This window comes from Microtus oregoni, unplaced genomic scaffold (genome assembly GCF_018167655.1).
Source record: "Microtus oregoni isolate MIOR12 unplaced genomic scaffold, Mior012 000068F_ref0000429, whole genome shotgun sequence".
Classification (NCBI taxonomy): Eukaryota; Metazoa; Chordata; class Mammalia; order Rodentia; family Cricetidae; genus Microtus; species Microtus oregoni.
This window is the reverse complement of record NW_024543975.1, coordinates 5322338-5610695: the sequence shown is the minus strand read 5'-3', so window position 1 is coordinate 5610695 and position 288358 is coordinate 5322338.

Here is a 288358-nt window from a genome sequence, read left to right as displayed (position 1 = left end):
AGTTGAGTGTGGAGTAAGAAAAAAAGATGACAGGAAAGTCTGCATGTAAATGGAAATGTCTTGAGCTCATGTAATTGACTAGACTTTGAAAACAGAATATAACCAAAGTTCAATTATTTCTAGCTTAGAAATAATACCAGGAACAAATATATTCCACCAATTCCTGTTATATGCTGGTACTGTAGAGTTCAATCAAATTTGTATAATTGAATAGTGAAAGCTACAGAGATTGAATCAACATTCAGTCACCTAATTCATCAATATTAAGCTCTGAAATATGTTAAGTTTATACGTTAGGCAAAATATTTATTCTCTCAAAGTTTCAAATTCCTAAGATAAAAATGAGCATCTATTACAGAAATTTATAGTTAATATTACATAGAATACCATATATTCTAAACTGGAAATTAATATATTAATTAAAAATATCCTGTCCACTACCATACATTTTATTTCTTTTTTTAAAATCTTTTTTTATTGAGAAAATGAGAAAAAAAAACAAGTTTCCACCTCCTCCCAGCCTCCCATTTCCCTCCCCCTCCTCACACCCTTCTCCCCCTCCTCCCACCTTCTCCCCCTCCCCCCACTCCTTTCCCCCTTTCTCTCCAGTCCAAAGAGCAGTCAGGTTTCCCTGCCCTGTGGTAAGTCCTAGGTCCTCCCCCCTCCGTCCATATCTAGGAAGGTGAATATCCAAACTGGCTAGGCTCCCGCAAAGCCAGCACATTACGTAGGATCAAAACCCCTTGCCATTGTCGTTGGCGTCTCATCAGCTCTCATTGTTCGCCATGTTCAGAGAGTCCAGTTTTATCCCATGCTTTTTCAGTCACAGTCCAGCTGGCCTTGGTGAGCTCCCAATAGATCAGATCCACTGTCTCAGTGGGTGGGAGCACCCCTCGTGGTCCCGACTTCTTTGCTCATGTTCTCCCTCCTTCTGCTCCTCATTAGGACCTTGGGAGCTCAGTCCAGTGCTCCAGTGTGGATCTCTGTCTCTATCTCCATCCATCACCAGATGAAGGTTCTATGATGATATGCAAGATATTTGTCAGTATTGCTATAGGATAGGGTCATTTTAGGTTCCCTATCCTCAGCTGCCCAAGGAATTAACTGGGGACCTCGGCTTGGGCACCTGGGAGCCACTCTAGGTTCAAGTCTCTTGCCAACCCTAAGGTGGCTCCCTTAACAAAGAATTGTGCTTCCGTGCTCCCCTATCCAACCTTCCTTTATCCCATTCCTCCTTTTTAAAAAATGGGGCACTGAACTGAACAGAGAATTCTCAGCAGAGGAAGTTCAAATGGCCAAAAGACACTTAAGGTCATGCTCAACCTCCTTAGCGATCAGGGAAATGCAAATCAAAACAACTTTGAGATATCATCTTACACCTGTCAGAATGGCTAAAATAAAAAACTCCAATGATAGCCTTTGCTGGAGAGGCTGTGGAGGAAGGGGTACCCTCATCCATTGCTGGTGGGAATGCAATCTTGTGCAACCACTTTGGAAAATCAGTGTTTCGGTTTCTCAGGAAATTCGGGATCAACCTACCCCTGGACCCAGCAATACCACTCCTGGGAATATACCCAAGAGATGCCCTATCATATGACAAGAGCATTTGTTCAACTATGTTTATAGCAGCATTATTTGTAATAGCCAGAACCTGGAAACAACCTAGACGTCCTTCAATGGAAGAATGGATGAAGAAAGTGTGGAATATCTACACATTAGAGTACTATGCTGCAGTAAAAAAACAATGACTTCTCAAATTTTGCATTTTATTTCTTATATGAACATTTGGTTATGAAAGAATTTTAGAAACTGTTAGGTATCAAATCAAATAAGGAAACTGTTAATTCAAAAACATACTTTTAAAGTTTCATTATATTTTTAGCTCTTCATTTCTTTGTGAATGCATGCATAAAGGTTTTGCAGGTACCCACAAAGTTCAGAAAAGGGTGTCAGAGCCATTGCAGCTAAAGTACAGTTTGTGAGCCACATGCTATGGATTCTGGGCACAATGACTATGCAAGATACTTTCTCCTAAGCATGGCGACCTGTGCTCATTTCTTTAAGACCTACATGCCAAAAGGAGAAAACCAATTTCTGAAAGCTGTCATATGCCGTACACACACACACACACACACACACACACGGACATACATTCGGAGACACACACTACACAAACCTGATTGAAAAAACAAAACACATACATATTTTAAAAAATAAAAAAATAATGGAATTACATATATCATTTTTGATCATATGGAATAAAGTATGAACACTAATACAATGATTAATATACAGAATATGTTCAATATATAATTCATCATCATCATCATGTATGCTACAGCAATCCTTAAGCACACATGTACAGCCCAACAATGGTGGTTCTCCAGTTATTCCTATCCTGGGCAGTCCTAGATGCTTAAGTTATTGTCCTATGCATTGTCCCACAGTCTTCCTTAATGCTGTCTATCCAACATTTTATGACCTTTTTCTTTGCCTTAACTCGTGCACTCCTCCAAGCAGTGCTACCTTCAGGTTTCTGCTGTCATTTATTCTCATGACAAGGCCAATGTATCTCAAGTGCCATTGCCATATACTGTGGTTCGTTTCCTTCAGTAGTTGGAGATGTTTCTTAATATCATTACTGCACAGCCTATCTCTTGGTGTGATGCCTAGAATCCTCCTGAGATGTTTCACCTTAAACACATTCAGCCATTGTTCTGAGGAGCCTTTCATTGTTCAGGTTTTGGAGTTTGGACAAAAGAACTTTGGGAAACAATGAGTTCTACAGGTACCCAGAAAACAAATCATAAGAATCCTAGAAAATGCCTATAAAGATACATTTGCATCAGCCAAAGTCTGTGGAGAACTCAGTGATCAGTTTCAGACAATGGTAGAGTGTTGCATGGATGTTCCCTCTCACCACTGCTCTTTAATATATTCCTGGAATTAATAACAGCAATAGCCCTGGAGGATGAGGAGACAGGCATGCAAATAGTGGTGTGTGAATCAATAACCTGTGTTTCGCCGACAATACAGCACTACTTGCTGACAGTCCAAATGAGCTACAGACCTTGGAAAATAGAGTGGTTGAAATAAGTGAAAACTTTTTATGAAAGTGAACATCGAGAAAACTGAGCTACAACACTTGGGAAGGACACACAAGGATTTTAACATTGTAATAAAGAGTCAGAACCTTGAACAAACAGTCAACTTTGTCTATCTGGAAGGAAACCTCAGTACAAAGAAGAAAACTATTTAGGTCATCAAGAGGCTGCATTCCAGGCACTGGGAAAGGTCTGGCCAGCAAGAGACATAATGATAACATCAAAATTACAGGAATATGAGATACTTGTCTTGAACTGCCAATATATAACCAACCTTTTGTAAACTATTGCCTATGAATAATATTTATTCACCAACCACCCTCAGTGTTGTCCACTCAAGCTTTCTTATCTCTTAAGGTTATTCATCTCATATAGTTATGCAAACAATCACAAATACAATTTTTATGAAGTGCAGACCTTCAGAATATACCACAAAGAGAATGAAGTTTGGTGCTGATTTCTATGTCACTTTGTGGTTTGGATTGCAAATAACAAGCTTCATATAAACAATGCAAACACCATGCTCTGTTTCTCAAATACTCCTGAATCTTAATTAAAATATTAGAACTATGCTGAATTTTCAGGTGAGGTATATGATATTTTACTTATCATTAGATTAGACCAGTTCTCTATAAAACCTCAAAAATACTTGTACTATCAATTAAAACCTAGAAAATTTAGTTGTGTTATATTTTTAAATATTGTTCCCTTGCTAAATGAAAGGAAAGGCAATGGTTAGCAATATTGCCTCACCTCCTATTTGTTCATCTCTATCTGGAATAACATAAGGGAAGAAAGAATCGCCAGCAATGTGATACAAAGCTTGACTTCAGAATAATGACTTTCAACCGTATGGGACTTGTTTATTGAGCACTAAGGATCTATTACCTACTCTGTACATAATCTCTTGTCTTCTGGAACATTGATCATTGCTCACTTTTACTCCAATGAGTTAGAATTACATTTTCTGCTGCCTCCTTGATTACACTGAATACTTTAATCTACCAATTTAATCCAAATGTTTATTAAACTCTTTCTGGGGAAAGAAAATTAAATTATTTCAGAAAAACAAGACTTTTATTAGTACACCAGTAAGCATGTAATGTTTATTACAGCTCAGAGATTCAGCAAATGCCTTTTAACTGAACTTATTTTGTAGCTGTCTCCTAGTAATTATGTTAACTTCAATAATAATTAACAATTAGGCATTTAGTTGAACTGAGATGAGCATCTGTGAGTGATAGGTGCATTAGCAGTTTATGGATATAAAAAATGAAATAAGGAAATGGGAATGGGTTGATGGAAGTGGCAGTCTCATCTATGCCTACGGATTTCTAAAACATTAATCTGTATTGTCAATGATGACCAAATTTACATGGTTTTTCAAGTATTTCTTTTCTGAGCTAATAGATGGTTGAAATATCTGTTTCATCTCAGATAAGTATCTTAAGATTTACATAGAAAGACAGCAATAAAAATACTTTCTTCTAAATGTAGGTTTTTTTTTAAAATAAATGAGAAGGAATGGATGAACATTATTCAAATCATGCAATTGAAATCTTGTTAATTTCCCTTGATTTCTTTCTTTCCACTAAATGTCTAGTATGCAATTAAGGACTACTGACTTAATAATGCAAGGATATCCTGGACATAGCATATTTTTTTTCCTTTCTAGATTACACACAGATATTAAAGTTAAGTGTGGTCTTTAAAATGTAATAGCAGATACTATTGACCGTCACCAAGGTCAACCTACCCAACTTAGAATGAGCCTTGACTTACCGATGATAGAATTTAAGTTTTTGATGGACTAGTCTTATGCTACACCATTATGCTTATACCTTATACATAGTTTCACTGCCCCTTATTGGAACTCAGATATATAGAGTCTGTTCTGTACTCTGGCTGTCTAGCTTTGATGTCTTAAAATACTCTCCTTCAATGGGTGTTCCTTAATGTTGATCAGATGTTCAGTTTACTGTACTCATAGAGCTAAGATATCTCTGAATTCTCCCTAAAGTACTCATTCAGCCACTTCTTTTCTAGCATGCGGAGATTAGACGCTTCTGTATCTGATAATTATTCTTCCTCTTCACTTAATAGTACTTCTTTTCTCCTATCCCACTGAGAGAAATAAAGAACTGAGCTGGGTTTATTGACATACACTAGAAGTCAAGAAGCTGAGGCAGAAACGTTATTGTGAATCAGAGGTCAGTTTGGGCTATATAATATTTTTAAGGGTATTAATAAAGTTCTGTCTTGAAAAAAAACATAAGTATAAAAAGGTATTATGTTTCTCTATATGTATAAACAAAGTGTTTTCAATATGCTCTGCTTAATCTGCATCATCTATATCAAAGTCACAATATATGAATTTAAAATAAATAGCAATAGCACTATTGATAAAGTATTAACATATACTATTAAGCGTATCATTAAGACTTTGAAATACATCTAATCTTTATCACTTCCAGAGAGAGAATACTGATGCAGAACTACAAAATCACTGAAAGTACTTTTATGACATTCTTTCACGGTGTTATGCATAAAGTCATAATACTTAGAGAAAATACTCTCCATATCATATGACAGTTTTTTTCATGAAATGTTTCAAACCATTTAATCAAGTAAATATTCTAGAATTTGATTATTTTCACTAAGGAACTCACTACAATCATAATTCTTCCTTGAGAGGTCTATTTTGTTTACCACTAGGAAAAACAAATAGACAGGGCCATTCTATGTAACCCACCTGACTGGTCAGTTATTCCAGGGTTGTAACCCGCCTGGCGGGTAAGTTATTCCAGGGTCCCGAAGAGGCGCTATCAGAAAAGACATGGGCAGGAAAGAGGAAAGAGGCCAAGCAAGATCTGTTGTCAAAGCCTCACTTTATTAGTGAAATGGTTGTGGCTTATATAGCCCTTGAATGGGGAATTTGGCTTGGCATGGGGGCAGGGGCATGTCAAGGGCAGGAAGGGTTCTTGCTGGGCAGTAATGGTCATGAGGTCACGAGTCGACACACCTAGTGTTCTCTATGCAAGCGGAATCGTTCTTTTTTGTGATTCCAGCCACAAACAGTTCTCTAGATAGTTGGAATGTGGGGCGGGTTCCACTAATAGATAGCTCAAGATAGTTGGGTGTGGGGTGGGCTCTGCCAACAAACAGTTTTCAATACAGTTGGGGTGTGGGGCTCTCCGCAAACATCCCCAGGACAATGGTCCCTGCTATAATCTTTGGGAAAATGGCTCCTGACAATTCTATGTATTTACGTTGGCTTTGGAATAGAATAGAAAAAAGAGACAATATAATCTGTTGATGTGCAATAACAAGTAAATAAACAAAGAAAGAATTACTTTCCTTTTATAGTAAAACAAAATACAAAACTAGAAAATATTATTTATGAATAATACATTGGATTTCCATGCAGAAATGAAGATTTTTTTTAAAACTCAGAGATTAAATTTTTCAATTTATTATATATAAGACATTAATTCAAGTACTACATTATATCCAAGTGTTATTTTTATTTACTTGTAATGAAATAAAAATAAAAATTTTGGAGTATAATATTTTATTTATATAGTTTATATTTTATCTTATTTATTATATGATTTCTATTTCTCATTTTTATTATAATTAGTAGATTTATTAATTTTTCTTCAAGTGTAGTTAAAATTTATTATATTTACATTTTGTCTTATATTATTTATTCAAATGACAGTGAGAAATTCAAATGTTAAATTTTAATGTGAGCTACTCAAAAAAGAAAATACATGTATCCCACTTTTGGGTATATACCCAAAGTATGCTCAATCATACCACAAGGACATGTGCTCAACCATGTTATTGCAGCATTGTTTGTCATAGCCTGATCCTGGAAACAACCTAAATGCTGCTCAACTGAAGAATAGATAAGGAAAATGTGGTACATTTATACAATGGAGTATTACACAGCAGAAAAAAACAATGCCATCTTAAAATTTGTAGGCAAATGGATGAATCTAGAAAACGTCATTGAGTGAGGTAACCCAGACCCAGAAAGGCAAATATCATATGTGCATACATGGCTCTAATCTACATGAGCAGTAAAAAAAGGACAAGATCTCCTGAGTAAATTGGGAGCATGGGGAACATGGGAGAGAGTTGAGGAGAGTGGAGAAGAAGGGAGGGGAGCAGAGAAAATTGTATAGCTCAATAAAATAAATTTAAAACATGGAAAAAAGAAAATGCATGTAAGTCACAAATTTAAATTTCCACAAATATAGCTAAAAGTTCATATTTATATTTCTATTTTATCTAGAATATGTACACAAAAAAGCAATTACAATGAAAGAAATATGCAGAAAATGGATAATTTTCTTTTTTTTGGGGGGACAGGGTTTTTTTTTTTTATAGAAACCAGATAAAGTTTAAGCAGATGTTTTATTTAAAACTTGCCTATAGTTAATAGCTAGAAAAATAATGTTTACAACAGAAAATTAAAATAACAAGAGTTTATTGGTAAAAATGGATAAAATATTTTTACAATATATCAGAGCAAAAAAAAATAAAAATGAAAACATGAATTAGCCATAGGCTTCTAACATGTTGATGACCTGGTAAATATTGTGTAGTGAAGAATAAAAATGTAGGTTCAAAAGTTAGAAAAATTAAGCAGGTATTCTTTAATAAGAGGCACAAAATGATATTCCTGTAAGGTATCTTGATTTTTTAATCTCTTTGACTTACTTCCACTATAATTCAATCTGATTTGTTTCATTGACCAAGGATATATAGTACAAGAACATAAATAATAAAATTAGAAAAGAAGACTCCTTTAAGGATTTCTGTCTGCTGATGATTCCTTGAGCAGTTAGAACATTAAATAAGAACAAACAATTGAAAAAGTAAATATTCCTGCCAGTCACAGTGAAAGCACTGGCATTCTAGAGCTAGAAGAAGTCTGAATGCAGTTCTTGGTCATCTACCTCCTGCAAGCTGTAGGACTGCATGGTTTGAATTTGGCTCTTACAACCCCACTAGAGAAATGGATGAAGCCAGTTGATGGTGTATCTAGAAGAATCCTGGTATGCTTAGATTAGTCATCTAAAGCTTGCTCATGCAGTCAAAAATACTAAAATATACATAGTAAAAGAAGTCCAAACAGAAAAAAAAAATTCTAAACATGTTCCAGTGTGTTTTACAATGTGCGTAGGCATAAAAAGAAAGGGGCATTTTATGGCAGTCATAAAATGAAATTAAAAATGAGTCAGAAAAAATAATATTAAAAATGTAAGATGGGAAATACATAGGGAGTCTGGACCCTGTATGCTATTAAACTGATTTTGAATTTTTTAAATGTTAATAAGCAAACAACAGTTGCTAAGAGACATGGAATATTAAAAGGGACTGATAAAATAAACCAGTCTATATGCTTTAGGAATCTCTTAAGTTTAAAAAAGTCAAAAATATATTTTTTAAATGGAAGTTTAAACATGTTATAATTTAGAAAAAGTGGAGAGAGAGAGAGAGAGAGAGAGAGAGAGATGGGAGATAGGCAGGCCCCTTTTAAAGGGAAATATAGTTAATATACACAGAATGTGCTCTTAGTGGCTCCACCTGAAGATGCATACCCCTAGGACAGATACCTGATTACAAACAAACAAAAAAAGTGTTGGAGAGGCAGTTTTGCTTTCATTTCCACAGGAAACAAGAGACTAAGGATTTCTTCCACACTGATTTCTAAAGTGGTTGCATAAGTTTGCATTCCCACCAGCAATGGATGAGTGTTCCCCTTACTCCACATCATCTCCAGCAGAGGCTATCAATGGTGTTGTTCAGCAGAAGCTCTTCACTCAGCCCAACTCAAAGGCTGTCTTAGGGACTGAAGGCTCAAGAATTGAATGCTTCCTACTCTTGATGAAGCAATAAGGCTGACTCTGCCACTCACATTAGATAGTTCACAATTACAACTCTAGATGGATTCTTCTGGTGTCCATATGTCAGAAATTTATGTTTAATATAGAAAAATAAAAGATAAACTTTACTTGGGCGGGTGGGATGGTGCAGTGTGTAGAGACGTTTGTACACAGCTGGAGGACATGAGATTTATGCCCACATCTAACAAGGTGCAAAAGAGTCGACTGACATAAGCTGTCCTTGAAGCAGAACATAAGCAACTCGCTGTGTGTTTATGTAAGTTTTCTATTTTTTTTTAAATTTTAATTAAAAATACTTTATTTTGTAAAAATTAAGAAAACCCAAAGATAGCCTAAAGCATTAAAAAGACATGTCACGGAATGGGATAAGATATCTACTGCATGTATATTTGCCAAAGATATAGTTCTCAAACTATATCAACACCTTCAGCAATGTGAGTGAATGAACAGTACAAAAAAGATATTGAATAATAGAGAATTTTTAAAAGCATGTAAAAATAGTCAAATTTACATTAAATAGTGTTTCTTTTTACCTAATCTCAAAATAATATACTATCAAATAAACTAAATCTCAGTATACAGAAATGCTAAATCTAAAAGTTTGGAAGCATACCAACAAATATCAGGAATCTTGGAATACTAAAAATTTTCAATATGCATTCCTTATATACATATTAATTTTTAAAATTATCTTTGGAAATTATTTGATAGTATAGGTCTAAGCTGATAGTAATACATCATCCACACATTTCACATAGAGAAATAAGGCTAAAAGAGATGTACATTCATGTTCACTAAAAGATTTGTACTAATACTGTTGCTGTAACCAGGGGATGTTTGGGACAAAGGATGTGAACAAGCACAAATGAAGTGATAAATGGTGATCAGTCAATGATAGCATCCATTTCTCATATTCCTTCCCCTGGGTTAAGAGCCTCATTATGCATTAAGTTTTATCTTGCTGGTTTGTTTGTGCTTATGCCTAGCTTGAACTCAGCTTGCAAATGTCTGGTGAGCCATTATGGCAGCTTCTGCTTTAAAATGTCTATGTCATGGCCAACCAAGGTGGCCAGTTTTCCCAGAATGTTTACAGAAATTTTCTTTTTGAGACCTCAAAATTGAAACAACATCAATTCTTTTCAAGTCTTGAAATAATAAATATCTGGCAAAATGGATGTAACACAATGAAATATGACACAAAAAGATGGGATGACTTATAGTTCTCTGCAACATATATTTCAAATGTCTTTATTCATGTGACATGTGTTAGAAAAGTAAAATTTAAATTTTTTGCCATTTTGGATAATAGCTAGACTTAAAAAGATATGGTTGGGTGCTCTTGAAACATTGATATTCTGTTCCTTTATGAGTGTGCCAATTAAACATGTCTCTTTTATGAAACTGACATACTTACATTTTAATATTTTACTTTTTATAAATATGCTATATCTTAACAAGAAGATTAAAAAGGGAATCTTCAACATTTACTATTTCTTTCAATAATACATTTCTAAAATTGCAATAGCAACTTTAAATTTTTAGAACTGTTTTAGCCAGTCCTCATTAACATCTATCTTGGTATATGGAGACAGAAGATTAATTCTAACCAGGCAATTCATTGTGATTGAGCTATGTCTCTGAGATTCTGCCTTGTTTTTCCTATTTAAGGTGATACTTACAGCATTATTGATGGGCTTAACCAGAGATTTTTCAGGCAGGAAATAAAAACACACATGCACACACACTCATACACAACTCTCTTTCTAAAACTTACAGAAGTTCTTTATGAAAATAAATCATTGCTCTCAGATTTGATGTCTGTGTGTACTTTAATACTGGATGATTTTTCCTAAAGATACTAATCTGCAAAGATATTACATTTTAGCACTGAAAGAAAGCAATTTACAAGTTGTATACAAATCAACTTAAACCTTCTTCACGGCTATTTGGTTTTGCAAGATTATACTCAGAATATAATTGGCCATAATAGGATGTGCCATTGTGATTCCCCTCTCTGAAATCCACTTCTGGTTTGTAAATCATTCAGATCATATAAGAAACCTAAAGAAACACTGGTGGTTTTAGATTTTTCCTGGCAAGATGGAAACAATTAAAAGAGTTTCACACACTAAGCTATTGTAAATATTTACCACTATTCCTTCAGCACCACAGCCTGACTTTCATGACTGGAATTCAACCTAAGGAAGACACACTTGTAGAGCTGTTTTTATAAGAAAGAAATAAACACAAATATGGACCAATAGTTCAGTGGTTTATCTTTTACCTATGGTGCTTGAGCTCATGCAATTGATTTCCAGAACTTAAATGAATATATTAATAAACATTTTAAAGTATGGCCATTCTGGCCAGTAGAGGAAATGAGGTTACTGGGAACTACAGTACAGACAGGTTTGAACGACCATATGCGTTCTCTTAATGAAACCTGTGTGTCCTCTTCAAAAGCAGTAAGTGATTTTAAACTTTGAGATTTCTCTCCAGCCCAAACGTCCTGAATCTTCATGTTCTTCCTTCTAGCATTGCCTGAGTTTTAATGAGATTTGCCCTAGGAAGGAATGTTTCAATTTTAAGGAAATTGCTAGGCAAAGCTGTAGTACTACAAATGAAAGGAAACATTCTGTTAAGATGTCGTTCCCTTAAAATGACTGAAAAATAAAAAAAATTCAATACCAATTTTTATTTTATATACCAACATAAACTACTCTTCTCACAAAATGTGAGGTAAATTAAAAATTAATAGTCTTAGAGAATAAATTCTATTATAAACAAACTACAAAATGATGAAATATTACAAAAAAAATCAGATGTTGTGATTGAAGTGTTTAAGTAAACAAAAAACAGTTTTGAGATCTTAGAATAAATACAAAAAAAATCACATAATCTGGTTAAATTATTATAAAAATGAGATAAATGTTTAAGTAAATTAAGTTGAACAGCGTTAATATAGAAACGTGTATTAGGTAAATACATTAAAATTTTTGCTTTATTCGATATATATTAATTCCCTCTATGGCCAACTAGTGGATACACTGTATCTTCAGATAAGGTTTATGTGTTTAAACACAAAATACCACTGAACTACATGTTTTTCACCCAATATTTTACACCTGTGCCCTCTGTCAGGCTTCAGTAGTCTTTATTCATCTTTGAAAGATGTAACAAAGACTTAAGAAATAATCTAGAAAAGTTATGAGATCATAAAGTCAGTGGACTCTCTAGATTGTACTGGAGCTATCTCCCAATTACAGGCCACAAATAAGTATGCCTTTGAGTTTCTCACAATTAAAGAGTCTGGTCTTTCAAGGTCATTCTAACTGGCCAGTTAGTTTCTCAAGCAATAAGAGTTTTACAGAAATATTGATTGTTAAACTCTTACAATTAAACACAACTAGATAATAATTTATCTCCTAGATCTGTAAGCAGCTAAAATGTTATTATTGCAAACAAATGTAAATTAACTGAATGTGACTTGTTAAAATCTTGGCAGTCAAGGTTCAATGACATTTAAAAACACCATAAACTTGTGTTTAGATACATTAAAGGCATTTTTTTTTTTTTGCTATTGTCGTTGGCGGTGGTGTTTTGGTTTGGACATGGGATAAGAACAGAATTTCATTATTTTCAATGTATGTATCAGGTGTCACAAGATACAATTTGAAATGGAAGTAATGAATCCATTCAACAGTTTAAGAATCTTTATCAAAAATTCTGTCAAACCAGGTGGTCGTGGCACATGTCTTTAATCCCAGCACTTGGGAGGCAGACACAGGCAGAGTTCTGTGAGTTCAAGGTCAGCTTAGTCTACAGAGCAAGTTCCAGGACAGACTCCAAAGCTACAGAGAAGCCCTGGCTTGAAAAACACAAAAAACAACACACACACACAAAAAAAAAAAAACGAAACAACTTCTAGTGTTGCTTCTTTGTTACTGTCCTGAGAATCTCAATGGAAGCTAGACTAACTGGTCTCTGAGACCCAAGGATCAGCTTGTTTCTCCCTCCTCTGGGCTGCCAATTTAAGGTAGCCACACCCACCTTTATTATCTCATAGGTTTTAAGGATTAAATATTGGCTCTTTTCCTTAAAAGGCAAGCATTTTTACTGACTGATATTTCTCTCCAATCCAAATGTGCAATTTCTAATCAGCAACCAAACAAGAGCAATAATTTTAAAGTGCATAGAGCTTTTGGAAAATGTTTCATAGTATAGCAACCGTCTTCTTGGTAAAGATTTTCTTTTTCCTCTTGATTGTTAGCATGTTAGGCTTTTCTCTGAATTACATTATTTCATCAACGTTATCTAATCTGTTGACATGTAGCTTTACTAATTTCCCGAGGATATCATAACAGATGGTTAAAAACGTGAAGTCTTGAAATAACAGACATTCATTATCATATAGTTCTTTAGGGCAGATATCTAAAATCAGTTTGTCAGCAGGGCAACAATCATGCTGGAATCTCTCAGGAGATTTGTGTTCTACTCCTCATTTCTGTTGGCTCCTGACACTTCATGTCTTATCGCAGGTCAAATCATTCTCTGCAGTCCTCTTCTCGTGTCCCTCTCTTTTTGGGGGCTTCATTATTGTTTTTTAAATTAATTACGTTTTCTCTTGTTTCAAACTACTTTATTTAATTCCATCTGCAAATATACTCTTTTGAATATGAGGACATTTATAAGTTTCAGAAATTGCCACTGAGGTCAGTATATGTAGCCATGGTTCTAACAATAACAGCAGCAACAGTGTCTTCTTTTCGTTTTTAGAATTGTGAGTCTTATCTCATTTTTATTAAGTGAGGAAATTGTCAATTTTCTCTCTGGTTTCAGAAAACAAATTTTGGGTTTGTTAATTTTATTTATACTTATTTAATTTATTTTATAAATCTCTTACTGTATTTGACTTATTCTTCTAAATTTACATTTTATTTTCTGTTCTTACTATCTCAAGTCTTATAGTTTTTGTTGATGTCTTATTTCTAATACTAGCATTAGCAGAATAAATGTCTATTAGCAACATCCTATGACTCCTTCTGTTTCGATATGTTGTGGAAGAATCATTAAGAGAGCGAGGTAAAAGGTAAAACAGTGAGAAAAATCAGTGTCAGAGATGAATACAGGAGCCTAAGACAACTGGAAACCTCCAGAGCTACATGAAATAAATTAAAGCAGGCACTAGTAAAGCCCCACAATGTCAATAATCCTAAAGCCTGTAATAGGAGGATACAAAAGCTTCAGTGCTTTGTATAGCACTTGGCCATGCATTGCTAAAGTATTCTCCCAGATATGGTCAATTCCACTCCTCAAGCTCTCCTTTTCTTTAAAGAGTCTTTGCTGGTGGGAATGCAAACCTGTGGAAACACTTTGGAAATCAGTGTGGTGGTTTCTCAGGAAATTCGGGATCAACCTACCCCAGGACCCAGCAATACCACTCCTGGGAATATATCCAAGAGATGCCCTATCATACTACAAGAGCATTTGTTCAACTATGTGCATAGCAGCACTATTTTTAATAGCCAGAACCTAGAAACAACCTAGATGCCCCTCAAAGGAAGAATGGATAAAGATGAATATCTTTCATATCACCATAGAACCTTCATCTGGCGATGGATGAAGATAGAGACAGAGACCCACACTGGAGCACTGGACTGAGCTCCCAAGGTTCAAATGAGAAGCAGAAGAAGAAAGAACATGAGCAAGGAAATCAGGGCCGCAAGGGGTGCGTCGCCCCACTGTGACAGTGGGGCCGATCTAATGGGAACTCACCAAGGCCAACTGGACTGTGACTGATGGAACATGTGATCAAACTGGACTCTCTGAATGTGGCTGACAATGAGTGCTGACTGAGAACCCAAGGACAATCAATGGCACTGGGTTTTGATTCTACTCCATGTACTGGCTTTGTGCGAACCTAGTCTATTTGGATCCTCACCTTCCTAAACCTGGATGGAGCAGGGAAGACCTTGGACTTCCGACAGGCAGGAAACCCTGACCACTCTTTGGATTGGATAAGAAGGGGGAGGGGGCAGGGAAGAGAGGGAGTGAAATGGAAAGAGGGTAGGAGGTGAAAATTGTAATAATAATAATAATCACAACAATAATAAAAATAACAATATGATTTGTTTTAAATAAAAAAGAGAATGCTAAAAAAAGTCTTTCTAACAAAGAGGTGTGGATTTATATTGAAGTTGACTGGGGAAGGAGATATGGTGTAGCTATGATATAATCTCAAAAAATAAAGAAAAAGGGGAAAGGCACTTCAGTTTCTGTCATTAACATGTCTCTATCTAATTCGTTCTTCTAGAGCAAAAGAATATTTTCATCTTAGTGAGTACCCACTGGATTCTAATATCCACATGTAACAGTAATTTTGTCTTTGTTTACTTCATAATATTTTATGACATTATAATTTTGTTTTGACCACTTTGACTGTTTAAATTTAGTATTTTACTATCTCATATATTCACAAAATTCTTAAACCTCTTTCATTTTTGATATCTAATTCCTCTTAATTGTGGTTAGGGACATTGTTTGTATAATTTCAAACCTTGCAAATGTACCAGGATTTTATTATATTATGAACAAATGGTCTATTTGGGAGAATAATGCTTGTGTTGCTGATGACAATATAGATTTTGTGGTTTCCAGACAGAGCTCCTACAGATGTTTTGTTAGGTTTATTTGTATTCTAATTCTACTCAAATCTTCTCTTTCCTTTTTTATGCTATGCTTAGTTATATTTATTGCTGAAAATGAGATAGTGGAGTTTTCATTATTATTCAAATTTCTTTTTTTCTCACACACACACACACACACACATATATATATATATATATATATATATATATATATATATATATATTCTTTGTGTCTTGTGGACACTGTTTCAGATGTATATATGCTTACACTGGTATCAAATTCCTTGGAGATTGATGCATTTATCCTTAGGAAAGTCATGTTTTACACTGAGTTATATTTCCAATCTTAAAGTCCACCTTGATTTTTCACACAGCTACTTTGGCCATCTTTTAGAATGATACAAATTCCCATTTCTTTGTCCTCATGCTGTGCAATTCTATGAAAGTAAAGGTGGTCTCCTGTGAAAACATAGAATTAGATTCTGCTTTGGCATAGTATAGTGGTCCATACCTTTTGATAGGACTATTTTTTTTTACTTTTCATAGTGTTTCTGATGTCATTGAATTTATATATGCCATATGGATTTTTATGTTGTGTATGTTTAAGAATTTATAATTTACTTGTTCTTTTCTTCTTTAATTTCTTTAGCAATATTTGCTATTATGTTTAAAATTTTAACATGTTTGAATTTATTATTATTTTTATATTGTTATTGATATTCTGTGAATTACAAAACATATTTTATTATACTTTAATTTAAAAACATACTAACTAGAAAGTAGAAATTTAATATGTGTATATTCTTATTCTTGCTCCTGTCTATAGTGCTATATCATACGTATTAAATTTGCATAACATGGCCCTAATGATTTAATGTTTTTTGTTTCCTTGTCACGTATTGCTTAGCAGTAAGAACACAGTCAATGATATTGTGTGTGAGGCAATATGTTCAATGTGTAAACTCATGGAGTATATTTGAAAGGCTAAATTGGTTCTGCCCTCATTAAGCAATTACAGGGCTATCACCTTCTATATGATTCATCATTCACCCAAATTCATCGAGCAGCTTATGAAATAATTAATTACAAAGTTTCATATATTTCCATGAAGCTTGAAGAAATGAGAGCAAAAATTTCATAAACATTTCCCACTAACTTTTTATTTGCTACTTTGGGTTCACTTTAATGGGTCCTTTGAATTTACTTAATATTTTGCCATTATTTTATTTTAAAATAACAACTCTCGTATTATTATTATATAGCTATAGCATATTGTTATAAGCTCAGAAATATGACTATATATACACCATCTTATACAAATCCTTTCTTATCAGAAGATAATATAACACAATAATTCATAGACTAATAATCACAAAGTTGTTCTTCCTGTGCAGTTTGTAAGCAACAGTGTGTGATCTGATGCAGTTCCTCTGAGAGCTTGTTGTTAGTTGCCACAGTTTGTTTTCCCAAAAGAGTTCTACTAAAAATAAATCCTCATAATTTTCTATTTACCTGTAATAGCTCTCTTTTCTCTTTTTTCAAATACCTCATCCTACTGCTTCTATGTTCCTCTATTCTAATGTGAAGTTAGCTGCTGCTCTTACCTTGTACATAAGGAATCATTTTCCTTTTCCATGCATTAATGACTTCCATTTCATTTGAACCTTTTCAATTTTTATTACAGCATTCTGTCTTTGCCTTGATCTTATTTGAAATTGTTCAGGTTTCTTATACATATATGTTGATTTTTTATCACCAAAATTGTTACAGTTTTCAGTGCCTGCTATTGTCTGTCTGTCTATATGTATGTGTATATATACATATATGCATATACTTTAATATGTATATACACACACACACAAGTTTGCCTCAAGCTGAGGAGTGTAATAACTCTGGGTCCAGGACAACCTAAAGCATCTCCTGGTCCACTTTCCAAACCCCAGTTCTTTCCTGCAGCTCTACTAGTGGCCACCCTGGGACTCTGGCAGCACTGGACCCTCTGATTCCCTGCCATGTAACAGTTTGTGCAGCTTCGAGTTTGTGCTCCCTACTCGTGAGTTCTGAGCTTCTTGTTCCATGTACAGAATTGATTTAATTGCTTTTAATTTGTCAAGCAAAGCATATTTCTCAATATTTAACCGGCACCAAGGCAGAAAACTAAAGCAGTACTGGCGTGAGTTTGGTACCACCAGTTGTCTTGATGCTAGTGGTGACTCTGCAACTACAACCCCTGCTGGACAATAAAGATTATTACTCCTAAAACAATTCCCAGGCCACATAACATAATTTGTTAATTTAGAAATCAATAAGCTTGAAAGTTATATAATAGCAGACAACATTACCACTGAGAATTTTAGTAAATTTTTGCTAATGCTATGGATTGTATTCTGCAAGGCTTATATAGTTATTGTGATAATTCATTTATAGGATATTGGAACTCAGTTTTTTCTTCATATTATATACTTAAGAAACTGGATTTAAAACAGAGCCAAGAATGAGGCACTTTTAGAAATGATGCAGTCTTTACAGACTAATAATGAACAGCTAGATGACAGAATTAATACCATTGAAAATCAAATGTTACCTAAAAAAAATTAATACTATTGAAAAGGGTAACATTACTTTGACAGGCAAAATAGAATCCATATAAAAGGGTACTGAGAAATTATGTGAAAGAATGCATATTGTTGAATTTGACAATCAAAATTGTTAAAATGTGATGATAGGTTAGCAGACAGAGTATCTCTCCAGGAAGGCAATCTGTACCCTATCAAAATAATGTCCAAGGATGAGATGTTATCTTTAACTTAAAAACTTCAAACCTTGAAATCACATGTGCAGAATCAGGATCCCAGTCTAGGTACCTCAACGAAATCACTAGAAATATATACAGGCTAGGAGATTCAGGCTTTACAAAATATTTTTACAGTAGTAAAACATTTTGAAATGATTGAGGAAATTATTGGAGCTGAAGAGCAGGAAAGGAAGGTACAAGGAAAGAATTTAACATGGCCAGTAGCTGCCAGAGATGACTTACCCAGTGTTTTAGCTTTCTACTCTGTAATCTACTCTGACAAAGCATTAAGTTCTAAAGGCCCAAAAGGATCCAAAGAAGGGAGATGGATAGGAATGAATGATCTAAAAGAAATTAAGCAAGCAGTAGTAATTTATGGCTTGTATTCTGCATTTGTTAGGGAAATGATTAAGACATGGACTTCTAGCCTAACAGCCACAACTAGTTAGTTTGAGCAGTTGATGGGCCTCAACTGATGTGAAAATGTTATTTCAGGTAAGACGCTAAAATTTTAGAACAGGGAAAAGCAAAAGGACTTGAGACATCCCAAAATCAGTTTCTTGGTGACAGCACTTACGCTGACCCATAGACTCAAGCTCTCTACTATGAACAAATCTTGTCCCTATGCAATAAAGCAGCCTTAAATGCATGGGACAGAATTCAAAAACTAGGAAAACTAATTGAATCATATGCCAGAGTTAAACAGGACCAGAGAGAAACCTTTAGTGACTTTTTAAAAGATTAACTAAAGATGTACAAATAGGAGTAACAGACCCAGATACTAGATGAGTACTTATTGAATGTCTGGCTTTTGAATGCCAGCTTTTAATTCAAAAAGATACTTGGGCCTTTAAAGATTAGATAAGCACCAATGATGAATGAAATCTGCATACAATGATTATTGAGACCTTTGACTATAATACTGAATCTTGGGTAGGAGAAGCAATTTCCAAAGGTATGAGGATACATAAAAATGCCAAAAGTTTTAATGGTGGTAAACAGGCCATCTGAGAAAGGATTGTAGACAAGGAATTTCTGGAAATGGTAAAAATAAAGGTATCAACTTCTAAATTATGTAGACAGTGCAGCAAAGACCAACATTAGATCAATGAATGCAGATCAACAAAAGACAGACAAGGCAATTTGATTCCATCAAGAGAATTCTTGGGGGGGGGTGGCTCTCACAGGCCTCAGATAAAAGTGATCTAGACATTCCCAGTCACTGTGAAGGCTATGTCTCACCAGGAAAATTAAAAAATCCAGAGTCTTTTGTTAAAAAACCATACTATTCTGTATGATGTAATAAATAGGGAGAACAAATAAAATATTACAATAGGAAAGAGAAATCATATATTCTGGCAGACTTCTATATATAAATGACCAAAGACCAAAGCTAAGAGTGTACATAAATGGCATTGTAATTGTGGGTTTAATAGACACAGATGCGGATGTGAGTATCATTACTCCAGAATCTTGGCATCCATGTTGGCCTCTTTAAGAGGCAGATAGATGTTCTATTCCTAGGAATTGCAACTCTATCTCAAGTGAAATAATGCATGAGAAAGGTTGAATGCATATGGCCTAAAGGACAGAGAGGAAAGCTGAGGCCATATGTGGCCAATATTGCAGTGAATTTATGGGGTTTTTATCTGCTGTAGCAATGGAATACCAAGATTAACATCCAAGCAGTCCCAATACCTCATAATTCTTGGAAGAATATTATAAGGTACTATACACAAAAGTCACCAGCCATTCAGGCTGTACAAGAACATAAAGCAACTAGCAAACCTTTAGAGGTAACAACAGCCATATATTTAAAACATTTAACTGAGAAACCAATATGAGTTAAAGAGTAGCCATTAACAGAAGACATACTGCAGGCTTTAGAACAGTTGGTACAGGGGAAACTAGATGCTTACCATACTGAAAAATCAAGCAACCCTTGGAATTCTTTTGCATTTATTGTTTAAAAAAATCTGGTAAATGGGGAATGGTAACAGATCTAGGAGCTGTCAATAAGGTAATTCAACCTATGGGCCCTTTACAATCTGGAATTCCTTTGATTTCTCTATTTCAAAAGATTGCCAAGTCTTATATTTCTTGATTTAAAAGATTATTTCTTTACTGTACCTTTACAGGAAAAGGACAGAGAAAAATTTGTCTTCACAGTGCCTACTTAGGAGATGCCAATGGACCATCCTTCCACATGAAATGCTCAATAGCCCCACTCCATGCAAATACTTTGTAAGCCAGCCATTAGACATATGTAAAAAAAAAAAAAACAAAAAACAATTTTTTTTAAATCTGTAATTTACCAGTATGTTGATGTCATTTTGCTATCTGATTCAAACATACATACTTTAGAAAGAATGTTTGAAGTAGTAAAGAAAGTTTTGCCAAAATGGGAATTACAATACAGAAAGGAGATTCTGTCAATTACCTTGCTTATAAAATTGACTTACAGAAAAATAGAGCACAATAAGCACAATTTAGGAGAGACTGATAGTGAACTCTTAATAAGTTTCAAAGATTGTTAGATGACATTTCCAGTCTATGAGCAGATATTGGGATAACACCAGATCTCATAGTTCATTTTAACATAGCCTTAGATAGTGACAAAGACTTAAATAGTTCCAGAGAATTAATAGCTGAAGCTGAAGAGGAATTGATTGTTGTTGAAGAAAACTGCAGGAGGTACATGTGGATAGGGTGAATCCAAATCTTAATTGCATTCTAGTTATATTGCCTTCCAGAATTTCCCCTATAGGATATTTAATGCAAAGTAAAAATATTTTCGTAGAATGGATTTTTTTCCCACAAAAATTAAGTAAAAAACTAAAAACTTATGTAGAAAAAAAATCTCTGAATTAATTATAAAAGGGAAATTGAGACTTTGTCAACTTTGTCTGCAGGTATAGGGCCAGCAGAGATTATAGTGCGTTTTATTATTGATGAAATTTAAAATTTATGGGAAAACAATGAACTTTGTCAAAGAGCATGTGCTAATTTTTTAGGAGATGTATAGCAATTTTCTCAAAGGTGATTGAATTAACCTTATAAAAAAGACATACTTGGATCCTTACCTGCACTGTATGGGGCACACCAATAACTGGAGCCTGTACATTCTATACTGATGCAAATAAATCAGGGAAGGCAGGTTACAAATCAGAAGATAAATGTAAGATGGAGCAAAGCTCTTATACTTCTGTCTAAAAGGCAGAATTATAATGCTATTCTCATGGTAGTAAGGGCTTTTAAGGAACCTCTTAAAATAGTTACTGATTCACAACATGCAGAAAGAGTTGTCTTGCATATTGAAAACACTGAATTTAAACCAGATGAAGGAATTGACTTCATTTTTCATACAGGTTCAATATATAATAAGGCAGTTATAGAAAGATCAAAGAAAACTATGAAGGATATGTTAAACAAACAGAAAGGGATGGAAAATACCCCCAGAAATAGATTACATAATGTGTTATTGATGTTGAATTTTCTTAACACTAATGAGAATAGAACAACAGCAGCAGAGAGACACTGGATATTAGAAAAGTTTTCTGAATTAAATCAGCTAGTGTATTTCAAGGATGTGTTGACCCCAAAATGAAAACCAGGAGATGTGCTACACTGGGGAAGGGGTTTTGCTCTTTTTTTAACAGGAGAAATAAGTTATGGATACCATCAAAATTAATAAAGATTTGGTCTGAAAATAGAAATTTCCTGAGAAAGAGAAATGATGACTCATCCACAGAAGCGATAACCAATCAAGTGATAAAGAAACCTCATAAGGGTTGGGGCAAGGTTCTGTTCTTGTCTTTGCAGGAAAGTACTCATGTTTAGAAAGTCAAGAGACATTGGACATCTAGATGCTTCAAGAGGAAAAGATAATTATCCACATAGGAAAACCAAGCAAAGAGAATTATCACTTATGAGAACAGGTCATCTGAGGGTAAGAATCTCTGGATATTATTCAGGATAATAGTCATGACTCACTTAAAAATGAAAGCTGATTTTGGAGTTGGACAATGGCTCTGTCCTTCTCTAAATCCAAGCATGTTGTTAAAATAAAAATTCTGAGTTTCTAGTATGGGACAGAAAGAAGAAAAAAATTTAGAAAAAATTTTACTCTTCTTCCTACCTATTTTTGTCTTTATTGTACCTTCCATTGAATATATGTCTGTATAAATAATGTTTAACTTTTCCACAATGAACAATGAAGTTTCCTGTAGTAATCTTTAAAGTTTCCAAGAATAACATAGGGCCCCACAACAACAACTCCACCTGATAGATATGACATCATGATGCTGATAGCACTACTATAAGACCTGTTTTGGGTATCAGCTGCTCAAGATGATTTCAACTTGGTTGACTGAAATGGTGCACTTTTTTAAAACAAAGTTCTGGCCAGAACTCCAAATAGGAACCTCAGAAAAATCTACCAAACTCTCAGAGACTAATTGCAATTATTCAATACAGTAATCTTGAAACTTAACCATCATTTTACTTTCACAGGATCACACAGAACGTTCTAGAAGACGTAGTCTGCTTTCCCAACAAAGTTTGTCCTCAGGGTTAGGGACATCATTTATGGGTCAATTATAGTTGTTATAGGCTTTGGGTTTGGGGGAAAATTATGTGAGCTCAGGGATCTCTTTGAAAAAATAAGGGGAAATTAGATGGGATAATAGAAATACATTATTATATATAATAATAGTGAGTAATAGAGTGAATATTTGTGAGCTATTATTTATAGGCAATTTACATTGGTATAAATTCTTGTATATTGATACAAACTTAAATTATATTGCATATGTTCTTATTTTCATCTACAGTATTTGTATACCTAGGCAAAGATATTTTGTCATATTCTAATAGGAAGTCTTATTCTTTAAGTTATGTAGGTATTAAGAATTATATAGGTCAATAATCATCCATGTTTGTCATTCTTATACAGTTGCTCCTGGCAGAACTCATCTATTCCTGATAGAATGTTGAACACCAAAGACACTCCACTTGGAGCTTGTTTTCTTCTTTGCAAAATGTCCTCTCTTCCAGCTGCATGATTCCGTTGAAGTTTCCCATTTGAACAGAGGACTGTGATCTGTGAGTCTACCCCTAAATAAATAACCCTTTATTGTACTCAATTCTGAGATAGTATGGGATTTCCTTTTAGCATCTGTCTTCATGTTTGTTTTGTTTGCTATGTTTTTCTCAATGGCTTCTTAAATTTATTCTGTACTAATTCTGGCAATCTTGAAGTTTTATCATTCTGCTAGCTTTTATTTTTAATGCCTTCTACAAAAAAATTAAGACTGAATTTTTAATTCCAGGGATTGAGCTTTATTGAAAGATTCTCTAATTGATATCCTTATGAATAAAGTATAAACATTCCTTCATTTATCACTATATGTATTACTTTTGCTAATTATTTGGATACATTTCTAATGTGGTTTTACATCATTTATTTCTTAAATCCCATGCTTGTGCTCCCATGGCAAGTCTTCTGTCAATTGACATGCTATGTCATTATACTGTTGAAATGTGGGTGTTTTTGATTTTAGTACAATACTGACCCCCTCCCCCAAAAGGCTAGTTTTAATGATTGGCTTAATATGGGGTGTCTTGAGTAAATTATCTTAATCATGTTTAGTATTTTCTTATACTTCCTTACAGTCAGTTATTTTACAGGAAAGTGGATCTGCAGAGTTCTGAACATAATTCCAAATGAGCCCAGTGATGTTAAGTTACCATCTGAGAATGAGAGGCCTTTATCTTCCATACTGCTTACTCTACCTTCGCTCTTCACCACCCCAAAACATGTAGTCTGTCTTTAGAGTGGAACGCTACTTAGAGTGGTTTCCACAGTCAGAGAGGTCCTGTGTGGGAAGACAGGGAAAGGTCACTGAAAGATATTCTCTATATTCACATATATTTTATGTGTGAGAGGAGATACTTTTCAAAATTGCTACAGTGCTCTTTCTTTTACCTTCCTCCCTTCCCTCCTTCCCTCTCTCTCTCTCTCTCCCTCCCTCCTACCCTCCCATCCTCCCTCCCTCCTTTCCTCTTCCCCTCTTTGTAGATATATATCTTTAAAAGAAAAACATGTTCACAAGGATGGCTTAAGATGGAAGAAACACTCAGTTTATATTTGCCATATGCTTTCAAATGAACCTTTGTGATGCCCCTAAAATTCACATACTGGAAAACAAAACTCCAAATTGCCAATATTAGATATGAGCTTGTCATGGTTTGAATCTAAAATATCCTATACACCCTCATGTTGGAGTATTTATTCCCCTGCTGCTGGCATTATTATAGAAGACCAGGGAGCTAGGAGAATATGTGGTCTTGCCTCCAGAAGTTGGTCACTAAAGGCTTCCCTTTGAAGAATCCCCTCCTGGTCCTGGCGGTCACCAGCTTTCTGGTCTGCTAAAGTGTGAACATTCTGTGACTCAAGCTTCATCTGTCAGGCATCCATACTTATTAAAGTTCAGAGTCCTTATTTCTGAGAAATATATACAGGCTACTTCCCTTTCAGGAGCCAGGTTTCTACCATAAAATGAAGAAAAAGTATATTTCATTTAATATATTTTTGTGTTGTCTATTTCACAGCGGTTGCTAAAGTTTTCTGCTTTTTACCCAATGATCCCAAGGTCTGGGTGATGACCTATTGCAGAACCAGGGCTGTTTGGAATTGTGTGTTGCTGTTTTCTCAATGGAATAGAAAACCTTTGAACATTTCCATTGAAGAAAATTCTACAGAGCAGAACAAACTTCACTTTACTGCCATAAAGTTTCCCTTTCTATTGCACCATGCTAGAAAATATATAGGTGTATAAAACTTATGTACTTAAGTGCAGCATAGGAGGAAACAGCATTAAGATGTGTGGTACATAGTAGTTTTCTTCCAGTATAAAGTGTTTATCTGTGTAGGGAAACAAATGAAGAAAACGCTTAAACTGCTCTGAAAAAGCTTGTTTTAATGCTAGCTCTTTTTACCCAGAAGTCTCCTCATTCAAATATTTGACCAACCCTCTACTCCTTTATTAAGCCATGTAAAATATTATTACCTAACTCTACTACTAACCCATCAGAAATATTACAGCCTCATGTAAAATTCATATCATTCCTTTCTCTAAATCAGAGCATTTCTTATATTACTCAAGTCTGGCTTTGTCAGAGGAACTTGAGAGGCTAATCCTTGTGTCTCACTAGAGGAAACTACATTTGTATGTTTACATTCTAAAGCATACAGGATGATGCTTTTATATCCTGCTTAGATAACAACAGATTATATAAAGAAAGTATCAACTTAATAATGGCATGCTTTTTAAATTCTTGACTTTGTCTCCTAAGGTGATGTCATTATCAATCCTGCAAATCTATCAACCTCAACAACTCATGTTTTTCATGGAAGTTATTCCCTGGGTAATCTTGTTCACTGGATCAATTGCATGCCATTCTCATATTCTTGGTTGTTTTGTAAATATACATAACCATTATTTTCTGAGTTTCTTTTGTTGTGGTATCTGATCCACTTATCCATCATCTTTCAACTTGGTCAAAAGTTCTTCTGCATGTTTGCATTTTAGCAGCAGGTTGACAGATCTGAAGATACTCTTAAAATCCTCTGTTTCTCAAGAAGTCCATTCTCTGTAAATCTCATTAGTTCCAGCTCTTAAGGAACTCATTTGCAATACAGTGTATGAACAATGTGTTTCAGAGCATGTACTCTCACACAGCAGCTACTTGTTGGGCTAATTTCTACCCCAGAACACCATATTGAATTTTCCATGTGACATAGTAAATATCTCATTACCTACTCATAGGATTTGGTGTTGGTTATATGTCAAATTTTAAGTCTGAGTTTCCAAAATGTGTTCAAATGCCCTAACGACTTTGTTTGAATGAGCCTGAATTATAGGTGCTGCACCACAGAAACCAATACTTGTACTTTCTACCAGAGATTACAGTTTCCCCAAATAATGCTATAAATTATATATGTCAAAAATAAGATTTCACTTATTATTTTTAGATACTGACTTGTGTATATGCTGGTCTATCTTCTCTGATCTTGCTTAAACTCCAATGTCGTGGCTCTTAGTATAACTAAAGTTGTCTGTAGTAAACACTACAGATTTCTGTTCATGCCACCTTTAGAATAATTTACCCTACCTGCTCTAGTTTGTAGATCCTTGTCAAATTTAAATTTTCAGCAGTTTTATGAAGGATAGAGATAAGTTAAAAATAAGTTTTTCTATTATGGCAGGAATAAAAGATGGATATGTGATTTTGTGATTTAAGCATTTGATAATATGATAATGAATTGTGTATCTCTTATTTGATTACAGCAGTTAACTATAATTATTAGTACTTATACTAATAATAAAATATAAATTGTTAGTACTTATCTTTACTTTTTGAAACTGGTCACTTATTTATGCATCTACAAGAATTACCTGCCCACACACCAAAGATATATTTGGAAAATGAGTATATTTCTAAATTTCATAGATAACTTTATTTTTGAGCTGATGAGTATAATTAAATATCGAATTTGCTTATGCTTAAATATTTGAAATATCTTTGTGGCTCCAAAAGGTGTAAATAAATTCTGACTTTTAACTATTTACTTGAATTATTTTTATTTTTCAGAGATACCTGTAAGGCCATATAAATTTTGCTTATTCCTTAGCTTCCTTGATGAGATACATAGAGTTAATAATAATTTTAAAATGTTAATATAATTTGTCATCACAGACACCATAATTTAGAGAAATCTGAACAACCTAAGATCCATGGATTTTTCACATTTATTATGAATAAATTCATACTTAAAAGTACATGTGGCCATAAGATTTATACTTACATGTTTATAATAGTTGACGTTTTACTTTCTTGTGATACTGAGTGGCTATAAATTTGAGCATGTTAATAAGTCTCTCTGTTATTGCTCTTTAAATAAGGCTCAGATGGGAACTATGTCACTTATTTATTTGTAAGTTTTAATTATCTCCTACAGCTATTTATATCATTACAAATAAAAGCTTAAGTAGAAAAGTGATGGTGGAGGAAAATAAGGTGATTATTTTTATTTTTTTAAAAAAATATTCAGTTAAATTTTAAAATAATACTAGGTTCATGAAGATTAATTAAAATAAAACGCAAGAAGGTGAAAATTTTACTTTGTACTGAAACAGTAGAAAGCATGAAAGATGTTACAATTTAAAAATTTTTGATTTAAAAATAAGACCCAAAGGAACCTAAAAAAATGACTTTATTTTTGGCAATGATTACCCTATTTTATTTGGTTTATTTCCTAGACAGTAGAAACAGGAGAGGGAGGAAAGCAGAAGGTTTAGGAAAATTGCCAAATATCTCAGCTGATAAGCATGTCTCCAAAACACCTCATGCATACTATCATTATTTATCATCTGAGCATATTTCCCATTTAGCAGATTTCCAATTCTTGATTAGAAAACATGTCTCACCTTGATTCTGTTATGTAAATGGTCTAAAAATGAAATAAGGTAATAATTTATGATATATCTAAGCATATTATGAATATATTGCTAGATATTTAATTTAAAAATTCTTAGACAAAAATGATATCCAAATTATGTTTTTCCGCAGCCATAATCATGAGCCATTCATTCCAATATAAAATTGAAATCCGCTCAAATAGCAGATTACATACTTAAAGTAAATAAATAGATATTCTTATCAGGACACACATGTTTTCTAATCAAATAACAAGATATGGCATCTGTCTTACCAGAATATAAATTATACAAAGAAGTAATTTTATTTGATGTTCCATATTTCAAAATTAAGTAAATACTGTTGCAAAAATCCACAGACTGATCAGTATAAAAATTGAGAAAAATTCTAACCGTCCATTCCTATGAAAAGTCAGTAAAAGCAAATATTTTTTTATTTCCTGAATTTTTTGTAAAATGAAAATGTCCTAAACATTTTTCTTTTGATTTTCCTGTATGTAAAATTTTTCTCCTCAGGAGACAAATTCATCAAACTCTTAAAATATTTGTTCAGTAAGCTGCATTGTAAATTTCTCTTTGTAAATGATCTTGGAAGCTCTATTTAATAACATAAATAGATTTTTCCCACTTACCATCAAACAAAATGATTGCCTATAAGTAAAGGTTAGAATTATATCATCATCGAAAACAAATAACACAGTTTTGGTGTCTTTGGGATTAACTAGCATGAGATACTAAAGTGTTTGATCTTCAATAGAAGCTTAAAAGGTTTTTGGGTGGTTGTTTTACTTTGTTTTTGTTTGTTTCTTTGGTTTTTTGCATGGTAATGCAGAGAAAACACATATACATTATCGGTTAGTGATTCAGCATTTTCAATACATTTTATATTTTGTAAAAAGGGCCACGTTGTGAAAACATACTACTTGTCTAAACATATAATCCTGTAATTTTATATAACAAAGAAATGGTTTGTGAATTTTCCAAAAATAACTGGTTAGCATTTTATTATGATGTTATATTAGATCACTCATTTCAATCTTAATAAAATTGTACATATTTTAAATAATACTGATTTATTTAAGTTTTATATTTATGGTTGTTTTGCCTTTATGAAATAGGTGCTGTGTAAAACATTGTTGGTACAAATATTGGCACTTCTGAACCAAATATGGTTTGAGAACAAGAAAGAGGACAAGACTCTCCAAACAGAAAACCATTAACAAGAGCACCAAGGCCAACAATTAATAAATATACAGAATGAAACTGAAAAGCTTCTGTAAGGCAAAGGACATAGGCATTCAGGCAAAGTGGTGACCTACAAAAGAGGAGATGATTTTTACCTACTCCACATCCAATAGAGGAGTATACCCAAATGTATAAAGACTTCAAAACATTAGATATGAAAAAAAATCAATGAACAGAAGCAACAAAAGGGTTACAAATATAAACATAATTACAATAGAAGAAACTCAGCTGAGAAACACCACTTTTTAAAAATCAGTATCATTAGTCATTAGGAAAACACAAATCAAAACTACTTTGTGATTGCATCTTACACCTGTCAGAATAGCTAAACTCAATAACACAAGTGAGCTCATGCTTATAAGTATATAGAGCAAGGGGAACACTCCTCCATTGCTGGTGGGAGTGCCAACTTGTACATCCTCCAGCAATCAGTGTGGCGGTTCCTCAGAAAGATGGGAACTACAAAGCCTTTGACATACAATCTGTCCTGCCTTAAAAATATGTTAGAGCAATTTTGTCACATAATCAACCAATTTCATAATCGACTTAAGGCCCATCTTAGAAGATAAAACTCCTACAGAAACTTTTGAATGTCCAAGAAGTAGTGAATAAACAGCCCTGACCCTTAGAATAAAGCCAAGTACTACAGTTATGAAACAATGAAAAAAAGTAACAATAAAATGATTCCTAATGATACTCTGCTTATATACATAAATTAATGCCTTACTCAGCCATCATCAGAGAAATTTCCTCTTATTGAAGATAGAAACAAATACAGAGACCCACAACCAGACATTATGCAGAGAGACATTAGCACACATATTGTAAATAACATGTCTCTATCATACATTCCCCTCAAAACTCAGGGAAGCCAATAGACTAAGAGACAGAACATTCATGGAAACTTTCAGTTTTGTGTGTGAATGAGAAGGTCTCTCATTATTGTGCCTTCTTCTGGGGCACTTCCCCTTCCTCTTCACCTTTCATATGATGGTTTTTGGTTTTATCTTATATTTTATTTGTTTTGTTTGACTGTTCTCTCTTAGATGCTTGTAATTTTTGATGAGAGACAAAAATGGAGTGGATCTGGATGGGACGAGAGGTGGGGAAAAACTTGAAGGTGTAGAGAGGGGGATTTGATATCTTGATGTATTGTGTTAAAATATTTCTAATAAAAGGAGAAAAGAAAAATTAATGAAGTTTTCAATAAAAAGGTGTTTCATAAAAGATAAATTGGAAAATTTTAATGAATTGTTGAGGGGAAAATATAATATAAATTAATAAATCAATACTTTCTGCAAGTTTAAGATTGATAATTTAAGTGATCAAAAGAAATGGGACTCCTTCTTTGTTTTGATAACTATGAGGTTATTTGAAAGTACTAAAAGATTTATCTAATTTAATTCCTGTAGTTCTTTCTTGATGGTGTTAAAAAAATGTAAGACTAATAAATATAACTATGATTCAAGGTAAGATTTTATAGCTAAGCAAGAAAATGACCAATGACTTGTTTGATGCATACATTGTCATATCACATAAGCTTTTCATTTTTCATAACATATATTATATAAATATAGATATTGATATGAAGAGATTGTTTTTGCAACAATGATACCAATGCTGTATTAAATACAATTAAGCTTGTTGATCACTGATAATTTGTATATAAAGTATTTTCTACTTGTTCCCAAGTTTATGAAAATATTTGGAGGCAGCACAAAGCTGGAGCAAGTGTTATTGTGAGAGTTGTTACGTGCTGTAGAATATAATTTTAAGATGTATTACATTCGTTTAGGCTGTAGAATATTTGTGTAATATTACAAAGAGGTATTGCATACATTTATGTTACAGTTATTAAACTCTGTGAAGCCGTGTTGTTTTTCAATCTAAAATACCTGTTTGATCTAATAAAGAACTGTTTGGTCCATTAAAGGGCCAATATCAAGGTAGGAGAAAGGATAGGGTAGGTGAAGAAACCTTGGAAGGAATGATCAAAGGAGCAAGAAAGGGAGAAAACAAGTAGGACATCAGAGGCCAGCCACTGAGATAAACAGCTGTTGGTGGAGACTGCCTATTTGTTCCCAGAGGCTACTTGTTCATTCCTTGATGCCCAGACCTGAAATAATTACAGAGAAATCTATATTAATTAAATCACTGCATGACCAATAGTTTAAGCATCTTTAATAGCTAGCTCTTATATCTTAAATTAAACCATTTCTATTAATCTGTGCATCACCATGAGGTTTGTGGTTTACCAGTAAAGTTCCTAGGCTCCTGTCTCCTTGGGTAACAGCTACATTGAGTCTCACTGACCCTGCCTACTCTCTCCTCCTCTATCTGCTTGGAATTCCTGCCTTGCCTTGTTCTATTCTGTTCTGCAAAAGGCCCAAAGTGGATTCTTTATTAACCAAAGCTATTCACAGCATACAGAGGGAAAGCTCACACTACCTCCCTTTTTCTATCTAAATAAAAAGAAAAGTTTTAACTTTAACACAGCAATATGACATACCACAAAACAGTTATCAGCAAAGAATTATAGTTACATTTATATTTACTTTATATTTTATCATAACGAAGGAAAACTATAATTCTATCTATTATTCAACTCCATCAAAGACCCAAGGAGGATATAATATTACCTAAGATAACAGGAAGTACATTGTAAGCAATTTCCAAAACTCTAGAATTGAGAGAGACTTCTCACTACCTGGAGAGTAACCCAAAGTTCTTCTGTATCATTGTGGCATCTATCTTCAGCCTATAGGCCCATAGTATCTGCCAGACTTTTCCATGAAGCAAGAACTTTGAAAGTCTCTAATACCTTGTACTGAAAAAGTTTTTTTTTTATTGCGAAAAGAAGAAAAAAAAACATAAACAAAAAACAAGTTTCCACCTCCTCCCAGCCTCCCATTTCCCTTCCCCTCCTCCGACCCTTCTCCCCCTCCTCCCACCCTTCTCCCCCTCCTCCCACCCTTCTCCCCCTCCCCCCACTCCTCTCCCTCTCCCTCTCCAGTCCACAGAGCAGTCCGGGTTCCCTGCCCTGTGTTAAGTCCTAGGTCCTCTCCGTCCATATCTAGGAAGGTGAACATCCAAACTGGCTAGGCTCCCACAAAGCCAGCACATTAAGTAGGATCAAAACCCCCTGCCATTGTCCTTGGTGTCTCATCAGCCCTCTTTGTTCGCCACGTTCAGAGAGTCCGGTTTTATCCCATGCTTTTTCGGTCATAGTCCAGCTGGCCTTGGTGAGCTCCCCGTAGATCAGCTCCTCTGTCTCAGTGGGTGGATGCACGCCTCGTGGTCCCGAATTCTTTGCTCATGTTCTCCCTCCTTCTGCTCCTCCTTGGGACCTTGGGAGCTCAGTCCAGTGCTCCTGTGTGGGTCACTGTCTCGATCTCTATCCATCCCCAGATGAAGATTCTATGATGATATGCAAGATATTCGTCAGTACTGCTCTAGGATAGAGTCATTTCAGGTTCCCAATCCTCAGCTGCCCAAGGAACTAACTGGGAACCTCATCTTGGGCACTAGGGAGCCCCTCTAGGGTCAAGTCGCTTACCCACCCTAAAGTGGCTCCCTTAACTAAGAATTGTGGTTCCGTGCTCCCCTATCCACCTTTCCTTTATCCCAATTCTCCCGTTTCCCAGGTCCCCCCTCCTTCCCTTCTACTTTTTCTCTCCCCATCTCCCCTTACCCCTATCCCACCCACCCCCAAGATCCCATTTTCTGCCCGGAAATTTGGTCTACTTCCCTTAGCGAAGAGGACAACTATATGTTTTTCCTTCGGTTCACCTTCTTCCTTAGCTTCTTTAGGTTCACCTATTGTAGACTCCGTGGTCCTTATTTATGGCTAGAAACCAATTATGAGTGAGTACATCCCATATTCATCTTTTTGGGTCTGGGACACCTCACTCAGGATAGTGTTTTCTATTTCCATCCATTTGCATGCAAAATTCAAGAAGTCATTGTTTTTTACCGCAGCGTAGTACTCTAGCGTGTATATATTCCATACTTTCTTCATCCATTCTTCCATTGAAGGGCATCTAGGTTGTTTCCAGTTTCTGGCTATTACAAATAATACTGCTATGAACATAGTTGAACAAATGCTTTTGTCATTTGATAGAGCATCTCTTGGGTATATTCCCAAGAGTGGTATTGCTGGGTCCAGGGGTAAGTTGATCCCGAATTTCCTGAGAAACCGAAACACTGACTTCCACAGTGGTTGCACAAGATTGCATTTCCACCAGCAATGGATGAGGGTACCCGTTCTTCCACAGCCTCTCCAGCAAAGGTTATCCTTGGTGTTTTTGACTTTAGCCATTCTGACAGGTGAAAGATGATATCTCAAAGTTGTTTTGATTTGCATTTCCCTGATTGCTAAGGAAGTTGAGCACGACCTTAAGTGTCTTTTGGCCATTTGAACTTCTTCTGTTGAGAATTCTCTGTTCAGTTCAGTGCCCCATTTTTTAATTGGGTTAATTAGCATTTTAAAGTCTAGTTTCTTGAGTTCTCTATATATTTTGGAGATCAGACCTTTGTCTGTTGCGGGGTTGGTGAAGATCTTCTCCCAGTCAGTAGGTTGCCTTTGTGTCTTAGTGAGAGTGTCCTTTGCTTTACAGAAGCTTCTCAGTTTAAGTAGGTCCCATTTATTCAATGTTGCCCTTAATGTCTGTGCTTCTGGGGTTATACATAGGAAGCGATCTCCTGTGCCCATCTGTTGTAGGGTATTTCCCACTTTCTCTTCTATCAGGTTCAGTGTGTTCGGACTGATATTGAGGTCTTTAATCCATTTGGACTTGAGTTTTGTGCACAGTGATAGATATGGGTCTATTTTCATTCTTCTACAGGTTGACATCCAGTTGTGCCAGCACCATTTGTTGAAGATGCTTTCTTTCTTCCATTGCATACTTTTAGCTCCTTTGTCGAAAATGAGGTGTTCATAGGTTTGTGGGATAAAATCCGGGTCTTCTATATGATTCCATTGGTCGACTTCTCTGTTTTTATGCCAGTACCACACTGTTTTCATCACTGTAGCTCTGTAATAGAGTTTGAAGTCAGGGATGGTAATGCCTCCAGAAGATCCTTTATTGTATAGGATTGTTTTGGCTATACTGGGTTTTTTGTTTTTCCATATAAAGTTGATTATTGTCCTCTCAAGATCTGTGAAGAATTTTGATGGGATCTTGATGGGGATTGCATTGAATCTATAAATTGCCTTTGGTAGAATTGCCATTTTTACTATGTTGATCCTCCCAATCCAAGAGCAAGGGAGGTCCATCCATTTTTTGGTATCCTCTTCAATTTCTTTCTTCAATGCCTTAAAGTTCTTGTCAAATAGATCTTTCACTTCCTTGGTTATATTTACCCCCAGATATTTTATGCTGTTTGTGGCTATCGTGAATGGTGAAGCTTCTCTCATTTCCCTCTCTGCTTCCCTATCCTTTGTGTATAAGAGGGCAACTGATTTTTTGGAGTTGATCTTGTATCCTGCCACATTACTAAAGCTGTTTATCAGCTGTATAAGTTCTTTGGTGGAGTTTTGGGGGTCGCTTATGTACACTATCATATCATCTGCAAATAACAAAAGTTTAACTTCTTCCTTTCCAATTCGAATCCCCTTGATCCCATTATGTTTTCTTATTGCTATTGCTAGAACTTCAAGCACTATATTGAAGAGGTATGGTGAGAGTGGACAGCCTTGCCGTGTTCCTGAGTTAAGCGGGATGGCTTTGAGTTTCTCTCCGTTTAATTTGATGTTAGCTGTCGGCTTGCTGTATATAGCTTTTATTATATTTAGGTATGACCCTTGTATCCCTAATCTCTCCAAGACTTTTAACATAAATAGATGTTGAATTTTGTCAAATGCTTTTTCAGCATCTAATGAAATTATCATATGGTTTTTTTCTTTCAGTTTATTTATATGCTGGATTACATTGATAGATTTTCGTATGTTGAACCAGCCCTGCATCCCTGGGATGAAGCCTTCTTGATCATAATGGATAATTTTTCGGATGTGTTCTTGGATTCGATTTGCCAGTATTTTGTTGAGGATTTTTGCGACGATATTCATGAGTGAGATTGGCCTGTAGTTCTCTTTCCTGGTTGAGTCTTTGAGTGGTTTTGGTATCAGAGTAATTGTGGCTTCATAAAAGGAATTTGGTAATGACCCTTCTGATTCTATATTGTGGAATACATTAAGGAGTATAGGTATTAGGTCTTCTTGGAAGTTCTGGTAGAATTCTGCATTGAAACCATCTGGTCCTGGGCTTTTTTTGGTAGCGAGGTTTTTGATAACAGCTTCTAATTCTTCACGACTTACAGGTCTGTTTAGATTGTTCACCTGGTCCTGGTTTAGTTTTGGTAAATGGTATTTATCTAAAAAAGCGTCCATTTCTTTTACATTTTCCAGTTTTGTGGCATATAGGCTTTTGTAGTAAGATCTAATGACTCTCTGAATTTCCTCTGTGTCTGTGATTATGTCCCCCTTTTCATTTCTGATCTTATTAATTTGCGTGTTCTCTCTCTTTTGTTTGATTAGTTTGGATAGGGGTTTATCTATCTTGTTGATTTTTTCCAGGAACCAGCTTTTTGTTTCATTGATTCTTTGGATTGTTTTCTGTGTTTCTATTTTGTTGATTTCAGCCCTCAATTTGATTATTTTCAGTCTTCTACTCCTCCTAGGTGAGTCTGCTTCTTTTTTTTCTAGAGCTTTCAAGTGGGCTGTTAAGTCTCCAATATGTGCTTTCTCTGTTTTCTTTAGGTGGGCACTTAGTGCTATGAACTTTCCTCTCAGGACTGCTTTCATAGTGTCCCATAAGTTCGAGTATGTTGTTTCTTTATTTTCATTGAATTCAAGGAAGACTTTAATTTCTTTCTTTATTTCTTCCTTAATCCAGGTATGGTTCAGTAGATGACTGTTCAGTTTCCATGAGTTTGTAGGCTTTCTGGGGGGAGCATTGTTGTTGAATTCTAACTTTAATCCATGGTGATCTGATAAGACACAGGTGGTTACTAATATTTTTTTGTAACTGTGTAAGTTCGCTTTGTTACCAAGTATGTGGTCAATTTTTGAGAAGGTTCCATGAGCTGCAGAGAAGAAGGTATATTCTTTCCTCTTTGGGTGGAATAATCTATAGATGTCTGTTAAGTCCATTTGCTTCATTACCTCCATTAATTCTCTAATTTCTCTGTTAGGTTTCTGTCTGATTGACCTGTCCATTGGTGAGAGAGGAGTGTTGAAGTCTCCTACTATTAGTGTGTGCGGTTTGATGGCTGCCTTGAGTTTTAGTAATGTTTCTTATACGTACGTGGGTGCTTTTATATTAGGGGCATAGATATTCAGGATTGAGACTTCTTCCTGATGAATTGTTCCTGTTATGAGTATAAAATGTCCCTCTCCATCTCTTCTGATTGATTTAAGTTTGAAGTCAACTTTGTTAGAAATTAGTATGGCCACACCTGCTTGTTTCTTAGGTCCATTTGCTTGATAAGCCTTTTCCCAGACCTTTACTCTGAGTAGGTGCCTGTCTTTGTGGTTGAGGTGTGTTTCTTGTAGACAGCAGAATGATGGATTCTGTTTTCTTATCCAATCTCTTAGCCTGTGCCTTTTTATAGGTGAGTTGAGCCCATTGATATTAAGTGATATTAATGACCAGTGGTTGTTAACTCTGGTCATTTTTTTTTTTAGTAGTAGAGTTTGTGTGTTTCCCTTCTTTGAGTTGTGCTGGTGAAAGGTCTCTAGATGTCTGAGTTATTGTGGTCATTGTTGGACTCCTTGGTTAGTGATTTTCCTTCTATTACTTTCTGTAAGGCTGGATTTGTGGCTACGTATTGTTTAAATTTGTTTTTATCCTGGAAAATTTTGTTTTCTCCATTTATAGTGAATGAAAGTTTGGCTGGATATAGTAGTCTGGGCTTGCATCCGTGGTCTCTTAGTTTTTGGAGAACATCTATCCAGGACCTTCTGGCTTTCATGGTTTCCATAGAGAAGTCAGGTGTAAGTCTGATAGGTTTACCTTTATAAGTAAATTGGCCTTTTTCCTTTGCGGCTCTTAATATTCTTTCTTTATTCTGTATATTTTGTGTTTTGATTATTATATGGCGAGGGGATGTTTTCTTTTGATCCAGCCTATTTGGTGTTCTGTATGCTTCTTGAACCTTCATAGGTACATCTGTCTTCAGGTTGGGAAAGTTTTCTTCTATAATTTTATTAAGTATATTTTCTGTACCGTTGAGCTGCACTTCTTCTCCTTCTTCTACTCCAATTATTCTTAGTTTTGGTCTTTTTATTGTGTCCCATATTTCCTGAATGTTTTGTGATGAGAGTTTGTTGGACTTGCTGTTTTCTTTGATCAGAGTGTTTATTGTCTCTATGTTATCCTCAGAATCTGAGATTCTTTCTTCTATCTCTTGTATTCTGCTGGTTATACTTGATTCTGTAGTCTCTATTCGTTTACCTAGATTTTCCATGTCCAGTCGGCCCTCTGTTTGTGTTTTCTTATTTGCCTCCATTTCAGTTTTCAAGTCATGAACTGTTTCCTGTATCTGCTTGATTGTTTTTCCTTGGTTTCCTAGGGTATCATTCACTGATTTACTCAATTCCTCGAACTTTCTATTATACTTCTCATCCATTTCTATAAGGGCGTTTTTTATATGCTGTTTAAGGGTGTCAATCACTTTCATGAAGTCAGTTTTTTCTACTTCTTCTTGATTAAGGTGTTCATGTCCTCCTGTTGTGGGGTCACTGGCTTCTGGTGGTTTCGTGTTGTTTTTCAGATTGTTGGGAGAATTCCTGCATTGGCGTCTGCCCATCTCTTCCTCCCAATACTCCCCTTTGGATCTTCTTTTATAGGATCATGTCTTCTTGACCACTGATGTACCTTCCCAGTGATGTCACTCCCCAGAGATGTTTCTCCACAATGATGTTTCACTCGGTGCCCAGAACGAAACTCCACGCTGCTTGGTTAGCTCGCGAACAAAGGGCCCACCCTGCTCGCTGCGGGCAGGCTATGGGAACAAAGGTGCTACCGGCCACCCCTATGTCCTCCCGGTTCAGATTCGGTCCCAGCGCCCTAGCAGGCTGGGCAGGGAGGGCTATGCCCCAAAGGAGGGAGGGGGACAGGGGGTGTGGGGATCTGGATGTAAGCTGAGTGCGATAGGAAGAGAGAGGGGGTTTGGGCAGTATAGCCCCTGTAGGATGGCCAGGAAGTGTGGGCAGGCTGAGGTATGATCCCAGCAGCCGCAGCACTCACTCACCACAATGATGTTTCACTCGGTGCCCAGATCGAAACTCTGCGCTGCTTGGTTAGCTCGCGAACAAAGGGCCCACCCCGCTCGCTGCGGGCAGGCTATGGGAAGGCTATGGGAACAAAGGAGCTACCGGCCACCCCTATGTCCTCCCGGTTCAGATTCGGTCCCAGCGCCCTAGCAGGCTGGGCAGGGAGGCGCTATGCCCCAAAGGAGGGAGCTACTGAAAAAGTTTTTGTCAGTTGCTTTCTTTTGTGTCTTGTAGAATGTCTGATAGACTCTTTCGTGAAGCAGGAACCTTGAAGGAATGTCTCACCTTTGGGAAGTTCAATTGTCATTTTTCTGTGTCTCTTCCATGTCCAGATAATATAGAATAGCATCAAGCAGTAGAGGCAAGAGCAGTTACTTGCCCAAATGGCTAGCAAACTCCATAAGGAGACTCTTTGATGCCCATCTTCCTCTTGAAGTAGATTGGTGATGCCAGGAATTGTGTCTCAGTGTCATGAAAAGTCCTAATTTCTTAAAACATTTTAAATGACATATTCTGTGAGTCTTTGAAAGTGGTGAAGATTATCTAACTAAAATACATTTTTATATATCTAGAAAACCTAACTAACATGACTACAATCTTGAATAATATAGATAACTATCTATTAACCTATGTTTCTTAATTATACATTACATTTTTATAAATAAGACACACAAACACAATACCTTAGTCAAGAGCAGAAATGTACATATAACAAAATTGACCTTAAATTTTTATCAATAAACCAAGATACATACCTATGCAAAATATTCATCTCTATAGCATATCCCCCTTTAAATGTAAACAAACATATATAAACAATATTTGGGTGTAGTTCTCTCCAAACTGCTTCCTGCTTTTTTGTTTGGTGAACTAATTTTTGTTTGTGTTCACTGCAACCTTTCAGAGGTTCTTGGTCCATCAAACCACTTTAGCCTGGAAGGAATCCATAGGTTCTCATCTTTTGTGGAAGTAAAAACAGAACTTCTTTTCCAAAGCAACATATCCTTAGACCCAAATTTTGAAGTCAAGATATCTTTAAAGTATATATGTTGGTTTAGCTTGGCAGCCTGTACAATGAAATCTCCCTGTATTTAGATCATTCACAATTAAAACATTCAAAGAAAACAAAATAATATATATAATCCAGACTCTCTGTGTATATTCCATCTTTACATGGCTTATGTTTCTTGTTTCTTTACTCCTTTAATCCATGATTGTCTCTACAGTAGCTCTTTAAAGACTTTATTTTTTTAAACCATCTACTTTCTTTTATAACTGTCTATATTTTTTCCTCTCTCTCTTAAGCATATGTACATTTATCCAACACTGTAATCCATTTAAAGATCTTTTCCATCTGAATTTTTCTTTCTTGTATATCTGTAAATAATTTTTTGACCAGGACTGCTTTTAAAATGGTAAGCAGATTGGTCGTAGCAGCCCTAGATCCTTGCTCTGCATTTCTCTATCTTTCAATATGGCAGAGGTAACTTCCCACCAGTGCTGGGACCACCGGGTGGGTACTGTCCTCACCAATTTAACTCTGATATGAGGTCGGCCCATGTTGCCACTAAGTAACTTGCAGTGTGCTGCCCATAAATCCTGTTCAAGTGGTCTGCCTCCTAAAAGATCTAGAGATGTTTGTGTAACTAGCAAGAATCAGGAAGCCTTATTAAAGGAGCTATTTGTTCTTACTGCTTCCATGGAATCAGGAAGCCTTTACTTAGAGGAGCCATGCCTCTGCTTGCTACCAACAAGCAAGTCCATCAAAAAAAAAATACAGCTACCAAAAAGTGCTTTGCTTTCAATTTCTTGGGTCTGGAAGTCTTCTTTTTTTAAGCTTTTATGGGTCTTAGGAAGATCCATAACCCAGAAGACAGGTGCCAGATGAAGTGGAGTGCATAAGACGGTGGAACACACTAGCTCCAAATAGGGTATACTAAGTTTTTTTGTTTATTAAAAGCGAAACTCATGGATCACAACAAGGAAACAGGAACAGGGTCCAGCATTCAGGGGCAGAGAGGGGGAAGAGGCCAAGAGAACAGTCCTGGTAGCCTTTTGATACCTAGAGCCATGCCCAACCTGGTTCAGCTTGTCAAAGGCCATTGGCAGAAGGAGGAAGGTTCCCCATCACACAGCAAGCTATAAAGAAAGAAAAGTAAATACAGAGAAAGACAGAAGCCTAGAGGCAAAGGGTAGATGGGATAATTTAACTTAGGAAACGTTGGCTAGGGAAAAGCCAAGCTAAGGTCAGGAATACATAAAAAATAATAAGCCTCCCTGTGCAATTCATTTGGTATCTGGGTGGCAGGCACCCATGAAGCAGAGTGCAAAAGGCCAAAAGAGTGAAAAAACAACAACTATATTTTGGCACAACAAAGAGAGGCTCTAATTTATATAGTGCCTTAGAAAGCATTTTTAAAAAACATATTTAAAACACTGCCACAGTGCAGACCATTAGCATTCTAGAGTCGGGGAAATAAATGCAATTCCTAGTCAAACTAACTTCCAACGATGGTAAAAGCTTTAGGTTTGGCTCTCAGGTGCATAGAAGCCAGCAGAATCAACCCATAGAGCTGTGTGGACAACCCAGTTGTAGTTTGGCAGAGTAAAATTTGCGTGCATGGTCAAAAAAAAAAAAAAGACTAAATGATGTGCAGTAAAAGATGTCCAGATGGAAGGACCTCTAACATGTTCCAGTGAGTTTATAATACAAGTAAGCTTTAAAAACAAAGAAAAAAAGGTAAAGTCATATAAAAAGTCAGTATTTTCAAAACAAGTATAAAGTCTTTAAAGAGAGAAGTAAAGTAATATAAGAAAAAAGAATAAGTCATGTAGAAATGGGAAATACACAGGGTGTCTGGATCCTATATGTTTTGTGTTGATTTTGAAAATTTTGATTGTTGATATCAAACACAACACCTTTTAAGAGACATGGGATTGAAAGGGTGCTGAAATAAACCACTCTAGATATTTGAAGAATGTTTTTTAATTCATTTTTTTATTTTCAAAATAATCTTATTTTATATACCAATCCCAGTTCCCTCCCTATTCTGTCCTCCTATTCCCCCAAACCTCCATCTATCCCAGCTTCCCCCCCAACACACACAAACATCCACTCCTCAAAGAGGGTGAGGGATCCCATGGAAAGTCAACAAAGTCAGTCATGTGGAACAAGACCAAGTACTTTAACTGACCTCCACACTGTATCTAAGGTGAGCAAGATATTCTTCCATAGGGAATGGGCTCCAAAACAATCAGTTCATGCAGTAATGATAAAGACTGTTGCCCCACAAATACCCAAGACACACAACTATCACCCACATTCAGAGGACCTAATTCGATCATATGAAGGTTCCCCAACTGTCAGTCTGGAGTCAGTGAGCTCCCACTTGCCTGGGTCAGCTGTTTCTGTGGGTTTCTCCCATCAAGGCCTTGGTCCCTTTGTTCATATCACTCCACCCTCTCTATGACTGTATTCCAGGATTTCAGCCCAGTGCTTAGTTTTGTATCTCTGAATCTGCATCCATAGATTACTGGATGAAGGTTCTATGACAACAATTAAGGTAGTCATCAATCTGGTTACAGGGGAAGGGCAGTTAAGGTACCCTGTCTGCTATTGATTAGATTCTTAGCTGGTGTCATCCTTGCAGAATCCTGGTAATATCCCTAAGTGCCTGACTTCTTGCTAATCCCATAATGTTTGCCTCTTTCAAGGTATCTTTTTCCTTTGCTTTCCCTCTCTGACTTTCCCCCAACTCAATCATCCTGATCCTTCATGGTCTCCTCCCTGCTCCCCTTCTCTCTTCCCCACTGTGCTACCACCCTCCCCTTTCCCTCCATACTGCCAATTTACTAAGGAGATCTTGTCTACTTTGCCTCTCTGGGGAAGAGACATATATGTCCCTCTTAGGGTTCTTCTTGTTTCCTATTTTCTCTGGGGTTGTAGACTGTAGGCTGGTTATCCTTTGCTTCATATCTAATGTTCACATATTAGTGACTACATACAGTGCTTGTCTTTCTGTGACTATATCATCTCACTAGGATGTTTTTTCTAGTTCCATCCATTTGCCTGAAAATTTCAACATGTCTTTACTTTTACTACTGAGCAGTAGTTCATTGTGCAAATGTATTACATTTTCTTTATCTATTCTTTAGTTGAGAGTCATCAAGATTGTTTCCAGATATTGGCTATTACAATAATTCTGCTATGAATATAGTTGAGCAAATGTCCTTATCGTATGAGTGTTGCCATACCTAAGAGTTCCTCAATAGCCCAGAATGGAATGCAGCAAAGGTTTATTTATTTGAGGATAAACTCACAATAAGAGTAGTGATGCACAGTCCTCTGATTGCATTGGGAACTGGAACTGAATTCAGCAACAAAGAGAGTTGTGCACACTTTTCTTCTAGACTTATACATGAGATCACATCCAAAGTGACCTAGTATCTTAAAGCCTATTGGATGAAAGAATTCCCACAACACCTCCCTCTTTTGTCTTAATAAGTGAGTTCTAAGATAACAAATATCAAGAATTGTCCAGGAAAAAGAAGAGGCAAAAGCATACATAAAATTTATAATTGCAACCAGCATGAATAACATCAAGCAAGAAAATTATGGTAAATGTTTATCCTATCCTAAATAGTTATCCTATCCTAAGGAGTCTAAGTCTTATATTAAAAATGGCTTGGTTATGTCATGAGAGGAAAGTAACCATGACTATCTAGTCTTTAAACCCATCAAAGATCTGAGAAGGAAAATAATATTAACTGAGTAAACAGGAAGTGCAATCAGGTAACTTCCAAAAGGTGTGAGAAATGACAGAGACAACTAGCTACCTGGGGAATCACCAAAGGTCTCATTGGCAAGGTTGTGGCAACCAATTTTGGCTAAGGTCTAGTGTATCTGACAGACCATTTTCAGAGGCAGGAAAATTTGAAAAATTGCCTTAAACTGTCTTTACTAGGTTTGGCAGACTTTTTGCTTGTATCTTGCTTGTCCAGTTTGAACACCATACATTTTGTCAGTACTTGAGTCAGGTGCAGGTTTTTGCCCAAAGGCCAGGTTTGCCAAGAAGAAAACAATCTTTAAGTGGAGTGTCTTTGGTGTATAACATTCTCTCGGGAATAGATTGATGCTGCCAAGAGCAATGGTGTCTCATGTCAACAGAATCCTAAGTTACTTAAATGTCAAATTCAACACTTCTCTGATGTGTTTGCAGATTACCTGTCTATCAGAATATACTCCCTATGTATCTAGAGAACCTGACTAATCTAAGTATAAGTAGGAAAAACATGGAAGACTATTGACCTGTAATTCTTAATTACTATATAACTTAAAGACTAAGACTTCATATTAAAACATTAAACAACATTTAACCAAATGTGCAGCAAATGAGGACAATGACCTCAAAATGTAAACAATATATATAAGTATCTTGATAATAGATAAAATGTATAGTGCAATAAGATAAATATATCCTAAAATTGTATCAATATACAAAATATCTTAAGCAGAGGTAGAAACATGCATGCATGCCATATGACAAAATAACTTTCCATAGGTACTCCAGTAATGTAAACAGAAATAGGAGTATATCCAATATAACAAATATAATTTGAATTTGTATATATAAGAATCTATAATAATATAAATTGTCTATAAATAATAGTCTATAAATAATAATCTACCTATTACCCCATTCCATCCATTCTCTTTTTATAAAATTTTTTTCAAGACTTACTTAGTTTTATTATATATAGTGTTCTGTCTGCATATATCCGCACAGGCCAGAAGAGGGCACTAGATCTCATTACAGATGGTTGTAAGCCACCATGTGGTTGCTGGGAATTGAACTCAGGACCTATAGAAGAACATCCAGTGCTCCTAACCTTTGATCTATATCTCCAGTTTCCATGTTAGACACCATTTTTTTTGTCATATCAAAGAGTTTCACAATAGCCCAGATCAGAGTACAACAAAGCATTATCTTTGGGCATAAACTTATAGTAAGGGTAGCAATCAGCAGTATGCTGCATGCACTGGGATGTAGTGGGGACCCCCAAAATAATCACATGGAAATCTGATTAATTACATTGCTACCTGGCCCATTAGCTCTAGCCTCTTCTTGGCTAACTCTCACATCTTGATTAACCCATTTCTATTAATCTGTGTGTTATCACAAGGTCGTGGCTTACCAGCATGAGTCTAACCAATGTCGGTCTTGGGTAAGAGAAACAAGGCATCTGCCACACTTTCCTTCTTCCCACCATTCTGTTTTGTCTACTCTTCCCACCTAAGGGCTGCCCTATCAAAAGGCCAAGGCAGATTCTTTATTCAACCATGAAATCAACACAAAAACAGAAGGACCTTTTACACCACTGGGCATCGGAATTGGATCCAGCAGCAAAAAGAACTGTGCACGTTATTTGTCTGAATTTATAGTACATGAGCCCCCATGCAATGTGGGCCAATATCTTAAAGGTTATTAGTTGAAGAAGTTCCTACAACATGTGAGTATACATCCTTTCGGTATATGCCCCAGAGTGGTATTGCTCGGTCTTGAGATAGATTGATTGCCAGTTTTCTGAGAAACTGCTATACTAATATCCAAAGTGGCTGTACAGTTTGCACTCCCACCAGCAATAGTGGAGTATTCTTATTCCATATTCCCTCCAGCATAAACTTGCATTAGTGTTTTGATCAGGTGTAAGATGGTATCTCCGAGTAGCTTTGATTTACATTTCCCTGATAGATATGGATGTTGAACAATTCCTTAAGTGTCTTTTGGCCATTTGAGATTCCAAGTTTGAAAATTCTCTATTTATATCTTTATCCTCATTTTTATTTGGATTATTTGATATTTGTTGTCTAGTTTCATGAGTTCTTTGTATATTTTGGAGATCAGCTCTCTGTCAGTTGTGGGGTTGGTGAAGATATTTTCCCATTCTTTAGGCTGCTGTTTTTTCTTGTTGACCATGTCCTTTGCCTTACAGAAGCTTCTTTGACTTGGGAGTTCTGATTTATCTATGCTATTGTACTATACTTAGGAAGTGGTCTACTGTGCTAGTGTGTACAAGACTACTTCCCACTTTTCTTTTATCACGTTCAGTACAGCTAGACTTATGTTCCGGTCTTTGATCCACTTGGACTTGAGCTTTGTGCATGGATAGATATGGATCTATTTGCATTCTTCTACATGTCTACATTCAGTTATGTCAGCATCATTTGTTGAAGATGTCTTCTGTTTTCCATGGTATAATTTTAACTCCTTTGTCAAAAATCAGATTTTCACAGGTGAGAGAATTAGTATCAGGGTCTTTGATTCAATTCCATTGGTCCACCTGTCTGTTTTTGTGCCAATACCAAGCTGTTTTTATTACTACGAGCTTAAAGTCAGGGATGGTGATGCCTCTGAAATTTCCATAATAATACAGGACTGCGTTGGCTATCCTCGCTTTTATGTTTTTCCACGTAATATCGAGTATTGTTCTTTCAAGATCTGTAATTAATTGTGCTGGGATTTTGATGAAGATTGCATTGAATCTGCATATTGCCTTTGGTAAGACTGCAATTGTTACTATTTTGAGCCTACTTATCCAAGAGCATAGAAGATCTTTATATTTTCTGATACCTTTAATTTCTTTCTTTTAAAGAGTTTAAAAGTTTAAAAGCTCTGGTCTGGTGCTGGAGAATTGTCTGTATTCTGTCAATCATGTTTTAAATAAATGCTGATTGGCCAAGCAGGAAGTATAGGTGGGAAAACCAGACAGCAAGTAGGAATGATACAATGAGAACAGGAGAATTCTGGGAAAGATGAAGCTGATTCTTCTCACTCCTGCCCAGACCACTGAAGCAACAGGATGTGATCCACCCCACCAAAATAAGGTACTGAGCCACATGGCTAACATAGATCAGAAAAATGGGATAATCAAAATGTGAGAGTTAGCCAGTGAGAGGCTAGAGCTAATGGGCCAATCAGCTTATAATTTATGGAGACCTATGTGCGATTTTCTTTGGGGCTAAACAGTTGTGGGGTATTGGGCAAGACAAAAACCCCAAGGGAACCTGGTAGGAGGACAGAAACCACAAAAAAACAAGCAGGCCTGGCCCCTTCATGTTACATGGGTCATACAGGTCTTTCCTTGTTTGGTTAGTTATACCAGATATTTTGTTTGTGGCTATTGTGGGTTTTTTGTTGTTGTTGTTGTTGTTTGCTTGTTTGTTTTTAGAGACAGAATTTCTCTGTGTAACAGCCCTGGGTGTATTGGAACTAGCTCATGCAGATTGGCTGGCCTTGAACTCACAGACATCCTCCTGTCTCTGCCTCCTGAGTGCTAGGATTAAAGACACATTTGCCACCATGTCCTGGCTATTGTGGCTATTGTGGAGGAAGGCATTTCTCTGATTCCTTTTTCAACCCATTTATCATCTATATGTAGGAGGACTACTGATTTTTTTTTTTAAGTTTATCTTGTATCCTACCACATTACTGAAGGTGTTTATCAGCTATAGGAGTTGCTGGGTAGAATTTTGAGGTAACTTATGCAAATTATCATATCATCTACAAATAGTCAACATTTAACTTTTCATTTTTCAGTTTCTATCCTTTTGATCTCTTTTTTGTTGTCTTGTTGCTCTAGCTAAAACTTCAAGTACTATAATAAATAAATATGAAGAAAGTAGACAGCCTTGTCTTGTTTCTGACTTCAGTGGGATTGCTTAAAGTTTTTCTTTTTTAATTTGATGTTTGCATTGCTTTGCTATGTATTGCCTTTATTATGTTTAGGTATGTTCCTTATTTCCCTGATTTCTCCAAGACCTTTATCATGAAGGGGTGTTGGGTTGTACCAAAAAGACTTTTTCTACATCAAATGAGATGCTAATGTGACATTTTTCCTACAGTTTGTTTATATGGTGAATTACATTGAAGAATTTTGAATGTTGAACCATCCCTTCATCTATAGGATGAAGCATACTTGATTATGGTGAATGAATTTTATGATGTGTTCTTGAATTCAGTTTGCCAGTATTTTATTGAGTATTTTTACATTAATTTTCATGAGTGAGACTGGTCTGTAATTCTCTTAGCTGTATTTTTATGTGGTTTAGGTACCTGGAAAATTGTCACCTCATAAAAAGATATTGGCAATGTCCCTTCCGTTTTTATTGCTTGGAACAACATAAGGAGTATTGGTAATAACTCTTTCTTGAAATTCTGGTAGAATTCTGTGCTGAATTTCCATTCGGCCCTGGGTAGTTTTTTTTTTTTTTTTTTTTTTTTTTTTTTTTTTTTTTTTTTTTGGTTGAGAGACATGTTGATTGCTTTTCTTTCCTTAGGGGTTATAGGTCTATTTATATTGTTTATCAGTTCTTGATTTAATTTTGTTATGTGGTAGCTATCCAGAAAATTGTCCATTTCCATTTTTCCAATTTTATGGATTGCAGGCTTTTTTTAATTTAATTTTTTTATTTTTATTTATTTATTTATTAAAGATTTCCGCCTCCTCCCTGCCACGGCCTTCCATTTCCGTCCCCCTCCCCCGAACAAGTCCCCCTCCCTCTTCAGTCCGAAGAGCAATCTTAAAGCATAACCTGATGATTGTCTGGATTTCCTCTGTTTCTGTTGTATATCCTTCTTCTCATCTCTGATTTTTTTTTATTTAGCATATTCTCTCTCCTTTTAGTTTGTTTGGATGAAATTTTGTCTATCTTGTTGATTTTCTCAAGGAACCAACTCATTGTCTCATTGATTATTTGTATTGTTTTCTCTGTTCCTATTTTATTGATTTCAATCTTCAATTTGATTTTTTTTCCTTGCATCTACTCCTCCCGAGTGAGTTTGCTTCTCTCTATTCCAGAGCATTCAGGTGTGCTGTTAAGTCACTAGTGTGGGATTTCCCCAGGTTCTTTATGTAGGTACTTAGTGCCATGAACTTTCTTCTTAGTACTGTTTTCAAAGTGTCCCATAAATTTAAGTATGTTGTGTATTCATTCTCATTGGATTCCTGGAAGTCTTAAAGTCTTTAGTTTCTTTCTTTCTTTCTTTCTTTCTTTCTTTCTTTCTTTCTTGCTCCAAGGGTGATTCAGTTGAGTATTTTTCAATTTCCCTGAGTTTGTGGGCTTCTTCAATTAGTATTGTTTTTGAATTCTAAATGAAGCCATGGCTATCTGATAAGATACAGGAGTTTATTCCAATTTCTTTTTGTATCTGTTGAGGTTTGCTTTGTTACTGAATATGTGGTCAGTTTTTGAGATGGTTCCATAAGGTGCTGAGAAGAAGGTATATTCTTTTGTGCTTGGGTAGAATGTTCTACAGATTTCTGTTAAAACTATTTCAATCATAACTTCTGTCAGTTTCTTTATTTCTCTGTTGAGCTTCTGTCTGGCAGTACTATCCAGGGGTGTTGAAGAATCCCATTATTAACTTGTGGGGTTTAATGTTTATTTAAGCTTTAGCAATGCTGATTTTACAAATGTACGTGCCTATGTCTTTGGGGCATAGATGTTCATAAATGAAACTTCATCTTGATGAATTTTTCTTGTGAATATGAAATGTCCTTCTTAATGTCTTTTGATTAATTTTAGTTTTAAATCTATTTTGTTCAATATTAGTATGCTACAAGAGTTTATTTCTTAGGCCATTTGATTGGGAAATATTTTCCTAACTTTTTACTCTGAGGTTGTTTATCTTTGAAGTTAAGATATCTTTTTGTATACAGCATAAGGATGAATAATATTTTCATATCCATTCTGTTAGCATTTGTCTTTTTATAGGTTGAAACCTTTGATATTAGGAGATATCAGTGACCACTGAGTGTTTGAAACTATTACTTTTTAATTTGTTGTTGTTGGTTATATTATCTATGTGTTTTCTTTATTTGAGTTTTGATAGTATGGGATTATCTATTAACTGTGTTTTTGTGGGTTTAGCTGGCTTTCTAGGGTTGGAATTTTTTTTTCAACTGCAGGCTGCAGGAGGAGCCTCTGCTTCAGTAGGTCCCTCTTCTTCCAAATGGATCAGGTGGGACCTGTGACTTAAGTGGTCACTCCTCTTCCAGGTGCAGGTAGGTCCGTGCCTCTGGTATATGCCAACGGGGCTCTGAAGTTCCTCCAGTTATAGTTGACACCAAGGTTCTGGTGGTCTCAGTTGCCAAGGGAGGTTATTGGGGGTAGAGAGAGGCTGATCCCAGGTCTCTTGGGCTTCATTAGGTGGTGGTAGTGTGCAGGATGTGGCTTAAGGGGCTACAGCCTAAGATCAGGCTTCTATAGCCAGGGACCCAGACACTCACCTCACTAGGTGAATTCAGGGCCAAGGCTCTGGTGGGCACAGATTGTTTAGTTGGGGGTATGTGGAGGCTGCTCCCAGGTCTCTGGGGCTTTGGTGGATGGTGGTATGGCATGGGTTGTACCTCAATGGTCTAGAGTCTAGAGGGCAGAGTAATCCAGCTGGGAACACGGGCTCTTGTGTTATCATCTAGGGAAACATACTATATTGATACTAATTTAAAGTTATTTTTTTTACACTGTATATGTTTCCATTCTTGTTTAAGGTATTGTTATTATGAAGTTCGTTTTAAAATGTAATGTAAAATTCCAATTTTTTAAAGCTATTATTTTAAACTATTTGGTGTAATCAAAAAACAGAGTTAGTAGTTAGTCATCTATAAAAATTAATTTATAGATATGTTAAATATGTTTTCAAGATCATACAGAGATATATTTTAGATAGATAGATAAATAGATAGATAGATAGATGATAGATAGATAGTCTCAAACACATCAAAGACATATGGAATATGGCATTTAAAATGTTTTGTTAATTTAGGGCTTTTCAGGACAATGAGACACATCTACTACTGGCAACAACAATTTACTTCAGAGTAGATAATTGGCATTTAAGAAACTCCATAAGGAGTTTGCTCTCATTGTAAGAAAGCTAGCCATTTAGCAATCAATCAATCAATCAATCAATCAATAAAAATAAAAATTGCTCTTGCCTGCTCTTGCAGGCCCCACAAAGTAAAATACAACCAGCAACAGATATAAATTTTAGAGTCTGACTCGACTTTCTTACTTATTCTGTCTTGATCCATAAAGACATAGATGAAGTAGCAGCCTTCAGCTCCTGACACCACAGAAAAGCTTCTCTCATACCATGTCTTCTCTGTTATGCTGGACTACATCACCTTAAAACATAAGCAAAAATAAATATTATCTCCACTATATATTTCAATATCTGAATAATATTTTTCAATAAGCCAAAAAAATAAAAAAATTAGAGCTGACCCAATAATCTGCACTTAATTTTCAACAATGCTAATGGAACAACTTTGGTTTCATAGTTATGGAAGCTTCACCCATCGTGGAACACATGTGACACGTTCCTTTTGGCTAAAAGAAATGGTGAGAAGCACATGAGTTCACCAAGTTACAAGAGCTTTGATCAAATTATTCTCTTTTATAAATACAAATTTTAGATATTTTATAGCTACATAGCCTTTCACTGGTAGTTTAAAAAATACACCAAAGTTGTATACCTCATTACTGACCTATATAAATGTGAATGAAATATATCTATATGGTGCATATTTATATGTGTGTGCACATATTTGTGTGTGTGTGTGTGTGTGTGTGTGTGTGTGTGTATTCAAACTAAAAGATTTCTTTGGGCTTATAGTTCTAGAGAATAGAGTCTTTCATGAATGGAAACAGGAATGTGAGGTGGCTGATCACAAGTCCTCTGAAATAGTAATGGCCAGGAAAAGATGCCTAGCTTTCAGCTTCATGGCACACCCCAAGAAATTTACTTCTTCTAGCAAACATCCCACAGATGTCCTGGAGACCAAGGGTTGAAACAAAGAATCTGTCTGGAAATATTTTCCCATAAAGCTGAGGCAGAGTGTGGAAAGATGGCTCAACTAGTAAAGTTACTTGTATCAGGTCCTTAAAGAATTGAGTTTGATTGCTGGGACCTACATAGAGAAATGAGAGAAATCAAATTTTCAACTTCTAAAATTTGTCTTCTGAATTCATGTTCACTGTGCTGGCAACTCATTTGTGTGCAGGTACATGTACATACACACAAAAACACGTTGAATAAATAATATGTTTAAGACAGGATGGAGGAAAGCATAGGAAAATATTTGGCAACCAGGTATTCAACTTGATTTGGGTTATGCACATATACCTCTTCAAATAATGAACATAAGAGCTGAAGATGCTTATGTACATGGACTTTTCACACACCACTCAGAAAACATGTACTTAGCAAAAGTTTAGTGATCCACCAGTTATTGGACTAGGACCCAGACCACTGTCAAACTGCATGCATGCCCTAACAACAGAATATATTTCTCCTTATCTTAAGTATTATCAAACATGTACCTTATTCAGCTATGCTCCACTCATGTTTATTCCTGCAGGCAGAGAGGTCATTCTTGCCTGGACTGGGATTTTAGTATATCTGCACTTATTGGATAAACAATGTAAGCTAAATAATGTTTTATAGTCACTTCTCTCCTTACCATCATATGTCTACTTAGAACTGTGAATATATAGTTTTAAAATCAGATGGACTCTATTAATTGACCTTTATTTATTTGAGAATACAATGTCAAGAACTTGGAATACCCAAGTTTTTACCCATTATCACTGGTAAAAAATCATAAGATAGTTTAACGGATGCCTTAAAATTTAAATAAACTTGAGATTTCTTCTTTATTAAATTTTCAATTGCCATAAACCGTATACCTTACAAAATTTTTATTTATCACTCAAACATGGATGAGCAAAATCAGACTGAATGTGGGAAAACTGAAAACTTTTCATTAAGTCCTCAAGCAAGTTAATATCTACTTTAGGCAATCCTAGGCATCATATTGCTGGCATTCATAGAGAGCTAGTTATGGAAGAGAAAGAAAGAAATAACACTGCAAACTTGAAAGGATGAAGTAAATTACTTATTTTCTGATGAATGTTCTCAATGTAGAAAATGATACGTATGTGAAAAATAAAAACAAGTAGGAAGAGATTAATTCAGTCACCAAAATTATAGGCTTCAGCATCAACACATAGCAATTATAAAACCAAACTGGTTTAAAAGAAATTTATATAATAATAACATTTACAGAACATACACAAAACAATACAATATCTTGAACATATTGAACTAAATGCACAGAAAATCACTACAATTAACATTATGCAGGAGTAATGAAGTAAATTACAGTGGATGCAGAAAAATGAAGATGTTGAACATAGATTCAAATATAATTATCTTAAAATATTTATAGTACTCAAAGTAATTTATATATTCAGTAAAATCCCCATCAAAGAGTCACAGAAATCACATGGAACCACCAAAGTCCCACCGTAATGAAAGCAATTTGTAGACTAAGAATAAAGCTGAAGGTACACCATTTAATACGCTTTTGAGTTCTAGTAATAAAATATCAGGTTCCTGGACTAAAAACCGAAGTGTAGTCCAGTGCTAGTTATATGACACACATGTAGCAGTTCTCCCTGAGACACAGGTTGGTAAGAAGTCATGTTGTGCCTTTGAAGCCCTCCTCTTTGAAACTAGACTAATAATTTATGGCCCACCTAGTGGTATGTAGGGTAAGCCAAACTAGGTCACATAGTGTGAGCACTCATGGTCTTTTAAACCCATAAGGTGTCAAAGGTGCCTTTGTTTTCCAGATTTAAGGCTTCCCCCTCAAGATCCCATTTTGCTGCCTGTGGTATAGTGTCGTCTCTCCTAATGTCCTTGCACTTTAAGGGTTTTATCATGGCTGGCTATAACCGTAAACCCATGACTCTCCTAATAAAGCTCTCTCTGAAGTATAACCCCTTGGTTTGCTTTCTTTCTATGAAACTCCTTGTGTTTATTGATTTTAGCAAACAGAAAGATTGGAAAGTAATTTACATATTTATAACTGACTGATTTTCTATTTTCATTTATTTTTGTTTCTAAGATCAAGACACTTTCAAAATTTTCTCAATATTTTTTTTCAAAAGCAACATCAATACAAAACTCAGAAAAAGTTCTTCATTCCTCCTCCTTTTTCCACTCTTGAGTATTTTTTGCAAGTCTTTCATCGGTGCATTTTACTTCATTCTTGCTCGTGTTGCAACCTAAATTATATGTGAGTCAATAATGAACTTTCTAAGATCACCCAGTTTATTTCTTGTTTTCCTTGAATATTTTTGAGGTTTTGGTCAGACTAAAGGATGATTTCTTATAATTTTGTGGACATTGTGAAAAAATTTTACATACTGCTTTCCAAGTTTCCCAATATGTGGGAGAGAAAATGTGATATTTCAGTATTCCAAACAAAAGCCATATTGTTTTGGATTTTGGTGTGTTTCAATATTCTTCTGTTTGTTTCTTTTACTTTGCCCTGTTTTGTAAAGCCAGAAGTTCTTTTATTAAATGATGCAACTGTGTGACTAGCAAAGCTTGACTGAGCAGAAGTATGCTATTTTTGTTATTTTGTGTATCTTAGTCATTCATCCCCAATCATGTTTCTATTAAATCATTCCACTGCAAGCCTCTGTTTAAGAAAGAGGGAAAATCTGCAGCTCTGTAGTTCTTTTTTTTTTCCCACAGAGGGCTTATATTTAGTGTATAACAATGCAATTTTATTTCAAATATAAGTGAGAGATCTTCATCTTTAATGAAAAACAATTGCTGTAAATTCATTACTGCTGTTTTCTTGTTACCCAAAGGAGAATTTAAGGATAAAACTTAGGATTGAGGTGAAAATCAAGACTACTCAAATAAATATGTTTTAATGGCAGCCTGCACGTAAAGAAGTTAATTCGTTGATGAACTGACATTCCTCAAGATGGAAACTTTCTAGTCTGTAAAGAACATAGTATTCTGCTAGCACTGACTTATTTCCATTTACCTGTAAACGTATTTCTCTTTATATTGCACTTAGCTTTATAATGACTATTTCTTATTTTTTATTAAATTGTGACTCACAGAATTTGTTCTGCATTGTAAAATCATCAAAACTCCATACCGCTCCCTGGTTGTTGCATGCCCTGTCAACTGTTTGTTAAGTGAATTTTCATGTTTCCAAAAAATATATTGGCTAGAATTGCTGTTGTTCACAAAGGATTAAAGGTTATGAGCCAAAATGTTTACATTTCCACTAAATTTACTTAGAAAAAAATATCATATCGAAGCTGGATGAAGCAACCCCACAGGAGAAAAGAGTCCCACGAGAAGGCACTACAGTCAGAGACCCACTCATTCTCACAGTCAGAGATTTCATAAAACTAAGCTAATAAATATAATATATACACAGAGTACCTGATACAGAATGAAATGACATGAAAAACAGAAATGTAAAGCATGTGGATAATAGTAACAAATTTAAAAGAGCAGAAAAATTGAAACTCAAAAATGGACAGAGAAAAAGTCAAAGAGTTACCTGATTTTTACTGGATTGTCTTAGAAGTCTGAAGCATTTGGAGGTCCAGTAGACCTCTATAAGTGGTTGTAGAAGAGGTAGAATCAAGAGAGTAATTTTAACGTCTGCTTATGAATTTGTTAGGGACATTGATTTATAGCCTAGCATTAGTCCTTCTTCTGCTACAGAAAAAATTGAAGTGGATTTTCTAGGAGGAGAAAATTTAACTGCTGGGGGAAAGTAGATTTTTGAAATGCCGGGTTGCACTACTCAATGAATGTCACAGGTAACTAAATAGTTGTGTTGCATGTAGGAACGTACGAGCTTTGCATTAGATGAACTGTATAATAATTATTTTGTCCCAACTTACTCATCTATATTATTGAGAAAATCATACTCATTAGATGACTATGAATATTAAAATTTTGAGTAGGTGAATATATTTAAAACATATTTTTCAGTTCTTGGCACACAGTTAGAACTACATACATTAAGTACTATAATTATCCCTAAAATATGTAATGATCCAAATACCTATGATCTAAGACCAAAAGAACAAAGATTATCCTAATATTAGAAAATATACATGTATATATTCACAGAGAGATTTTTGTAGTTTAGATAAACAAACTACACAATTCAAACTTTTGAACAATAAACACATATGGACAAGTATAAAGTTCCCTTTTTGTTTTGTAAAGCTTTTCCTTTAGATCTTATAAAACTGTAAATTATCAAAAGTATTCAAGACAATTTTCTAGCAGAACACATGAACAGTACTAGCAGTAGAGTATATAAAGGGAATGTTGTGAAATACAATATTTTTCTAGTTATATGTCAATTGATCTGAACTTACATCAACTATGGTCACCCATACACCTGACCAATTTCATGTCAGCAAAATTTGAGAATGGTTGCAAATGGGACTTAAACTCAACCCATTGCTGAGAAGCAATTTTTAGTTGATGGCTGCTTGGCATAAAAAATTTATCTTCATTTGAGGATTTGGCCACTGTTGATGTTGGATAATTTTTTTGTACACCAAGTGAAGATGTTTTGATTTATTTTAAAATGTATTCTTATGTATTGAGATGGGTTCCTTATCTTTAAACTATGCTTCTTTATGTGTGTTACTCTATTTATGAGCTCTCTATTCTGTTCCTAGTCCTTATTACTCTTAACACACACACACACACACACACAGAGAGAAACATGAAAACACATACATACACACATTATTTACAAGAATCACATTAGCCTTAGACACTGTTATGTCACAATTCCCAATTCTTTTCCATAAATATCTTTGACTATCCTCAGCCCTTTGCTCTTCATAATTAAATTTTAAATCAATGCATAAAATTCCATAAAATTTCAGTTTATATTATACTTAAATCTTTTTCATAGTAATAATAATTTTAGTATAATCAAAATATTTTAAGTATTTCAAATTCCTATTACCAAACATAGTATGTCTATTTTATAACATTTAAATATATTTGTTGCTTTTATATAAGAGTTCTAGTACTTCCTATTATATTTAATCATAAGTGCTTTACATTTTTGTGACAAGGATAGCCCTTGAAAATTTGTTTTGAATTTTTGTACACTTTTCTAACAACTAGAGTGATTGTAATAAATGTTCCAGAAATTATTTCACTGCATATATTAAAAGAATACTATATACACACAATCCTCTATCTATAGTTGCATTATTATTAAGGTAAGAAGGCAGATCTACACATAATCTTTAAATTTTTGAAATTAAATTTACTAAATTACTGCTAGATTTTCACATACTGAGCATAAATATAATTCTTCCATTATGGCATATGATGGTATATCCTGGTAATTTATTCTACTCCTTGAAAATGAACTAAATGAACTGACTATGAATTATTGAATATGTCAAATATTGTATGTTTTTTGTTAGAAATTTATGAAGGTTACCAAGTCCTCTTTTTTCTGAGCCAGTGGAGACTCTGGGACCCGAGTGAAGAGTTTCTCCATGGCAACTTCCAGCCTGCTGTTATGATACCACCTTGGTTTCTTTCTTTTTCCTTTTTTCTTTCTTCATCACTTTGTTTGTTGAATTTTATAGGCAGTGTTCTCAAAGGTCTTCTAGTTACTAGGGATAGTATCATCATGTTAGCACATAAAACATATAAAAAAAGAAAACGTATTTAGAAATTTCAAAGTAATTCCACAAATAAAAGAAGGACAACTAGAATATGAAGTCCCACCATCAGCATGAGAACTTTGGCTGAGTTTTAATGTGCAGTTGGATCAATTTGTGCTACTTTATACAGCAAGTACCATATAGATTAAAGTGGGTAGTTATATAGGTTGATATATGACTGGAATAAATATTCTTAATGATTTGAGTTATCAATATCCTTTAACTATAATTATCATCTAGAGTGACTATCTTTCTATACCTTAGTGATTTGAGGGTTACTCTTGGGACTTGTCAATCATTCTGATTTGAGAAGAAACTTACGTTGTGCCTTATTTGCACAGAATACATAGCCATTGTCAGACAAGAGGGCCATAGAGTTATACAGATAGCACATTAATCCAGTCATAGTCTGACACCAATGATAACTGATGCGAACATAAATGAATAGACACATATCATCTCTAAAGAACTGTCAGAAAAGTGAGTATTATAAATTCCATTGATTCTGGTTTGTCATTGCATATATAAGAACAGAATAACAGTATGTAATAATTCAACCATATTTCTGATCAATTTAGGACTTAATAAATTAAAAACAAGAAGGAAATCCTATTCACAGTTTGATTTTTACAGCATTTATTTAGTGTCTTAGTTAAGGTTTTCATTGCGAAAAGGAGATACTGTGACCATGTCAACTCTTACAAAGGAAAAATTTATTTGGAGTGACTCGCTTACATTATTTAGAGGTTCAGTTCATTATCATCATGGCAGGAATCATGGTAACACGCAGGCAGACACTGCTGGTGGAATAGTTGAGAGTCCTGTATCTTTTAAGCAACAGAAACTCAGCTGACTCAGTATCCTGAGCATAGGAAATCTCACATCCCGCTCCTCCAGTGCCACATTTCCTAAAACAAAGCCATCCCACTAAAACAAATCAATACTTTCTGACAGTGTCACTCCCTATGAGCATATGAGGACACATATATTCACACTACCATATTTAGTGTGAGACAAGTACTTCACATACGAAACACTAATTCTGTTTGCTTGATAGTTTATGATGTACAGATTTACAAACTGAAGAGATATCTAGATTAATAACAATGTGAAAGAATACTCACAATAGAAAAAGCTCAAACTTTTAAAGTAATTTCCTTTGATCATGCTACTTATACATTAAAATGTGAAACTTATGCTACATCTCATATTAAAACATATGAATAGCACTTCTAATTGTACATTTTGTTTTTATCTTCATATTAATATAGTTTGTAACAAATAATTAACTAAAAAATTAAAATAGCCTTCAATATAGCTATTTGAGACACATTGCCTTAGAAATGCAAAGTACAAATATGTAAATATGACTCCCAAAAATACTCACAGTCACATTAGTATAAGAAAAAATCTATAAAAATATATGGGGAAGTGTTCTGCTTAATGCAAAATAAATTGATGGTAATAATATCAAAAACTGATAACTAAACTATTATTGAAAGTGCCAAATATGTCCATACAGAGGACAATTTGCGCCAAGAAAAGGAATCCTAAGGATGATTTAACGAAATTATAGCTACCAATAAGGGGCCTCTGTGAAATGTAAGAAGAGAATACAACCCAGTACTAAAGCTAAACAGGAGGGCATTCATTTTTGACAGTATATCAGAGCCATTATATACACTTAAATCTATATTATTATTATATATTGAGCTAGTTATATTTAATTATATATTATTATAATAAACAGAATATATCTAATTATAGATTAAAATATGCCATTTATGTAACATCACATACTAAAACATTAGTATTACTTTTCAATATGCATTTTATTTTATCTTTATCTTCATTTTTACCATATTTTGTGAAAAATATATTTAATTTTATAAATGAAAGGATATTATCCTTAAATACAGATATTTTAGACACATTGCCTTGGAAAACATGTTAGTCATATGTGACAAACTAGCAAAGATATTTTCAAAGAATATTTCAGACACAGAACACAGGTGAGATCATCTAATACGGCATGGATGTCCAGAAACACTTTACTTAAGATGCCCTTACAACTCTTGCTTCTCATCTATAATAACACATAATATGTGAAAAATTTCTAAGTATGGCTGTCCTTGATCATATGGAGGAGGGTCATAATTACATCTACATTGTGTGAAGCTTAGAAAGAACACAGAAAAAAATAATGAAAACTATAGTTGTAAATAAGCAAATGATGTCAGAAATTACAAATGAGATTTTTATTTATATTTTCATAGGCCTAATCTATTTATTATGTATTTCTGCAAAAATACTTTGTCCACACAATCCAAAATTTCTGCGGTGGTTTTTAAACTATTTTTTTCTCTCAATCAAAATATAGGTCTTTTTGAAGTGCACTTGAGCTTTGCTCTACGCTTAGGTTGTATCTAGATCACTTAAATGGCTCCATCATTCTCTTATTCTGACAAAACTGGGAAAATATTGTTCCTTTTGCATATCCCTACAGAAAACATGAGCTATTTTAATCACATTGCTTGTTTCAAAACACACACACACACACACACACACACACACACACACACGGATCCCTAACCTAAGTATTATCTATTGATGAAAGAATTTCATACAGATAAGCCAATTGCAATGCTGAAGAGAACATTGCTTCCCTTCACATGGATGAAAATACAGACTCATAAAATGGTGAAGTGTCTGTGGAATCTACATGGAAAAATTTCAATAAATCTGCATTAAATATGTTGGAAAAAACATTAACATTTTCATAAGAACTGTCATTTTCATCATGCTCATATTTGGATAAAACATTAGTAGTTCTTTGATGTGGAAAGTCTTCTATATATGTTATTTTTGTTGATTAATGAATAAAGAATCTTCTTTGGCCAATTATAGGGTAAAATAGAGCTAGCCATGAAAAATAAGCAGAATGCTGGGAGTAAATAGGCAGAGTGAGTAAGAGGGCGTGCAGCTGCCATCGGAGAAGACAGGAGTGAGTGAGAGGGCGTGCAGCTGCCATAGAAGAAGACAGGAGACAGATTCTTGTGGATAGTCCACTACCTCATTTTGATGCACAGATTAGTAGAGATGGGGTTGATTTAAGATGCAAGAGCTAGAAATACATTTAAGCTATTGGTCAAATAATATTGCAAATAATATAGTTTCTGTGTGATTATTTTGTTTTGGAGCAGCTGGGAACGAACGAATGGCATTCCTCAACAATTTGGTGCGACACCAGTTCTTTATCAGGCAAGATGCTTTCAGTGGATTAAATGTAGGCGATTCAAGTTGAGGAAATAGAATTCTGGTTTTACAAAAACATATAAAAGTTGGGCAGGAACAGTCACACTGGGGAGATGGAGACACAGAGACCCAGGAATGAGAAGACTAACTAGACTACCCAAATTCAGCAATTTCAGGCATCAGCAAGAGACTCTGCCTTCATAACTAAATTACTGAACAACTGAGGAATACCCAGTCATCTACTTCTGGCCTCTACACAATCTGTATATACATGCACACATACATAAATAAATATATGTGGAATAACAAGCACACATCTGCAAAAGCAACAGCAAAAACAGCAGGATAATCCTCCTTATATAAAGTCAAACGTGATTTCAGGAATTCACTTTAGATGCTCAAATATTGTATGCAGAAGGTGAATATTTAGGTTAATTCTTGTGTGTATCATATGATACCCGTTTATTGTATGGAAAGCCACTAACATATAAAAGAAGGTCAAATGCTTACAAAATTCCATAGTAATCAAAACTAACAACTTAAAGAGAAACAAGAAATGGATGTAATCAAGCCACTGTTCTCAAGCTCAGTTCACATATTAGTAAGCACTGCTTATAAGTAATAATGGGCACATCAGTTGCTGCTAAAGTTTATGTTACTAATAGTTATTATAGTGGAGAACCAGAGTAAAAGTGTAGTGATAGGAAATGAAAGACAATATTTCAAAGCAATTTTGTCAATATGTGGTAGTCCATTTTATTTCACCAGGTGGAACTGAAAGAAGTGATGTTTTCATAATTCAGGTTTCAAGTACTTATAAGTATCCAATTCCAACAATTTATCCTATACCAAAGTAATTTAAACTTATTTCCTTCCAGATATCGAACAAATGATTCACAATATTTCTAATTTTTGTAAAATATAAAATTGAAATCATTCTATCAATTGAACAGTGCTCGATAGCTGTTTTTCAAGATATATATATTTTAATGTCATCACTAAAATGATTACAGTCTCTAAATTACTGAGAATGTCATGAGAATATATAGACTGTTATTCCAAACTTTCATTTGTATTTTTCTCTCTGATGCCATTTCACTTTGAAAAATGTTTCTCATATATATACTATATATATATGAAATTATATATGTGTAAATATTTTATATATTTCATGCCTGTGTATGTATCATGCATGTATGCATACCCTTCTAATATATACACTTTACATTTTATTATTTTTGCAGTTAGAAATAATAAGTAGAAACTTACACATTGAGTCATGCTCATAGTTAGACAGAACAACTTTCTTATACTAGTGCTACGTTTGTCATAGAGTTCACATGCTACTTGATGAACATGCTCCTTAATGACACTGTATTTATAGCATACTTATTATTGCTTAGAATAATTTTCTTTTTTTAATATTGACTTTGTATTAGATTATAATGTAGTCTATTCTCAACATGCTTTATATACTTCATACATTTTACTACATCAATAAGTGCAGTGGTTAGATCAGTTTTCATTTTTATTACATAACTTTCTTCTTGGAAAAAAAAGTAAGTCAATATACTTTATTGAAAAAACTCTGAATTAAGCCAGGCAGTGGTGGCACACACCTTTAATCCCAGCACATGGGAGGCAGAGATAGGCCGATCTCTGAGTTTGAGGCCAGCATGGTCTACAAGAGCTAGTTCCAGGACAGGCACCAAAGCTACAGAGAAACCTTGTAAATGTTGTCTAGAAAAAAATCTGAATTATTACTTAAAACTTTGAATTATTGGAGCTGTACCATCAGAACACTCTTCCACACAAAGCTATGAGTTTACAACACAATTCATCATGTTCAATGACTGTATTAAAACATCTAAGTATTGATTTGAAAACTAAAATATCCTATCTTCATGTGACTGTCTTTCATTTGCAATGAAAAATGCATTGCCGGCTTCTCATAGCTATGGCATGGTTCCATTTCTGTGGAGAATTCCTAACACTTTGAGTTACAACAGCACTTGACCTTGGTACTTAATTTTCCATATTATTAATATGAAGCATTTCTAAGAAAACATTCTATTATTTGTTCCCAGTAACACTTTGAATACTATATTTGATTCTAGAAGCCTGGTATGATAATTTAAAAGTGGTTATTGGTTTTACAATGTAAAATATTGGATTTCTACTTCTTCCTTTTAATGCAACTACCCTTCATTCAAGTAACTCTCCAGGTTTTACATTATTATTTCTAGTTTGTACATAAACGCTACTTGCAATTTTTTTGCTATATATGTTAAAACACAGCACAGCATTTAATATTAAATATAAGTGTACAATCATTAACAATACATTAGTTAAATCAATCAAATTTCGTTGAGCCCTTATGTGGAAAGATGTTCTCATCATTACTTCATTTTCACCACTTCTATATATATGGACTTTTCTTTAGCAGACATAGATAAAGTTTCTTTTTATATTGACAAATTCAAGTAAATATGGGTAACAATACTTTCAGATCATCATTACTTCATTTTCACCACTTCTATATATATGGACTTTTCTTTAGCAGACATAGATAAAGTTTCTTTTTATATTGACAAATTCAAGTAAATATTGGTAACAATACTTTCAGATTATTATCCTGAATCTTCCATTTAAAAGATAATCTTTGAGAAATGACCTCATGTTAAAGAAAACATTCATTTTTAGAGGAAGTAAACCTATACCCAAAGCAGCAGATACTGATGCTCTATATCAGACTTCCTGGAGTTTCTTTATCCCTACATGTCTAATTAGTCCACATTAAGACATCAGAAATTTAGGTTATAGAGGAAATTAGGCTAAAATATATAAAGCACCTAAGGAGAGCAACCTTGTAGATAGAGAAGAATCCTTTCCACTCATGGGTATCTACAGAACAAATGTGGGGCCTAAGAAGGAAAAGACACAAATTGACTTCTTCCATCTTGCTTCAGCTTATGTTGGAACTTACAGAACATTCCAAACTCAGAACATGATCTTTTCATGCTGAGTTATCCATTGAAATTACTTACACAGACACATGACTCTGAAGAGACATGTCCAAAATCATAAGGAACAAGAGGTTGTAATGTGTTCCTTATGCCACCCTCATACCCCAAAAGAAGTCAGAAATAGAATATTTCTTAAAAGAAACATTAATGGAAAATACATAATTAGGTAAAACATCATAACTCCCTGTCTTTGCGTGTGTGCGTGTGTTCATGTCAGCATCCTCTGAGGCAGAGGCATGATTTCTGTCAGCAACATTCTCATAGTTATGAAATAAACACAATTCATAAAGAAGGAAGATTTCAAAAAATATAATGAAAACTCTCCAAGCTTCTTGGACCTCATTTTCAATCACTGGCTACTGGTTATTGAATTAAAAATCAACTTGAACTGACTTTTGGTGTGTGTTCACTATTTGCAGGGGTCCTAGAATGCTTTGTAAACTTAAGCTGGCCCAAAGTAGACAAACCTGGAAGGAAACTTGAAAAAAAGAATTTGTTACTTGATATTTTTTCGTCACTTAGAGACATTTGACCTGTCAATCATTCAAAGAAACTCTATAAAATAAAATCCAAATCACCCAGCTCAGCCTGTCTGGGCGCTGGGTCCAAATCCTCAGGGCAACTAAGCAGGCTGGAGTTCCTTTGTTTCACAAGCCTGCCTGCCCCAAGCAAGGTAGGCACTTTGTTTATGAGCTACCCAACTAGCATGGAGACCTGATCTCTGGCCAGGAGAGCCAGCATTGGGGAGAGCCATCATTGGGCATGGAAGCCATCACTGGGGAGAGCCATCACTGGGCAGGTACATCAGTAGACAAGGAGACCTGATCCTGTAAAAGAAGATCCATAGGGGAGCATTCAGAGGAAGAGATGGGCAGGTGCCAATGCAAGAATTCACCCAACAATCTGAAAAACAACATGAAACCACCAGAAACCAGCGACCTCACAACGGGAGGACATGAACACCTTAAGCAAGAAGAAGTAGAAAAGATTGACTTCATGAAAGTGATTGACACCCTTAAACAGCATGTAAAGAATGCCCTTATAGAAATGGATGAAAAATATAACAGAAAATTTGAAGAATTCAATAAATCAGTGAATGATACTCTAGAAAACCAAGGAAAAACAATCAAACAGATAATGGAAACAGTTCAAGACTTGAAAACTGAAATGGAAACAAAGAAGATAACACAAACAGACGGCCGGCTGGACATGGAAAATTTAAGTAAACAGAGACTAAAGAAGCAAGCATAACCAACAGAATACAAGAGATAGAAGAAAGAATCTCGGATTCTGAAGACACCATAGAGAAAATAAACACACTGATCAAAGAAAACAGCAAGTCCAAAAAACTCTCATCACAAAACATTCAGGAAATCTGGGACACAATAAAAAAGACCAAACCTAAGAATAATAGGAGTAGAAGAAAGAGAAGAAGTGCAGCGCAATGGTCCAGAAAATATATTTAATAAAATTATAGAAGAAAACTTTCACAACCTAAAGAAAGATATACCTATGAAGGTTAAAGAAGCATACAGAACACTGAATAGGCTGGATCAAAAAAGAACAACCGCTCGCCATATAATAATCAAAACACAAGGCATACAGAATAAAGAAAGAATATTAAGAGCTGCAAAGGAAAAAAGCCAAATTACTTATAAAGGTAAACCTATCAGACTTACACCTGACTTCTCCATGGAAACCATGAAAGCCAGAAGGTCCTGAATAGATGTACTGCAGAAACTGAAAGACCATGGATGCAAGCCCATAATACTATACCCAGCCAAGCTTTCATTCACTATAAATGGAGAAAATAAAATTTTCCAGGATAAAAACAAATTTAAACAATACATAGCCACAAATCCAGACTTGCAGAAAGTAATAGAAGGAAAATCACTAATCAAGGAGTCCAACAATGACCACATTAACTCAGACATCTAGAGAACCTTCACCAACACAACTGAAAGAAGTGAAACACACAAACTCTACAACTAAAAAAGTGACTGGAGTTAACAACCACTGGTCAATAATATCACTTAATGTCAATGGACTAAACTCACCTATAAAAAGGCACAGGCTAAGAGATTGGATAAGAAAACAGGATCCAACATTCTGCTGTGTACAAGAAACACACCTCAACCACAAAGACAGGCACCTACTCAGAATAAAGACAAGAACTTTAAGGCATTGAAGAAAGAAATTGAGGAGGATACCAAAAAATGGAAGGACCTCCCTTGCTCTTGGATTGGGAGGATCAACATAGTATAAATGGCAATTCTACCAAAGGCAATTTATAGATTCAATGCAATCCCCATCAAGGTCCCATCAAAATTCTTCACAGATCTTGAGAGGACAATAATCAACTTTATATGGAAAAATAAAAAACCCAGGATAGCCAAAACAATCCTATACAATAAATGATCTTCTGGAGGCATTAGCATCCCTGACTTCAAACTCTATTACAGAGCTACAGTGATGAAAACAGTGTGGTACTGGCATAAAAACAGAGAAGTCGACCAATGGAATCGAATAGAAGATCCGAATTTTAACCCACAAACCTATGATCACCTCATTTTCGATAAAGGAGCTAAAAGTATACAATGGAAGAAAAAAAGCATCTTCAACAAATGGTGCTGGCACAACTGGATGTCAACATGTAGAAGAAGGAAAATAGACCCATATCTATCACCATGCACAAAACTCAAGTCCAAATGGATTAAAGACCTCAATATCAGTCCGAACACACTGAACCTGATAGAAGAGAAAGTGGGAAGTACCCTACAACAGATGGGCACAGGAGATCGCTTCCTATGTATAACCCCTGCAGCACAGACAGTAAGGGCAACATTGAATAAATGGGACCAACTAAAACTGAGAAGCTTCTGTAAAGCAAAGGACACTCTCACTAAGACAAATAGGCAACCTACTGACTGGGAAAAGATCTTTACCAACCCTGCAACAGACAAAGGTCTGATCTCTAAAATATATAAAGAACTCAAGAAATTAGACTTTAAAAGGCTAATTAACCCAATTATAAAATGGGGCACTGAACTGAACAGAGAATTCTCAACAGAAGAAGTGCAAATGGCCAAAAGACACTTAAGGTCATGCTCAACCTCCATAGCGATCAGGGAAATGCAAATCAAAACAACATTGAGATATCATTTTACACCTATCAGAACGGCTAAAATCAAAAACTCCAATGATAGCCTTTGCTGGAGAGGCTGTGGAGGAAGGGGTACCCTCATCCATTGCTGGTGGGAATGCAATCTTCTGCAACCACTTTGGAAATCAGTGTGGCGGTTTCTCAAGAAATTCAGGATCAACCTACCCCTGGACCCAGCAATACCACTCTTGGGAATATACCCAAGAGATGTCCTATCATATGACAAGAGCATTTGTTCAACTATGTTCATAGCAGTATTATTTGTAATAGCCAGAACCTGGAAACAACCTAGATGCCCTTCAATGGAAGAATGGATGAAGAAAGTGTGGAATATCTACACATTAGAGTACTACGCTGCGGTAAAAAACAATGACTTCTCGAATTTTGCATGCAAATGGATGGAAATAGAAAACACTATCCTGAGTGAGGTAACCCAGACCCAAAAAGATGAACATGGGATGTACTCACTCATAATTGGTTTCTAGCCATCAATAAGGGTAACGAGTCTACAATTGGTGAACCTAAAGAAGCTAAGTAAGAAGATGAACCCAAGGAAAAACATATAGTCATCATCTTGGCTATGATAAGTAGACAAAATTGCCGGGGATAAAATTGGGATCTTGGGGGTGGGGTGATATGGGGGTAAGGGGAGATGGAGAGAGAAAAGATAGAAGGGGAGTATAGGGGGAACTTGGGGAAAAAGGATGATTGGGATAAAGGAAGGTTGGATAGGGGAGCACGGAAGAACAATTCTTAGTTAAGGGAACCACCTTAGGGTTGGCAAGAGACTTGAACCTAGAGTGGCTCCCAGGAGCCAAAGGCGATGTCCCCAGTTAGTTCCTTGGGCAGATGAGGATAAGGAACCTGAAATAACCCTATCCTATAGCAATACTGACGAATATCTTGCATATCACCATAGAACCTTCATCTGGTGATGGATGGAGATAGAGACAGAGACCCATACTGGAGCACTGGAATGAGCTCCCAAGGTCTTAATGAGGAGCAGAAGGAGGGAGAACATGAGCACGGAAGTCAGGACCACGAGGGGTGCACCCACCCACTGAGACAGTGGGGCTCATCTATTGGGAGCTCACCAAGGCCAGCTGGACTGTGACTGAAAAAGCACGGGATATAACCGGACTCTGAACATGGCGAACAATGAGGACTGATGAGAAGCCAAGGAGGATGGCACGGGGTTTTGATCCTACTTCATGTGCTGGCTTTGTGGGACCTAGCCAGTTTGGATGTTCACCTTCCTAGATATGGACAGACGGGGGAGGACCTTGGACTTTCCACAGGGCAGGGAACCCTGACTGCTCTTTGGACTGGAGAGGGAGGGGGAGAGGAGTGGGGGGGAGGGGGAGAAGGGTGGGAGAAGGGGGAGGGAAATGGGAGGCTGGGAGGAAGTGGAAACTTTTTTTCCCTTTTTTTCAATAAAAAAAAATTGCTTATAGAAAAAAAATCTACGTGATTTCTTCTTTAGTTGGAACAAAATGATGAATGACAGTTTTGAGGGGTGAGAAAATTTGCATCTCCTTAGTGCAACCCACAAGGAACAAACATTATGTCTTTTCTAGTATGCCCACCCTGTCATTCAATGTCATCTTTTTCACTTGTGCTCTATTAAAATGTATATTCCTCTTTTCCTGTTTCTATTTTTGCCTCCTCCTAACAACACCAGTCACTTCTGTTACTCCAGTAAGTTTTCCTTGAAATAACTCTTCCAAATCTTTGTTTAAATTCTTTTATCAACAAGATCAAAAGCCTATAAAGGTAATTTAGTGCTCTTGGTATGAAAAAAAATCATAGAAAGAAGCTGTGATTATAAGGCTGCTATGAAATGTTTCAATCTAAGGCCCAATAGATCTTAGGTAATCTTTAACCCTATTAGTAACCATAGATTGCTCATCTCTTGGTGAAGTAACATCATTGTGATGCATATGCAAATTCAATGGAATTTATAAGTAGACCTAACTTTCACCAATCCAAAAGCTAAGAATGCATTCAGATGGCATTTTAGGTCTATAGTAGAGGTTTGTGCACTTTGATATATCCATCTACCTAGTGTACACACTAAAATATTTAAAAGTGTATTGATTTATGATGTTTTGCTCTGTTAGTATAAAAATATTTCATGAAATAGATACCATATAGCACATGGAACTTTGTGTAATTCCCAAACCACATGTGGTCATAGGCTATCATCAGTCATATTGGCTTAAAAATAAAACCATTTCTCACCCTATTTGAGATAAAAGTTGGCTTTATTATTTGTTTGTAACCCCCCCCGTGTGTGTGTGTGTGTGTGTGTGTGTGTGTGTCTGTGTGTATTCATGGCTGAATAGATGAATAGTTAGACATATGTGCAAGCACAAACACTATTTTAGTTAATCTTGGATGTCAACTTGACTTTCTGAAATCAAGTTGGGATTTTCGTAAAGATTATTTAAAATAAAAAGTTGTGTCCCAATTGTGGATGATATTTTATGGTGTCAATGCAGATAAAACAAATAGAATCAAATTTTTCTTTTCACAAGCACTCATTCACTGATACTTATAAGTTCATCTATGTTCTTGCTAATATTGGTGCATTCCTTTGCTGTCATTTGCATTGGTTTCTTCAGGTTGCTTACAGAAACGGAAAACCATCAACCATCAACTTCCAGGATTCTCTATGGCCTTCAGTACAAAATTAGGACTTCTGAGGCAAGCAGCCTTGCAAATTGAGCAAATACTGGATTCTATGCTTTTCTGGTATGAGTAAGATATTGGTTGAATGCAAAGATAGTTTCATTTCAGCCAAAATTCTAAACCTTCTTTAATATATGTTCATTCTATTGTTTCTTTTCCACTGCTAAAAATAGACACATGCAGTAAACAATTTACAGTTTTATAATTGAAATCTGTTTGACGTTATGCAACAAACACCAGCACTCAGGCATCTAAGAATTTATGGTGCAAACACAGAGTCAACATTTCTTCTTTTGTATAAATAATTAAGGATACATTTTTCTTTACTCTTATTTTATGTGTACATGTGAGCATGCATATGTTTGTGGCTTAAACGGGTCCTATTCCGTGAAATTATAGATACAGACACTTTTGAGTCACCCAGTGTGGCTACTGAAAGCAAAATACAGATTATCTGCAAAACTGGTTAATTGTTCTTAATGACTGAGTACAAGTCCCAATAGACTAAATAAGATAGTCCATGTGAAGTGTGATGTTTGGATGAGGTCTGTCTTTTGTTGTCCTTAAGCAGTCAGAATCAAATAATTAGGCATCAAGTCTGGGGCCATTCAGTGTTTTCCTTTCTATAAGATCTGTTCAGACACACCATCACACCATTCTCAATGTCAAGGATCCTTTAACCTTCTGCTTACAAAAAGAATAGTCTCAGTGGAACCATGGCTGCACAGGAATAACATACATGCATTCAGATTTGAAAATGTCAAAATCACCAGTGTTTATCACCAGGTTTAGACCTCCTGAGGTTAAATATTTACAACTTACCAACAGCAAATGATATATTTGAATACCCAGCCTATCATACAAAGCAAAACATAAGTGGGGGTATTATTTTTGTTCATCTATCCTGTACTGAAGGTTATACCTGCATATAACTTTTCAAAGCAGATTTGAAATACAATTATTAACTATTCCTCAGAAAGTTTTTCAGTTTTATACACACACAGATATATATATATATATATATATATATATATATATATATATATATATGATAAAGGATAAAACAAGTATGTTTCTTGGGCCAAATGTAGGACAAGTGTAGGCAGCATTCATCCATAGGGTGTAAAGGATTTGGATAATTATTTCATGTGTCTTGTCTGGTGACTTTTATAGATGAAGACGCTTTAGGGAATAGACATATTAGCAAAATAAGGGAAAAAACAGGTCTCCTGAGAATATTTCTAGGAAAAACTATAACCCTATTTAAAGGTGTCAAGGAGCTATATGTAATCATGCAATAAGCATATGTGAGAAGGCAAATAACACTAACAAGAGTTTTGATACAAATATCAACATAATCTCTGAACAAACTTGTGAAAAATCAATGTATAATTTTATTTTATGAACATAATAAAAACAAAATTTCAAAATGCAGTGCCTTATTGTGTCAGCATTTACTCTCAGGGTTAGCTTTTGAAACTATAAAAGAAATGTATAATTATGTTATTATAGCAGTGTTTATTTTACAAGTGTTAATACTGCAAGCTTTCATTAACAGAAGTTAATCTTTGAATGGGCTAAGGTAACACAAATGAAAAATGCCAGACACAAATATTATTAATATGATGAAGATTGCAGATTAGTTATGCAAGGCTAGATGCCAACTTTTGTCACTTGGATATTTCTTTAGCATCTCTGCCTCAATATCTACAACTGAGCACCTGCTTTGTGCAATAAACACATCATTTCAACTCCTTCTAATTCTTCACATATTTCATTTGACAGCATCTCAACTCTTTTCATTTGTTAAACAAAAACATTAAGGAAGTATTCAATATTATTTTTTGCTTTACACTCTATATCAGAGTCATAATAAATTCCTATTGCCTCTATGATAGTATATATCATATATATATATATACATATGTCATAAAATTCTTTCTTCCAATTCCTCATATTTATCCACTATCAACACTGAACTTAAAATTGGTGGGAGAATGCTGCAGGAGAATGCTGCAACTCTCCCTCCTTATTAAGACAAGAGAAATGAGATACACTGTTTCCTCTGATAAAATTGTTTTCAGTCTTGGTTTGTAGGGAAGACTCAGTGGAAAAAAAAAAGAATTTGCTACACAAACATACAGTCTTGAGTTCGGATTCTCAGCAGCAATGAAAATTTGATAGGGCAGAGATAAGTATGTCTCAGAGCCACACTCTCCACCTATCCTAGCCTAATAGCAAATTCAGGTTCCGGGAGATACTGTATCTCAAAGGACTATGTCAGAGAGGAAACGATGGTATGCATTTAAAATAGAAATACTTTCCAAAATGGACTTTCAGTATACACATGAAGATATTTTTCTCTTTATTTTCCCTAGATAACAAAGTGTAAACTGTTTCAATGACATTTATATTTTGCTAGAGATGGTGATATACTGGAGGCGATTTAAGGTGTATGTAAGTATATGTGTAATTTACACATAATAGTATTCTAATTTTTGCAAGAGGAGTGGAAGTTCTCTGTATCCTAACCTCATTCAGAAAGACCAATTATTCATGGATACCAAAGGGCAAATCTGTCATCAGCTGTTAAGACAGAAAGCAAGCAAGGTACACTTAAATTTATTATAAGGAGTTGTGGTATTTATTAACATAAACTCAGAGACCAGTAGTCCAGTAGTCCAGTTTATAAACTCAGGCACCAGCGCAAACACATATGCACATGTTGATACATTGTATACACATATACCAGGGAGAGGGAAGGAGAAACTCTGGGAGGGAAAGGGAGAGGGAGAGAGACAGAGACAGTGAAACTCTCTGTCTTACAAGATGAGGATAGACTTACCCCTTGATATCTGTGTGGGATTAGTCTTCCAGGATACTTTACAGGATTTAAGATAGAGAGGCCTTTGAAGCTCCTTGCATGAAATGGAATACTATTACAGGTAATTTACACATATATTCCTATACACATTAAATCATCTCAAGAATATCATCACCCCCTAATATGATATAGCTATTTGTTTTTATAATATTTGTCTAGGAAAATGAATAAGGAAATGTCTGCAGATGTACAGTAAAAGGACAGTTTTGAATACATTTTTTAATTTAAGGTTGAATGAAGAATCAGTAGATATGAAGAGCTAACAAAAGTATACAGACAAAACACAGAAATGGAGTGAGGGAAGAAAGCCTATTGGCTCTGGTTCTTTGAAGAACCACAGTTTAAGTTAAACCCAACATGTTCCAGCTGTGGTGACTTGTCTACGGCCCCGTCTTGATCTTTTTCTTCTCTATTATTTATAGTCTTGTAAGTTATTTTCAAGCTGCCAGTCGTTATTATGTCCTTTTACAGAAGAAGCATTTCCTCTGGACAGTAGTACACCCCTTCCTCTAGGACTGAATTAATGTGTCTGCAGTTAGCTCACGATTGACCTTTCCCTGTCATCAAGAATTTACTCTTCTTCTTACTGAAGTCTCCCTAGGTATCATGTCAAAATGTTACTTCCCTTATCTCCCAGTCATAGACATGCTTCCTCATGCTTTCTTATGACTGCAAACTATTACTCTTACTCCATCAACTATATTCCTTCTCTCACATCACAACTAGTGGCATACTAGTTACATCTCTGTGTAACCACACACAAAGAGATGTTTCCAGAACAAACAAAAACGTGGTTTAAATGATTCTATAGATAGTAATTATATTGAATAGGTAAATAAAATATAGATATATGAAAGAAAATAATTAGAAAATGTGATAGGCAGATTTTAAAATTAGTTCTGAATAATACATACATACAAAATAAAACAAATATTTCAAATTTTTATATCTATAATCTTTATTTTACTAACTCAAAATACTGTATTCTTTTTTTAAAAATACGTGTTATTTCAATGTGATGACTCCATCAAAATTTGTGCATACAAAATCACAAACGGACACAACCAAAGATTGTGTTAAAAGTATTTCTGAGGTTGTTGTAATTTGACTACTAAATGGGGGAAATAAAAAACTACACTCTCATGTTGAAAATCATCAATCTGTGTCATCAATCTCAAAATATTTTCTGAGTATTTTTAAATATCTTACTTCTAAAATCAAGGCACTATCAATTTTTTTTTTTACCTATTTGGAACTGTAATTGAGTCACTGTTTCTTTCTAGGGCAGATGCTAGAAATGCTGTGTTTTAAATTACAAGCACATTTTATGGAAATTAACTCTTTTTAATGAAATTAAATGATTTGATGATGTTGTATAAAAGCAACGAATTAAGTCACTCTTTTCCTTTTAGACATAACAACTGAATTAGTACTTAAATATTTATTATATTGGAAATAGAATTAAAATGGGGTTAGAAGACAGTGTGTTGTTATCTAAAATAATTATCAGGTTTCCAAGAAAGTAATTTTGTAAATTAATATGTAATGTAAATAGCTATTTATTCATTATTCTGTCAATTCAAATCTGCAAGAATTGCTGAAGTATAATTGGGTTATTTTAAAAGAGCATTATTTTATCTTTTAATTTATGTAGGATTAGAATCTGATTTGCTGTGATAATTTGGTGTTTCAAAGACAACTTTATAAAAGTTCACATTCTTATTATTTGAAGATTTTGCAGCACTGGTAATCCCATCATTTAGACCATTACAATTCAATAAATTACTGACAAAACTGACAAAAAGCATAAAAACAGCAAATTTAAATGTATACTCCCAAAATGACACCTAATCCGACCTACATAACTATTGCCACTCATTGTGTTTCTCAACATATGCTAAAGTTACTCAACTCAAGAAATTTATGATAAAAGCAGGATGCTACCAAAACAATATTACTAAACAGATGGTATTTTATTTTATTATCAAGCACCTTTTCTAGCTAAAATTATCATTTTCTCTTCATTTGCCATTTGTCTTATTTTACAATAAACATTTTGTTTGGATAATTCATTAGATATTTCATTTTAATCGCCATTATAAATCTATAGAAATATTGGATGTTCTACTTAGAATAAAATCTATTTAATGTAGATTATTGCAATTGTTTTCATTATTATAAAAATACCAGAAAAAACAACTTATGAGAAGATTTATCCTGACCTACAGTTTTTGAGGTTTGAATCAGTGCTCAGTCGTGTTGTATACCATTGTTTATAGATCCAGGAAAGTCAGAAACAAATAAGACAGGTAGCCTGGAAGAATGAAAAGAGCATGCAACTAAGATATAGAGACTGTATTAACATTCCTAGGAACTAAATATATAAACTAGTTAGGGTTTATATTGCTGTGAACAGACACCATGACCATAGCAGCTCTTATAAAGGAAAAAACATTTAAATGTGACTGTTTTACAGTTTTAGTACTTAAGTCCATTGTCATCATGGTGGAAAGCATGAATTCATTCAGGTAGACATGGTGCTTAAGAAGAAGCTGAAATTTCCACATCTGGATCTACAGGCACAGGAAGAGACTGCCACAGTAGGCATCGATTAAACATCTGAGATCCCAAAATCTGTGCCTGATGTGGAAAGTCCTTCTGTGTATGTGTAGCTTTTAATGATTAATGAATAAATCTTCTTTCTGCCAAAAGCTTAAGTGAGTGAAGCCAGGCCAAAATTCAGAGATGGAGAGAGAGAGAGAAGTCAGGGAGATTTCATATAGCCGCCAAAGAAGAAAGACACAACTCATCACCTAGAACCTTTACAGAAGGCCATGAGCCCTGTGGTAAAATATAAAATAATAGAAATGGGTTAATCTAAGATGTAAGAGCTAGGTAGAAATAAGCCTAAGCCATTGACCAAACAGTATTGCAAATAATATAGTTTTTGAGTGATTATTTCAGGTCTGGGCATTTGGTAACAAACAACCAGCATCCCCCAACATGTCCTTAGTGAGACACTTTGTCCAACAAGACCTCACCTGCTCCAATAAAAACACACCTCCTGATGATATCCTCCCAAATGGTTCAATAGGGACCATATTTATTTAAACCATCTTAGTTGTGACAACCACTTGGAATGCATACCACATTTACTACTTCTTCCCTCCTGGCCTTAATCGCTTGCTTATTTAATATCAACTAGTAAATAAATTGAATTGTCTATGAAGCTAGTGCCTTCATGATCCAATCATAGCCTAGTATTACTGCTGGCTGTGGTCAAGCCTTCAACAGATATGCCTCTTAGAGAAACTTAATGTTTAAACCACAATCATAACATGTTAGAGAAGGCAACTTGTTTGTCCTCAAATGCTCAGCCCAAGAAATAATCACATAGAAACCATATTATTTAAATCACAGTTTGGCCCATTTGTTCTAGCTTCTTATTGGCTAACGCTTACATCTTAATTTAACCCATCTCCATTAATCTGTACATCACCACAAGGTCATGGCCTACCAGCAAAGTATCAGCACTATCTTCAGCAGCAGCTCCATGGCTTCCTCATGACTCTGTCCTTCTTTCTTCCAGCATTCCATTTAGTTTTCCCCTCCTAGCTCTGGTCCCTTATTGCTCTGCTATAGACCCAAAGCAGTTCCTTTATTAAAAAATAATATTCTCAGCTTACAGATGGGAATCTGTTTAAACAAAAAGGAAGATTTTAACTTTAACATAGTATAATTACACATAACAAAACAGGTATCAAAAAATAATTACAGTTAAAATATTTATATCTACTTTATCTTTTAACATAATTAAGGAAAACTATAACAATAACGATAAATTCTTCACCTCCATCAAAGACTCCAGAAAGATATACTATTACCAAAGTAAACAGGAAGTGCATTTCCAAAACTCAAGAATTGAAAGAGACATCTCGCTGCCTGAACAGTCACCCAAAGTTCTTCTGTACCACTGGGGCATCTTCAGCCTTTAGGCCCATAGTATCAATGAAGCAGGATTTCAAAGACAGTTCCACTTATATTGGTAGTTTCTCAGTCACTTTCTTCTGTGTCCTGCAGAATGTCTAACATATTCTTTCATGAAGCAGAAACCAATTTGTCTCACTTTTAGGGAAGTTCAGCAGTCATTTCCCTGCGGATCCTGCATGATCAGTTCATCAAGTAGTCTAGGAAAGAGCAGTTTCTTTTCCAAATGGCTAACCAACACCATAGGGAGGCTCTTTGGTACCCACTATCCTCTTGAAGAAGCTTGGTGCTGCCAGGAGATGTGTCTCATTTTCATGAATAGTCCTTAGTTTTTAAACATTATAATTGTCATATTCTGTAGTCTTTGAAAGATTTGAAGAATATCTATCTAACTGAAATATATATCTATATATCTAGAAAACCTAACTATCATGACTATAAGCTTGACTATTATAACAAAATTGACCTTAAATTTGTATCAAGATCTATATATAAATGCAAAGTATACATCCCTATAGCATATCCTCCTTAGTAAAGAAACATTTTTAAACAATACTTGAGATTTGGGTGTAGTTCTCTCAAATACTTCCTGCCAATTGGGGTGCTGTTAATCAGGTCTTTCATGGTGTCTCCTGTGTGCTAGGTTCATCTCAGTCAGCAGTAGGGTGAAGCAATTTATTGGGGTATTCACAGCAATCTTTCAGGAGCCCTTGGTCCATCAAGGGCTGGAATGAATCTATACGTTCTCATCCCCTATGGAAACAAAAGAAGAACCTCTTTTCCAAAGCAACCTATCCTTAGACTCAAATTCTGAAGTAAAGATATCTTTAAGATATTATATATTGATTACTTTGCTCCTTCACAATCAAAAATTTCAAAGAAAACACAATAATATACATAATCCAAACTGTATATTCTTGACGTGGATTGTTTTCACTTTATTACTTTGCATTATTATATTTACTCCTTTAAAATATGACTGTACTCTGTCTCTTTAAATACTTTGTTTTATTTTTCTTCTAAACCATTTACTTCCTTTTTGAACTCTCTATACTGTTTATCTTTTCTCTCCCAAGCCTATGTACATTTTTAAAACACACTGTGCCTTTTTTAAAGGTCTTTTATGTCTGAATCTGTCCTATTGTGTATCTGTAATTCTTTACTGTCCAGGAGCACATCTTATAATCCTAAGCGCTTCTTAAAAACTTAAACTGTGCCATTACTAGGGTATATATGGCCCTCCTTGCTTGTTCTGCACAGTCCAACAAGGTGCAAGTCTGTTCCTCACCTCTGTAAGCCATGTACATTGACTCAGTTCCAAATATGCAGTGGGTCTGTGGTGAGCCATTAGTCACTTGTAAAATGCTGTTTACAAACCCCATTTAAATGTTTGGTTTCCTGAAAGAGCCAGGGGTCATGCTGGCAGCATGGCCCATAAAGGTACCATTTCAAAAACCGTGACTTTTTTTCTGCTACCACTGAATCAGGAAAACCTCTCTTAAAGGAGCCAAAGCATGCTGCCAGCAAGCAAAGCTCATTTGGGGGAAAATGTGGCTAAACTTTGTTTTTTTTTAGTGTCTAGAATCCCTTTCCAAGCCCTCTCAAGTTTTACATGGAATTTAGTCAACCCTGTTGGCACCAACTTATTGCTTGTTTGTCCCCAGCTGCTTAGCCCAGAAATAACCACATAGAAACCATATAATTTAAATCACAACTTGGCCTATTAGCTATAGCTTCTTATTGGCTAACTCATATCTTAATTAAATCATCTCAATTAATCTGTACATCACCAGCATGGTGTGGCCTACCAACAAAGTTTCAGTGAGTCTGTCTCTAGCAGCAGCTTCATGGCTTCTCCCTGACTCTGCCCTTCTTTCTCCCAGCATTCTGCTTAGTTTTCCCAACCTAACTCTGTTCCCATATAGCTCTGCTATAGGCCCAAAGCAGTTCCTTTATTAACCAATGATATTCACAGCATACAGAAGGGAATCCCACATCATTAACATCTTACTTCAAGTTCAACACACCTATAAAAGAATTAAATGTTTCTCACAATTAAAAAATGTTTCATGAACTTGGAAGTACAAGATATTTTAGAAAGCAAAGGATGGAAGTTTTCTTACAAGGCTATGAAAAGCAGACATAAAATTAAAATACTATATGAAAAATCTTTTAAGTATTTAAATCAAGCACTGTTTAACAGTATATAACAGAAGCTTCTCTCTGAAACTTACAGACTCACATTAGGGCTAACAAACAGATTTCCTTCTTGCTTTCTGATATTTTATGACTCTCCATTTGTTTTATTCCAAAGTACTCCATTTGATTCCTGATGATATTTGAGAATGAGTAATAAGATGCAATTTAGTACATATTTCTTCCACCTTGAGCTTCCATGCTTACATCAACACAAAAAAAAAAATCTCCATTACAAATTCTGCTACATAAGACAATATAATACTAACTACAACTTGGGGAAATTAGTTACCACAGAGAGGTATATAAAGAAACTAAGACATGTCTGTGTTTTATCTAGTAATTAATAAATGATCATTTTCTGTGTCTTAGACATTTCTAGTTGTTTTCATCACATCCACATACTCTATGGGACATGCATTCACATAGGCTAAGTAAAAGTGATGAGTTTAGATTACAATGCAGAGATGTGAAAGAAGCAGTCCTGAAAAAATGAATTGTCCTGATGCTTGAACCCAGTGTAATTAAACGTCTTCCACATATGTCAGCAAAAAAGTATTTAATATATTGTTGGTTACCATGCTTACATGTTGCTATTTAAAATATTTTAAAAGGAAATACATATTGAGTATACTTCATTAATTTTATAGTAAATATAAACCCTTAAAATTACATATAATATAAAGTAATATGATCATTTAAAATATCGTTTTGAAATTATGACATGGAAAAATACATTAATGCTCCATTTACTTTTCAAAGTTAGCTTCTGTTTCTGGAAGAATATACATTTTGAGTTATCTATATTTTTAGAATACAACATTTTTCATTTTTGACAAATTAGATGAAAATTACATAATACATATTTCCATAACTGGAATTTTTTAATACAAAGCCAGAGTTACTGAAAAATATCACATTATAATAAGTGAATTTGTATTATCTTTGGTAGAGTTCTGAAGCACTGTCTTTATAAGAAAACCTTTAAACATCTCATTCATATTGAACTACTACTCTCCTTTCAATTGTGAGACTAATCCCTCAGAATACTCTGCATGTGCCCTAAATGTTTTTTTTCCATAAGTTTCCCAATCTTCTAACTCTGTCAGGTGACTTCTCCAAGTCCTATGAATAGGCATTAATTTAAATCAATACCCATGGATATATCTTTCTCAAAAAGAACTTTATAATTCAGAACCAAACATGTGAGAGCAAACATGTGGGTAATATCAGTATACATGATCATCTGAAGGTTAAAATGGCATCCGAAGTAGAAACTGGCAAGAGTGTAGATTATAATTCTAGCATTTATTTTTTTTTAATTTTTACTGAAAATAGATACTTCTCTCAAACAATATATCCTGCGTCGTGCCCGCCTCGATCAGCAAGAAAGACACAACACGGGAGCTCTTCTTGCAAGCAGTTTATTCAGAACCTTGTTCTCTTTCTCTCTCTCCCTGGGCAAATTTCTCCCAGCTTTTAAAAAGGCATGGGCCGCCAACCCTGGATTGCCACGTGGGCACTGCCCATAGGTCCACGCATATGCAAGCAGCTAACAATCATTGCGTGATAATAGCATGAGTCAGGCCTTAGCCAATATTAGGAGTTGATTATCACAGAGAGCACTCGCTTTCGGGATCGCGGAGGGCGGAAGCCAACACCATCAGGTGAGGCTCCAAGCAGCTCTCTACAGTTCAACCTTTTTGTTTTGTAAAGCAACAGGCAAGGGTAGAGGTCTGATCTCTGTTAAAAATGGAACATGTACTAGTGTCTTTCCAGGTGTCATCCACTCAGAGAACACTAGACCTGTCCGGTGTCTTTTTACAGAGGTAGGAGTTAGACACCAACCCACATGCAATCAGACTTGCTCTTCTTGAGGTCGACTTCTCTGACCTCAAGTGCAATGCACAAGCCTCGCATCCTGTGCTCAAATATAGATAACCAAGCTTGAGGAGACTGTCCTGCTTCAATGGCCGTGAAGGCCTGAATGATCATAACTGCATTGCGATGCTGTGAAACCCTTATATGACAAATGCACCATAAGCATACCAGAGAGGCAAGCACCATTAAGCCCGTTAGGGCTCCTATTCCCACCCACTCCTTTAGATGATCCATGGCTGTAGTGATCCAGGAGGATAGTCCTTCTGCCAGGCTGGTATCCATGCGTGTGGAATTTGCAGTTACAATCAGCACTCACAGCTTTTCCAGTTGTTTTTCGAATTCATCAGACCAATTACCTAAATGATAGCTAGACAATTCTCTAGACAAATTAGCTGCATGAGTAAATTGACACGGGTCATCCTTGAATTCCCCAAGAATGCCCCCTTTATTGTGTTCAGGGGCAGATTATATAGAGATAGCCACGCCCCAGCCAAACCCACCAGAAACCATTCTCCTGCCATCAGGAACTCCTGAAGGTCTCATGTTCAGAGCAGCTGTAGGCAGTCAGATCAGGGGAAAACAAGAAATTCAGGATCTGGGGTCTCACTGCTCCAAACATCTCCCCCCTAAATTTTTTATAAAACAAAAGATCCTCCTGACCACACAACCTTTTGGTCACTTTGATTGAACCTATACTCAGGAGAGAGTGACAGCATCTCCTCAGGAGAATAGTGGCTTTTAGGGAACACAAGAGAGCAACTTAAGCCTGTAAGACAGGTAGATTCAAGTATCCCAGAGACTGTTGGTTCCTCATACTATTTCCCACACACCCTCTTCCCCTCAAGTGAACAGAGGTGAGTGACCATATCAGACTCGGGACTTTTAGGACTTTTAGGGAATTTGGGCATTGTCAATTTGTCTGACTACTTCCTGCTGAGTGGGGACGCTGCATTCTTGGGGGTAGTTACTGCAATTTACTGCCATTTTCCAGCCATGCTAGGATGCGGGTTGTGGCAATGGGGGAGAGGAGGAGACTCCACCTCCCCACCAAGCTGGAAGGTGGAGGCGTGGCGGCATGGAGAGGCTGGCCACTACCCTATCAGGGGGGAGTGGATCCCTACCCAGCCAGCTGCCCCGGGCTGGGACAGAAGTCCAGGCCAATGGGCCTTGTTGTAGTCAAGCTGCGCTTCTGGGTCCTGAGGCCCTCGCTGGAAGCGGGCCAGCGTTTTTGCCTCATCGGTCCTTGAGGTAGGTCCCAGGGTTTGCACACATCGCAGCCCCTCATTGCCAACTGCCTGGAGTCACTTGGTCTTGGAGCCTCCGCTCACACTCCACTGCAACATTTCAGGAGGTCTAGAAAATTCAAACCACATGAATATTGAATAAATCCTTAGGCTCTCATCGTCTGTGGAGACAAAAACAGAGCCACCTTTCCAAAGCATCAAATTCTTAAGCCCATACTTTAAAGCCAAAATACCTTTCTTAGCAGTTCCTAGAATCAAATGTTTTTCTCCAGTCCAGAACACAAAAGCAACTTTCAAGCAATGCCACACTAGCCTCCAAACTGATCTGACTCCTTTAAGAGCTAAAAAAATTGGGTGCGAAGGTGAAGCGCCCGTTTGACAACCCATTTAACAACCTGTTTGACGTTTATCGTTTCACCTTTAGCTCGTCTGCTTTTATCGCAGCTCCACTGTTCTGTTTCACTTTAACCTGTCCACTTTGGTCACAGCTCTACTACCCTGCTCTCCCTTCTTCTACTGGCATTAGCAGAAAACCTGCTTTTGTCTCGGATCCCCAGCCTTACCTGAGGACTGTCCGGTGCACCCTCTGACTGCAGCAAGTTCTGGGCTCCACAGAGAGAGGTTTGGATGTTCCCCGTATGGGCCACCACTTGTCGCGCCCACCTCGACTAGCAAGAAAGACACAACACCGGAGCTCTTCTTGCAAGCAGTTTATTCAGGACCTTGTTCATATTTCTTTCTCTCTCTCTCTCTCCCTCTCTATCTCTCTCTCTCCCTCTCTCTCCGGGCAAACCTCTCTCAGCCCTTAAAAAGGCCAACCCCGGATTGCCACATGGGCACTGCCCATCGGTCCACGCATATGCAAGCAGCTAACAATCATTGCATGATAATTGCATGAGTCAGGCCTTAGCCAATATTAGGAGTTGATTATCACAGAGAGCACTCGCTTTCGGGATCGCAGAGGGCAGAAGCCAGCACCATCAGATGCGGCTCCATGAAGCTCTCTATAATCCTGTCCACAGTTTCTCCTTCCTCCGCTCCTTCCAGCCCTCTTCCTCACTTCCCCTCTCCCAGAAATACTCATCCTTCTTCTCCCTAGAGTAAGAAATTTCTAGAGATCAGATCCTCCACCTCTATCTTAAAGTAGTCAGATAAGATACCATACAAAACAAAGGGAAGCTGAAAAATGTAATTCAGAAAGAATTTCAATTCCTAGGCTACTCATCCATGCTTGTTTTTTCCCCTCTATCTTATTATCTCACAACCCATAGGAACTTCTTACTTTCCTTTCCCTGGAAACCTTTAGGGACATACCTAGTATGTGTAAGTTTTGTGCAACTGCTCACTGCTTAACTAAATTCCGACCATCAAAAACATATGGAAAAGGTGCACTGTCGCTTGCAAACTCAGGAGCTGACAACCACAAGCCGTGGCAACACGTTAGCATCCTAGGCTGCAACAAAGTCAAAACTTTTAAACAGGACTTAGACATGAAATGTTGTTTTATGATGAGGCAAGGGACTCTTCAGCTTTGCTGGGGATGAGGAGATGGACTTAAAAAGCAGGCTGTGCTTCCCAGCTTTTTCCCTAGTGCTTTACATTTCATCGAAACTATCTTTTCTTTCGACAACAGATTGTTTTCTGTCAGGTACTACAGTAAGTCCTCATGTATAGAGAGGTACCTAACTGGAGTGGATGACTGCTTCCTTGGGCTGGACTACTTATCAACCCATAGTTAATATTGTCAATGCAAACTCAACTAAATAACTAAAAGAAAAAAGAAAATTTGCTCAACAACTTCAAAAATGCTGCTGCATTTTACAGAAAACAAAAATTACTTAGAAAAAGTTCAAAGATTTTAATGCATATAATATAACGAGCAGGTTGTGGAGTTGAAATTCAAAACTACTGGAACATGTATCAGCAAGTCAGGCTCTGGGAAAACTCCACAGAGATGCTTTAGTTTTAATGGATATATTTTAGACCAGATGAATTGACTTTGTTTTCTGACATTTTAATTTTTGCTATTGTTTGTATTTAAAATGATTTAGAAATTCACAAGTGAGGTAGCATTTTAACTCCTGTCTTCTCTGATCTTTTTCTATCAGCAGGAACTGTAGTTGAATGTCCTTCATGTTATCTTTAGGGAATCACTGAAATAATTGGAGTTTTGATACTTAGCAAATAGAAAATCTGTCTTTATTTTTCTTTGTCTTTCTAATATGCAAACTAATTAAATATCAACCTGAAATATCTGAAACTAGAAATTGAACAAAGCCCCATCATTTGGAGTCTGAAAGGGCACTTTCTGGGTTTAAAAGCATTTCTTGACTTCAAGTAGCACTACTAACCAAACGGGTTTCCTGAGCCTTTGTAACTACAGGCAAGCTTATTTCTCACTTTTTAAAAATATGTTACAAAAAATGAAAGTGGACATTAAAACATCTGAGGGATAAATACTGGTCTGTCTCAATGACAACCCTACAGGATATAATAAGGGAAGTAAACCAAACAAAGTAAAACCTATTCAAAATTTTCATTTGAAAAGGCTTTAGAAAACACAGCTCTTCAAAGGAAAATGATTGCTAAAAACTATTTTTGTTTATAAAAATTTGAAAAGCCTGGGAAAGACACAAATCACTGTTTCTGCTCCTCTTATTTCGTACCCTTATTGACCAGCTGCAACTTCCATGACTCCAAAGGGAAAAAAATAACAAGCAAGAATGCAATTATTCAGGAAGAAAGTTTGGGGCCAGTTGTTGTAATCAATAACCTAATCCTACAAGGAATACAAAGTCATATTTGAAAATGCTGTCACATGAAATTTACTAGTATTGACTTTACTGCATTTGAGCATATTTCTAATTTATTGTGTCTACTGAATTATATCTAGATAATCATGTTGGATTTTAAACTTCCTTTGTCAGGTCAATACCAACCCCTCCCCCATTTGATACCTTGCTTTGTTTATTAAAAGGAAGTCAGCCAATGGTTAGTGTAGTGTGCTATTATGAATATTATCATTTTAAATATCCATATCTACACAAAAGAAATATGGAAATTATTAAAGTAACTGGCATATACGCGTATATTGATGCTCACATACACATTCGCATATGTATATATCCTGCTGAGCTTTTGCTGTTTTTGTTGTTTGTGTATATGGTTTCGAGATGGAGATTAATTCTCTTTCTCAAATTAGTCAATGCTTTTCTGCACATCATGGTTTAGAGGTGGGACCCTGCAAAAAATTTTCCTGTCTATGTTAATGTAACAAATATATTCAAAGACAAAGAATCTTTCAGTTTAAGTGGCCATGAAGGAGTTTGAGCAAGAGAAAGTGTGAAGGACTGGAGAAAGGAAAGATGGGACTAATATAATTCTGCTTCAATTAAATTATTTAAAAATTAAGCAATTTGCTGAAAAGAAAGTTCAAGTAAGCTTCATTAATCATTTAATTTTCTTATACTTCTATTCAATATATAGTTGTCATTATCAAAATATATAAAAATAAAAGAACATTTTTGTTTTTAATTAAGGCATCATTTACTGTGACCCAGGCCTCAAAGTGACCAAGCTGATTCAATATGGAGATTTTAAAGGAAATTAATACTTTATGTTTGTTAATTACAAAGGGTACAAATGGATTATACACAAATAAGCTAGTTTGTTTTTTAATCTTTTCTTAAAAATAGTCCTTTTGTCTATACAGTACATTCTGTAAAGGTTTGCCTTCCCCCGATTCCTCTAACATCCACCCATGTCACTTGTCATTCTAACCCACACTCGTTCCGACACTTGTTGAAGAAAAGTAGGCATCTAAAGAATAATAATAATATTAATAAGAACAATAATAAATAAATAAATAAATAAATAAATACCAGAATAGAACAAAACTAAGAAACAAATAGAAGAAACACCCCCCCCCCAATAAAAAACGCTGAGAAACACATATAGGTGAAAATATATGCATTCAAATACAAAGGAATCTTACAAAAACAAAAATCTGTAATAACATTAATAAGAACAATAATAAATAAATAAATACAAGAATAGAACAAAACTAAGAAACAAACAGAAGAAACAACCCCCCCCCCCAATAAAAAACCCTGAGAAACACATATAGGTGAAAATACATGCATTCAAATACAAAGGAATCTTACAAAAACAAAAATCTGGAAGAAATATACACAAAGAACCTGCAAAATTAAAAAAAATAAATAAATAAAGCCCCGACAAAACATTATAAGATAAAAATACCTCCAAAGATACCATGGAGTTTGCTATGTTGTAATTTCCATCTACTGCTGGGCTTGGAGGCTGCTCAGTTTGGATCCCTAGTGAGACTCCTTTGGAGATGACGAAGCTTTCAATTGTGAGTGATTATCAGTTGATGACTACTTCTGGGTTAGGGATGGGGACTTGTGTTTACTTTCCCTCCCAGCACTGGGACCTCATGTGGTACAGAAACATCCAGGCCCTGTGCATGGTGCCAGTTTCTGTGAGTTCTTAAGTGTTTGACCTTGCTCAGTTTTGAAGGCTCTCTTTTCTTGGTAGCCTCCTTACCCTTTGGCCTTTACAATATCTGATTTCTCTTCTGCAGTGTTTCCTGATACTCAAACAACAGTTGTGATTAAGGCATCCCATTTAGAACTGAAAATCCCAAGGTCTCCTTCTCTGTGCATTGTCTAGCTGTGGATCTCTGTGTTTATTCCCAACTGCTGCAGGAGGAAGCTGCTCTTTCAAAAATAAAATCATGAAATCCATAGGTTAATGGAAGCAGCAAGAAAAAAAAAATAATGTTAAATCAGGGAACTCAGACACAGAAGGACAAGCATGGTATATATTCACTTAGATGAGGGCATTGGCTGTTAAGTTTTGGATAACTAGTCAAATTTTTAACTGGGCAATACAGAATTCTCAAGTGAAAATGGCTCTTTTAAATACTATGCCTACATTCAATATGGATTTTGTCCCCCAACAATGTGAATATGTAAAAACTATTATTTCCTCTTTAGATTCTATATTTAGTATACTTGTATTACATCTTTTAGGACATGTGGAGTATTCTGAAAATCACTTAACTTACTATTAATTTGAGGGATCAGATAAATTTATTTGTTTTCTCTTTTGTCTTTCTTATACAGCAGAAAAGTCAAAATGTAGCCAAAATAAAATGAAATAAATAAGGCAGAAAATCAAAGATTACAATGGATGAATGCATGTGGAAAGGCGTTTGTGACTTCTCTGCTTGATTTCTTTCCAGCATGAGCATTTCTTTTGCTATTAAGAAAATCCCCCTGGCTCTTCATGAATTTCTATGTTGTTCTTTCCTCAAAATAAATTCCTTCAAAGTGAGATGTGAAAGGGAGAATAAAAAATGATAGACTTTCCCATGTATGGAGGTAAAACACTATTCTCTGTATGAGAAATGAACTTGGGTTTGGAAGCTCTGCTAAAGCTTAATCTCGACTTTTACTGTACACAGATGTGAACATCAGCTCCCTGGTGTCATACCTAGAAATTGTGTGACGTTGATAATTAATGTGATCTCTCATCTGAAAGATGAACCAAACACTTTGAAGGCTGCCCTTGGGCACAGAAAAAAATTGACACGAAGAGCTCTGAAAATGAACATCCTTTCCTTTGTATTCCACTCCTCAGTTTAACAACTGGAGATCAATTCTCACATTTCCATTATCAAATGCTAGTCAGCCTGTGTATTATATGAACAGCCTAATATACCAGGGTAACTCCCTTAATGTTTAAGCAACGTCAAAGAATATTTCAAGAAAAGTTCCATTCATTTCAATCCATTTTTAATTTCACAGTCATGAGAATTTTATTCTTGGAAACTTTCTTCTTCCCAATAGTACACTGTGGTAATATCTTTAGGTTACTAAAATATTTCTGAAAAGGTATTCTTAAGGAATTGTCCTCAGTACAGTGATCCACTTTTCTTTTTGTATTTTAATTTATGGTTTTTGATTCTGAACACAGGTTGACTCATAGCCGCAACCTCTGAATCTTGAAACCTGTATTTTCTATTGACTTTCTGACAATGCAAAGAAATTATAAACCAGAGATGGCTGTCTTTACTGACCCAATTTTTTCTGCACCAAGATGGAGTGATGCCAAACAAGTAATTTTGCCTGAGAACATATGGCTTCAAGGAATAGACTTAGAACCAACATCCCCACCTGCATTAAACTGAGGACTAAAGCTCACATCTGTTAGCTGTGGAGATGAATAATGAAGGCTATCCTGAGAGGCAGGGATCTTTGATTAGATTTTTCACTAGACAAGACAATCCATCCCAAATGATCTTCCAATCTTAATTTATTTTTTCATGTGACCTAAATCAATGCCTAAAATTTGAGAGAAAAAGAAAAAGTACAGAAAAAAAATACAAGCATGGTACTACCCCACACTCCAGTCTAATATTTAGGGTTTTTCAAAGATAAAACCAGCAAAGATTCAGCCACATTGGCCTAGACATTAATATTATGTTCTGAAATTTGAATTTGAAGGCAAAAAAAATAGCTTTCACACAGTTTCTTGGTTTCTTCAACAAAGCTCCAATAATAATTTTAACTATTTTTTTTATTTCTTCTCAACCTGATGAGAACTGGTCTTTTTTATAGTATGATACTGCTAAACAGGTATTGAATGAATAAGTTAATTTGTATATTTTTGTGCTTCTTACTAGCGATTTTTATTTTATGCTGTACATCTAAAACTTTCATTTAAATGTTTCATTAGAAATCACCAATTTATATACATTTTAAAAATTTCAAATACTATATGAATATTTTTAAAAGCCTTCAGATAAAGGCCAATTATCAAAGTTAATTTTAAGCAAACCTTGTACAATTATTATCTAAATAAATGTTTTTGAATGGATGATTATTGTGGTTTGAATGAAAATTGCCACAATAGGCTTATAGTTAGTGACATTATTAAGAGTTATGGCTTTGGAGAAGTAGGTGTGGTCCTATTTGAGGACATGTGTCACTGGCGGTGAGCTTTGAGGTTTCAAATGGTCAAGCCAGGTCCAATGCCACTCTCTCTTTCTGCTGCCTGTGGAGGCAAAGGTAGAACTCTCAGCCACTTCTCCAGCACCTTGTCTGCCTATATGATACCATGCCTCCCACCATGATGATAATAAACTAAACCTCTGAACTGTAAGCCAGCCCCAATTAAATATTTTCCTTTATAAGAGTTGCTGTGGTCATGTTATTGCTTCAAGGTTATAGAACAGAGGGAACCTAAGACAAAAAGTAAGCAACTAAGCATCTTCTTTGGGTTTGTTGTGATTTATTAAGGTGGAATTTGCATGTCAAAATGCATTAGACAACTATGAGTCTTCATGTTGAGCATGGTATGGAAATGAGATGGGTCTTGTTTAATGGGTCCTTTGCTCATTCAGCAAAGTGTGATTTTTTTTTTTCTGAGACACACCTTGTTTAGGATCTAGAGTTAATTGATAGTGTTGAAAATGAAACTAAGAGTAATATCCTAGGGGAAGACATTGTGGGAAACAGTGAATTTCAGAAATAATGTTTATACCTCCTTCATTTGTGTTTGGGAGCCTTCCTGCTGAGCAACGCTGTACCAAGGCACACATGAGCGTAAAGTTCCATGGTTGTGGCAAGTACTGATTTGCAGAAAGATAAACGGAATTCTTTCTAGATTTACCTCATAAGAATTCATGCTCTTGGATCACTAATTATAGGCTCAATGTCCTTGGTTTATGGCTAGAAACCAAATATGAGTGAGTACATCCCATGTTCCTCTTTTTGTGTCTGGCTTACCTCACTCAGGATAGTGTTTTCTATTTCCATCCATTTGTTTGCAAAATTCAAGAAGTCCTTGTTTCTTACTGCTCCTAGAGAAGCTAAATAAGGAGAACCCAAAGAAAAAAATATAGGCATCCTCCTGAATATTAACCTTCAGCAAGCGATGAAAGGAGACAGAGACAGAGACCCACATTGGAGCACAGGACTGAACTCTCAAGGTCCAAATCAGGAGCAGAAGGAGAGAGAGCACGAGCAAGGAACTCAGGACCATGAGGGGTGCACCCACACACTGAGACAATGGGGATGTTCTACTGGGAACTCACCAAGACCAGCTGGCCTGGGTCTGGAAAAGCCTGGGATAAAACCGGACTCTCTGAACATAACGGACAATGAGGACTACTGAGAACTCAAGAACAATGGCACTGGGTTTCTGATCCTACTGCACGTACTGGCTTTGTGGGAGCCTAGGCAGTTTGGATGCTCAACTTACTAGACCTGGATGGAGGTGGGGGTTCCTTGGACTTCCCACAGGACAGGGAACCCTGATTGCTTTTCGGGCTGGGGGGGGGGGACTTAATTAGGGGAGGGGGAGGGAAATGGGAGGCGGTGGCTGGGAAGAGACAGAAATCTTTAATAAATAAATAAATTAAAAAAAAAAAAGAATTCATGCTCTTCAGACCCAGGGTAAAGAGTCATTCTAATTTTGTCCCTTCCACTTTGTAGGTCTTAAAGCCAAGTAAAAGCACTGACAGAAGACTTCTATCACATCCAGGAAGAAGACTTTAATCCAAAGTGAACTGGAAAAGGTCTTGGTCTTGCACTTCCACCATCCAGAATTAATTTTTTAAAGTCTAGTTTTTAAAACATGCCATGGTCACGGAAGCAGAATGGGAACTCCACAGATGACTCCCTCTTAAGTACTCTTCTTACTCTTTCAGATGCCTGGAGTTTCATTCCAAGCTCCATTAGAGCTCAGCACCTGTAATGGAGAAACCTACACTCATGTGTGGGCACAAGCATACGTGCATGCACACACACATATCCACACAGACATTACTCATATGCTGTGGTATTTTATTGTAATGGCGAAACATGTTAGTACAATAAGGTCAAGGGAAGTATTCTTTTTATAATTTTAATTTTAATAGATTTCTTTCATACGTTATTTTTTAAATCATGGTTTCCCCTCTCCCAACCACCCAGATTCTCTTAACTTCCTACCAAAACACGTACCCTTTATTGTTTTCTGACATTAGAAAAAAATAACAGCAACTATAAAATAAACAAACCAGATTAAGATAAAGCCAAACAAGAAGACAAATAAAAAGAGCCAAAGAAAAGCACAAGGAATACATGTAGATGCAAAGACGAACACATTCACAAACAGATATCCCATAAAAACAAACACTGGGAAAATTGTGGGAAAGACATTAAATGAAAAATAATAGCCTAACAAAGCAGTATGAGACAAAACCCTCCAAAAATAACATAGATTTCATTTTGTCTTGGCCATTTAATGTTGGGCATGGAGTCTGTCCTCAAGAGTATTTTACATTTTCAGGGAGACTCCAACAGAGAAAACTAATTTTTCTTTTACAAGCAGTTGTCATTTGGAGATAGTTTCCCAACTGAATGGAGTTTGTATACGATTCCTCTCTCAGTGCTGGGATGCCATCTGACTTAGACCTTTGCAGTCCCTGTACATGCTGCCACAGTCACCTTGATGTCCTATGTTCATCAGTTCTGTTGTGTCTAGCAGTCCTTGTTTTCTTGGTGCCTTCCTTCAACATTGGTTCTTAAACTCTTTCCACCTCTTTTTCTGCAGCATTACTTGAGCCCTGAATGGAGGGGTTTGATGAAGAAATCCCTAACAGGACCGAATGTTCCACGTCTGTAATTCTGCACATTGTCTAGTAACAGGTTTCTGTACTTGTTCACATGTACTGAGGAAGAAGCTTCTCTGATGATGACTGAGTGAGGCACTGAATACATCTGTATGCTGTGAGAAGTCATTTTATTGCCGTGTTCCTCTAACAGAACAATTTTGTTTGCTTTCTCCTAAATCTATATTCTTGACTTCCCAAGTGTCAAGTATGGGTTCCATCTTAGGAACCGTGCCTTAATTTCTATGAGATAGTGGTTGATTACTGCCAAAACATTTATGGCACTATTGTACCAGTATTTCTTACAGGCAGGGTGCCATACAAAGGTCTTGTAGGTGGGTTGGTGTTTGCTTTTTTTCTTTGATATTGTGAACAGTGCCTTCTATTACTATGAAAGCAACTCCATAGGCTCTAGGTAGGCACCAGTTTGACTTCTCCATGTATAAGTGGTTATGTAGGTATTGTAGCCTGTTTATTGAAAACTTAAAAACTAACATTCCTCTTTTTTGTTTGTTTGTTTTTGTTGTTGTTTTTCAAGACAGGGTTTCTCTGAGTTGCTTTGGAGCCTATCCTGGAACTAGTTCTTGTAGACCAGGCTGGCCTCAAACTCACAGAGATCTGACTTGCCTCTGCCTCCCGAGTGCTAGGTTTAAAGGAATGCACCACCACACCTGGCTAAAAGATAACATTCTTATTAAACTTAATAAAAAGCATATTTATTAATTTTGCCTGGGTTACCTAACTCAGGATTTTTTTTATATTTCAATTCATGTTTTTGCTAGGTTAATTACACAGTTTTCTTTTTAAGAGCTGATTAATATTCTATTGTAGAAATATACCACATTTCCTTTATTCATCCATTTGTTGGTGAAGGTCTAAGCTGTTTCCAATTTCTGGTTATGATGAATGGAGCAGCAATGAACATGGTTGAACAAACATCTCTGTAGTAGCATGTAGAATCACTTGGGTTAATGCCCAAAAGTGTATAGCTGGATCATAAGGAATATCTAGTCCCAGCTTCCCGAAGAACTATCACACTTATTTGTAAATGGCTGCACAAGTTGGCACCCCAACCAGCAATGGAATAGTGTCCCCTTAACTCCACATCATTGCCAACAGGAGCTATCGTTTGTCTTATTGAACTTGGCCATTCTGATTGCTTTCAGAAGAAATCTGAAAGCAGTTTTTATTTCCATTTTGCTGATGACTAAGGATGTTGAACATTTTTAAGTGTTTCTCATTCATTTCTGTTTTCTCTTTTCAGAATTCACTGTTTAAATCTGTCATCCATTTTTATTTAGGTCATTTGTTTTCTCGATGTTCAGTTTTTAAAAGTTCTTCCTACATTTTGAATATTAGTTCTCTATTGGATATGTAGTTAGTAAAAATCATTTCCCATTCTGTAATCTGCCACTTTGATAAGATTATGGTGTATTCTGCCATATGGAATTTTTTTTTATTTCACATGGCCTCATTAATTATTGTTCTTAGTGACTGTGCTATAGGGGTCCTGTTCAGGAAGTATTTTTTCCTGTACTAATGTGATGAAGACTAATTCTTAATTTCTCTTCTGTCAGATTCAGTTTAACTGGGCTCATGCTCTGGTCCTTGATTTTTTAGGTTATTTTGTACAGTGTAACAGTATTTTCAGTCTTCAACATGCAACCATCCAATATGAATAGCACCATTTGTCGAAGATGCTCTTTTTTCCAGTTTGCATATCTAGCTTCTTAGTCAAAATTAAAGTATCCATAGGAATGTGGAATTAAGATATACCTTCAATTCTATTTCATTGATATCTATCTATATATCTATCTATCTATCATCTCTCTCCCTATTTATCTATCATCTGTGTATCTATCTTCCTATCTATCTCTATTGCTATCTCTCTCTGCCAGAACTATGCTTTTTACATTATTATAACTTGAAGTCAGGGACAGTGATAACTCCAAAAATTCTTTTATTATTTAGGATTGTTTTAGCTCTCCTGTAATATTGTGTTTCCACAGAAGCTAAAATTGTTCTTCAAACATCTGAGAAGAATATATATATCCAATAAAAGTTTCTTGTGAAAGGAGGAAGGTGGAGAAGTGATCTGTTCATTTAATATCATGTAACTAAGAACATTTAAAAATATTGTTTCTGTGTTCAGTTTAGATATTGTCACATGTTTTATGGTAAAATAATGATGAAATCATTTTTCTCAACACAGGGGTTCTTCAGAAAGGAAATGGAGTCAGACTGACAAAATTACAACCAATGGATGAAGAACTGGCCACTGAAAAGGAAAATACTTAATAACGAATAAATTTAATAGCAGAAAATCCAATATTTTACACCACAAGAATTGTCTTATGGTCTTAGAGTAAGTTTTTCAGCATAAAGTAAACTTTATAAAGCATTCCTATAAAAATTCGTGAAATAATGATGAATTAATAAATATTTTCACATTTTAATAAAAATGTTGTCTGGATCCTTTGACAATGATTTGAGTTCAATACTTTCCTTTCAAAATGATGCTACACTACAGCTTGAGAGAAAATAGAACTCATAGGCTTTCTATTTGGAAAGACTTTAGTAATATTTACCTAATGCCAGTTCTAATTGAGCTTTTCTTCTGCTTTGGAATAAAAGGTTGTTGTTATTGTGTTGTTGAATACAAGAAGAAGGCAACCAAATTTTTTCTACATGTGTATTTTAGTGTTGGGATTTTATCTGGATGATACCCATGCTAGCACATGCTGTACAAGTTAACGTGTCTTAAACTCCTAGAGAAATTTCATTCTCCTAAGTGTATGACTTGGATAGTTCTCCAAGAGTCTCTGAAGGTTCAGAAGATAAAGCACAGGTCTAAAGGCTACCTATCCCTTTTCTATAACAGTCAGTAGCACTTTGGTGCATATGAATAATCCGAATATAGATGAAGTCTGTTAAATTCTTATTCTGAAACTTGCAGTAGGAAGTCATGGTTCATTTGAAAGATAAATGCACCTAAATATTTTAAAAGATATTTTTGATATTAAAAAAGAGAGATGGAGACAGAAAAGCAGAAAGTTCATCATACAGTGCTGTGTCAACACCTGATAGGAATTGTCATAGTTAGCCTTTCTTAGCTCCTTGACATTGGTGGTATTTTTTTCCTGCCAAACCCACTAAATCAGTCTTGAATGAAACAGAATATTGCTACTAAAGAAATCTGCCAAAAGATTCAAGGTCTCCAGCAAAGATTTGTTTTCAGAGGAGTTGTTGTTAATGGGTGACATTTTATAAACTATTAGCCCTACTTTCAGATCTAGCTTCTATATTTTCATTTTAGAAAATAATTCATATTGACTATTGTCCAGGCTCCAGAATTTTCAACATTATGCATTTTTATTATCAAAATAACACACACAGAGTCTAGCAAAGAAACAGTTCATTCCCTTGAATGATTCTTCTCCTGGCTGCATAAATCTGAATTCTTGTTAAGTAACTATCATACAGCTACATTTATAGGTCTGTCTCACTGGCAAAATATTGACTTTACATTAAGTAGTTAGAGCCCACTCCCGCTTAGCACTTCCAGTTACTTGTGAGGAGTACCTCAAAGACTATTTCTATGAAGAATGAAGCATGCTTTGTAGGAGAGCCTCTATCCATGGCCATTGCCAGCCATCCTGGCAGAAGTGAGAGATGTTAGGAAAGTTTTCTAAAACAAGCAATATTTTTGCTTTCTGTATTTTGCAGAGAGCTCATTTGAATCATAGGTACCATGACTTCATGGTAGGAAGGCAAGGAAAAAAATAGATTCTGGCAATTTCTTCTCATCTTGGCACTTGTCTTAAACTTTCTGTTTATGAATCCAACTCTTTGCCTTGAGAAACTAAACTACTGTAACACCATTTTTTTTTTCATGTATAGGCAAGAAAAATTATTCAACATGAATCCAAAGATATAGAAAAATAAATGAATCATTCAGTTCTTCTGTAGTTGGTATCTAAAAAGAGCCAAGTAATCCAAATACATATATATGGTAATTTGGAAAAAGAGTATACTATTTCTAATGAGTTATTTCTCCATATGATTCTACTATTTTATTTTATATTATTCCAGGTTTCTAGCAAAGAACAATTAAGTATCAATTGTAATAAATAATTAGAGCGATAAGTTGAATTTTTAAAATTGCTTGCTTTCCCATGTAGCCACTTTCTTCTACCATGTCAAAGTGAGCATTTTGCCCTTTGGCATTAACAAATTTACATGCCTGGGAGGCAATGCAGCATAAAGCCAAGTTAAAGACTTCATTAGAACATTTCAAAATCATTTCGGAAGCCATGTTGTGGCACCACCATAATTAGAAGACATTGATCTTTAATTAGGTAGGGTAGCTAGCCACCCGTTGATTTCCATTCCCAATTTTTGCTTCATGAAAGATATCTTAATCTCTATGACAGATCCATAAGTTGCTAGTTGTATAATTCTACTTCCCTATACTTGAAGGCAAAAAAGAACAGTTTTCAATGTTCAAAAAATGCTAAAGGATTATTTGTAAATTAAGTCAAATCAAAGTTAATCAAATTTGCCATTTTAAAGTCAAGTTATTATATATTGAAAATGCTATTTTATCAATATAATTTTTATTTATTTTCTCATATATAAAATATTGACTATAATTTCCCCTTCCTCCACCTCTCCCACCCTCCAACTCCTCTCTCTGCATCATTACTATTTTTTAAGATCAGCTGTCCAGAACTGAAGCCATCTTGTTCTTGTGATACAATAAAAGTGGAGTTTTTCTTTCCTCTACCATAAATGTCTTCTATGCTGTCTTGAATGATTTAGGTGGTTTTTATTTTCTTTATAATGCCAAGGAATGTTGTATTCTAATCTTTGCAACTTTTAACATGAGATTTTAAATGCTAAATATATACACTCCTGTTATATCAACTTTCCTGCCTCTAGAATATCTGGCTAATATTGCTGACCTTACAGTAAATCAACAGTACTGTACCAGGGGTCTCATTTCTGGGGCATATTTCTTTCAAACTAAATGAATTTGCATTAATGTTGCTTACAAATTCATGTTTTAGAAGTAGTGCTCATTCTTTGGGTCCAGCCCACTGCTTTCCCTCTGCATTTAGATATACATATACTTGTATAGCTTCATAACTATAGCATATATTGTTGAAGTAAGAGCGGCGGGGCTACTTTCCCGGCACCCGGCTGCCCTCATGGCTAAGAGCGGCGGGTCAGGCTGCGTCCCGCCACCCAGCTAGCTTTACCCGAAATAATTACATGGAAACTGTATTCATTTAAACACTGTTTGGCCCATTCTCTTCTAGGCTAATTCTCACATATTAATTTAGCCCATTTCTAATCATCTGTGTGTAGCACCCCAAGGTGTGCTTACTGGGAAGATTCTAGCCTACATCCATCCTGGGTCGGAGCTTCATCGCATGTGTCTGCCCTGGAGCGGGTAGCATGGCATCTCTCTGAGGAGTCTGCTCCCGAGAGGAGAGCTGTCGAGTCTGAGATCACTTCCTCTTCCTCCCAGCATTCTGTTCTGTTTACTCCACCCACCTATGTTCTAAGCTATGAGCCCAAGCAGTTTGTTTATTACTTAACCAATGAAATCAACAGATTGATATATGACACTCCCACATCAATATATGACTGAGATAGTAGTATTTCTTACTTTGTTCTATATCCCAAAGACCTAACAAAAAGTCATTTCATGAGTAAATGCTGACCTTTTAACAAACATCATTTTTATTTTAATGGAAATATGTTGTAGGAAATCTATTTGTGAAGGTCATGGAGTCCCTCAGCAAAATATCTGTATAGGAGGAAATAGAGGGAAGACTGGACACCTTCTCCAATGCCATCAACAAAAACTAGCTCATTGAGAAAAAACTTGTAAGAAATATATTGTAATTTCCCTTATAATTTGAAAAAAACATTTCTTAATTTTCAGTTATGTGAAGCTCTATGAAATTTTGTTTATACACTCAAAAGTACTATGTTTTGAAATCAAAGTTGTTTCCTTTACCTGTGAGAGTCTAAGAGAACTTAACTCATCAGCAATTATATATATTTAATAGTATAAAGATCTTTGCTGGAAGATAAGGTTATTGAGTCAGGATGTGATAAAGGCATGATTTTGTTATTTTTATTTTTCTAAAACTTTCTGTACATTACAACACTTACACTATTCTAGGTTCTGTTCTAATTGTTCTACATTAATTATTTCAGTCATTGTATTATACTGTTTAAAGTTGTCACACACATAGAACTATTTCCTTGTTGGGAATTCAAAACCAGGATTACCTAGGAAGCAGCTTGAACCTGTGAATGGTAAGGTATCAGTTTCTGGCAAAACTCCCATCAAATCTAAACAACCACATCAAATAATTCTTGAGAAAATTCAGATGGAAACTTAATGAAACTCTTAACTGACCAAAATACAGAGAATAGAATCTGGGACTTCTAAGCACAAATGATATATCTATAAAGCAACCCCTATCTCAAAACTTATGAACTTCACTGGACAAGATGTGGAAAAAAAAATTTAAGAACAAGAGAACTGATGTGGGATTCCACAGTGTATGCTGCAAATATGTTTTATTGCCATTAGCTAATAAAGAATCTGCTTTTGGCCAATGGCTTAACAGAATAAAGCAAGCAGAAAATCCGAACAGAGATTTAGAGAAAGGTAGGTGAAATCAGAGAGATGTCATGTAGCCAACACAGGAGATAGATGCCAGACAGAACTTTATCGGCAGGCCACAACCATGTGGCAACAAGCAGAATTAAAAGAAATGAGTTAATTTAAGATGGAAGTGTAAACCAGGAATATGCCTAAGCTATTGGCAAAGCAGTGTTGTAATTGCTATAGTTTCTGGGTAATTATTTGGGTCTGGGCAGCCAGGAAACGAACCAGCAGCCTCCGCCAACAGAGAACTAGGACATATGGTAAGAGATTGTGTCTTCTGTACATGACAGGGTAGCTACAGCTATAAAAACACAACATTATAGTCATTTAAACAGGACTGCATAGTGACAATATGATTTAATATGTTGGTGTGGTTGGGTACCACTACTATAGGCAATTAATTGTTGCTGAGAAAGGGTGAATCAGTATACTCCTGGGATAAATTCTTCCATCTATTATCTAATCCCATGTGTTCGGCCCTAAACACATATGGATATGAGCAATGCTTAGTGTTTCATATGTATGTATGTGTACATATATAGCATATGCATCACTACTAATAATTAATGAAGAGCCCAATAACCTGAGAGGGAGACAGAGACTGAGGGAGGTATTTATTAGGTGCACAGTATAAAGTAGAAATGATGTAAATAAAATATTCATGTACTAAATTCTTATAAAAAGTTGAAAATTATACTTCCCTGCTCTCATATCCACCTTCCTTTATCCCTACCATCCCATTCCCCCAAGCTCTCGCCATCCTCCCCTTCTCACTTTTCTCTCCCCATCTCCCCTTTCCCCCATCCCACCCCATCCCCCAGTTCCCAATTTTTCCCCAGTAATCTTGTGAGCTCCCAAGGTCCAAATGAGGAGCACAAGGAGGGAAAGCATGAACAAAGAAGTCAGGACCGAGAGGGGTGCACCCACCCACTGAGACAGTGAGGCTGAGCTCACCAAGGCCAGTTGGACTGGGACTGAAATAGCATGGGATAAAACCGGACTCTCTGAACATGGCGGACAATGACAGCTGCTGAGAAGCCAAGGACAGTGGCACTGTGTTTTGATCCTACTGCATGTACTGGCTTTGTGGGAACCTAGCCTATTTGGATGCTCACCTTCCTAGACCTGGATGGAGGGGGGAGGACCTTGGACTTTCCACAGGGCAGGGAACCCTGACTGCTCTTTCGACTGGAGAGGGAGGGGGAGTGGAATAGGGGGTGGGGAGTGGGGGGAGGGGAAGGGAAAAGGGAGGCAGGGAGGAAGCGGAAATTTTTAATAAAAAATAAATGAAAAAAAGTTGAAAATTAAATAAACCAAGAAAAAACAGGACAAGAAACAAAACAGAAAATATAACTAATTCTCTAAAGTTTTGCTACTTATAGCAAGCAAATAAAACTTGTAAAGGACAATTATGGAGGGGAAAATATTTAGTTATGGAACTTTATTTTACAGGGATGAATAAAGAACATGGATAGAATACCCACATGTGGTAAATTTATACTTATTCCTATAGCAAAGCATGGAAAATAATGCCTCACACGCTACTGCAGTATTTTGCAATAGTTCGGTACAACATGACTGGGAAGACTACCCTGTGAAACATCAGACATCAAACAGGATTCTAGGACTCTGCCAACTGTATGTCATGATACTCAGTCTCAGTTATGAAGATGGAGTATCTCTAACTTAATGCCCTGTGTTCCCTTAGTAAGACGTTACTGTGATCACACCAAAAATTATGTAACTTTAAATTCCTATCTTATCAACTCTCTGCATCCATAAATATTTGCCATATTTGATGCATTATAAAGAAATAAGACAAGAAAAATACCTTTATAATGAGGGAGAAAAACAACTTGAAAATAGAAATAAGAGTTTACTGTAGACATCATAATAAATCCAATGTTTTTTCTCCTATGATATTAAATGTTCTTTCTGACTTCACCGGCTTACACACAAACACACCCACACACACACGAACAAGCCCACACATTCACACAAAAACATATACACACAAAAATATTCATGATTCTAATTCTTGTCCATGACCCAGAGACCCATCAACATTTATATTTTGTCTTCAGATAATTTTCTATGTTAGCACTCAAAAAGAAAGCCATAAGAGACCAACAGATTGACCCAAAAGGATCTAGCTACCCTCAGTGTACGCTAATATTCTGCAAATTCCAAATTAAAAAAAAATGAAAGTGGCAAAGAGCATCACATCCTTATTAAGTGCACTACTTCTACTAAATACACTGTTTCAGGTGTAACACGAGAAGCTGGCTCATACACATATATTATATACATATGTGTATATATATATAATATGTTGTTTTATGTAAAATCAAAAATACTATCTAAGACATACTAAATAGCATTCACTATGGTTTAAAAATTATACTTTGAATATGCATGTGATTTGTGAATTTATAATTCATTTTTATAATTATGACAGAATTTATTATGTACCATGTCTTTATTTAAAAGTTTACTATAATTATTTTCAGTAACCTTATCATTGGTATATGACTCTTTACTTAACCCACAAGGCAGTTAGAAGTCCTAGTGGCATTTTCATCTGTGAGCTGACAGCAACTATTTTGCTCCAAACCATTCTAAATACCAAGTAGTTCAAATCATAGAAACTCAAGTCCTTTAGGCCAAAAGTATTAATTTTATTGGAGTTAAAAAAAAACAGAATTTGCATTTGTTTTCTGATCTTTTTGTTAGTTATTTGCTTCAACTTGATAAACAAGGGCAATGGACCACAGTTTATTAGTCAAATCTTGAAATGTAAGCATCACTAATCTAAGCCCAATTTAGATATATGTGTAAGGATCTATTACTAACAGAAACTTTTAGTGAGATCTGATAGATTGTTTTGTATTATTATCCTCGACCATGAAAACTTCTTTGAGGCTAATGATCTTCACAGTTGATTGGCTATGCTTTACCACATAAGCCAGTGTTTAACAATATAATATTGAATGTGTACTATGTAGAAGTCACATTTATGAAAAGCTTCAAAAATATGTGAATTGTTATAGAACAACAATTAATATTAATTAGTTAATTAATATTCAAAGATTGTTATGAACTTGAAAGCTTTGTGTAGCTTGTAGGAAAGCTAAAGATACAAAACTTTATCAACCTAAACTAAATGAATCAGATTCAAATTGCAAAACAAAATGTATGCAGACTACACAATTTATGATAACTCTTAATACACACACAATTAAGACACATTCATTCCCTAATAGGAGTCCTATGCTCCATAGAATGTGTAACACCTTGAGACATTCAGAATCACAATTTCACAGCTGATCTACTTCAGATGAATTAGAACTGTGCCTGCTGTGTGTTTGTTTCTTCCAAATTGAAGCATTCGCTTTTAAAGAAAGGAGGGTAGTTCATTTCACTTGGGAATATTATGAAAGCTACAAGACTTACAAGACAGTCAATGAAGGCTAGGAAAGAAGAGATTCTAGGGTTGTATTCTGATATGGGATTCCCTTCTATATACTGCGAATATGTTTTATTACCACTGGGTAATAAAGAAGCTGCTTCAGACTATGGCAGGGCAGCATAGAGCTAGGTGGAAAAACTAAAGGAATGCAGAGTAAAAAGGCAGAGTTGGGGAGATGCCATGTACTTGCTGAAAGAAGAAGATGTTGGAACTTAAGCGGTAGGCCAGAGCTTCATAGTGATACATAGATTAATAGAAATAGGTTAATTTAATATGTAAGAGTTAGCTAGAAAGGCGCCTGAGTCAATAGCCAAACAGTGTTGTAATTAATGTAAGTTTCTATGTGATTATTCAGGTCGGGAACCTGAAAAATGCATATGCAGTCTCCGTTTACAGAGATCTTTGCAAGTTTCAGGAGTTAGTTTCAGAAATTCCCAATGATATAGTTTTGGACTGTCATCCCTCCTCCTGCATGAGCTATTTGTTGATGAAGTTGACTTTGAGGTATCTGGGCTTCTCTAAGTCATACCCCAAAATTCATCATTTCACCAAGTTAGACACGAGAAGAATTGCTTCTTTAATTTTCCGTTAATGCCCTATGTGAGATGGGTGGACATTAGTTTCTACTCCCCAGTGAAGTTACGTAACAGTATCTCAGTTGACTCAGCATATCTAAGTATTTTCTGAGCAGTCATTCCAACATTTCTCAGAAGACTCAAAATTTTGGTTTAGAAAACACAATGCTTCAGCAAAGGAGGTTTTGACTTCAGGTAAACAATGCTTATTAAACACATCTGTCCATTACAGAAGAGTCAATATCTAAACTTCGCCTGAAGATGTTCACCTAAAAACAAGTTGCTTAGCACAGTTAGAAGAAATACACATATGTGTTTACCTACTGTGATTATGGAGCCAGGGAAAATTGTACACAGACTTTTGTTTCCCACCCACCAGTTCTCAAATAACTAACAGAAAGATTTATTATTAATTGTAATGTTCAGCAGATAGCTCAGACTTGTATATACTAATTAGTTCGTATTTCTTATTTATCTTCTGTCATATGGCTCATGACTTGTTACCTTATTTCCTACACATGATGTTTCCTCTGTGTCTTCTAGCAACTCCTCTGACTCCACCCTTCTTCCTTGTCCTTAGTTTGGTTGTCCTGTCTATACTTCCTGCCTAGCTACCAGACAGTGAGTTTTTAATTGATCCAATTTGAGTGCCGAATCTTCACAGTGTACAAAAGGATTATTCCACACCATTTTCTTATTTTTGTCTAAATAAACTGAAGGTTTCCAATTTTTACATGCTAAAATTTTATGCAACAAGACAGTTATTAAATAACAATTGCAGTTATAGTATTCAGTCCATTTCCTTTTGTATTTGGCAGTTTAAGAGAAAATAATTATCTCTCCTATCTTAGTGAGTCTAAAGTTGTTATCTAATTTATTTTCTATCCTAACTAAAAAACATTTAAGTCTTTAATTTCAACAAAGTTCCCAAAAGTATGTAATATTACCTAATGACAAGGACATTTGGCTCCCTGGGCTGTCATCTAAAATTCTTCTGTAATTTTGGGGTATCCAACTTCAGCATACAGGCCTAGTATATCTAACAGATTATTTTTGTAAATCAGGGAATTTTGAAGAAATGTTCTACTTTGTATCAGTAAAGTTTTGCAGTTGCCTTTTGTTCATTCTGTTGATCCTGTTTGGACATTATATTGTCAACAAGTAAGTCAATGTCAGTGGTCAGTGTTTTTTTGTTTTATTTTTTGTTTTGTTTTGTTTTCCCATTATCTTTTGCCACAAAGAACGCAAACTCATAACAGGTTCTTTGATGCCCATCATCTTTTCTGAATTACATCCCTGCCAAGAGCAGAGATGGCTCACTGTCAATAAAAACCTTATGTTATTAAACCATTTGAAATATCATTTTCTGTCTTTTAAGTGTTTGAGGACCACCTATCTATATGAATATATTTTTAACTTTGAAAATATGGCTAACATGACATAAATTTGACTATTACAGGTTACTAACTGCTAACCTGTATTTCTTAACTATACATCATATTTTAAAATGAGCTGTATAAGTACAACACTCTAAATAAGAGTAGGAATATACAGAATTTTCAAAATAACTTGAAGTTTGTATCAATAAACTAAAATCTATACCAATGTAAAAATGAGATTAAAAAGCTATATTTTGGATTAAAGTATATTCAATATTCTATTCTTTTTTCTGTCATTTCTTTATCATAGTTCCCCTTTTAAAGATGTTTGAATTTAATTCTATTTTTAGCTTTTTCTTTTTGACGATGTAAACAACCCTCCAAACAATGACAAATATTCATAATCCATTGAATAACCAAAACCCAACCCTACCCCATCTCTTGGGAATGTGTGCATCATCCGCTAAACTATCTCCTGTTGTTTGGGGGAGATTGGCATCTTTACAGGAACCTTGAGAAAATTGGGATAGTGGTTAAGACTTGGGTGGAGTAGTCTGTGAGGCTGGACCATCTCAGTCATCAGCCTTGAAACTGTTCTGGATGCTGGATCAATTCTGCCATCCATTTTATTGGTGTCCGGTCCCCTTCTTCTGAAAATGCATAAACTTTGTTTCATTCATCTAGAATACATTTATTAAGCACTGTCTACTGTGATAGTGAAGTGCACATCTCTTTGTTGTTGGTGTTGTTATGTGTTTTGTCATTATGAATTCTACTACTTTGTAGCTAATTTAATAATCTTCTATTTTTAAATTATTTTTTATTGAGCTGTATATTTTTCTCTGCTCCCCTTCTATCCTCCTCCTCCCCTTCAACCCTCTCCCATAATCCCTATGATCCCAATTTACTCAGGAGATCTTGTCTTTTCATACTTCCCATGTAAATTAGATCCATGTATGTCTCTCGAAGTGTCCTCTTTGTGATACATGTTCTCTGGGATTGTGAATTGTAGGCTAATTTTCTTTGCTTTATGTATAAAAGTCATTTACAAGTGAATATTTATTATATTTGTCTTTCTGGGTCTGGATTACTTCACACAATATGATCTTTTCTAGATGTATCTGTTTGCCTGCTAATTTTGAGATGTCATTATTTCTTTCTGCTGTGTAGTACTCCTTTGTGTAAATGTACCACATCTTGTTTATCCATTCTTCAGTCGATGGGCATTTAGGTTGTTTCCAGGTTATGGGATTAAAGGTAGCATATATATCTGTATTAATACAAGTATTGACTCTGCGTTGTATACAAGTCAGTCAACATGATACTGTTTTATGTTTGACCAGATAAAATATATATCATGTGTCTTGTAGCTCTTCTAGATTTTATTTCTCTATGCTTATAGTCAAGATTTTCAGAGTGTCTTCCTCAATTAAACCTAATCATTTCTAACTTTGAAAGAATCCACAATCTGCTATTTTCTGGAGAAATAAAAGCAGAACCTTTCCCCAAAGCAACATATCTTCTGATTTCAAGACATTCTTCTGAAGTCAAGACATTTTTTAAATATATAGGTTGGTTTAATCCAACAACATTTATTTCCAAACATTTTCTTTTTTTTTTTCAAGACATGGTTTCCCTGTAGTTTTTTGGAGCCTGTCCTGGAACCAGATTTTATAGACCAGGCTGGCCTTGAACTCAGAGAAATCTGCCTGCCTCTGCCTTCCGAGTGCTGTGTTTAAAGATTTGTGCCACCATAAACCAGCTCACCAAACATTTCTTAACAGTTATCACTCCTTCCTCTGCAGGCAAAAAAGTGAAAAGAAGCATAATAGCATAGAGTGTATAGTCTCTCTGTGTATTTTTCATATTTGTGTGAGTTTTATTTATATTACATTACTCCTTTTTTCTTTTACTTTATTTTAGATACCAATCACAGCTTCCCCTCCCTCCTTTCCTCCTGATCCCTCCCCCAACCACTCTTTTTCCCCACCCCCATCCACTCCTCCTCTGTCTCTGTTTATGTAGGGAAGGTTTTCTTTTGGGATCTTCAGAACATGACATATCAGGTTGAGGCAAAACCAAATTCCTCTCCTCTGCATCAAGGCTAAATAAGGCATCTCACCATAGGAAATAAGTTCCAAAAAGCCAGTTCATATATAACGGACACTCCCTTGTCCCACTACTATAGGTCCCACAAAAGATCAGTCTACACAACTGTCACCCAGATGTAGAGGGCCTAGTTCATTTCCATGTAGACTCCCTGTCTGTCCAGAGTCAGTGAACACTCAAAATCTCAGCTCAGCTGTTTCTGTGGGTTTTCTTGACATGATATTAACCTCTCCTTGCTCATATATTCTCTCCTCTCTCTCTTTCAATTGGACTCCCAGTACTTAGCCTGGGGCTTTACTGTGGATCTCCACATCTGTTTCCATCAGTTACTGGATGAAGGCTCTTTCCAAATTTGGGTTACCTTATTCTGGAAGATTTTTTTTCTGTTTTCATCATTTGCCTGCAAATCTCATGATATCATGTTGTTCCCCCCCAACGGAAATACACTCTATTGTATAGATACACCACATTTTCTTTAGCCATTCTTTGGTTGAGGGGCATCTATGGCTATTATGAATAATGCTGCTATGGACATAGTTGAGCAAGTGTCCTTTTAGTATAATTGAGTATCCATTGGGTATATTTCCAAAAGTGGTTTCATTGGGTCTTGACGTAGACTAATTCCCAATATCTTGAGAAACTGCTGTATTGATTTTCCAAGTGACTGTGTAAGTTTTCACTTTCCCTAGCAGTGGAGGAGTGTTCCCTTAAAAACAGACATGTGGATCAATCAAACGAAATCAAAGACCTGACATAAATTAACACATCTATGAACAGCTGATTTTGACAAAAAAGCCAGAAATACACATGGAATAAAAGAAAGAATATTCAACAAATGATGCTGACATAACTGGATGGTGGCATGTAAAAAAATCCAAATAGATCTATATCTATTGCCATGCACAAAACTCAAGTTCAAGTGGATCAAAGTCTTCAATATAAGTTTAGTTAAACTGAACATGATATAAAAGAAAGTGGGAAGTAATCTTGAATATATTGGCACAGGAGACTGCTTTCTGAATTTAACACCAGTAGCACATACACTAAGATCAACAATTAATAAATGAGACCTTCTAAAACTGAAATGAAAAGCATCTGTAAGACAAAGGACACTGTCAATAAAACAAATTGGCAATCTACAAAATGAGAAAAAAATCTTTACCAATGCCACATCTGACAGAAAACTGATATTTTAAATACATAAAAACTGAAAAAACTAGACATCAAAATACCAAATAATACCACTGAAAATGGGGTACAGATTTGAACAGAGAAGTCACAACAAAAGGTTTTTTTTTTTTTTTTTTTTTTTTTTTGGTTTTTCGAGACAGGGTTTCTCTGTGGTTTTGGAGCCTGTCCTGGAACTAGCTCTTGTAGACCAGGCTGGTCTCGAACTCACAGAGATCCGCCTGCCTCTGCCTCCCAAGTGCTGGGATTAAAGGCATGCGCCACCACCGCCCGGCAACAAAAGGTTTTTGAATGACCAAGATAACTTGAAATGTTCTACATCTTTAGCAGTTAGGAAAAATGCAAATCAAAATGACTCTGAGATACCAACTTACACTTGTCAGAATGGCCAAGATAAAAAACACTAATGATTTTACTCACTTTTAAAATACTTTGCTATTTTTAAACTATGCTTTTTAAAAAAATCTATAACTATATATTCTCGTTTTCTGCTCTCTCTGAAGCTTATGTATATTTTTAAGTATACTGTCATCCATTCAGAGACATTTTTTCTGTCTGTATCTATCTTTATTGCATATCTGTAATCTTTTCCATCTGCATGAGCAAAACTTAAAAATGCCATGTGGCTTATTCTCATGGTGTTCTGGGGAGATTTATTCTGGTGGCATCACAAGCCCACAGTCTAAGGCTAGAAGTTGTTTCTTTGTCAGCATTAGAGATGTGAGACTAAGAAAGCATGTTTGATTCTGTTTTAATATGTTTTGAACCATTTTATAAAAGCTTCTCAAGTTTTATGAGGATCTATGTTGCCCCTTGTTTGGCACCATTTATAGGCAGATTTTCTTTCCTAACTGCCAATTCCCAAATAACCAACAATGAGACTTATTAATTGAAAATGCCCCCCAATATCCACTCCATCAACAAGACCCGTTAACCTACTAGCCCTATTCTGCTCCCAAACGCACCTATCCTCCAGCAACCTCCATGAAACTCTGAAACACAGCTTGCTACAATACTGAGGGAACTAAGAGATGAGTTACTAGCCAGGCAGCATGACACCCCACTCTCTAGGACCTCCATACTGGGACAAAACCCCAGGCCTCTTTCCCAACTGGCTAGGCTTCTCTAGCCTGTCAACAGGAGAGTTTCCTGCAAGTAGGCTGCCCTATCCCCACTCAGCCCCATCCACCAGATCTTTCAAGCTACTAGTCCCACCTGCCACCAAACTTGCCTATCCTCCTGCAACCTCGGTGGACCTCTGAAACACAGCTTGCTAAAATACTGAGGGGTCTAAGAGGTGAGTGACCAGCCACACTCTCTAGGACCTTCATTGGGACAGGACCCTGAGTCCCTCCCCTAACTGCCTTGCCTTCTCTAGCCAGCCAGCAGAAGAGTTTCCTGAAGTACCCACCCCAATCCACCGGACCCTGTAAGCTACTAGTCTCATCCTGCTCCCAAACTTCCCTATCCTCCTGCAAACTTGGTGGAACTCTGAAACTTATCTTGTTATAATAGTGAGGGGACCAAGAAATTGCTATAACACTCAGGGGACCAAGAGAAAGGATCAAGAGAGTGAACCAGGAGAGAAGACCAAGAGAGCAGGCTTAGGGAGACTTCAGTGGCTCCCTGAAATGCAGGCATTGGCAGTACAAAGCAGAGCAGAAACAATTGCCAAAGACTCAGACAGCAAATGCGAGGATTGAACCAAGTCACAAAGACACTGATGACATCATTGAAAGAAGAGATGGGTAGGCACCAATGCAAGAATTCATCCAACAACCTAAAAAGTAACATGGTACCATCAGAACCCAGTAGTCACCCAACAGGAAGACTTGATCATCCTAACCCAGAAGAAGCAGAATAAAACAACTTTTAATGTAACTTTATAAAGATGATGGAGACCTTTAAAGAAGAAATGGAAAACTTTACTAAAGAAATGGATGAAAAGACAAACAAAAAATTGGAAAAAATTAATAACTCCGTAAAAAAAAAACTAAGAAAACCAAGAAAAATCAATAAAACAAGTGAAGCAGACAGTTTGAAGGCTGAAATAGAGGCAATAAAGAAAACACAAACTGAGGAAATTCTGGATATGGAAAATATGGGTAAACGAACAGGAACTACAGAGATAAGAATAACCAATGGAATATAGGAGATAGAAGAAAGAATCTCAGGTATTGAAGATACTATAGAGGAAATAGATTCATTGGTCAAAAAAAGCATTAAATCCAAAAAATTCTTATCACAGAACATCTAGACAATCTGGGACACCATGAAAAGACCAAACTTAAGAATAATAGGGATAAATGAAGGAGAACTCCAGCTCAAAAGCATAGAAAATATATTCAACAAAATCATAAAGAAAACTTCCCCCAACCTAAAAAAGAATATCACTGTTGGGCCAAAATTGTCTCATGGCCTATACCTTGCAGCCTATAGGACAGAAAAAAAAGCCTGGCTCGAGACTGAATGAACCAAGTGGGGATGAGACAGCAAAAAGTAGGTGGATGCCACCCCTCCATTCAGACGGGAGGGTTTGGCCGTCTCTCATTGGCTGGAGTTAACTCCACATCATAGGATGCCACTTAACTTATATAAGCTGATGCTCACATAATAAACTGAGTTTCTGCTTCAATTTGACTCCCTATCACATCTGATTGTCCTGCATCATGGTGCTACAGGTCTGATTGTACTGCATCTTGGGGCTGTAGAACTGATAGATTGTGCACTACTTTCCCTGGGGAATAAGGAGGCCTAGCATATTCCTATGAAGGTACAAGAAACTTACATAACACCAAATAGACTGGATGAAAAAATGCAAAACATATAGAATAAAGAATATTAAGAGCTGCAAAGGAAAAAGGTCAAGTAACATATAAAGGTAAACCTATCATAATAACACCGAACTTCTCAATTTAAAACATGAAAGCCAAAAGGTGCTGGATAGATGTGCTGCATGCACTAAGAGACCATGTATGCAAGCCTAGACAACTATACCCAGCAAAGTTTTCAATAACTATTGATATAGAAAACAAGATATTTCATGAGAAACCCAGATTTAAACAATACATATCCACAAACCCAGCCCTATAGGAAGTATCAGAAGGAAAACCACAACCCAAGGAAACTAACTACACCCACAAAAACAAAGGCAACAGATAACTTCCCATCAGCAAAATCCGAAGAAGAGAAACACAAAAACACTACTACCAAAAAATAATAGAAATTAACAGCCACAGATCTTTAATATCTCTTATATCAATGGACTCAATTTACCTATAAATAGACACAGGCTAAGAGAATGGATACAAAAACAGGATCCAGCCTTCTGTTGTATACAAGAAACACACCTCAACCTCAAAGACAGATATTACCTCAGAATAAAGGTTTGGGAAAAGGTTTTCCAATCAAATGAACCTAAAAAACAAGTGGATATAGCTATCCTAATATCTAAGAAAATAGATTTCAGACTAAAATCAATCAGAAGAAATGGAGAAGGTTATTTTATACTCATAGCAGGAATAGTCCATCGAGATGAAATCTCTGTCCTGAAATCTATGCCCCAATACAAAAGCACCCACATATGTAAAAGAAATATTATCAAAACTTAAATTGCACATCAAATTCCCTTCAAAGAAGTCAAGACCCTGATAGAGACACCCACTGACAGTTTACCTGAAATAATAGGAGCTCACCAATTCCAAGTAGACAGGAAAGAAACCAGCATAGGATCAACCTAGACACTCTGAATATGGATGACAGTTGTATGGCTAGGGCAGACTGAGGGGACACTGGTAGTGGCAACAGGATTTATCCCTACTGCACGTACTGGCTTTTTGGGAACCTATTCTCTTTGATGTATACCTTGCTCAGCCTAGATATAATGGAGAGGGCCTTGTACCTTCCCTAAAGGTTTTCTGAAAAGTGGATGGGGATGGAGAGGGAGGGTATGTGGAGAGGATGGGAGGAGGGGAGGAGGTGGGAACTTAGATTGGTATGTATAATAAAAATAGTTTGTTTTCTTTTAAAAAAAATTAAATTAAAACAAAAAATGCTCAGCAGACAGCTCAGGCTTGTTGCTACTTAACTTACATTTCATTTATTTATTTATTTATTTATTTATTTAGGTTTATGGAGATAGGGTTTCTTTGAGGTCTTTGGGCCTGTCCTGAACTCACTCTGTAGAGCAGGTTGGCCTCAAACTCATATAAATCTGCCTTCCTCTGCTTCCTGAGTGCTGGAGTTAAAGACATGCACCACCACTGCCCTCCCTTGCCTTACATTTTGAATAAATCCATATTTCTTAATACCCGCTATCATGTAACTCACTTTCTACACATCTTACTTCCTCTGTGACTGCTATAGTCTCCTCTGACTCTGTCCTTCTTTTCAGTGTCCTTTCTTTAGTTGTCCAATCTATGCTTCATACCTGGCTATAGGCAGTTTTATTAAACCAATTGAGTGACAAATCTTTAGAGTGTACAAAAGGATTATTGTACAGCAGAATTTTACACTAAGCCATTTCCAAGATGTAAGAATTTCTCCAAAGATGAATTTGTTTTAACAGAGTATATGTGTAGGTATCACCAATAAATATTTTAATATGTTCAGCTTTTCTAGCCATCAGAGAAAGAAATTAAAACTATTTTTGAGATATCATCTTTACTCCAGTAATAGTAGCTCTCATCAAGTAATCTGAATACAGATATCTGAGTGTGGTGTAAGAGGAACCCTTATTACTATGGTAGGAATGAAAATTTTTATAAACATATGGAGAGCACTTTGAAATATACCATTCCTTGGCATATTTCCAAAGAATTTCATATCATATCAGAGATACTGGCATATGTATATATATTTTAGCTCAATCTACTACATCAAAGATATAGAACTAATGGAGATGTATATCATCAGATAATTTGATGAATAAAATGTGGCAAATGATACACATGTGAATATTATTCATTTGTAAACTAAACTGAAATTTTCAGGAATATGGATGACCTGGAAAGTATAATAATAAAAACATGACCCAAACTCTGAAAGAAAAAATGCATACTTAACCATATATGCAGATTATAACTTTGTGTGTGTGTGTGTGTGTGTGTGTGTGTGTGTGTGTGTGTACCTAAGTGGCTATTTGGCAGAGTAGGTCAGTTGATTTAATTGGCATTATAAGAAATTGAGCATTGTTGTGGCTCCAAAACTGAAGATTAATTTGAAACACAAACAATCCCTGTGTCAAAGTGTAAGGTACCTGCTATTTCCACAGATTAATCCAGATTTAAGAGTCATTGGATGCATTGAAGGAGTTAAAAACGTATAAGATTCCAGAAACCTTAATTTTTTATTACTTATCCTCTAAACTCTGACAAGGATGTTTGGAGTTAATGACAATCAAAACATTAACAATGAAAACATTGCCTCTAAGGTAAAGGAGGGCCTGAATGAATGCACAGATTTCAGTGTTGAGTCGCATGACTGTCTCATCCAAAAAACAAGGTCAATGCTTGTTTTTTATTTCTACATGTGTCTAGAGTGAGCTTATCCTTTTATAGAGGAATGCTATTTTTCTGAAATTGGATTAATAATTTCAGGTTTTTACTGGTCATGATAAAATAAATTCAGAAATTCAGATGGTGTTCTTTCTGTGTTAAAGGTATGGTAGAAAGAACTCTTCTAAATGGAAAACATGATCTACAGTCAGAGCTTCCCCTGCCCTCCCCCCCCAAAAAAAAACCTTTTATGAGAGTGACATTTGCACTGCCCCTTTAACTGTTAAACTTCCTGTGACTATAAGAAAGTGGGATTTGATCCTTGTCTGATTGGACAATAAATCAAAATCATCTAGGATATAGGTTGAAAGGAGTCCCCAATCAAGATTTCATTTAAGTCACTTTACAAAAGGCTTCCAAATGCTAAACTTCTCATGATACATGCTGATGGGTTCTGGGCTCTGATTTCTGGAGTATTAGAATTGGTATGGAGAAATTTGAAATCACTTTTATTGTTTTTTTTTTCTCCCTGTGAATGGATTGCAAAAACTTTTAAGCCCTTGATAAACTGTATATGGAAGTACTATGTGTCATAACCTCGCATAACCTCTTAAAATTCTCCATATACTACCTAATTATTGAATGCAACAAGGGGTATTTTAATATTTAACTCTTGTTCTAACATTGGTATTGTTTTTAGATAGTAATTAATACTAATGAAACATCATCATGATAAAGTGCTCTTTAAATTTGATAATTATAAGGTGCATTCATTTTACTTGTTTGAAATACTTTTCATCCAGCAAAAGTTAAAATTTTAGGGAAAAAATGATATACAGACACAGAGCTGTCATAAAAATTCAGTAAACAAAAACATTAAAAATCCATTTTGAAACACATGTTTTCAACTACATCAAATATTGCAGCCTTTATGTTACTCCCTCCTCAATGTTAAATCCAAAACTAAAAATGTAAATATTAAAACAAAAATTCATGATTCCTTTTTGCTTATCCAAAAAAAAGAATGAAAGAAAAGAAAGAAAGAAAGAAAGAAAGAAAGAAAGAAAAGGATACAGTGGTTTTCCCTCAAATGTGAGGGACTCTTCCTGAACTTTCAAGGGTGTCTTTTTTTAATTTACACTAATATCTAATAAACATGTGGTCAGTTACCCCATTATAGACTTTCACTGATATTGAATTCCACACAAGTGATGTAATACTCCTTTGGATAAGGACTACTAAATGCAATATAAGTAATTCCAAATAAATGCAGAAAAATACTGCCACCACTTCAATTGACATCTCCATTTCTGTTAAAAGTCAGATTGGTTATATTTGCCTATTCAATATTTGTGTACATGATGGATGTATAAAAACGTCATCATGAAATTCATACTTTTCTACAATGAATATTCACTAATAGTATACAACATTATAAAGACAGATTGAATTTTTAAATAAATAAATATATAAATAAATATATATTATATCTATAAATATATATAAATAAATATATATATATTATAACGTGAACAGGCAATTCATTAATAAGTAATAAACAGTCCGGTGCTCCAATGTGGGTCTCTATCTCTCTCTTCTTTCATCACCTGATGAAGGTTAGTATCCCGGAGGATGACTATATGTTTTTCTTTGGGTTCACCTTCTTATTTAGCTTCTCTAGGATCACGAATTATAGGCTCAATGTCCTTTATTTATGGCTAGAAACCAAATATGAATGAGTACATCCCATGTTCCTCTTTTTGGGTCTGGCTTACCTCACTTAGGATAGTGTTTTCTATTTCCGTCCATTTGCATGAAGGAGAGAGAGCACAAGCAAGGAACTGAGGACCATGAGGGGTGCACCCACACACTGAGACAATGGGGATGTTCTATCGGGAACTCACCAAGGCCAGCTGGCCTAGGTCTGAAAAAACATGGGATAAAACCAGACTCGCTGAACATAGAGGACAATGAGGACTACTGAGAACTCAAGAACAATGGCACTGGGATTTGATCCTACTGCACATACTGGCTTTGTAGGAGCCTAGGCAGTTTGGATGCTCACCTAACTAGACCTGGATGGAGGTGGGTGGTCCTTGGACTTCCCACAGGGCAGGGAATCCTGATTGCTCTTCGGGCTGATGAGGGAGGGAGACTTGATTGGGGGAGGGGGAGGGAAATGGGAGGCGGTGACGGGGAGGAGGCAGAAATCTTTAATAAATAAATTAATTAATTAAAAAAGAAGCAATAAACAAATGAATGTCTTAAAATTCTGATTAAAATATGTCTGCCACTAATATTCTCTTTTAAAAATCTATAACATACTTTAAAATATATTTTTAAATAATTATTTTATTTTATATTTCATATAATAAGAGAAAGTTGGGTATATGCATGTGAATAAGGCATCCCCAGAAGCTAGATGTATTAAATCCACAAAAACCCTAGTTGTACATACTTGAGAGCTCCTTCCTCTCATCATTGCTGGGAACCAAATTTTTGTCTTCTACAAGCACAATCTTTACTAACCAGTCCCCTCAGAATGTCATAACTTATCCATACCTTTATTAATAGTTAATTTGTTTTTATCACTTTATGTGTTCCTTTATAAGATGTATAATGTTTGTCATTTACTGAAAACTTATCATTTAACAAATAAGAGTTCAACGTGTGTGTGTGTGTGTCTGTGTGTGTGTGCGCGCGCGCGCGTGCACATGCTACTTAAAAACTGCAAAAGGTCAAATAATTGTTTGGGGGGATTTGCAAAAGAGGTGGCAATATACATCTTCCTGTAGGTGAATGTCTAACTGCATCTTATTAAGATGGAAAATGGAAAATGTCCTTCTTTATAAATAAATCCAGCAGTGTCCATGGCTAATGATCTGAAACTTCATATCAGAAAGAAGTAAATTGATGTAGCTTTTCCATGAGTTAGATATGAAAACATAGACAAAAGTATTGTAATAACAAAACTTGATGATCTTGACTATTAAGTTATAATATGCTTCCACACTTTAAGAAGAGATAAAATAATAACACTAAATGACTGTCAACCCAAGAGTAATATAGATGGTTTTGCATTTTCCAGTGGATTATAGATGTGTGTCATTGTTCCTCGGCGCTGTTGCAAGCTATTTCTGTTCATAGTTAAGAAAATACTATTCAAAGGAGGTTAGATTTTGGGGATATCTTTCTGAAAGGAAAAGGTGGATATTGGAATGAGAGGAAAAGGGTATATAATTTTATCTACTTTAATCCTAAAAACAACTATTAATCTCAAAAATTCTACATTGTTATAGATTTTGTATATAGACACAAATTTAAGGTTGTTTTGTTATACTATACATGTGCATCTATGCAGTTCATTTAATTATGCCCTTGCTTTGATTGCTAACAGCGTGTTGTCTGAAATAGACAAGCAGGACACAAGAAATGTGACTGTCACACTTTACAAAGATAGGGTAGGAGAGTTCTTCAAATTTCCTGCTTCTCAGAAATATCTGTCAGATAGTCTAGGCTTGTAGACCAAAAATGGATGCATCAATGTTGCAGAAGACTCTTGGGTGACATTCCAGGCAGCCAACTGTTTCTCTCTTTCTGAATTTTGAAATTTATTAGCTCTGCACTTCCTGTTTACTCAGATAACATAAAACATTCCTTAGTATTATGTGGGGTTAAGGACAAGAGAGTTACAGTCCCAATTCTCCCTAAGCATGGTAGAAAGTAAATTAGGTACAAAACTTTCAACTCTTCAGAAGACATCAGCTAATGGAGTAATTTCTATAAATTTGCTAATTGCATATGCACTGGAAATTGAGAGTGTATTTATTTTTATTTGATAATTATTCCTGTTGCATGTAGCTTCATTTTTGTTAAGGTTATTATTTTTCCTTTCTAATTAGTTCAAAAAGGGGAAAAGTGTTATGAGAATCTTTGCTATGCTGCTGCCCAATGTCTAATAGAGTCAGGTATTGGTTCAAGGGGCAGGGTGTACATTCAGCTAGTAGGGATTTGAAATATATTGGCCCCACAAGAAGGGGAGATGCGGCTGGAAGGGTGTGCAGATCCTTTGAAGCTGGGAAGGGAATGGTTGTGGGTGTGTCATGGCATTTTGTGTTTGTCTCAGTTTCCATCTTTATATTAGTCCCCGAGTTCTTTTTTATAATAAATAGTAAAATAAATCACAATATTAATGAAATTTTACTATTACATTGTATCTGCTTTCTTTAGATGTTGAAAAGTTGGTTTTGTTTTCTTTTTGTCTTTTCTTTTGATCCTCTTGAACCTTTGAAGACAACAGACCTATCTCTCTCAAACCTCAAATACAAAATGGCTTGAAAACACCAAAAGGCTTTCACAGATAAAAGAAATTTCTTCTTAGTACTCATCTAGTAATTAACTGTTTTCAATACATTTAGCTGTATTTTCATTCTCCCTACCCTTTTGGGGCACAAACAATATCACAAGATAACAGAGAAAATTGCATTATTTTTCTCTTATGAAATTTATGTTTCTATCAAATCCTGTTATTGCTTGAGAGTTCAAGAATATTCTAAAAACCTGAAGTATAATCCTAGCTGTATGCTAGAATGTGAGTAACTGTGGAATCTCTAGTATGGTTTGGATTAGTTTTGTCATTAGAAGATCTACAAGTTGAAGATTTGTTCCTGACAAGGGAGATACAGGTCACATGGTATTATAAGATCTATCTATCACTTTTGCATGGGACTGAATATTAACAAATTTAGGAGTCAATGAGCACAAGAAAAGAGAGGCTATTGTCAACAAAGATCCAGTGGTTGGCTATAGCCTGTCTCTCCCAAATACTTTCTTACTGGAATCCTGTATCTTCCCTGCTTTTTCAGGGTGAGCACTAAAGCAGAGCTTTGTGCCCACATGCTAAGTTCTCAGAATGAACACAGATTATTTATTTGCAGAAAAGGTTTTCTCTCTTAGAAGTATCATTCTAAATGTATGTGTAAACAATCTAATATGTACCTCTTTTCTATCTAAAATCAGTGGGTTTAATAGATTTTCTCTCTGCTATATGGAGAGAGACAGAGACAGAGAGGAGAGGGAGTTGAGAATAATTGTGTGCTCCCTATATTACTATGTGAATGGAGCACCCTGGAGTTTTATAGGAACGTATCCTCTTTAACATTATCTTAGTTCTTTCTTAAAAGAGCAAGTCCAACATTATAAAGTTGTTCTTGTTATGAATGTATACATGATCCAACTCACTTTTAAAATCTCCTTCAAAGTATAGAGTCAGAGATTTATATGTTGAAATTACCAATTATCTTCAAATTGGCAACTCTTTCTGTCTATGTATTCATAATATATTTCATACTTAATCTCCACTAATCTGTAATAGTAGTTTAGGACTAAATATAAAGTTCTAAATATATAGACACACCGAAGGACATAGAGAAATTCAACTGCTTTATCAAACAAGTACTCAAAGGATGCATATTACCTATGTCAGGAGTGTACTTGAGCTGGGTGGGTCATCAAGGTTATTTGAGTAATACAAGACAGCCCCAGGCCCTGTGTCTAAGCCATTATGGCTACAGTAATAGAGTAAAGATTCACAGCTTTGAAGATATCTGCCTTCACAATGTATATATAAAGTAGAAAAGCTTGAATCATATTAAGAATCAAGGCATTCACATCACCTCACTGCCTTACTGGAATTTAATTTATTTTAATTGGCTGTATATATTCAGATATCTAAGATCTGCTTTCTTCTCTGTAATCCATGCTCATGAATGACCTCTTTACCCATCAAAACAAAACAATTCTTCTGGTATGATCTGCAGACAATATTTATATATTTTCCTTAACTAAGCTAAGAGAGAGGGAGAGGGAGAGGGAGAGAAAGAGAGAGAGAGAGAGAGAGAGAGAGAGAGAGAGAGAGAAAGAGAGAGAAAGAATTGTTGTGTATGCAGGTATCGTGCAGGTATGTGAAAATAACTTTGACAATTCTTTAGGTGAAGTGTCACCTGCCATTTTATTTCTTTTAGAAAGGGTTTCTCAGTGTTCTGGAACTTGCTGAATATGCTACACAATTACCCAAGGAGCCCCAGGGATCTTTTACCCCTGTGTCCTCAGTGCTGAGTTTGAATTGAGAATTCCTAATACCATGCTCACCTATCTGAAAAATCAACACAGGTCCTTCTGATTACATGGCAAGCTCTTTACTAATTTACCTGCCACCTGAAACAATTTTTAAGCTTTAACAATAGTTAAAATTTCTGCCTCTTAGACAAAAATAGCTTATTTTTCAATAGTGTAACAAACAACTCCTTTATAGCACAGACTTAGAAATAAAAAATCTTTTATAATTGAATTTATGTCAGAAGAAACAAAAGAAAAATTAACTCTAATAAGATGAGAATTGTTCAAAGATGATACTCAACATACCGTAGTTGTGAAGTAAAATAATGTTTGATTAAAAATAAAAATCTGCCAGAGCAAGATGCAATCTGTACAGAGGGAAACTTCCCTCCAAAAGGAGGAAAATCAAGCATAACTTGGAGCACAATGACCTATATCATATCTATGACCATGACTAAGAAGGGAGTGTAGAGACAAAATGCAGCTCTTGCACAGAAGGAAGAAAGATGTGCAGATAGGATCAGAGTGGCCATGGTGTACAAACACAGAGTAGGTTATTCTGAATGGCATGTTCCCATGTGTAAGAGTTAAGTTTCATTGTGCTGGAATTTTTTCTCTCTTTGGGTACTCCAGCAGAGGAGTCTCTACTTTCACACCCCTATAATTTTTCCCTTCCTTTTTATTGTCTTAACATCAATCAATCATCCTTAATCATATAACTGTTGCTTCTCTCAGCCCTATCCCAATTTCAGTTTACCTGGGAACAAATGGACAAAGTATCCCATTGTCCTGAGTACACCCTCTGATTCAGGCTATAATTACTCAGTGGCTATTATCTATCAAATTTTTTAAAGTTCTTTCACTATCACAGTATCTGATAATATCCTTGGATTTCTTTATTTTTAATTTAACTTTATGGATTCTTTCAGAATTTCACATCTTGCACCCCGATCTCTCTCTTTTCCCAGTACTTGCATGCCTACCCAGTCTTTTGTGTTCCCCCAATTGAAAAATAATAAAAAAGGTAATAATAATAACAATAATAAAAAGACAAATCCAATATATGTTATACATACACTCATTGAAGCATAATCAAGCTCTTAGTGTCCTCTCCCTTAAGAAGAACTGAGTTATTCCCCTAGCTCATCCCCACCACAAGTCATCAATTGTGGGGGCTAACATTGGCATTCTTATAGCACTTCCCATGAGTTCTCTTTGGTAGTTTACTGTTTAGGCTGTAACCCTTTTGCGGGGAGGGAAAGAATTTTCACATATGCCTTCCATGTCTCTCCTCAACTGTGTGTCTGTAGATTTCTTACTTGTACAAGTTGCAACCAAGAAGCGGCAATATCATTGACAAATTTTAAGCTGAAAATGACCTGAAATATCCAAGTGTTACCCAGAGATCTGCATGCCAGAGAAGCCTCAGCTACCTCCTATGTAAGTCTGTATTTATTATGAGGAATCTCCTGGAAAGAAACAGTAATTGGAATAAAGTGACTTTGTTTAAAGAGCCTCTCTTTTTGCTCTTAGGCATATGTCTAACAAGAATTAGAGAAGAAATTTTCATGAGAGTAACAGATATGAGTGAATAAAGTAACTAAAAGGCACTTAAAATTTATTTTTTTATTGAGGCAAAAAAGGCATGGATCATACTTAACAAACCTTACACCAAGTAATCAGAGAAGCAGGTCCCTTCTCACTGAAACAACTTAAGTGTTAAGTAACAAATGAATTAACTAAGCATGCAGCTGCACAGCTTCTTAAATGAAAGTAGGAAAACTGTTTGAAAAAGAGTAGTACTCTCCATCAGTAATTTAGAATCATTCTCAATAAAGGCAAGCATGGTTTGTTTGGTTTTGTTTTTTTGTTGGGGGGGTGCTTTAGCTTTCAATGCTCAGGTCAAACTCTGTCACTGAGGGAAGTTGCAGTTGGAACGCAAGACATAAATTTGGAAGCAGGAACTAAAGAAGAAAACAAGGAGGAACACTGTGTACTCGCTTTGTTCCTCATGGTTGGTTTAGCCTGCTTTCTGGTCACATCCAGGATTAAATGCCTAGGGGTGGCACTGCCTCCAGAGCTGGGCTCTCCCATATGCATCATTAATCAAGAAAATGTCCCACAGGCTTGCCCACAAGCCAGTCTGATGGGGGACATTTTCTCAGTTGAGGTTCCCTCTTTACAAGTAACTCTAGCCTGCTTCAAATTGGCAAAGAGAAGAAATAGGATACCATCATCCAAATGCCTCAGAACCTGGCCAGTTGGGGTAAGATCTGATATCTACATTAACCAATGCAACAAACACTGTCCAATAATAACTGCAGATATTATTGGTCTTAAGTCCACCAGCACCTCCCCAAAAGAACACAAACCATGAGATTGAATTACAAACAGGTTCAATCTTTGTGCTTCCTCTGAAAAACACACCTCACTCCAAGGACATATACCATCTTAGGGTCAAAGGATGGATAACAATATTACAAGCAGAAGAAGATATTCTACTATCTGAAAAAGTAGGCTTGAGGCCAAACCTACTCATATGAGATAAAGAAGGATACTGCATACTCAGTTAACACAGGAAAAATCCATCAAGAGGGTATTATAATTATAAACATTTATGTGCCAGTAGCCTTTAAGTTACCCGCCCACTTTGGCATGGCCTCTTATACTATTTATGCTCATGTAAACCACATCTGGCCGCTTTTCCAGCTGTTTGATTCAGTTGCTGTTCCCTGTTCCAGCAGAGGATTGTGATCTATGAGTCTACCCCTAAATGAATTAGCCCTCTATTATTCTCAGTTCTGAGGTAGTGTGGGATTTCTTTTAAGCATCCTTCTTCATCTGCCACCCCAAAAGGATTTGACTCCACACATACTGGATGGACGGCCTAAAGGCCTAACTTGTCTTTAAAAAAGTCTGTTGGATACTATGGGCTTGTAGGCTGAAGATGTACAAAAGAATTTTATGTGACTGTCCAGACAGCAAGATATCTCTGTCAATTCTAAAGTTTTGGAAGTTGCTTACAATGCACATCCTGTTTACTTAGATAATATTATATCCTTCTGGAGACTTTGATAGAGTTAAAGAATTTATAGTTATACTTTTCCTTAGTTATGATAAAGTGTAAAGTAGATATAAATATTGTAACTGTAATTCTTGCTTGATATCTGCTTTGATACATGTAATTTTACTATGTTAATGTTAAAACCTTCCTATTTTTAAACTGGAAAGGGAAGGGGAGGCAGGAGTCCTCTCTGTGTACTGTGATTATCATTAATGAAATAAGAAACTACTTTGGAGCTATAGCAAGGCAGAACTTAGGTAGGCAGGGAAAGCTAGGCGGAATGCTGGGAGAAAGAAGGGTGGAGTCAGAGAGGAGCTACTGCCAGAGTCAGAATCTGGAAACTTTAGCCAATAAGCCACAGTCACATGGTGATATACAGATTAATAGAAATGGATTAAATTAAGATGTAAAAGTAAGCCAATAAGAAGCTATAGCTAATGGGTCAATCAGTGATTTAATTAATGCCTTTTCTGTGTGATTATTTCAGGTCTAAACTAACTGAGCAGCAGGGAAACAACAAGCAGCCCTTCAACATCTAAACCTGAGTCCTCTGTAAGAAGAGTCTTAAATTCTGCACTATAGCTCTAACTTTGGTCCAGTTTTTGGGTGCAGGCACTTAGTGCTATTAACTTTCCTGTTAGAGCTGCATTTACTCTATCCCATAGATTTTGATAGTCTGTATTTTCATTTTCCTTCAGTTCTAGAAATGTTTACATTTACTGATTTCTCTTTTAACTCAATTTTTATTCAGTGTGTTGTTCAGATTCTGAGAGTATTTGCACATTATCCTGTTTTTATTGTTGCTATACAGTGGGGTTAGATAGGATGCAAAAAGTTATTACCAATTTTTCTGCTTTTGTTGGTACTTGCTTTGTATCTGAATATGTGGTCAATATTAGAGAATGTTCCATGTGCTACTAAGGAGATAGTGTATTCTGTAGTGTTTAGGTGTAATATTTTATAGACCCACTTGATTTATATTTAACTGTAGTTTACCTGTTTTTGTCCGTATGACCTGTCAACTGGTGATGATGGCATATTGAAGTCACCTACTATCACACTATCACACAATACTGAGGTCAATCTTTGGTTTTATATTTAAAATTCTTTCTTATATTAAATACAATGATCATTAATCTGGATTTTCCTATTGGCCTCCATTGTATAAGTGGATTCTTAGAAAGGTGTAGGGAAAAGCACTTTAATTTAGTTTGCATTTAAAAGTCATGGATAACCTAAAGATAGGGTCATTAAAACAGATCCTAAGGGGAAAACACTTACACTTGACATTAAAGTTATTCTTTCTGTGAAAGCAAATAAATTCAGCCCTGGGCATTGATTTCACATGTTCTGTAAATGACTAGAGAAAGTTCTTATACTATTTAACACCACATAGCAAAAATGAAATATAAAATATTGTAATACATTGAAAAAATGGGGGTAAAAATATCTTCTATAAAAGAGTAAACTAGAGTAGAGCATATTAATACATATTTAAAAGATCTATGAATAGCTTTGCCATAATAAATGTAATTATAAAAGCCACATAAAAGATTTACTTTGTTTTTATGTTTTGTTTTGTCCTGGGATTTAAGAATCAAGAAAATAGGCAGTCTTTTTGTCTTGTTGACCATGTCCTTTGCTTTACAGAAGCTTTTCTGTTTCAGGTGGTCCCATTTTTAATTGTTTCTCTCAGTGTTTGTTCCACTGGAGTTATATTAAGGAAGTGGTCTCTTGTGCCAAAATGTTCAAGTGTACTTCCCACTTTCTCTTCTATAAGGTTCATTGTGGCTGGCTTTATGTTGAGGTTTTTGATTCATTTGGACTTGAGTTTTCTGCATGGTGACAGATATGGGTCTATCTTCATTCTTTTGCATGCTGATATCCAGTTCTTCCAGCACCATTTGTTAAATATGCTTTCTTTTTCCCATTTGATTTTTTTTGCTTCTTTGTAAAAATCAGGTGTTCGACGGTGTATGGATTAATATCTGGGTCTTCGATTTGGTTCCATTGGTTATTTTTGAACTGTTCTTATGCCAAAACCAGGCTGTTTTCAGTACTATGGCTCTGTAGTAGAGTTTGAAATCAGGGATTGTGATGCCTTCAGAAGTTCTTTTATTGTACAGGATTGTTTTGGGCTATCCTGGGATTTTTGCTTTTCCATATGAAGTTGAGTACTGTTCTTTTGAGGTTTGTGAAGAATTGTGTTGGGATTTTGATGAGTATTGCATTTAATCAACAAGACAAGTCCCGCCACTTGGGGGGCGTGTTCGCCTCGGGCTAATGTTTGCCTATAAATTTGGCTAGCATGCTCCCAGCCATCCCTTCTGCTTTCCTGGTCTCCCCAGAACGGTGGTTCTGTAAGTCTATTTCGCCATTAAAGCTGTATATATATTTTTACAATCTGTCTGCATTCGTTTACGCCGTTACATTTTTCTTTAAATGAACAGTGTAGATTTAACCTCACCTGGCCCTATGAATCGCGGGTTCTTTATCCTAACAAAGACTTCAGGCATGAGTGGAAATCTGAAACTACAAAACCACTTTTTTTTAGAGAATATTTTAAATGTTAAACAGTAAGAAAAAAAAGGAAATAGTTAAGGTGAAGGAAGTTCTGAGTACCATAATTTGAACAATATGCAAGTTATCTACATATTTTACAAATTATGTTCCATTTAAAATATGCACAATCATTATTGTTTGATGAAAAATAAAATGTAAGTTAAGTAAATTGTCACTCTAGGTTCCAGACAATATTGTAAAGGTTGTTATTGATAGGAGTGAAGTGTGTGGGTCCTTGAAAGTGATAGGATATTTCTTGCCTCAGGTGAGTCACTGTGGCTTTGAGCAGTGAAGAGTGATTACCTAGAAAAACTTCAGTGGATATTAGGACATTCCAGAGGCAGTAGTTTCTGGGTCGTCTGCCTGTGAACCTTGATGATGAAGTACCCACAAAAAGGCAGAATGTATTTCTAGAAATGAGTTTAGTATTGATCCATAGGTGTGAGAGACAGAGAGTGGAAGAGAAAAAGAGAGAGATCTTGTAAAGCAAATGTGGATCCCAACATTGGATTACCAGTAAAAGTTCTCATCGTAAAAATGAAATTGAAAAAGGCTTTACTAGATTGTGGTACCTAGGAGCAAGAACTGGTTTGCCTATGCTGTATCAAGCACAATTTCCAGACAGTGGTACCTCTTTAACAAAACCAGGAACCAGGGCACCAAATGCTTCTGACATTTCTCAACTCTGGCAAGGATAGAATGAAGGAAACTCACAGTTTCTGGTCATGGACCAGAAAATTGCTTGTTTTCAAAGTTCCCATTGTTAAAATTGTCTAACCAGATTCTATTACCTACTATCATTAATATTATTCCTTCTTTCAAAAACAAAAATGTCATCTGAACTAGAGGGATTTCCCAGTCAGTAAAGTATTTGCTTTGCAGGTAAGAAGACCTGATTTTGACCTCCCAAATTGATGGGATAAAACAAAAATCTAGGTGTAGTGGGAACACCTCATTTGCATTCTCTTGACCAGGGAGTCGGAGAAGGGGAGATCCCTGGGATGCACTGACAAGTCAGCCAAAGAAATTGTCAAGTAGACAGGGTTTGAGAGTGACATCTATTTTGCCCTTTGGACATTGCAAAATCACCAACATATTCATGTAAATATATAAGCACATACATACATACACACACACACTGCCAAAAATAAACCAAGCAGTTTTCTCCTCACACTTAGAATTACCAGACCTTAAAATATATCTGGCCTTAAATAATATCTGGCATAATTTACAACAAAATTAAAAAAAATACCTTTTCCAATACAGAGGGGAATGAAGAGGTGAGTCAGTGGCCACAGCTAGGCTATCCCCCACACCCACACTGCACCCAAACTTGCTTTTTACACTGTATGCTCTGTGGAACCTTAAACACAGCTTGCTCCAATACTGAGGGGACCTGCAAGGCAAGTTAACAACCACAGGGCCAGACAGCTGGATGCCCCACTCTCTAGAACATTCCCCATGGGACAAAACCCAGGGGCCCCTTCCCAACTCCTTGGGCTTTTCTAGGCAGCCAGCAGGGAGTTTTCCTGCAGCTGGACTATTCCCCAATCCACCCTGCCTATTCAACTGCAAGCTCCTAAAACCCCTGTAAAACAGCTTGCTCCAATACTGAGGGGACCTAAGAGCCAGTGAGTTCCATGGAGTCCTGAAACACAGATCGCCCCAATACTGAGGGAACCTAAGAGACAGCCACAGCAAGGATTGGACCAAGAAGCCAAGACACTGCTGGCCTCATTTGAAGGAAGAGATGGGTAGGCACCAATGAAAGAATTCCTCCAACATCCTAAAAAGCAACATGGTAACATCAGAACCCAGCGGACACAAAACAGGAAGACTTGATCATCCTAACCCAGAAGAAGTACAAAACAAATGACTTTAAGCCTAACTTTATGAAAATGATGGAGACCTTTAAAGAGAAAGTGAAAAACTCCCTTTTAAAAAATGGAAGAGAAGACAAGATTGACAAACACTTATCTAAATTAATCAAAAGGTAGAGAGAGAACATTCAAATTAACAAAATCAGAAATGAAAAGGGGAACATAACAACAAACACTGAGAAAATTCAGAGAATCATTAGGTTTTACTACAAAAACCTGTACTCCTCAAAATTGGAAAATGTAAAAGAAACGGACAATTTTTTATATAGATAACACATAACAAAATTAAATCAAGACAAGATGAGCAATTTAAATAGACCTATAAGCTGTGAGGAAATAGAAGCTGTCATCAAAAACCTCTCAACCAAAAAAGCCCAGGGACTGATGATTTTAGTGCAGAATTCTACCAGAACTTTTTTTAAATTAATTAATTTATTTATCTATCAAAGATTTCTGTCTCATCCCCACCACCACCTCCCATTTCCCTCCTCCTCCCCCAATCAACTCCCCCTCTCTCATCACCCCAAAGAACAGTCAGGGTTCCCTGCCCTGTGGGGAGTCCAAGGACCTCCTACCTCCTTCCAGGTCTAGTAAGGTGAACATCCAAACTGCCTAGGCTCCCACAAAGCAAGTACGTGCAGTAGGATCAAAACCCAGTGCCATTGTTCTTGACTTCTCAGCAGTCCTCATTGTCTGCTATGTTCTGCGAGTCCGGTTTTATCCCATGCTTTTTCAGACCCAGTCCAGCTGGCCTTGGTGAGTTCCTGATAGAACATCCCCATTGTCTCAGTATGTGGGTGCACCCCTCGCGATCCTAAGTTCCTTGCTTGTGCTCTCTCTCTCCTTCTGCTCCTGATTTGGACCTTGGGGTTTCAGTCCTGTGCTCCAATGAGGAACTCTGTCTCTGTCTCCTTTCATCTCCTGATGAAGGTTAATATCCCGGAGGATGACTATATGTTTTTCATTGGGTTCACCTTCTTATTTAGCTTCTCTAGGATCAGGAATACCACTCTTGGGAATATACCCAAGAGAGGCCCTATCATACAGCAAAAGTATATGCTCAACTATGTTCATAGCAGCATTGTTTTTAATAGCCAGAACCTGGAAACAACCTAGATACCCTTCAATGGAAGAATGGATGAAGAAAGTATGGAATATATACGTATTAGAGTACTACTCAGCAGTAAAAACAATGACTTCTTGAATTTTGCATGCAAATGGACGAAAATAGAAAACACTATCCTGAGTGAGGTAAGCCAGACCCAAAAAGAGGAACATGAGATGTACTCACTCATAATTGGTTTCTAGTCATAAATAAAGGACATTGAGCCTTTTTTTTAAGACAAGGTTTTTCTGTAGCTTTGGTGCCTATCCTGGAATTAGCTCTTGTAGACCAGGCTGGTCTCGAACTCACAGAGAGCTGCCTGTGTCTGCTTCCCAAGTGCTGCGATTAAAGGTTGCATTACCACCATCCAGCTTTTAACATAACTTTCAAGAAGAGCTAATACTTATATTCCTAAAGTGTTCCACAAAATCGAAAGAGAAGGGTCTTAGCAAAATTCTTTTTATGAGGCTAAAGTTACCATAGTACCAAAACCACACAAAGACTCAACAAAGAATGAGAATTATAGACCATTTTCACTGATGAACATGGATGCAAAACTTCTCAATAAAATACTGGCAAACCAAATCCATCATGATCAAGTAAGCTTCGTTCCAGAGATGTAGGTCTGGTTCAACATACCAAAATCTAACAATGTAATCCATCATATAAATAAACTGGAAAAAAAACTTATGAGCATTTCATTAGATGAACAAAAAACATTTGACAAAATCCAAAACCCCTTCATGATAAAGGTCTTGGAGAGATTAGGAATACAAGGATCATATCTAAATATAATAAAAGCAATATACAGCAAGCCAACAGCTAACATCAAACTAAATGAGAAAAACTCAAAGAGATTCCACAAAATAAAGAACAAGACAAAGTTGTCTGCTTTCTCCATATCTCTTCAACATGGTTCTTGAAGGTTTAACAATAGCAATAAGACAATATAATGAGATCAAGGGAATTCAAATTGGAAAGGAAGAAGTCAAACTTTCATTATTTGTGGATGATATGATAGTGTACATAAGTGACCCCAAAAACTCTACTAGAGAACTACTACAGCTGATAAATACCTTCAGTGATGTGGCAGGATACAAGATCAACTCAAAATAATCACTAGCCCTCATATAAACAAAGAAAAAGAAGCTGAGAGGGAGATCAGAGAAACATCACCTTTCACAATAGCCACAAGTAACATAAAATATCTTGGGGGTAACACTAACCAAGGAAGTAAGAGATCTATTTGACAAGGAATTTAAGTCTTTGAAGAAAGAAATTGAAGACAATACCAGAAAATGAAAAGATCTCCCATGTTCTTGGATAAAAAGAATCAACATAGTAAAAATGGCAATCCTACCAATATCAATCTATAGATTTAATGCAATCCTCATCAAAATCCCAACACAATTCTTCACAGACCTTGAAAGAATGATATTCAACTTCATATGAAAAAAATAAACAGAATAGCCAAAACAATCCTATAAAATAAAGGAACTTCCAGAGGCATTGCCATCCCTGGCATCAAGCTCTATTACAGAGCTACTCTTGTATGAGGAGTAGGCCTGTTTTTTTCTGGCCAGCTAGCTTAAACCCAAAATAATCACACAGAAATTGTGATTATTAATTAAATTAGTGCCTGTCCCATTAGCTCTGGCCTCTTATTGACTAACTCTCACATCTTAGTTTAACTCATTTCCATTATGTGTATCACCACTTAATTGTGGCTTACCAGCATGAGTCTAACCAGCATCTGTCTTGGGCAGGAGAACCATGGCATCTGCCACACTGTCCTTCTTCCCAGCATTCAGTTTGGTCTACTCCACCTATCTAAGTTCTGCCCTATCAAAAGGCCAAGGCAGTTTCTTTATTTAACCAATGAAAGCAACACATGGACAAAAAAACTTCCTACACCAAGCTACAGTACTCAAAACAGCTTGTTACTGACATAAAAACAGAAATGTTGACCAATGGAATCAAATTGAAGACCTGAATATTAATCTACACACCTATGAACACCTGATTTTGACAAAGAAGCTAAAATTATACAATGGAAAAAAGAAAGCATCTTCACCAAATAATGCTGGAATATAACTAGATGTCAAGCTGTAGAAGAATGAAAATAGATTCATCTCTATTGCCATGCACAAAACTCAAGTACAAATGGATGAAAGACCTCAATAAAAAACTGACCACATTGAACCTGATAGAGGAGAATGGGAGAAGTAGCCTTCACTGCATGGCCACAGGAGGCAACTTCCTAAATATAATCTGAGTAGCACATACAATAAGAGCAACAATAAATAAATGGGACCTCCTGAAACTGAGAAGCTTCTATAAAGTAAAAGACACAGTCAATAAGACAAAAAGGACTGATCTCTAAAATATATAAAGAATTCAAGAAATTAGACATTAAATTTCTAAATAACCCAATTAAAAAATGGTATACTGAACTAAACAGAGAATTCACAACAGAATAATTTCAAATGTCCAGAAGATACTTAAGGACATGTTCAGCTTCCTTAGCTATCAAGGAAATGCAAATCAAAAAAATATTGAGATATCATCTTACACCTGTCAGATATCAAACCACCAGTGATAGCCTATGCTGGAGGGGATGTGGAGTAAAAGGAACACTCATCCGTTGCTGGTGAGAATGCAAATTTGTGCAACCATACTGAACATTGGTGTGGCAGTTTCTCAGAAACTGGGAATCAACCTACCTCAGGATACAGCAATACCACTTGGGAATATACCCAAAATATGCCCAATCATACTATAAAAGCATTTGTTTAACTATGTTCATAGCAGTGTTATTTGTAATAGCCAGGACCTTAAAATAACCTAGATGCCCCTCAACTGAAGAATGAATAAGGAAAGTGTGAGAGTATACTCAGCGGTAAAATAAATAAATAAATAAATAAACCAATGACATCTTGAGTTTTGCATGCAAATGGAATAAATTAGAAAACACTGTCCTGAGTGAGGTGACCCAGACCCAAAAAAGTGAATATGGTATGTACGCGGTCATAAGTGGATACTAAGCATAAACAAAGGACATTGAGCCTATAGTTCTAAGTAATAAGGTGAATCCAAAGAAAATCATATATAGAACCACATGGGAATTGAAAACAGACAATATCACCTGACAAAATTGGGATCATGGAGGCGGTATGGGGGATAAAAGGAAGGAGAAAAGGGGAGGGCTGAGGAGAATTTGACAGAGTGGATGGAGGAAGGACAGATACCTTGATTGAAGGAGCCATTATGGGGTTAGCAAGAAACCTGGCCCTAGAAAAATTCCCAGGAATCCTCAAGGATGACTCCAGCTAATGCCCTAAGCAATAGAGGAGAGGGTCCCTGAACTGGCCTTGCCCTATAGTCAGACTTAAATATCACTATAGAAACTTTGTCCAACAACAGATGGAAACAGAGGCAGAGAACAACATGGGAGCACTGGACTGAGCTCCCAAGGTCCTGTTGAAGAGTAGAAGGAGTAAGAATATGAGCAAGGAAGTCAAGACCATTAGGGGTTCACCCACTGAGACAGTTTGCCTGAGCTAATGGCAGCCCACTGTCTCCAAATGGACTGGCATCGAGTGAGTATGAGATCAAACTAGTCCCTTTGAATGTGGTTGACGCTTGGGGCAGACTGAGAGGCCATTGACAGTGGCACTGGATTTGTCTCTACTGCATGTACTATCTTTTTGGAATCCTATTCCCTTTGGATGTATACTTTGCTCAACCTGGATATAGTAGGGAGAGCCTTGGACTTTCCACAGGGCAGGGGATCTTGCCCTCTCTTAGGATTGGAGCAAGGAACATTGGGAGGGTGCATGGAGAGAGTGGGAGGAGAGGAGGGAGTGGGAATATGGATTGGTATTTTTTAAAGTAATAAAATAATAATAATAATGAAACCTCATACTTTGAAAGAAATGCTAGAAACACTGATGATACTCTAAATTATTTGATGTTGATAATTATTCTTAAATCTGGTTAAAATAGACATATTATATTACCATTCAATGAGTCTTCTATTGAAAAGGCTATTTTTTTTTTTTAGATAACAATAGGTCAAACTCTTCTGAGTCTCTTCAAATTATCTCTTTTTCTTAATATCTTCGAATTTCTTAATCACTGGGTAAAAACATATTTGGTGGTCAGTTATAAGCCAGATGAAGTTGTAAAATTTTCCTACTATAATTTGTTAATATGTTACCTTGTTGTATAGTAAGGCCTCTTATGAGACATGTTACAAATCAATAATACACATATCAAGCTAAATGGCCTATGGTAAAGTAACAAGTTCTTTTTTTCTCCCTGTCTCTTTCTCTCTCTCTCCTCTCTGTGTGTTTGTGTATCTTTGTCTCTTGTCTTTCTGTCTCTCTGTTTATGTTTCTCTGACTTTCTTTCTTCCTCCCTTTGTTTGAATATATTTTAGCCTCTCTATTAAATGTTGTTTATTTTTCTTTAACTGGCATATATTTCTTGTATATAACATTAAATTTTATAAAGTTTTCTTTTCCATACATGTATATCACATATTTGGGTCAAATTGTCAGGGACCATCCTCAAAATACTACTTAGCAGGACAGAAGCACAAGGATCAGAAAAATAGTAAAGAGGACAAAGATGTAAAACTAATACAACAGAAACGTAAGATAGTTTCAGGAGGGGTTCCATAGAATACTGAAATCATCCGCATTTAATTTTCCCTACACTTTTATACCCCAATACAAAAGGTGGAAGAAGGCAACAAAAGACTTCTTTAACATGATAAAAGGGCAACTTGAACAGTTAGCTGATGTAATGCTTTGAGTCATCAAGCCATTAATCCATTCATTAGCATTCTGTCCTTTAGGCAGTGAACCCACTCTAAACCAAATATCCTGAAGGCACCCACTTTCTAGGTAAAAGCTCCTGTTACCAAAGAAGAGCAGAAGTATGCTTGCTTGCTTGCATATCCTGACCATCAGGATGGAGTGCATATACCTATATGTGCCATCTTAATGTCCAAAGACCAAGTAACTCCACCCTACGTCAGTATGTGTAGCCAGACTTGTAAACAATTCTGAGCAAGCTAAAATTCTCTGACCTTCAGACAAGGTGTAAATATGTTTACATTTTGAGGCCTCCACATCAAATTCCATCTCTTTCTTCTCCGTCTATGCCTTTTGTTTCTGTTCTTTCTCTGGTCACTTCCAGTTCATGTAGTATATGACTTTGTGATTTGCTTAAAGTCTTGGATCAATGAGTGTAATTAAATAAATATCTCACTGTACAGACCAGGTTGTCTCAGTACTTGTAATCCTTATTATTCAGCCCCATATACTTCTGTGATGACAGGTCTATACCATCACCCTAACTATTCTCATATGTAACTATTTTTGTTTCATTTTTAATAGCTCTAAAATTAATTTATAAACCTTTACTTATCTATTCTAATTATGTTTGAACATAATACTTACAATTCATACTCAAAAATAGCTGGTTGAATTCTAGGTGGCATTTGTAATTTAATTTGACAATAATTTTACATAGTCTGCCCTCATTCTGTTAACTGTTCAAAGAAGAACAAGTGTACAATGTTTAACATGCACTATAGAGAACAAAACAACCTGTGAGAACCAGGGTCCTATTCTGATTTCAAAGCTGATAAAAAGTTATTTTTTTAATTTATTTATTTATTAAAGATTTCTTTCTCTTCCCCGCTGCTGCCTCCCATTTCCCTCCCCCTCCCCCAATCCAGTCCCCCTCCCTCATCAGCCCAAAGAGCAATCAGGGTTCCCTGCCCTGTGGGAATTCCAAGGACCACCCACCTCCATCCAGGTCTAGTAAGGTGAGCATCCAAACTGCCTAGGCTTCCACAAAGCCAGTACATGCAGTAGGATCAAAAACCCATTGCCATTGTTCGAATTCAATGAACGACTACTTGTAATGTGAAATGTTTAATTGCTGTGACTCATAACAACACCTAGATTAGTGGTCAATAGTTGAATATATCAAAGTTATTAAACTTGGGTTTATAATCCCTGGAGATCTAGAAAACAATATTCTTCTGAAAGAGCCATTACAAAGGCAGCGGAAGTAAAGTGTCATTTGTAATTAAAATGAGGATTTTGGATGTTGTTTCAGGATAAAAATGCAGTACCCATCTTTTCAAAATAACTTAATTATAAAGATCATATGGGGGATTAACTGAGTTTTGAGGACATTCTTTTAGGAATCTAAATGATAAGAATGAAATATTACAGACGTGCAGATAGCAAAAACTTCCATGGAAACAAATTATCCATTGATAATCCAATTACTGTTGCTTGCAGATCTCCAATCTGTTAATTACCTACATTTATTTTGAATCAGCTTTCAGCTACTAAGATTTGTTATGGTCCATTCGAACCTCAGTTACAATTCAATACCTTTTATATTTCACTATTTTCATAGGAAAGACATAACTAACTATCTCTTCAACACTCTGATTTTTAGTTTGCTACAATCTTGACAAAATGTTTTGCATTGGTATGATTTTCCTCTGAAGGGAAAACCTGGTCAACCTGAGCTTTAAAAAGAAGAGCAGTTGCCGAATGTATTGACACCATTTATATAATTCCATAAATGTATAAGTGGTTTATAGAAACATAAAAGCACAATTCATCTCACATCATGTTAGTATCCATTTCTATCCCAGTACATAAGCACTGCTATTTTCTAACATGGTGAGGTATCATTATATATTCATAACTTGGCACTACAGAAGTTCAGAGAAAATGAAAAAGGTTGAGTTTCCTTCGTTCTTTCCCTTTTTTATTTGTTCCCATCCTGACCATTGATTGTATTGGCTATCATCATTTTCACTATTCGCAGAGGGTAGCCAGTAAATGAACCATAGAAATCTTGAAAAGATCTCTGCAGTGAATCTAATAGATCTATACATAGGCAGTGCCCTGATACTAAATGGAAATGATATTGAATAGAATACATAGATCTTTGTAAACAGAGGGATAACAGCTACATAGAAGTGTAATGGTTATCACCCCCTTCCCCCATTAAATCTATATCTCCTGGCTTACCACCATTTTTCAGTACTTATTATCCATATTTTCCCAGATCATATTTTTAAACAGGAGAGTGATGACTCTAACTTAACAAACATCTTCAAAATCGGTTCATTAATCATGGTTATACTGGAAAGGATGAGATGGATGAGAATAATTTTGTTAAATGTGCATCTATGATCAGTGCCCAGAGAGGATAGAGTGATTATGAAGAATTATGTATAAAGTTAAGACAGTACCCCCTTTCTATACCACATCACTTTTATGGTCTGGTATTTGCATCCTTGCCCATGCTATTTTCTTCCTGTGTATGATACTGCCATGAACACACAGGCTCTTTTAGTCACCTCTTCCAGAGGGACAATATAAATATTCTCCTTTGTGAGGCCTTTCCTGGTTGTCCAGCAATTTATTGTTTGGTTGTTAACTTTTTAAATGAAGATTAGAGAAAAAAGAGAGATAGAAAGTATGTTTGGATGAGCCAAACTCAAAATATGAAGTCTATAACACAAAACTTGGAATATTAACCACTGCTGACAGTTCTGAAAAGGAGGGTAAGGCTGCATACACAGACTAGGGGAAAGGCCTCAAGAGCACACACAGTGCCAGCTGTTGAGAATGAGTTTCCTGGACACCAAGCATGTAGAATCAATGACAGGACATAGTATGATACAATGGGAAAAAAAGTGTTGTAAAATATGGGATGGATAGATTCGTGTTGACCATACACAGGAGCTTATCTTGGTGGAAGAAGTATGGTCTAGTAAGAAAAGAGTGCCTTAACTAAAGTCTGGCTTTAACATAGATTTGAGACAAGGAACTCACTGGTCAAAAGGGAAACTGTATATAAACATATCTTTAAACATGAAAGGATTGTTTGGGTTAGAATAGTATTGTCCTTAAAGCAATGTACCCATTTCTATTATTTTTAACTTAATAATCATAAATGCTACAAGAACAGAATATGGTTGGCTTGATATTTAGTTAAGCCTACGAAATTGCTGAATGAAGTATGTATAATAAAAACCCAAAGACAGACGTAGGGGTTAATAGTGAAGATCAGAGAAACAGAACAGGAAGCCACTAGAGAGACCTTTTACTTCTATCAATGCTCAGACCAAAGGGGTGATCCTCAGACTGCCTAGACTGCATGTGTCTCTACCAGACCTAAGAATCCACATTCCATTGAGTTCCTGTATCTTTGTCTTTATATTCCTCTGTTCAGCCAGCCATATCACTCCTGTCTCCAACCTCCCTAATGCTGGGATTAAAGGTGTGGGATCCCAAGTGCTGGGAATTAAAGATATGTGACTCCCAAACACTGTGATTAAAGATGTGACCAATATCACCTGGATCTGTTTCTGTATCGATCTTGTGTAGGCCAGGGTACTTTTAAATGTACAGATATTTGTCCTTCTCTGTCTCCCGAGTCCTGGGACCAAGGGTGTATGTCACCACTCCCAGGCTTCTAGACAATTAGCTCTGCACTCTAATCTTCAGGAAATCTTTATTAAAATACAAATAACACTACAGATGAACTCTATGTATAGAATAAGGTTATGTAGGGGGTGGGAAAGTGTGAGGAAGCATAAAGGAGAACAATTGAGAGATTTTATAATGATTATGATGTATTTCTAAAAGTGTGATATATTTCATTTTTATTGGTATATTTATTATTTTTTTCTTTATTTTACATCACAACCACAGGTTTCCCACCCACGTATCCTCCCTTCCCCCCTACTCCCATTTACCCCCCCCCCACATTCACTCTTCCCAAGGGTAAGGGCTCCCATGGGGCAACAACAAAGCCTGGCACATTAAGCTAGGACAGGACCATGCCCACTCCCCCACGCCCCTGCATTAAGGCTGAGCATGGCATCCCATCATAGGGAATGGGTTCCAATAATCTAGCTCATGCACCAACAATAGATACCGGTCCTACAGACAGGGGCTCCTCAGATAATCGAAACTTCACTACTGTCTTCACATCTGAAGGTCCTAGTTCAGGCCCACAGAGGCTCCAAAACTGTTGGTCTAGAGTTTGTGAAAATCTGTGAGCTTGGTTCAGCTGTCTCTATACATTTTTCCATCATGATCTTGACTTCCCTTGCTCATATAATCCCTACTCCCTCTCTTTAACTGTATGACAGTCTGGTGCTTGATTGTGGATCTCTGCATCTGGTTCCATTAGCTACTGAATGAAAGCTCTATGATGGTAGTTGGAGTATTCACAAATCTGATTATAGGGGAAAGCTAGCTCAGGCACCCTTTCCATTGTTGCTAGGAGTTTTAGCTGGGGTCATCCTTGTGGATTCTTGGGAATTTCTTCATCGAATTAGTTTCTCGATAACCCCATAGTGACCCTCTCTATCAAGATCTCTCTTTCATTAATCTCCCCCCTCCCCTCAAGCATTAAGTTCCCTCATGTTCTTATCTCCCATCCCCTCCACTTTACTACCCCAAGCTCTGTACACACCAGATCTCATCTAATTCCCCTTCCCAGGGCAATCCATGTGTCTTTTTTAGTGTCCTCCTGGTTACTTAGATTCTCTGCATTGTAGTTTGGTTATTCTTTGCTTTACATCGCATATTTACTTATGAGTGAGTACATATCATATTTGTCTTTCCGAACTGAATCTGGATAGATTTTTCTAGTTCCACCCATTTAAATACAAAAAAAAAAAAAAATTAAAAATCGTGTGTAGAGCTAAATAGCAAATTCTTATCTTAAAAAACTCAAATGGCTGAAAAATATTTAAGGAATTGCTCAACATCCTTAATCCTCAGGGAAATGCAAATCAAATTGACTCTGAACTGCAATCTTACACATGTCAGAATGGCTAAGAAAAAAAAAATACTGAGGACAGTTTATATTGGAGAGGATGTGGAGTCAAGGGAACACTCTTTCATGGCAGGTGGGAGTGCAAACTTGTATAGAAACTTTGGAAATCAGTACGGCAGTTTCTCAGAAATTTTTCATCAATCTTCTTCAAAATCCAGTGATATCACTCTTGGGCATATGTCCAAAGAATACTCCATCATATTATAGGGAGCTCAGGTTTTGGAAGTATGATGTAATGATTGTCTGGATTTCCTCAGAATCTGTTGTTATTTCCTACTTTTTGTTTCTGATTTAGTTAATTTGAGTATTCTTTCTCTGCCATTTAGATAGTTTGGATGAGGTTTGTCTATCTTTTTGATTTTCCCAAAGAATCAAGTCTTTGTTTTGTTGATTCTTTGAATTGCTTGTTTGTTTTTGATTTCATTGATTTAAGCCCTCAGTTTGATTATTTCCTTCCATCTACTCCTCTTGGGTGCATTTTCTTCTTTTGGTCTAGGGCTTTGAGGTGTTCTGCTAAGTTGCTAGTATAACTTTTTTCCCAATTCATTTTAAAGACACAGTTCTATAAACTTTCCTCTTAGCACTGCTTTCATTGTATCCCTTATGTTTGGGGTGACTATAGGTCTAGGTGTTGAATCCTGTGTTTGTCTTTGTTGGACTGGTGCTTGGTTCCTTGGTTTCTGTTTCCTCTCTGTTCTTCTGGTCTAAGTGGTCATGGGTTCTGGTGACTCTTCAGGTCCAGTAGGGTGTCTCTGCTGGGGTTTTGGGTGTTGTAGGGAGAGGCTGCTTATTCATCCAGGCCACCCGGATAGCTTAGCCTGGAAGTAACCACACAGAAATTGTATTAATTAAAACACTGCTTGATGCATTTGCTCTAGCCTCTTATTGGCTAACTTTCACGTATTTATTTAGACCATTTCTATTAATCTGTATGTCACCACATGGCAATGACTTACTGGGAAAGATTCAGCATGTCTGACTCTGCTGACTCCATGGTGGCTCTCTCCTGACTCTGCTTTCTTCCTCCCAGAATTCAGTTCTGTCACCTCTGCCTACCTAAATTCTGCCCTATCAAGAGCCCAAAGCAGTTTCTTCATTAATTAATACAAGCAAAACATAGAAAGAAAGACCTACTAAACCATTTGAATACCTTGGGTCCCTTGTTCTGGTAAGACCTCCAGTATAACCAAACTCTTCTTGGTTATCTAAATCATGCCAGTAAAGGGTGAGTCTTCCCTGAAATACCTAGGGCCATCCTGGCCTATGAAACAGCTATTAGGACTATTCTTTGGCTCTGCGAACTGTATGTATTTCTGTGTCTCTGTTCTTCCAAATGGTGTGGACTGTATTTCAGCCAAAGGAGTCTGCTGGAGTCCTGTTCTGGGCTTGTGTGAACTGGTGTGTTGATTTTTCTTGAGGCTTTAAAGCAGGCAGGGGAAATATCTACAAAGACAGAGACAAGAATGAAACTTGGCTTTGCCTGATTTTATTGTAACTGATACTGAACCCGGACTTCTAGAGTCTGCCCCAGATCATTTTACTTTAGCCATGTTTATGCCCAGCACAATTTTGAAAAAAAAAAAAAGAGTATTCATATAACAAATTAGTCACAAGGGCACAACAATTTGCAACATGTTTACTTTGAGATTCCTTACAATGTACTTCATTCATAAGAATGTGTACTGTCGACTCAGGGTCTAGGAAGTTTAACTGAGGCCCTAAGGTAACATAGAAGTCACTTGGGATGATGAAAATCACAAGTGATATCACTTATAAGAGTGGGTTTTATAGTCCAAAAACAATGCTCAAGATTTAGGGGAAAAAGTCCTGGATAAGAAAAATCACAAATTCTGAAAGATAAGGAAAGATTCTATCTTATTGGACAAAAAATGATCACCATCTTATAAAATGACATCATTCCTGGTAGTCAAGAAGAGCAGCTTCAAACCTGATTCCTTTGAAGAGATTAATTGTGTGTTTAACTTTTTTTTCCTTCTCTGAAACTTATCTGTGTGCACAAGGCTCTTTGTTTTCTATAGCCTAGACCAGTTCTGGTGGATGTGCTCAGTGCCTAGGTGATAGAAGCATGCTAGGCCTGGGGTTGTTGTCCCAGCAGCAGCAGGACCAGGGAAAAGTTGAAATCATATTGGGATAATAAAGGATTACAGTGGACAGAACAGTGGGGGGGCGGGTTCAGTTTTGCTACTAGGTGGGTCACTCTTCTTTTCACCTTTGTGGCTGGTATTGCCTGGGCCTGCTTGGCATAAGTCATTTGAGGTTGGGAGGAGGCCCAGCCATGAAGCTGAGAATTAGTGGAGAAGTTATAGGCTTGGTGCCTTGGTGCCTTGGGTTAAATGCATGGAAATCACAGAGTATTTGTTAAATAAATACATGAACTCATTATTTAGAAAATTATTACAAGAAAATATGACTAGTTATCTATCTGTCATAGACTTGTGAGTTTTTTTAACTACAAATATAAAAGGTTTTGACATTAGTACTGTGGTTGCGTACACCTTTTATCTAAGTACTTGAGATGCAAAGCCAGATGGATTGCTATGATTTTGAGGCCCAGCTAGTCTATATAATGATTCTAAACAAGCCATAAGTAGTGACCCTATATGTGAAAGAAAATAGATTTTGTTAAACCACACTTACACTATTTATAATTTTCTATATACTAAAATATTAAAATTTGTATTTTTTAATGTTTTCTAATAGCATGTTTTTCTTAATAAATTAAAATACAAATGTAAGTATATTTATTTCCTTCACACTAATTATTCTTAGATACAATTAATTATATTTTATCAGGAGAAAATTAATGCAAAGAGAACTGAGTGGCTCTTCAAGAGCAAACAGTGAATTTAAACACAACTTTGCCTAATTTCAATTTCCAAATGTCTATTATATTGTACTTAAGATGACAGTAATTGTGACTATTGTTTATATTTGTTTAATATACTTGTCTTTCTGTTTTGTTAGTATGTTTACTCTGCATTTTTCAAAAGTTGAAATGAAAGAATTAATTATGCAGCTCATTATAAATGATACTCTTAATCATAAAAGAATTCCTTATCTGTTATTTACTTCTGTCTCTGCTTAAACCAAAAAAGTTTGAGTAAACATTTTTGGAGTTACTAAATTTGGTACAATTTATGGCTATTTATGTCTTGAGGGCAATGTTTGTAAAATGTAGGAAGAGTGGCACTTCAAATGATAATGAAATTCACATTAAGATAATCTGCATCTGGTGGAATCTACGTCTAAAGTTCTCTCAGATTGTACTGTGAAAGCATGACATAGCATGTGCTTAGAACTGAGACCTGTCACATATTCTTCAATTCTGAAGTGACATAAAGGTACTAATTTAAGTTCAATAAAGCATATCTGACTTGGTATTATCTCGGGAGTGTTATTAGTGAAAAAGATTCCAGTGAAAATAATTTCTCTAATTTTATTTTATGATTGCATGGCCAGACCTTCTTTTCGTTTCGAATGTACTTTTTTCCTGTTTTGAAATGTTCAAAAATACCTCTACACTCCAAAGAAATGCAATTTCTGCTAGTGGGTGGCTCAATTAGGTTTAGTTAGAGAAATTTGACCTGCCAGTGTATGTAGAAATCAGCTAAAGTGTGTAAATGTGACATCTTGACACTGGAAAATTGTTTCCCTTCATGTGTAATTAGCAATGCCTCCATGGGCAGCTTAAAATACTGAGTCAGATATCCCTGAACTCACTCAAGAATCTAAAGGAAATTAAGTCTTTGCACTAAAAACACTACTCTCTTTTCTTGTTTGCCAAGATTACAAAAAGAAAAACAAGAACCACTGAAGCATATTAAAATGTCTTAACTTACATATTTATTTATTAGTTTATTTTGTAATAAGACTATATAGAAGGAAATTAATGTTCCAGACAAATTATAAATTGCATAGAGTATTATGAACTACAGGCAGAATGTTTTTTTCTAGTGTTGTAGAATATTTCCTTACACTTTGTGAAGATGTCATTATGGTTGGTTTCATAAAGAGCTGAATGACCATTACCTAAGAAGGAGAGGTTAGGTAAGACATAGAGGACCCTGAGAGGGTCCAGAATCACCAGCCAAATGCAAAAGAAGCAAAAGAAGCAAGATGGGCAATACAGAGTAAGGTAATGGAGCCAAATAAAAGAACATAGATTTAAAAATATGGGTTAAGTTAACTTAGAAGAACTAGTTAGGTACAAGCATAAGCTAAGGCTGAGCTATTATAATTAATAAGAAGTCTCTTTGTGGTTATTTGGCATCTTGCAAGAATCACAGAGAAAGTTTGTTACATATGACTTGCAACATGGGAACTCAAGTATCCAAATGTAGGGCCTGAGAAAGTCAAGAATAGTTCTGGACAAGGAGCCAGAATTAGTTTCCTAGTCCTGCAATCTGTCTGGTAGGCTGGTGCTTGCTGGCATACAGAGGTGTTCTTACCAGCTGCTGTCTGTGGACTATCTGCCAATGCCATGTGCCAGCACTATATGCTAAGCTGAGCCATGTTACAACTGGCACAATAGTTTATAATTTGTCTCATACAGTCAAAGACCACTGCAGGTGTTCAGTAAAAACAGCTTAAAAATGTACACATGTTATAATTTGTTTAAAATAATGTGTGTAGACTTAAAAAGAAAAGAAAATGGGTATAGACAATCATACAAAAAGTAGTTTAAAAATAATATAGTCTTCAAAAAGAGAATAAAGTAATATAAAAATATAAGCCATGTTAGAACGGAAAATATTATAACATAGGGAGTTTGGACCTTATATATTGCTTTGTTAATTTTGATTTTTTTGAATGCCAATGAACAGACAATGACAGTTTCTGAGAGTTATTACATTGTGGAAATTTTCATACGTATACTAGTGATTTCTTGGCTTCAAAATGGAAGTTGGAAAATATATTGCTTTATGGAAGAGGTTACAGTTTTGTTTCTATAGAAAATTAAAATCTGTGGATTGCTTCAAGATAGATAGAGATCAGGTTTGTTTAGGGGAAAGAACCCCTGAAAATCCTAACTATAGACATAAAGAAATAAACCTAGAACAACTATAAGACATGGGACATATGTTTTACCTGCTCAAATCGAAAACAAAAAGCCATTCTTTGCCTGGCTTGTGTGCAATGCACATTCCATACTTGTGTTAATGCAGATATGTATGCTACCTTTAAAATAGTGTAGACTTCCAGAGCAAGGGGACCAGACACCAATGAAAATGTTCGTCTTGGTGATTCAGCCTTTTAAAAACCTCTTTTAGAATTTCCTCAGAGTTCTCCATGCAGAACAGCTTCAAGACTGCTGAATGGCATGATTTACCCTCACAGGCTATCATAGACAGCACTGCAGATAAGCCATGTGTTTTCCATTGAAGAGAGACTCAACAACAAATGTTAAGGGTAGTTTTTCCAGGGTTTGAATATTATCTCAATTTTCTCAGGTTTCCTGAAGATTCCAACATCCCAAACATCAGGAATCAGTCTAGAGAAGGCAACACTAAAATTCCCAAGAAGTGAGGTGTATAGTTTTTGTTCAATCAGTAGGTCATGGATATCTGTTATCTTTTAAGGGGGTTGGTTACAAATTGTTATTGATCATTGTCAGGAAAAACGCTAAACAAAGGAGATTAGATTCACGGATCTATTTATGTAGGAGAAAATGAGGGATAGAATATAAAAATGATGGGATGAAAAGGTGAATTGTTGAGTACAATTTGAACAACACTAATCTCAAATGTTGTTTTGTTATACTCTATATAGGCTTCTATTCTTTTTAAGGCATTGTATCTAGGCAGCTCCTTTAAAAATGCCGGGCGGTGGTGGCGCACGCCTTTAATCCCAGCACTCGGGAGGCAGAGGTAGGCGGATCTCTGTGAGTTCGAGACCAGCCTGGTCTACAGAGCTAGTTCCAGGAGAGGCTCCAAAGCCACAGAGAAACCCTGTCTTGAAAAAACAAAAAACAAAACAAAACAAAAAAAAATGCAATGCAAAGTTTTAATCCTTGAAAGATATTTAAGATAATAAAGAAATATAGATTAATAGTTAGTCATCTATAACAATCAAGTTTAGGTATGTTTTCAAGGTTCCCAGCATCCCTCTGGACGCAAGCGCGGAACACATTTCCCAGAAGCCTTTGCATTCCCCGTTAAAAGCAAGGACCGTCACGAGTTCGCCCCTTCTCTTCCCGCCTTCCCTACCATGTCTGCACGCCCCCTTCCTGTTTGTTGCCCCTCCTCCATTAAAGTGCACCCACGTGGGACCACCTCGTGTCTGTGTCTTTTCCTCGCGTAACCGTCTCTACCGTCTAACCCGCAGAATTAAGAACAATATTGGTGCCGTCCTTTGACTCGGAGACCTCTCCGTCCAGTGCCTGAGGCTTTTGCCTCTGGGTTTCACCGCCACAAGGTCTAAACGAACCGACCGCCTGCATTCATCTCCACCTGTTTGCCATGGCCATTCTCCACCGCCTCATCCTAATCCGTGAGTTAACCTGAGTTGGCTTCCTTCCCCCCGGGGCGCTCAGAGACTGTCCGGCCAGCTTTCTTTGCACATCCTGGACTAGGTCGCCAACCTCCCCCCCCCCCCCCCCCCCCCCCGGCTTTTTGCCCTTGGCTGAAACCTGCCTCAGTCCTCGCGCCCGGGAGTTTGGTGCTCCTGGCTTCTTTCTTTTTTTTTTCTAACCTTTCCTGTCTTCTTTCCAGCCCGCTCTGGTGCGGTGCCTTTGGGCCGTACATTTTTGCGGGTGGGCTGCGCTTCAGCTATGGGCTATAAGCATTCAAAACCAATCCCCCCATCCTCCCCGCTCGGGCAGCTTCTGGAAGCTCTTGAGCCTCATGCCCTCATCCCCTCCATAAAACTATCCAGGTTAACACGGCTTTGTTCCAAAACTTGGCCTAAGTACAATTTACAAGGTTCTATCCGCTGGCCTTCCCAGGGGTCATTTGACCCCGACACTCTGCGGGAGCTGGCCAATTTCTGTCACCGGTCAGCTAAATGAAAGAATTAATGTACGTGATGGCCTTCTTCTATATGGCTATAAGACTGACCCATCCACCTTGTCACACTGTTCACCTGCTCACATGTTTTGGGCATTGCTCTCCCTCCAGGTGAGCTCGCAACCCTCCGCTCCGACCATGGACCCCGCTGACGACCCCCTGCCTCCCCGACCTCGTGGGACCACTCCTTCCCGCCCTGCCCAATCGGGGGCCACCTCCCCTATCCCCCCTCCTTCAAAGGTTTCTTTTAGGTACAAAAAGGAGTCGCCTACACCTTCCCCCCACGCCTCTAAATGCTTCATTCCTAGGTCTCCAGGAGTTCCGCGTAACTATCCTTCTGGGTCGCCTTCCCATTCCTCTGAATCCCCCAAAAAATCTCATTCCCCCCGTCTCCTACATCCCAGCCTTTCCGATCCAGCTTCACCCAACTTCTCTCACAGCAGGACTCGACTATGAAGACAACTAACAATTTCTTCCCATCACAGGAGGTGCAGGAATCAACTTCGGAATCTTCCGACTCACCTCCCCACTCTACCCCTCTGCCTCGGTCTTCCAAAACCCCCTCAGGCCCTAACCCCACCCGCCGCCTTGCGCCTAATTTCACCCCTCCCCTCACGCGCTCGCGAGCTGCTGCCGCTGCTGCAACAGCAGACTCTGATCAACTCAAACCAGCTACCATCCTGCCCTTACGAGAGGTAGCCGGCGTCGAGGGCCTAATGCGGGTCCACGTCCCGTTCACCTTATCGGAACTTTCACATATTTCTAAGCTACTAGATTCGTACACAGCTGACCCCACTAATTTTACAAAAGAGTTTCAATATTTAACTCAATCTTACAACCTAACTTACCATGATATTTATATGATTCTCTGTAACAACTTGCTTCCTGAGGAATGCCGACCGGTCTGGGAGCAGGCGAGACTGCATGCTGATGAAGTACACCAAACTCAGCCTTCTCATCCACCCAGTGCAGAGGTGGTGCCGGAACAGGAACCCCACTGGGATTACAACTCCCCCGGGGGCATTCTGGCCAGAGACCGATTCTTAACCTGCCTCCTGGTAGGATTAAGAAAGGCGGCTCTCAAACCAGTAAATTATTCTAAACTTGCAGAAATTTTCCAGGACACAAAGGAGAATCCTTCCGCATTTCTTGATCATCTTATCAAAGCTATGTTACAGTTTACAAACATGGATCCAGAATCCACCGAGGGCAGACAGCTCCTGATGACCCACTCTGTCAACCAGTCCTACTCAGACATCAAGGCAAAGCTCAGACGTTTGGAGAAGGGTCCCCTAACCCCACAGGCACAGATCCTGGAGACGGCCTTCAAGATCTACCACGCGAGGAATGACAAGGCCAAGAATCATTGCCACGTGATCACCGCACCTGCCAGGCCAGCCGAGGTGATGGACTCCACTGCCCGCCCTCTGCGCTCGGCTCCCCCACCCCCCGGTCCATGCTTCAAGTGTGGTAAGACAGGTCACTGGGCAAAGGCGTGCCCCAATCCACATCGTAACCCAAGGGGCCCCTGCCCAAAGTGTCACAGGGAGTGTCATTGGTCCACAGACTGCCCTCGTGCGTGCGTTCAGTGACGCGGGGGCAGCCGCCCCAGAGGACCCCCAGGTTGACCTATTGGGTTTGGCTCTGGAAGACTGAAGGTTCCCGGGCTCCTCCACCGACAACCCGACTGCTACGCCCATCTGCAACCAGGAGCCGGGGGTACTTCTTACAGTGTCGGGACGCCTCATCTCTTTTCTCTTGGACACCGGAGCAACATATTCGGTTCTAAGGGAATTTTGGGGGCCAACCTCCCCCTCAAGTTCCCCTATTGTTGGGGTAGGGGGACAGCCTTATCTACCTCTCCAAACTCCACCTCTCAATTGCATATTTAAAGGTATCTTTCTCACTCATTCATTCCTAGTTCTACCAACCTGTCCAGTCCCACTCTTGGGAAGAGATCTTCTGACCAAGCTGGGAGCTTCCATTTCTTTTGCGCCCCCCCACCCACTTCATTTCAGATCCGTCGGTGACACAGCTGCTGCTTCTCCTGGCTCTGCGACCCTCTGATACTAACATGCCTTTTCCCCTCCCAGCTTCCCAGGTGGAACCTCTCGTGTGGGACATCCAAAACCCAGCTGTGGCTAAACACCCCCCCCCCCGTTGTTATTCAGTTAAAAAACCCTACTGGGTATATCACTCAAGCCCAGTACCCGCTTCCTTCCCAAAGCCTCAAAGGACTAAAACCTATAATCTCTGATCTCTTGAGGAGGGGCTGCTTCGCCCCACCTCATCCCCCTTTAACACTCCTATACTGGCTGTCAAAAAATCTAACGGAACTTATCGTTTGGTTCAGGACCTCCGGCTCATCAATTCTGCTGTCGTTCCTTTACACCCAGTGGTACCCAATCCTCTCACACTTCTGTCTAACATTCCTTCAGGGACCTCCCACTTTTCAGTCTTAGACCTAAAGGATGCCTTTTTCTCTATTCCTCTCAGCCCTCAGTCTCAGAACATCTTTGCCTTCACCTGGACAGATCCTGATACTAATTTCTCCACACAACTAACCTGGACCATTCTCCCTCAGGGATTCCAGGACAGCCCACACCTCTTTGGCCAGGCTCTGCCCTCTGATCTTCTCTCATTGTCCCTCCTTAAATCAAAACTGGTACTCTATGTCGATGACATCCTGCTATGTAGTCCTTCCTTGGAGACTAGCAGGACTGACACCACCACCTTATTAATTTTTTTATCCAAAAAGGGCTACAGAGTCTCGCCTTCTAAGGCTCAATTGTCCACCACTCAGGTAACATATTTGGGGTTAACTATAACCCCAACACAAAAGGCTATCACCTTAGACAGAAAGAGACTTATTCAATCTCTTACAGTGCCTTCCACCAAAGAAGAGGTTCTGTCATTCCTGGGAGTGGCCAGTTTCCTGCGATCCGATCCTGGATTTCCTCATTCTCTCTCCTTGCCCGCCCCCTATATGAAGCAGCTCTCTGCTCTATGCATGAGCCCCTGCTTCACCCCATCACCAAACCTTTCTGGAGACTCCAACAGGCTCTTACCCAGGCCCCAGCTCTCCATCTTCCGGATTTAACGCGCCCTTTTTCTCTTTACATAGCAGAAAAAGAGGGCTATGCCCTGGGAGTTCTAGGCCACCAACTGGGACCTTCCTTCGCACCTGTAGCTTACCTGTCAAAGAAGATGGACCTCACCACTCGGGGCTGGGCATCCTGCATACAGGCCTTGTCAGCTGTGGAACTTCTTATTCGTGAGTCAAAAAAGCTAACCTTCGGAGCACCTACTACGGTTTTCTCTCATCATAACCTGTCTAACCTCTTAACTTACAAAGGCCTACAGACCCTACCTCCTTCTCGAGTTCTTTCTCTTCAGGTGGCGCTGGTGGAAGATACGAGTCTCACATTCCAGTGCTGCCCACCTCTCAACATTTCAAATCTTCTACCTCAACCTGGTGCTAATGATTCCCCATCCCATTCCTGCATTGAGGTCCTAGAGGACCTACAGCCCCACCACTCACATATACAGGAGGGCAGTCTGTCCCAGGCTACTCACACCTGGTACACGGACGGCAGCTCCTTTCTATGTGACGGGACCTGCAGAGCAGGTTATGCCATGGTGTCAGACACAGAGATAGTCGAGGCAAAGGCACTCCCTGCTCATACTATCAACCAGCAGGCTGAGCTGATAGCCCTCACCCGTGCCTTTCAGTTAGCCGTGGGACAATCTTTAAATGTTTACACAGATTCTAAATATGCTTTTCATATCCTGTTGTCTCACGCGGCCATCTGGAAGGAACGCGGGCTTCTCACAGCGAAGGGAGGGTCTATTACCAACTCAGAGTATATTATGGACTTGCTGAGGGCCTCCTATCTACCTAAAACTATAGGAATTATTCACTGTCGGTCTCATCAGTCTGACAGTTCTATTGTTTCCAAGGGAAATAACAGGGCTGACAGAGCAGCTAAGACAGCAGCACTTAGCTCAGACCTGCCTCAGTTACCTCAGGGAGTCCTTACAGCACAGCCTACAACCTCACAGACACCTCCTAACACTCAACAGATCCTGTCCTACCTGCACCAGCTTTTTCATCCCAATGAAAAAGCTCTGCTTCATTTTGTAAAAACACATATCAAACCCACGCCTGAGGACATCAGGTTTCTAAAAGCCACCACTGCCTCCTGTCAGATCTGCCAAAAGTCAGATCCCAGGACTAAATATCGTAGCTTCCCTTCCCCTACCCACCAAGCAAGGGGCTCCCTTCCGGGAACTGACTGGCAGCTGGATTTTACTCATATGCCCACAGTCAGGAGAATTAAATATCTCCTGGTTCTGGTGGATACAATGTCTGTGTGGGTTGAAGCCTTCCCCACCTCTAACAAGAGGGCCCAGACAGTCTCTGATATTCTTCTCCGAGAGATTATTCCTCGGTTTGGACTCCCAACTTCTCTTCAGTCAGATAACGGTCCAGAGTTTACTTCTCAGATTTCTCAAAATCTGTCTAAAGCGCTCGGAATCCCCTGGAATTTTCACATACCGTACCATCCTCAGTCATCAGGTAAGGCAGAACGAACTAACTGCTCTTTAAAGGAAGCCCTCGTTAAGATGTCACAAGAGCTCCACCTGGACTGGGTAAGGCTCCTGCCTTTAGCTCTTCTCCGACTCTGAGCCCTTCCAAGGGGCCCCCCCTCATCTCTCCCTTTGAACTCATGTATGGGCGGCCGGTCTTAACCCCCAGCTTCTCATCGGAGACCTCTCCCCTTTCTGACCACCTGCTCATTCCCCTCCTTTCCCACTTACGCTCAGTACTATGGGACTTCACAGATCACTCACTACCTCGACCATGTGCTAATACATGTCCACCGCCGATTAAAATAGGAGATGAGGTATTACTCTCACCCCCAGGCCAGCGCCCTTCACCCCTTTCCCCTAAATGCCAGGGCCCTTTCAAAGTAATTCTTTTAACTCCCACAGCTGCCAAGCTTAAAGGAATTCCTCATTGGATTCACCTGTCACATCTTAAACCGTTTATCTCCACAGCTCAAGATAATCCTTCATATACGGTAACTCAAACCGGACCCTGTTCTCTTAAGTTCCAAAAGATGCCAGATTCAGCCCCCCCTACTACAGTCTAAGGAAAACAATGGTCCCGATCCGTCACTGTGTTAACACACCCTCCCTTCTTTAAATTCATAAATAACCGTCTAGCTGTCGTTACAGGTACACCCATCAAATATGGAGTCAAGTGGTAAGCAGATTCTCCTCTACAAAGCTCTTTAACATAACAGGCCAGCCGCTGACTGCAGCAGTGGCCCCTGAAATGTTAAGAAATGTATGGTTAGAATCAATTTCTTTTAAGACAGTTTCCTTAAGCTCCAGGATGCCAGCCCAACCCATCTAAACGAATCAAACACAAACGGAATAATGGAATAAGTATCACTTAATTTTTTATCATTTTTAACCCCGGACATCCTAAGACTCCCTCACCTGGATCTCCTCTCCCCCCCTCACCTCAGCTCCCCCCAAAAAATCCCCCCCCTTCTTTTAATTTTTTTCTTTTACTAATGCAACTTTTGCCTTTCAGCATCTTAATGATGACCCAGCTACTCAGGAAAAGCCACACAGATTTCTTCAATCAGCCACCCCAGACAACAGCCAGGACTTCAAATGCCAGCGGTACAATCAACCATCCCAGGCACCAGTGACCTTGGATACCAGTGAACAACTACACCGGCGACCTTGGACACCAATGACCAACTACACCAGCGACCGCAAATGCCAATGGGACATTGCCAAAATAATCGGACATTTCCTGGACCCCTCAACGCCCAAAGCCAGCAGGAAGCAGCCATGAGAAACCGGACTATGCCCCCATTCCCTACCCTTTAAGGTCCCCCACTTTTTTTTTTAATCAAACCAAAATGGTGAAATGTTGTTCTCTGGCGAGACCACAACTCCCAGCATCCCTCTGGACGCAAGCGCAGAACACATTTCCCAGAAGCCTTTGCATTCCCCGTTAAAAGCAAGGACCATCACGAGTTCGCCCCTTCTCTTCCCGCCTTCCCTACCATGTCTGCACGCCCCCTTCCTGTTTGTTGCCCCTCCTCCATTAAAGTGCACCCACGTGGGACCGCCGCGTGTCTGTGTCTTTTCCTCGCGTAACCGTCTCTACCGTCTAACCCGCAGAATTAAGAACAATAAAGGTCACACAGAGATATATTTTCAATAGATAGGTGATCTTCAAGCAATTCAAAGACTTACAGAATATAGAATTTAAAATGTTTAATAACATAAGGCTTTTTATGACAGTGAGGCAGGTTTGCTCCTTTTAGCACCTATTTACTTCAAAAATGATGAATGACATCAAAGAAATTTCATCGAAGTTTGCTTCCTTTGTGGCAATAACTAGCAATTTGGGCCAGAAATTGATCTTACTTCAATTGCTGATACTATGCTGTCCAAATTAGACAAGAAGAACAGAAAAGAATGTGATTGCCAAATTTTGCCAAGACTGGGTAGAACAGCCCTTCAAAAAATCCTGCTTCACAAAACATTTGTCAGACATTCTAGGCCTGTAGTGTGAAGATGAATATGCTAATATTACAAAGGAATCTAGGGTGACTGTTTTTGTCATTGCTATAGCTTTGGAGGTTGTCTTCTATGCATTTGCTGTTTACTCAAGTAATATATTATCCTTTTTGGGTCTCTGATGGGACTGAAGACTAGATAGCTATAGTTTTACTGTTTTCCTTATTGTAAAATTCAGAAAAGAAACTTTTAAAAAAGATTTAGAAATTCTGAGAGTGACAGAAATAAATGTTTAAATTGTTTATCTAAAAAATATTTATAACCAAAAATAATGTATAGCTATAACCTTAAACTATGTATTCCTCCATGTCCCTGACAAAGAACAATGAATGTGTATCCTGTGCTGAAAGCAGCAAATGCAGTAGATGAAATTTATAAACATCTACCATAAAGACTGAAAGCAACATTCGAGGATATTGGTTTGTAAAGAATAATGCTTGTTATTTGTGTCAGTTGGAACCAATTGGAGACAAAACATTCCCTTATGACATAATCTCTTGTAAAACTGTTAAAGATTTTTGTAAAGAGTGGATGGGGAGAGTCTTAGATGGAAAGTTGAGGGAGGGAATGGGAGGAGAAGGAGGGAAAACTGTAGTTGACTTATAAAGTAAACAAAAAAGTTATTAAAAATATTTCTGTAAAGGATCTAATTCTTTCACCATATGATATTTTCTGTACTATTTAATAAAGACAGAGTAAAACCCTTTGTGAGGGCCAGATATTCACACAGGGACAGCCTTTGGCAGACACGGATTCAGATTCATGCAACATAAACAAGGAGAAAGAAGACACAGAGAACATGAAGTAAATATTTCAAATGAAGATTTGCTCTTGGTTAAATGATTTCAAGAGAAAGTGCTTTTATTTCTTGCCTTGTTGAAGCTCTAACACATTAGTGGTAGCTCAGAATTATTCACTAATGTGTACAGTTATTGTACCTGGCCAAGAACACATAGCTGGGAAGATCAAAAGTTCAAGTAGAACACCTACTATATTTTGTTAAACAGCTGTAGTATAATGCTGCCTAATAAACTTTTTCATATCCGTATAGTAGTGTCTCATCAAAAAATAAAATTGTGTTTTAGTGGCCAGTGACTAATATAGTCTCACAAGTAGTCATACTCTGATATCAAGTGACTATGGAGTGCATGGTCATACATGGGATATCTATATCTATATCTATATATATATATATATATTTCCTTTTCAGCAAAGCTCAAGGAACATTAAGAAAGAGAGTTGTGTGGGGGGGGAGCATTACTAAGAGCCAGAGCCAGAGGTTGGAGAACACTGAAACAAATGCTATATCATCTAGAGACACCTCTCACAAACTCATTGCAGTGGTAGTTATCTGCAGAAATCCTACGAATCTGTCAAAATTTTATCAGGAAAAGAGGTCAGACTCATAGAACCATGCCCCTCCCAGAAAGATGATTTACAGCTAATTGTAAATGAAGCAATATGTACTACTTCCATCTATCTTTAGACAGGATCTCTAGTTAGACTTAATGAAACACATACACGTGTGCGCACGCACCCACACACACATACACACACACACACACACAGACACACACACACACACAGAGAGAGAGAGAGAGAGAGAGAGAGAGAGAGAGAGAGAGAGTAGCATGAAAGTAAAAGATGGAATTGTTTTGGAAAGAAGAAGATGTGAGTGGAAGAAGGAGTGGGGCTGAAGCTGGATGGTATGTGGTGATCTTTTGTTTGTATTTTTAACAAAAATGCTTGCCTAAAGATCAGAGTACAGAGCTAAACCACTAGAATCCAGGCAGTAGTGGCACACACATATAATCCTGGGACTCAGGAGTCAGAGGCAGAGGGATCTCTGTGAGTTCAAGGCCATGCTGGGCTGGACTGCACTAGATTGATCCAGTCTTAAAGAGAAACAACAGTGCCATGCAGTATTGGCTCACACCTTTAATCCCAGTGTATGAGAGTCACAGACCTTTAAGCCCAGCACTGAGAAGGTGAAGACAGAAAGTGAGAAGGAGATAAGAGCTCAGTGCAATCTGAGGATACAGTCTGAGGCAGCAGTGAAGCCCTCAGTCTGGAGATTTAGTCAGAGGACAGTCTGAGTAGGCAGTCTGAGGATAGGATCACCCTTTAGGTTTAGGATTCCCTGCACTTAAAAGGTCTCCCTAGTGACTGACTCAAATGATTCTCTGATCTCAGAACTTTCATTCCCTAATAACTGACTCTGGGTTCTTATTAAGAACAATTAGAATTTGAGCTATAGTGATAGACAGTGGGGTGACTAAAATCCAGTACACAGTACACAGATTAAAGTATGACTTAAAAAGAGACAATTTCAAAATAATAACAAAAGCAATGAAGAAAAATTATGGAAAAACTGGCCTGTAACTCAATCAGAAAGAAGCAGAGAGATAGAGAGTTGAATCAGAGGTTGTTTTATAGTAGCAGAGTGATAAGCCTGGTAAAAACAGCCAGCTATGTATGATGGAAAATATTTTTCAGGAATTAAGCAAAACCGTTTCAAAACAGTGAAAAATAGAAAGTCCCCATAAGAAAATTTCAGCATATTTTAGCGTATGCTAAAGAAAAAAAAAGTGAACATTTGAAAGTGAGGAATGGACAAGTTTCAACAACTAATAGAAAAGAAACCATATTACAAAGAGCTCACTTTCCAATATAGGTTATGTTTATGAATTTTATAGAATTATATTCAAATATGTAGTAGCTATAATTACTATCCAATTCGTTTTGTACAGAAGTTCTTGATATATGATTGAATAGAAGATATATTCATTAAAATTTGGAATTTCTGGTAAATGACACTTGGCATGAAACTTCTTTTGAGGCTGTGTTAGGTGTTTAGATAACCAATGAGGAACAGAGAGTGACTGATGTGTTTCTTAGAGTGCCAACAGATCCTCTTTATTGAAGTTGAGAGAGAACAACCTGGAATCTAGAGAAGTGATATAGACAGCAAATATACTGAATCTGTCATGGTGAGCAAATGTTGTAATAGGAGTGGTGGGGCTGCATCCCCAGCACCCCGGCCACCTGCTAGCTTATGCCCCGAAATAACAACACACAAACTGTATTCTTTTAAACACTGCTTGGCCCATTAACTCTAGCCCTTACAGGCTAATTCTCATATTCTGATCAACCCATCTCTAATAATCTGTGTAGCATCAGTCTTACCAGGAAAGATTCTAGCCTACGTCCATCCTGGGTCTGAGCTTCATGCATCTGCTTCAGAGAGCAGAGCTATATCATCTGCCCGGGAGAGGGGAGCATGGCATCTCTGAGTGCACTTCCTCTTCCTCCCAGCATTCTGTTCTGTTTACTCCACCCGCCTATGTTCTAACCAATAAAATGGGCCAAGGCAGTTTCTTTATTTTTTAACCAATGACCTTCCTCCATCATTTCCCCTTTTTCTGTTTAAACAAAAAAAAAAAGAAGGCTTTAACTTTAACATAGCAAAATTACATATAACAAAACAGTTATCAAGTAAAAATTACAATTTTTATATCTATTTTATCCTTATCATAACTAAGGAAAACTATAACTAACTATTCTCCAACTCCATCAAAGACTCCAGAAAGATACAATATTACCTAAGCAAACAAGAAATAAGCAACTTTCAAACTCTAGAAATGACAGAGACATCTCGCTGCCTGGACAGCCACCCAAAGTTCCTCTGTATCTTTGAGGCATCCATCTTCAGCCTTCAGGCCCATGGTATCCAGCAGACATTTCCAGGAAACAGAAAAATTCAAAGTCAGTTCAGTCACTATGTGTTGTGTCCTGAAGAATGTCTTACAGACTCCTTCATGAATCAGGAACCCCGAAAGATCATCTCAGCTTTAGGCAAGTTCAGTAGTCCTCTCTCTGCGGGTTCTCTGTGTCCAGTTTATGCAATAGTCCAGGCAAGAGCAGTTTCTTGCCCAAATGGCTATCAAACTCCATAAGGATCCTCTCCGATGCCCATCTTCTTCCTGAAGTAGATTGGTGCTGCCAGGAGCAGAATGTCTCATTGTCATGAAAAACCCTAAGTTATTAAAACATTTAAAATGCCATATTTTATAATCTTTGAAAAATATGAAGAATGCCTATCTAAAATACGTCTAAGTACATCTAGAAAATCTTAACTAACATGACAACAAATTTGACTATTATGATTATCTATTAACAACCTATATACATTATATTTTTATGTGAACTACACAATCACAATACCTTAATCAATATCAGAAATACATATACATATAAGAATCTCTATCAATAAAGCAAAATCTATACTAATGCAAATTATTCATACCTATATCATATCCCCTTTAAATGTAAAAGAACATTTATAAACAATTTTTGGGAATATGGGCTCAGTTATTTCTCTCCAAACTGCTTCCTGCTGAACGGGGGCACTGTTATTTAGGTATTTCAGGGTATAACCTGTCTGCTAGGTTCATCTCAGTCGGCAGTTGAATGAAGTAGTTTTTTGAGGGTGTTCACAGCAACCTTTCAGGAGGACGTGGTCTATCATACCACAATGGGATGGAAGCAATCCACAGACTCTCACCCTCTGTGAAAACAACATAAGAAACTCCTTTCCAAAGCATCATGTCCTTAGATCCAAATTTCAACGTCAAGGCATTTTCAAAATATCTATGTTGGATTAGTTTAGCAGCATTTATAAAAAAAATATCTTTTAGCAGCTGTTGCTCTTTTCTCAGCGTTCAAACAATTCAAATACAGCATAATAGCATACACTATCAAAATTCTCTGTGTATTTTCCATCTTTATGCGCTTTATTTTAACCTTTATTTTGTTTATTTTTATTTTAATTTTTTGCTTTTTGAGACAGGTTCTCTGTATCATTGACCTGGAATAACTCTGTAGACCAGGCTGTCCTTGAATTCTCAGAGATCTGCCTGTCTCTGCCTCCCAGGCATTGGGATTAAAGGCGTGTGCTACCACATCTTGAAGTCACAGAGGTCAATCTCCCTCTGCTTCCCAAGTGTTGGGATTAAAGGTGTGTACTATCACACCCAACTACTTTCTTTCTTCCGTTTTTTATTTTTTACTTTAAGAACTTTAACTTTTAGTCTGCATATATTTTTAACACACTTTAAACCATTTAGAAATTTTCTTTGTCTTTGAATCTCTCTTTACTGTATATCCCTCTTTTTCTGACCACATGAGCCTTTAAATTACTAAGCAATATGGGTAGGATTAAAGCCGTGGCTTTGGCAGCTAGATCCAGTCCATTCCTTAGCTTTCCAGCCTCATGGCAGATATACAGGCTGTAGCCATGTTTACTGCAACTCTATGGCATTTCAAGGTCCCTGTCAGCAAGCGAGCTTCAGCAGCCTGTGCTTGCAAACCGCACAAACCGCCTGTATAAAAGAGTCAGAGTTTGCCCTGGCAGGACAGCCCAGACAGCCGGCATTTTTTAAAAGGCGCAGCTTTTTTCCTGCTACGGCTGAAAACCGAAAAGCATGTGTTCAGCTTTTCGTCAACACCATTTAAGTGTTTCGTGGCAGGACCTCTTAAGAGATGCAGGGTTTTGTAGCTGAAGCTGAGTCAGGAAGCCTCTCTTAGATGAGAGCGCTTGCTTGCCTCTAGCAAGCAGAGTAGAACCCAGAAATTGCAGCTACCAAGAAAACATGCTTTACTCTTTCCCAAGCTTTCTCAGGCTTTCAGTGGATTCAGTTGCCCCACGTTGGGCACCATTCTGTTGTAATAGGAGCGGCGGGGCTGCGTCCCCAGCACCCCGGCCACCTGCTAGCTTATGCCCCGAAATAACAACACACAAACTGTATTCTTTTAAACACTGCTTGGCCCATTAACTCTAGCCCTTACAGGCTAATTCTCATATTCCGATCAACCCATCTCTAATAATCTGTGTAGCATCAGTCTTACCAGGAAAGATTGTAGCCTACGTCCATCCTGGGTCTGAGCTTCATGCATCTGCTTCAGAGAGCAGAGCTATATCATCTGCCCGGGAGAGGGGAGCATGGCATCTCTGAGTGCACTTCCTCTTCCTCCCAGCATTCTGTTCTGTTTACTCCACCCACCTATGTTCTAACCAATAAAATGGGCCAAGGTAGTTTCTTTATTTTTTAACCAATGACCTTCCTCCATCAAGCAAACTTTTAAATAGCTTTACAGTATAGTGAGTTTGATGACAATTTTTAAAAAGTCGGTAAAAAAAAAATCATAAGAATATTTTCTAGTAAGCCAATAAAGGAAAACATAAATTCTGTACTAGGACATGACATGGGTATTGTTTATGCTTTTGTACACAGCTACTCTTTAATGCCAAAGTAAAGTGTTTTCCTTCTTTCTTTTTCTTCTAAGAAGAGACTAAATTGCAAAGGAATCCAGTAATAAGTAACAGTGGTAGACAGCAATAGAAGATCATATCTAGGCCAAGTGGAAATAGCATGAAGATGGCAGTAGTATGACATAAATATGGCTTTCCTGGAGATATTGGTAAGGACTGGCTGCCCAATTTACCTGTGTCATCTGAGGTGATAATGAAATTGATAATTGATAACTTCATAAATGATATGAAATATGATTTCAATCTAGAATCTACAGGCTGTTAGTATAGGCTGCACCATTCAGTGCTCATTCCTGAGAACTCAGTAAATGGAAGTTTTAAACATGCAGATTTTTGAAGCTATGGTAATACAGACTCACATACTTTTATCAAGATAAGAAACCCATGGAATATCTGCTATTATACTTCACCTTGAAAGAGGAAAACTAAGTGTTTAAGAATGTAAAAACTTAAGTCATAAAGTCACATTGTTATATAGAAGGCTTAGAGCAAGTATTCTACCTCAATCTAACAAATTTTAAAAGTTGAGGGGGTTAATTTAAAAAATAGAACCTGTTTATTAGTATAGGTACTTACTTTTTAAGCATTTAGAAAAATACCACTATAATTACAAGCTTCATCTGGGATAATTCTCTTATTCTAAGAAGCTCCTTATGTCCTTTAATACTGAGATTTTCTTCAAAGCATGGCATTGTCAATCACAGATGTAATTTCTTCTTTATAAGCTAGTGTTTCCTGAGCATTTTTATAACATTAGGATTCTAAAGTATGCAGTGGCTATGGCTGAACTTTCCAATGTAGCTCATGCTGGACAGTCATGCATCATGTGGTATACAATCTGAAAAATTGATTAGTATGTTTTAAAAATCAACCACACTTGCCTTTCTACTCATATTAATGGATATTTTGGTTATTTTCAGTTTAGGGCTATCATAAAAATTCTGCATTTGAATACAATAAGTTTGTGGATTAATTTTTGGATGGATTATTAGGACTGAAATTAGCAAGTCATGCAGTAAATTTATTCCTCAAACTCTATACAAAATTGTCAAGCTTTTCCAAAAAGAGGCTATATAATTTGCATACCTTCTTATAAGACAGGAAGACTTTGATTAGTTCTCAACCTAACTAGGGATTAGTATTGCTTCCATTTTTATTATCTTCACCCCAGTGACCAAAAACAATTATATCATTTTATTTAGTTTACACTCACTAATAATCAATGCTAATCTTTGCATCACATGATTACTGGTCAGTTAGATGCCTTTAAAAAAATGTCAGTTCAAGATGGGAACGCATCTTTAAATTTCAAATATTGAAATCCTAATGCCTGTGGTTCCATTAGATTAATAAATGGACTTGCCCTTTGGGAGATATTGTTTCATGAAAGTGGGGCTGTACTCATGTAATGCCTGCCCTTGTAAGACATCATAGAAAGCTTGATTGGAAATGTTTTTAAACAGTAGTGGACGTCTTAGACTTCAGTTAAGGATACTTTGAAGCACCTTATTTTTTATGTTATTGTAATATGGAAAGATGTTCTTAATTTCAACTTGGATATATGTCTAGGTTGCATAGAAACTTTGTTCTATAGGACACTATTTGATCCTATAGAACATTGATAAATTAACTTGTCTATTGGGTTTGTAATGAATATATTCATTTGTGTCTATGTTATGAACTCATTCCTTTAAATTTTCTGCAAAGAATATTGTGGTGCCTGAAATTAAAGATTTATCTTCCTTCCCAATCTGGTTACTTTTTCATCTCTCTCTTTCTATGTTGACGCTGTGATGTTTGGTTGTAATAAATATTACAATTATTTAACTCTTAAGGATTTTACAGAAAAATCAGTTAATTTTTGCCATGTTTCCCATTTTGATTTTTGTTTTCTGTACACCTCAGATTTTTTTCTCTTCGTATATGGTTATTGAATATGATACAGTTTACCCATTAAATATATTTTATTTCACATTTGTGTGACCCTTTTCAGGGCTAAAATAAAATGGCTTGTACTATGCCAAAAAATCAAAGTATGATGTGATAGGTCATGAATATAAAGAGAGAGTTTTAAGTATGTTGATGTCACACAGAGCTGGTCATTCATTCTCCAAGTTACTGTTAAATCTTATTCGTTCATCTCATTTTGGTACATGAAATAAACTAGTTTTCTCATGAGTGCACCTCTGTGAAGGCATGAAATTAAAATCAAACAATGAGCAATTTTATAGATCTTGACATTTGATGTAAATACAGTGAAGTTCTTCCTCGTTTTCTCAGAGGAAAGCTATCTCTCTCTCTTGAGTCAAAATATATTACGAGAAGTAGAAATTGCCTTCATTTACTTTTAAATATCAACATGGTCTTGGAACTGAAGGAAGTGTCCCTTGAGTGTAACTCCACTGAATCATTAGCACTCACTCTGAAATATGTATCTGTTTTTCATTGATACATAGAAATCATGAAAATAGCACATGTTAATGAAATGCCAAGTCTGTATGCTAGTATATGTATACACCATGTAATAGGCAAATCAGTTTAAAAATTCTTATTTCCTCAAACACCAAAATATCTTTTAAAGGTATTTCTATACACCACCCACTGAAATGTTAGCTATAAGTAAATAAAACTACTGTTATCCTATGACTGATGATAATGTGGTTCTCCCTGTATAGGGTTGTTAGTAGAGATGCCAGTGGAATTATATGACCTTCAGTTTTTCACAAGAGTTTATATGAGTTACCTTCTAACAAGCAAATTGTCAGAAAGAAGAAATACAGAGTCTCTACACTATAAGAAAGTTAGTCTCTAGAAGCTAACTCTCTGTGAAAAAAATTTAGAAATTAAATTTTAAACCTTGACTTTTAATTTGATGTAACAAATACCATGATAAAAATTAAAAAAATATTCTTTAAGTAGGTGAACTTGGTACATAACATTTTTGTATTTATTTAGTTTTAAAGATAAATTTTACACATATGTATGTAGATGTGTATGTATCCACATGTATGTGTATGTTCACAAGTATGCAGGTATATTAACATATGTATGAAAATAGGTATAGAGATCAGATGTGCTCTCTGGATGTTGCTCTTCAGGTGCTACCCACCTTGTGTTTTGAGACAGTCTTTCAGGGTGACCTATGGCTCACAGATTAGATAATGTGGGCTGGCCAGGGAGTTGTCACTTGTCACTAAATATTATAAACACACACCATCATGCAGGAATCTTTATCTTGGTACTACATAAACTATTACTGATTGAACCATCTTACCAGTACCATGGAACCCTTCATCTATCTCATCTTATAATCTACATAACCTCCTTTCTGATAGGAAAATGGGACACTCAATCATTACATCACTTGTGTGGCATTGTAAATCCAGAAACAGAAAGTAGTATGGAACCAAAAGCCATGTGAAAACTATCACATTATTGTGTTTTAAAAACACCTATTGCTGATATATGTTGCATGGTGATTTGAATGGGAACTAACTCCCCGTAGGCTCAAATTTTTGAATGCTTAATTCCATTTAGTGGAACTCTTGGGAAGGATTCATAGATGTGGCTTTGTTGGAGTAGATATGACCTTGGTGAAGGAGGTCAACCACTGAGGTGAACTTTAAGGTTTGAAAAGCCCATGTCTGACCCAGTCTTTCCCTCTGCCTGCTGCCTTTAGAGTAGGATGTAAAAATCTCATCTACTGCTCCAGCTCCATGCCTGTCTACTCTGTCTTTTGATAATCATGAATGATCCCCAGGAATCTTTGAGCAAGCCTCCAATAAATGCTTTACTTTAATAGGTTTTTTGGTCATGGTATTTCATTACAGCAACAGAAAAGAAACTAAGATGTTGTCTTAGGGTTTCTATTGCTCTGAAGAGACACCATGACCATATCAACTCTTATAAAGAAAAAACATTTAATTGAGTTACTGGCTTACACTGTCAGAGATTCAGTCCATTATCATCAAGGCAGGGAACATCGTGTGTAGGCAGACATGGTGCTGGCTACATCTTGATCAGAATACAACAGAAGTAGATCGATTCACTGGATGTGACTTGAGCATGTACGAGACCTCATTGCCCAATCCCACAGTGACACACTTCCTCCAACAAGGCCATACCTACTTCACCAAAGTCACACTTCCTAATATTTCTCCTCTTTATGAGCTTATGGTGGCCAATTATATTCAAACTCCCACAGAAATGGACAGATTTAAGTTGATATGATTGACTTCAATGTTTGCACATTTTAACAAAATCATATTTCTAAGATGTAGTCCAAAAAACATAACTTGAAAGGGTAAGATTAAAAACTCTAGTACTCTATTCTAATGGTCTAGAAGTCTACTGAGTTGTATTGTCTTTGAATCTGACTAACTTTGATATGTGGTTATTTTTATTTATAATGTGCTTTATAACAAAGCCTAAAATAAAATTATTTTTTTTAAATCACCTTCAAACATGTAGTACTAGTGGTCACTCAAAAAACATGTGGAGGAAATAAATGAATTTGAAAAATATGAGTTGGCACAAACAATCAAAATGAGTGACCTGATACGTTTGTATAAATGCATTGCCTAAGCTAGACATGTATCATGATCACAAAAAAGAACTTTGCTGAACTATCGGTTCTGTACCTGAACAAAAACTTCTTGACTTCCAGTTGTCTGCTTTCTACAAAGTGATTTATTTTTTTAAAGCAAAATCAAGGAGTGTATAGAAGGAAAATAAAAGAAAAGAGAAAGAAATCCTATATGGTATCCATTTTGATGCAGGCATTCATCTGAGAGAAAAGGGGGTCATGCTGTCCTCAGATTTTAAAAACAGCTATAAAAACAAAACAAAAGCCAAACCCATATCTATCAACCAGTAAATCACCCTTCAACATACTATCATCTTTTCCTGATGTTGATCCCTCAGTGTTTCAGCAAAGAGAAAATTCAACAACTCAATTGATTATTTTATATTTAGGTAAATAGGTTATAAGCTGAGATTTAAGAGATAAAAAGGAGCCAGTGCTCCACATTGCCAGAAAAAGATGATCAGTTGTGGGAGGTGCTTCACAACAGCAGGCTCTAAATTCAGAGAACATGCGGCTAGAGACAGGAGCTGTGAACCGTGTCAAGAAAATAAATTTTCATTCTGAAAAGAGCAGCCACAGGTAAAAACTCCACACATGGGGGGCAAGCCCTTCGAAGGTTCAAAGTGAGGGCTAGCTGTATGCTTGGTGAGCCAAAAGTGGCCAATGACAAATGCTGCCCAAGTCTGGTTCTTCCTTCCCAGTGCTGTTGGGGCTGATTTAATAGAGAGTTACATCGGTTGTGAGATGCACTCCACCAGCAGCACAGCATTAATAATACTTTGTTTTTATGCATGCGGATTGTATTATCTTTACTATGGGCTTAAACATTTCCTTCAGGATTTCTATTGCTTAAGCGTCTCTTGCTATCTGGAGCTCAGCTAAATTGCTGTAAGAACAGTGGAAAGCAGTTGTAAATTGCAGTCTTCCCAATTCCCAGAGCTACTTGAGAATCTTCCACAGTTGAGGGATGTTAATATCTCATACAAGCCTATCACAGTCTCAAATAATAATAATAAAAACTCTTCCTTCTTTTCCACCACATTTGCTGCTCTATTATTTTGTGTCAAATAAAAATATTTTCAAGTCTCATTTTCTTTATGACCTCGGTGCTTTTACCTCTCCAGGCAGGATAATCTTTTACAACTGTCAGCTTTAGTTCTAACCTTTGATGACTTCGGGGCTTTTCTGGGACAGTAAATACTTGTGAGTGACACTGGAGTCTTCATACTCCTGTTCTTTTTGGTAAACAATTTCCATTTCTGTAGGAATGCAAGTGATCTAACAGGACAACAACAACAAAAAACAAAACAACAACAACAACAACAAAAAAAAAAACATAAGAAAAGTGCCAAGTGACCATTGGCTTGGATTTGAGAACATAGTTGAAAGCTTAAACAGAAGTCGTTGTCTGAAGAAGCTTTTAATTAGATTAATCAGAAAGTGCTCTTAAGATCACACATTTTCTACCATTGCCAAAAGATGACTGTCTGCTCATGTTTGACTAAACAATTAAACTTGGAAGTTGAACCAAAAAGACATGGATGATATATAATAAGGTATTTACCAAAGTAATTGTTCACTTCAGAGGAGTTAATTAATATACAAAAACTGGTTGGTTACTTCGGCAAGAAATGTTGAATAACCTCTGAAAATATATATCCTAAATTCATCATAAATTTATTTCTTTAAACAGCCCCTCCAGAGTAGTTTGTACTAGTATAACTTCTCAGCCATTCAACATTAATTTATCAAATAAACTTAATAATTATCAAATGTCAACTACTACTCAATCAATATACTTACTAATTAAGAGAAATGAGAGGATAAAGCACCCAGTTCATGATTTCAGAAGAGAAGTAAACTTAGATGACATGTATTCCAAGTAAAAGACCATATAGCTATGCCTAGAATATACATCTGTATTTGAGCTTACAAATTACTGATATGATTAAAAATACTAGTATTAAAGTTTGAAAGAATAAATTATAAAGAAATAATATATTTTATTAAGATATGATGGAAATTTGTGGGTCACAGAATTTCAAAGTAGGAAATCAGAGAATGTAAATTGGAGTAAATGCTTAAAACAGTTCATATATTAAAACAAGGAATTTAGTTTTTAATTTCATCAATAATGAGAAATTGTTAGCTAAGAAGCATGTGCATATTCCTATACCATAAATCCAAATAAGCCATGTGAAATTGGCTGTTGTGGTCTGTGTTTTTTTCTCAACATTTGTCTTTGGCTTTAGAAATCTTCCAAAATCAGACAAGAAGATAGAAGTTCAACATTAACTGTGTCTTAAAGATAACCTTATTTATGTTTCTCCTGGGCATTTTGTTGGTCAGAAATGTTTCTTTTAGTTGGGTAAAACATGTGAGCACACATCTTCATCTCTGTTTCCAGACATTTAAAGTGAACTAGAAGATGAGTCAAATATGAAGAGAAGATAATTAGGTAAACACAAAATATGTGAAGGGTTTAAGTGATATAAAGGGAAAAAAGACATCAGATTTGGTAATGAATTAATTCTATAGTACACAAAAAGCGTATACTCAGGAAAGAATTCTATTTTCTAGTTGTAGAAAAGCAGATAATGTTGACGTGAACTAAAATAAAAAGTGAAGGAAAGAAAGAACTTGTGAAGGTTTTATGGGGACATCAAGGTAAGATAAAGAGCTTATAAGACATAGACATACTAAGTCAAATGTGTATGCAACAACAAGGGAAGAATATCAACAAAAACATGATGGAAATCAATAGGCACATGAAAACTATTTAATTGTGTAACAATAGCATTTTTGGCATTCTCAAAAATAGTTTCTACCTTTTTTTTAGAAATACAAAAACTGAAACCTGAAAGTTTACAGTTTATCTAATAACATAGTAAAATTGGTGCTATTGTTCTTATTCTTTAGCTTGTGCTATATTCCCTGTGTAATAAGTACATTTTCTACTACCATAGGACAATAATTTATTCAATGACAGTAAATAAGTTTAGCTTGTACTATATTCTTTGTCTAATAAATTGTCTACTACTTTGGTACAATTACAGATTCAGTGACAATAATTGATTATTAATAAAACATTTTGGCTAGATATAAAACAATTGAAAATCTATTCAAGTAAATATTTTATATCAGGGAATTTAGTATGTGAGTGTTGAATTTAAACATCTAGCAAACAAAATATCCTAGAAATGCACCAGATGCTTACCAAATGAAGCCAAGCTAAGTAATAGAAACACAAGGGAAATGTTCAATAAATGGATACATAGATATATACACATAGATATAAACATAGATATATATTTATGTAACTTCAGAATACAAAGTTAACCATAAAGTATTAAGTACAGGAAAACTTAGCAATACAAATTTCTTGAGATCTTGACTAATCATCATCTTGGCTAATCTGATGTACTTGGTTTTGAAGGTTGCATACCATATCTCTCTTGAGAACTTATGGATAACAGACTTTCTATGTATCTTTGCCTTTTCTTTGCTCTATTGTAGCTGTGGATTGTGATCTACTCTGATGACATCATTGTAAACTTTTCGGTATATGGGATTCTTATGAGATAAGGATGTTAAGACCTTAATAGTCATTTGGAATAGAGAGAGCAGAGGACAATTCAGTGTACCAAACTGCATGACTAGATCGCAGACAGTGAGAGGTAGCAAGAAGCCAAACACACCATTTTCAATTATAGACCATTAAACAAACTTCCTGGTGACAATTTTAAAGCTCTTTCCTCTCTATTCTGTCTTAAGGAAAGTGAGCAGAGTCGATCTGGAAGTTTTAAGCTGAATTTGCAACCCTACAAAATAAAAAATAACATAGGGTCTTTATTACTTCTAGCAATAAGCCACCTAATCATCCTGGTTCATATACTTTAACCAGTCATTATCCAAGTAGGGAATTAATATATGTTGTGTGTGAATGGTCCATTCTGCATACTGTACTACTATTCAATAAAAAGTAAAACAGTATAAAAGTAAGAAGATGATGATAGATCTCAAATATATACTGCATACATACTTATAGATATACAGTGCTTTAAAACTGAGTTTTCATCCCTAAAAATAATGCATAAGACATGTGGCCCTATGTTATGAAGAGTGTCATCTAGTTTCCTGTAATTCACAAGACATGAATCCTAAGATGCCCCAGAAATTTTCTGATGAATCAACCAAGCAAGTTTTCAAAGTCTCCCAAATTGTTAAATTTCATGTGTGGTGCTTCCCAAATGATCATCCAAGGTCATTATATAGTCCACAGTTCAAACTCTACTTTCAATATATCACATCTCTTCAGTTAAATTTGTAACTGCTGATGAATTATTTCCACCATCATTCTATGGAATGATAATGTTAGAAAGAATTACAGTTAGAAGCAATTTTGAATAACTTTAAAATATACATAACTTGTTCTCATTTGAGCTAATTTTAATTTGAAATTATAATAGAATAGCAAAGGCATTAAATATTTGACTCTACCTAAAGTTAACTGACCCCAGAAAACATAGGCTACAAAAATGCTTGCCAATTTTTTATATAATGAAAATCTCATCTTTAGACCATTTTAATGTCATTCATAGTTGGCTTCTGAATTCCCATTGCATGTTAGGATGTCTATTAAATAAAGCAACAAGACATTTATCAGCACATTTAGTAAGATATAATAGCAATATACATAGGTTGTTGACTCATATTTATCATTAATCACCTGCAGATACATCTTAGGAATTAAGCACTGGGGTATTGTTTCAAGGCATGAAATAAAACCTTGACTTTAGGAGGAAGGTACAGGCAGAAAACTGCATAATTAGCAGAGGAACTTTATTAATAACCAAATGCTAATTCTCTGACTGTATGACCACAGTGTTTATGCCAAAATATGTCTGTTTGTGTATGTGCCAATTTCATCTCTTTTGCCAGTTCACTGATTCAATACTGAGTCCTTCCATCTTATGGGAGACATAAAACCACAGTCAACAGACAAAAATAGCTAATTAAACAAGACAGTCTTTGACTATTTAAGAAAAATAAACATTTTCACTGATTATTCATCTCAGTTTTACATCACCTTTACTTTGTGAAATTCCATGTATGTCATGCTCTCTGGGCTTTACCTCTTTAGACAGTTGACAAGCAAGCACTTATTGGGCATCTCTTTTCTTGCTATTTTATTGAAATCTATGCAATTTTGAAACAATAAATCCACCTTTCTACTTTTGTGTAGATTAGTTTACAAAGAATACAGTGCTGTTGGACAATGGTCTTTTATCCTGTCACCTGTAGTATTTTTAATAAAATGCTGATTGGCCAGTAGCCAGGCAGGAAGTATAGGTGGGACAACCAGGCAGAAAGTAGAGGTGGAGCAATGTGAATTCTGGGAAGAGGGAAGTTTCAGTCTACAGTGGTGACCCTGATGCAGAGGACACAAGATGGGGCTGCCTCCTCAAAAAAGGTACCAAGCTACATGGCTAACATAAACAAGAATTATGGGCTAATAGCTGAAATACTAGGTCAATCAGTTAGATTAATTAATTAATTTAGACCTCTGTGTGATTACTTTGGGACTCAACAAATGTGGGAACCTGGCAGGACAGAAAACTCAATCAAGAGAGTGGCTCCCAGCATAGATGACTGCATCCACATAAAGTCTGAGAGAGCTTGGGAAGTAATCCTAGACAAAAAAGAGTAGAGTTAAGCATGGCTTATTGATAGCAGCATTTTCTCAGGTGAGCTCTGTTTGATAGAGGCAAATGTGTCTCATTTAAGAGAGGTTTTCTGACTCAGCTTTAGCTGCAAACAAAACCTTACAGCTCTTTTAAGAGGTCCTGCCATGAAACACTTAAATGGTATTGATAAAAACTGACTGTGTGCTTTATTTATTTATTTATTTATTATTGCAAAAAGGAGAAAAAAAAACAAGTTTCCACCTCCTCCCAGCCTCCCATTTCCATCCCCCTCCTCCCACCCTTCTCCCCCTCACCCCACTCCTTTCCCCCTCCCTCTCCAGTCCAAAGAGCAGTCAGGGTTCCCTGCCCTGTGGTAAGTCCTAGGTCCTCCCCCCTCCGTCCATATCTAGGAAGGTGAACATCCAAACTGGCAAAGCTCCCACAAAGCCAGCACATTAAGTAGGATCAAAACCCTGTGCCATTGTCCTTGGCGTCTCATCAGTCCTCAGTGTTCGCCATGTTCAGAGAGTCCGGTTTTATCCCATGCTTTTTCGGTCACAGTCCAGCTGGCCTTGGTGAGCTCCCAGTAGATCAGCTCCACTGTCTCAGTGGGTGGGTGCACCCCTCGTGGTCCTGACTTCCTTACTCATGTTCTCCCTTCTTCTGCTCCTCATTGGGACCTTGGGAGCTCAGTCCAGTGCTCCAGTGTGGGTCTCTGTCTCTATCTCCATCTATCACCAGATGAAGGTTCTATGATGATATGCAAGATATTTGTCAGTATTGCTCTAGGATAGGGGCATTTCAGGTTCCCTATCCTCAGCTGCCCAAGGAACTAACTGGGGACCTCGGCTTGGGCACCTGGGAGCCCCTCTAGGGTCAAGTCTCTTGCCCACCCTAAAGTGGCTCCCTTAACTAAGAATTGTGGTTCCGTGCTCCCCTATCCAACCTTCCTTTATCCCAATCCTCCTGTTTCCCCAAGTCCCCCACTCCTTCCCTTCTACCTTTTCTCTCCCCATCTCGCCTTACCCCCATCCCACCCCACCCCCAAGATCCCAATTTTCTCCCCGGCAATTTTGTCTACTTCCCTTAGCCAAGAGGATATATGTAGTCTTTGCTGGAGAGGCTGTGGAGCAAGGAGTACCCTCATCCATTGCTGGTGGGAATGCAATCTTGTGCAACCACTGTGGAAGTCAGTGTTTCAGTTTCTCAGGAAATTCGGGATCAACCTACCCCTGGACCCAGCAATACCACTCTTGGGAATATACCCAAGAGATGCTCTATCATATGACAAAAGCATTTGTTCAACTATGTTCATAGCAGTATTATTTGTAATAGCCAGAACCTGGAAACAACCTAGATGCCCCTCAATGGAAGAATGGATGAAGAAAGTATGGAATATATACACACTAGAGTACTATGCTGCGGTAAAAAACAATGACTTCTCGAATTTTGCATCCAAATGGATGGAAATAGAAAACACTATCCTGAGTGAGGTATCCCAGACCCAAAAAGATGAACATGGGATATACTCACTCATAATTGTTTTCTAGCCATAAATAAGGGTCACGGAGTCTACAATAGGTGAACCTAAAGAAGCTAAGTAAGAAGGTGAACCCAAGGAGTGTGTGCTTTTTGGTGGTGGCAGGGACCTTGAAATGCCATAGAGTTGTAGCAATAAACTTGGCTCTGGGCAGCACCTTCATCATGAAGCTGAAATCTCAAAAAGCCAAAGATTGGACTGGATCTAGTCATCAAAGCCACAGCTTTAATCCTAGACATATCAATTAGCAAATTAAAGACTCATGGGGTCAGAAAAAGAGAGCTATACAGTAAATGTAGATTCAAAGATGAAGAAAACTTCTGAACGGTTTATTGTGTATTTACAAATATGTGTAGGCTTGGGAGAAAAACAAAAGGATAAAGTCCTTATAATAATAATAATAATAATAATAATAATAATAGTAGTAGTTGGACATGGTGGCACATACCTTTAATCCCAACACTTGGGAGGCAGAGTCAGACAGATCTCTGTGAGTTCAAGGTGTGGTGGCACAGACCTTTAATCCCAGCACTTGGTAGGTAAAGATGGGCAGATCTCTGTGAGTTCAAGGACAACCTGGTCTACAGAGAAAGTTCCAGAACAGCCAAAGATACACAGAGAAATCGTGTCTCAAAAAGCCAAAAATTGATATCAAATAAAAGAAATGGAGGTTAAAATAAAGCCAAGTAAAAATGAAACATTCACAGAAAGTTTGGATACTGTATGTTTTTATGTTCTTTTTGAATTGTTTGAATGCTGAGGAAAGAGCCACTGCTGCTAAAAGATATTTCTTTATAAATGCTCTGAATTCAAGATAGGTATTTTGAAAATGGTTTGACTTCAAATTGAAGTCTAAAGGTGTGTTACTTTGGAGAAGAGGTTTTGCTTTTGTTTCCACAGAAAATGAGAGGCTGTGGATTCATTCCAGGTTAAGAAAATCAAATCTGATCAAGGAAGACCCCCTGAAAAAAAACTCTGAAAGGAGCAGATGGCCCAGATGTCTGAGTTCTACATCCAAAACCGATTCAAGACTGTTGCCTTAGATAATCAAGCCTCACAGAATTTTCCAGTCAGGACTTGACCGTAGTTCTAAATTTTCCTTAGGTTCCTGTAAGATTATCATCACACTCAATCAACTGTAAGTATCCTGGAAAACTACTCCCACATTCCCAAAAACGAACTATGAATATTTTCCTTTGTTTAGAATGTTAGTTACAAGTTGTTATAGATAATGGTTGAGAGTTCCCCTTACTCCACATACTCTCCAGCATAGTTTATCATTTGTATTTTTGATTTTAGCCATTCTGACAGGTGTAAGATGGTATCTCAAAGTTATTTAGATTTGCATTTTCCTGATTGCTAAGGAGGTTGAACATGACCTCCTTAGTGTCTTTTGCCCATTTGAACTTCTTCTGTTGATAATTCTCTGTTCAGTTCAGTACCCCATTTTTAAATTGGGTTAATTAGAATTTTAATGTCTAATTTCTTGAGTTCTTTATATATTTTAGAGATCAAACCTTTGTCTCATGTGGGGTTGGTGAAGATCTTCTCCCATTCAGTAGGATGCCTTTTTGTCTTAATGACAGTATCCTTTGCTTTACAGAAGCTTCTCAGTTTCATGAGGTCCCATTTATTCAATGTAGCTCTTATTGTCTGTGCTATGTTATATGTAGGAAGTGGTCTTCTGTGCCCATGTGTTGCAGTCTTCTTCCTACTTTCTCTTCTATCTTGTTCAGTGTGGTTGGATTCATATTGAGGTCTTTAATCCATTTGGCTTGAGTTTGGTGCATGGTGATAGATATGGATCTATTTTTATTATTCTACAGGTTGACATCCAGTTATGCCAGCACCATTTGTTGAAGATTCTTTTTTTCTTCCATTGTATTTTTAGCTCCTTTGTCAAAAAATCAGCCTACCTCAGGATCCAGTAATACCACTCTTGGGAATATACCCGAGAGATACCCAATCATACTATAAAAGCATTTGTTCAACTATGTTCATAGTAGCATTATTTGTAATAACCAGAACATGGAAACAACCTAGATGCCCCTCAATTGAAGAATGTATAAAGAAAGTGTGATATATATATATATATATATATATATATATATATATATATTAGAGTACTACTCAGTGATAAAAAGCAATGACATCTTGAATTTTGCAAGCAAATGGATGGAAATAGAAAACACTATCCTGAGTGACATAACCCAGAACCAAAAAGATGGATATGCTATGTACTTACTCATTAGTGGACTCTAGCTATAAAAAAAGTACATTAAGCCTATAGTTGACAAGCCTAGAGAAGCCAAATAACAAGGTGAACCCAAAGAAAAACATATATAGATCCTCCTGGAAATTGGAAGCAAACAAGATTGCCTGACGAAAGTTGGAAGCATGGGGGTGGGAGTAGGAGTGGGGGTGGAGTTGGGGGAAGGACAGAGGGGGAGTAGGCAAAGACTGGGGAGAGCTTGGGGGAATGGGAGCGTGAAGATGGAGGAAGGGGGGATACTGAAGCAGGGAAGAGGATATCAACATTAAGGGAAACATTTTAGGGTTGGCAAAAGACTTGGCTCTAGAGGGGATCCTAGGTGTCCACGGGGATGTCCCCAGCTTGGCCCTTGGGCAGCAAAGCAGAGGGTGCCTCAGCTGTCCTTGCCCCACTATCACACTGATGATTATCTCGAATATCACCATAGAATCTCCATTTGGCGATGGATGGAGATAGAGACAGAGACCCTCATCAGAGAAATGGACTGAGCTCCCAAGGTCCAGTTGAAGAGCAATAGGAGGGAGAAGATGAGCAAAGAAGTCAGGACTGTGAGGGGCTGGTCCACCCACTGAGGCAGTGTGCCTATTCTAATGGGAGCTCACCAAATCCAGCTGAACTGGGACTGAACAAACATGTGATCAAACTGGACTCTCTGATTGTGGCTGACAATGGGGGCTGACTGAGAAGCCATTGATAAAGGCACTGGGACTTGTTTTGACTGCATGTACTGGCAATTTGGGACCCTAGTCTACCTGGATGCAAAGCTTCCTAGGCCTGGATGTGGGGGGGGCTTAAACTTCCCACAGGGCAGGGTTCCCTGCCCTCTCTCAAGCAGGGAGGGGGACAGAGGAGTGTGAGTGAGGGAGTGAAGGGGAATGGGAGGAGAAGAGGGAGTATAAATTTTTAATGGAAAAATGAAAAAAGAAATTATTTAATTGAAAAACTAATAAAAGAATTGAATAAAATAAAAAAGAAAATGATTTAATCAGCAGGGATTTTTCCAATCTTTTCAGATCTTAGTATTTTTTAAATGTAAATTATTTGTATATAACTTCATCAACTCTGTTTATCACCAAGTTGACTAGAAATGTAGACTCTCATGCTGGTATTGAACATTTATTGTATATTCCTCTTTCAGAATAACTGGCATCAAAGAATGTCATGAATATTTACATTTAAGACAGTTTTAATAATTTTCACACCCTAGGGAAAATACTAGATCTTATTCTTTTTTATGATATGGTCTTTCAATTGTCCTGTGCTAACAAACTCATAAAACTATGGCAAGAAAGTAATGCTTTTTATGACAATTAAAAATCTTTATCTTAGTAAATGAAGAAGAAATGTTCTTATAGTTTAACACACATCACACACATGATCTTTACTGTTTATACTAAATTCTTTTTTTTTTCCTGAAGGTTAAATTTACATCCTTTTAATATTCCATTCATTTGTTGCTAATTGTTCTTAACTAATTTAGGGCAGGTAAACTATAAACATGAACAAATCAATAACAAAGAATAGCTGTGTGCTTTGGCTATTCAACAAAATACTTGATTTTGCATTTCCTGACACCTTGGTTGTGAGTACACTTGATTAGCATATATGTGTGTGAGTGTGTGTGTGTGTGTATAGCAGTAAATAATATATTCATAACATTTTAGAATTTCAGACAACATGTCTTCCATTGACTCATCATGTGGGCTTCAAAAGAACATCACACATGTGAGGTAAAAGAGAAAAAGAAAAAGTCAATTGAGCCAATATTCCCTTATATAACTATATTACAAGTGATTAGTTTATATTCCAGGACAGTATTGGGAAAATACATATCATTGTTATGATGAGAAAACCACTTCAGACTATGTTAGTATAATATGGTGTCCACATTCTTTTATCTATTCGGTTTGTGGTTGAGCAAATGAGCAACTGGAAAAAATATACTGACAATCATTTGCTTGGTGACTTACAATAATATGTTTATTGTTTTTAATGCAAAAAAAGAGTTGAATGAATCTAAGATTTATATTGTTTATAAATTTAAGTCATTCTATTTTATTCTAAATTGATGTGGTTCTTAAATATTATTTTGATGTTGCTTGAGCAAGTCATTAAAAATATTATATCACCTGGTCATCTGTGGCAGTAATAAAATTTTCTTAGCTTTTATTTTTGGAGTTGAATAATTCTGAATATAGTTGTTATAAGTTGTAGTCCTTAAAATACATAGGTCCCTCAGCCCATTAAAATTGATGCTGGGAAGTGTTAAATCTCCATATTTTATATTATGATGAAGCTAATTTGACTTGCCAAATAGTACCTAACAATTATTTTATTTCCAAATAATAATAGCTTGACTATACCAACAATACCTGATCGCTACCACAAAGGCATCTGCTCAAATACTCATTTCTGTCCATAAATATCAGTGCTGAATGGTTGTCATTCTCCAATATCATAAGTAAAATGGATCACTGACCATTTATTTGTTGATTCACTCTTCTAAAATGAAGAAAGGCTCTATAATTTCAGCATTTTTTACAGCTCACACTTTAACTACTATCTTTAGAAGAAAGCCATAAATTTGCAGAAAACTCATCCAAAGTACTATCATCTCATAAAAAGTCTATGTGATCCCAAATTATAAGTACCTTGCTTTGCTCCTACACTGAAGTTAACTCACATCTGAACATATATATACGTAGAAAGTGAGTGGGCAGTTTAATTAATTCAATAATAATATAGTACAAAAACAATCAGTTAGGCAAAGCCAGATAAAATGCCAGGTTTGTTTGTGTTAAAATGGAAACCCTGAATTTAATACAAATTAGTTGAACATTTAACTCAGACATATTGAGAATTTATCATGTTCAGAGGTACAAGGACTATAAGAATAAACAAATGATTTAGCCCTCACGTTATGAAAGATTGTATACAAATAGGTACATTATTTAAATGTCAAAATGTCATGCACAGGGGTGGAAACAACACACACACAGCTTGCATATCAAAAGGTGTTATTATTATTTACTTACAATCACAAACAAATTTAACCCTGTTGATTCTTCTATTATTCAGCCTTATTTATGCAATTTCTTCTTAAAATAGTCAATGAATATTTTCATTTTGGAAATCTTGACTACTGACAAATAAGGAATGAATACAAAATGAAATTATTAAGGAAGATGCAAATGTAATTTACTCATATGGGCAAATTTGAAATACTGTGCACTTAAAGTTGCTGATGAGCATAAACAGTCAATGGAAAAAATAGTAATGTAACTATCTAGACCTGCCCAAAATAATTGACAGGGAGATTTTCTCCCCACTTTCTGTCTCCAAATCTCACCTGCAATCACATAAATTTCAAGGGCAGGCAGTGAAGGTCGATGCTATTATTATACACTTTTCTAACATACACAGGGGCCAACACTGGAAAGTGGGAAGAAGAGCAGAAGACAGCAGGCATAGTATAGTAGGAGGAGCGGGGGGGGGGCTGTGTCCTGCCACCTGACTAGATTAGTCCTGAAATAATTACTCAGAAACTGTATTTATTTAAATACTGCCTGGCCCATTAGTTCTAGCCTCTAATTGGCTAACTCTCACACCTTGATTCAACTCCTTTCTAATAATCTGTATGTCACCACGAGGTTGTGGCTTACCGGGAAAGATTCAGGATGTCTGACCTGGCAGATTTATGGTGGCTCTCACTGCCTGCTTTCTTTCTCCTAGCATCCAGTTTTGTCTTTCCCACCTAAGTTTTTGCCCTATCAAAAGGCTAAGGCAGTTTTATTCAACCAATGAAAGCAACACATAGAAACAAGGAAGTCCTACACCAGTGTAGCTTCCTGTTTCAGCTTCCATCAAAACAGTCCATTCATGACTGTTATAAATACTGGATATGGACATTATAGGCATAAAACATTAAACAGAATATACTTGAAAAAACTCTTTTACAGAAATTGCTGTTCAATATACAAACAACTGTCATTATCCTTAGGTTCACATTCCTCTTTTTTTCTTAACAGATTCAATTGCTAGCCTTGAAAGCCAGCCTCAATCAAACTTGCATGAGAATTTTTCCTATCTCATTTCAGAGTCTTCCCAATATCAAGCTAGGATACCATCCTAGCACTTCTCCCAAATTCAACTGTGGTATATTATTCAAGATCATAATTTCTAGAGCTGTCATTTGGAGTCATTTTTCTAAGTATCTTAAGGCTTCTTACTGCTTTCACAATAAAATTCTTTATCTTTTAGAATTATGTCATGTAGGCAAGGAAAAATATGTTTCCCTAAGATTGTTTGAAATATCATATTATCCCAATATGTAACATGAAGCATGACTGTATTTGAGTTTTGCTTCTTTTCTATGATCTTAGGGTTTGAAATCCATTTCAAACATTTTTTTTTTCTCTATTTACCATCCATGGAAAATACTTTCTGTCATTACTGGGGGAATCGAAAATGAACTGAGACAGCATCTGTTAAGCTCTAGTTTTGTAATAAGGCCTTAATAAGTAAGTTGGCATTGCTTGGTCATTTCCATAATCAAGTGTGTCATACAGTGCTTTCTTGGAGAATTTGTGTAAAAACAGCAAATTATAATATGGCTTTTGTTTTGTAGCTCTGCATTGCATGGAACTTACTATATAGTTCTGTCAAGTCTCTTGTCTTAATCCAAGCCAAGTGCTTGGATTGCAGACACGCACTGCTAAGAACAGCTACAATTTTTGTTCCGCTTTCTTTTCTTTATTCTATTTGTGAAAAATGCTAAATTAAATTTATTTTTCATCTAATATAATAAATTTGTATCTAAAATGAACTGAAGACACTATTATTAATATATAAAGAAATAGTTGTCATTTGATTTAGCTTACTTATTTTTAACAAGGTGATTAAGTACTTAAAAAAGAAAGCCAGTTAGTACGACATATAGTAGCTTAGAAGATGACATCATCAGTCTCTTTTCTGCATTGGGCTTGCAATTTTCATTTTCAGTAACAGAAAATAAAAGAAAACAACAACAACAAAAAGCTTCATACTTATTGCGTATTTCTCAGCTCTGAAAAAGCTTTCTTTGCTTGCTCAAGTATGGTTCCCTTTTTGTTTGTTTTTGTTGTTGTTGTTGTTTGTTTGTTTTTTATCTTTTCTTTCAGATATATCCAGATCACACTGTCTCCTCTCTCCAACCTCCCAGTTCTCCCTTCACCGTCTTTCTCCCTCTGATCTACTCCTCCATTTCTTTAAAGAAAACTGTAGCTCTTCCAGGGATATCAAGTGAACACTGCATAACAAGAGAGAATAAGACTAGACACAAACCCTTGTATCAAGACTGGATGAGGCAAATCAGTAGGAGAAAAAAGGCCCCACGAGCAGATAAAAGAATCAAAGACACATCCACTCCTACTGTTAGCAGTCCCAAGAAAACACCAAGCTACCAATCATAGCATATTTGCAGGTGACCTAGTGCAAACCTATGCAGATCCCATGAATGCCACTTCAGTCTATGTGAGCCCCTGTGAACCCTGCTTAGTGGATTCTGTGGGCCAAATTCTGCTAGTGTCCTCAACCTATCAACCTATCCATAATTCTTCCTTCCCTCCTTCTGACACATTTCCTGAGGTTCAAGGGGAAGGACCATATGGAGATGTTCAATTTGAGCTACTTCTTTGCCTCATGTTTACCTTTGGGTCTCTGCATCTGCTCCCATCATCTGTTAGAGGAGGCCTCTCTAATAGCTATTCACCTCTCTTTGAGCATAGCAGAATATCATTAGGAATCATTGTAGTAATCTTTTTTCTATCCTATGTCTCTGAGTTCTCCAGCCTCCATTTCCTGATCTTCTAGGCAGGGTCAGGCATGGACACCCTCTGTGGTGTAAGACTCAAATTAGACTAGTCATTGACTAGCCACTCCTAGAAGTGCTATGCCTTCATTTCCTCAGCTCATTTTGCTAGCGGGATAGATTGTAGGTTGAAGGTTTTATGGTTAGGTTGGTGTCTCTGGTGCCTTACCTGGTTACAGAAGATGGCCGGTTCAGGATCTATATACTCCATTACTAGGAATCCTTGGTAGGGTCAGCCTCATAGTCTCCTGGGAGATTTTTCTGTACTTGGATTCCATATTACCCACACAAAAGCCCTCTAATTCCAGTCTTTCTCCAAACTACATTTCTCCATTTCTTCCAACAACTACCCGATCTCTGCTGCCCCCTCTCCACCCTCCCTCAGTTCACCTGATGAATCTATTCTATTTTCCCTGCATCCATACATCCTCCTTAGAGTTCTTCATGCTAATTGGGCATTCTGGATCTGTGGATTGTAGCATGATTATTATTTACTTAACAGATAATATCCAATGTAAGTGAGTGTATACCATGGCTCAGCAGTATTTCCACACATCATTACACCTTGGGCTTTGCCAGTAGAGGAGTGACAAATGAAAATGCTAAGGACTGAGATATAAAAGGAACATTAGTTACATAATGGGGATAGTCTATGTCTGAAGTATTACCTAATCAGATAAACATTCTTTTATATATATATATATATATATATATATATATATATATATATAAAAGACTTCTTTGCTTTAATGTTATATACACATCTATGCCTCCATATATGTAAATCACATCTTTATCTGGTATCTACAGACTCCAAAAATGGGTTTCATTTGCATCCCATGAAACTAGAATGACAGGTTTCTGTGTGATGTCATATGTGGATTCTGGGAACAGAACGCAAGAAGCACATGCTAAACCGCAGTCATCTCTCTAGCCCAATTGAACATTATTATAACTGAATTCTCTCTTTGTAATACGCTATTACCAGTAATGTCTGCCATCAGAACTAGTAAAATACTTGATCAAAGCTTCCAATTCATTGACAACATTGAATATGCTTGAAGTATTATCCATATATTGCCAGAGACAGAGTAAAAGTCTTCAATGCTGTTTTCTCTGAGACAAATTAGGCATATATTTCTCCCCGTTCTTTATATTTAATCTTATAGTTTGTAAATCAAATTATATAGTACAACTATACCCAATATTTAGACAATGAAAAATTTATCTTAAATGGATTTAAAAAGCCATAGCCTTGAATAACTAACTGCCTCTGGTTGTAAAATATAAAATGTAGATTTCATAATTACTACTTTAAGCATAAAAATATTAGATCAGGAAGGTCGAGTCGGGGGAAGGTCAGAGAAGGAGCACAAGGCAAGAAATATCTTTCTACAAAGAGCCACTGCAGTGTTAGTGAGAAATCTGGCAATAGAAAATTTCCCAGGAATTTTCATCTAGTAACTGATGGAAGTAGATACAGAGATCTACAGATAAACACTGGACTGAGCTCCTGGAGTCCAGCTGTAGAGAGGAAGAAGCGATAATATGAGCAAAGGGGTCAAGACTATGATTGGGAAACTCACAGAAACAGCTGACCCAATCTAGCAGGTGCTCACTGGTTACAGACTGACAGCTAAGAAACTTGCATAGAACCAAACTAGGCCCTCTGAATGTGAGTGACAGCTGTGCAGCTCGGGCAGTCTGGGGGCCACTGGATATTGCAATCAATATTTATCACTAGTGCATGAACTAGCTTTTTGGAGACCATTCCCTATGGAGGCATACTTTCCTTAGACTAGACACAGGGAAGAGGGCTTTGATATTGCCTCAAGTGATATGAGAGACTTTGTTGACTCCCATGGTTGACCTTACCCTCTCTGAGGAGTGGATGGAGCATGGGATAGGAAGAAGGTGGGGTGAGTAGGAGCCACATACTCTTTTGTTTTGTCTTAAAATGTACAGCTTTATGGTAGGCATATAGAGAGCATCAAAATAGACTTACTGAAATATCTAAAATATAAACAAAGAAAACCTTTCTTGGAAGATAATAAATTTATGGCACCATTATTATATTATATGCCACTGATTACGTATGAATCCTATGGAAGGAGAATAGGGTAAGATGAGCTGTCATGAATTGCTGAATACCCAAAGATAATAAGTATTTATTTATTTATTTATTTAAGATTTCTGCCTTCTCCCCGTCACCGCCTCCCATTTCCCTCCCCCTCCCCCAGTCAACTCCCACTCCCTCATCAGCCCAAAGAGCAGTCAGGGTTCCCTGCCCTGTGGGAAGTCCAAAGACCTCCCACCTCTTTCCAGGTCTAGTAAGGTGGGCATCCAAACTGCCTAGGCTCCCACAAAGCCAGTATGTGCAGTAGGATCAAAACCCAGTGCCATTGTTCTTGAGTTCTCAGTAGTCCTCATTGTCCGCTATGTTCAGCGAGTCCGGTTTTGTCCCATAATAAGCATTTTTTAAGAAACAGAATTGTCTTATACATTGATTTAAAGCTTCCTCATACATAACACATTTGCTAGTGCAAAAAAAAAATCTCTTGTATACAGTTTACAGATGAGAAGGCTATGATGGGAGAACAAAAATATTGTTTGTTCTATGTCAGTCAAGATATGTGCGGTAATGTCAGGATTCTTCTGGGCACATATCTGACCCATTAGTAAGTACCACATTCCAATATTTAAATCTCTCATGTTGTTTTTAATTCAATGTTAACTTCATGAGCTTTTTAATGAACATAGTTCCAAAGACTGTAAAGAACACAAGAGAGAATTTTGTCTTTGTCTTTTTGTTTTCTCATTTGTGCTATCTGCCATTTTCCTAAGTAAGGTCTTCCTAAAATTGAGGCGCATTGTGGGTAACCATGCCATGTGTACACTAAGGAGATAAAGAATAATTTAGATAAGTAGCTAAGAATTTGCTTTTATATTCTGGAAAATTATACCAGTGGTCTTCTCATAATTTCTTTTACCCCATTACTCTTAGATCACTTTTTCATATCCAGCATTAGCTTGAAAAAAGTTACACATTATGAGTCACAGAGAAGGGCAAACATAATCCATGAAAATCTCTTCATCTGTTAAATGATGAGATCTCCCGTTGCTATGACTCAGTGACTCACAAAAGCTGTGGCAGATTTTCATAACCACAGAAATTGTTTCTAATGTTATACACAGGTGAAAAAAGAAACGTTATCCTTGGGAAAACGTTTTTAAATAGAGAAAGAATGAAACTGCCTTCTTTAACTATCCATTCATTTATGTCAGCTAAAAAAAAAGGAGGAAAATCTGTGAGTCTAGCAAATAGCTACCTAATCAAATTTTGGACTTTTTAGTTGGTTGACCTATTATTAAAGAGGTGAAGGAGGCTACGGCCTGATTTGCAATATCAAAAGCTTTAAAATGCTATCTGATATCACTTACCACAGATGAAAAATAAGGGATTAGAGTTTCAGATCATACTAGTTAAAAAGATGCATGGGAGCCTAGTAGAAAGGACTGAAGATTACTGGCAGGATATGTTATATTAATTCACAGCTACTCAGGTATCTGAGAAGAAAAGCATAAGAAATCTCAGTGCCATTTTCTTCCTAACTCAAATATATTAAAACGTTTCAGTGACAGTACAACATAGCCCATTGGAGAAGACCATCTCTTATTTTTATTGATTTTATTGAGCTCTACATTTTTCTCTGCTCCCCACTTCCTCACCCCTCCTCTTCAACTCTTCCCCATGGTCCCCATGCTTCCAATTTACTCAGGATACCTTGTCTATTCTACTCCCCATGTAGATTAGATCCATGTATGTCTCTCTTGGGGTCCTCATTGTTGAAAGACCATCTCTTTTTAAAAATACTCTGTATCATAAATATGGTATCTAAAATTTTAGCCTTATACTATGAATGAGCTATAACACATATATAGAATGTATGCTAGTGACACAAAAGATTTTTTAACCATTTTTTTGTGACTATAAAGATATTGCACTTTGATGGAGTGCTTGAGGAAGTCTCCATATTTTATCTTCTAGACTCATTGTCACCACTTTTTATTAAAAAGTCATTTTCTGTTTAACAGGACTCTCAAAGAAAATTTTAATTCTGGAACTCATTCAGAAACATGAAAGGCTCTGTTATTTTATATAATTATACAAATTTCAAATGATAACCAAATATGTACTTTCTCCACTTGTACGCCTTATATGTTTTCTCTAGGGCAGCACTATCTCCAAAGGAGCTTGTTAGGAAAAGCATACCATTGAGCTCTAGTCTAGATCTTTGGAATTAGACACTTTCATGTATTGTAGGGTTTTGTGATATATAATGTTAGTTCTGATGCACAGCAAAGTTTGAAAACTACTGAAAAAAATTATTTGCAAAACTATTTCAAAGATAAAAGTTGTGTCACAGCTATAATTATATGATTAAATAATTGTTATTTGAATAAATTACTTTTTCCTATGATTAAGGTTCCTCATTTGTAACCTGTTTAAACTCCTCTAAAGACTCATAACTTTATAATAAGAAAAATATAGGGGAAGGCTTCAGAAAATCAAAAAGTCATTAAAAAAAATTGTGCTCAATTGCAAGCTATTTTATCCTCCAAAGGACTTTTCATCATGTCTGAGTGTATTTTTAGTAGTCACCATGAGAGGAGAAGGTTCCTACTTCTATCTAGGTGAAAGAGAGAAAAGAATTTACTGAAATTCTGTACTTAGCATGATGGTTCTACACAACAGAGTACTGCTTAATTCAAATATCAGTAACGTTAAAGTTGGGAAACTGAACAAAGTCGAGGTACTCACTGAAATGGTAGTTTTTTGATCAACTTTTTCATCACTATTTTTTCATTTCCATATGCTCTGTAGATAAAGTTTGAATACCAACAATGATAATTTGCACGCATTTGAACTATTTAGTATGGGAAAGGTTGTAGGTGAAAAGGTTTATTTTCATCTTTGGAAGTCATTTATATAACACTCACATAAAATGTTCATTTTCTTCATATCAAAAAAATTATTTGAAGATTTTGCTATAGTTTAGTTAAAAGAATACTTTTGTTCCTCTATCATGCTTATTATAAATATCTGGCTCATGCAACCCAGTAACATTGGAAGTAGACAGTAATCTTATTGCCACACTTTCTTTCTTCACATTGCTTGCTATAACTTCATATCATCAAGTTTACCATGTGTTAGAAACAAGTCAGGCAAATTAAAGCATTAAGGAAAGGATACATTTTTTGAAAAGACACATTTTATCAGGATCTTTGTAGATTAAATTGAAAAAGTAATTTATTTTCCCTTCCCATACTTCCCAGCCCACTCTTGGATGACAAACCCCATATGGTGATGACAATAAAAAAGGATCATCTAAAGATATCTCACCACCATACTGCTTACAACCCTCAGGAAAGTCTGAAAAGGCAGCAAAGCTGTATCCCACACAATACAAGAAAGTGGCTGATGAATGATGTCTAGAAGACAACTAAAATAGATTAAATACTTAAGTTTTCTTCCAGGTTTGCTACAGAGATTTCATTCTCAGTTACAGGACATCATACCCACATCACTGATGCTGTAGAGATACCTACTACATTCAATATGACACTCATCTCCAATGGGCAGCAAATTAGAAAGTAACCAACAGCAAATTAGTTCCAATAAAGCATTGGAAAAGTGTTGGGGTATTAAACATTAAAAGACAACAGCCCCGATCCATATTTGAACAAGTAATTCTAATTAAACTTTGTGGGATACATATAGGAAGAACATATGAACCACATTCAGAAGATGTATGCAAGTGGGAAAGGGGGCAGGGCTTAAAAGAAGGAACGGGACTGAAATAACTAAATTCATTATAGAAATATATGAAACTGTCAAAAGCTTAAATGGGAAAAAATAATACATAACATGTCACTGTCAAAATTTAACTACAAAAATTTTTCCTTCAGAATAGAAGAGATGCTTTTGCTCAGTATGTGACTTACTACACTCCACAGATTCTAGGAAATATAAACATAACATAATGCTGGAAGAAAGTAGTTAGATCATTCCTTAAAACTTATTCTCAGTGAAGACACACAAATTCACAACTCAGTTCATACTAGAGCTTAGAGACTGAGGAAATATAGTAATCTATGGGCAACATAACTACTCTATTAAATATGAGAAACCTGGAAGGTTATTGGCTTGAGCATCTGAATGACATTTAACAAGTGGAAGTAAGGGATGCTCCACTGTCATCAGAGATACATTACAGATAGATACGTATGTGCACACACACACACACACACACACACACATACACACACACACACACACATTTCCCATGGGAAAATAATATTTCTCTTCAAAAATATTCATTCCTGTGTTCTCAGAAAGGGTGAAATAGCTCTATGACAAAATAGCTTTTATAGATAAGATTTATATATAAGAAATACTGGAAGATTTGAGATGGGGATCTCACTATAGGTTAACTAAATGGGATTTATCTAATCATAAAGAGAGAATTATTCATGTATGTGTGTGATAGAGCCTCAGAAAATGTTCTTCGTCTGGCTTAAAGAATGGGAGAATATTATTGATTACAAGTCATTTAAGACCAGTCAAGTTAAGTTAGTTAACTTCTGGAACCTAGAGAAAATGGAGGAACATTCTTTCTTGCAGATTTCAAAGACTGAGAATTTTTGATCTTCCAGGGTGGTTATTATAGAGATATTCTTAATGAATATGTGACAAAGAAGGATAGTCCCTGCTTACAAGATGTGCAGAATTATGAAAAAAATCACAAAGACTTGTCTCCAAATTCAGGAAGGAGATCTCAACTTATGAAACATCAGAGAACATCCAGTTCTAAATTTGACTGGAATTTAAATTGTTTGATTATTTCTGAGAAGACATCAGTGAAGGGCTTCATTATCAGTTCACCTGAGCGAGTAAGGAAATTAGATATGTGAAAAAAAATCCATGTTAAAATAACAAAACAAAAGGATTTATGATTTCAATCAAAATAAGTATTAATTTGAGTGGAATGGATTTGCATCCAGGGATAAAAGAGCTTGGGAACAAAGTCTCTAAATTTAAAAATTGGTAACCAGCAATCTGGTCTCTTTACTCAAAAATTGTGCTCCATAAAATTGGAAAGAAACGTTTATACAACCCACATAGTCTAGTGGGTTATGCTTCACTTTTATATGCAAAAAACTCAGTTACATTACACAGAGAAGTCAGCAGATCCAATATCAGAAAGAATTCTATTACCTCTCAAAAAATTAAGTTGTTGAAGGTTGTACGTAACACATTGATCATGTGAGCATTGTCCACCCAAAGAGTCAGAATCTCAAAACAAGGGCTCACTAGTAACTAAGGAACCAATGGGACTACTTTAGTCTAGCAGGATTGGAGCATCTTGCTTAGCTAGACCCTGACAGAAGAAAGAAGGTGCCAAAGGAGAAAAAAAAAAAAGGTTGGTAACTAAAGATAGAAAGAAGAGTGAATTTGATAGCTAAAAAACAGGTAACATGTCCTTATATTCTTAATGGTGTGCTAGGTTCTTTCTAATCCATATAACAGTTTACTAGTCCAGGAGTTGACTGAGGTTTTTTTGTCCCGCCCCAACCTTGTCCTGCCTGGTTCCCACCTAGTTTTCACAGTCTATAAGTCTCAAAGAAATCGTACAGAGGTCTACATTAGTTATAAACAAACAGATTGGCCTAGTAGCTCAGACATTTTATTAACTCTTACAACTTATATTAGCCCATTATTTTTGTTTATGTTAGCCACACGGAGATGTGCCTGCCTCTTTCTCCCAAGTGTTGGGATTAAAGGTGTGTGCCACCACATCCAATTACAATCCTTTTTTTTAAGAACTTTAATCTTTTTTTTACAAGCCTACACATATTTTTAAGCACACTGTAAACCATTTATAGGTTTTGTCTTTGAAACTCTCTTTATTGTATCTCTCTCTCTCTCTCTCTCTCTCTCTCTCTCTTTGACTACAAGAGTCTTTAATTTGCTAAGTTATATCGCTAGGATTAAAGCCATAGCTTCTACAGCTGGATCCATTTTTTTAGCTTTTTCAGATTCCAGCCTCATGGCAGAGGTACTGGCCAGAGCCATGTTTGTTGCCACAACTCTATGGTGTTTCAGGGTCCCTGCTACCACTAAGAAGCATGCAGTCAGCTTTTTATCAATACTTTTAAGAGGCAAGACCTCTTAAAAGAGCTGTAAGGTTTTGGAGTTAAAGCTGTCAGGAAGTCTCTCTTAAATAAGAGTGCTTGCCTCTAACAAGCAGAGACCACCTGAGGAAGTGTTGTTATCAATAAGTCATGTTTTACTCTATTCTTTTCTGTATAGAAGTACTTCCCAAGCTCTCAAGCTTTATGTGGATATAGTTGTCCATGTGGGCACCATTTGTTGACTGAGGTTTTCTGTTCTGTCCAGTCTTTCTCTTGCCCAGTTCCCGCAGTTGTTAAGTCTCAAAGAAATCACACAGAGGTCTATATTAGTTATACATAAACAGATTGGCCTACCACCTCAGATTTTTTATTAACCCTTATAACTTATATTAGCCCATTATTCTTGTCTATGTTTTCCACATGTCTCGGTACCTTATTTGGTGAGGCACTCACATCTTGTCTCTTCTGTGGCTGGTTCAGGACTGCAGAATTAAACTTCCCTCTTCCCAAAATTCTCCTGTTCTCATTGCTCCACCTCTACTTTTTGTCTGATTGCCTGTTTATACGTTCTGTCTGGCTACTGGCCAATCAGAGTTCATTTAAAATATAATTGACAGGATACAGACCATTGTCCCACAGCATACAGGTTAAAATAAGATCAATTTATAGACAAGATTTCAGTGAAAGTGACCTGTTATTGAGTTTCTCCTAACTTACTCATGAAGCTTTTGAAAAAGCTCTATTATTTTATCACTGTGATGGATAGTTTTTAATTATCAACTTGTCACATTCTAGAATCACCTGGAAGAGAGTCTCAGTAAGGGTTTGCCTTTATCAGTTTGGCATTTGGGCATGTCTCATGGGAGGACACTATATTCATCTTGTTAACTGAGAAGAGAAGGTTCACCCATGGTGGGTTATAGCACCATTCTACAGACTGGTAACTGAAGGATATATAAAATTGGACAAAGTGAACTGAACACTAGAATGAGTAAGTTTACTGCTCAGTGTTATAGATAGCAGAAACCATGTGATCACATATGCTGTTGTTCCTTTCCTACCATGATAGATGGTAACCTTGATTTTGTACTGTAGTAATAAGAGCTGCAGGGCTGCGTCCCCAGCACCCTGGCCGCCTGGCTAGCTTATGCCCCGAATAACAAATTGTATTCATTTAAACACTGCTTGGCCCTTTAGCTCTAGCCCTTACTGGCTAATTCTGATATCCCGACCAACCCATCTCTAAAAATCTGTGAGCACCGGTCTTACTGGGAAGATTCTAGCCTACGTCCATCCTGGGTCGGAGCTTCATCGCATGTGTCTGCCCAGGAGCCATGCATGGCGTGTCTGCTCCCGAAAGCAAAGCTGTCGAGTCTGAGCTCACTTCCTCTTCCTCCCAGAATTCTGTTCTGTTTACTCCACCCACCTATGTTTTAACCTATGAGGGCCAAAAAGTTTCTTTATTACTTAACCAATGAAATCAACAGATTGGTATATGACACTCCCACATCATGGTACCAAGAAAACCCTTTTCCCATTAGTTGCTGCTTTCAGAATAGATTTTCACTAAAGAAAAAAATATATAAAAAAAACCCATCAACTTAATACCAATGCCCTGCAGTTGTGGATTTTCCTCCTTATGGTATGCTGCATGAAAAGGGGAGGGGGAAAGAGTAGGTGGAAGCAGAACTAAAGGGAAGGGGATAGTCAAGATGAAGGAAAGACAGAGATGAGAATAAGGAAAGAGATATTTTAATTGACGGAGTCATTATAGGGCTAGCAAGAAGCCTGGAACTAGAGAAATGCCCACAAGGATGACCCAGCTAAGACCCTAAGCAAAAGGGGAGAGGGTGGTGACTGAGCTGGCTTTGCCGTGTTGTCAGATTAATCGATATCTTAAATGTCACCATAGAACCTTTATTCAGCAGCTGATAGAAACAGAGACAGAGACTTGCAGTGGAGCAATGGACTGAACTCCCAAAGTTTAGTTGAAGAGTGGGAGGACTGCTAATATGAGCAAAGAGGTCAAGACCATGATGGAGAAACCCAATGAAACAGTTTACCTGAACTAATAAGAGCTCACCAATTCCAACTGGACAGGGAAAGAACAAGCACAGGATCAAACTAGACCTTCTGAATGTGGGTGACAGTTGTATGACTGGGGCAGAGAGAGGGGCCACTGGCAGTGGTACCAGGATTTATCCCTACCACTTGTATTGGCTTTCAGGAAACCTATTATCTTTGGATAATACCTTGCTCAACCTCTTTATAGTAGGGAGGGCCTTGGACCTTCCCCAAAGCAAGGTGATTTACCCTCTTTGAGGAGAGGATGGGGTGGGGTAAGGGAGAACATGGAGGGAATGAGAGGGAGGAGGGAGTAAGAACTAGGGTTGATATGTAAAATTAAAAGAGATTGTTTTCTTTTTAAAAAATAAAATGAATAAAAAATTTAAAAAAGAAGTATGAGTAACTTTTACAGCAGCACAGCCCCCCCTTTTTTATTTTTTATTGAAAAATAAATTTCTGCCTCCTCCCAGCCTCCCATTTCCCTCCCGCTCCTCCCACCCTTCTTCCCCTCCCGCCACTCCTCTCCCCCTCCCTCTCCAGTCCAAAGAGCAGTCAGGGTTCCCTGCCCTGTGGAAAGTCCAAGGTCCTCCCCCCTCCATCCAGGTCTAGGAAGGTGAACATCCAAACTGGCTAGGCTCCCACAAAGCCAGAACATGAAGTAGGATCAAAACCCTGTGCCATTGTCCTTGGCTTCTCATTAGCCTTCATTGTCCACCATGTTCAGAGAGTCCAGTTTTATCCCATGCTTTTTCAGTCCCAGTCCAGCTGGCCTTGGTGAGCTCCCAATAGATCAGCCCCACTGTCTCAGTGTGTGGGCTCACCCCTCACGGTCCTGACTTCCTTGCTCATGTTCTCCCTCCCTCTGCTCCTCACTGGGACTTTGGTGGCTCAGCCTGGTGCTCCAGTGTGAGTCTCTGTCTCTATCTCCATCCATCGCCAGATGAAGGTTATATAGTGATATGCAAGATATTCATTAGTATGGCTATAGGATAGGGTTATTTCAGGCTCCCTATCCTCAGCTGCCCAAGGAACTAACTGGGGACATTGCCCTGGGCACCTGGGAACCACTCTAGGTTCAAGTCTCTTGCCAACCCTAAGGTGGCTCCCTTAATTAAGATATGTGTTTCCCTGCTCCCCTATCAATGTTCCTTTATCCGAATCATCCTGTTTCCCCAAGTTCCCCCATCCTCCCCTTTTCACTTTTCTCTCCCCATCTCCCCTTACCCCCATCCCACCCCACCTCCAAGATACCAATTTTTTGCCCAGCAATTTTGTCTACTTCCCATAGCCAGGAGGATAACTATATGTTTTTCTTTGGGTTCACCTTCTTATTTAGTTTCTTTAGGATCACAAATTATAGACTCAGTGACCTTTATTGATGGCTAGAAACCAATTATGAGTGAGTACATCCCATGTTCATCTTTTTGGGTCTGCGTTACCTCACTCAGGATAGTGTTTTCTATTTCCATCCATTTCGATTGACAATTGCACTCACTCAAGCAGTTGGTGCAGTCCTTGACCATTTTTATGCCACTTTCTTTTTTTCCTTGAGTTTTTCAGATGAGTATGTACAGGCTTTCTGTAGAAGGAGCTGTGGGCCGCATCCTGCCACCCAGCTCCTGGCAGCCTGGCTAGCTTATGCCCCGAAATAACAACACACAAATTGTATTCTTTTAAACACTGCCTTGCCCATTATATCTATCCTCTTCTGGCTAACTCTCACATCTTGACTAACCCATTTCTAATAATCTGTGTAGCACCACGAGGTGATGTCTTAACAGGAAGATTCTAATGTATGTCCATTTTGGGCTGGAGCTTCATCGCATCTGACCTGGAGAGGAGCGGCATGGCACCTGAGCTCACTTCCCTTCTTCCCAGCACTCTGTTCTGTCTATTCCACCCACCTAAGGGCTGGCCTACCAAATGGGCCAAATCAATTTCTTTATTAACTAATGAAATCAACAGATTGACATATGACCTTCCCATGTCAGCATTCTTTACAGTTTTCTGGATTTTTATACTTCTAAAATTATAACACTTTGCTGAATCAAGAAAAATCATCTTTATCTTAAAAATTTCAGATCAAAATTTCTCCTCATAATCTAGACACATATTCTTAATTTACATATAGATGTTTTCTTGTGGATAAAAGATAGATGATATGGGATTCACCTCTGCATGCTGTGAAAACCATTGGTTAATACAAAATCTCCTTTGTCACACTGGCTGGGCAGAATGGGGATAGACTGGAAAAATAAATTGAATGCTGAAAAAAAGAAGATGGATTCAATGAAAAGTCATGTAGCTGCCACAAGAGAGAGATGACCAATGCTGGAAGGAACCTTACTGGTAGGCCACAACCATGTAGCAACACAGAGATTAATAGACCTGGTTTAATTTAAGATATAAGAGCTACCTAACAATAAACTTAAGTGGATTGGTCAAGCAGTGTTTCAATTAGTACAGAATCTGTGTGATTATTTTGGGTCTGGGTGGCTGGGAAACAAACAATCAGCCTCCAACTGGAGATAGTATGTCTATAGTTCCTATTATTACCTCTCCTATTCTAAAATTCATGTGTTGTTTCCTTAATTTCCTCTCATCATTCATTATTAAAGATAACATTAAATTCTCTTGGCATGGCATGGTGGAGGACACCTTTTATTCCAGAACATAGGAGGCAGAGGCAGAAAGAACTCAATTATATCAAGGCCAAGATGATCTAGATAGTGAGTTCCAGTATATTCAGGACAACATAGTTAGACCTTGTCTCACAAAACCCAGACAAACAAGAACAAAAACAAAAATCTTTGACTATATTCCTAACATTCACTCTGCATTATATTACATACTATATCACATATTATGATTCTATCTTAGCCTAATTGATCTTCAAAACTTCAGTTTATATACTCACATTAGAAATAGAAGACTTCTAAATGTATTAAGATATAAAGATTTGAGACAAATCCTAAGCAACTGAGGTATAAATTATAGTGCTTTTGAATGGCCTGCCAGAGCATTGGACTCTGCCGCATGTAGAAAGCATTCATCATGTTGGAACAGCAATTTGCTTAGAACTCACTTTATCATACTTAACAAATCTTTCCTATAATGCTTTTTCTCATTATTAGGTTTAATGCCATTTATTATTTTTTTGTGTTCTTGAGCAGAAAATAATTGTATTTCCTTCTGTGTTTAATTTTTGTCATGCCCAACTTCAACATTGCCTTACATCTTATTGGTAGTTGTGGAATTTTTGCTCAGTTGTCTTGATGTGCATAGTCATAGTAGAAATAATAGGCAAAATAAAGATGTTGGCTAACAAGTTGATAACCAATAAGTTACTGATTGAACATAAGCTTGGTTAGATTTCACTCACAGAAAAAATATGAAGTCAATATAGTCATTATATAATTGTTTGTCAATATTCATCTAATTAAAAATCTAGTTAAGTTAAATTAAGACTCAAATATTGCCTCTTTTCAGTCACGTAAAATTTTTTGACCTGGACTAGTAATGAAAATTCTTCAATTTTTGTTTTATGGTTTTTTCATACATATTTAATAGTAACAAACTAATATATTCATTACTTTAAAGAATATAAAAGCCCAACTTTTATTTTAACTAGCTTTTTTCACCCAATCTAAACAAGGTAAAGAGGAAAATGTTCATGACTTCATAAAAATTTGTTAATATTTTGAAGCCATTACCCTGCAAAGACAAGTAGGTAGCTCACTCAAACTCAACTGGATATTTAATTCCCTTACTGCTGAGATTGTCATGACTTTTTCACTTATACTAAATAGAAATGTTTCATCAGTGAAGACAAAGCTATAGTAATGTAAGCTACAATCCAAGCAAGCCTGAGAAAGCTCCATAAGCATATGGATCATAGAAAGAAAAATATGTATATGGTCATTGTGGGATTGCATTAGCACCAATCATCTCCTACGAGTTAATGGAAAGAAAAAAATAATTTCAATGAGCTGTATACAAAAACCTCCTTTTTCTTCTCAACACTTACCAAATTCCAATGAAACTTTAGTGATTAATAGTGATTGAATTAAAAAATGATTAGCTTAAGCATCTGCTATAGATAGCTCCTGGGCACACATATGACCTTTTCTGTGTTAATTAAAGACATCACTGATACAAGTACCCTGTTATAAGGTTTATAGGCCCTCTGCATGCAGAAGACACTGCCTGCACAAGGATTTACAAAGAAAATTGAGAATAGGCTTTCTCTTCAGACCCAACTATAAATTCAATTCAAATCTAAATGTGACCATTAGGTTAATTGTACCTATGGGCACTTTAGGGATTAAAATAGGCTTATGTGAAAATATAAATGTGGACTCCATTTAACCTATGCATAAACTACCAGAATATACGCTTACACACAGTAATATGTGAGATTGTTTATGTTAACATTCTCCTGAAGAAAAGTTGGCCTTCAATACGCAAATAAAAAAATGTATATCATGCTAAAACTGTGAGAAAATTTTGGTAAGATTGAGCAAAATATAAGACATTGATAACATGTAAACACTGCTTTAATTATTGCTTTTAATTTTGGGGATAATGTCTCAGTCCATTTAAAAGGACCAGAATAACATTGTCTCACTGAAAGATGTACATAAACAAATGCATTTCAAACCATATCAAATTATAGCTATTAAGATTAATTCTGCCCTTGGAGACAACACTAGGGCAAGAAAGAGCTAAACAAGCACTGGGTGACTCTGTGGCTTGCAGATGGAAATCAACTAAACTTTGGCAAAGGAGATACTAAGAAGTCAAAATGCAAAACCTCCTCCTCACATGTATCCTTTGTTCAAACGTTCCTGGGAGGAGTGCAAGAAGCAATTGGAGGCTTCTTTCAACTTCTCAGAGTTCTCGATGAACTGCTCAGAAAGGTGGTCGGTTATGTCTGCCAAGGCCAGGGGTAAATTTAAAGACCTGGCAAAGGCTGACAAGACTTGTTATGAAAGAGAAATTAAAACCAGCATTCCTCCAAAGGAGAGACCATAAAGAAGTTCAAAGATCCCAATGCATCTAAGAGGCCACCTTCAGCCTTCTTATTCTGTTCTGAGTATCATCCAAAAATCAAAAAGAACATCCTGGCTTATCCATTGGTGATTTTGCAAGGCAACTAGGAGAGATGTGGAACAATACTGCTGCACATGACCAGCAGCACCAAGAAAGAGGGCTGCCATGCTGAAGAAAAATAATAAAAGGCTCTTGTTGCCTACAGAGATACAGGAAAATCTGATATAACAAAAATTGGGGTTAATTAAAACTGAAAAGACCAAGAAAAATTAGGGAAAGTGAGAGAGATGAGGAGGATAAATAGGATGAGGAGGAAGAAGAGTAAGATCAAGATGAAGAAGATTATAATGAGTATGTTGGTTCTAGCACAGTTTTTTTCTTGTATATAAAGCATTTAACCTCCCTGTATACAATTCACACCTTTTAAATAAAAATATTGAAACTTATGACTGTTTACGTATCTCGTTTTCTATAATGAACTTACTACTGCATGCATCTTTAGATAGCCCTGTCCTGTTACTCTCTGAGGGTTGGAAATTGACAAGGAAATTTAAAGCATGCTCTTGCTGGTACACAGCACAAATTAGTCATATATGGGAACAGTTGTTTTGTTGTTGTGTTTTGTTTTTGTTTTTGTTTTAGTTTTTGGTTGTCTCTTATGCATCTAATAGGAAGATAATTATTCTATTAACTGAATTCCACTCTGTAATTGCAAAATAAGACAATAAAATAATTAAAAATGCAACTGTTTTATGAACATTCTGAATGCTTCTACGTAAATACATTTTCTTATTTAAAAAGATCATTTCTTGTTTAGTAACATACCAAATTTGAGTGAAAAAAAGGTTTTTAATATTTCATCCTGTGGTTTAAAATCTCAATTATAAAGCATGCATTCACTAATGTGGAGTCAAGAAATGGGAAAAAATGTAGCAAAATCTTAAACAAGTTGAAACAATAGCTCACAATAAAAGAAAGGGCAATATCAACACAAATTCTATAGAATGTTTGATTGTTTTACTCTAACTTCAGACATGTTTAAAATATAAAGAAAGCAGGGAAGAGACAAGAGGTATAGTTTAATTACTTTGAGGAGACTGTAGACTTTATCAAGAATTTATATCTGTATTACAAAGCTATATTTAAGCTTTTTGAAATATTTTCCCCATTATAATCAGTGCTTCATAAACCTGGCTGTGTATCTGAGCTTATCAGGAGGCCTTGCCTTAAGTAAACTATTCCTTCAGTGTTATGATGCCCCTGTTGTTGCTATTTAAGCACTGTGCTTAGACAGTTACAGTAGCTTCCAGGCATGAGGCACCCAAATTAAAATATCTAAGAAAATAATGGTGCAAAATTTAATAGATCTTCAGACTTTATTTTCAAATTTTCATGAAATGTATACACACATACACACAAAAAGATTTTTTTTTCTTATTTTCACCCAAGCATGGCATTACGGATGTAGGTTTAGACATATTGTCCTAATAAATCGATAAGCAACAGAAGGATCAGAGTTATGGACTAATTTCCATGGCTGCCATAAAAAGTAGCTGACATTACTTTATTTGTTTACTAATCGGGAAGCTGAACATGTAAGGCCAACATGGCAGCAAGGTTTGTTTCTTCTGGAGCTTCTCTCATTAGCTTACCAGGGGCTTGTTTCTCATGACCATACATTGTTCTTCACTCTGTGTGTTTCTCTTTCCTAAACCCTTCTGTCTATTTATAGTATCAATTGGATCTTATTCCAATAACCTTATATATTGTTGGCAGAGGCTGCTCCTTTGTTTCTGGTCACTTAGACCTGAAATAATAACTCATAAACTAATTATATACAATACTGTTTGGCCAATATCTTAAGCATATTTCTGGCTAATATTTATATATTAAATTAACCCATTTTTATTAATCTGTGTATCTCCACATGGCTGTGGCTTATGGGGTAAAGTTCTGCCAGCATCTGTCTTCAGCAGGGTCCTCTTGACTTCAGCTTCTTTCTCCAGCATTAAGTTTAGTTCCCCCCACCCACCTAGTTCTACTCTGCCCTATTACAAGCCAAAGTAGCTTTTTTATTCATTAACTAATAAAAGCAAAACATACACATAAGGACTCCCCACACCATTTCCCATTTTCTGTTTAAATAAAAAGGAAGGTTTTAACTTTAACATAGTAAAATTAAATATAACAAAACAGTTATCAAGGAAAAATTATAATTACAATATTTACTATTTTATCTTTTATCATAACTCAGGAAAACTATAACTATCTATTCTTCAACTCCACCAAAGACTCCAGAAGGATATACTATTACCTAAGTAAACAAGAAGTGCATTGCAAGCAACTTCCAAAACTCAAATTGACAGAGACATCTTGCTGCCTGGAAAGTCACCCAAAATTCTTCTGTAATATTTTAGCCACCTGTATTCAGTCTACTGACCCATAGTATCCCATAGATTTTTAAAGAATCAGGAAATTTCAAATAAAAATTCACCTTTATTGGCAATTTGTCAGTTACTTTCTTCTGTTTCCTGCAGAATATCTGGCAGACTATTTCATGAGCAGGAAACCTGAAGAATGGTTTCACCTTCTTTAGGCACCTTCAGCAGTCATTTTTCTACGTGTCCTGAAAGTCCAATCAAACAGTTCAGACAAGAACAGTTTCTTGCACAAATGGAAAACAAACTCGATAAGGAGCCTCTTCAATGCCCGTCATCCTCTGAAGTAGATTGATGCTGCCAGGAGCAGATGTGTTTCACTGTCATGAAAAGTCTTAAGCTCTTAAAACATTTTAAATGCCATATTCTGAAGGTCTCTGAAAGATTTGAAGAATATCTGTCTAATTGAAATATATCTCTATATATCTAGAAAATCTACAAACTTTACTATTATAACTGATTATCTATTAACCTATATTTCTTAATTATACATTACAATTTTAATAAGATGCACAAACACAATACTTTAATCAAGAGCAGAAATATATATAACAAAATTAATTTTAAATTTGTACTAATAAACCAAAATCCATACCAATGCAAACTGCTATAGCATATCCTCCATTAAATGTAAATAAATATCTATTAACAATTTATAAACCATATTTGGGGAATTTGGGTATATTTCTCTCCAAACTGCTTCCTATTTTTTGTTGGAAAAAGGAATTTTGGGGGGTGTTCATGCCAACCTTTCTGGAGCTCTTCGTCCATCAAACCACAGTAGTCTGTAAGGAATCCACAGGTTCTCATCTTCTGTAGAAATAAATAAAGAAGCTCTTTTCCAAAGCAACAAATTCTTATACACAAATTTTGAAGTAAAGATACCTTTAAAATATATATGTTGGTTTAGTTTAGCAGCCTGTATATTGACATGTCTCTCTGTACTTAGCTCATTTGCAGTCAAAAAATTCAAACAAAACACAATAATATATGTAATCCAGACTCTCTCTGTATTTTCCATCTTTATGTGGCTTAGTTTTCTTACTCTATTACTTTTTCTACAAGTTTAATATTTATTTCATGTTTATTCCTTTAACCTATGACTGTCTGTGCCTTATTACTTTTACTTTCTCTTCACTCTTTTTCTTCTCTCTCCCAAGCCTATGTACATTTATTTAACACTGTGACCAATTTAGAGGTCTTTTTATTTGAATCTGTCTTTATTGCATATCTGTAATCCTTTTCTGACCAGGAACACTTCTTAAAATTCTGAGCAGCTTGACTAGAACTAAGCCTGCTTTGCTTTGTTGACTCTGCCCAGTCCAACAGGGCTTAGATCTGTTCAATATGAGTCATGTTCACAGCCCAATTTTCAAGTACATTATGTTGCCATTAAGCAAGCTGTAGCACTCTGCTCACAAACCCCATTTAAATGCTCTGTAACTAGACCTTCCAAAAGGGTCAGAGTCATTTTTGTTAGCAAACCAGGAAGCCACTATTTTTAAAGAAGACACATAGATTTTACTGCACATCCTTTGCAAACAGAGCCTATCTGAAAAAAAAAATGCTGTCACCTAGAAGTTGCACTTGGCTCCCATTTTTGTGGGTCTAGAAGTCTTTTTTTAACAAAAAACTTTCTTAGACTTTATATGGAAACTCTTGCTCCACGCTGGCATGCCAATCTTTTGGCGAGGCCGCTCTTTCATTCCCAGCCACTTAGACCCAAAATAATCACTCAGAAATTATATTATTTGCAATACCATTTGGCCAATAACTTAAGTGTATTTCTGGCTAACTCTTATATCTTAAATTAACCCATTTCTATTAATCTGTAAATCTCCATGTGGCTTTGGCTTACTTGGTAAAGTTCCATCCAATGTCTGTCCATGGCTTCTCTTGGCTCCACCTTCTTTCTCACAGCATTTATTTTAGTTTTTCCCACCTAGCCTTATTCTGCCCTATCATAGGCCAAAGCAGCTTCTTTATTCACTAACCAATAAAATATACATAAGGACTTCCCACACCAGTATATTGACATTATTAATGCTTTTTCACAATTGTGATAGAAGAACAAAGTGACTTACAGGAGAAGAAAAATTATCTTAGCTCAGAGTATGAGAAACTCAGTTAAGTTTGGATCGCTTCTGAGTCTGAGGCTCAGCAGGAGATTTTGGTTGCAGGAGCATGGAGGTAGACAGTTGCTTACTCCCTGGTGCAATGAAAAGTGGTGTTGGTGGGAGGAATAAAGGGGATCAGGCATGGCTAGAGAACTTCTAAGGGCATGACAAGCTCTCTGTGACCAGTTTCTTCTAGCTACATCCTGCCCACAAAAGTCTAAAGTTCCAGCTACTGCTCAAATTAATACTGCCAACTAGAAACCAAATCTCTACATGAGCCCATTGGAGAGATTTCATGCTCAAATCATAGCATTTCATTTTAACTTGTCATCTTAGGGATTCTAACTAAAGCCAGTCATAATCTGGAAAATGGGTAGACTTTATCAAAGGAACATGGGAAAAGGTAGGGAGGGGCAAGATTTTCCCATATTGTATCTTCACATCAATGTTTTGAATTCAGGTAAAAAAACAAAACAAAACAAACAAAAAAAAAGAAACAAACAAATCAGGAAAAGAGGGTGGTAGAGAAAACCAAACCTAATATCCTAAGAACTATCCCTATTTATACAGCAAAGAAGTACACAACAATGTTTTTGATGACTTCCCCTGTGGCTAAGTAAATATTCTGGTGACTATAATAAAAGTTCATCAGAGTTTGTACAACAGAGTATAGCGTTAGTACTCAGGCATTTGTACTGGCCTGCCCTTGGGGTTCTGACAGTAAAAGCAGGAGCTGCAATCACTAAGAGCACCTCCTTTGCACATTTACTACCTTCCTTTTAAAAGGGGTACTGCCCACCTCCCATCTCTCTTTTTCCTCTTACTTCCCCCTCTCCTCTCCTCTCCTCTCCTCTCCTCTCCTCTCCTCTCCTCTCCTCTCCTCTCGTCTCTTCTCCTCTTCTCTTCTGCTACTCCTGTCTCCAGATGCCAGTCTTACTCTCCCCTCCTCCCTTTTTCCATTCCCTTTCTGCCAATAGAAAACCCTTCCATGTGAGCTCTGTTGTGTGGCATCTTTCTCTCCCCCGCAGCTTTGTAAAATTACAACATTGGTTTCCTGGTCAGAAAAGGCTCTCTTGGCATTTCTTCCTGCCCTCATGCAGTTTAGGGTAGACTGGGATCCAGGAACCCTGACCACATAATGACAGCCTCACTTTTCCAGGTTGCTGGGAATGTCCATCCAAAACCAGCATGATAGGTGAGCCCCTCCCCTTTCCCCACTTCTTGTTATTTTCCACAAGTTAGGATTTCTCTTTCTAGTGTGAATTTTCACCTTTTAGGCTCTTTAAGCCCTGGTACCAGGCAACCATGACTCTTTTAAGCTCAAAGTCCTCAGTACCCATCCTTTGTATGAGCACTCACTGGACTTCCCTTTGCCTCCCTGTCCAGGGTCCTTTGTCCACCCCCCCCCCCCCCCCCCGCCCGCCTTTTGTCTTCACCCCTCAGTTTCTTATGACACATCAGGCATCTGGTGCCATTCTCATGATCCTTGCTTGATAAAAAGCAATTGAATCTCCTGCCTCACTCATGGGGAATAAGCCTACAAAAATCTGCTTCCCGGCACTTTATATCTTGATACTTTATGGGACCTTTTCAACATTCTGTCAGCGATCCTAATAGATGAGAGAAATCTCTCTCTCCCTCAAAAATCTCTCACATTAACTCTGATGCATGCGGCATGTTTGCCTAGGAACAGAGCCCAACAAAAGGTATCACCTCATACTGGGACCCTATTCTCCTGCTCCAACTTCAATAGATCCACTCCCTCCTGCAACAAATTTGCTTTCTTGTTCACTGGCAGCTTTGCTTTTCCTTCAATATTGGCAATTGGGTCTCTGGAGGTGTTACTCACCTCTGTCCACTCTCCTGGATATGAGGCTAAATTTCTGAAACGCTATCTTCTCCTTGCTTTCTGGCTTTTCTCAAAGTCCTGGTACCAGATAACTATGTTTCTCTCAAGCTCAGAACCCTTGGCCTCTGCTCTGTTTGATGACTCCTTGAGCTGTCAGTGCCATCTCGTAATCGACCCTCTCTGAACTCCTGGGACACTAGGAATTGTAGACTCTTGGTTCTTACTTCTCTTCCCTTTTCACGCTCACTGTGTCATTGTTTATGTTTACTCCCATTGGGATGTTTTTGTGAAACCCACTGGCCATTCCTAATCAGCTATGGTCACCAGCTGTTGGTCAAAGGTCTGGAGACACAAGACTGTCAAACGTCTGGGTGATGCATAGTAGTGGGAAAGGATCGCATGCTTTAAGCCCTAGAGAGTTGACTTAGATCCACTTTAATCAGCATTTTGCCATATCCACTAGGTGCCTGATGATTCCGCAGAGCCTGGACAGTGAAGTGAAACAGCCAGACGTGGCCAGCACCCTAACTTTTCCAGGTCCCGCAAAGATGAAAAATGCCCCCCAAATCGGCAGGAAGTAGTCTGGAGTTATACCGCAATGTCAGGATATTTCTCTAGTCCTAAAAGGCTCTGGATTCAATACAAAGTATTACCCCCTTTTGTTTTTTTCAATGCTTTTATGTTTAATATGAATGTCTACTTAGAATTATTACTTCAGTTTTTTTTTTAAAACACAGAAAATTGTACGTCGTTGCATGATGTCTATAAACTTACATCAACGAGGTCACTTTGCTGTATGCAGCAATGTTCCATCATGGTATTTTCAAAATGTAACAGTATGTTATAGAGATAGGTTAAGAAAGAATATTGTTGTGATTTCATCATATCAAGAGGCTACTTTATCCAATGAGTCGAAGGACTTAATTGTCCCTATGCAGATGAACTTTTTGATATAAATTTCTGAATTGAGGATTCCTTATAACGATCCTGAAGCTCATGGTATGAGGGGATATGGAGTTTTATATAAAGTACAAACCTCAGTTTTATATGGTTCATTAGCTAGAGATTTGCCTAAGATGTATACTTTGTATGGAACATTTCAAACAAGAGGTGAAATTCAGTCACAGAATTAAGTGGTCTTCTCTTGTTAAACAAAAACATCTTGAAAATGTACAAAAACTTGTGAACACCAAGGTAAAATAGATGGTACTGGAAACAGTACAAGAGTACCTTGTTCCATGCAACATGTTCATGTTTGTTAGCTGATTGTCAAATATACGTACCAAAGTTAGGCATGTATGCTCTTATTCATTGTGAAGATAGGGAGCCAATGTTTCCATTTATTAAAGTTCAAAAAGATAGCTAAATGACAGGTCCTAAATAGGCAGGCTTTGAATGGCGGACAGTTCACACTTCCCAAGGGTAGAGAAATAATCTACAATTGACAGTTGTCTAAAGAATATTCTCCAAGAAATGTAAGATAGTGGCCACCAGGTCAAGAAAATAGAGTTAGCCAGATCTGGGGACACACAACTCTAATCCCAGCACTTGAGAGGCAGAAGCAAGTGGATCTCTTTGAATTCAAGGGCAAACTGTTTTACATAGTGAATTCAAAAGAAACCCTGCCCCCCCCACCCCCTCAAAAAAAAAAGAAATCCAAAATGAAGAACGTGTAATTAAGCTGTGGCCATGTTTTCACTAGACTATTTAAGTGAGGAATGAGAGTGGAGTTGCTGGCTTACAGATTTTAAGGAGAGAATTAAGAGAAAAGTATTACTGAATTTCTAACAAACTTCAGGAGTGCTATTAATTAAGATAGTATTTATATCAGTTGAAATTATTTACAACTAAAAGTAAGATAGAAATCAACAAATTTAGCTCCATGTTCTTGTATTTTCAGCTCTCTTGACCATCTCTTATTTTCTTTTAAACTTCATTATATGTATACTATCAATCAATTAAACTATAAAAACATACTCACTTGGGAAGTAGGTCAAACAAAATTTATTTTTCTTTATTTTTTTTTACTTACTACTGATGTTATGAAGTCATGCTGTCTTGAAGTTCACTTTTCCTGTATTTTATGTGAGACAATAAAATACATCTGGTAGTTTTGGAAGAAAGTACAAGGCAGAGATGAGGCAGCAAGTATGTGTTAGCAAATGCGTTTCCACATATGTCCAAGGTTCTATACATTAATCTCTTTTCATGTTTTTGTGTTTTCTGCCCAAATGTGCACTCCTTCTAAATCACCACTCTGTTTTCCTTCTGATTTATGTATACAACCCTGTGTACACTTCTATCCTTGCCGTTTGTTGTAAATAAATAAGTAAGCTTGGCAGATAATACGAAGTTTTAAAGTTTCCAGTCCCAAATAAATTTATAAGCAAGTCAATTTTTTCCCAATAGGAAAGAACAAAGTATTCATATGAAATGCAAAGGAGAAGGAATGTTTTCCCTTTTTATATTACAATTTAAACATGTTCCTAAAATATAACTTATAATAACATAGCAGAAAATAAGAGGAAGAAAACTATACATTAAATCACTTTTCAAAACATATGCAACTTAGCACTCAAATAGAAACATGTGAGAGAAAAAGATGACGCCTGACATTCAAACTAGTTAAATAAATTGCAGATTGGAAAATGTTTGGTATATTAATTAAAAAAATATATGCGCAATAATATAAATGATGTAGAGACTCTAAAATGGTGCTTTAAGAGAATTCAATGAAATATAAAGTATTTAAATTTAATGAAATAACTAACCTAAAAAATGATGGAGAACTGATATAGGATCCCCTTCTGTATACTGTGAATACCGTTCATTAATGAAGAAACTGGCTTGGTCTGATAGGGTAGTATAAAGCTAGGTGGGGGAAACTAAAGTGAATGATGGGAGAAAGAAGGGTGGAGTCCAGAGAAGCCATGTAGCCCCACCAGAGACAGACGCCAGAGCTATACACAATAAGCCACAGCCACATGTAGATAAACAGATTAATAGAGTCTGTTAAATTAAAATGTAAAAGTTAGCCAGTAAGAAGATAGGGCTAATGGGCCAAGCAGTAATTTAAATAATATAGTTTCTGTGTTGCTTATTTCAGGAGTCTTGGCAGCCAGGAAATGAACAAGCAGCCTTTTACTACAGAGGACTTTTTGAACATGTACAGTATACATCTACATTAGCTTGATTGATTTCTCCTGCAAACATCTAAAAAGATGAAGTCAAAGCCCTCATCAACATCTCCATAACTTTATTGTATAAATCTGGTGAGGGTGTGACTATGAGTTTAGCCCCTTACATTATAAAACACAGAACCCAGATGCCTCAGTGGATTCAGGCAAATTGTTACTCTCTGACCTCATGGATTTCTCTCTGTACTGTATTTGAAACTCTGTGATGATACATAACTGTTATATTAAATATGAATAAACTATCAATGACAGATGAAATAAAGATGAATAAATTAAATCTTTTAAAGTAAATCAAGATAAATGGAAACAAATTAAAAGAAACGAAAACTGAACCAGTATAAGTTGTTTTCATGTCAATCAAATATATTAAAATGTAATTTGTCTATTTCTAAGTAAAATCATGCTAACTATTGCAACATTGTAAATCTAATATCTTAACTTGAGCAACATATTAAATTTTAGGCAAAAATATATACTATACCCAGAATTACTTTTTCTATTAACAAAATTTCAAAAATATGAAAATATCTAACTCTACAAAAATGTTTTAATACATTAAACAATATTTTTATTTAAATAAAATAATTTAATTTATTTTATATTCCAACCAGTTTTCTCTCCCTCCTCTCCTCCCACTCCCTCTTCTTTCCCTTTTACCCACATTCCCATCCATTCCTCCTCCATCTTCCAGAAAGGTACAAGTTTCCTACAGGTTTACATAAAGCATGGCACATCATGTTGAGGCAGGACCAAATCCTCCCTTATGTTAAAGATGGGTCAGGTAACCCAGCATGGGGAACATGCCTAAGGTAGAGGGACAGCTCTCATTTTTAGAAGCCTTACAAAGAGACAAAGCTACATGATTGTCACACACATGCAAAGGACCTAAGTCAGCATTTTGAAGTCTATGAAGAATTGTAGTGGGATTTTGATGGGAATTGCATTGAAGTTATCTGTAGTTAAGCTTTGGTAAGATTGCCATTTTAGCATGGGAATGGGAGATCCTTCCTTCCATCTTCTGATAGTTTCTTTGATTTCTTTCTTTAAAGACTGTGGTGATACTTCCATTGTGTGTTAACAAATAAAACTTGCCTGTAGATCAGAGTGCAGAGCTACCTGCACTAGTTTGTCATAGAGGCCAGGCAGTGATGACACACACCTTTAATCCCAGCATCAGGAGACAGAGGCAGTGGGATCTCTCTGAGTTCAAGACCCCCCCCCCCCCCCCTGTGCTTAAGAAGATTAACTTGCTTTTAAAGAGAAACAGAGTCAAGCAGTGGTAGCTCACACCTCTAATCCCAGCATTGGGGAGATGGAGATGGTAAATGATATGGCTGGGCAGGGAGAATAATATAAGCTGTGAGGAGAAAAAAATTGAAATAAAATGTATGCTCTGGCAATGCTGAAACATGCATGGGCAGCCTGTATATGACAATTCTGTTGAACTTGTCCATATTATATTCCATGGTCTAAGTTGATGAGAATGACTTACCAAGTATCTTCCTCAAAAGGAAAGCAGATCTCATTAGAGCTGATCGAGAGCCATCATGTGGTTGTGGGGAGTTGAATTTGGGACCATTTGGAAGACCAGGCAGTACTCTTAACCACTGAACCATCTTTCCTGCTTCAACTGTGACGAGAGAGGAGACATATTCAATCTGAGGACTTGTAGAGACAGGGTACCCCATTCAGTTTGAGGTTTGTAGAGGTAATAACTAGTAGCTGGCTGCTCTGCTTCTCCGATCTATCAGCTTTTATCCCGTAATAACTGACTCTGGGTTTTTACTAGTAAGACCAATTAAAAATTGTTAGGCACCCAGCCTTGACAAAAATATCACTTGCCAGGGTAGGTGCAGGGGGATTATAAGTAAAGAGTATGAAAATGTGAAAACAATAAAAGAGAGAAACATAGAATAGTACTGGGAGGGAGTTCCAGTGAATACTGAAATCACTCGTGTTTAATTTCCAAGAGCTAAAAATACCCCTGACCCCAAAAGGTAAGAGTAAGTTATAAAAAATCTGCATTTACATGATATAAGAAAATGAACAGACCAGTTGAAGGTCTCAGGCTATGCTCATAGTTAAACATTCTGTGGCTAGGACAAAGGAAGTCATGCTCATACCCTATACCAACACATTCTGTAGGTAAACCACTCTCTGGGTGGAATCCAATGTTCTCTCTTTAAGAGAACTGGAACCTTAGTTAGATCCTTAGATTTTTGTATGAGCAAAAAACATATCTGCTTCTCTATTCCTGAAATACAAAGTCTGGCTATTAGCCATACCTGTTGACAATAACTTTGAGAAAGCAGAGCTCTCTGATCTAAATCTAGGTAAGACCTTTGAGGTAGAAACACGATAACCTTGAAGGCATAGAGGTAAGTTCCAACTCTATGACTTTTGGTCAAGGTGGAAATAGGCTCATATTTTTGGGCCTCCATAGAAATTATACTACAAAAGACTTAAAGTTTTTGTCATATGGTTCTTTTACTTGTTCGATTAGAGTTACCCCAAGATATTTTATATTTTTGTGGCTATTGTGAAGGGCATTGTTTCTCTGGTTTCTTTCTCCCATTTATCATTTGTATATATAAGCCCTACTGATTTTTTTTTAAGTATGGAAGGTATTTATCAGCTGAAGAAGAAGTTTTGGGGTCACTTATGTATACTATCATATAATCTGCAAATATTAAAAGGTTGACTTCTAGCTTTCCAATTTGTATCCCCTTTATCTCTTCTCACTGTCTTATTGCTCTAGCTAGAACATTGAGTACTATACTGAATAGATATGACAAAAGCAGACAGACTTGTCTTGTTCCTTATTATAGTGGAATTCCTTTGAGTTTCTTTCCATTTAATTTGATGTTCACTGTTGGCTTGCTATATACTGTTTTTATTATGTTTATATATGTTCCTTGTGTTCCTGATCTCTCCAATACATTTATCATGAACGAGTGATTTTGCCAAAGGATTTTTCAGCATCTAATGAGTTTATCATGTTTTTTTTATCTTTCAGTTTGTTTTATATGGTGGATTACATTGACATTTTCATATGTTGAACCATGTGTGTGTGTGTGTGTATCTGCATCTGATAAGTATTTAGTGAATACACATTGTGCAAGTGATCACATTACTGAGAATCTTCTCATTCCTTTAAAATAATGAAGGTTAATAGTGCCTGGTTCCTTTGTGTCCTCTTATTAAATCTCTTATCTTCTTCCTGGAATAATAACTCATTTTTTCAGGAGTGAAAAAGACTTTCACCAAAAATTCGTAAGATTTTCCATGGGGGAAATAAAACAAAACAGAGATATATGGCAACATGTGTTAAACAACAGGATTCTCAAAACGGTATTTGATCCAAATACTATGAAATCAAAATTGTGTAAAAACAGAACTTGATTTGATGCAGATGGAAGATTTGGAGTCTACCATGTTTGGAAGAACTGAAATGGGCCCATTTCTTCCCTTGCAATTTTCAAGAAACACTAAGTAATGGTTTGGAAATGAAGCGTGTTCACCTTGCTGCTCATTTAGCTTATTTTGTTTGAAAACATTTATGTAGTGAAGAGCTGCTAATGACATCCTGATAACCCCAGAGCTATGAGTAAAGAGATTGCCTCTTTGTGCTAAATGTGCATTTTACCCTTTTACTTCTTCTAAATACCTCTATTGCTAATGACTTTCTTCAACTTAAAATTCATATTTCCTAAGCAATCTGCAAACATTGTGGAGTCATCGAGGGACAGTATCTATTAAAATTGTCTGTCTTCTCTCATCCACAATGGAAAATAATTTCATTCAGGGGAAAACTTACTTTTACAGGAAATTGAGTTGGAAGGCTTTATTTCCTGAGAGTGGATTGTCTTAAAGGTGATCTAAAAAATAGTTGATACATCATATTCTCTGCTTTGACTCTCTTGTTCCATTTATGAATGGATTGAAATCAAGAGTATTATTAAGGATTTTTTCAGAGAAAAAGAGAAAGAGAAAAAGAGAGAAAAAAAATTAAATAAAAATTATTATCATAAAATTACACCTAAAATTGATATGGGCATAGTCTAGGATAATAATTTATAACAAACTTAGGCTAAATTTCCTTAAAGTTGATTTATTTCATACACTACTTAAAGACTTAGCTATAAACATAAGACAAAAGGAACAAAAAAAGGAGGAAGACAAATTTTCCATGAAAAAATACTATAAAAACTCCAAGAAAAATCTCTGACACCTTATTATAAACTTAAGCATAGGCAAGGGTTTTCTTTATTATTATTATTATTATTATTATTATTATTTTATTACTGAAAAATACCAATCCAAATTCCTACTCTCTCCCCTCCTCCCACTCCCCTTTCCACTCCCTCCACAGACCCTGCCACACCATCCCCCTCCAATCTTAATAGAGGGTCATGCACCCGACCCTGTGGAAAGTCCAAGGCCCTCCCTACCACATCTAGGTTGAGGAAGGCTTACATCCAAAGAGAATAAGATACCAAGAGACAAAACCTAGTGTCGCTATCATTGGCCACTCAGTCTGCCCCAACTGTCAACCCTCTTCAGAGTTGACTCATAGTCCAGTTGGAGTTGGTGAGTTCAAGCAATCTGTCTCAATGGATGAACCCCTCATGGTCTTGAATTCCTTAGGCAAGGGTTTTCTGAAGCAGACTTGGTAGCATAGATAGTGGTCCAAAGAATCAAAATGTGGGTTACATGATATTAAAAAAGCTCTGCACAAGATACAAAATAATAAGAGAATACAAAAACAACCTATGGAATAGGGAGGAATTATAAATAAAGAAACCAGACAGATTTATCATTAGAATATGGAAAGAACAGTGATAAACCCATAAAATACAATTCATATAATCAATAAGTTAGTGTAACAAACTGAACCAAATATTCATGAAAAAAATACAAATGGCTATCACATACTTAAGTGTTCAACATCTTTGTCCATCAAAAAAAAAAAAGGAAGGAAGGAAGGAAAGAAGGAAGGAAGGAAAATGAAAGTAAAATTGCTTTGAGGTTTCATCTCAAAGATTCCCTCACAAGAATGGCTATCACCAAGAAAACAAATGATGGCAAGTATATAGGGAAAGGGGATTTCTCTTACATTACTATTGGGGTTTATAGTCTGAAGTAGCCACTTCTTAAACCAATGCTGTTTTATCTCAATACAGAAAAATAGAAGGATTATATGACCCCATCACTCTTGAGTATATACTTAAAGGACTTTTTGTCAATATACCAAAGAGATACTTGTCCAACTATTTTTACTGTGCTGTGGTCCACAATAACAAGACTCAATGTCCATTGCAAAAGAAAAGATAAGAAATTATGGTGCACACAAATGATGTCATCTTATATAGGAAGAATGAAAAGGAAATTGTGAGATTTATATGAAAATGCTAGATCTGCAAATCATGAGGTTGAGTGACATAAGGCGGACTCGAAAGACAAACACATCAATTTTTGAACATAGATATTTATATATGTATATTTTTATATTTTAATTTTTATGTATATATTTTATGTAAATATTTATACAAACATGTATATTTTGTGTATGTTCATATGTGTACCTAGTTTTAAAATTGTGTATGTGTGTACTTTTTGTGTATGTGTGTATAAACCATGAAATTATATAGAGAATTGAGATAGAAGAGGGAGAAACCTTAAGGGATGGGATAATGTGAGTATCAAGAAAACACGTGAAAAAAAAAAAAGAATACATGTGACACTATATCAGGAGACAGTGCCTAAATGAAGAAAGGGAACCAAACAGAGAGAAGCATTGGCCATGTGGAAGCTCAGTGATTCAGAATAAATAATAACAAAGTACACCGTCACATATTCATGAAAATGTCAAAATGAAACACATTAATTTGCATGCTAAATTAATTTGTTTAAAAATGTATATTAATATTAAATATTCAATCTCATATTTCACAAAATTATACAATATAAAATAGCTTCACTATTAATATTATGAACATTAATGTTCCTTTTCATCCAATTTATATATCTTAGTTTCAGGAAATATTTTGTAAATACTTGCTGTATGCAAAAAGTTGTTCCTATGCATAAAATGAGTACAATATATTAGTCTAAGATATTCACAACACAATATACTGGCATAAGAAAGTTAGGGACGTTACCCTGAATGAGGTAAAGAAACTGGGACTACTTTCAGTTTCAAGTGGTATCAAGCCGAGCTTATCACTGTACATTTCAGTTTGGAAATGAAAAAGTTTTAAGTGTTCCAGCCTTATCAGGGGAAGAAAGTCCCAGACTGAGGAAATATTCAAGCCAAGACAAAGACACTGAGGTGTGAACACTTCTGTTTGAGAATGAGCAGAAAGGACACAGTAGCTGGAGACTTTGAAGTAAAAGGAGATAGAGGATAAGAAAGGGAGCATTGCTTGTGGTGAGATGTCCAGGCTCTTCCTTCTAGGTACTTGAACCTTTCTCTGCATGAAAAAACTTCTCAGAGTTTTGTATATAAAAAATAAACCTGGCCAGGCTTACATTTCAGAGAGTCACTTTAACTGGTATCTGCAGAAATATGTGTAAGAGCAAGGGATGCTTCTGACAGGGTCACTAGAAGCACTAAGGTTCCAAGACTTCAGTGAGAAATGACAATGACTTTGAATTTGAACTGATAGTAGTAAGGTGGCAGGTTTCCTGCCTATATTCTTATACTCACCATAATTTGGGGGTGGGGCCTTGACATCAACAATGCTACTTGTGACAAAAAGAGGATCTAAAAGAATCACTTCCTCTTCCTCAGCAATATAATTGCCTTAGTAATATCAGTCTTCCTTTTTAAAAATATTTGTTTATTTTTATTTTATTTATATTCATATTTATTTATTTTATTTATTATAATAAATATTTATTTATTACATAAACAATATTCTGTCTGCATGTATGCCTGCAGGCCAGAAGAGGGCACCAGACCTCATTACAGATTGTTGGGAATTGAACTCAGGACCTTTAGAAAAGCAGGCAATGCTCTTAATCACTGAGCCATCTCTCCAGCCCCGTAAGATCAGTCTTCTAACTAGGCAACTTTAGGAGTTTTCTAATTGGTGTCCCTCCTCTTTCCATTCTCTGAAACCAACTCCACAGAGAAACTCATCAATTTTTTAGAATTTGATTCTTATCATTATTTCAGAAAAGCAGCTTCATTGACTCTTCTGTTATTTATTGCATAATTTTTAAAATATGATCTTACATGAACTTTCACAATTTTCCAAGGTATTTTTATACCTTTCATATCTTTATTCAGATCAAAGCATCTCTCAGACATGCCTGGATGATTTCTATGTCATGTGTTATGATTTATGTGTTATGAGCATGGATGATGTAGAAAGTCCCACTGCAAGTGGGAGAGAGCATGGTGGGTGGAAGATAGACAGATATGCCATGTCGGGAGAGCTTGGGTACAGAATTTATTTTGTGTGTAAGGGGAGGGAGGGTATGTATGGAAAAGTAGGGAGTATAGGAGAAAGAGACGGGGAGAGGGAGAGGAAAGAGAAAAGATGGCGGAAGGAAGAGGCAACCTCTGCCTATTCAGAAAAAGAATGGACAAACAGAGAAAAGAATAAAGGAGGCTTGAGAACAGCTTGCCTTGGTGGGAAGGGGGAGATTGGGAATGGGCAGAGTAAGAAACAAGGTACTTAGGTGATAGGGCAGGTCAGCATTACTATAATTTTAATATTCCCATCCTTTTCTTTCTTTTTTTTTTTGTTTGTTTTTTGTTTTTCGAGACAGGGTTTCTCTATGGCTTTGGAACCTGTCCTGGAACTAGCTCTGTAGACCAGGCTGGCCTCAAACTCACAGAGATCTGCCTGCCTCTGCCTCCCAAGTGCTGGGATTAAAGGCGTGCGCCACCATTGCCCGGCTCCCATCCTTTTCTTATAATAAAAGTTTTGGTGACATGAGAAAACTGGGATGCCTGTCACAGGGTATCTGGTTGCTTCAGTCCTGTCCAGGATTTGTGGTGTGTAACTGTCCAGTGTCTCTTGGGTCTGGCAAAGTTTTGGCAGAGCAGAGGACAAGGTTAAGTTTAGGAAGGAAAAGTATTTCTTTAGGTCCTGAGTAAGAGGGTGTCAGGACCAGGAAAAAGGTAGGAATATTTGTGATCATAGGGTCTGGTAATTGAGATAGAGGTGTATCTGACCTGTTTAAGGTAAATCCTTCAATTTGGCTTGCTAAAACTCACAAGAATTCTTTTGAGTTGGTGAAAACATAAATTTTAGACACATATATTGTATAAGCAGCAGCACATTTATGCCCAGAATGTGAGAGATGTTTTTCCACAATGAAAACTATCTTTAGAAAATGACCAAAGGGAATTTGAAATCTTGATCTGGTAGTAAAGCAGTGGTGGTCCTCTGCCAAAGTTAGATTCATAGTTTATCAGCTCTTTATTGCTCATGTTATGAATGGCAGCATGATGAGAGATTCATAGTTTATCAGCTCTTTATTGCTAATGTTATGAATGGCAGCATGATGAGAGAGAAATCTGATAACTTGCATTTGTCCTCAGACCTTCATAACTTGTAGGTACATACCTTATATCTTAAAACACCTTCTTGGTTTGAGCTTTGTATCTTAAAACACCTTTTATTAGACATGGTAAGAGGTTATCCTGAAATTTGTTTTATGAAGTTATCCTTTTTAAACCGGCAAAACCTCTCAGGTGCCAAACTGCATCAGAGATCTTTGAAAAGGACAAATTTGACTTGAGCTATTGATTTAAAAACTGATAGAGAACTTACTTGATTGGCTACCTAGAGGCACTCCTCAGCGTCCTCCATGGCCATTGAGGACAGAGGCTTTCAGGGCTGTATTTGCCTTTTGCTATTAGCATAGAGCCTGCTGGGCTTCAATCCTGTGGGTTAGGAATCTGTAGGAAGACAAGCCTACCTTGCCCTGCAGAGATAGACCATCCATTCCAGTCAACGAATCCACTGTCTGGAGTCTGCTTTCACTTGATGAAGTGAATTGCGGATGGACAGTGTTCTGTGGCCATCTGTCTTCTGTATTCTTTGGAGGAAATGGAGTGGTGCTGTCAGGAGCCAACCTGTTTCTCTGTTATGAAAAGCCTTTTAAAATTAAACACTTAAACACCATATTCCCCAGTTTTCTTAGCACTTGAGGGCTGTTTATAAGGTATAGATAAGTTATGACTACAATACTTGTGAAAGACAAGAAAAAACTGTTTGCAACAGAAGCTTAACAATAAAACTGACAATAGTGGAGAATAGCTTATAGGAAAGGCTATAAGTTAGCTTTTGTTAATCTGGAATAGATCTTTATAACTTTAAATTTTTATCGTTATATAGAATATATTTTAAAGCAGAGTTGGTGTGAGTGAACTGGAACTGCAGAAGTGGTTCGAGCAGATGAGGGAGGGGGAATTGATCGGGGGAGGGGGAGGGAAATGGGAAGCGGTTGTGGGGACGAGGCAGAAATCCTTAATAAATAAATAAATTAAAAAAAAAAAAAAAAAAAAGAAGTGGTCTCCGTGTGAAATGAACACCTCGGTGGATCCTGCCAAGGTGGATCTTCAGTAAACACACAATAGCTAATGCCTTAAAGTGTAAAAGCTTAGCTAATGGCTTTTAAGGTAGCTAGTGGCAGGTCATGTAGCTGGGGTAGCCAAACTGCTACTGTAGTTGACTGTTACTGGGCAAGCTGACTAGGGGAGGAACCTCACTGAGTCTGTGGCTCCTCCTCATGACCTCAAACACAAAGATGGTGCTGAGGTCACGTAGTACAAAGCACAGAGGAACCGTAGAACTTGTCAGTAACAAAGATGGCAGCAATATGCCATGCAAAGCATGGAAAAACCATGGGGATTTTATACAGACAGAAATAACAAGATAGACATAGAGGACACAGAGAACACACATTTAAAACAGAGTCACATCCCTTTGGTCATACCATTCACATATTCTTTCTTTCGAGGGATTAAAGGCATGTGCCACCACTACTGGCTTCACACATTCTTTTATACTTGAAATAGAATTCTCCCATGATGGGCACAGGAAGTGAGAGCTTGGATTGAAACAGCTGCCTCATGGACCTGACCAGTTTTGCCGGTTCTTGTGGGACCCATAGCAGTAGCAGTGGCAGAAATAGGATAGAAGAGAGATTTTGCATGCGAGAGAGAAGATAAGTATGAGACAGTATGGCTGAATAGAAAATTTTACATCTGCCTGTTTGCTGACAGAAATTAGAAAGCTTCCACATTGGCATTTGCCATTAGGCACCGAGTTTAGGTTGTTGTTTAAAGGGTTGGAGTAGCACAGTTTTCCATGAGTAGGTGAGAAGGTTTTAAGTCTGTAGCCTTGGCATCCCAGAGACCAAGGGAAGACCAGACATGATTGACGCAAACTGCCCCTTGCAGTCCACCAAGCACAAAAGGAGGGACTGGGGACTCTGAGTCCTTGAGGCTGTGGGTGACCAGTATTGGGTCTTTTGGAGCAAAGCCCCAATGCAAGAACTCACAGCTAAGAGGTATCCTCAGTCATAGAAAAATGGCCAGAGGTGAGGTGGGAAGGGAATCCTACTGATTTGTAGCTGGAGTCTAACAGTACCAAGCCTGGATCCAGCATCCCCATGTGCCTCAGCCATTTGCCCTCGGGCAGAAGGGAACACTGAGAGAGAGCCTGGCTTAGTCATGCACGAATGTTATGTTTATGGTACATGGGTTACCCTGGCAGGTGCCCCTGTGGGTGGAAGAGACCCAGACAAGTGAGAGACAGACAGATATGCCACGTGGATTGAGCTTGGGTATACAGATTATTTAGTGGGTATTGGAGGGTATGAAAGGGTAAGGGTATGGGAGAGAGAGAAAAAATAAAGGGACAAGAAAAGAGAAGAAAGAGGAAAGTGGGAGAAGAAGTGGCAAAGGCTGCGTCTTTAGAGGAAGAATGGAGAAAGAGGAAAGGAAGAGAAGAGAGAAGTGGGAGAATTGGGAGTAGGCAGACATTATCTCTTAAAGGGACAGCGCACCAGGGTGACGGGGCAGGCCAGTATAATTATAACATCACGTGTTCTCTATCATTTTCTTTCCTGTTTCATGTATTTTTTTTTCAAAGCTACTTACCATGAATGATAGTGTCTATATTCTCAGTCTATCTTAGCTCCCTGCATCCTACTTGTGGAAAGTGTTCTGGTTTATATTGTTATTATTTTCTTATTTTTTTTAAATTTTATTCGTTTTATACACCAACCACAGTTTCCCCTCCCCCTTCCTCCCACTTCTCCCCACCTTCCACTAAGCCATTCCCCATCCCCTCCTCCAAAAGAGTAAGTCGTAGGGAGTCAACAAAGGCTGACACATTAAGTGAGGCAGGACCAAGCCCCTGTCCGCTGCATCAAGGCTGAACAAAGCATCCAGCCATAGGGGATGGGGTTCAGAAAGTCAGCTCATGCATCAGAGATGGATCCTGGTCCCACTGCCAGGAGCCCCTCAAATATAGACCAAGTTATACAACTGTCACCCACATTCAGAGGGCCTAGTTTAGTCCCATGCAGGCTCCCGGCTGCCGGTCTAGAGTCCATGAGTTCCCGGGAGCTAGGTTCAGCTGTCTCTGTGGATTTAACCATCATGATATTATTCATTTATTCCCTCCTCCCTCTCTTCAACTGGACTGGCCAGAGCCTGGTGCTGTGCAAAAGTGTTTTGCAATGTGACTTTGTTATGGTCACACTTGGTGTTTATTTCTGATAAGTTTCATGTTCCTTTTACATCTGTAATGCCATGGTAAAAGACAAGACCTTGCTTATTTTACTTGATGTGGTATTTTTTTCACCTAAATTGCTACCCAGTTAATGATATTTGTATGAATAAATGAACTCTTAACAATATCTGCATTCCAGCAACAGGATTTTTATAACCTGAAAAAGGCTTAGTCTTTACTACATCCTTCACTCAATTGCAGCCTCTCTTTCCTTTATTCCTATGCTGTTAAAGACATCTTGAAGTGAAGGATTTAAAGGCACTCTTTACTATTCTTTAGCTATTTCATCTGAATTGAAACATTCCATATTCTCTCTGTCCCTTTTTCTTCTGACAAGACAGTCTGCCTTCTTCTCCTCTCCCTTTCCTCTTTTTTCTCTTTCTCTATCCCTCTATCTCTCTCTTTTTCCTTTTCTCTGTTCCCTCCATACCCCTCCTATGTTTATATCCTCCTAATACCCACTGAATAAACTCTATATACCCTCTAAAAAGGGAACATTCCGTTCTGAAATGAGAAAGGAAATTCGTAAGACTAAGAAAGTGAATGAAATATAGTAATCTAGACTGGGGAAGTTCTGGAAAATACAGCTTAAAAGATTCATCCCTAAGGTTATAAAGCAATTGCTGTGGGGAGGATATTCTCTTCAGTGGAGCTGTCTGCAAGTTAGGCCCAGAATTCCAGTGGAAAGAAAATAGCCATTGTCGTGGCTAATTTTATTTCAGTTTGATACAAGTTAGTCATTAGAGAGGAGTGAGTCTCAATTAAGACAATGCCTCCATAAGATCTGGCTGGAATCTGATACAAGATATAAGAGGGGGTGCTTAGTCCTAATACAACTTGATATGCCATGTTTTATTGATATCCATGAGAAGCCAGCCTTTTTCTGGAAAGAACCTGAGGAAGAGTGGATTGGGAATGGAGTAGAGGAGAGTCAGAGGAGGAAATGAGAGAAGAGGAGAGAGGGAAATCTGTGTTTGAGATGTAAAATAAACAAATAAATTTAATTAGATAGAGAGAAAAAAAAAGACAGACACACAGAGACACATAGAGACCGAGACAGAGACAAAACTGGTTCAAGCCAAGTCTATATGGAATGTTCTTAATTAGTGATTGAATTGGGGAGGACCAATTCCATTTTGGGTAGCATCATAGCTGAACTGGTAGTCTTTGGTTCTTTAAGAAAGCAAGCTGAGCAACACGTTGAAGCAAGTCAGTAAGCAGCAGTCCTTCTAATAGTGATATTTTATTTATATTTAGTTAAATAAAGATTTCCTGAAAATAAGAGAACAAAACTAAGCCACAAGAGGCCAGACGCTGGTAGCACACACTTTTGATCCCAAGATTTAGAAGATAACAGCAGATGGATCTCTGAGTTCTATGCAACCCTGGGCTATACAAGATCAGTGCATAAATGGATCCAGGTAGTGGTGGCTCACACCTTTAATCTCAGTACTAAGGAATCATATACCTTTACTCCCAGTGCTAGAGGGAAATATAAGACAGGAGGACGCAAAGGCTCAGGGCTCAGTCTGCTGTCCCCCAGCATTGGTAGAGGAAAGATTTCTCTAGTGGCTTGGCTGTTTCGCTTTTCTGGTCTTCAGCTTGAATTCCAATATCTGTCTTTGGGATTTTATGATTCCTGCTACACCTTCATGGCATCTGCATCATCTCCTGGCTCCAGATTCCAGGCCTGCTTGAGTCTCTGCCTGTGGTGGTGTAAATATAACTGCCCCTATAATCTCATAGTGAATGGTACTATTTGTAGGTGTGGCTTTGTTGGAGTGAGTATGGCCTTGTTGGAAGCATGTCATGTTTGGGACAGGCATTGAAGTGTGCTATGCTCAAGATAACACCGGGTGTAAGACTCTCAGCTACTACTCCAGCACCATTTCTGCCTGCATACTACCATACTCCCTGCCTTGATGATAATTAACTGAACCTCTAAAATTGTTAGGGAGCTACTCCAATTAAATGTTTTCATTTATAGAGTTGTCATGGCCATGGTGTCCTTCACAGTAATCAAAATCCTGACTGTGACACTGCCTCACTGCTTTTGATGATGAACTGCTATGTGGAAGTGTCAATCGAATAAACCCTTTCTTCCCCAAGTTACTTTTGTACATGTAACTAAGATACCTGTGTTGACTGGGCATTTTTGGTGATGCAGGTGCTTTTGAGTCATCCTTGCCCCTGTATGTTAACTCCAATCTACCTGTTGGTTTTCTAAGATACAATTGGGTGGATTTTCTGTAGTTGGTACTTTATCTGAATTGAGTACATAAGTGTTTACATCACCTAAAAGAAATTAAATGGAATTTTTAGAAAATATATGATTACCCTACTAGTTTTGAGAACCTGAGTTTATTTTCAATTTTATTAGAAAGGACAGACTAATGATTTATTTCCATGTTATTTTAATGAATAAAAAATAAAAAAAAATCAGCATCATTTATATTAAGTAATGAAGAAGCAGTTGGATGGAGTCATGTTTAATAACAGCATGACAAAATTGTAAAGTGCTACATTCTGTGCTGAGATATGCATAGTCATGCAGATTTTGAAGAAAATTTAAGTAATTTCAAATTACTGAACCTGGGTTATAAACAGGTATCCAGAATTTATAATTATTCTTTTCATTTTTCAAGGAGAGTAGACGTAATGTTTTCTTTTTTAGTAGGTACACTTAGAAGTTCTAAAATATGGTGAGGAAAAGCAACATCACAAAGTGCCAGATTTTTATAATGTAGGCAGATAAGGGTCGGGTCAGCTCAAGAAAATACAAAGTGGTTTTGTATTTTCCAAAATAAATCTCAGACCAAAGAATTCAGTGAAAGTTAAAATCCCCACCAGTTGGTTCTTAACAAGATAACATGATTACATCTCTTTTGGCATTCCAATGATGCAGGCCAGATAATGGAGTGAAGAGAAAATCCTATTAGTCACTTTATTCTCTGAAATGGCTTAACTGAAGAGTTCTTAAGGAAAGCATTTCACTATTGTTTCATGCTACAAGCCAAGCTCAGGACTCAGGTCTGAGCCTGAGTGATCTGTTTTAGATACCCTGGAAGCCAACAGACACATTCTTTGGACAGTATTCCTAGCTGTTCTTCTGACTTGGATGGTAAATGTGCAATTCTCCCTACCAAATCATTTCCATAATTTTAAAGAAATGAGTCTGCTAAATATCTTACAGCTATCTGTAACATAACAATCAGGAGATTTATTTGACTCTTCTGCAATGAGTAGGCAGAAAGGGAAAATGCCTTTTCTGAAGGACAGGGAGTCATAAAGGAAGCACTAAGCCTCCTGACACCTCCCGTGAGCAGCATACCCATCACTCCACAGTAACTCACAAATAAACCACACACATCTTTAGATCTTAAACTTGGCGAACTGTGGGTTGCACTGATTATAAAAACAATTAGGTCCCAGAACCCTAGAATATTTAAGCATCATGATCAACTCTCACTTTGAAATTAGATATTCTGAAGCTTTAAATCTTAAATTCGTTCATTTTACTAGTTAAACTCTCTAAACCTAGAAAAAGAAATACTTTTTTTTTTTAACATAAGAGAAATTTTAAGTAACATAAAAGTTGCATGTCAGGGTAGATATAATACAATACGAATTGTATTTTTGCTTTGCTTTAATATTATGTAAAATTAATTAGGCTCCCAGAAAGATCATTTTCCTTGGTGCTGCCTTACATAAAGAAATGAAGCACTTGTCTCCGACAAAAGCTTGAGCAGTGACAATTGTTTAGGATTTAATCTATAGAACAGCTTTACACAAGGGGCTACCAAAATCTTCTTTTTATTTGAAACCTCATAAAACTGATGCACCTCTTTCAAGGTAATTAAGCTCAAATCACAAAAAGATTTGGCCACAAGGCTCAAGGGAGCTGGTAATAAGATATTCAGCCTTTTATCTCCATGAAATTGGTCTGAGAGTGTATTGAGCAGATAATGGATAAAAGCAGCAAGTGTATGCCAACGGATTCAGGGTCCTTGGGAGCAGACTTGTGAGTCCCAGTCTGTTTTTATGTTTCAGTTGCTAACTGGCTTCTCATTAAACATTTGAAGGGAAGAACCATACTATTAAATACCTCTCTACTATCAGCATTACATATCATTTTATGTTTGCATCCTAACTCAACTTTAAATACTCAGAGTTATCATTCATACTGCCTTTCACAAACCAATGCTATGCAAGAAGGCATGAAGATCTGTTGTTAACTTAGTACTTGATCTAAAAGGAGCATTGCTTAGGCTTCTGAAAGAATCATTTTTGGAATATGATTTTTCAGATAATAAAATCTTAACACTCTGAACTAGAGAAATGGTTCACAGGTTAAGGGCATGTGTAGAGCTTTCAGGGAATCAGAATAGTGATAACCAGCCCTCATATTATACATTTGACAACAGACTATAACTCTAGCTCCAGGAGATTTGAAACTTTATTCTCATCTTTTCCTGAACCTGCACTCGCATGCACATACCCAAACATAGAGACATGCACTTACATATAATCAAAAATAAAATGAATGCATAAAAAAATCACATCACTAAAAATCACTTATTCTGGCCAAAAGATTATGACTGGAAAGAAGGGAAACATATAGAGAGGAGCTGTAAAGTTTGTTTGTTTGTTTGTTTTTGGTTTTTCAAGACAAGGTTTTTCTGTGTATCTTTGGCTGTTTTACAACTCCCTTGTAGACCAGATTGGCTTCAAATTCACAGAGACCTTTGCCTTTGCCTCCCAAGTGCTGGGATTAAAAGTGAGGGCCACCACACCTGGCTCCAAAAAGTGATTTCTTAATACAATTTTTAATCATTCTCTTAGCTTCATATTTTATTAACTGCTTATATAAAAGAGTAATATCTAAGCAACCTATTTTCAACCTGTGTTTAGACCAAATTTTATATATATAATATATATATTATATTATATATATATAGTAAAACATATATATGTTTACAATGAGTAAATCATTGAAGGTTTTTACTGCCATTGGTGTGCATTCTCAATTTATCCATCTATTTCCTTGTTAGTGAACATTTATACATTGCTGAGTTGTTTGTTATTCTAACACTGATAGAAACATTCTTGTGGTATTCTGGCAGTTTTATCTGATTATTTTCTCAGTAATCATTTCTAGAATTAATGGGCTAAATTTTGGAGAGTTTAAAGATTCTCTACATTTGCCCATTAATTTGGCATTTATTCAGCAAGCATTGTATTTGTTGCTATAAAGAGTGAGTTTATGTTGCTGAGCTATCAGTGGAACCAGCAGATTAAAAGAAGTATGTATGTTGAGATAGCATTGTATGAAGAGGACAAGGGCAATCTGAAAAATAATTATTTTATAGTTAATTTAATGGTGATGAGTTCTATGATAGAAATAAGTAAACTAATATTTGGTAAAATGAGATATTTATTATTTAAAATAGTATGGTCATTGTAGGAATGGCTGAGAAAATGCTACTAAATGATCACTTGAAAGATCTAATAATTCATTTACAGGATGCAGTGCCTCCATCTTTAAATCTTTGCCCACAAGAGAAATATCAGTTTTTATGTTTGATGCAAACAAACTGAGCAATTTCTTTGTGGGGATAATGTTATGTAAGAAGATATCTATACCATTGTTGTTTATATTTTTACTTTAATTTTCTGTCTAGGGTCACAGTGCAGTTTTCTATTGACTCATCATTTTTCAGTAGCTGATAATTAAAATTTTATATAGCTATTAAATTATTGTATATATATATATATATATATATATTGTATACACAATTGATTTTTTGTTGTTTCCTACATTTGTTCTTGTTCTGATTATCTGAATGCCCAAATCACTAGAAAATGTTTGCCATATATTCTTCAAATGAATGAATCCCTTATTGTTTGATAAAGATGAAAGATCATTAGTAAGCCCTATCTCAATTAATCCAGCATTATGAAAATGTTTGATTGAATGATTTTATATATTATTTAAAAATTTTATTTTAAAATTTTGTTCCTTTCTTTCAGTTTAATAGCCAACTTTATGTTTCCCTAAATCCCTAAATTGGTCAATATGTAGCACTGTTCTAGACTTCAAGCTCCTAGCTTGTTCTCCAAACTTTAAGTCTCTAAAGCTTAACTCAGCTTTATTCTTTTAAATTTTCTTCACATATAGCCATTGTATGTTCTATTATGTTGTTTAAGGATATTCTCACACAAGGATACATTGTACATTGAGCGTGGCTCCCCTAATAACCAAGTACCTTCTCCTTTCTCCCCTTCTTCCTATAGTTAGGCCTCTTTGATCCATTAGACTGTGTTGATTTCACTTATGTATCATATAAACACACATTATTACATGTATCTTTGTAAAATGAGAGGAAAAACTAAGATTTGTCTTTCTGAGACTGTGTTTATTCACTTGCCATGATTATCTCCAGTGACATCCATCCTTTCCTACAAGTATAATTTTGCTTTTCTTCATGGTTGAAAAAAATCATTCCTTTGTTATGCATGCTATATTTTATTCATCCATTTCTGTGTTTCAGGATACATACATTGATTATTTAAGCAACACATTGCAAATACTGCTGAAATCAACATTGATACCCATGTATTTTCTTTTGACTTTTGTTTTAACTAAAACCTAGTCATTTCCCCTTTTATTAAACATAAATTCTTTTCTCATACAATCTAATGTGAATATAGATTCCCCTCCCTTTACTACTCCTCGCAGTTCCTCCTCCTCCTCTCCAATTCCTTTCTATTTCTTGTTAGAAAAGAAGAACATTCAAAGAAATAGCAGCAAAACAAAAATATATATAATCAGATAAAGCAAAAACATCATATCAAAGTTTTACAAGACAACTGAAAATAAAGAAAACGCAAGAGTTGGCACAATAACCAGAGAACTACTTGTTCACACATTCAGGTGTCCTATAAAACATGCTAATCTAAAAATTATAGTATAAATGCAGAGAACCTGGTATAGCTTAATGTAGGCCCTGAGATTGTTGCTTCAGTTTCTGTGAGTTCATATAAGCTTTGCTTGATTGGAAAATTTAGTTTAACAGAATTGGATTTGTCCAAAGTTAAACTTTTTGTTTGTTTTAGACAGAATTTCTACATATTTCAGGCCGGCCTTGAACTCATAATCTTACTGTATTATAATTCTGAGTATTGAGATTACTGGTGTGTCTCATGCAACCAAGAGAATGACTGAAAAAAACTTTCAGTAATATGTAGGTAGTTGTGTTTCTAATGACTTATTGTCATCCTATAAAGGCTTAAAATTATTTATTCCCATAGTATGTTCCTGTACTAAACTAAGGCAATGGAAGTATGATCCTACTTTAAATACAGATCAAGATTATATTTTATCAATAACTACTATTAAAGTAACTTTGCGATAAAATTAAGTGAAGAAACTTTTAATTGTATACAAGTACAGAAATAATATGTATTACTTTGGATTATTTGTATTTAAACTATACAGTATTTGAATCTTTTATCCCACCTATATTCTAATTTGTATATGGTTGATCCTCTGGTTTCCTTTCTTCTTTCTTCCCTTCCTTCCTTTATTCTTTCCTGTGTCTTGTTGTTTTTACATTGTGCTATTGTCTCAGTATGTAGTCCAGGACAGCCTCAAACAGTGTAACACAGATTAACTGTGAGCCTTTTGCCTCAGTGTCTTTAGTATTAGAATTATAAGAATGTGGCATCTTATCCAAAAAGGAGTAAGCATTCGTTCTCTCTGTCTCTGTCTCTCTCTCTCTCTCTTTCTCTCTCTCTCTCTGTCTGTCTCTGTCTCTCTCTCATCTATCTATATGTTGGTACCTTGTTATCTATGTGGCATAATAAATATGTGAAAGTCAGAAGACAATAATCAGCAGTCAGTTCTCTTCTTTTGTGAGGATTTCTGGAATATCTTCAGGCTTGAACACAAGTGGTTTTGTTTGTTGTTTGTTTTCCATCTGAACAGCCTCTTTATTCCTGGATCATGCTACTGCAGGAACCTGACTACATCAAAGCTTGTCTCTTTATCTCCTAGATGCTACTGCTTTCCATTTTCACTCTTCACTAACATGCTATCCGACTTACTAATCTCAGTACCCACGAGCGCTTTCATCATTAGTTTTTCTTCATCGGGTCGTAGTATCTTCAGGTCCAGTCTCGCTGCTCTTTGCCATCTTAAATATCCACCTTTCATTACAAATATATTTTGTGAGTACCTCCTTGTGAACCAACGTCTATGCAATGGATTGACGATATAGTATAAGGCTGTAGAATTTCATTGTTCCCTCACCGCAAAGTGTGCCATCTACTGTAAACTACAGGCACATCGTTTACAATAAGCACAGTGTGTGAAATAGTCTCACAGTCCTATGGAGAGTAGTCTAAGAATACAAGGATAGTGAAGTCTGTGGACAAAAATTAAAGTGGAATTATTGATAGAATAGAACCTCTCATAATGTGTTTAAGCCCTAATGACAAATACAATTTTTCAGCAACATTGCTGTAAAAGTCCAATTTTTTTACCTGTTTTCCTTGTTCCTTAATAATTACTATAGAACTCTCCTCTGAATATTGGCATTATTAAACATGCTCTGGTTTACAATGGCACAATAATAATTAATGTCCAGGGTATCACTTTCTATGACCATTTTATTTATTCATTTGTTTACCCAAATACAGACAAAGCCTCATGCAAAATAGATATGGCTTAATTTTTATTCCCTAGTGCAAAAACAGCAGATACACTTTAAATATACATTCTGACAAAAGCAAGCTTCTGAACCGCTCCCTGTACCTTGCTGTTTTAGGCACAGCTGCATGCTATTAATAAACAGCAGACATTCTTTTAGCTACATTCCTGAGCATAGACACTAACGCATCTTGTGCTCACATTTGGTGCTTCATCCTTCTGCATTCTCCCAATACAAAAATTCAGAAGAATAGCGTTGCCTCTATTTCTCTTTATAGTATTTGCTGATATCCAACCGCAGCCAAAGAAAATTGTCTTCAAAGGCTGTTTGTTAAATTACCATAAAATGTTGGGAAAAGTATCAGGATGTTTCCCAAATCCAAAGGTGTCCTCCAAAGGACAGTAAACTTAAAATTTACCAAATCCTACATAGAGTGTTTATGCTTTCATACATAAATGACATACTTTTAAGAATGAGCAAAGAATTAATGATAAGTTATATTTATACTTTGTAGATTGATGGACAAGTAAATTGTACTTATTTGTAGATTCTGTATTGTCTAAAGTTTGTATCTGACATGGGTTTTACAATAAAGGATTTTTAGTATACAACCTCAAGGCTATATTTTTTCCTTAATACCTCAAAAATTTAGCTATTCCTGGGAATTCAAGTTATTATAAATTTGATGACTAGGCATTTGGAAATTGGAAAAATAAGGATGCTTGGGTTTTGTTTCTTTTATTTTTTATCTACAAAGTTGTCATTTCAAACATCCTATAGACATGAATGTGTAGGAAATTATGTACTTTGTATTACTGCTGAAATGCTGTCCATCCAGTTGACACAGAAGGCTCAGGAGAACGCAATGTGAGTGTTTAGTTTTGCTCAGTCTATAGCTATCTGGGCAGCTCCGAAGAAAGCCTATAACTTCAAATCATATGAACCATTTTCTGGGTTTTATAAAACTGACAATGGGAAAGTCTATACTCAATTTATTGGGGAAAATTAAAAGGGAGTTTATTGAATTTCTTATCAGTCAAGGAAGTTCGAGTTTATTATCACAGGAGGATGGGGGACAAATTTTATGAGAGTCAGCAGCAGTGAGCAGGACCTGCCAAAGCAACCCTTAGAAAATCTTTTGAGCCAGGCAGTGGTGGTACACGACTTTAGTCCCAGCACTCGAGAGACAAAGGCAGGCAGATCTCTGAATTCGAGGACACCTGGTCTACAAGAACTAGTTCCAGGACAAGCTCAAAAGCTACACAGAGAAACCCTGTCTGGAAAAACAAAAGCAAAACAAAACTAAACAAACAAACAAAAAAGGAAACCAAAGGGGGAAAAAAGCAAAAATCCTATCAGTTTTTCCATATTTTGTTGTACTTAAAATATCTCAACACTGAGGGTGGAATCTCTATGTCTTGATGAGATAAATGAAAAGATTCCCTGCTGAAATGATACTGAGAGCTTGGTCTTCTCTGAAATCTGGCCATCAATAACAGAAACATGACTTCTGTTGAAAGCAAAATAGTTTTCAAAACTATTAGTTGAAATCAATTTGACTTAACTGATGTGTGAGACTATACCATTAAAGAACACATATAAACACATATAAAATTTTGTATGAAAATATTTTAGAATCTTCACCTATTCTCCCTCTCTTTAAATCTAGTACCCCAGTCCTAGTCCTGTAGCAGACAACTTCCTGAGGGGGCAGGGACCACCAAGGTCTTCTTTCTTACCCTCTCTTCCCCGATGTATTACTTTATTTCAAACCTCAGCTCCAGTGAGCATTTCCCAGAAGCCCTGGGAAACAAATCAGTGCCTTGCCTAACCATGATCAGAGATGCTTCCTCCTGTAACAGACAGAAATAAATACAGCCACACCCAGGCAGATTCCAAGTGTAGTTTGAGACCTTGAAACTCTTAGACTTAAATGTAATGTCTTTATCAAATTCTTCTCCTCAGGCCTCAGGCATTTCTTAATAAGAGAAGGCAAAAAGAATGTAAGAACCAGAGAAGATGGAGGACTCCAAGAAAACACTGTCCTTTAAATAAACATGTTCATATGAACTCACAGAGACTGGGGCAGCATGCACAGGGCCTGCAGGAGTCTGTACCAGACCCTCTGCATATACAATATGGCTTTCAGTTTACTGGTTTTATGGAATTCTTGGGTGAGCAAATGAGTAAGTCTCTAATTATATTTCACTATTTATATTTCATTATTTTTATAATTTTTATTTTATTTATTATTATTCCTTAGAAGCCTGTTCTTTCCCTTTCTTTTTCCTTTTTTTATTTATTCTTTTTTTTTATAAAATACATCCCTATCTCCCCTTACCCCCATCCCACCCCACCCCCAAAATCCCAATTTTCTCCCTGGCAATTTTGTCTACTTCCCTTAGCCAAGAGGATAACTATATGTTTTTCCTTGGGTTCCCCTTCTTACTTAGCTTCTTTAGATTCACCTATTGTAGACTCCGTGACCCTTATTTATGGCTAGAAAACAATTATGAGTGAGTACATCCCATGTTCATCTTTTTGGGTCTGGGATACCTCACTCAGGATAGTGTTTTCTATTTCCATCCATTTGCATGCAAAATTCGAGAAGTCATTGTTTTTTACCGCAGCGTAGTACTCTAATGTGTAGATATTCCATACTTTCTTCATCCATTCTTCCATTGAAGGGCATCTAGGTTGTTTCCAGGTTCTGGCTATTACAAATAATACTGCTATGAACATAGTTGAACAAATGCTTTTGTCATATGATAGGGCATCTCTTGGGTATATTCCCAAGAGTGGTATTGCTGGGTCCAGGGGTAGGTTGATCCCGAATTTCCTGAGAAACCGAAACACTGACAGAAAAGTTAGAAGGGAAGGAGGTCGGCCTTGGGAAAACAGGAGGATTGGGATAAAGGAAGGTTGGACAGGGGAGCACGGAACCACAATTCTTAGTATGGGAGCCACTTTAGGGTTGGCAAGAGACCTGACCCTAGAGGGGCTCCCAGGTGCCCAAGCCGAGGTCCCCAGTTAGTTCCTTGGGCAGTTGAGGATAGGGAACCTGAAATGACCCTATCCTAGAGCAATACTGATGAATATCTTGCATATCATCATAGAACCTTCATCTGGTGATGGATGGAAATAGAGAGAGAGACCCACACTGGAGCACTGGACTGAGCTCCCAAGGTCCCAATGAGGAGCAGAAGGAGGGAGAACATGAGCAAAGAAGTCGGGACCATGAGGGATGCACCCACCCACTGAGACAGTGGAGCTGATCTATTGAGAGCTCACCAAGACCAGCTGGACTGTGACTGAAAAAGCATGGGATAAAACTGGACTCTCTGAACATGGCGAACAATGAGGGCTGATGAGACGCAAAGGACAATAGCACGGGGGTTTGATCCTACTTAATGTGCTGGCTTTGTGGGAGCCTAGCCAGTTTGGATGTTCACCTTCCTAGATATGGACGGAGGGGGGAGGTCCTAGGTCTTACCACAGGGCAGAAAACCCTGACTGCTCTTTGGACTGGAGAGGGAGGGGGAAATGAGTGGGGGGAGGGGGAGAAGGGTGGGAGGAGGGGGAGGGAAATGGGAGGCTGGGAGGAGGTGGAAACATGTTTTTTTTTTTCTCCTTTTCTCAATAAAAAAAAAAAAATACATCCCTGATTGTGCTTTCCCTCCCTCTCCCACTTCTTTTAGCCCTTCCTGCTTTTCCTTCTTCCCCAGATCCATTGTTCTTCTGCTTCACTTCAGAAGAGAACACGCCTCCCAGGGATATCAACCAAACATGGCAGAACAAGATACAATAAAACTAGGATGAGTCAATGCAGTAGAAATAAAAGGGTACCATGAACAGGCCAAAGAATCAGAGACACCCGACTCCCACTGTTAGGAGTCCCACAAAAGTTCCAAACTAGTCCAGTTTATTTTCTAACAAGAGATAGAAAAAGGCAGTGTACCTGAAAGGGAGGGGAGATTCATGAGAAACTGGGAGGAATACAAGAATGAAAACTGTAATTGGTATATATTATGTAAGGAAAAAAAAACAATTTTCAATAAAAGGAAAAAGAAAATACTATCATCTTACAATTGCCATTTTAAAATAAACATTTTCATGGTCAACAATGAAAACTGATCACTATGCCAGATGGCCTCAGGGTTGATAGAATATATAAACTGAAGGGTTATTGTGCTTGTGAAGTAACACAGGCAATATTCCCAACTAGGAACAAAATGCAAAAGAACATAGAATTATTTCTCAATATTATTATTATTATTATTATTATTTATTAAATACATTGACAGACTGTTTTAGTCACAGGAAACTGAAACTGTCCAGAATTAATTTCTTTCCAAGACTCCCAGACAATGGAAACTTTTTATTTTTCCAATGCTGTGGTCAAACTCAGTATACCTTATATTCCTGGGATTTTTGTTATAAACTTTCAGGCTATTTTATTTGATTGATTTGGGTTGGGTTTGTTTGTTTTTTGAGACAGAGTTTCTCAAAAACTGACTTTGTAGACCAGGCTGGCCATGAATTCACTGAGATCTCCCTGCCTCTGCCTCCCAAGTGCTGGGATTAAAGGTGTGTGCCACCACCACAAGGCCAGGACAATTTTTAATACTGAAAAATACTAATGAAACAAAAACATCTTGAGTCTTGATATTTACCAGGGAGTACATTTATGAAAAAAGTAAACCAAGCCTTATAAACCATTTATTGAAAAAAATTGACTAAGCAAAATTTCAGACTTTGCATAATAATTATATGTAAACATTTAAAATTTTTATGCATTCAAACGATCTATTTTAAATTTCTCTATAAATCTGCACAGCAATTGCTCCTTCATCATGTGCTGCTTTTACATAAAATTACAGCATATGTGTATTTCTATAATACCCACACAGGAAAAAGAATTTAAGGGTACAAACTGGGAAACCATATTGTACTGTGAAAATGTTTTGAAATTAGGAAAGTTGACATAAGGATAGGATCCAAGAAAAGCTACTGGTATTTGATCACTGGGAGTTATGAAAGAGAGGAAGTGGTGAGGAGATGAGAATGGGCACAGAACTGCCATGAAAGCAGGGGTGAAAGGGTACAGCCAGACATGAAAATCCCTGACTGCAGGGGCTAAGAGCGGTTCCCAGTTGGCTTTAATTCCTTTACCTGGTCAGATTCCTCTGCCTCGTCTTATTGTGCCATTGTCTTTCATTAAACAAGAGCAGTCTGCAAGCAGTTCTCCCTGGTTTTGTCTAATGAATCTCCCACCAGAGATGTTTAGTTATTGAACTGTGCCTACTAGGTTCTCACGAGAAGATATCTGATAAAAGCTGCAGAATCTGTGGGCTGAGGATTTGGTTGTTGATGAAGTACTTAATCCCAGACACCCATGTAATAACTTAGCAGAGTGGCAAGCATTGGTAAAACCAAAGCTAGGAACTGGAGGATCCCTGGGGACAGGAGGATCCCTGGAGCCTGCCAGCCAAGTACAGTGAGTGATCCTGTGTCAGAGGTGGAGAGCAATGGAGGAAGATACCTAGTGTCACCTATAGCCTAGCAAACACACACACACACACACACACACACACACACACACACACCACAGCAGGGAAAGGGGATTCAAAACTAAACATTAAGTTTCCACATATGTTGTAGAACCTGATTGAGTATCAGACCAGAGATTACCAAAGTATACCTCCCTTATCGTACAAAGTACTGCTACCTGACAGTAGGGAGATCAGATGGTTACTAAACACCATGATGGTTGAAGTTATCTGTTTCAAACCATGTTCAGTAAATGTTAAGCATTATCATTTGCAATGGTCACTTTCATGAATACATTTGGAACAGACAAGGGCCCCAAGTATTTTGTCCAACAGCAGTCTAAACTTCACTGCCAAGGTGTTTTGAAACTTCTATGTGGTCCTAACATTCATATTAGTAAACTTTAAATCAAGCATAATATCCACCTCCTAATTTGAATGATATCAACTGCTTAGGGGAAGTCTTTAAGAGAAAAGGGGTGGAATTCTCCAAGAAAGACAAAAAGAAAGACAAGTATGTATACACAGTATACATAAGGCTAAGGCTACCAGAGCAGCCCTTTGCTGAGTCTATAGACTGTAGCCTGACCTATAGACTCAAGACTGTCAATGGCCACAGTAAAAAACAAATCCTCAACATCTCTCTGTCTCTGTCTTTCTCTCTTTCTCTCTCCCTCTGTTTCTTCCACTCCCTGTGTGTGTGTCCGGAGGGCAGGTGTGTGAGTATGTGTGAACTCTAACAAATTTATCATGTTTTCTGTCCTTTTCTAGTTCAACAACAGTTTCTGTTCCTTATGAATGGCAGATACAAGGCCATCTGCTTATGCAGTTTTTTGCCTGAGCATTCAGTAGGATCCTGTTTTCTAGCCACTCTTATAATTATATTGGCCATTGGTGATTGAATTCTGGCCAATGTATAACCAGTAAAAGGAACATATGTCTTTTAAGAATAAACCTTAAAAATTTTTGGACTAATCCTCCAAGTCCCTCCCTGTTACAAAGAAACCTTGAAGAAGATGTGTAGCAAATGATGCAAAAACAGGGCAGAGAAGGAATGCCGTATCCGTGTGAGGATACTGTAAACAGGAATTGACCTTACATTATGCTCAGGAACTGACGTATAGCTGTAAATATCTTACTGCATCAGACCCATTGTTGACTTATTCAAATCTTCTATTATCAGGATTGTACTCAATAGCATATATCAGAAACCAAGATTCAGGATGGCCTCAGCATTACCGACATGCTTTATCTCACCAGATGCAAAGGCAGCTTTGGCTGATTTGTGATAGATTGACTCCATGATGTTACTGAATGTTATCTTTGTTTAAATGTCTTTCATTTGTCCTCATCAGTATTTCAGTTTGCTTTCTTGCTGGGTCTGTTAATTATATAAGATAATGCTGATTCTTTTAAAAAAACTACACAAATTATTGTTATTGCAGTCATTTCATTTCTCCTGAATACTTGGTCAGTCTATCTCCAGTCTTTGCTATTGTGCCCTGAGGCAGAGCTTCATCACAAACTACTGATCCCTAAACCTCCGATGAGTGAGTGAGAATGCTATCATTCTCCTCAACAAGAATCCATTTCTGGAATTAATGATAATCCATCTTTTTTGGAAGGTTCAATGGTACATGGTGAACATATAAACCGAATCAGGTTCTACCAATAACAGGCACAAAGCTCATAGTCTACAGGACAATTAAGCATTGTGTAATACGTTGACTCTGAGAGGCACTGCCTATGTCATCTATGCAAATACATCCTAACCAGGCCTGATGTCATCCTCCAAGTTGGAGAGCATACATTCAGAAGTGTGGCATTCAAATGATTACATTGCATTGCTCAGGTGAGGTAGTCACTGCTTCTGCTACGGCCTAAACTGAGTCTGCATGCACCATTCTTGCTTTCCTACTACCACAGGCTGTCAATGATTCTCCTCTGAAGTGAAGTTGATGGCTACAAACCCAGTCCTTTGACTAAATTCTCCAAAGGGAAATAAAAAGCAACAGGGTTTATCTGTGAAATTCCTCACTGGGAAAGAAATAATAAAAACACACTGATTTCTAGCTTCAGAGAAATGTTTCATAACTTTAGAGAGTGTGTATATTTTTTAACACAGAAAAAAAAAACAGGAACATGGAGAAAAAGGTAAGAAAGTAAAGGAATGATTTTAATAACAGTGATATCTTGGTAACAGTAATTAAGTCATCATGAAGAAAAGAAGGCATAATATTCAAAATTTCTGCTCAGAGCCATTACTCTAACTAGTACCAGATAACGCCAAGTTAATCACAGTCTTCCTTTTGCTAGATAGCAACACACATGTAAAAATGTCAGATATGGGGCTGGAGAGATGGCTCAGTGGTTAAGAGCATTGCCTGCTCTTCCAAAGGTCCTGAGTTCAATTCCCGGCAACCACATGGTGGCTCACAACCATATGTCAGGAGCTCTGGTGCCCTCTTCTGGCCTGCAGACATACACATGGACAGAATATTGTATGCATAATAAATAAATAAATAAATAAATAAATAAATAGTCAGATATTAGGTTTGGTAAGGAGCCACCATATTTTTTTAGACTAAGCCTCTAAATATCAAAACTACTTAATCATTTTTTCTTCTTTCTGCTGAGCTTGTTCAAATGCCTTCATGTTTCACACATGAAGAGTACAGGCCAGAGCCCATCCTCTTGGCTTTACATGTATCAAATCCTCCAAGAAGTTTGGTATGAAATGAAAAGTGTTGACTGGCTGGGGAATTAGGATTTCTTGTTTTTTTTAAAAAAAAAGAATGGAAAGAAAGAAAAAAGGTAAAGCAATCATTGCCTTTGTCATCCAATACAGTTAAACTTTCTAATGTGAAGGTCCTTTATTTTTATATAAAATAACAATAATAAATATATTCTTAGAAACTTCAAGGAAATGTGTTATTTTCAGGGAAGTCACCTCAAGGTCAGAGGGAGAAAGGACATTATCACCAACATTGAATACTGATCAGCCATTTATTATCATATTATTACTGCTTGTTCATTCAAATACTAGTTTTCATTATTCAGTGTTTTTCCACTTTAAAGCCTTATTCTGTTACAATCCATTTTCTAGCAATGGGAGCCAATACTGTCAAGAGAATAAACCAAGCATAGGAAATTGCAGCTCTTCTTATTCGACTATGATAATTTGGAAAAGGGTCACTCTTTCTCTTTTTTACTGATGAAGTATTTTATAGGTCTTCCATAAGGAGCCCCCTTGTTTAGGCATTGTAGATGTAAATGGTTCACTTTACTGTGGGTTCGGCTCTAACCAAAAAATGACTTGGGAGGAATAACCATAAAAAAAAAAATCAGACCTTTCTGTTCCACAGTGCATTCATCTTAAGAAAGAGAGCCTATCATGAAATCACATGTCATAGACTGGATGCTAAATAGACTTGTTACTCTAGCAGTAATGTTAGTGCACTCTTTCATTCTTTATATGAGTTTTATAAGAACAGTAGACGTTGATGCTTTTTTAAATTCCTGACACATGTAGTATCACATCTGGCACATAAAACCAGATCCTGGCCCAATAAAAGGTACTGTTGTTTGGTGTGCAGTCTGCTCAGATCTTCTCTGAGCATATACTTCAGACAAAGAATGTTTTTCTATGTCTGATCACTGGTATGAAGCTTAAATTCAAGAGTTACATGTAGACATAAAATCTGAGTATATAAAGGTTAAATTCAAGCATGTATTTTGCCTTAGAAATATCACCAGATTAATATGTGATGCTTAAAATTTAAGATGCATTTGTCTAGATAAAATCAATTTTCAAATATACATAAAAGAATTGTACCTACTCATTTAAAATGTGAAAAGTACATTGCCATTCAGAGGGAGCTTTTTCATAAGCCAGAAGAAAACACAAATGGAAGGTAAGCATTATTACACATTGATAGCTGTTCTGAGTGCATGCTGCATACTCCTAATTTGTTTCACAAAATCAAGTATTTATTTATAATGAAATGTTTGGGATATTAATGAATGTTCACTGAATGTGAATAATGAATTGGAAGTATAGAGTCTATTACCACATACCTAGAAAAGGTACATTCCTATTTTGGAATATGTTAGCCAAGAAAATAAAATGTCTCCAATGTGATTTTGATTGGAACAAGAATATGGATTGAATAAATCAGGTTAGAAGAAAATGATGAAATTGATTGTAAAACTAAGAGCTCAGAAAAGCTTGAGAAAAGAGAGAATCTGCCTTTGGGAAGCCATAAGGCAGAAACATAACTGACTGTAAGTGAAAATGTAGATTGAGATGTGGGGAGAGGAAGAACAAATAGCAATGGAGCAAAGAACAGCAAATGGATTAAGAAAAAATGAGAAGCAGATGGATCATGAAAAATGAGAAGCAAAGTCATCAGTCTGTGGCCAAGGACAGGCAGAGAGCTGTGGACATGTGCATTTTTAAGATGAAGACAGCGCTGCTGCCAAGACTGCCGAGGAAGGCTTATCCACCGAAAAAGGCTGTGGGGACACTTTCACAAGCCTGTGTTTGCTTCTGGAGCTCCAGCCAAATGGGGAAGGATGAGACTAGAGTTTGGAACTCTTCTAATCGTATTTTTGTCCCAGTGTGTAGGAAGTGTTGGAAATAATAAAACTATTCTTAAGATACCATTCCTTGGCTTTCTGTGGAAGAAAAACAGTTGCAGTGCAAGAAAAGAGTCTCTACTCAAAAGAACACAAAATTCTGCCTGAAGGGGCACAGTATTAGAGTCATGAGCAAACACCATGCAATAAGAACTGTCTCCCCAAATCTTTAGAAGGGATATTGCATTAATTATTGTGACTAACATTACCACAAAAGCATGCCATTAATTTTTTGTTTGTTTGTTTGGTTGGTTGGTAATGTGTGTGTTAAAAGAGGATCCACCTAAGCCAAGGCAGTATGGAGATTGAATGAACTGGGCAACTTTCCTCTATGCAAGCTGCAGTCAGTGTATTGACATCTTTTTTTGGATACATTTATATACATGTGAATTTTAGAAACAAGCTCCCAGGCTGTACCAATTTTAGAGCCAATCCACCAAGTAGCTACAATCATTGCTATTTTAATAACTGTATTCATTTCAAAGAAACCCAAGTAATGCAGCTCCCTGCAAAAGCTTTGAAACTGACTAAACCCTTGGGATATCAGCATTTCTAAAGGAAAAAGGGTTCACAGTTTAGCATGCTATTTATAAATATATGAAAGGGAAAGATTAAAAACAACATTGTAAGTGTCTCCCTATATTTCATGCCTGCCAATGCTTTACTCACATTAAAAAATAGAAAAAAATGACAGTAAACCGAAAGGATATAATCTTGATTGAATGGCATAAGTGAGGAGAAGAAAGTTTCTACAAATTGCTCTGCTAAATGTCTTGAGGTCCATGTCAAAAACAGTTGCCCTGCAAGGACCATCACATTTTTAGTGGGTGTTTCTGTATGCCCATATGGTCTTCTAGTTGGCCACCTCCATAAGTCTTCACAGATTCATCCAATTCTATCCTGACGGATAAACACCAGTTTATCTCAAATAGCTTTCAAGAGACTTCATGTGGGCTGATACTGTCCAAATTCTTCTGATACTCATGAAGCTTCCTTTGCAGGGCACACTGAACACAATGTGGTGTTTGTGCACAGAAGGTGTTAAATATTTCGTTGGAAGCCTGAGTCATTAGGCTTAGTGTATTTATCATGGCTTCCATATTTGTCACACAAAGATATTTGACTCAGCCAGTATTGTAACCACATGTAATTTGTTCAGGAGTCAAGGTTTTTTTTTTTTTATATATAATTGTTACTGGGTATAATAAATCTAGGCAGAATTCAAAATCCATATTTCTTACTCAATTCAAACCTTACTAGTAAGAGAAAGAAGTCTGCACTTTTTATACTCAATAATTCTAGAGAAGATCTTAGGGCAAGAAACTCTTTCAGATTTCAGAAGAGAGTGAGATGAAAAAGAACACTGACATGCTTTATTCTACGTTTCAAAGTCACTGGCTCTACCTCAGTTGTAAATGGCATGATTGTATACAGACCATAATAGTCATCTCCTAGAACCTAGAAGCAGTTTATGGAGGAGATACTTGTCATTGAGATTACTGGAATAGTAGCCACAAAAATGAAACTTATATACTTACTTTATTTAGGCGTAGAAGAGGTTATAAATTCTAAAATTTCAACCTTACCAAAAAAGATTGGAGTGGAACTCAGAAATATGTAATCTTCAGAAAGTCCATTGTTTTCATTTCAACTGATATTTAATTACATAATTACTGGAACACAATTAAACATGTATTATCTTTTTAGCATCAATATTTATTGAGTTTGTTTTTTTGTGAAAATTTCAGCACTTTAAACTATAATCTTTATAATCTTGAATGTATAGCCTTGGTTTGTAGAAATGTTGGGGAAAGCTTGTGTCATAGTTATTATGAAAATAATACATGTTTTGGCCTCTAGGTCAAACCAAATGTCGAACCAAACCAACATGTACTAGTTTGAAAAATAGATTTCCAAAAAATCCTGAAATATTTCTCACAGGTTAACTATTTTTCCAATATTTTCAAGTTTTTTTTTTCCAAAACCAAGTTGTTGGAAGGATAACCTTCCAGTGTGTCACCTTTGTAAAATACCAAGACAGGTCACAAAGTAACTTAATTTTTATTCTAATGTGTGGAAGAGCATCCTGGGAAGATTGCTATAATATCTTGAGACTGATTACAGTGATGTTAGTTATAAACACTATTACCTACTCCGGGTTCATGAAGCACTGAGGTCCCACTGCAGTGCCTCTGTTCTTGAGTGTCACCCTTGTAAAATATGACACAAATAAATACATATGACAGTTTCCCTCTCTTTGATGTATATAATGTGTGATCTGCAGCATATGTATTTCACAGTCATTGATGTGATATGTATTCAATAGTGGCATTCTGGATGGTAAAAATAGAGCATTGCCTACCTGACTTTAAAAACAAAACATATTATATGATCTGAACAAAACGTGAAATGCCATATATGCTCATTTCACTTAGCTCTACCTGAAGCAGTCAAATTAATGATTAGTAAAAAAGAAATTTTATTCAATCAGGGCTGAAATTTCAAAATAAATTCAAATAATTCAGACCTGACATAAATATTTCATAAAATTCACAAACTCAGTGTTCTTATTCCTAGCAGCTATCTTACACTACACCAATGTACTGTACCCTCTGAGTACATTCAAACACATGGCATTCTCAAACACAAATGTATGGTAGTTTTTTTCCTGTCTTTCTTTCTCTGAAGTCTCACAGTCTTGCCCTTGTTCAAACTCCCTTCCAACGTCAAGTATAATCACTTATTTCTAATGTTTAGTTACATCTTTGCATCATAATTGACTATTACAAAGTCAAGTAACTATGCTGGAAAGCCAGGGATTAACTTAAAAATGAAACCAAGACAAACAAATAAACAAACAAACAAAAAGATGGAGGGATGTCAGAAGAGAAACTAAAAAATTAAAGTTTATATACAATTGTACTTTTACTTATTTCCTCTTAGTTTGTATTCTTTATCACACAATACCCTCCTAAAACCCTTATGAAAAATTAATATGGTTTTATAAGTAAATTAGTGTTCAAGGTTATTCCCTACATTCTCTTGTATCAGGTTCAGTGTATCTGGTTTTATAAGCTAAAGTCTTCAGTCCACTTGTACTTGCGTTATGTGAAGGGTGATAGACATGGATCAAATTACAATCTCTATATGCAGACATACAGTAAGTCTAGTATCATTTGTTGAAGATGTTTTCTTTTTTATAGTGTATTTCTGGCTTCTTCATCAGAAATTAGGTATCCATAAGTATGTGTATTTATACTGGGTATTATCTTTGATTCCATTGATTATCCTGTTTTTTGTTTGTTTGCCAATATCATGCAGTATTTTTAAAAATAATTTTGTAGTATACCTTGACATAAGGGTTGGTGATACCTCCAGAAGTTCTTTTATTGTGCAAGATTGCTTTAAATATTCTGATTTTTTCTCATATGAAGATGCCTTTCAAGGACTGTAAATAATAATGTTGAAATATTGAAGAGTAGTATTGAATCTTTAGATAGCTTTTAATAAGATGGCCATTTTTACTGTGTTAATTCTACCAATTCATGAACGTGGGAGATCTTTCCATCTTCTGATATCTTTCTCAATTTCTTTCTACAAAGGTTTGAAATTTTTGACACATTTCTTTCACTTATTTGCTTAGAGTTACTCCAAGATATTTTATATTTTTTGTGGTTATTGTATAGGATTTTGTTTACCTGATTTCTTTTTTGAACCATTTGTCAATTGTATATAGGGGTATACTTATTTTTTAAAATCAATCTTGTATTCACTCATTTGCATAAACTAAAGGTGTTTATCAGTTGTAGGAGTTCCCTGGTGGAACTTTTAGGATAGCTTAATTATACTGTCATATTGCCAACAAATAATGATACTTTGACTTCTTCCTTTCCAATTTTTAACCACTTGATCTCCTTTAGCTTTCTTATTGCTCCAGCCAGAACATCAAGTACCATACTGAATACATATGGAGCAAGTGGGAAGCCTTAAATTTTTCCTGATTTTAGTGGAATTGTTTTGAGTTTCTTTCCATATAATTTGATATTGTACATGGGTTTATTTTAAATTAAAATTTGCCTTTATTATATTTAGATATGCCCTTAGTATCCCTAATCTCTTAAGACTTTTATAATGGATATAGGATTTTGTCAAAGTCTTTATAAGCATGTAGTGATTTGATCATATGTTCTGATTTTACTTTCAATTACTTTATATGCTAGATTACATTGACTGATTTTCATATGTTGAACCATCATTGCATCCCTAGGAGAAAGACTACGTGATTACCGTAGATGTTTGTGTGTTCTAGGATTTGATTTGAAAATATTTTATTTAGTATTTCTGCAACTATGTTCACAAGTAAAATTAGACTGTAATTCTTTTTCTTTATTGAATCTTTGTGTGGTTTGTGTACCAGGATGGATATTATTGGCACAGAAGATAACTTCCTGAAAAGAATACCAATAGCTCAGGCACTAAGATTAAAAATTCATAGATAGGAGCTCATGAAACAGACAAGCTTCTGTAAGGTGAAGGACCCTGTCAGTAGGATAAACTGGCAGCCCACAGAAAGGAAAAAGATTTTCACCCACTTTACATCTAACAGAAGGCTAACTTCCAAACCATATAAAGAACTCAAATATATAAATAACATCAACAAAACAAATAATCCAATATAAAAATAGTGTGAATCTTGAAACAGAATTCTCAATATCCGAATCTCAAATGGGTTAGATAAACTTCACGAGATGACAACTTATGTTGGAGAGGATGTGGAGTAAGGGGAACACTCCTCTGCTGGTGGAAGTGCAGACTTGTACAGCCATTATGGAAGTCAGTTTGATGGTTTCTCAGAAAATTGGGAATCAATCTACCTCAAGACCCAGCATTATCATTCTTGGGCATAACCTAAATGTTCATTATTTATAATAGCCAGAACCTTGAAACAACCTAGACATCCCTTAATCAACAAATGGATAAGGAAAATAATGTGGTATATTTACACAATGAAGTGTAACTTAAAGGTTAAAAAAAGAAGATATCATGAAATTTGCAGGCAAATGGATGGAACTAGAAAAAAAAATATACTGAGTGAGGTAGCATAGATCCAGAAAAACAAATATGATGTGTACTGACTCATAAGTGGATAGTAAATATGAAGCAAAGATTTACAGGCTATAATTCACAGCCCCAGAGAAGCCAGATATCCTAAGCCAGGTAAGAGGGGGTGCATGGATCACCTTGGGATGGTGAAATAGATGAGATCTCCTGGGTAAACTGGGGTGGGCAGAAGAAGGGGGATAGGAACATGAGGTATCAGGGCATCTGGGTTGGGTGAAGGATGGAGGGTAAGAGCAATGAAAGATATATTGACAGAGGGGGCCATTATGGGGTTAGGGAGAAATCTGATGCCAGGGAATCTCCCAGGAAACTACAAGGATCACTGCATCTAAGACTCCTAGCAATATTGAAAACGGTCCCTGTATTGACCTTCTCCTGCAATCAGATTGGTAACTACCTTAATTGCCAACATAGAACTGATGTGGAATGCCTTTCTGTATATGTGTTGTTTAAATTGGTTAATGAGTAAAGCTATTTTGGCCAATGGTTTAGCAGAGTACAGCCAAGTGAGAAATCCAAACAGAGATATATAGAAAAAGTAGGCAGAGTCAGGAGACACTGTGTAGTTGACAAAGGAGACAGATGATGGAATTTTACCTGTAGGCCACAACCTTGCAGGGATACATAGAGTAATAGAAATGGGTTAATTTAAAATGTAAGAGGTAGGTAGAAATATGCCTGAGCCATCAGCCAGTGTTATAACTAATATAGTTTCTGTGTGATTATTTAGGTCTAGGTGGTTGAGAAATGAAATCCAGCCTCTGTTTACATAGAACCTTCATCCAGGAAATGATGGAAGTAGATGCAAAGATCTACCCACCAAGCACTGGGCAGAGCTCTTGGAGTCCCACTGAAGAGAGGGAGGAGGGACTATATGAGCAAGGTGTGTAAGATCATGATAGGGAAAAACACAGAGATAACTGACCAACACTAGCGGGAGCTTATGGAGTATGGAATGACAAGTAGGGAATTTGTATGGGACCAATATATGTCCTCTGTATATGGGTGACAGGTAGTTTGGTCTGGTTGTGGGTCCCCTAGCAGTGGGTTCATTATCTGTCCCTAGTGCATGAGCTGGCTCTTTGTAACTTGTTCCCTATAGTAGGATGCCTTGATGCAATGGGGAGGAGCTTGGTCCTTCCTAAACTCAATATGCCATGTTTCATTGACTCTTCATGATAGGCCTTACCCTTTCTGAGGAGTGTATGGTGGTTAGAAAAGAGGTGTGGGGAGGGAACATGAGGAGAGGAGGGAGAGGAAACTATGGTTGATATATAAAATAAAATAATTAGTTAAAAATGTCCAGTATCCTTAATTATCAGGGAAATGTAAATCAAAACAACTTTAAGATTCTATTTTACATCTCTCAGAGTGGCTAAGATCAAAACCAAAAATGATAGTGCCTGACAGAAGGGATGAGGAGCAAGGGGAATACTTCATTGTCTCTGTAAGTGGAAACTTATACAAACACTGTAGAAAGTAATATGATGGTTTCTCAGAAAATTGGAACTCTACCTACCTCAAACAAAGTTACACCACTCTTGGGCATATTCCCAAAGGATTATCCATCCTACCACACAGACACTTGCTCAAATATGTTCATAGTGGCTTTATTCATAATGTCCAGAAATAATAAATGTCCTAGATGTACCTCAACTGAAGAATGGATGAAGAAAATGTGGTATATTTACACAACAGAGTATTATCCAGCTATTAAAAAACATGACATCATGAAATTTGAAAGCAAGTGGATAGACCTACTAAAAAATCATCCTGAGTGAGGTAATTCAGACCCAGAAAGACCAACATAGTATGTATACCCTTACAAGTGGATAATAGCTATTAAGTAATGATAATCTTGCTATAATCTACAGACCCAGAGAGGATACAGACAAGGAGGTGTCAAGGGGGGGGGCACAATAATCTCCTAGGAAAGGGGAAATAGAGTAGAGCTTGTAAGTCGACTGGGTGCGGGTGTGGAAGGGAACAGGGTGGATCAGGTAGGGCATGTAGGTAGAGAGCACTGGGAGAGACAACTGGAATAGGAGGACAATGTGAAAAACTAGTACAGTGGAAACTCCCTGAAATCTATAAAAGTTCCCATAGTGAGAACTCCTGGTAATCAGGGATATGGAGCCTGAACTAGCCATTTTCAGTAACCAGGTAAGGTTTTAAGTGGTGGTACTAGGACACCAACCCAGCCACAAAACTTTCTACCTACAATTTCTCCTACCTGCAAGATGTGCTAGGGTAATGGTGGCACAGAACTTGTGAGAGTTACCAACCAATGACTGGTCCCACTAAAAACCTAGGCTTTCAGAAGAAACTCATGCCAGAAACTGCTTGAATAGCCAGGAACTAGAGGCTGGATAAACTGGAGACCTATGATAGAAAAAAACACAACTGGAAAAAAAATAGCAAAGAAAGAATGAAGATCAATAAAACAGTCTTTAATGTATTTTGCTATACTCATAGATAGGTGCCTCATCCTCTCATCCTAGAGATTTTATCATGCAACTGGTGGGAGCCAAACATTAGGTGGAGCTCAGTGAACCCCACACGAGAGTGGGACCTGTGGTGGTTTGAAAGAAAATGGTCCCCAAGAGAGTGGCATTATTAGGAGGTGTAACCTTGTTGGAAGAAGTGTGTCACTATGGGGGCAGGCTTTGAGGTCTTTTTTTCTCAAACTTCTCTCAGTGTGACAGTAAGTTGACTTCCTGTTGCCTGCACTCTCAGCTCCAGCACCATATCTGCCTGCAGGCCATCATTCTCCCCTTCATTATCACAATGAACTCAATGTCTGAAATTGTAAGTGAGCCACCCTTAATTAAATGGTTTCTTTACATGAGTTGCGGTGATTACAGTGTCTCTTCACAGCAATAGTAAACTTAAAAGACAGAAGTTATTGCCAGGAACTGGAGTACTGCTATGATAGGCCTGACTATGTTTTTGTTTGGAAGAATTTGGACTTTGGTACTTTGGGTTATGAAAGCAGTAGAATGTTTTAAGTACTTCTTAATGGGATATCCTATTAGAAACATGGAAGACAATGGTGCAAAGAGTTATATGAATGGTCCAGGGCTCACTAAGGTGTTTCAGAGAAGAATGTTAGTATGTTGCTTAAATAAGCATTCTAGCAACAATCTGGTAAGGAAAGGAACTGGCAGCATTTTGTCTTTGTCTAGAGTCTGGCTGAGGGCAAAGAATTTTGGATTAATTCTGTTGGCAGAAAAATCTCAAAACAGCCAGTATAGACTCTGCCAGGCGTATATTAATTGTTGCTCTAATGAAGATATATAATGATTTGAGAAGAAAGCAGAATGGAGGTAAGTTCTTTGTTCAAGTAGATAAACAGATTTAAAAGTGGGATAAAGTGAGTGGTGACCTCAGGGCAAGATCCCACTCAGTTAAGTTTCCAAGTTGTGGAAAGAATTAAAAAAAAAAAAAAAAAAAAGCACAGCCAGGTGTGGTGGTGCATACCTTTAATCTCAGCAATGGGAAGACAGAGGCTAGTCATTCTCTGAGATTGAGGCCAGCCTTGTCTAAAGATCAAGTTCACTGACAGCCAAACATAGGCAGTAAAGAAAAGCAGAAAGCTGGTGAAGATGTAATTAAATAAGGGAACATGTAACAGCCCCTGTAAAGAACAGAACTTGGTAGCCTCAGGCACGTCGTTCTGACTTAAGAATTAAGGATAGCAGAAATGGGTTTTAGAAGTTGCTCCCATGTCTAAAACAGCTGTTGAGGCCAGGAACATGTCAGGGATGCTCCTGAATGGAGGCCTAGTTGAGAAGCCATTGAGTAAAGCTGTTATATTGCAGCATGGGTTGCTTTGGAGAAACAAAGATGGTAGAGTCACGGGATACCTGATAAGAAGAGGGGCTAACGGGGAGTGGAACCAGCCCAAGAGAAAAAAGTGTATTGCAGAAAGCAAAGCTGAATGGGATTGGAGCTGTAGAGAGCGTTTTGACATCAGACATGGAGAGGCAGAATTTGGAGTTTGCCCATTTTTGGTCTTGCTTTGATTCAGCATTTTATTGTTTTTTTTTTTATTTAAATTTATTTATTTATTAAGGATTTCTGCCTCGTCCCCGCAACCGCTTCCCATTTCCCTCCCCCTCCCCCGATCAAGTCCCCCTCCCTCATCTGCTCGAAGAGCAATCAGGGTTCCCTGACCTGTGGGAAGCCCAAGGACTGCCCACCTCTATCCAGGTCTCGTACGGTGAGCATCCAAACTGCCTAGGCTCCCACAAAACCAGTACGTGCAGTAGGATCAAAAACCCACTGCAATTGTTCTTGAATTCTCAGTATTCCTCATTGTCCGCTATGTTCAGCTAGTCCGGATTTATCCCATGCTTTTTCAGTCCTAGGCCAGCTGGCCTTGGTGAGATCCCAATAGAACACCCCCATTGTCTCAGTGTGTGGGTGCACCCCTCGTGGTCCTGAGTTCCTTGCTCGTGCTCCGTCTCCTTCTGCTCCAGATTTGGACCTTGAGATTTCTGTCCGGTACTCCCATGTGGGTCTCTGTCTCTGTCTCCTTTCATCGCCTGATGAAGGTTAATATTCTTGAGGATGCCTATGTGTTTGTCTTTGGATTCACCTTCTTATTTAGCTTCTCTAGGAACATGAATTATAAGCTCAATGTCCTTTATTTATGGCTAGAAACCAAATATGAGTGAGTACATCCCATGTTCTTCTTTTTGGGTCTGGCTTACCTCACTCAGGATAGTGTTTTCTATTTCCATCCATTTGTGTGCAAAATTCAAGAAGTCCTTGTTTTTTACTGCTGAGTAATACTCTAATATGTATATATTCCATACTTTCTTCATCCATTCTTCCGTTGAAGGGCATCTAGGTTGTTTCCAGGTTCTGGCTATTACAAACAATGCTGCCATGAACATAGTTGAGCATATACTTTTGTTGTATGATAGGGCCTCTCTTGGGTATATTCCCAAGAGTGGTATTGCTGGATCCAGGGGTAGGTTGATCCCGAATTTCCTGAGAAACCGAAACACTGCTTTCCAGAGTGGTTGCACAAGTTTGCATTCCCACCAGCAAAGAAAGATAGTCATTTAAATATTCAAGAAGCATACAGAACACCAAACAGACTGGATCAAAGAAAAATATCTCCTCGCCATATAATAATCAAAACACAAAATATACAGGTTAAAGAAAGAATATTAAGAGCTGCAAAGGAAAAAGGGCAAGTAACTTATAAAGGTAAACCGATCAGACTTACACCTGACTTCTCTATGGAAACTATGAAAGCCAGAAGGTCCCGGATAGAGGTTCTGCAGAAGCTAAGAGACCATGGATGCAAACCCAAACTACTATACCCAGCCAAGCTATCGTTCATTATCAATGGTAAAAACAAGACATTCCAGGATAAGAACAAATTTAAACAATACGTAGCCACAAATCCAGCATTTTATTGTTATGCTCCTTTCCCTCACAGAGACTGAAGCTCTGACCACAGAGCCTGCCTCCTTCTGTGCTTGATCCGCTCTCTATATGTTATCTTTATATAGTTTGGTGTTCTTGTGTGACTCCTAAAAGTGGGAATGGGCAGTTTCTCTGAATCTTTTGCCTGCTCTCAGAAACATTTTTCTCCTACTGGATGGTCTTCTTTAGTCATACTATGAGGGTTTGTTCCTGTCATGCCAAAATCTGTGAAGTCCCCCAAAAAGCCAACAAAGAGACTGAATCCCATATGTAAAAGCAAAGAGCCTTTATTTTATGCAAGTTTGCAAACTTGGTCTCTCTGCATGTCCAAAGTATTGGAATAAATGGAGAGCCTCAAGTTCAGTCATAATTGGGTTTTTATAATAGTAAAGGTAGGGTTGAGGGGATTCTGAGGTTCAGGACCCCTGATTGGCTGACATTTGTTTAGGGGTATCCTGGTGAGTGTGTGTTGTCAGGTGGTCCTACATACAGCAGTTGGAATGCTAGGCATTTCCTTTGGATGGTTTGTTTTTGGGTGGTGCTTCCTGCAGCCTGATATTGCTTCAGGGTAAACTACTGAGACTCAGGCTTCCATATAAGTTTATTGATGGTCGAGTCCTACTCTGGCAGGTGATAATGGTTGGAAGTAAAAAACTTCCTTTGGTTTACCTGCCCATACTTAGTTTATCATGGCTGGCTCCCACATTCCTGGTCTTACTGTAAATTGTTATGCCATGTTTGGTTGATATCTCTGGGAGTCCTGGCTCTTTTCTGAAGAGATATAAAGAAGTGGATCTGGGAGGATGTGAAGGGAGTAAGGAATTGGGAGAAGGGGAGGAAAGGGAAAATATAGTAGAAATGTATTATATGAGATAAGAGTAAGTTTTAAAAAATGATAAAATATAATAAATAATATAAAATGGCAAAACATGCCATAATTTGGCTGGACAGACTTTTTGATGTTGCTTTTTTTTCTTTTGGCTGTCTTACTCAAGGTTGGTTTTTTTGCCATTAGTAGACGTCATGACCATAGCAACTCTTAGAAAATATTTAATTGGAACTGACTTACAGTTCACAGGTTTAGTCTATTATCATCATGGTAGGAAACATGGTTTTATACAGGCAAGCATGTCTATGGGGTGGGTAGACGAGAGATCTACATCCAGATCCAAAGGCTGCAAGGAGAGAGACTAAGCCACTAGGCTTGACTTGAGCTTCTGAAAGGTCAAAGTTCTCTCCCCAGTCACACACTTCCTCCAAAAAGCCACACCTCCAATTATGCCATCCCCTTTTAGCCCAAGCTTCCATTAGACAAGAAGAATATAGAAATTGTATGTCTTTTATACAGTTCATTTTATTTTATCCATGGACCCATTCAATATCAAATTATACCTGTGCCATATAGTAGAGAAAGATTAAACTTAGGGTTAAGTAAGATGTGCATAATGTCTAGAATAAAACTTAAAATATCCAGTAGATCAATAATTGGATATGCTCCCTAAATTGATTTTTAAGGTCAATCTAAGTTTCTTAGACCCAGGAATTCATTAAAATGTGAGTTTTCTTTTTATATTATTATAGTAGGTGATGATGACTTTTTCATGACATCAATTCTGTATAAGTAATTTAAAATGACCTTCAGACATACACATATATTTTGGGTATTTGAGAAGATGTTATATAGAGGGTAAATTGAATTTAAACTGTACTTTAGTCATATATATTTATTAAGATTATTTAAAAGTCCTTTTTTAACATTAATAAAGAAAGGAAAACAGAAGGAGAAAAAACATAAAGCCTAACTTGGCCAAAATAAAGATATCAGGAAGAAGTACAAAATAAAATCTGATGAAAACATAAGCTCCAGATTCTATCCAAACTATAGAACAGGTGCTGGAGAGATGGCTCCATGACTAAGGGTTCAGTCTGATCTTGCAGAGGACCCAAGTTTGATTCCCAGCACACACATCAGGCACTCACAGTTTTCAATAACTCTAGCTCCAGGAGATCCAACACCCTTTTCTAGCCCCTGTGGACACTGTACTCACATGAACAAACCCATACAGAGTTGAACACATATACAAATAATTGAAAACAAAATTTAAGTTAAAAAAAGAAAATTACAAAATGAAGCTGGAGACTGTCAATTTCCTGTTCCATCTAGGTACATCTTTTTAAAAGAGCTGCATTGTTGACAGAGGTTTCTGTCCTGCCTAGTCCCACCGCCATTCAGTCCCAAAGAAACACACAGAGGCTTATATTAATTATAAACTGATTGGCCTATTAGCTCAGGCTTTTTATTAACTCTTATACCTTACATTAACCCATAATTCTTCTCTGTGCTAGCCACCTGTCTTGGTACCTTTTTATCAGTGAGGTATTCTTATCTTGCTTCCTCTGTGTCTGGGTGATTACTGAAGACTGAGCCTTTCCTCTTTCCAGAATTCTCCTATTTTGGTTGCCCTACCTATACTTCTTGCCTGGCTATTGGCAAATCAGTATTTTATTAAACCAGTACAAATCTTTACAGGGTACAAGACCATTGTCCCACAGCACTGCATTACTTGATGTGATAGATTAAGAAAGAAAAACTAGGATTCATACTGACAAGTGCAGATAACGAACTCATAGGCTTATGTGCTGAAGAAGGAAGAACTGAAAGGCGAATGAGCAAAGCTTGCAGACACAGAATGGTTGGCAAGGGCAACACTGCTGGTAGTAGAGTAAAGGAGCATGGGGAGAGCTTGTGCTGGAAGGTGCAGAGGCTGCCAAAGTTCTTAATGTCTCAAGTAATACCTTTTTTGTTTGTTTGCTTCCTTTTTATTTTGTTTTTTTTTCCTCTAGCTAAAACTGATTATAAAAAAATACAGGCAAACCCAGGGTGTTCTATACTACCAACTAAATTGTGTCTTCTTTGATGAATTTACTACAAAACATCATAGTAATTTGGGGTACAACATGTAGATTTCTATTGCCTGTTCTATTGGATGCAATGCCTTTGTCCTTATGGGTTTTGTAGTTTTGCTTGTAGCAGGGAAAATCTTTCAGCTATCTTTACCTTGGTATATCAGTTCTGAAGAATAAGATGTTTCTTTTCCTGTGCTCAACCAATATATTCTAAATTAGCCCCTTATCATGATTAATCTTAATTGTCAACTTGGCAGGATTTAGAATGTCCATGGACACATAACTCTAGATGTGTCTACTTATCAGGACGTATCTACACAGGGTAGAGATACCCCCAATGTGGCTATCTCTGAATTACCAGATAGTGGTCTTAATTGTTAAAGTGAATAATTGTAAATTAGCAACAGCATTCACCTCTTTCTGCTCCCTTACTGTAGATTCAGTGTGGCCAGTTACCTCATATTCTATCCACCATACTTTCCCTTCCATGCTGATATGTATACTCCAAGTATAAGCTAAAATAAACCTTCCTTCTTTAAGCCATTTTATGTTAGGTTCAAAGCAAAGAAAAAAAGTTACTAAAACCACCAAATTTCTCATTGTTTTTTTTATTTCATTTATTTCTTATTTATTTATTTATTTATTTATTTATTTATTTATAGTAAGGCCTCTCAACTGATTGGCTTTCTCTAAAAATAGTAAGAAGACCCTAAAATTGACATGCTGTGGTGTAGCCAGTATACGTACTATCTACAATTTTTTGTGTAGATACAGAAGCATTCCCACTATGCTCTATATTTCTAGGTCACATAAACTTTTTTGGGGTATTATAAATATACTTGAATTTTTATGATTATTAATGAAAAGTAAATATCAATTAGCTTCCGTACAAGTTTTGGATTTGTACTAGTTTAAGGAAACTGGAAGATATTGAGAGTTCTTAAATTGGCCTGTTTCTGTTTGCTTGTTTATATCTACAATTAAATATTACCTGTAAGCAAAAACACAATATGCTTGAGACTTGTAGTTTATAAGCTACATGAATTAACAAATCATGTGTTGTATTTTATCTATAAAATATGGCTGCTAATTTATCTCCACAGGTGATCATCAAAGTTCAAAACATATGTTGTATAACATGCATTATGTATACTTATTATTATTAACTCTGTTGAGCTCACCCAAAGTTGGTATCTATACAAGATATTAGAAATAGAACTCTCTAAGACACCTAGCTTAAAACAAGTGACTATGGGGTAAACAGGTTGAGTTGTGATGGCCACACAAACAAGCCTGTAGGCAACTCTTAGATGTTTATGAATGACAGAAAAGTAATAAACAGAATAAAATGTTGTTATACCTTTGTATTTATAAATTAAAAACAAATGATGAAATAATTTAATTAGTATATTGAAAGTTAAGTGTCCAGATTTTCATACTCTGACATGAATAATGGAAGGAGAAGGAGAAGGAGAAGGAGGAGAAGAAGAAGAAGAAAGAAGAAGAAGAAGAAGAAGAAGAAGAAGAAGAAGAAGAAGAAGAAAAAGAAGAAGAAGAAGGCCACCCAATTCCAGCTGGAACAAGGCTAGCCACAGTAAACTCAGAATTTGAATGTGGAAAAATAATAAGTTTAGCAGATCTAAGCCAGATGTTCTGAATAAAAAGTTATGCTGTTGAGACTTGGGAATCTGAACTTATTCTGAGTCAATCCAGATAAATCAGATATATGGCCAAACAGACTTTAGTGACTAAAAAGAATTTATTGACTAAAAAGAATTCTTTTAGTGAACTTAAAAGAATTATGACATAAAAATACCATTTATTTTGAAAATAGGTATTACCCTATAGTACAGGATGACCTTAAAAATCACAATCCTCCTTCCTCTAACCAAAACAACCTAACTATTAAAAAAAATAAGTAAGAGGCTGATGAGATAGCTTATTGGTTAAAAGCACTTACTGTGTTAACAGAGGACCCAGCACCCATATGATGACCTATTACCACCTGAAGCCCCCTATTGGCCTCTGTGGGTTCCTCCACACAAACAATATACACAGTCCAGCATGCATATACACATACAGTAATATAAATATTTGTAAGAGAAGCCAATGTATCCTCTCTGCATATGGTGTGTATAGAAATTTAATATGTGCAATATATGTCACATTTTCATCACAAATATGGACAGAAATCTGTTTCTTAATCTAATTTGAGAAATCAGAAAATATTGATGCCACAGTAACAGTATTCACGTGAATGGTTAGAGTGAGGTAACAGGAGTCTGGGAGTAAAATGTGGACCTCTCTCTTAAACCAGATCAGTAATTTTAATAATGATCACTCTTTTTTTAAAGAAGAAAACAGAAGAACAAATGAAAGAACAACAAAGGATGAGAGAATAAAGAAATGAAAGAAGGAAAGAAGGAAGAAAGGAATGAAGGGTAAGAAGGTGAGAGAGAGAGAGAGAGAGAGAGAGAGAGAGAGAGAATGTAATATGAAGGGAAGGAAAGGAAAAACTTGTTTGTTTTGTTCCTGCAATGTCTTTCCTGTGGAATTCAGTAATTTACAAAGAAGTCAATCTACTTGAGCATGCCCACATTTGATTGTCTTGAGGAATGAATAGGAATAGCCTGCACACTGCAAATTTATATGTAATTAAGGATACATTCCCCTTCATTCTTTCTTTGGTTGTATTTATGATACCAATACATTTGTATATTTTATGTTACAAACATATTTTAAAGCTAACCAGAAAACTCTTTAAAATAAGGAACATTCAAAAAGCTTTTAAATAAAAAGTTGTTTCAAAGGCCTCTCTTTCTACAAAGCTACTCATCATTGAAGAACCTCACACTTGAAGTCATTGTATTGTTTTGTTCTGTGTTTCTTGGTTTTTATTTCACTGCCTGACTTCTATCCAGGTGTAAAGTATCTGAATATAATATGAAATTCAATAACACTTGTAGGAAAACAAAAAGTGCCCATGGGGATTTTCTGGCCTTGGATGCAAAAGGATAAGGATTGGAACTTTGTAAGAAAAGATCCCCAGTATACTGTGCCAAATATATTACAGGGTGATGTTTTCCTAATACATATCAACTCTAATATGATATATCTGGTTAAGGAGATTAATAGCCTCTCATGTTTCTACATTGCGTTTTTGATATGTAATATGTAGCAAATGGTGGTATAGAAGTTCTGTATATGGAGACTTGACATTCGAGCAAATGTAAAATATGAGAGAATAATTATTCTTTTCAAGCATATGACTTAAAAATTTCTCCTGGAACATTTGTTTATATGCCATTAGACAGACCATCATTAATGGATAATTAGGAAATATGGGTTAATAGATAATCATCTATAATAGTCGAGCTTATAGTTATGTTAGTTAGATTTTCTAGATGTATAGAGATATATTTCAATTAGATGGGTAGTCTTCAAATTATTCAGAGACCTTCAGAATACAGCATTTAATACTTTTAAGAAGTTAGGACTTTTCATGACAATGAGACACATCTGTGTCTTGGTATAGGAGGGTCTTCTGTCTATGTGTTACTTTTATTGGTTAAATAAAGAGACTGCCTTGGCCTTTTGATAGGGCAGAAAATTAGGTGGGTGGAGTAGACAGGACAGGATGCTGGGAAAAAGGCAGGCTGAGAGAGCCGCCAGGGAGCCAGCCACCAGGTCAGACATGCTGAATCTCTCCCAGTAAGCCACAGTCACATGGTGCTACACAGATTCAATAGAAATGGGTTAATCAAGGTGTGAAAGTTAGCCAATAAAAGGCTAGAGCTATGGGCCAGGAAGAAATTTAATTAATACAGACCTCTGTGTGATTATTTCAGCATTAGCTAGCATAGTGGCTAGGAAGACAAGCAGCCCGTTGACCCGGGTGTAAGCCAGCCAGGTGGCAGGGGCATAGCCCGCTGCTCCCCTTACTACAGCATCTGGCAGCACCAATTACTTTAAGAGGAAGATGGGCAATGAAGAGGCTCCTTAAAGAGTTGGTTAGCCATTTGGGCAAAAAACTGCTCTTGCCTGGACTGCTTGAAAGGTGAGATGATTCTTTGGAGTTCCTGCTTCATGAAACAGCCTGCTAGACATTCTGCAGGACACAGAAGAAAGTGACTGACAAAATGGCAGAACTGTCTTTGAAATTTCCTGCTTTGTGGAAAAGTCTGCTGGACACTATGGGCTTGAAGGCTAAAGATGGATGCTCCAACAATACAGAAAAACTGTAGGTGACTGTCCAGGCAACAAGATGTCTTTGTCAATTCTAGAGTTTTGGAAGTTGCTTGCAATGTACTTCCTGTTAATATAGGTAATATTATATTCTTCTGGGGTCTTTGATGTAGTTGAAGAATAGATAGCTATAATTATAGTTTTTCTCGGTTAATAATGAAAGATAAAACAGATATAAATAATGTAACTTTGATTCTTGCTTGATAACTGTTTGTTATATGTAACTTTACTATGTTAAATTTAAAATCTTCCTTTTTATTTAGAGGGAAAAGGGGAAATAGTGTGGGAAGTCCTTCTGTATATGTGTTGCTTTTATTAATTAATGGAGAAAGAAACTGCTTTGAGCCTTTAACAAGCCAAGACAGAGCTAGGTGAGTAAACTAAACTGAATGCTGGGAGAAAGAAGGTAGTGTCTGGGAGAAGCCACGTAGCCCCACCAGATACAGATGCTGGATAGAACGTTGTCAGTAAGCCACAGCCATGGGACAAAACACAGATTAATCAGAATGGGTTAAATTAACATGTAAGAGCTAAACTGATAAGAAACTAAAGCTAATAGACCAAGCAGTGTTTTAATTATTACATTTCTGTGTACGTATTTTGGGGCTGAGCAGCTAGGAATAAATAAGTGTTCTCCTACAACAGGTTGATGAGAATTGAAGAAACCTGCTATGGAATTTGCCTTCAATGTGAAAAGGCTAGCCATTTTGGCAAGAACGTGTTTTTGTCTGGACTGCTTGATGGTATACTGTATAAACTGGACATGCAGGACTCACAAAAAATAACTACTGAACTTGCCTAAAGAAGGTGAAATGTTTTTCAGGGTTTCTTCTTCACAGCAGAAACAGTCAGAGATTCTGCAGGACACAGAATAAAGCAACTGATGAACTTGGCCATTACAAAACAGAACAGATCTTCAAATTTCCTGCTTCACTAAAAAGTCTACCAGTATTATGGATCTATAGGCTGAAGATGGATGCCCCAATATTACAGAAAAAACTTTGAGTGACTGTCAAGGCAGCAAGAAATCTCTGTCATTTCTAGAATTTTGGAAGTTGCTTACAATTCACTTCTTGTTTACTTAGGTAATAGTATATTCTTCTGAGATTTTAGATGGAGTTGAAACTAGATATTTATAGTTTTCCTTAGTTATGATAAGGGATAAATTTGATATAAAATTTTAGACTCACAAAGATAGATGATAGAGTATTTTCCTTAATTTGTCAAATATAAATGGACTAGATAGTATAAATATAAATTTTGTTTGATAACTGTTTTGTATATGTAATTTTATATGTTAAAGTTAAAACTTTCCCCGTTTTTAGACAAAAAATGGGAGATAATGTGGGATGTCCTTTTGTATGTGTGTTGCTTTTATTGGATAATGAATAAAGATATTTTGGCCAATGATTTAGCAGAGTAAAGCCAGGCAAGAAATCTGAACATATATATATATATATATATATATATATATATATATATATATATATACATATATATATATATACAGAGAGAGAGAGAGAGAGAGAGAGAGAGAGAGAGAGAGAGAGAATAGGTGGAGTCAAGGAGATGCCATGTAGCTGCCAAAGTAGAAGGACACCTAGAAACTTTCTGGTAAGCAGCAACAATGTGTATATTAATCTGTAGATTAAAAGAAATAATCAAGATATAAGAGCTAGGGGGCTGGAGAGATGGCTCAGTGGTTAAGAGCACTGACTGCTCTTCCAGAGGTCCTGAGTTCAATTCACAGCAAGCACATGGTGGCTCACAACCATCTGTAATGAGACCTGGCGCCCCCTTCTGGCATGCGGGAACACATGGAAGGAATGCTGTACACATAATAAATAAATAAATCTAAAAAAAAAAATAAAATAAAAAGATATAAGAGCTAGCTAGAAATATGTCTGAGTCATTGGCCAAGCAGTGTTGCAACTAATATAGTTTCTTGTGTGATTATTTGAGTCTGAAAGGCAAGGAAATGAATGAGCATTCTCCATTTTCAGAGATTTATTTTGATTCTCTTCACAGCATTGATTGGCTAAAACTTGTCATCTCTGGGTTGGACCTATTGTAATTTCTCCCATTCTCTGTGTATATAAACTGTTATTATTCAGGTCTTATTTAGGCCACCATATTGTTATTTCATGGATACAGCATCCTTGTCAGGTCTAAAAGATGCTAGCTAATAACACATGACTTGATCCTCTGGCTCTTATAATCTTTCTACCCTATCATTAGTGATGATATTTTAGTGATGAAAAGTGGTAACTGGACACCTCACAGTAACTTTTCTCTGAATTTTGAACGTTGTTGAACCTCTGTCATGTCCTCCCTTCATCTTTGGTGATGAATGAGAGCTTCACGTATCTATTGGCATAAGGATAAGCATTTAGAATACAGTTAAAAATCAGCTGAGGAAAATGATAGTGGTAGGTTCTCCTCTGCATTCTATGAGCTCTCCATCCATGGGAGTTTGTCTAGGTTCATAATACCAGGCTTGGATTGCATTCTATTAAGTGGGTCTTAGGTCTGATTAGATGAGTAAGTCATGGGCAAAATAGAGCAAATAGGTATAGTTCATTAACTATATAACTATATAACTCCTCCTCTCAAATAATACAAATTCTTCAATTAAATCATTTAACTGAACAGAAATAAATTTGTGTGCACAGGCAAAAACTATCTATAGAAAAATGAGTCTTTCCCTAGTAATGTTTCATTTCCCGTTGTCTTTGACAAACAAGAACCCCAACACCTTTATCTACACAATCAAATCATTGTTCTCTCATGCTATAAAGTTTGGTCTTAATGAGACTTAGTGTCATTAACCCATCAAAGATCACATTTTTATGTCCAATAAATGAATGAGTTTTTTTAACTCACTTTACTACTTTATTACTCACCCAGGTATCTAAAATCTCTTAATATATATTATTTCTTTATAGTAGTATATTATTTGTGTTTTAATAAATAAAGCTTGCCTGAAGATCAGCACAAAGCAGCCATAATAGCCAGCCATACAGGCCAGCCTGTGGTTACATGCACCTTAATCTCAATAGTCACAATAGTTAACCTTAGAGGCCAAATGGTGTTGGTGCATGCCTTTAATCCCAGCACTAGGGAGAAGTATAAGGTGGGAGGAGACAGGTCTTAGGTTCAGTTTCATTCTGAAGATTCATGGAGGCATGATTGCCATTTCAATTTGAGGTAGAGGTAAGAGCCAATGACTGGCTGCTTTGCTTCTGATCTACAGATTACTCAGTATCTGTCTCTGGGTTTTTATAAATGATGTTGCATTTCTTCTGTATGTATATGTGTGTACATGTGTGAACGCATTCATATGCAGATGTGTATGGTCACATATGTGCATCTTTGTGTGGAAGCCAGAGGTCAACTTCAGGTGTTTTACAGGACAGGCATTCATACTGTGTTTTTGAGAGTCTTTCACAAGGGATTCTGGCTACTCTGTCTAGTCAGCAAGTCCCAAAGATACTTTTATCTCTGCCACTTTAGTGCTGTGTTGACTAGCACCCATTCTGACATCTAGCTTTTCTATGTAGTTGCTGCAAATTGAGTTAATGTCCTTGTATTTTTAGGGTAAGAACTTTATGGACTGAATTATCTCCCAACCTTACTCAGTTCATCTTAAGTTTAGTGCCCATTATTTTTTGGTACAAGTAGTCTCTGCCTATTCAGTTTGTTAATACATCATATTTGCTTACATTTTTACCAAGTATATAGCATGATCTTGTTATATTTTGTAAATAAAATGGTCCACAACATTTTAATATATTATTGATTTACTTCATGAAAATTTTTTTTAAAAACTTTAATTTCATAAGACATAAAAAGTAATCTGTAATATTAATTTCCTCTTTGGATATTGGCACTTTCTGATTTGTTCAGCATGTAAATATAACTTTATTTAAACTCATACACCTCTTCCATTAAATATATAGTATATATGTGAAAATTTATATTGCTATCCATAAACTCACTTTTCAATGTAGTTTTAAATATTTTTTATTTTTCCCCTAGAGATATTCATTCATTCCAGTGATCAGAAAACATTTCTAAAGTATTTGCAAATATTCATACTTTAGAAATGAGTGCTATTTAATGCAAGCCCCCAAATGCAATGAGTGAAAGGAGAGACTTTACAATGCACTAGTGAAAGATAGAGCATACTTCTGTTTATCCTGGAGCTCTATTGGGATTCCTATAATGATTAATGATGCAATAATATAATAAGAGCTCAGTGGCCATGAGGCAGTGGCATTTGCAAATAAAGAATGAGATCAGAAAGTAATCAGCAGCAACTCGGAACTTAGTTAAGGTTCTAAGTTATGCACCATTTTTTATATCATGTTAGTTCATTTCCTTTCATATTACTACCCTAAATCATTTTGCTCTAAGGAAGAAAGAACAGCTGAGTTGAGTATGAAGATTAACGGGCAGTATATCTATTCCTGTTTGCTAGGTTGAGCACCTAAATTTAGAAAGGAGATCACAACTTTTGGGTTTGCAAATTGGACTGGAAAATTGCCCAACTTTCAAGTTTTCTGTTAAGCATACTTTCAAGTAAGGGAACTTTGGTAGTTATTAAAGTAAATCCAAGCTGTGAAGATACCCCAGAGTTGTAAGTAGAATTCCTGAAAAATTGAAAGACTCTATATTACCTCAAATGTTTGATTTGATTTCAAATGTTGGAACACCCATAATTTGAAAGGGAGCTACTTATTAATATCATGTACATGCAATCAGAACTTTGTCTCTTTCATTATTGAAATTACTTGCTTTTGCTACCCACAGTCCTGTACATCAATTCAATGACTGGTAGAGATATCTACAGATCTCACTTAAAAGTCATCAATAGCACAAACCTGTCATATTCAAATAGAATTTGTCACCCTTTTCTTAAGGCATATGCCACTGGCACCAGTCATAAATTCATTTCCAATTTGTGCCTATTTTTTTCTGATGTCTTACCTAAACCACATTCTTCATCCTTAGCCCCCTACTATTTTATTCCTTCTCGCTTGCATTACCCTAATATAAGCCTTTCGCGCATTTCTACTTTGTCATTGTAATAGCCTTTCACTGGTCTGCTGCCTTCTCTCTCTCCAAGGCAACATTTTGCAGCCAGATTAATCTTCCTAAATTATAGCTCTGACAATAACCTGCTCACACACTTCCCAGCTCTTCAATATCGACCAAATTAAGGATGAATTTCTTGTCTCTTCATTCAAGGTCTCCAAGAACTATTTGCTTTCTACATCTACCAGGTGTAAACTCTGCATTTGCTTCCCAAACTCTTTTTTTTTTTTTTTTTTTTTTTAAATATTTATTTATTTATTTATTTATTTATTTATTATGTATACAATATTCTGTCTGTATGCCTGAAGGCCAGAAGAGGGCGCCAGACCTCTTTACAGATGGTTGTGAGCCACCATGTGGTTGCTGGGAATTGAACTCAGGACCTTTGGAAGAGCAGGCAATGCTCTTAACCACTGAGCCATCTCTCCAGCCCCCGCTTCCCAAACTCTTTCTCTTCCTCACAGTACCTCTTTCTGGAGTGTGCTCTCTTTTCTTCTTAAAAAAAAAAAACAAAAACAAAAACAATGAATCCATCTCATATATAAGTCTTTTCATTAACATATTACTATTTTAATTAAAATGTGCTCAGTCCATAGAGCATAGGACTCTTTTTTTCTTTTTTTATTGGTTTCTATTGAGCTCTACATTTTTCTCTGCTCCCCTCCCTGCCTCTCCCCTCACCACTTCAGCCTTCTCCCAAGGACCCCATGCTCCCAATTTATGCAGGAGATTTTGTCTTTTTCTACTTCCCATGTAGTTTAGATCTATGTAAGTCTCTTTCAGTGTCCTCATTGTTGTTTAAATTCTCTGGGATTGTGGTTTGTAGGCTGGTTTTCTTCGCTTTATGTTTACAAACTACCTATGAGTGAGTACATGTGATAATTGTCTTTTTTGTGTCTGGGTTAACTCACTCAAAATAATGTTTTCTAGCTCCATCCATTTTCCTGCAAAATTCAAGATGTTGTTATTTTTTTCTTCTGTGTAGTACTCCATTTTGTATGTATAAATTTTCCTTATCCATTCTTTGGTCAAGGGACATTTAGGTTGCTTCCAGGTTATGGCTATGACAAACAATGCTGCTACGAACATTGTTGAGCACATGTCTTTGTGGCATGATTAAGCATCCTTTGGATATATACCCAAAAGTGGTATTACTGGGTCTTGAAGAAGGTTGTTTCCTAATTTTCTGAGAAATCACCACACTAACATCCAAAGGGGCTAAAACAAGCTTGTATTCCCACCAGCAATGCAGAAGTGTTCCCTTTTCCCCACAACCTCTCCAGCATAAGTTATCATCAGTGTTTTTGATCGTGGCCATTCTTAAAGGTGTAAGATGGAATCTCAGAATTGTTTTGATTTGCATTTCTCTGACGGCTAAGGATGTTGAGTATTTCCTTAAGTGTCTTTCAGCCATTTTAGATTTCTCTGTTGAGAGTTCTCTGTTTAGGTCTGTACTCCATAATTTTTATTGGATTATGTGTTCTTTTGATGACCAATTTCTTGAGTTCTTTGTATATTTTGGAGATCAGACCTCTGTCTGATGTGGGGTTAGTGAAGATCTTTTCCCATTCTGTAGGCTGTCGTTTTGTCTTGTTGATTGTGTGCTTTGCTTTACAGAAGTTTTCAGTCTCAGGAGGTCCCATTTATAAATTGTTTCTCTCAGTGTCTGTGCTTCTAGGGTTCTATTTAGGAAGTGGTTCCCTGTGCCAATGTGTCTTCCCACTTTCTCTTCCTTAAGTTTCAGTGTGGCTGGGCTTTATGTTGAGGTCTTTGATCCATTTGGACTTGAGTTTTGTGCATGGTGATAGATATGAGTCTATTTTTATTCTTCTACATGTTGACATCCAGTTATGCCAGCACCATTTGTTAAATGAGCATGGGACTCTTAATCCCAGGGTGATGGGTTTGTGCCCCACGTTAGGTACAAATTTGTTGCAGGGGGCTGCTCATTTATTCCCAACCTCTTAGACCCAAATCTAATCACACAGAAACCATATTAATTAAAACACTGCTTGGCCCATTAGCTCCAGCTTCTTATTGGCTAACTCTTACATATAAATTTGACCCATTTTTATTAATCTGGATATTGCCTCATGGCTTTGGCTTACTGGGTAAAGTTTCCAGCATCTGTCTCTGGCAGGGCTACATGGATTCTTCTGACTCTGTCCTTCTTTTTCCCATAATTCAGTTTAGTTTCCCCCCCATCTCTGTTCCCCTATAGTTCTGCTATAGATCAAAAGCAGTTTCTTTATTAACCAATGATATTCACAGCAGACAGAGAGACAGAGGGGAATCCCACATCACCCAAGCTCTTTCCCTTCCTAACAGTATCTCTGTTTGGAATGTGCTTTCTGTTCTACTTAAAAAAATAAAACAGAGAATCCATGTTATATATGTGTCATGAGTCTTTTCATTAACATATTACTATTTTCATTAAAATACTATTGCATCTTGTTTATGTGGAATGTACTTAGTGCTTTTAGTGCATCACATCCTTACTCTATTTCTTATTAGGATGAAGACTATGACCTGGACAGCTGTGCACACTTCTTGGCATCTTCCACAGTATGTCATAGATGCTAGAGATTCTTTGTAAGCATAGAGAAAGAAACTAAATTAAGAACTAAAAACAAAAATATGACTGAACTTTTGCTATGTATTGTGGTTTTTAGTTCTTTAAACTTAGACTTTCTCTGTTATTTCAGTCTCACTTTGAAAAATATAAAACCTACATGATGTTTATATATGTGTATGTTTTTTTAAATATTTATATGTTTTTATAACATGCCAAGTGTACCGAAATTAGTTAAACATCAAAAGCAAATGTGTGATATAAAAATCTGTTTATTTTTTAACACACTTAACAAGATCTATCTATATACATATTAATAGTTGCAAGTGTAGAGTAGTGGTGAATATATAATATTAAGATATCCATAACTACTGCAGTCGGTTAAATATTACATTTGACAAATAGCAAGTCCTGCTATTATAGCTGTCATTTATCACATAAATACATAGATAACAAATAAAATGTTTTATTGTTATTGTGAATAGCTGCAAAATATCAAAAATACTATGTTTCAGTTAGAAGTTAATAAAAATAAAGATACAAATTTTCCATTAAATTGTATGGATATTTTTCCCCTATTTTTAGGACTTTCAATCATTGATTTTTCCAGCTAGAAGTATTGTATTCTAAACCATCTAATGATAACCTTATATATCTTAAGCTGTGTATTTATCTATATTCACTTTAAAGCCAATTTTTAAATTTAGATATACTTCTGCATTTTTTTGGTGATGTTGGTTTGGAATTCCCAGTTCACTTTAAGATAGTTCAAAGCAGTGTTTGTAGTTCAAACATTTAAAATATAGAAAAAAATTACTACCTCCAAATGAAAGAAATTATACAATTTCTTAGCCTAAATACTAAGATTCTCTTTCGAATTAAGTCATTTTCTCTGTTTTACAATCTAACCTAAGTGTTCTTTTGAAACTTTTCATGTATCACATAGTAAATCAAACCTTTCCCCAAGGACTCCTTACTCAAGTAGGCTCCAGGATAAGCTTGGCAAGATAGCCTGTAATGTAAAAATAAGAATAAAAAGTGTATAATTTAAGTTTTTATTTCGCTATAGTTCTAATGACCGATATCACTTGAGACCCAAGGATCTGTTGGAAAAGTCTTTGTGAAGATGGAGTCAAACACTAGAATACTATGGAGCTATGTCTCCAACCTTTTTCTGGTGGGCAAGTCTGTAGTGTTTTTCTTCACTTATGTTCAGTATGGGAGGGCCCAGCTAATTGCTGACAATGCCAAATCCTAGGCTGATGGTCTTGGGTTCTATAAGAAAGCAGGCTTAAAATTAATTTTTTTCCACCAGTGGAATATCATTGGGTCTATTAACCTTGCTGTTTTTATTAACTTCTTTGCCTATCATGTGGAAGGCATTCAGTTTAAGAAATAATTCTTAAATATCTTTCTTTAGAGTTTTAAAGGTGGTACCATAGATGGTCTTTAACTTCCTTGGGGAGGCCATTCCAAGATTTATTTTTAGGCTATCAGGACTAGGATTGGTTCATTCTTTAGTGTGTTTATCACTGGACTACAAAAAGGTGAGAGTCGGCTGTATGAATTTTCTAGTAGGTTATTTAAAGCCTTTTATGTATGTAACTATGTTAGCAACAAATAAGGATATGCCTTTCTTCAATATTTGTATCCCTTTTATCTTCTCTTGCCTTAATATTATAGCTAAGCCCTCCAGCCCTACAATAAAAATAAATGGACATAGTGAGTTTCTTTATCTTATTCCTGAGTTTAGTGTAAATACTTTGAATTTTGTTTTTGTTAAGAAAGATGTTAACTATAATTGGATTTAATCATTGGATTTAATGAGTTATTAAGAAAAATAGAGTGTTAAATTGGGAATTGAAGATGATGGGGATGTTTGGGAGAAGCATGCATTGAAATCTTGACATGAAAATATATTTTAAAAATAAATTTCTTTGCCTAAGATCTACTTAATATCTAATACAACTTCACAAACCACAAAACATATTAGACTGAAAACATAGTTCATTAGTAAAGCATGAATTATTTTTACATCACGATGAACATAATATGTGATAGAACTTAAACGTAGAAAGATTGACTTTTCCCTTGTGGTTTCAATGGTCTTTAGTCCAGCAAGGCATGAAAAACCCACAACACATCACATCAGGCATCCAGAGTATCTTGTAGAAATTCTCACATTAACATATCAGAAAACAGAGAGAGGTCCAGGAATAACAGTGAGAGTGACATTATCGAGCTAGACCCTACATCCTAAAGATTCCACAATCTCAAAAATAGCATGACAAACTTGAGAACAAGAATTCAAACAGCAGAAGAGGACATGGGTGACTTGGTTCATCAAAGGCAACAAAAACCTCATATAAAATGCTCAGTCTACATCAATTCAAAACCAGATTCAACCACTGTTTTGTTTATATGTTGAGCAATCACTAACCTTAGAACCTTATATTTTTTCCTTCTTGACAGATAGCATTTAAATATTCTATATGAACATTAACAGAAACTGTCACAATACAATACAAGCAGATCATTCAAAAACACATAAACACCACCCCCCCCCAAACACACTCATATGCTTCATAGATTCTTTTGAAAATAGGCTGAAAAACCTCAGTCAAAGAATGGATAAGGAAAATGTGGTATGTTTACACAATGGAGTAGTATAGAGTAGAAAAATGACAACATCTTGAATTCTTGCCTATTCTTACCATCATCATTATTGTCCTCTACTCTCATAGTTCTGTTCTTCTTCTACTATGCCATATATAACTATATACACACATATTTCAACTTAGATTCTGCCTGTGTGAGAAAACATATGATAGCAAATACACTCTTTGTTTGGATTTAGCAACATGCTCTGCAGTTGTACACCTATGACTTGTGCTGGAATCTCATTCTTGAAGAGACTTTATTTCTTAACTCTGTGCTGAAGACTTTGATTGCCTACTCATTTTCCCTTCTAAGCTTTTAGTCAAATCTTGAAATATTTACCTGAAAGCCCCAGTTAGAGATTTCATAGTCAAGAATTTACAACCTCTTTAACGTCCAACTCCAACTCAGTCCTTTGTTCTCTGAGACAGTGGGTAGAAGCATATTGCAGTAAGTGTTCCAAATAAGAATGAGACTGTCAATAGCTTTTCATTCTAACACACGTATTTTTAAAAGATTTATTTATCAATTATGTATACATTGTTCTGCCTGCATGTATCACTGCAGGCCAAAAGAGGGCTCCAGATCTTATTTCAGATGGCTGTGAGCCACCATATGGTTGCTGAGAATCAAGCACCAGACCTATGGAAGAACAGTCAGTTAGTTCTCTTAATCTCTGAGCCATCTCTCCAACCCTAACATACATCTTTCAGTGTTGTTTTTGGTGACTTGGAAGATGCATTGTTGAATTTCTTCCATCTATTTTTTTATGTTTTCATTTAGATACTTTCAAGCAACACCATCCTATCTCAGTTTGGTTATTACAGCAACCTTGAAACAGCTCAACGTAGTACTCACACTATGCACAAACTAACATGTTAAAATAAAGAAAAGACAATGGCATTCCTCATTTAGACTTTTAGTCTTGAGATTCAGTATCAACACGGTAGCATCATTTCCAAACCCCTTTGAAACCTACACTACACTCGCCTCTCCAATATTCACTTTCTTGCCATCTATATTCTGTGTATACCAAACTTTAAGTTTCTTAAATATCCTTAACTATTTACAAAATACAGCTTTTCGAACAGGGACCTCTGATAATATATGATTCATTCCATTCTTGATGATGTGAAATAATTTTCTCTTGAATGTGCACTTGAATAATAGAATAAATAGAATGGTAAATAATTTGATTCTTGCATTCGAAGCAAGAAAAAAAACTAAGATTGTGATTTCTGCCTAGTTTGTTTATTTTCTTGATAAAAGACGGCTATTCTTCCCTATACAGAATAAGAATATGTAACAAATAACTGATTTATCTCTTCTTTAACAGTCAGAAAATTAAAATAGAAAGAAAAAAGAGACACATTACATCCAGCAGTTAGTGAATGATTAACTGCTATTCAAATCCACATGCATAAGCTGGATAAATACATTCTTCAGCAGGTGTGCTTTGAAGGGGTAGTAACTGATCAAACCCTTGATTACAACGCTATAAGCCTGCACATCCTAAGAATCAATCATATGGGCCTAGATTTCTGACCTGTAATAATAAGTATTTTGTTATTGTTTCTACAGTATAAGTATGGAGATAATTTGTTGCACAATAATAATGTCCTGCATAGGAAGTATATACAAAGTCTATTTCTTCTATCCAGAAAATTCTGCAACATACTGTTCCCTTTTCCTATGACTTCTGAATTCCTTCTCTTTTTAATCTATCTCTTATTTTCTTCTCTCTATTAGGGCTACTGGACTCATGTTTGTGCCTTTAAATGTGGAGCTGAAATATTCCCTTTGTGCTTTTCCTATTATTCACATTGTTAGCATCTCTAGACAGCTAGACCATAGCTGCATAAAGGACAGAGATGGGGAAATTACAGTGATGCAAGAAGAAAAAAAGGAACTGCTCAGCCTAAAGTCTGGTCTAAGCCTCTTGCCGACTGAGAAGCAAGAATTCTAACAGAATCAGTATTTGTTGTGAAAGATGTAGACATAGAAATAATATTGCTCTTGTATATAGATATCTTGGGTTAAAATAATAAAACAGGCTTATGGTCTGATATATATGATCTTAGGGAGGATTCCATTCCTTTCCCAGACATTCTGTAATTGTCAAACAAGATTACTAACTTTGCTACAGTGAAAATGCTTACTGCCTACATATCTGTGATTGAACCTCTTACATTGATAATTGAAATCCTTTTTGGAGCCTCTCAGGAACTACCCTGTTATCTGTTATCTCATGCTTTTTTTATCATTTAACATAATAGCTTTGCCAGGCAGTGGTGGCACTTGCTTTTAATCCCAATAAACGGGAGGCAGAGGTACTCAGATCTCTTGTGAGTTTGAGGCCTGGTCTATAAAAGTTAGTTCCATGACAGGCTCCAAAACTAAACCCTGTGTCAAAAAAAAAAAATAGCTTCAGAATCTAGAATCCATCACAATCTGGTATATTACCCTTGTAAAGAAAATGAAGTCAGGATCCCTTTAGAAATGCCTGCATTCATCCCTGCTCTGGTGTATGTCATATTTCTTTGTAAGCACCTTCATGCCCCTAAACCTTGTGTAAGATATTCGTCAGTATTGCTCTAGGATAGGGTCATTTCAGGTTCCCTATCCTCTGCTGCCCAAGGAACTAACTGGGGACCTCGGCTTGGGCACCTGGGAGCCCCTCTAGGGTCAGGTCTCTTGCCAACCCTAAAGTGGCTCCCTTAACTAAGAATTGTGGTTCCGTGCTCCTCTGTCCAACCTTCCTTGCATATCATCATAGAACCTTCATCTGGTGATGGATGGAGATAGAGACAGAGACCCACACTGGAGCACTGGACTGAGCTCCCAAGGTCCCAATGAGGAGCAGAAGGAGGGAGAACATGAGCAAAGATGTCAGGACCGCGAGGGTTGCACCCACCCACTGAGACAGTGGAGCTGATTTATTGGGAGCTCACCAAGGCCAGCTGGACTGTGAGTGAAAAAGCATGGGATAAAACTGGACTCTCTGAACATGGCGAACAATGAGGGCTGATGAGATGCAAAGGACAAAGGCACGGGGTTTTGATCCTACGTAATGTGCTGGCTTTGTGGGAGCCTAGCCAGTTTGGATGTTCACCTTCCTAGATATGGACAGGGGGGGGGGACCTAGGACTTACCACAGGGCAGAAAACCCTGACTGCTCTTTGGACTAGAGAGGGAGGGGGAAAGGAGTGGGGGGGAGGGGGAGAAGGGTGGGAGGAGGGGGAGGGAAATGGGAGGCCGGGAGGAGGTGGAAACTTGTTTTTTTTATTTCTCCTTTTCTCAATAAAAAAAAAAAAACCTTGTGCAAACAATCTATAGTAAAATATCCTTTGAAAAACACCAGATGTGGTGGCATCCAAGACCAGGCAACAGTATAGAGCTATGTCTGGGTCTTTGGGCCTAAAACAGTCAGGGTTTGTGTTGAAGTCTGTGGCTTCTGTTACCACAGAAGGCCTTGCAAATATTTGGGGTCTGGCCATGTTTGTGTCTGAGCGTCATGCTGTAGCTGGGACCATACAGATCCAAATGGCCTATGCTCTCACTTGGGGCCATGGTGACATCTGGTATGACCTGCTGCCAAAGACCATGCCTGGATCTATGATCTTATTGCAGCCTTGGGGATGGAGTGAGGTGGGGGTGTCTCTGTTGATGTCTGTGGTCCATGTTGCCAACAAGGCCACACAGATGCCTAGGGTCTAGGTAGCAACCTGTGGCATATTGGTGTCTGAAGGCTGTGTCTACCCAGAACAAGTTAATCTGAGTAGTCTATGCTGTCATATGGGTCCATGGTGTCTTCCATGCCAGAGTTGTTGTCAACGATCATATCTGGATTTTTGGTCCCACAACTCCCTTGGTCTGATTAATGTCTGTGTCTCCCTTTATCACTGAAGGCTGTATGAATGACTGAGGTCTGGTCAACCACATGAGACTATGTTGGTATCTGAAGGCCATGATGTCACTGAGGCCATACTGAGCTGCCGCTGGGGCCATGGTAATATCTGGGCCCAAGATATTGCCGAAGCTGGTGTCTGGGTCTGTGTTTCTGCTGTAGCTGGAGAATATGTTGATGTCCATGGACTATGTTACTATAAAGGCCCTTGGGAAGAATGCATGTTGAAATCCAAGGGCTGTGTGGAGCTGGCCCCACCCTTGCCTGGTCATGGGATAGCTGGCCCTGATCCTGGCTGGACACTGCAACAGGAGAGATGGCACCATCGGTGGAAGAGCTAAGCCAGATAGTATGGGCATAAAAGAGTTGGCTCTGCCCCTCGACTGAAGGGGTGGTCTCAGCAGCTGGAAATGACCAGCTTAATTACAGCGAAGACCCACATCCTAGGCCTTGGGTTGGCCCATCCTAATGCCAAACCCACCTATGACCTGCTGTAGTGTGCGAAGGGTCTGGTCCTGAGGAACAATAGACACAGAATCTCAGGGTAACAGCAGGATATCCCAGAGGATTTCTGGTTAGGGTCCAGGAGTGATGGTGTGCCAGAGGCTGGAGACCAGAGGCTTTGAAACAGACCAATGATTCACTGCAATGAGCATTTGCAGATGGGGCTGATTAGACAAAAAGGTATATTGCATGGTAGCCCACAGTTCCCAATGCCACTAGAACAAATGAAGAGATGTTGGAGAGACAGGAAGGACAGAAGAACAAAGGGATTTGTTTATTTGTTTTGTTTTAAAATAATTTGGGAAGAGATTCATTTTGGGAGAATGATGCATGTGGTGAGTCCTGGATATGAAGAGACTAGGAGGGGATGAGTGGGATTGGAGCCCATGACGTGAAATTCCCAAAGAATCAATAAAAAATTATGTTAAAAGAAAAAAATCCAGTTGTACTTCAGAACTTGCTTGTTCTGCTATTTTGTTGGATATTAAAGCTAAGGCTTTGGCTTTGTATGAGTCAAGACCCCTGAAACTTTAAGTGAACTCCTCAGACTGATTTAAGTTATAGTATGGAACTGTGTCTCTGACCCCATTACCATTGACATTATTTCCATATCTGTTGTCTCAATTCTATATTTTATGCTTATATACTTTTACTTATTCATTGTGAATAAACTTGTAAAATACTGGTAAGAAACTAAAAGATGATTTTATCTGGCCTATGACTTACATGGTTTGGCTGGGGTGCTTGTTTCTTTTCCACTTTAAAATTTTGTGAATGTGCTGTTCATTCACCATAAAATACACTTAAATTTTTGAATTTTGATCTTTTTCTCAGCTAGGCATATAATATTCTTTGTAATTTTATATAGTAGCCCCCATTTGAAACTTCCAATCATCCAGTACATAATAAATAGTAAGAGATACACTGCATGGCACTGTATTGCTAAGCAATGGTGTTTTGTAGTGTAGGAGTACTGAATGCATTTACTGTTTAGGAGATTTTCAGTTTATGGTAGGTTTATAGGTATATAATTCCATCATGAGTCAGGGCCATCTGCATTTTATTAGCCATGATAAAATGTGTAAAATTGAGCCATAAGATATAGAGGGAAATGACTAAAGGAAATAAATCCCAAACCAATAGTTTATTAGCCAACTCTTGCTGATGAAGCAATGTGAGAGTATACAGTAGGAAGGGACTGGAGAACCAATTTGCATGTATGAATAGTTGTCCCTCAGCTAAAATTCATTTAGTTCTTTACCTTCACAAAGCCTGTGTTGAACTTGTTAGTTTGTTGAAAGTGTCTTCCGTTCTAAGCATTTGGCACATCAAAAGACTAGAGGGTCACCTACATCAAAGAACTCTGATGATAAAAGAGATTTTTCACCTAGATAAAATCCTAAAAGGCTCCATGGGGTATTTATTTATTATTGGACTCTTATTCCAAGATCAAACATGCTCCAACTCAGCTAGATACCAGTCTAAACTAGGTATCAATTGATCCAAAAGTGAGAAAGCAAGCAGATAAAGCCAGTCAAATGCCAGTACTTTTACACAGGGACGGAAGAAAACTCAAGTACTTAAAGAACTTTCCAGTCACATCATCCTAAGAACTGAGGCAGTTTCCTGATTCAGTAAGACTGAAAGCGGGGGACTTCATGCAATACAGAAAAATGTACTGGCCAAACGAAGACAGGCTAAGTCAGCCATTAAATATGAAAATAAATATACCTGATTTTTTTTATAAAAATAGATGGACATTGCTATTTCTTTGTCTTAAATTTTCCCCTTAGACCTTTGTGTTTGTCACACAATAGCCACTTGCCTTTTGTAAAACATATGGGCAGCCTTCTTTGCATTCAGGCAGTATGTTCTATTGAATGTAATTTAATTGACTTATAGTGGTTAGTTCTTCACCTGTACTTTTCTTTAGCTTCATAACACATGAAGGCATGTGTCTCTTTCTTTCTTTTAAGCAGGGTTTCTAATATATAATAAACAGGCAAATTAAACCTTTATTTATTAAATTGTTGAATATATGTAGGCAATCTTTGTGGTTTTAGAATAAGATTCACTTAGATCTGCTCTTTGAAATGACAAACAGTTTTCTTGCCAGGAGTTCAACCTCAGCTACCAAATAAAAATCATCCATGAAGCAGATTCAAAGCAAGCATTCCTCACCTTAGTCTGTGAAGCCAGGGAAAGACCTGAGGACCACACGTAAGAACATGTCAAAGTTAATAGGGGACACTTGTTCAACTTCAGATTCCTGGACCAGCCAGTAAGAATCGAATCATTTTGGGGAGCATGAGGTCTGAAAAATCTTAATTTTAAAAAGTTTTTTTAAGTTACAAGCATCAGAGTTTACTGTAAAATTTTAGTGTCCAATTTAACCACTTGATGAATGTGTTTGCTTACAGCTGAGTCAATCATTGCTTAATAGGTTAATGGAATTTAGAGACAATTCATAACAGTTTTGACTGCTGATATCAATTATGAAGGGGATTCAATCAAGAAAGAAATGTATTTTAAGTTTTTAAAAAGTCTTTGAATATATAACTATTGTCACCCTATTCCAAGAATGGCTAACTAGCTTTCCATATATTAAAGTAATAATTATTTCTCCAATGCTTTGCGAGTGATTGGCTTTCTGTCAACTGGACTTCTTTACACTTTATGAGGTCATCAATGGCTAGAAGCATAGAATTTGAACTTGGAACTTGGATAACTTTTTAGATATACTACTTACTGAGTCACATAACTTTCCACATACAACAGTTTCTTCATTTATGAAGTATGACTGGAAATGCATTTAATTTGCAAAATTAATTTGAGACCACTTAGGTGGAGTCCTTAACACAGCATGTATCATATAGCAAGCACTCTTATGCATACTTCTACTTTTTCCAAAAATTACTAACTCTGTATTTTGAAGATGATGTGCATTTTCTTATATTTAGTACTATTTTGAGCATTTTTTATGTAGTGGTAATTCCTATTTAGTAAACATTTAAGGCAAAGAAAAATAAAATATGAACACGGATACCAAAACTGTGCTAATAAATTTGCATTTATTATTTAATTTAGGTGCTACAACTTAGAGCAGAGTATCCAATAAAGAAATGACAGTTCAGAAAGTTTAGATATTGTGTCAGTGCCTCAATATCAATAAGAAGTGGAGATTTTGAATCTACTGTTGACTGTACTTTCAGTGTTCCTTCCATAACTGACACAGGGTGTGTGTCACAGTGCTAAGGATCCAGTGTTCTCAGTATTCTCATCCTGCATTCCCACAGAGTAGCAAACTACACCATGAATGTCATGCTTATTGGACATGGTACTCATAGCTTAGATAATGGTCTTTTGTCCTTGCTCACATATGCTGATGAAAAGTTACAGATTTCATCTCAAGAGAGTAAAAGAGGTAATTTATTCTAGAGTTGAGTGTGAGAGATTATGGCATCAGATTTTCCCAAATACCATGTCCTAATGAGGTAGCTATTTCACTAACTTCTTAAAGTAACAAGAAAAATTAAAGTCATAACACAACACATTTTTCAAATACAGGTAGTCAGTGAACAGTAAAATATGTGTGCAGTGGGAGGACTCTGTTATAGGCTTCAGACACTGCGAATCCCTTCACCCCATTAGATTGCTTGTAAACTAGAAGTTTGCATGTTCAGAGGATTTACTGAGTGCTCACAAGGATATTAAGCCATACATACGAATAACAATAAGTGATTATTAAAGGGTCGAAGGACATTTTAACAGCATATGGCTCTAGACTTAGAACGTTCCAACCTCTTCGTATCAACCTTTGTAGTCACAGTTTCTTTCTAGGAATTCATTATATAACTGTGCTATATGGTCTTGACCCCTGTTCCTTCTGCTTCTATCCCTGAGTAATGGTTGAGGTTTTTTTTTAAGGGTTTTATTTATTTATTTATTTATTTATTTATTTATTTATTAAATATTTCTGTCTCTTCCCGGCACAACCTCCCATTTCCCTCCCCCTCCCCCAAATTAAGTCCCCCTCCCTCGTCAGCCCAAAGAGCAATCCCTGAGTAATGGATTACAGACTTGCGGCACCTGGTTCATTGCAGTGGTGGAAATCAAACCCAGGGCTGTGTGGATATAATGCAAGCACTCCATCAATTGATATCTATCCATGGCCCAATCAGATGTTTGCTTTTTTTTTTTTTCTATCTAAACATTCTTGAACTAAACTAAGACAGAATGAGACTTGTAAGTGGGATGCCCAAGGTTAACATGCAGAGTGGGTTTGGTTATGTGTTGGTGAGTGCTTATCTAGCTAATGTGATCTGGGAAAATTAAGGGGAAGGTGAGCTGATTTGGTGCAGTTCTCCATGAAAAACCACATATCAGGGAACCCTGATTGCTCTTCGAGCAGAGGAGGGAGGGGGACTTTATCGGGGGAGGGGGAGGGAAATGGGAAGCGGTTGCGGGGACGAGGCAGAAATCCTTAATAAATAAATACATTTAAATAATAAAAAAGAAAAAAACGTACAAAGAATCAATGAAAAAAAAAACCACATTGTGGGGACATGAGAAAATTAAGTTTTACCTGAAATCCTGACTAGAAGGAGGTGAATATTTGTATATGTAAGAATGTAAGATGTGTTTTATGAAATGCTATGTTAGCTTAATTTCCAACTTTGAATTAGTTAATACATGGCAGGTGGCTTTTATTAGTATTATTACCCTAAGTCCCATGAATACTTTCTGGGAAGCATCTACACAGGGAAAAATATTGATTGAATCAGGATAGAAAAAAATACTACGCAATTCATATATATATATATATATATATATATATATATATATATATAAATCAAAAACATACTGATTATAATCAGTAGTAATGATGCTACCAGATTTAAAACACAAATGAAATGATTTATATTGAAAATACATTGGAAATAAGACAAGACAGTAAAAGCAATTTTTTGTTCACTAAAATGAGAAAGAAATCTACAAATAGAAGTTGGTGGATATAAATAGAAATGAAGTGTACACACATGGAAATAGACTCTGTTCTGCTTATATAGAGAATTTTTAAAGTGCTTAACTTTAAGTCACAAAGCATTTGCAAATAAGAACATATTAAGTGGCCATATTCCCACACTGTGCACATTGAGGAGAAGGAAAGGTAAGCTGAAAAACCTCCTGGTGGGCTAATTAGCATAATTAGATTTGCAATATTTCCCACCTGAAAAATTATAAGAACAAAAGAAAAGACTAGCCAAACACAAATAGTATCAGGTAAACTCCATAGCTGGGGAAAAGCCTTTTCTTTTCCTTAACACCATCACTCATGTAATATACACTCATAGAGTCAACCTAATCATTTTCTCAACCACAAAATGGGGAACATCATTTCTCTAGAAATAATAGAAAAAATAGATTCGTATTTCACATGTTTCTAAAATACTATAGAACTAAATTCAGTCTATTTGATTTTAAAAACATTTCAATACATATACTAAAACTATCTCGTGACACTAATACAATTTAAAATGTGAGATTGAGAAGTTTTGGATTAAATATTTTCAAATTTTATACATTTTTAATTTAAATAGAATTACATCAGATTCCCTCTTCCCTTTTCTCTCTCAAACCTTTTCTAGTTTCTCTCCCCACAAATCCTCCCATAGCTTCACCACTCAAAAATCAATTGTGTCAATTTCTGTGATTAGCCCTGTTTCATATAAAAACACATATGCACCAATATATAAATAAAACAGTCCATTTTTGTTGTCTGTGTGTTTACCTATGGTTTCAGAGCTGAAAACTGTGTACTGGATTACCAGTAAGTGAGATCATTCCTACAAAAGACTAATTCCTTCTCACCCATAAGTCTTTAGTTCTTTGTAGTTTAGGATCCTGTTAAATTCCCCCCTTCAGCATTAGCAGGTCTATTGAAGTTGCCATTGTCCAAGACTTGTTTGTGTAGCTATTACTAGAAAAGACTGCTTCACAGCATACTTCCTGGTATTCTGGGTATTACAGTCTTTCTGCTCCCTCTTCTCAAATTTCCCATGGGCTATAGATGCAGGAGTTATGATCATGATGTATTCACTGGCGTTGGTCTTCCCAAGTTTTATTGATATGTACATTGTATCCAAATATGTTTTTCTCTGATGGTCTCTATTTTCTGTAAAGAAAGGTTGTTTTGCTGACAGTCAACTTTCATGACCAGTAAGGCCATGCATGGACCTTAGCAAAAAAATCTTTCATTGCCATTTGGTTCAACCAGTATAATTCCTTTATACATTCTAAATATTAGCCTTATAGCCACAGATAAGTGTTTTGTAAAGTTTCATGATAAATGTTTTCTTTTCTAAATATAAATGCATGTGGAATAAGTATAGGATATATTTATATATTTAGTTCTTCAGTAATGTGATCATAAATCACTGAATAAGCAAAGCACAGTGCTGAATGCTGTATAAATGAAAATACATGGACCACACATGGCCCAGGATTTTCTTGGTGGTTATTGTGAAAATGTAAGTCAGAAATACTAAAGTTACATATAATAAGTATTTAAGGCTTTACTAGTCTCAAGGCAAAAATAAGATTTATATAATTATTCAGCTAACATGAAAGAAAAAATATTTTTTTTCTTGACTTGAGCAATAATATCAAAAGGAGAGATGGCAGATGGGTTTACCCTGTATTTGTCTTTTTTATGACTCTAATAATGTTTGTGAATAGTCATCTTGTGTCATATATCCTGTGTTTGGAGTAAATCAGCAGAACCCTTTTGATATATTTATTTTATCCATTATTAAATTATTATCATTTAATTATTATTTTACCCATTATTAAATTTTTATATTCATTAATCAATTATTTTGTAATCTCCTGCCTTGTCAGTCCAATATAAAGCTCAGCTGTCATTCCATCATACTAACTAATCTCATTTGCATAACTATTACTCATTTAATATTGAATATAATTTGGGAAAGAATTTTCACATTTATATTACCTTAGTAATGCATGCAGCACAATATTGAGTATAAATCATGATTTGGGAATAAGAATGCTGATAGACATTTGAAGAATAAGAGTAGGTAAAGGAAGTTATTCTGGCACAAATGCTGTATTAAGCACAACTCTTCCGTGCTATTTTCTAATAGGATGCAAGAGAGTGAATTTCTTTAGTGCTGTATTTCTCAAGAAGCTTGAGCATATGAAATTCATCTGGATAATGCTTTCTTGGTGGATTCGTATACTTATTCAGTGAGACAGTAAGTACACTGTACCTATTCATACCTAAGCCTTGCCTCGTCATATACACATCTGAAAAATATCACTAGCCAGTGTTACAGTCACCAACATCTAAATTTTTATTACTGGTTTCAATCTTATCCTAAATAGAAAGATAGCAAACCAGCCGTTTGCATTCAACTTAAATCCAGCAAATGTGTGAAATAATTTCCAAAGAGCTCTGTTGTACTTGGCTCCTCAGAGATCTTGCTAGAAGCTTTCTTAATTTTGCATAATGGAGAAAGCAACATGGACAATTTCTCTGTTCTAAAATTATCAGTTAATCAGAAATAAACAAAGTAAATTATTAAAATTTTGTCATACTACAACTTTCTATTTTATGTGTACTATGTGACAAAAATCCCCCAAGCATTCTATGGTGGACTGGGTTGTATTGTTCATAGTGTATGTGAGGAAACAAAGGTTGTCTGAGTCTGACCTGCTCCTCTCCTAAAATTAGAGGTGAGAACCTAGAATGCACCCCATATCCACAGATCTGATATTCTAGAAACTTACTGCAACATTGTGGTTTCATTTCTTTGAGAAACATCCCTTTCCTTGAAGGAAAGGAACCATAACCTGTAGCTTTAGCCAACCAGCTATATGGAAAGATTTAAAAAAAAAAAAAGGAGTGGTGGTGTTAATTAAAGCAAGCAAACAGTCAGCTGCTGGATAGTTGGGCAGATATTTTAATAAAAACATAATGTTTATATACCTTTGTATTGGGTCTTCTGAAGCTTCAGCATGTGATAATTTTGTGATTAAAATGAAATAAGGAACTTGCAGAGTGATGGCTTCATGAGTAATGGCACTTTTTGCCAACTCTGACTGAGTGTTCAGTGATGGAAAAAGAGAGCTGTTGTCCACATGCACTGTGGTTGATGTGTATACATGAAAAACAAAAATAAGTAACTACAATTAAAATTTTATAAAAAAGCACAACAACTGACTAGACAGAGACATAGGGTAGGAAAGGAAATCAACAAAATGACTTCTAATGATATTATGCTATACTCATAGATTGATGCTTAGTTCAAACATAATGAGAGACATTTTCTGGTAGCTGATGGGAGCAGATGCAGAGACCCGTAACCAAAAATTAGACGGAGAGAGCCCAAATTAGAGATCTACATCATGGTCCTCACTTTGGAGCTCAGATAACTCCACAGATGAAGAAGAGGAAGAATTGTAGGGACCATAGACTTCGAGGACAGTAGGAGACCATGATCCAAGAATCAACTAAGCACAGCTTGTAGGGGCCCTAAAGTGGCAATCACAGAGGCTGCATAGGTCTGTAGTAGATCCTCTGAATATATGTTATGGCTATTTATTTGATGTTTTTGTGGGACTCTTAACAGTGGGTGTAGGGATGCTTCAGCCCTTCATGCCTGCTCTTGGGATCATTTTCCTCCTACTGGGTTGCCTCCTCCAGCCCTAATGTGCCTAGTAATATATCTCTGGGAAGCCTGCTCTTTTTTGAAGGGAAATAGAGGAGGAGTGGATCTGGAGAAGGGAGTCAGAGTGGGATACTGGGAGAAGTGGTAAAAGGGAAAACTGTGGTCAGGAAGTATTGTATGAAAGAAGAAGAAAAATGATTTATTTAAAATGGGATGGAAAAAGAAATGAAAGATGAAAGATTAGTGTCAAGACTAACATGTTAAAGATGTCAGCATTAAGAAAGAAATATATTTTGAGGAAACATTATATTTTGAAAGCAAATAATGATTGAGTTGAACAAAGTAAGGAAAAAAAAAACAAAGTGTTGTGATCTTGGAATTTAAATAACTGTGAGACAGGGAAGATCTTGGCGATTTTGTTTTCACCTTCCAGCCTGAGGTTGCCTTTAGACAATACGGAGACTCTGTGTTCTATGTTCACTTTGAAAACATCTGAAAATTGAATTGCAAAACTTTCATATTGCCAATTCCGGAGCTGAAACTCCTTCTTGTGTCACACTTTATTTACCTTCTTCTGTCTCATAAAATATATACAGTAAGAGTAACCCTTGAATATTTATTCACAAAATTCAATTCTCTTCCTTCAGCTAAAAGTGTATCTTTTATACCTGAATAGACATATGACTGCTTGATTAAGCAGTACCCCTAAAGCAAAATCACAATTCTATACCAACAACATAAGTCACATACATACATACCCGTCTGAAATGTGCTAATGTGTAGTTTCAAAAGACTGTGATAGTCACTTAACTTGTAGAATAAAGGCACATAGTTGGCAGTTAGTCACTAAGTTGTGCACTCAAATTTTATGCCTTTGTCTATTTTAGCCATTAAGCTATAAATAAGAATCTGTAGAGTTTGTACTCATATGGCAACTTGTATATAACATACCTGTATTACAGTAGAGTTATTCTTTAGACAAGTGTTTGGGAAGAATATCAATAATCATTTGAATTAATGCAGGACAAATTTCCACCCATCACTTTTCTATGTCAAGTTCATTTTGACCTTTATCAGAAACTTCATTCTTGTTTCCTATTCACATTGTAATGGATTTATTTTTCAGTAGGACCTGTGTATAGCTAATACACCTAATACCTAATGATATCTAAATACTTGCTTTCAAGTATTTAGACTGGATTATTTTCACTATAATGTACATTAAATTATAAGTGTTCAGGTATGTGAATGTGTGCATTGGCATAGCAAACTAATTCAACAGGAATCTCAGGAATAAGCATAGAATTACAATATCATTATTCTAGAGAAACATCACTTGGTGCTTATAGCTGTGAGCCAGTACAAGCAAATGTTGAACTGGAACTTTAAAATGAGAAACAGGGTTTTTGGGTAAGAAATTTTTTGAGGAAAATAACGTTTGATATGTATACTCTTAGGTTATTAGGCATACAAAAAATTTCTAAATGCTCATTATTTCAAATGGAGGCATGAAACCTATTCAAAAGCACTTGAAATATATATGGAAAATAAGATACACTTCAAGCCATACTCTGAAATATATTCAGTATTAGTCTTAGAGAATTTTGAGTACATTTCAACTGGCCAGCCAACTTTCAAATCTTCTGACGCTATTATCAAAATGTATTTGAAAGAGGCCTAATTTATTCTTTTATCCTTTCTTTGATGTGACTATAGATGGAAGTAGAACACAGTGTAATTGTGTTATTACAGACAATAAAACAAATGATCTACCACAGAGAAGTAATCTAGCCATTCAGATTTTCATGGTTGGTTGAACACCTGTCTCATTTCCAAAAGCCTGACTATATTTTCTAATACTTTGGAGGGGAAAAAAGTCATAACAAAACCATAAACTTTTCCTTGGGAAAATTGCATTTACCTGAAGTATATGATCGATACAAATATGTGTCATAAGATGGTATAAAAGTTTTGAGGGACTATTTTAATAAGAATTACCTTTATTTCTTTCCTTATAAAAGAAAATAGCAGTGGAAATCTCTTTCTATTTTGATCCTCATGGTAGGCTAGTTAATTTGCTTGATAATATGAAAAAGAGTTCAAGGTGGCTTCAAACTCAGCAGCATAGATGTCACTACCCATTGGTATACAGGTATAATTTGCAAATTTCTGATTCAATTAAAATTTTTAAAGTTGGAATTCTGTTGTGTGGAACCTTTTAACTCTTTTGAAAAACTTCTAGTGAAATGGTGAGTATAGGTAGAAGGAATAGCTTAGATAAGTTTGAACAAATGAATCAAATGTAGATATATTCTGCAAGATTTTCCTCTCTTATTCTCTTCTATTATCCTCAGGTTTTTGGTAAGTGAGAATAAATTTTACTGCAAACTCCTTGCATCTTTATATGTGAATTATTGTGGTGTTGTCATGAAATTGTCACATTTATCAATACCCTCAGACTGTGTAAGAAATCAAAACAAAGATAGAATTCTTACACCTCATAAAAATAGTCAGGCTCCAAAACCACAGAGAAACCCTGTCTCGAAAAACCAAAAAAAAAAAAAATAGTCACTTCTAAAGTCCCCACAAGTCAATACTGTTGACAGCCATCTGAGACAGGCTGAGACATCAGGTCCCAGGCACTTATGTGATGTCAGCTCTGATTAGTGAGAGTCATGAAAAACATGAAGCTGAGACATGGGTTTGGCAGCAATTTTGCAAGAGTTAACTGATGTGGGATTCCACTCTGTATGCTCTGAATATGTTTTATTATCATTGGTTAATAAAGAAGTTGCTTTGGGCCTATGGCACTGCAGAATAGAGCAAGGCAGAAAATCCAAACAGAGATAAAATGGGAAAAGAAGGCAGAGTCAGGGAGGCACCATGTAGTTGCGCAAGGGAGAGAGATGCCAGTAAATCACAGGCTTTGTGGTAAAATAAAAAATAATAGGAATGGGCTAATTTAAGAAGTAAGAGTTAGTTAATAAGAAGCTCCTTTAAGAAAGGTCTTCTTGACTCAGCATTGGCAACAAAAACTTCATGGCTTCTTAAGGGGAGGGATTTTTGGTTCATGATTGTTGCCTGAACAGCTCTGAATCTTTAAGGAGGACAAACACTTAAATGAGGTCTTTAGCAGCATGTTACAATTGCTTAAGGGTGTCACAGACCTGCTATGACCCTGGAGCCGGGGCTGTATGTATGACTCTCAGAGGCAGTGAACGTGCCTTTGCCAAGTTGAACTGGGTGGAGCCAAAAGTAAGGGAACAGAGTTGGTCCTAGTCATGCCTGCTTAGCATTTTTTAAAAAAGCACTCGTACTCAAAAAATAGTTACAGATATGCATGCAATAAAGAAAAATTCATATGAAAAAGGCCTCTGAATGGGTCACAGTGTTGAATAAATGTATGTAGTCTTGGGAGAGAGAAGAAAAAGAGTGTAGGCAGTTATAAAAAAATAAAGTCTTGAAAAGAATACAGACAGCTATAGATTAAGGGATTAAATAAAAATAAGCCACATATAGAAGGAAAATACACAGAGAGTCTCGATTATATATAGTATTGTGTTTTCTTTGGATTTTTTTGACTGTGAATGAGCTAAGTACAGAGAGACATTTCATTGTACAGGCTTCTAAGCTAAACCAATGTATATATTTTAAGAGTATCTTGACATCAAAAATTGTGTCTAAGGATATGTTGCTTTGGAAAAAAAGGTTCTGCTTTTGTTTCCACAGAGGATGAGAACCTGTGAATTACTTTCAGATTAATTTTGTTTGATGGACCAAGACCCTCCAAAAGGTCTCTGTCAACCCCCCAAAATACTTTGCCCAACAAAAAGCAGAAAGAAGTTTGGAGGGAATTATGCCCAAATTTCCAAATATTGTTTATAAATGTTTGTTTTCATTTAAAGGAGGATATGATATAGAGATGAATGTTTGCATTGGTGTGGGTCTTGGTCTCATGATGCAAATTTAAGGTCAATTTTGTTATATGTATGTAGTTTTCTGGGCCTTGCTGCTTTCACCAGCAAGTGGGTGTTTGTGTGCCCACTCAGGATTGGCAGAAAATCTTGTACAGGCTGGAGAGCATGGCGGATTCCTGCTGCCATACACAGAGATGTTTCCAGGCTATGCAGTGCTCTACATGGCAAATTTGGCTGTTACTCAGATAAAAAGGGTTTGTATGCTGCATGCTCATTCTCAGGGTTGGAGTGCTGAGTGGGGCTCCTGCCTGGTGGCTCCAGAGCTAACAGCGGGTGGTACTTCCACCATTTTAAAAGTGGAGAGAGGTGGAGCCAGTATCCAGAGCAGCTACAACCAAGCTGTTTACCTTTTGAAAAGCTCTTCAAGACAGAAAATAATTATAGATATGCAATAAAAACAAATCCATATTTCAAAAACGACTTATAAATGGGTCACAGTATTGGATAAATGTTTATAGGCTTGGGAAAGAAGAGAAAAAGAATATAAACAATTATAAAAAGAAGCAAATGTTTTTTTAAAAAAAGGTAAAGTTTTTAAAGAGACAGAATATAAACAGTAATAGATTGAATAAACAAAGAATAAGCCATGTAAAGATGGAGAATTGACAGAGAGTCTGGATTATGTATATTATTGTATTTTCTTTGAATTTTTTGATTTTGAATGAGCTAAGTGGAGGGAGACATTTTATTATATGTGTTTCTAAGCTAAACCAGAATATTATGAAGGTATCTTGACTATAGAATTTGGGTCTAAGGATATGTTGCTTTAGAAAAGAGATTCTTCTTTTGTTTCCACAGAGGATGACAACCTGTGGATTGTTTCTAGACTCGTATGGTTTGATGGGCTAAGACCCATTGAAAGGTTGCCTTGAATACCCCTCAAAAATTACTTTGCTTAATAAACAACTGGAAGCAGTTTGGAGAGTACTATACCCAAATTCCCAAGTACAGTTTATAAATGTTTCTTTATATTTAAGGGGGATATGATATAGAGATTACACTGGATGGATCTTAGTTTATTGATACAAATTTAAGGTCAGTTTTGTTATATGTATATTTCTGCTCTTGATTAAAGTATTTTGTTTGTCCCGCTCATGTAAAAATATAATGTATAATTAAGAAATATAGGTTAATTGAAAATCATCAAGTTTGTAATCATATTAGTTAGATTTTCTAGATGTATAGAGATGTATTTCAGATGGCTAGGCATTCTGAAGAACCTTTCAAAGACTACAGAATATGCCATTTAAAATGCTTAAGAACTTAGGACTTTTCATGACAATGAGACACATCTGCTCCTGGCAGCATCAAGCTACACCAAGAGGAAGCATCAAAGAGACTCTTTATGGAGCTGGTTAGCCATTTGGGCAAGAAACTGCTTCTGCCTGGACTGTTGAACTGGACATGCAAGACATACAGAGAAATGACTGCTGAACTTGTGAGGTGATCATTCAGGTTCCTGCTTCATGAAAGAGTCTACTAGACATTCTGCAGGACACAGAAGAAAACGGAGACTGACAAATGGACAATATAGGCAGAACTGTGTTTGAAATTTCCTGCTATGTGGAAAAGTGTGCTAGACACCATGGGCCTGTAGGCTGAATATGGATATCTCAACAGTACAGAAGAACTTTTTATGACTGTCCAGGTAGCAAGATGTCTCTGTCATTCTTAGAGTTTTGGAAGTTTCTTGCAACGTACTTACTGTTTACTTAGGTAATATTATATCCTTCTGGAGTCTTGGATGGTATTAAAGAATTTATAGTTATAGTTTTCCTTAGTTATGATAAAACATAAAGTAGATTATAATTTTTGCTTGATACCTGTTTTGTTATATGTAATTTTACTATGTTAAAGTTAGAGCCTTCATTTCTGTTTAAACAGAAAGGGGGTAATTGTATGGGAGGTCATTTTGTTTATGTTTTGCTTTTGTTGGTTAATGAATAAAATATTCTTTCCTGTTTTGAGCCTATGGCAGGGAAGAACAAAACTAGGCGAGGAAAGGTATTCTATAGGTTAGGAGGAAGAAGGGCAGAGTCAGAGAGATGTCATGGAGCTGCCACTGGAGATAGACATGCTGAAACTTTGCTGGTAGGCCATGACCTTGTGTTGATGCACAGATTAATGGAGATGGGTTAAATTAAGATGTAAGAGTTAGCCAATAAGAAGCTAGAGCTAATGGGACAATCAGTGATTTAATTAATACAGTTTCTGTTTGATTATTTTGGTTCTGGACAGGTGGGACAAACAAGCAACCCCTCTTCCTACATATGTATATTCCTGCTCTTGATTAAGGTATTGTGTTTGTACAGCTTATTTTAAAATTTAATGTATAATTAAAACTGTAGGTTACTAGATAGTCATCTATAATAGACAAATTGTCATTGGTTATTAAAGAAGCCGCTTTGGTGCTATGGTAGTGCATAATAGAGCAAGACAGGGATTCCAAGCAGAGATAGAGGAGAAAAGAATGTGGGGTCAGGGTGATGCCATGTAGGAGACAGACGCCAGATGGAGTCTTACTAATAAACCATGCACCTCATGGTAAAATGCAAAATAATAGGAATGAGCTAATTTAAGATATAAGAGTTACTTAATAAGAAGCCTGAGCTGATAGCCCAAGCAGTGTTTTAATTAATATAGTTTCTATGTGGTTATTTTGGGTCTGGGCAGTTGGGAAATGATTGAGCAGTCACCATCAACAGTTAACAGCTGTACTTCCTACAGTTAATTCTTTTACATGCTTAATGGATTCCTTCAGAGCTATAGTTCCAATGTCTCTGTTTCAGACGTCTTGTTGACCTGAATTTATAACTCTGGAATATACATAATATACTTAATACTCAGGAAGACTGAAAAAGAGTTTAGTGTCAGAGTGCTTTGGGCACACTAACCCTTGTGGACTATGTTCCTTTTTATGGACCTAAGAATCTGGGTTCAGCTAAATAATTTTGAAATATTTTAGCATATCCTCAGATCTTTCCTTATTTTCACAAATTTTAACAAATATATGTGTTTATGTGTGTGTGTACCGTTCCAGTATACAGAGATGTACATGTATGCATGGGTACGGTTGTGTATTTGTTTACAAATGGAGGACAGAGGGCAATCTTAGGTTTTTATCTTCAGGTAGCAATAACCTCATCACTAGGACAGGATCTCTAGATGGCCTGGAACTCAAGAAGGAGGCCATGATAAACTTCATACAAACCTTAGTATTCTGTCTGTCTGCTTCGCCAGCTCATAGAGAGCCAGCACACACCATCATACCCGGAATGCTTTACATGGGCTCAGGAAATCAAACTGATGTCAGATTGCTTGCTTGGGAAGCGATTTACCAACTGATCAAGAACCTGTAAGTTTACAAAGTAATAGATTGCACTATGACATTCCTAAACACATATGCCTCTATACTTTCTTTATATTTGTTCCTATAATCCACTATCCTTTTTGAACCTTCCTACCTCCTCTTTATAACCCCGTTAGTTTTCCCAAATATTTCCTCACCTGTTGTTGATGTAAACATACAAAAGACACACTTGTATATGATTCTTTCATGGAAAATTTAAAGAAAAAACAATATATTGGAAGATGCTAAATTTTTAAACTCTTATGGTGCTACAGCTTCAATATTTTAAGCTATTCAAAGTTAAAAAACTAAAAATAAATAAAAAGGGTAGATTTAGAAGTTGTAAATTACTGAACAGGAATAACTATTGTCTCCTGTTATTAAAAACTGATGAAATTTGTATGATTAAGGTAAAAGAAAGGAAAATATAGTCATCAAAGTCAAGTGAGTCATTTTCAAATGTGCAGATACACACAAATGATACAGAAAAAAACATGCTGAAGCAAATACTGTCATCGTGCCATTTAAGATAATCAATTTTAAATGAAACATTCGAACCTCAAAATATAAAATAAAAAGTGGTAACTAGAAATTTCCTGTCCATTTTCAAAAAAAAATGTTGAGAAAATGAAATTATAGAAGCTAGAATTGAAACATTTATTTGATAATATTTGAACATTTCATTTATCCTTCATGTCTATTATAAAATTTCCACTGAATGGAACTGACTGTCAAATTGGTAAATACACTGGTTATGATATGACTAAAAGGAAATCTGTCTACTGAGCTTGTCTCATATGCTTAAATGTAAAAGCACTTTTTAAGTCAAATGTCTTTAATATTTATTTACTGTTTTTATGTATATGTTTATGCCTAAATATAAATATGTTCACAACGGGCTTTCAGGTGTCTTTGGAGCTTGGAAGAGGCATTGAAACCTTAGGACCACAGTTATAGGCAATTGCGAATCACCCAAAATGTCATGTAGAGACTGAACCAGGGTCTTCTGCAAGCAATGGCAGCAAAAGCTCTTAAACACTGAGCTGTCTTCCAGTCCACCTAGCAAATATTTTAATATATGTGTTTTTCCTAGTCATGGTCCATGTGAACAAAAGTTTCTAGGTATAACATAATATAAAGAAAAATTAAAGCCATTTGTTTTATGAATATGTCTATGCTCACCTTCTGAAGACCAAATGGAAAGTAATTATGCAATGGAAAGTAAATATGCAATGCATGTATGACTAATTGCAGACACACAGATTACATTTAGATGTTTTATGGATTAAAATTAATCTATAAAAATCTACAAAAGTTAGATTATACTCTAGACAAGAAGTCTATATAAAGTCTGCACTAAGTGCTGCATTTTTTTGGCTTGATAAGGAATAGAACAATAATGATTTCTTCCTTCTGCTGTGATATGTCAATCAAAGAATGTGTAAAAAAGAAGGAAAGGAAAAACTGATGCTAAGCTAAGTCATACCACCTGTCTTAGCTATAGAATAGAGGCTTTTTAATGAAAGATACTTTGTGTGATATTTTCTGTTTGTTTACACTATGTCAATTTTCACCTTTATTTTCCTGGTCAGCTTGAGATTGATCACTCACAATTCTTCATGATTTTCATTAATTATGGTTGTGTGTTTTGGCATGAGGCAATCTGTGGATGAAGTTTCTAGGTTATATATAAAAATTGTGTGTGCATGTGTGTATTTGTGTGTGTGTATACATGCACACTTTAAAGACACCTTCTAAGAATGAAGTTTCTAGGTTATTCGTGAAAATGTGTGTGTGTGTGTGTGTGTGTGTGTGTTTGATTTAAAGATACCTTCTAGACTGTGTGACTGAGTCATACCATTTGCAAGGCTCCCTTAGCAACCTGTTATTGATACTATAGTAAGATATTATTTATTATCAATACATTTTCTAGTTTTCTATATCATAATTATCTAAAATTATATACAAGTGTCTTATGTAAAAGAACACTAGGGGTCTTTTTCATTTACTTAACAATCTAATATTGCTTCTCTCAGAAAAAGCCTCAAGTCAAAAGGCTATCTGTTAAAAGGCCACTAGATCTTGGGTAAATAATAAGTATGATACAACTAATTATTGAGTTGGAGGTCCTCAGGCAGATGAAATGGAGACACACAGCTTCCATTCCAGTCTGCTTGTTGGTACTCAGAACAGTATGATTTCCTGTACTCCAATTTTCCAGATGGTTTTCTCATTATATGAGGATGCCATAGTATGCTCCATAGAATTCTTTTATATGCTAATTACAAGCTGAGAAGCCTTCATTTTCCCCATTCATTGTATTCCATATCTGTTTGTTTTACAAGGGTGCTTAGACACTTACCTCTGAACTTTTATGATACAACTAATAAGATGTTAAAGGCATAATAATCTAATTTTATTTCTGCAATGAATTTCATAGTATTTTGAAGTTCTTGTTTTATTGTTCTTCTATTAAACGATTTTTTCTTAATTCATTGCATATCAAGGGAAGAAATTCCTAAAGTGGATTAATTAGCCATTTAGGAAACTTATCAAAAATGTATGTTTTTCATTTCTTCAAATCACTGTAGATACTAAAGTTGTTAGAATATGGAGTGCACCCAGATCTTCTCAGAAAATTAGCTTTATGTCTCACTGAATATATATGTATGATATAATAAACATGATTATATTTTATATATTATATATTTAGTATATATGTATAATATAATGAAGTATATTTTCTACTTACGAAATTTTATATAACATATAAAATAGAGTATATTTTTATTTTAAAGTACCATAAGTATTTTCTGTTATATCTTCCAGTTTAATTAAGTTGGAAATCACAATAATGCCACTAGTTTTTATCTCATTAACAAAACTTCATAGTTCTCATGTGAATTTGGCAACTATGTATTCTTCCACAGCTACCTATTTTGCTTTAAAACAGACATAACTTCTTTGGATTGACAGTACTTCATTTTTTGTTGTAATTTCCTCTGACATCATGTGTTTCCCATTGGGCAAGGGATGCTAGTGAAGACATCATATAATTTTAGAGAAGAAGAAACATGTCGTCGTTCAGGGAAGTTCATTATGACCAAGAAGCAAACAACTCAAAGGCATCAGTAATTCCCCTGATGTATGCAGTAAGGACTCTCAGGCAATCTGAGCTGCCTGGGAGAGACACCTTCCACTCTGTTTAGCTGCCTGAGAATTGTGTAGTGACTTCACGGTTCTCGCTCTCACACCACCCACGCAGAGGTGGGTTTTTGGTAATGCTGATGCATTTGGGTCATTTTTGTTCTTCTAAGTATTCCATAACTTACACTTCTCTGAGTAGACCTAATAAAACTTAAGTCCACACTGTTGGTATACTTACTTTGGTCTGTGGTTGGCTTCCTATCTAGATTGAGATGTTTCTTTGTTTTTATTTTATTTTTATTGAAAAAAAAAATTTCCGCTTCCTCCCAGCCTCCCATTTCCCTCCCCCTCCTTCCACTCCTCTCCCCCTCCCCTACTCCTCTCCCCCTCCCTCTCCAGTCCAAAGAGCAGTCAGGGTTCCCTGCCTTGTGGAAAGTCCAAGATCCTCCCCCCTCCTTCCAGGTCTAGGAAGGTGAGCATCCAAACTAGTTAGGCTCCCACAAAGCCATAACATGAAGTAGGATCCAAACCCAGTCCCATGCTTTTTCAGTCCCAGTCCAGCTGGTCTTGGTGAGCTCCCAATAGATGAAGATGGGATATACTCCCTCATAATTGGTTTCTAGCCATAAATAAAGGACATTGAGTCTATAATTTGTGATCCTAAAGAAGCTAAATAAGAAGGTGAACCCAAAGAAAAACATAGTCATCCTCATGGATATGAGAAGTAGACAAGATTGCAGGGCAAAAAAATGGGATCTTGGGGGTGGGGTGGGATGGGGGTAAGGGGAGATGGGGAGAGAAAAGTGAGAAGGGGAGGATGGGGGGAACTTGGGGAAATGGGATGGTTGGGATAAAGGAAGGGTGGATATGGGAGCAGGGAAGTATATATCATAATTAAGGGAGCCATCTTAGGGTTGGCAAGAGACGTGAACCTAGAGGGGCTCCCAGGTGCCCAGGGCGATGTCCACAATTAGTTCCTTGGGCAGCTGAGGATAGGGAACCTGAAATGTCCCTATCCTATAGCACTACTGATGAATATCTTGCATATCACCATAGAACCTTCATCTGGCGATGGATGGAGATAGATACAGAGACCCACACTGGAGCACCAGACTGAGCTCCCAAGGTCCCAGTGAGGAGCAGAAGGAGGGAGAACATGAGCAAGGAATTCAGGACTGTGAGGGGTGCACCCACCCACTGAGTTGTTTTTTAAGACACCTCAGAAATACTTCTATAGATCTTTCTTCTTCTTTATCTGTCTAGTTAGCATTAATCAAGTTAGCATTATCTAATTCCACCTCAGTGTAGAAAAGTTCCTTATATTGCATTCTCAACTACCTACTGTGCAATTTCACATCAAAGCAGATATCATAGCTATGATTAAAAGATTAATTGTGTTCTTTGATTTTCTCACTTTTAGCCAGTACTTCTTTATAATTATAATCCTATATAACTCTGACTTTACAAAATTATATTAATAATTACAATAAAATAATAAGCCCAGAGCATATCATAGTACTTCCTATGGAGGCAAAACTGCTTTTTAATACATTTAAAATTAATGCACTTTCTCTCTCTCTTCACATCTACCAACTGTTCTTGTTTCTCACAGTTCTCTCTTTTTCTTGCTTGATTCTTGTATTGCATACTGGGTACTTCCATAAATTACCAGTTTCCTTTACAAATTCTATATTGAGAACTATAAAACTAATACTGCTAGGTCAGAAATGTTTCTTGTCAATCAGCTGTACTGGGAGTTCCCATCAATGTTTAAACTCCATATCCTGGTAACACATCTCCTCTTAACTCTCCTGGGAGTACTTATCAGTCACCAATTATTAACATCTCCCTTTTCTCCCTGTCCAGTATCTTTTCTGTTTAGTAAACTTGAGAAGCAGGAATCCATCTGATTTGATTTTTCATGGGATGAAAGCAAAGAACCTAGCTCCCTCTGTTTGTTTTATGTATTGTATTTCTTATTTCAAATGTTTGGATTAAGGTTTTCACAATTCAGTTCTAGCTGATTTTCAAACTATTTGGAGTATTTATTAACTCTAAGTTTGACAGTTGCATACATTTATATGATGCATTCAGATTTCTCTTTCCACCTGCCTTGTCTTCCACATATTAATGCAATCACTCTTTGGAGCAATATTTTTTTTTGTTTTAACAAATAAAGCTTTCCTGAAAATGAGAGTGCAGAGCTATCCACAGTAGTTGGCCATAGAGGCCAGGCAGTGGTGGTACACACCTTTAAATCCCAGCACTTGGAAACAGAGGCAGATGGATCTCTATGAGTTCAAAGCTAACCTGGGCCACAAGAGATTAAATCAGTCTAAAAGAGAGAGAGAACCAAACGTTGGTGGCTCACACCTTTAATCCCAGTACTAGGGAGGTGGAGATGGGAAGTGATATCGCTTGGTGGGGAGAGAAAAATAAGGCCGAAGAAGACAGGAGCTCAGGATTCAGTCTGAGGTTTCAGAGAGATTGCATTCAGTCTGAGGACTTGTAGAGATAGGATATTGCATTCGGTCTGAGGATTTAGTAGAAGTTAAGAACTAGTGGCTGGCTGCTATGCTTGCCTGAACTTTCATTATCACCCACTAATATCTGACTCTGGGTTTTTATTATTAAGATCAATTAGAGATCATGCTACATCGTTTTTGACTCTTTTAAAGATTCATGATTTTTGGTCACTTATTTGACCTGTTTGGCTTAACTAGAGGCATTTCTGTGACCACTGGATAAGGAGCATCCACTGGATTATAGTGGGATCACCAGTGGGTACACAACCGAAGGCATTGGCAAACCCCCTTCTCTGAGGAAATAGTTCAGTAGTAAGTAGGGGTCTCCTGAGCCCTGCCTCCATACTGGTCTGCCCAGTGTGGTTATCCACAGATCCTGAAAGTTTATTACTGCAATACCTGTATATCTTCCAGAAGATAACATGCCACAGCCCTTATCCTCATCTTCCACCTCTCACATTCTTTCTGACCGCTTCCCACAAAAGAGGAATAACTGGTTTGATTGGATTATTGGTATTTGTAAATTACTGTTTTTAGAAAATTGTATTGGTACTTTTTTTTGTATATTGATATACTGAATATCGAATATGAGTGTTCATACCTCTATTTTTGTATAAGAGTGTGCTTATAACTTTGTCTATATTGTATTGATACATTTACCATATTACAATGTACATTTCTACCTCTGATATTATTTATAATAACACTTTACATTTGATATGTAATGACATTGTTTACAGTTGGAGATCATTGTCTTCATATATTGCACAGTTGTTTATTCTCTTAGTCTTCAAGTTAGATAGGTATTGAGAATTATATGTTTGTCATATTTATTTTTAGGATAATCAGGTATTTAGATACATAGAGATTATATCTAGTATAGATAGTATAATCTTCAGCCTCTTCAAAGAGCTGTAGAAAATGGCCTTTAATCTAACCTAGAATTCTGTGCCAACGAGACACAATCACTCCTGGCAACACCACTCTACTCCCGAGAGAACGTTGAGCACTGGGAGTTTGTCTTCTTGGCAGAACTGGCCTTTGGGTTAAGAAAAGCCCATACCTCAACTACTGACAAAGATACAGAATATCCATAAGTGGATAAAACAGGATTGTCGTATCTTGCCAAGACAGGGTAGAATAGTTCTAAGAAAGTTCCTTGCCTTTAATAACGGTATGTCAGTTATGTTAGACGGTCTTAGCCAAAGTTGGTTGACTCAACATTGCAAACGAGACTTTGGGTGATTGCACAGGTAGTCAGTTGTCTCTGTCATTTGTTGCACATTTTGGATATATCTCGTTTGTTAAATAATATTAATTTCCTTCTCAGATCTTTGACGGAGTTGAAGATTAGATAATTGTAGTTACTCTCTACATTATTTAGACTCCTTGGAATAAAATGTTTAGTGTATTTATTATTTGTTCCTATTGTATATAGTTGTATTTTGTTTGGCTCTATCTTATTTAGACAAAAGGGGGAGATGTAGGGGTAGCCCCAGTCAATCACCTTGCTTGTAGGGCGGGGTCGCCTGAGGATACTTTTTACTAATAAATATTGCTGGTGTGCTCTCCCCCACCCCTTCTGCTTTCCTGTCCTCCACTGGAACCACGGGTTCTATGAGTCTTTCCTAATTAAAGCTGAATATATTCTTATAATTTCTGTCTGCCTTCATTTATGCCGATACTTTTCATACTCTAAAGCCATGTTAGGGGACAGCAAGAACCCTTGGGGGAACTTAGCTCTGTTATTTAACTAAGTTGGTGTAGCCTTTAATCACATCACATCATAAAAACATGGCTTCTCTTCTTCACTTTTTGTTTAGTTTTTAGATTTCCACCTTTAACACATCTTACCTAAATTTCTACCACTTGCTACTATCACACAAAAACACCCATAAAATGATTTTCTCTGTCATATTCCTACTTAAAAACATTTTTCTCTGTATCAGTACCCTATCTAAAGCAAAAATTTGATACTGCCATTCATAACTGAATAAAAATTCTCCAATCAGGGATTCCAAGCCTTGTCTTTGTCTGTAGCAATCTCCAATTTGCATATTTTGAAAAACACCATAGAATAGTCCAGAACTCTGTTGGCTTATATGTTCCTGATGTTGGATTCTT